Source organism: Corvus cornix, chromosome 2 (genome assembly GCF_000738735.6).
Source record: "Corvus cornix cornix isolate S_Up_H32 chromosome 2, ASM73873v5, whole genome shotgun sequence".
NCBI classification, from domain to species: domain Eukaryota; kingdom Metazoa; phylum Chordata; class Aves; order Passeriformes; family Corvidae; genus Corvus; species Corvus cornix.
The window spans coordinates 75845710-76134067 of NC_046333.1; the positions used below are offsets into that span (position 1 = coordinate 75845710).

A 288358-nucleotide genomic window follows, 5' to 3' on the forward strand; every position below is an offset into this window, starting at 1 on the left:
TGTCATATGTGGCTAGAGAATTCTATTCTGTTTAATCAGTGGAGGCCACATTTTATTATTTAGCCACTGTCTCAAACCAAGCCATCTTCAAAAGAGGTAACAGGTGGCTGTGCATTGTGGAAGCATGTTCTCTTCCAACATGTTTCCAGGGCAAGATTGTGTTAAAGAAACTGTTCCAGCATGCTCTGTACTGATTTTTGGCAGCAAGCTGCAGTGACGTAGAGTTTAAGATTCCACTGCTTAATTCCCTCCACAGGATACAATACCCAAGTTTATGAGAGACCACGGCTTCTGCTTCCCTGAGTGAAGAGGCAGCAGCTGAGACATGCCTTCTGCTTGGGCTGCCTGAGCTAAAAAGTCGGGTTTTTTTGCTCTGATCTCCTCCTGCCACCTTCAGTTTCCTGCTGGCTAGAACTGAGCATCACGTTTCATATTATGATCTGATTCGCTGCCTTCTGAGCTTTTAAAATAATGGCATTAATAGATCAAATTGGAAATAATTACAGTATGGAAAAATTAAGAAGATTTTTTTATATTATTGCTTTTTCATTCTCTTTTCAGCTGATTGACTAAGGTAAACCTTAGAAAACCTGATAATCACAAAGGATTATGAGACTTTCGAAGTGCAGGATACAATCAAGAACAGGCAAATGAGAAATAACATGCAGGTCTGCAAAAAGGAGCAATATTTTTTTCTGAATTTTTACTATAGGTTAGCAAACTAATGGGGGAATAGTATGTGGGATGTAATATGTAGCATATGAATGTAATAGGAGGGTGTCAGAGGGGGTAATTATGTGAATGGGGCAAACAAGAAGGAAACTCGACAGGGTTAGGCCCTGCTAATCAGTTCCAGTATCTTTGTACTAGATCGAAATCTTCATGTTCCTTGGTATCTAGAAATAAGATCTATATACAGTACACACTTTAGCTTCTTTATGTCATGGAAGCCACCTAAATTATTAGACAACTGGATGCAGTGCAGTGCTTCCGGGAGTAATAATCTTGCCATTAGGCACATGGAAGGCACTAAATAACTTCTGTTCCTGATAGCCTCTGAAGACGCTGGGATGAGGGACTGCTTCACCCTCCTGTTCACTGTCACCTTGATGTGGTGTGGCTTGAGTACTCCCACCAGAAATCTAACCAAGTGCTAATCAGCATGGTCCCACATGAATGGAGAGTGCTGATCCCAAATAAGGGCTTGTCTTACTGGCTGCTATTCCCATCAGCCTATTCTTTCAGGACTTGGCACGATAATGCTGCAGGTACTCTTTATTTTATAGCCCAGCCTCCTTCCCTGCTACAAGGAAGTTGTCCTTCACAGTCAATGGGCTGGTGTCTGTTATATCTGAGCGAATACTTGCTTCAGACTATGAAGAATGACACCATATGAGGAATTAAAATGTTTTTAGTCATGCTTCTTTACAGCATTTCTAGCTCCTCCTAAATAGTAGTTGAGGGAATGTGATGCTAAAAGCAATTTTGTTAGCACTTGATTCCTTTTTCTACAGAAGATTTTTTTTATGTGTATATGGAAAAATGCAGCTATTATTCTCCCTGTTTTTCCCTCTATACCTATCCATTCTCACACTGCCAAGAAAAGGCAGAATACTTCTCATTCTAAGACTGGAAAAATAGAGAGCAAGAAAACAAGGAGGGAGGAATATTAAAGGAGATTGGAAATTAAAAAAAAAAACAGATTAAAAGATGATCCTGGAATGGACAAACTGAAAAAGAGAAGAGCAATCTCATATAAGAAAAATAGTCAAGAGTGAAATAAAAATAAAAACAAACCAGAACAATCAAAAAATGAAACGAACCCAAATTCCCCATAGTTAGAAGACTAAAATCTAGTCAGACAGATGCAAGTTAGGATTGTTAGAAAGTTCATTTTAATCACTGTTTATACTTGTTACTATATCTTTCTGAGCTTTTCCAGAAATCAGTAACATCTGAAAAATCTCAGGCAGAGATGTTGTCACATCCTAAGTTCTGATTTTTGTTGGAACCCTGGGTTCTAAAAATTTCAGCCTTTCAGTGCTGGCAAGCAGCGATCCTCAGAAGTACACTGTATTCGATCCGAAACCTTGGGAAAAGCTCCCTAAATTGTGTGATAACACTGAGGTTGTTGCTGTCTAGTTAAAACTTATATCACTGGGTGGAATATGTAGAGATGTAGAAAATTAGGTTTAGGGGATATAGGTAATAATAGGTTACAGTATGGAGGAATTTGGGTGTGAATCTTCTTCTTCCTTTCTCCTTTCTCTTTTCTCCTTCTTCTTCACAAATCTAGGGGCTATGCCATTGGGTCAAAAGTCCCACACTGCGGGACATGAAAGGTTGGTAATTTGATTATAAATAAAAACAAGTTACTTGGTATTTTATAATTGGTTAATTTAGACCTTAAAAAGCCTTGGAAGTTAGAACTCATGGCCATTTTCCACCCTGTTACCTTGGAGGCATACTCCTGTGCAGCTGTATTATTGATAAGATATAATAAACAACTAAGTCCGAACAAGAATTCTCAGTCTCCTGCATTTTAATTCAAACTCCGAGTAAAAGAGCTCACAAAACAAAAGAAAAGAAGAAAAGAAATGGCAAAGAAGAGAAAAGCAAAAAACGGGAAAATTAATAGAGTTTCTCTATTATTATAAAAGCCCTGTGGTTACCCTGAGAAATGGACAGATATGATGCTTTATGACACTGAAAATGTGGCCCTTAAAGTGTCTTAGAGTTATAGTATTAGTCTGAGTAAGTAGCAGACAGGCTTCAGCTATAAAAATGCCAGGGAGAATCCCAAGACTAAATTGCAGTTCAGTTTTGTCCCCTTCAAGGGGACAAGCAACCCCTCCTTATTCAGAGAGACAGGGACAGGGAGGCTAATGGATGGGTGTAAGATATTTATGTGGTTACAAGCAGTACATTGCATCCCTGCACATGACTTTCTGCACTATCCTCTCCCCCTGTCCCTGCATGCTAAAGCAAGTTGATGGCAAAAGGAACTGAGCAGAGAGATTTTACTGGGAAGTTGTAAATTGCTGCTGAGACAGATCATACCACAAATCACACTGTTCCCTTCACCTGAACAAGAAGGATGTGAGGGAGGAATTGCACTTTAGAAAGGATGTCCCTGAGTCATTCTGTTTCCCACACTGCTCCTATGGTGCAAATTGCAGGGTGCTCCTGTTTTTACTGTTATGTCTAAAGGAGATTTACAGCCCCCAGCAAAAAGGATACCCAGACCAGAAACTGCAAACTTTGCTACAAAACCACACTCTTGGTTACAGCTGCTTAATTTCTTTTCCAGCTGAGCTGTATAGGTGTATTGCTGACAGAAGTTTTCAGCAGAGATTAACTAACTTTGAATATAAAGTTTTCTTCATCCCGTAGAGTACATTCTAGTAGTCCCGAGGTTCTCAGTTCATACAGAACGACACACCAAACAGACTGACCAGAATTTTGATTCCATTGTTTAACAAAAGCGCCTTTATAATATGCGAGCACATATCACGTTTGAATAACTGTTCATTCTCTTTCCTTTTTTATAATTATGGGCAACAATAATTTACTTGGTGCTTGAACATGAATGGTGTTCCTCTGTGATACAAAGTACATTTCTCTCAGATGGTAGAAAAACCAAAGGTGCATAATGGAAAGAGTGGTGGCCTGTTTCCATTTTACATCTTCTTTCTACCTTTATTTTAATTTCTCTTTATTAACCTGAATATATCCTTAAAAATATTTTCCCTCTATATTTCCTTTCACTCACAGGGGTATGTACCCTCTCTACCCATAAAGGTATGTACCCTACTCTTGGAAAGCATAATGTTCCTAAATTCTTCCCAGAACTGAACCATAGAGTATTTAATCACCACCTGCTTTTCCACTGTCATTATGATTTTGGGACCATTCCACTGTGGTATTAGGATGCACCAAAACTTCCATTTGTTTATGCATTTTGCGGGTCTTTACTTAAATCTAGGGTTACCTGTGCCTCCTAAATGCCTCAAACATTGTGAGAATGCCTCCAATGAAACAGATCACCAACACTGAAATGTCTCAGCCTACAAGGCTGACTTAATAAAAGCATACAACGAAATTCAAAGTGCACTTTACATAACACTATCAGAAGTCTCTTAAAGCAATATGCTGCGCTACTTGCCTTTTATTTGGAAATCTGGCCTAAGTAAAAATAATGTTACTGATTAATATTGCTAATCTGGGAGTGAGAACAGTGATCAGATGAGAAAAAGCAGTTTGGATTTGTCTGAGCCTCTTGAGGTACCACAAGAAGAAGCCTGATGAAGTCAGCAGTTTTCCACTGAGTATGACAAGGATTCAGCTGTCTCCTTCTATCCAGATCACATCTTTACCTTAACATCAAGAACCAGTTGAATAAGATGCTGAACTAAAGCACTGAATGCTCAAGATTAAACTCTTTCTTGCAAAGAAATTTCCCACGTTGTCTGTACACACTGTGACCAAAAAGTTTGGAGAGGAATGATCCATATCAAAAATAAAATATTGGATGATGTTGTAGGAAGGTTGATCTTTAAAACCTGTTGTAGTATTAATTGATGCCCAATTCTATTGTTTTTACATCAGATCTCACTCATTTATAAATGTGCTGTACGATTCCACTTAAATCAATGCAGCTATGCTGATATAGTTCAGATGAGAGTCAGGAGTTGCATTTTCTCAGCTGGTACTTTTGAAATTAATGAGGATGACAGTAAAATTTCAGTGCTACCGTGGATGGCAGTTAAGTATTACTAAGAGTTAACTAGTTTCATTGTGTATGGAGGCCATGGGGAAAAAATGGTTGCCAAAATATAGAAAATATAATGGTTGTGAAAGTTTGAATGGCTCAAATGCTTTTCTGCAGAGCATTTATAATGTCTTAAAGTGGTTTATTATTTAAGGTTTTTTCTGACGAGATGAAGGATAAATACAGTTTCACTTAATCTGTTCTATGCATTCTGCTGGGTTTGCTGCTATCCTACAGTACTTGCACACCTGATTTCTAGTTTCTGTGTTTCCAGCCAAAATGAAGCAGACAATACCTTTTTTTTGCTATTCACTTATCAGAAAAGAAGAAATTACTCAGAAAATTGACACTCTTAGTACATCCGGTATAGTATTTTTTTTTCAGACCAAAGGATCTTTTGAAATGCAGGAGAAGAAAAATTCTGTGTGTTGAAGCTATGGAAATAGACACGATTTGCTTCTAGTTCTTTCTGTTCCTGAGCATCAACAGGGAGGACACAACTGACCCTCTGTGTGATTTGGGCCAGCAGGAAAGTTGTGACTGTATTAGCACTTTTCTTCCTGTTCCTCTATGGCCTTTTATTCTGTATTGAATTTACATTGATGCATGATAAAGTATTGTGCTGAAGTAGTTTTTGTCTCTGAACCAACGGGGTTTTTTATGAGAATATTAAGAAACTTACACTGGTACAGGTTTCTGTATTTATTTTGGCATTCAGTCTATTCAAATGATCAATTTTGGAAATATAGCTTTTTAAAAGATGCTATTCATCTTCAAAAAAAAATCTTTTAGTGAAGCACAAATAATCTAATGGCCTTTGACAGTAAAAATACTTTGGATTATTCAATGATACTATAAAGGTCTTCTAAATTTTGCTACTAAATCATTAGTTGGTTGGGGATTTTTTCTGCATGATTAGTATCTTATCTTGCCCATGAGGACATGTTTTTGGTTCGCATTGAGGAACAATACTGAACAAAGAAATTTTTCTTGTGTAACCACTTTAAATTCTGTTATGATTTTAAAATACTCTCACATGTACATATTAATTCTTTCCTATAATCATAGCTTGAGGCAGTGAATTCAAAAGGTTAATTAGAGGTTACGTAGAATTTTATTTTATTTTTTTACTGTTTTAATATACTGCCCCCTCTGTGTAAGAATGATGTGCTGAGAAGGGTGCCTAATTTTTTTATCTATATAACTAACTATATGATCCACTATTGAAAACATAGTACTTTTCTGATCCCCTTGTTCAGAAAATCCTCTGTCCCTTTATTGAGATGACTCATAAGAACTGAATTCAAAATTTTAAGTTATATTCAGGATTGGGAATAGGACCCAAGGTGCCAGACTTTGCTTCTGTTATTTAGACTGTAGCAAGATTCATGAGTGATTCAAATTATTGTTTTCTTTTGTTAACACCAAATTCAAAATGCCAGTGTCTTACCTAATAGTCCAAGACTACAGTAAGACCCAGTTGTTTCTGCGCAAACTGAAATCTTGTTGTCACTTCAGGGTTTTTTCCTTCATGCTTCAGTCCCTTTTCTGGATCTGCTGTTATTTTTTCCCCAGACCTTTACTTGTGGTGAGACACATTTAAAATAATTCAGTTTTACAAGGAACTTCTGATGAATGTTGACCTTTAAACCTTAAAAAGACAGTAAGAACATTGAGTGTGAAAGATTACCATTTAAATTATTAAAGCATAATATTTTTAGTATAAAATGACTGAAAGATACTTGAAAAGGGGGTAAAAATGGGAAAAGAATTCATGTTATGGAGATTTTGTAGGTTGGAACAGCAGTTTAGAAGTGTTGAAATTTCTAAGGCTGGTAAGAGCTAAGATACCACTAGACAAAGCAGCATGAAACCTGAAACTGGAAGCTTACAGGACTGGCAAATAAAATGTCTTAACAAGGTCTTTTTCATATTCTCTAATTGTATTTGAAATCATAAATAATACAACATGTGTCTGTGGATTACATGTTTCATGAGGGATGCCCTGTCAGAACAGATCAAGCATTGGGACGCCTTCCACACATTCGCTGGTACAAATGTATAGGTAAGGAGAACAGCCTCTTTTTTCAGTGGGGGTTGCAACAGGAAATCACCTTAGTCTTGACACATGAAACCCTTTACTCAAGAATGTGTTTATGTTTCATATTAATGTTTGTAAAAGCCTTCTTATTTTATTAATTAGTTGATTAATTATGACTTTGTTACCATTAGTCCCAGGGCCAGCATGAATCCCTGGGTGAGAGGCATTCAATAAATTGCAGAAAAAGTAACCTACACATTCTAAAAACTTTGCTGTCTGAATATGAAATATTGCCAAACTTATTATCCAGATTTTGCACTGGAGGAGCTTTTGATCACTGGGAGGAGAGTAGCATGTCCAGAGGAGGAGCCTGAAAACTTTATGGCTAACACTGCTAGAGTAGAAAAGTTGATCTCTTCCTACTGATTGTCTAGTGGAAATATGGGGCACTTAGATTTATTTCCTGTTCCTCAGGCTTTAAAGTCAGGGTGAAAAAATCATTGTTTTCTGTCTTGCTAAATAAATTGGAGAGCCAAACTTTCATGGTTACTTCTGAGTGATCTAAATCACATGATACTCTTGTCTCTGTAAAAATGAGTTTTCTGATGTTAATGCCTTCAGAAAGTAAACATATAATCCATTTTCTCTGCCACTTGCTTAACAACTTAAAAATTGCTTTCTTTGCTGCTTTTCCTACTAAAACACAACTACACAAATTTACCTGAAAAATGTATAAAAAGCAGATCAAAAGTAAATAAACTTGATTAAGAATTTCAGTATATGCTTATGATTAACTTTGCTTCAGCATTCATAGAATAAGTTATGTTAACTACATATGAACAAGAATTGCTACTATAGGTTCCAAATCTTCTTCATTAGATGCTATCAAAATATCCATTTTCCATTCTATATTGATGCTTCAGATCACCAATACTAAATTTATTATTCTCTGAACAAAATTATTCTTAGTCGCAAACTGGTATTTTTATAGATAAATCAGAATGGGAAATGGAGTCAACTGTCTAGTGCCATAATTTTCATCCAAGAACAGGAAAATAGCAGATGAGGACAGTCATAAAAGTTGACACACTTTGGCTTGACTCATTCAACTGTGTAAGCCTGAATACTTGGTACACTGAAGTCTAGTTTCCATAATACTCTTGAACCAAAAACAAGTAACAAATACACCTCATTCTTCTTTCACACTGCTTTTTTTTTTTTCTGATCTAAATTTAAACTGTCATCTTTAATAGATTTATTTGTATCAGTATAAGTGAAAGGCAAATTAGATCCTTTAAATGCATTCCTTGTTGGTTTTTCCGCTCTGCTGTAAGAGAGGGAAGAACTTGCATTGCTGCATTGTTGTGCTTTTCTACTGATTTATCTCCATGTTGAAAAGTCCTTTCTGTACTAATCTGAAATTCTTTCTCCACATTTTATTTAAATTGCCACATGCACTTGTTAAATGATTCTAGTCTCTTTGGGTTTTGTTGTTTTTTTCTTTTTCTTTTCATGGTGACTGATTGCCATCTGGGGGCTAACATGAGCCCACCATACTAATTTCACTTATTCTACCCATTAACTGCTGTTGTCTCCAGGGTCAAAGACAAATGTATGAATCCACTTTATCTCTCAGCTTACAGAACATCTCATACACTGAGCCTTGTATTACGAAATGACTACATCAGCCTCTAATTACTCAGCTCTACCCTGCGCTGAATGCTGGTGTACCTTGAGAAACAGCATGCAAAAGCACATTTGTTTAAGTCCTCAGATGGTTAACATTGTGCATAACCTCCTCACAAATTACAGCCTCAGCTGCAGCACATCCATTAGTCTGGAAGAATGAAGATTCCCAAGCGGCCCTGGTGCCTTTCCCAATTCCCTTGCGACCCACCAATCCTCTCAGCGCTTTCTCTGCATGTAGGGAGTGTTCAGAGCTAATCAGGTCAATGATCATCTCACGGCTCAGGGGACATGACAGGAGCCTATCACAGCAGTTACAGGATCTTCCAGACCTGAGCACGCTTGCTGAGAATCTCGTGTTAAGAAACATTGCTTTGGTGCCTCATCTCTCACTCCCTACGAGCCTCTGAGGATTTCAGCTGATCTCTCTCTCTCTCTCTCTCCTCTAGACAGTGAGGAGTTCACTGAAAAAAAGGCAGAGCAGCATGCGGCGACCCGGAGGGTGTTGATTGAAACTTAGATTCTCCCCGATCACTGTTGATTGGACTGATGCTCCAGCATTACCAGAGAAAAGATTTCAATTAAGGTAAGTGCTGCTTTATCTGGCTGCCTGCATCGTGCCGAATTTCTGCATGGAAAGTTCGAACTGAGTGAACTGCCAGCCTGCACTGCAGCAAGGGAGCCCGCGCCGCGCCGCGGGAGCGGGCTGGGGGCAGGAGCGAGTGTCCCAGTCCGGAACACCTCTCCGGAGGGATTCGAGTTTTAAGTAGCATCTTATGAATGGCTGCAGGTTTTTTTATCCTATCCGGTGATTCTCTGAAGCTTGCAAAAAAAAAAAAAAAAAAAAAAAAAAAAGAAAACCAAAAACCCAAACCAACAGACAAAGAAGCAACCAAACCAAAAACATTAGAAGCATGCAGGGGCGTGAGAAGGAAGGAGGAAAGGCAAGTGCACTTTCCCCCTTGTAGATGTATTTGAGGAAGCACAGCAGCTGGAAAGCAAAAGTACATTATGGTAAAACATAATCCTGAATAAGGAGCATCATTCCTTCATCATCAGGAACTCGTAGACGCAGGGCTTCAAGGTCCCATGGCATATAAATGAGATAGTAAGGGATTCTTGAAATGTGAGTCAAAAATATGCATGCAGCTTTCCAGGCTACCCTCAGACTGAGGGCTGTGACTGGCCTGTGGAAGGAATGTTATGCTTGGAGGCTGGTAGGATTTGGATAGTTGCTTTTTTACGATTAGTATTTTGCCTGTGTGTGGGGGGAAAAGGGTGAGCAGGGGTGCTGTTTCAGTACAAGTGGCCAGAAAATTAAATTGGTTGCTATGGGGTGAGAGTAGTGTTTGACTGAAGAGAGAGAGGATGTAATTTTTCATGGGCTGATAGAAAGTGAGGCATATCAAAAGAAATAGACTGATGCTTGAAGATCTTTATCTGTAAGGAAAAAAGAGAGTAGATGAAGAAGGCTGTCTTGAAAGATTAAATGAATAATAAGAAAATGTCAGAGATTTTTACACAGCCTGGAGTTAGCTAGCCTTGTACCTATGGTGTATCCACCCTGAAATGTCTAAAGTGAACTGACTTCGATAGTCTCAGTCATGTCCACGCTTGATTGTTGTGCTATCAGGGGATGTAATTAAGGAGCTTGTAAAGGAGCCAAACTTTTTAATACTGTAAGGAACAAAATTAAGATCTGTTGTATTGAACATGTCAATATTCTCTCTGTTGCCCCCAAAATTTAACACATTGTGTTTAAAACTCAGTCATAATAGAAAGAAAATATTAATGGAAAGTTAAGTGATTTGAAATCTTCATAGCATAGACAGATGTATAACTTCTAGGCAGTTTACAAAAGTGTGAATTAATTGCACTGCCTGTTTTCAGCCAATGCCATTTATTGTGATTAAATATCTGTATTGTTATTTATCATTTATTGTGGGAAATACAATTAATACCACTATATCCTGCATTAAAAACTCATCTAATCAATATGGAGATATACCTCTCAATCCTCTGCCCTACTCCACTCCTCCTCTCCACTTCACTACCTCACCGCCTGCCCCCCTTGTTCCCAAAAGAAAAATTTTAAAAAAAGAGAAAGAACAGTCCATGCAAATGTTGGTTACCTGCAGGTTACTTATTCCATTAGCCTTTTTGGTGAAAAATACCAAGTTGTCTTTCTTGCAAAAACATTAGCATAGGGAGAAATGTAAGTTTGGGAGAATGTTTGAAGAATACTGACAGTTTTAACTGTCTATCTGTATATTCTCCTTCTTGAAAATTATTTTTGAAAGTAATATTTTTTATCATGGTGACTCAATATGTCCACTGTTTTCTAGGAAAGGAGGCTGGTTTTCGAAGTTGTTACATGCACTGATCCTCATTTTGGTGTAGCATATGGCTCACTTCATTTTTCATGTTATATTTATATGACATTTACTAAATTTTGTGCTTTTTCCACCCAGAGATGCAAATCTTGACCAGGGTAGAAGTATTTCAATGCACATATGAGAATCCATTGTATATGTCTTCACTTTTTTTTCTTTCGTGACTAATCAATGTTTTTTTGGTATAGTATTCATTCATGTACATCAGAGTATTCATTATTAAAAAAATTAAAATACAATAACTTAATGCACTGCAGGGCAAAAAAAAATCAAGTATAAAACAATTACAGTTGCAGACATCCAGGTTATGTACAAATAGCAGGAAGTTCCGTTCCAGTCTTTCACAAGGTCTGACTACAAACATGGTTTGACAACATGGCTTTGTTCTCCTTTTGTTTCACAAAGCTGTTGCTGTAAGTAAAAAATAAATAAATCACACTTTCATGGCAGTGTGTCTGTGGGCTTCTAAACAAGTCTTACAAATACACTTACATCTCTATTATTATTTTACAAGATCACATGTTCGATCTCCTTGTAAGTGAAGAGCGCTTGCTTTCCGGTGTGCAAGCCTCAGAGGTTTTATGACATGACAGCTTACCTTAAGCAGGGAAATGCTGGCTTTTTCTCATGTTTTGATAAAAACAGACAATAATGATACAATTATTTCCTGATCTTTTCCAGTGGTGGGTCGTGGGCTTCTTCTTACATCGTTATGATCCTCAGCATCAAAAAGTGACCTCAGCAATATGGAAAATAACATTCCTCATTAAACAAATAAATTGGAGCATCTGACTTACTGAAGCTTTTCAGACTTGTTAAACACAGGCAGACAGATTACACAGGAAGGCAGTATAGTCTAGTTCCCTCTCTTGAAGTTTTTTTTTTTTTACTCTAAGGCTGTATCAAATACAATTAAATATATAGCTATATGCAGAGTTCAACTTTATTTCAGTTATTTCAAGTTCTTTGAATGAGGTCAGTGTTAATTTTTTTTTGCCTCAAGCTACATCTCCTTATTACTGACAGATGACTACAATTACTATCTGGTCCAACTCCATTGAAAAATTAGTGTTTGATAATAATGCTTTAATGTTCTAGGAGCTTTTTAGGGAAATTCATTAAAATGACGTTTGGAAACGGGTAAAGGAAAGGGAGCTCAACAAAAACTGACGTAAAACCAACCACAGACCAGTAAGGAACAGTCTGCTAAAACAGGGATAGTGACATGTGAAAGAGGAAACAACTTTTAATGACTATAGCTCATAATCTAGATAACGTAAAATAAAGAGATATATTATACTAAATGATATATAATTTCAAGATTATGGGGTGACAGTGAGATAGAACAAGCTTCAGGGGTTAATGAGGTTCCACAGTTTCCCTTCTTGAAGACATATGGGGAAATTTATTTACTTGAAAAGGAGGCTTTTTAACCCTGTGTTATTAACATGGATTGAAGAACTAACATCAACTTTCCTAGCAAGACCATTGTTTCCCACCAGACTCTTGTTGCCTCTCTTTCATTTGTTGTTTTCATAATCTGTTTCCTGGGCACTTATTCTTGCACTTCTGGGTAGCACCTTCCTCTTCATATAGGCTCATTTTCTTCCTAATGATACGTGCTTCTCTTCATCCTTTTCCTCTTAGCATTCTCCCTTGTTCTTTCCTTTTCTTTATCTCCCATGATTTTTTTCCTTTCTTTGATGCTGCAGAGACATCACTTTTCACACTTGACCCATCTGTGAAAATTTTTCATTTATAATTGAAACAGAAAAACCCCACTGAAGATACTCCAGTGCTCACAAGAATGGGACGTGTGCTCCACCACTCTACCATCTCTTTATCCCCTTTTTCTCTATTTTTTAATTGCTTTTGATTGTACAATCTCTGTGTCAGGGGCTGTACCTCACTGTACAGTAAGTAGCTAGCACAGTAAGAGGCGTTTCTGCTTCCAGCTTTGGAGTCTATGTATGTGTCTAGACTGCGGAAATCACGTGCTCTTAACTGGTTCATGGAAACAGACTACAAGGTTTGACTCATCTGCCTCAGGATGACATTGTTCTTGCAAAAGCATACATTACAGTTATAAAGAAGTAGAGATTACAATGTATATATTATGCTTTTAAATGAGTAAGCTTTGAGCATATTTTCAGGGGTTGCTATTTTCAAGCCACTGTGAAAGTTGCCCCTCTTTAATGACTTCTGAGAGTCTAATAAGTCTATAGAGGCTGATTTAGTCTTTGCTGCTACTTTTTCCTGGTTTCTCTTTTTATTGTGGCTTGTCATAGATGCAGCACATTAAGCAATGACTTTCAAATCCTATCTTCTTTTGTATTAACAGAACCTTTCACAAAGCTCCAGTTATTTTGTATTGGTGAAACTCATTGAGGGCACTAGGTTTGGCACATGTCACTGAATATTTGTTGAGATAATTATTTTGTAGCAAAGCTTTGAGGATACAATGCTCTTTTGGGAGGGACAACGCTTCAGTCTGCTTTCTTGTTGAACCATCAAGCCTGGTGGTTTGAGGGGGGAAAAAATTTCCAGGTAGAAAAATTCTACATCAAAATGAAATACAAACCTACCTTGCCATATTGATTACTGGAATTTATATTTAGCAGAAGTCAAAACCATAGGTTTTACAATGCTAATATTGCAATGGATTGTTTAAAGAGGCTCTTCTTCTCACCACCAAATGGGAACTAAGAGAGTTCACTCATGAGACTTGGCCACATTACTTTAGGAGCAGCTGTGGTTCAGTTTCTGTCAACTCTATCACTTCATGTTTGAGAGTGAAGAGTCTTCCTGTAAAGATCAGACTCGATGATGTACACCAGACAGTTCTGGGCTGGAGGACCATCTTTCTGCTGCAGATGTCTCAGCTGTCAATATTTTTGAAGGCAATGACTGCTCTGGTTGGGATATGTGTAATGTAAGCTTTGTTTACTGTCCTGTGTTGCAGCAGAGTGGGATCTGGGGTCTGTGGATGCTGAAGTTTATCTCTGTGCTGCTGTAGAGAATGGCCCAGACCTGTGATCACAGCTCAGATACAAACCTTTATGGAGATATTCATAAGACAGGTAAAGATCTGAGATTCAAAATAAGAAAGTATCTAAGCACCTAACTCACAGTAAAATGCTGCCTACCACATAAGTTTTAAAGTTGTATATTTAGGTGCCAGAGTTATGTTGTCTGTCAACCTTCAGAGTACAGTATATTTGGAAGAGTCTCCAAAACTGATGATAAACACTCAGTTAAATGACTTGGATGAGTAGCTTTTGTTTCCAAATTTAGGTCAGATTTATTATTCTTTTCATGCATGCATTTACTCACTGACTACATTAATACTTTGTCCACCATCCCAAATACACTTAAAAAATACCATAGTGACTGACTTGGTTAGTAAAATATTTGAAATATTTTTTTTTGTTTTCCACTAAAGGTAAATTAGTATGCACACCCATTCCTTTTCCAGAAAGCAGAGAAGACTTTTGACCTTTCTTGATCAACAGTGTACTCTTGCAGTGATCCCATAATCCAGCTTTTTGAACTGGATCATTTGACCTAGAGTCTATAAGCATTAGGTAGGTTCCTGGCTGCTGTTCTCTGAAGGCTGCCAGCAAGTGCTAAGCATAATTGCAAATGCAGACACACATTTGCTAAATGCTTGTCTGTGGTCATTTATTCATTTTGTAAAAATTTGGGTTTGTTTATGCAGTTCAACTACTACCCACAGGACTTGGTTTGAACTGCAGACCTAGATTCTGACTTCCTTTCCCTTTCCCTTATATTTCTTCTTCAGTCCCCTTGGACCATTTATACCTAGTTAGTTAGTTAGTTAGTTATACAGCAGTATTTCTGTATATGGAGTTGAGATGATAGTTTAAGCAGCTCTCTAGAAAGCTGGTATGAAGATCACAAAGTACATTTATTAAGAACCTTCTTGGTTCTGTCCTCAGGCATGCTGACTCTGTGTGTGTGTTGCACCCTTTCATATATCTATTTTATACTTAGTTTAATGCATAATCTAAAAGGAAAAAAAAAAAAAAAGACTCCATTCCACAGTTCATTTTTCCTATTTAAGAAAATGCTGCAAATAAAACCAATATTGTTAAATGGAAAATTTAATTACAGATTTCTGAGAATACTTGTAGAATGAAAAGCTAGAAACTCGTATTTCTTTACTAACAGTCTGAGCAGAATTTTACTCAATAGTTCTGCTAGGGATTTGATGATGAAGCCATTCTGCCAAATCTGAGTTCATTCAAACTTATTGCAACAAGCTTTCTATAAAAAAACTCTTCTAGTTCAAGTAATACTTCATTCATTAAACTGGAGTAATAATTATATAACAAAATAAAAAGCCATTGCCTTTCCTTTTAGGAAACTTGTATGTTTGCTTGTTTATTGTCTTTTCAATTCTCTCTAAAATATTAATAGTATTCATGGTATTTGGTTGCTATAATTTTAAATATATAACTATATCTCTTAAAAAAGATTTCATTTCCTGTCACAACGAGCACTTTTTATTCCTTTACTACATAAATAGTAATAACTTTGGGCGTAAGTAAACATACCCAATGTAGATCTCTCTCACTGTAACTCTAAACAGATGTTACAGAAGTCCAGATTTACACTATTATAAGAAAAGAAAGAAAAAAGAAGCCCTATGCCTTTCAATAAAGGTCCTGACTGATAAGCAGACTTCTCAGTAGAGCTGTGTTTCATATTTTCATAGTGAAATAGCCTGCTGTTTTTTGGTTTGTTGTTTGTTTTGGTTTTTTTTAAACTGACCTCCTAGGTAGTGACAATCAGGTCTTCTATAAAACAGAGCTTTTTGTAATTTGGCTCTTCCACCTCTGAACTGCTACTTGAAGGAGAACATGTCAAAAAACAAAGAGAGAAAATGTGATATACCTGGCTTCTACTTAAAAGAGTGCATATGTCAGAAAAAGTACAGAGCATGAGCGGTGGTGTTGAAAAGGTTAGTGTGCATAAGGAGAATTAATTTGCTAATTAAAATGCTTTTTAAAGAGCATCACTTGCCTCTGAGGTTTTTGTGATTCAGTGTAAAGATTTCTATCCCATTTTTTGGTCCTTACTGCATACAAATATAATAAAATTTTCAAACATCATCACTTTCTTCTGCATTTGTCCTCGTGTCTCCTCATCTCATTCCTATCCTCCTCTTCTTTATTATTATTTGGAAACGTCCTTTGTTAATGCTCAGAATGTGTAAACAACTTTCAGGTGCATCAATGGACTTCAATCCCACTCTGCATTACCCATCAGATGCAGCACATAGCAATTGCCTGTCACTCTTTCACACCCTAAGAGCCAAAATTTATCTGTCAAGGACATATTTGAGTTCCAGCAGCCAAGAATGTGAGAAATCCTAGGCTAGATGTAGAGGAGATACTATGTATGGCAGGATGGAGCAGAGTCATCAGGGCTAGCAAACTGATGATTTTAATAGTTAAAGAGAAAAAAAAAAAACAACAAACAAAACAAACCCACAAAAAGCCCACCCCCGAAAAACCCTCAGGAAATATTAGAAAGCAACCATTTTTGATTTTTGGTTGGTTGGTTGGTTGGTTTGGGTTTGTGGGTTTTTTTTTTTTTTTTTGGTCTGGTAGAAGTATTTTTCTCCAAGATTGTTGTTTAAACTGGGTGGGTTTGTTTGTTTATTTGGTTTGATTTTTTTTTTACTCTGCCTGGAACTCCAACTAACAGTGGGCATTTTTTGCAAATGTTTTCTAAAGGTCAATCTTTTTAATCAACTCACTTTTTCTGCAATAATTGTATGACATTTTTTTGCCTTATTTGTGTTCAAAGAGCATGAATATTTTAAATAGAAAACTCACACACTTAACTGTCTTTCTAAATGTTGCTGTTACAGTTCTGTGCAGGGTCAGAAGGGGGGTGCTGAACAACCAGAATTACCATTCACTTCTCATTACCTAGTGGCTATACAGTCCTTTTTGTGCTACATGCCTAGGGATGCTAATTCAGGTAAAAATAGCAAGATGCTATGCTTAAATTTTCTCTTGAGTGGAAGGCCTAACATCTATTTCTAAATATGTCTTCTTTCCAATCAAGATATGGAACACAGTACATGTTGTTCACATGCCTAGTGACAGCTGATGATTTTAACTAGGAGCTGAGATTTAATAACTCTAACTTGATATAATCTCACTTATTTGATAAAGAGCAGCTGGAGCTGGTTGCCATGCACCTTACCTCAGTTGTTTCTATTAGCATAGGTTTTACCAGCCAAAACACAAGTGGATCTACCTAAAAGGGTTTTGAGTGCAGTGTTTAGGTGCATCAGACATTTCTTTTTCTACCAGGTGTTCTTTATGTTCTCTTTGGACAAATACCATAGTAGAGACACCGTTTATTATAATTTCAAAGCATACTTTACGATGTATCATTCTTGGCTCTCTGCCTCTGACTTTGTGCATGTATGTCCTGTGCAAAAATGACTAAGGAAACAGAGGTCTTGTGCCATCTAAAATTTTAAAACATAAAAGTTCTGGAGGTTATATCTATGTGTGTTGTGTGGCTTACCTGCTCATCTTGTTTTCAGATTTTAATTTTGAAGAAAAATGGTCTGATATTACTGATTTCCATAGTTAATCTAGCCATTTTAGGAGTCATTATTCTAAAGTTTCTGATAGGATATTTCCCCCTCCCCAGTAAAAGTAAACAACAGTATTTCTTTTGGAAAATGTCTCCTTCATACCTCTTTAGTGCTAATCTCCTCAGATAGAAATTGCCTTCCTTGCAAATAAACAAAACTCGGGTCAAATGGATTTTGTTTTCATGGGATATGTAGATATATATTTTTTAAAGTGCACTTCATAAGGCATAAATGTGATGTTTTAAATAGCTTGTCAGGAAAAAGAAGTGATTTTTAATGCAGATCTATGAAATAGATGCTCTTTAGTAGCATCAATACCCCTGAAGGCAAACATTTGAAAAGGCAGAGAGCACCATAACACCAAGATAAATGCTGGGAGTAAGATAGAAAGCAAAATGTAATACAAGTAAATAGAGAAATACTTCCTGTCAAAAAAAGAAAGCATTAGTAACAAAAATTATTGTTCTATTTTTTTAGTTTATTTGCAAATATCTAATGAGACTTTGGGGTTATTTTAATATTGAGGGAGGGTTCTCTTTAATTACTTTCAAAGCATTTTAAAATCTTTATTTTTTATTCTGAAAATAATTAGGAATACAAATGAAATACATAACACATTTTCTTTATTATGCAAAATTCTACTGCTCTGTTACTGAAGCAAAACACAGCCACAGAAATGAAAACTAATTCTAAGTAGTCATTTGAAGTACCGATTTATAATTCTATATGAGAATATAATTCCATACATGTTGGAATTTGATATTTTAAAATTGCAAAAATTCTCAAGCTCTCTGTGAAACCAAATGTTATTTGATAGTCATTGGCAAGAGTTTTGTAATTGGATAATCTTACTCATCCCTCTTTGAGGCATTAAACTATGTTTTATGGAAGGTATTGTGAAAGCAGTGCTGCTCTGGTAAAGCCATAAAGTAGCTTTAATTTCATTGAAACGGATATCATGTTTACCAACCACACAATTGAAAGAAGTTTTAGAATCTGCTCAGTACATTACCTCACAGTTAAAAAACCTACAGCAACAGAAGTATCTGGCAAACTCTGGTTTACAGAGGAGGCAAAAAATTGTTCAGAAGAGTCAAACCTGGATGGAAAATTAATTTAACCTTCTATTATTTCATCAGGAGCTGGATCAGGCAATGGCTGTGAAGTACACACGGGATATGATTGATAGAATTAGAAAATCTAACTGAGCGGGTGGGTTTGATAAGGACTCATGAGAGCTTTGAAGTTTCATGGAATGTCAGAACAAGACAGTCTTAGAACTATTAAGTCTTGATTTCTACTGTACTCTTATGTCTGGGGTTGAAGTGTCATTCAGTGGCAAGGATGCTGAGTAATAGACAGGTTCCTGCTTCAGTCGTTAAACCAAAGAAGTGCCAAGTGTGGGACAGTGCAGCAGCTCTGACTGAGATTAGGTGAGAATGTGATTACTTGTGTGATGCCATCAAGAGTTGTTGAGATTTTTCTCTTAGACAAATCGAAGTTTATAACTGCTTGTGTTGGGTTGACTTTGGCCGGATGCCAAGTGCCCAACAAACCACACTATTACTCCCCAGCTGGACAGTGAAGAGAAAATGAGATAAAAAACAGCTCGTAGGTTGAGATAAGGCAGTTTGCTAAAGCAAAAGTGAAAGTTTGCATGTGGACAAGCAAAGAAAAAGAAAACGTTTCTTCTCTACTCCTTGTCAGCAAGTGGCGTTCAGACCCCTTTCCACACATGTCGCGGTTGCTCCGGAAAGCCTCCCCTGCCCTTCCTCCTCCTTTCCTTAGCTTTTGTGTCTGGGCTGACATCATACAGTATGGAATATCCCTTTGGTTCTTTTGGGTCAGCTGGCCTGGTTGTGTCCCATCCCAGGATGTTGCCCACCCCCAGATGCTTGATGTGGGGAATGTTAAGAGACAGAGCTGATGTTGTGCCAGTGCTGCTCAGCAGTACCCAAAACACCAGAGCATTATCAACCACCAATGCAGAGCACAGCACTGTGAGAGCTGCTACGGGAAACTGAACTCCAGCTCAGCTAGACTCACTACAGTACAGAAATTATTGTTCTCCTCTGAAATTCCTTTGCCTTCAAATAAAGGAAAAAAAAAAGACAAACTTGGTTTGTCTCCTTTTCCCCACCTAAGCTGCCCACAAAGAGGTTTCTGTTTCCAGCTTTTGGAAAGTTGTCCATCTGCCCAACATAAAAGCCAAGAGACTATTTCCTTTTTTCATTTAATCACAACCCAGCACACCAAGGGTAGTGGGTTAGTATGTTTCCCTCCACAGGTCCTAAGCATCACGTTCCCTTTCCTGTTCCTAAGGAAATAATGAGTCATTGTCTCAAGATCTAACTCAAACTTTTACACGAGATTGGTTTGTGATCACAATTTGCCATAATGTCAGATACTAACCCCAGGGATTATCATAGCCATAAATAGAAGCATTCTTAGTTTGGATTAAGGAATTGGTGGGGGAAGAGGGATTGAGGCTATATATCTTCTTGAATATGGAAGCAGTATATTTATTTTCAATAACACTGGTAGACAGTAATTACAGCCTTCGCTCATTCTCCTGCCTCAGGGGAACTGAACTGCTGCTGGCTTAGGGGAGGCTGAGCTGCTACTGGCTGCTGCCATTTAACACTTAGAGTCCTTTGAACTGGTTTGTGAACTACTTCTCCTTTCTTTTTCTTGTTTCTCTGATTTCCCTGATAACTATGTTTTTGAAATGCCTTTTAAAGCAAATTCAGATATCTCTGCCAATAATATGTTTTAAACACCTACAGGACACTAGCAAACATAAATCTTTAGTTCAAGAGTCTGTCTTCAACAAATTCCCCCTCCTCCCCATAACTGGATGCACTTTATTAAAAAGCACTTAATAAGTACTTATAAATTATGATTCTTATTAATATTCCTGTGCAGCTATAATGTTTCTTCTCTATTGTTCTCAGTCTTCATAATGCCAAAGAATGAAAATTTAACTAGTGTTGATTTTAACTGGCAGATAAGAGAGTTCTGATTGTATGTATATGTTAGTAAATGCATCTGAGAAAAAAAAGTGGCATTTCTGTGAGCATGCACATTCATGAACATCTTGATTTTGTATAGTACTGTCAGATTGAGCACTGTTTAAAGTTAGCGTAATACCCAAAGTGTGAGATGCTGACATATTCATCCAGTCTTTACACACTTTGTAGGCCCCTCAAGCTCTGATTAGACATTACCTAATGATTTTCAATTTTTAATTGTTGATTTCCTATTATTTTATCTCTCTAAAATCAGACTATCTGCTATTCTTTCCAAGTACTACTGTTGCCATTTCCCCAGGACAGGCTTCTTCCTTAAAAGACTTTTCCTTTCCCCTCGGCTATATTCCTCTGCTTAACAGTTACTGCTCAGCACCCACTTTAGAACAGACACCAAGTCAAAGGAATAAAAGAGGACATGTCAGATCAGCTCATCTTAACGATCTTTTATATTACACTCTACCCAAGTATGTTCACATACTTTTCTTAAAAATCTATGTTCATTCTTGTATATGATTTTTCTTCCTGTGTGGCTGTTATAAAGGGATCCATATAATGGGCAAACAGAATGAAAGAAAAACCAGTCTAATTGCACACTATAACTCTTTTAAATCAGGGTGAAACCAGCCCATTAAAATGTCATTAATATTATCTGCAAAATATGTTTTTATTCCACTGTTTAGAAGGATGATGGATTTTCAGGACCCAAAGAAATAAGACCTTTGCAGAATAGTCCAAAAGAGAATGCAATAGTACAATATAAGGATTAATTGTGAAAGTAATCATGTTAGTTTTCTAATTATTCAAATCTTAATTACAACTGTGTTGGCCCAATTAGTTCAAAACACAAGGCTAATGTTAGGGTTGGGTGGATACTCAGCATCTGTGCATAAGCGAGAGGCATCTGTTGCCAAGTGGTGGAGCGATAGAAAGTGTCAACTCACCAGCTGTGAAGTCAACAAAGCTCTTAAAAACCAAATTTGAGCCAACACAATGATTTAGCACCCTTGGGAGAGTGTAAAGCTTATCGCACGTATACTTTAGCTAGTTGTTGGCACCTATTGGGACTGAAATCTAGAGTGACTATGCATGTTTAAGTCTTTGCCTGCTTTTTAAACAATGCCCTGCATGACAGGGATCTGCAGTGGGGAATCTGACAGTGACATTTCTGCCCATCAGTGCTGCATGGTGTTTTGTTGTTTTGGGATTTTTTTTTTCCCTTGAAGAAACTAGAGAACAAAATATTGCTAAGCCATTCAGAATATACAGTGCCTTAAGATTTTACAGCATTTTACAAGTATTACATACAGACAAAAGGATAGAAAATAGTGAAACATTAAGAGGAATATCTGGTTTAAAAAGTGTTGTCTTTTCTTTCCAGACACCAGTTTTGTAGGAAGATGTGGGCATATTAAAAATCCATTGTACTTTGTTTACTGCTATCAATTCCAGAAAGACAGGATTTTTATGATTCTGACTATTGATACTGATCTTAGTAATTTCTAGGATTGCCTACAGAGACTGAGGATATTAATAGTGTTGCTAACTTTACATGGTATGTTTAATATTTACGCATTATTAACATTTAATGGTAACGTAAACTTTACTGAAAGATAATCAATTGGCAGCAAGAACAAGAGAAGAAGGTGAGCATTAAAACCTAAGATGGAATTATATTGAACACTAATGCATTCACTTATGACCTAGTTCTGAATGTTATGGATCCTTTGTCAGTGACTTCATTTGCATTACTTTCAAGTTTTTATTTATTAATATATCACAAAGTACAGATGGAGGAGCGTTTAGATTCATGGTAGTCCAATAATGTTGTTAATTTACATGAAATGCATAGAGTTTGGTATTCTACTGCAGTGTAATAGAAAATGAGCTCAACTTTTAAGATTACCTTCACAAGAATTTTCAATTACATTAAAATAAAATTAACTGAGTTATAGGGCATTTCAAGCATTCTGGGTCCAGGTTTCTTTATTTGCAAATTACAAGGAGAGAAAGATTTGGATTTCCTTCCTGTTTGAGCAAGTAGAGCAAGTATCCCTTTTAAGGTATGGTTTTCACTTTAATACAGAGCCTTTTGCTTTAAAAAAAAAAAAAAAAAAAAAAAAAAGGTCTATGCCTGTATGGCAATATTTGATTTATTCTATTAAAGCAGCAATCTGACTGGACCTCAAAAGCCGAGCAACTCAACATACCTGTATAAAAATACCTATAAATGAACACAACTACTTCTGAAGAGATGTAATGAAGTGTAAACTTTATTGGTTGAAAATGGAGTGGTGACTTGGAAAGCATTTTTTTTATACTCACAATTAATTTAGGTGTTTCAACATCTACATAGTCGCAAAACAAATTCAGCAGTTTTTCACATTATACTGAAATTTGTGTATAATTATGTGTACAGTGATGTAATGAAACAGAAAGTAGTATTACATTAAATTTAGCTCAGATTAGCTGACCAATTTTGCTTATGATTGTGAGACTTCCTTCATCAGAAGCTCCTGGAAGACCTAATGCTGCCACCTCCACCAACGAGTCACCTGTGCCATGCATCTGACTGTACTATTGCTGTAAATGGGAAGGAGAAGGAACACAGTGAGACATGTAACAATTAATTGTACGTGCTCTAGTGCTTTGGATTTCAGCTTCCTGTTGCATTTGTGGCTGCATTTCACCTGCAAAATGTTCTTTCCTTTTAAATCATATTGACAATGTGAATAGCATGTGTATACTTTAACTAAACAACTTACCAATTCAAGTGGGCTGTCTCAGCTGTAAGGCATGAACTCAGAAGTGATAAAGCATGGCACTGCTTCAGTAAAATGGAATAAGAAATCATTTTGACAGAGCCTAGATCTTGGTCTGGGCTGTTGAATGGGTTTGGTTGTGGGATTTATTATTTCCCCCCCTGACTGCCCCTTTCCTTTCAAGGTCAATGTTCCTTATTTTTTGTAGAACACATCTTACATGACAGTACAGAAAGAAATGCAACCTGGCTGGGTAAATGCTTTTGGGGTCAAAGTGGACTCCTGAATGCAGAGAAACAGCACCTGAGAAACAGTGTTCACAGTCACCCCATGAAGACAGACAGTGACTGAACATCACATGTTCAGACTGCATATTTTTACTAGGGGTGTGTTATGAAAGATTTTGAAAGCAAATATTTCAGTTTATAAGTAAAGGAAATACCCTCTCTTTTGTTTAACTCAGCTTCATGGAATTAGAAGAGTGGAAGTGCTGTATCATAGAATATTCTGCTTCGTCTGAAAACTGATTCTTGTTTACTGGGTCTGCAGATGCACTTAAAATAGCAAATTCAGGCATTAAAAATGAGAAATAATACAATTTTTTTGTTGTTGTTCATTTCCTATCCTATCATTTACTCATGCAGGAAACATTGTGAAAGGGTTTCTTTTGAAGATTACTTGACATTTGCCTATGATAAGAACAGAATTTTAAAATGTCTAATCTACAACATTACAGATGACTGACTGTAGCATGTCTGTAAGACCAGTTCATCTTTTTTTGAAGCTCTCTCAGGTCCTGAAAGAAGCAAACCTATGCTTCTTTGATCACAGAGGTAGATAATGTTTCCTTTGCTGCTCTTCCATCCTACATACTAAGACAATAGTAAAGCATCAGTCTCACATAAGCCAGACTAGAATAACTTTATCTAACTCTCCACCCAGTGCAACTTCTTGTGATGTATATATTTACATAAAGATCACATTTCTGGGTAAAAATTTTGACAAGTTAGAGCTTGTCCCAAAATCAAACTCCTATATTCAATGGGTGTCAACTCTTAAATTTTTCTTTGCGATAAAATACTGAATTTTACCTAAAACTAATGAGGTAAAATAAAGTAGACAGAGCATTTAGTCTGAAAGAATCATTTCAGTAAGATGGTATTTCTTTAAATCATTCCCGCCAAAACCAAAGGATCATTCTCTCATCATTTTATCCTATTATATTCAAATTGTCTTTTTTTTCAGGGCTTTCTCTATGAAGACCATTTGGGTTACATTAGAAGTTGCAGTTTGAAAATGTACCTTGAAACTTCATGCAGCATACAAACTCTTCTCAGTATATCATATCTCAAACATACCAACTTAATCAAGTGGCTTCAGTGAGGTTATTCCAAAATGTTATATTTCCACAAGAACAGCTAATGTCAATATCTTTCTGCTAGAATCACATCAGCATTTTCTGCTACTTCAAATTGAATTGTTATCGTAAGGTAAATGAAAGAAATTATAAAATGTCATATGCCTGGGTGTCCAGACATGCTGTTTATATCTCATCACTAAAAGCTGTTCACACTGAGGTCAATGACACATATGCTGGGACAATTCCTTAAATAATTTTTATCAAGTGTACTGACTTTAGGGCAGCTATTTAATTTTACATTATACCATAAAAAGATTATCAGATTTGGATTCAGTGAAACATTTGTAATAGTGAATTCAGTGATACTGGATCAAGATCTGATACTCTCACTTTCAAAAAAGAAAGTAAAATCAAGGAGGAGCTGTCTTTGTATTATATCTTGACAACATCTCACTGCTTTCTGTGTTCATCAGTGTCACAATCACTCCTGTGAAGCAAAAAGAGTCATAAAAAACCACTATGAATTCTTGAAAATTTAAAGGTGTTGGGAGGCTGTGTACTTTCTTTGTTTATGACGATTGTCTTGTATTGTTTTGCAGCTGAGCTTTTCCACTAAAGGTCTGGAGACATGACCACACTAATACAGAAAGCATACAGTGATCGAGACAGTGTGATGCTTTTAATGTAAAAGATAATTTTCCTGGGGAAAAAAAAGACCATGCTAACCATGGCAGAGACATATGCTTCTATTTTAATTGGTGTAGATTATTTTTTGTCAATTAATTCCAACTTCTACAGTGTATGATCACTAAGAAGGAACTGGGTTTATAGTGTCCTGCACAAAAGTTGTGTAGCTGTGTAATCCTCATGTAATCTGTATTAAAATATAGAAAGTGATTGGGAAACAGAGTAGAAGTGAGGTGGTGATTTACTCATTAGGCAAGGATGACAACAATGTAAGCCTGTCACCCCGTATGCCAAGCCCCAGCAATGATTCTCTTTGGACTTTTGCTTTGCTGAACTGATTTTTTTTCTTCAGACTCCTTCAGGACAGGAATAAATCAGACATTAGATAGCATTAATCCAGTTCTACAGAGGAAGAAACTTACAGTGCTTATTCTCTCTGAGACTCATCACATTCCAGAACACATGTGGAAGCAGGCACTATTCTTGTCTGTACAAAAATCAAGATCTGAATATAATATGAAGGACACGGAACATTTTTTTTTATACTCCTATAACTTCTAATACATTAAGTCAAGACTCTCCATCCTATCCATATGCCTATAACTGCACTAAGTTTAATAACTTGATTTGAATTCATTATGTGAAGCTGTTATTGCAAGAGACCTTTCCTAACATTTTAAGGAGTTGTATAAAAATAACATACTGGACATCAATCAGTTTATTCCACAGTTCCTATAAACATTATTTTTTGCAATTTACTGTGAATAAATAGTTTATTGATACTGCAAATCAAATGGTTTATATAATGCTTGTGGTAATCATTGGCCAAACCTTTCTCTGTGTTGTTATTAATACAAGTCCTCATAATTTATGGTATCTCTTCAGTTTCTAGCTTCTCCACCTACTTGCTTAGAGTAACTTCAGAATAAATTCCAGGGAATTCCTACTGCTATTTCTAACTTCCCCATGCTCATAAGGATTCCGTTTGAATTGTAAACTGAACATAAGAACTGTACTGTCAGCTGGATTTTTTTTCTGTGTATTTAGGAGTAATTCAAGTCCCAGCGATGTGAACCTGAGTTTTCCTATTGACTTCCCAGTGAGGTGGATTGAGTCCTTAGGCAGTGCTTCTAACTCTGGTTCTCTAATGCCTAGTGCAGTAACTAGGAAGAATTACAGCATTTATCAGTTATTAACCATGCCAACACCGGAGTTGGAGTAACTGCAAATATATCACTCAAGAGGGAAGAGATAGTAATTGCAGCTCATGGCTCCCCCTTTCATAATGAAAAAGAAACAAATTCTAAAATTATGAAAACTGGCAAATAAGCTAGCATTATTAATTCCCTATTTTTATATGAAATTCTAGAAAAAAAAATAGTGGTCACCATAATCAAATCAAATTACAAACCCATACTCCTTTATACTACCCATCTTCGAGTCCTTTTCTTAATTTTAGACCCTCTAAACTTGAAATCCCATAATGTTCCCATATTTTGATGTGGCAGCAACTTTCTGTCATCCTGATAACTCCCATCAGTAATTATGTTCTTTCTTCTTGATGAGAATGAGAGGGAAAGAGATGAGTAAGTGAAATGACTCTGTATGTCACTTCCATGCTCACAGCTTAAACTTTGTCTTGCAGGTAGCCAGGAAATGATTCCCACTTAACCACAAGAGCAGAGTTGAAAAGAAAAAAAAAAAAAATTGGAAGAGTATGGTAATATGTTAGTTGTCAGTTTTAGCAGTAAGCAAATGTGAATTTCCTTAGTACATTTAACTTTAAAAATTTAAATCTAAAAGTCAACACCATGGTTCCCTATTCCTTAAGGAATATAAAATAAAGGACTCTATGAAGTGACACACATTAGCTGCCTCTGTCAGACAATAGCAATGAAGTTTCAGTGATCTTTGTGTACTTTAAAGAGGTATATTTAAAGTGCAATCTGATAACAGAATTCTCTCCTTATGTCACACTTAAATTTGTAATACCATTACCAAAAGTGAGAATACAGAAAGTTGAAGCTTATCCTATGAAAGGGGTGGTGATTCAATTCTGATTTAGAAAGACAAACAAAGCAGTTATATAAGCTGGCTCCCTAATACCTCTGTGACTTTACTCAAGACATCTGCTGTAGTCCCATGTCTTCTTCAGAAAACATACAAAGGAAATCAAAAATCATCCTTTTTCTTTTATTCACCAGTTAAGTCTTATGCTAAGGTGAATGCATTAATTAGTTTCCTACATAATCTCAAGGGAGCAGACGGATGATCAAATCTACATCCCAGACTTTGATTGGAGAATTTTAGGTTTTCATAAGCAAAATGTTAAGAGACAAAATTAGATCTCTGTCTTTCTGAAACTTGTAGTACCAGTTGCCTGTAGTTTTGGAACACTTCTTCTGAAAGAGACTAGAAAAGAAAGAAAAAGTTTTTTCCTGTGTGAGAAATGGTATATAATTTCTTCCAACTGCCTTTTGGATTGAGAATTCAGGAACATAAAGCTTTCCAGAGCTTAGTGGGGAGTTTCTGTCAAAGGTATCTCAAAATGGGAAAGGCAGGACAATGGAGATTTCCAGAGGCGATGTGCTGCTACGTAAAGTATGGACTACACTACTGTCCCTTCCTGAAGATAGTATTGAGCATTTGGAGTCTAAGCAGGGTCTCTGAGACAAACTCCAAATAGAACCCAAGTTTTTAGGTTGGCCAAGTGTTCCACAATCTTCTGTTTCACTTTTCCAATTCCTGAATTTGGAAGATTTTTTTGGGGTAGAAGTGTAGCTGCATAAAAGAGCTAGCCAAGAACGTATCCATTCCTTTCCAAAGCAAGACAAAATACATGAGCTTGTAAGAAAAGGAACATTTGCATATGTACCTTAAATGAGAGTTCATTTTTTTTTTTATTTGATGCATGCAAGGAAATTCACAAAATACAGGGCTTTTTGAAATAAGTCGACACATTTAACCAACAAAAAGATTGCTGCTATTACATTTGGTTTCATGAACATTTGAATATCTATGAGTTGCTGTTGTAATTAAACAACTCTGTAACACAATTTTAAAATTATGATTGTCGAAGTTATTGGGTCCAAACACAGGCATATGTCAAGGGACAAAATACATTCAAGTAGACAAAACATTAAATGAAAATGTTCTTTAAAAAGACTAAAAATTACTTAATTTCAGTTTGCCTGAAATATATTCTCTGAGTTTCTTTTTGCATTTGATTCGTATTTCAGGCTTTACAAAACATTGAACTATCATGGTGAGAGCTGTAGACTTGAGACTACTAAGAGATTTTTTTCCAAAAATGTGAAAATGAGTAGCATGATATCCATCAGCTGGTAGGCATCAAGAAATGATGCAAGTGGAAATGATAGAATCAGAACCATTTAGGTTGGAAAAGACTGTTAAGATCATCAAGTTCAACCACAAACCTTTCACTGCCACTAAATCATGGCCCAAATTGCCATACCTACATGTCTTTTAAACACCTCCAGTGATTGTGACTCCATCACTTCTCACAGGATAGCCTGTTCCAGTGCTTGACAACACTTTCCATGAAGAAATTTTTTCCTAATATCCAAACAAACCCTCCTCTGATGCAACTTGAAGCCATTTCCTCTACCCTACCACTTGTTACTTGGGAGAAGAGACCAACCCTCATCTCACAACTCCCTTCAGGTAGTTGTCAAGAGTGATAAGTTCCCCACTGAGTTTTTTTTTCCCAGGCTAAATAACCCCAACTTCCTCAGCCACTCCTCATAAGTTTTGTGCTCCAAACCCTTTACCAGCTCCGTTGCCCTTCTCTGGACACACTCCAGCCCCTCAATGTCTTTCTTGCAGAGAGGGGCCCAGAACTGAACACAGGATTTGAGGTGTGGCCTCACCTTGCTGAGTACAGGGGGATAATCACTGCCCTGGTCCTGCTGGCCACACTATTGCTGATACAGACCAGGATGTCATTGGCCTTCTTGGCTGTCCGGGCACACACTGGCTCATGTTCAGCTGCTGGTCAACCAGTACCCCTAGGTCCTTTCCTGTGGGCAGCATTCTAGCCACTCTGCCCCTAGCCTGTATTACTGCAGAGAGCTGCTGTGACCCAAGTGCAGGACCCAGCACTTTGCCTTGTTGAACCTCATACAACTGGCCTTGGCCCTTTCATCCAGCCTGTCCAGATCCCTGTGCAGATCCTTCCTGCCCTCCAGCAGATCAACACTGCTGCCCAACTTGGTGTCACCTGTAAACGACTAAGGCTGCACTCAATCCGCTTGTCCAGGCTGTCAATGAAGATATTAAACAGGACTAACCCCAGTTAACCAAGACTGATGGTAAATGATGGGGAGTGGGCCAGCGAACACTTCTGACAGCTTCTTGAGTACCCTTGGGTGGATTCCACCCAGCCCCTTAGACTTGTGTGTGACTAAGTGGTATAACAGGTCACTGACCATTTCCCCATGTGTTATGGGGCCTTCATTCTGCTCCCCATGCCTGTCTTCCAGCTCAGGGGACTGTGTACTCTGAGAACAACTTGTCTTACCAGAAAAACTGAAGCAAAGAAGTACCATTAAGTACCTCAGACACATCTTTTGTCATTATGTTTCCTCTTCCATCCAGTGAACAATGGAGATTCTTCTTAGCCCTCCTTTTGCTGCTGATGTACTTATAGAAAGATTTTTAACTATCTTTTTCAGCAGTAGCCAGATTTAAGTTCTAAGTGGGTTTTGACTTTTCTAATTTTCTCCCTGAACAACCTCTCAAGATTCTTTTAGTCCTCCAGAATTGCCTGCCCCTTTTCCAAAGGTCATAAACCTAGAATTCTACACATTCGCGTATGGTTAATCAAGAGCCATGATAAGCAGTTGCCTGGATCAGCGATTTCTCTTAGAGGTATGGTAGGTGTTGCTAGCAATTAAGCTACAGTTCACTGTCAAGCTTTATTATGTTGTGATGGAAGATTCTGATTTTTTTTCATTTAGTATCAACAAATCTTTGTGTTGGTATGATTGTGTGTGTGTAACTGCTTGAACAGCAAATGCAATCAAGAACATCTAGTGATGTACAGGTTGGAAGGTAGCAATGCATTAGAATTGAGAAATCGTAGATCATTAAGACTTGAACCTGTGTTCTAATGTAAATTTTGACTTTTTTTCAACAGAAGTTGTATTATTTCTTTATTTTATCCATAATACCTTTAAATGAAATGCCTGAAGGTTTTTCGTATCTGAAATTCCTGGGGTTATTTTCATAATTGTTCATAAACTACTACTTCTGCTTGTTGTTGTAAGACATTTAGGTTCTTTAACCAGAGAAATTTCCAAACCTATTTAAGCATGTCACTAATACTGATGAGTACAGTAAGTCTACTGACATGCTTAATTTAAAGCCACACGTAAGTGATTTGCTAGTAAAAAATATGTGAGAATATGGAGCTGTCTAGTTTTCTAGTTCACAATTGAAATATGAAACTGCTCAGAAGAAGCATGTTGTCTGTTAGCCAAGAAAGAAAAGGTCTAAAAATATTTCCTTTTCTGCCTTGTGCCATCACAGCATGACTCCAATAGGTGGTGAGCAGCTGCACCTTTCTCTAAAGGCAGTTTCTTAACTCCAAGCACTACATACGTCTTTGTATCAATGCTTTTTCATTTACTGGCTTTGTCTTTTTCTTCTCAAAAGTTATTGCAAAGTTAGCTTGCGTAAAATAGCTGCAAAGTTCAAAACAAAATGGCCAAAGCTGTAAAAGCAAAGATTGCTCTGATTTCTGATATTTTAAATTATTTTCTATAGAAAGGAGCAGTTGGAAAATGGACAATGAATATTCAGAATTTCATGAAGAATTTTGACTAAGAATTCAGACAATTAATTTTTACCTGTCTGATGGAATTTAACTTAATTTATTCAAGACTGTCTTAAATCTCTGTACCCAAATGCATTGCTAGGCTGAGTGAGCAGTTGTGATTTTTTCTGTACACTGGGGACATAAATTCCTATGTCTGTAATTTTTGAGGGGCATATTAGTTACTCAGTAATAGGTTTCTGGAAATGATTGAAAAGGATCTAGGACACAGAAGGGTTTAACCTCTTTTTTTCCATTAGCATTGTCAAGTGCTCCTTTGGCTCTTTGCCCTGTGATAGCATGTCTGTGACCCCCAAGTCTGTCCCAGGCCCTCATGCCCTACTTTAAACTTCAGTAGACATTGATTTTTGCAGAGCTGCTTCCAGTTACCTAAAGGCAAAGTCCTAAATTTTTAGTTTACAAGCATACATAAAGTTCTTAGAAGGAGAGAGGGAGGGAGAAATGGAAGGAAGGAAGGAAGGAAGGAAGGAAGGAAAGAAGGAAGGAAGGAAGGAAGGAAGGAAGGAATTCGGAAGGGATCCTTTGCATCAGGTATGAGAACCGCATGAGAACTGCTCAGTCGATTCTTTCTGTGTGCATTTAATTGATCTACCTAAGCTATGGTGATTAAAGCGTCTATATAAATTGATGAAAAGGGAAAATAAGTCTCTCACAGAATTTAAGAAAATATCATCATTAGTTTTGCCCTGATGTGAATTGTCTTTGGAGAGGCTGTAAATGTTTATGAACTTTTTGGTGCCATGTTTTACACTCAGTGAGTATTTTTCTTTCTCATTAAGCTTTTGCCATTGAATTTCTTTTTAATTTTAAGATATGCAGTTGAATTGTAACCAAAATAACTTTTTTCCCTTTTTAATTCAATTTTTTAAATTTATCTTTTTTTTCATCAAGAAACTGCACTATTGTTATCATCTAAATATTTTGATGCAATTATGGCTTAATTAAATTACAGAGGGATGATCACAACTGCAAATTATTTAGAGAGTAGCATAAATAAAACAGATGAAGAGGAAAATATAGGTAAAATTTCATGGATCATTATCCACGTGTATTTTGTAAAAACATTTTTTTAAGCCTTTGTTATGATAGGAGTTTAAAAAAAAGTGAATGAACCCTAAAAACTTTCATAAAGATTTAGAATGAATAATTTACTGACCAGGTGAAGACCTCCTTGACAGTAGATTTTGAAAGGTATAAAAAGGAAAAGTACATTTGAAGTCTTTATATGAAGTGAGTGACCACTATCCAAACCAAGTTGTTTAGAAAGGGACAATTGTTTTTTTTCAGCAGTGACTATTGGATTTCATTCAGACTGCCCCCTCTACAGTAGAGTACCAACTTTTAGATTTACTCTGTAGCAAATATGCAATACTGGGGAAGAGAATTTTAGCGCGATCTTTCTCTTAAGAGAGATACATAATACAGGAGGGTACTGGAAAGAAAATACTCAGTTCTGTGTCTACAATTTTCTGCTTAATATGTCCATGATTATACACCTGATCAGCAAACATTGAAAATTCCCTTGGATGTTTCTCTCTACCTTTATTTCTGAAGAACAGAATAGGAACTTAGTTTTTACCTTTCAGTAGTGCTAAATCCTCCAACAACTCAACTAAAAGATGATGGTAAGGTAATTCACCCTGTGAATTACTGAGGTACTAAGGAGATTAGGTTATTTAATCTAGGAGCTGTCACTGGCAGTGAACTTTTCACTCCAATGAAGTTTCATTTCAATGTGTTTTATTGGAAGTCTGTTTTAACTGTCCAGAGAACTAAACATGATGAGATTCCTCTCACTGACTACAGAGGTACCAAGTAAATAGATAAAATTTGAAGATTCAGCTCAAATACCACAGTATATATCTTGGATACTACACTTCTAGCTTGGGAAGGTTGATGAAATATTGTGCAGATGTGCTGAATTTGATGTGGAACACAGAGCAGCCTGGGGAAGAGAACAAAACAGTATTAAAAATTACTTTGAGACCATGAGGTTAATTTATTTGTGCATATATTTTATTTGGGGATTATCAGAGACAGTGTTTATATAACTCCCCAAATATGTAACATGATATTCAGCTGGGATCAGTTTAAGATTTGACAGTTTGAGTTTGTTCCCAGTTAAGATAAGCTATGGGGTCTTTTTAGTAATTACACACTGCAGCTTGCTTTCCCTCAGATGCTAAGACTCATGGAAATAAGTCCTTATCTTATAAATATTACATGAATTTAGGTAGCAGCAAAATATTATTAATTTAGAAAATGTCTATAACAATCTTTTATTTTCATACTTTTGTACATCTGTAATAAAAATAATGTGGTAATAATTTACCGAGTGTCATCTCTGATACAAATGCTTAACACCACTATCCAGTTTTCTCTTCTATATTCATACTCTGCAATATGTTTTTAAATTAGTTAATCCAAACAGACATCTCAGAGGAATTTCTCTTGTTACTTGATGTTCAAGTTTTAATGTCAATCTTAGTATTGACTTCCAAAATATATTTTCACATGAAGAAATCAGTGGTGTAACATGTTGCCTGCCTTAAAACCATTTACTCTTTACCAAGATGAAAAATGTAACCCAGTAGTGTATTTCTCTTTCTCATCTCACTTATTATGGTGGAATGCATATTTGGAATAAATAAATAAGTAAAGTTGTTTGTATAGAAGAGGAAAATGCACTCTCCTGTGAAACCCATGTGTTAATTCTCTTTATAAAGTGTTTTTTGTCAGATACTCATGATTCCTTTCATAAATTCTCCTAAGACTGCATCTTAAAAAGTAGATCTCCAAGTATTTGGCAATTTATATGTACACGGCATAGAATGTATGTCTAAATGTGTCTTACATCATTTCTCTCTCTCCTCTTCCCCACTGAGATATTGAGAGTGATGCAATGTATTAGAACAAAATAACCCAGTTTTATGGGTGGTCGCCTTACTTTTCCATCAGTCGTACTAAAAATATCGTTTCTTGAAACTGAAGCATCGTGCATCTATGTCAGTTACTGGTTATATTCTTCTGGCCTCGTGCCGAATTTAGTAAGAAAAGCTCTGTGTTCTTTGTGGAAATAAGGCAGGAAAACCAGAACATGAGGATATTTTTAGAATTTTTAATATATTTTTAGTTGATTTTCTGTGTTTCAGACTGGCTACTTATGGGGTGTAGTACAAGGCTACACTAGACCTTTATTTAGGATGATCTGTTCAAGTTACTCATGGTTTCACACATAAAGCACAAGAGCTGAAACCTCTTAGAAACTAAAAGTTACATTTGTCAAATAGATGGTTTGAACACCAATAATGTGAAACCTTGAAGGAAAGATTAACAAAATGGCTTAATGACAATTATGGATCATCATCTTCCAAATGGATCTGCACCAGTGGTCTCTTTTAAGGTACTTTTTTATAGGTGCAGTTTCTTGTCCTTTACCCACATGTAAATTTCTTCAATATGGGGACATACCCTGTATTTTCTCATGGAGAAAAAAAAAAAAAAAATAGCTTCTATATTTATCTGTCTGTACTTTTTTTTTCTTTTATTTTTTTTTTTTTTTTGGGAAACAGACAATGCCTTCACAGTTATTCATCTCCAAAAACAATCTGATCTCCACAAAGCAGGATTGATGAGAGTTGGGAAAATGATTACCAGTAAAAGCTGAAGCAGTAGAAAGTGTATTTAACATAAAAGTGGCTTTTTAGTTTTGAGACTGAAAGTCTTTTTCAAGTGAGGGGCAGAGTATCATGAGTTTTTCTCTGAGCAGGTCTTCAGTCTTACCTTGTATTGTGTCTTTTATTTGTGTAATGCATTTTCAAAATTTTTCTTGATGCATGTTTTGTTTGAATAAACATGTTTACTGACCTTAGTATGAGGTTGCTGTGAGGTTAGGAGGTAATACAGATTTTGAAGATTCTCTAGGAACATAGGTTTACTGACCTGTGTTTAATGATCAAGAGCAATGATTTATTATAATAGACCTCAGTGATGGCTGTAAAGGGTTTTTTAATGGTAGGGATTCAATGCAAAATCATGTTTCTGGCATTCAACAGTCGCTGTCTGTCCTGGTTTGCTTTTGCGAGGTCACTCAATGTCACTGTGGCTCCTCTTCTCACTGGGACAAAGTACCCTGAAAATAATATTCCTGACAAATCTTCTGACATGTTTCAAAAATTCTCAGCATATGCAGGTACTCCTGGAATATGAAGTGAAACCCTCAAACATGTTGGCTCACCAACCACACAAGCATGCTGCAAAATTATGCATTAGCTTACACTGATTAAAATTGGTCTCATCTAAACAAATTAAGGGGTCTGATCTCTCATCCATATGCATGGCTAGTTCTCATTAATGCTAATAGAGGCTATGTGCATACATGGATGGGAGAACACACCTCTGAGGCTAACTGCACAGTTTCAGTTTGGTTTATTTCTGCAACAGCAATGAAACATTCAGTGTTAAGTATTTCAGTAATTTAGAGAAAGATCAAAGGGGAGAAAGCTCAATAATGTACCTTTTCTTGTACCTTACTGTGGTAAATAAATAAAACAATATACCTTATCTGTGTAAGTTGCGGGGCAAGTAGTACTTTTTACCTGCTACTGGCTTTTTATAGTGCCTACTAGCAAATTCAGATTTACATGCCTGTGTTTTCAGGCAGAAATAAGGAAAAAACCAAAATCATTTATGCTAAAAAGATTCATCCTCCCAAAGCAGTGAAACATTGATGTATATTTGTTACAATAGAGTTATTAAGCTGTTTAGAGAGATGCCTCTGCCCAAACTAAGGTACAAAGGAGACCATGTGCTGAAGTCAAAAGTATGGATGTTATTTAATAGTAAATGTAAGGGAAAGAGAGTGAGATAGAAAGAAATAGAAAAAGGAGGTGTGGGGGGGGTGAGAAAGAGAGTGACAGAGACAGATTAAGTAGAAAATATCATCACGTTCATTGATCCTCTTCTTCCAGTCTTCTTGGTGGTGAGGGTCCTGCAAAACATAGAGTGCAGTGGATTAATATAGGTTCAGGCTGGGTGGGAATGCCCCGGTACCTCCCCTGGTAGGTGGGTGCAAGTTTGACACTGTCTCTTGCAACAGATTGTGATCTGCAGCATCACTTTGCATCACATGCAATGGTCTGGTGCAAGGCCTCAGGAATGAGCCTGGGGAGCAGTTCAGGGGGTCTTTGATGGATTATGACACCCCCTCAGCTGCCCCTCACGTGAATGTCCCATGGATGTGGCCTTTCCGAGGGGGGTGGAGGATGGGGGGGGGGGGGGGAGGGTTACAACTGAGACAATTTGTGTAAGGGAGGGTGGTGTTAACTTTCTCTGACCAGAGGTTACCCCAAAAACTCTCTCCCCATACTCCCTGCCCCCGAACCCAGCCACAGCTGAATTTCAGGGCAGCTTCTGGGGGTGGCCTTCTTTGTTGATACAGTCTTCTCCCTCAGCCCTATTTACTTCTCCCTAAACTGAGATAAATGGACAATAGTGTCACCTTTACGCTATCTCAAGTTCCATTAGGCGGTTTAACTCACAGTCCAAAGTTCCAGTCAGGAGGCATACTCAGGGAGGGGTGGGCTTTGATTGTCGCAGATTCTTTACAGTTTTTCCATAATGGTCAAAAGGTTCTTCATAACAATGTTTAAGTCATGAGCCATAACATTTCAGTCTCTCACAGTATGAAATCTCTCAATGCCATCTTCATAATTTTACAAACTATAAATACCATTTACTGTATTTGAGCATGTTCCTGTGCTACATACAGCATATCAGCTGTAATATAAAGAATTCCCATGATTTAGTCCTTTCATATTCAGTTAAATGTTCTCAGAACATATTCTGTCAAAACATTTTAAATATTTGTATAATACTGTAAAAACAGTGTTGTGCATATGTTATCAGACAGTAGGAGATTAATTAGCATTCTTTACAATCTGAGCTACACTGGGATAGAAGAGGTGCACATTACAAGGTCTGATGCCTCAAGGGAATTTCTCTCTGCATACAAGGACTTTAAAACAAGCCCCACTGCACGAGGCTGGTTTGGATTTTTTTAATTGTAAGAATAGCTAAAAAAAATTAATTGATTCATGATTACTAAGACTTACCAATCACTGAGTTTTGGCAATGCTTATGCCTTTAGCTGCTTTCATAAAGCTCAGGATTTGTTCTGGGCTGTAAATTCCTTGGTGCAAGATTGCAAAAAATGGCCACGTGTATCTCTTTTCTTCTGGGCACAATTTGTGTGTACTACTGACTATCTAAGCCTAGGATTCTAGTGGAAAAATAAGTCACTGGATATGATGGAGGATTTCAAAACTGAGTATTTTAGAAAATTGTCATGGGTGAGGTAGACACAGGAACCGAACCACACTGCTCAGTGAAATATAATGAAAAAGATATTTGTAAGTAGAATGGGACCACTATGCAAGGATCTCTTCCACCAAGGGTTGTTGTTGCCACTTTTTGTTGCTTTCTAACACAGCTGACTGATGTAAGCCAACAGTGTTTTCATTGGTGACATCACCATTTCCTTTTACTTTCTCCATAGCTATACTTTCTATACTTTCTCCATTGTTATCTAGGTCACTGTCACCTCCTGGCTTCCTGCTTCAAATGTCTTACCTGGGCACAAATTTATTATGAGCTCATCTTCTTTGTTTCTTTTCTGTGCACACCTAATCATCAGAGCAGGTGAGGTGTAGCCCAGAGCTTTGATAGAAGCCTCTTCGTAGAAGCTGTTTGTGCTTGGTTTGCTTTTCTAGAACACACCAGAGTCATGTAGCAGTTCAGGCTGGGCATGAGGCAAATCCAGTCAAGGTCTCAGTAACTTCAGTGGTGCTGTGGTGGTTTAACACCAGCTGGAAATTAAAGTACAAATAAACCACTTGCCTTCCCCTCGCCCCTTCCAGTGTGAGAGGGACAAAGGCAGAGACTATGGGTTGAGATAACAATTTACTGAAAACAAAAAGCAACGGAATAAGAAACACACAGTAACAGCAGCAATAGCATTAACAAAAGCATACAAAAAGCGAAGGTGCTTTACCCACAGAACACTACATTAACTTAGTTCTGTCTGGCCACTGGGACAAAGACAAGATGGTGGCTGTTCCCATGCTGCCAGCTGGCCCTCTCTCCAGGCCCAAGACAATGGAAAACAATGATGGCCAAGCCCCTGAAAGCTGTATCATCTGTGTTGTCCCTTGCCACTGCTCTGCTGCACTGGGGCTCAGGCTCCACTGGGGCTTTGCCTCTGCGCTGTGCTGGTTCTACTGGGCTCAGCTGCACTCACCACTTTTCAGCGCCACATCCCGTAGCCATGTCTTGGAGGAACGTGAGGGGATGGATGGTAGTGGCAGAGGATGGGGTTTGCAGGGCTGATGCTGACAACCTTCCCACTGGAGAGAGGGAGGCAAAATGACAAAATTTCCAGGGTGTACTAACCTTTTCTTCCTCCCTCTCTTCAACCAGAGCAGGTGCTTCCAGATGGGTTTTACCCTTTAGCAATAGGTTTTACCCTTTGAAACTTACCATACTTTGTGAACTTGGTCTGAACTTGCTGATGAGGGAGGGAGGCTTTTCATGTGTTTCTGATGAGAAAGATGCACAATGAAGAGATACTTCTTCACTTGCCTGCTTCTTTTAACTTAGCCCAGCTTGTAACTTGAAACAATATAATTTGTTACACACCAGAGTCATGCAGACAGTTTTGAAAGACTTGGGATTTTGAGTTCTTAATTAATGTGAAGAACAGGGTTTGGGTTTTTTTGTCTTACATTAATCTACAAAGGCATCAACTCCCATGAATTAATGGAAGTAATAATGTGTTTGAGTAAAAGTGGAGGCTTTGAAGCAGAGTTCTGTTCTGTAGAGTGCTTCATGGTCACTCAAGGAGGTCACTGTCAATCTTAATAATTTTAAAAACTGAAATTAAAACCTTTATGCAGTAAGAGGCGAATAATACAGATTTGAAACATAGTAAATAATTGCTTCTGTAGTACATGATCCAAAAATAAAGCAGTTACTTTTCTATAGCAGTTTAGAATGTGTTCTGCCAGATGAAAGACAAAAAAACTCCATCCCTTTGATGGGATGTGAATACCATGTTGGAGAATATTTTAGTTAGAAAAAAATATTAGTACAAGTGCAGGTTTTGTAATGTATATTTCCTGCAAATACATCAGTTGCAGCTTAGACCAGAGATCTTTGAAGCAATTCAGTTTTACCAAGAACTAGAATGACACAGAGAAAGAGAAAGTGACAGAGCTTGTTTTACTAGGTCAGTCAGTCCTGACTTTTGCGGAAGAGGAAGGAGGTTACCAAAGTTATTAAGGCATAAAAATTAAAACCAAGATTAATTATTTAAGATGAAGAAGAGACACTAAGTACTTCAATTTGCTTTGGGAATGTATTCTCTGGTGTTGAACCCCCACATGTGGGACATGCCGTCTTCTGTCCCAGGGACATCTTAGGAGCATTTCCTCTGATTTAACATGCCCGATGGGCTGTCAACATATTCCCTCACTTGCTACATCCGGGCTGGTTTTAGGCAGTTCCAGCTCTTTGCTATCATATTCCTGAAGGTTGCTTCTAGCCAGCCTCTGCAGATTTCCATTTATGATTACAGAAGGAGTATGGTAGAACTGGTTTTGTCTGGGAATTACAGGGCAGAAGAGAATTAAAGATGAGTTAGACTGTAAATACACATATTAAGTCCTTTTCTGATGCCAAAAAAAAAAACCCAAACCAAGAAAAAACCTCAAACAAAACAAACCAAACCAAAACAAGCATAATGTTTTATTTTTCCTTTTCATTATATAGTCTTTTTTTCTCATATTCTAATTCTCTTCTCAAATATTTGTCTATATACTGTGGAAATTTGTCTTCCAGGAATTTATGTCAGGTAAAACTGTGAAACTGCTGTAGATTATAGAGAAATGAATTCCTATCCAACTATCCATATAATTTAATAAAACTACTTCACTTAATCTTATCTCTTAAAACAAATATGCATGCTTCATTAATTGACCAAAATAAACTAGTGGCAGAAATGTAGCTTCTGAAATTTTTCTTTAGTAAGGAGATAAAAAGGACAAACAAAAACAGAATGAGAGAAGCTCATGTGGGAGACTGTAAATCGATTTTCTTTTGAGATAGAACATAAAGGTTCTATTTCTGTTCAGTGTTGGCTCATTTGAGTATTTGTGCTGGTACAAGAACATGATGCTAACAAGATGAGTTACAGAATGTTTTGTAGTCATTCTTGCACATCCATAGTAATGTGAGATGTCATTGAAGAATATAAAAAATTCAAGAATACAACATTTATGGTTAGTTTTGTTAAAATGAAGGTGGATATATAGATCAATGTGAAGACTTGTGACAGGCTTAATAATTTGCTTATACTTTTAAATGAAAGACCTTAGAAAGTCAGGAGAGAGGGTTTTCAGCTTGGGGTCTTTTTAAACTATTTTTTCTCTAGAGTATATTGTATGTAATAGTTTAGGTTAAATGGAAATTTTATAATTTCCTAATCTTACACTAAAGCTATAATTACCATTTTATAATCCAATCCATAAATTCCTTCTAGTCACATAGAAGAAGGTAAGCTTTTGTACTACTTAAGGTAGTACAAAAAAATATGTTCATACAAACTTCTTTTGTGGAATTAGATAATTTTGTTATAATACTTCTGAAGATGTCATTTTTTGTGCACTTTTTGTGCATTTTTTCATAGATGTGGTTAAGGTTAGAGGTGTTCATTAGCAGCTGAATTTCCTGCTGCTTCACTGATGGTAATAGGATGAGCTTTTTAAATGGTAAGGTTATTTTTCATTCAGCATTATTCTCTTAGTTCCTTATATATATAAAAAAAAAAAAAAATCCTAGAAAAAATACCACTGAACAGAATAATTCAGCTTGTGATTGGCACACGGTCTACAAGCCCATACATCTTTCTTCTCCTTAGCCTAAAAAGTCCTTTATTCTGAGGATGTCATTTGTCATACCCAGTTCTTTTTAAGTAATACAATTTGGACAGCCTGCATCTTGGTACTTAAGTATTTATAAATGAGGTAGTCAATAATTTTATTCTCCAATGTGCCATTTGAAAAAGGTGGACAAGACAACTTTTGTGTACTGAAATGTTTTATGAAGTTTTAAAGGGGATGTGAAATCTTCACACAGAGTTCAAAGCTATGTTAGGTTATAATGAACATGAATTTTTGAAAGAGATAATACAGAATCTTCACAATAACATTATGGGCAATTTCATAATTGACTCTTTGGTTCAAATAGCTAAATTCTAGCTTTAACTTACTAAGATGGATGATCAGAAAAAGGAGCAACCAGTGCCTGAAATTTTCTACTTACATGGGAATTTTCTTTTCCCTGGTTCCAGGAAGAGAGAAAAGAAGATAAATGTTTTCAGTTCTCATCAGCTATTCTGTTGGATTATTTTGGTTAGAAAATGCAAAAACTTGCAATTTATTTTTTTGGCATTTCTTCTTGTTGTTTGATTTTATAGATTTAATGACTTGTTTGAAGTGATGTGTCACAAGCGAGTGTTTTAGGTCACTCAAGGATGTTGGCAAAAGCAGGTTTAGTGCTAAAGTGAGAGTGAGACAAAGTTTGTTGGCAAGGATCACTCTACTACTTACTAGATTGTTAAAACATACAGAGTAAAATCTAAAATAATCCAAAAATAATCTATATGGAGGCTTGGGATGGAAAAAGGGTAAGAATAGGAAATTATAAGGATAAAAAAGAATAAGGGAGAATTTCCCATTGAGTCACAATGTTGAGAGTGGATCCCCTTGCCAAATTTAGCCCCAGACTTGACAAATGGTTCAGGCCTGGAGGTTTTAAGAACATGTAAACTTAACAGCACTTAAATGATAGCCTAATTTAAACAATTCAACAAAAGATTCTATTGAATTTACTATAGCATAATAGTAACTCACTTCTAGGCATTACTTACTTATGAATCTAATATATTTAAGAATCTAAGAGAGCAACATTCACAGTACATTTGCTATGGCATATTCACACACACACAGAGCTAAAGGAGTATGTATAAGGTGAAAAATTCCCATTGAATTCAGTGAAGTACTTGTGTTGGATGCCTGTGCATATTCTCAGTGGTCAAAGGGTTGTCTTGAGGAGTGGGGGGTATCAGCCCAGGCTCTGTCATCATCATTTGGTGATCCTCCAGGTATAGCAAACTTGAGACTTCTCTGGCTCTGAGAGGCATCCTGCTCAGAGGGAGATTGCTGGTCACAGCCCGTTGTGGTCCAGGAGAGCTCAAAGGGTCTTGTTTAGGAACGCTGTTTATAGGGCCACAAGAGAATTGGCTGTAATCATAGTAATTGTCCATCCCAGCAGCAATTCAGCTCTTTGAAAGTTTGATAACAAAAACATGTTCCACTTGGGTTGTTATTCAGGAAAAAATAATAAGTTTCTGAGGCTGTTATTAAAAAAAGAGAAGCTCATTAAGGCAGCACCAGTTCCTGGGAGAACACTTTCTTGACAAGCTCAAGAGGAGCTAACCCCAGGTGTTGCTCATCAAGGCTGAGGCCTAACGAGCATTTCTGATATCATTGTGCAGTCCTAGAAAGAGGAGCAGGAAGCGGGGATAAACCACCACATGATGCTTGAAGCATATATTTTTTTAATGATTCTTAAATTAGCTAAGCAAATTTCTTTCTGTAGGACAGTTTGGGAGTCTCCTAGTGGTATAGTGAGTTATGGTCTTACATATTTCAGGCAGGGATGGAGACCAGATATTTGAAAAAGAAAATAAAGCAGGCTGCTTTATTCTGAAATAATGTTGGGTTGAAAGCAATGGAAGTCTAGTAATTTTGATGAAGGCTTGCTGTGGTTTTTTTTGAAGGACTAGGAATACATGCCATTTTTTTAAAGTCTTACTGCAGGCCTTAGTTGAAGAGGATAGCTGGAATTTGCCTGAAATGAGTGCTAATTGGTAATCAGAGTGCCGTTCTTTGGAATGGAGACCACAAAAGCTCCTCATCCAAGACCAGTCTTGCAGTCAGGGCAGTCCAGCTTCATTGATCTCATTTTCCCAACCATGAGACAAAATGACATTTCCCATTTTGCTGGGAGCTTCAAACATAGTTGCTTTTGGGGGAGGTCTTTATTACTTCCTTTCCTCCTTTCTTTCACTCTTTCTCCCCCTCTTTCTCCCACTTGTTTTTCAATTTTGTAATACAATACCCCATACCTCAATCATATCTGAGGATTAATCTGATTCCTTATTTTGCTTTATCTTTCCTAATTTTTGTATATGTAAAATACAGGAGCCTTGCTTTAAACACCCCAGAACTGGATATTGCTGCATAAAAGTTTTGTTTCTTTGTTTTCTGTTTTATAACTCTGGCCACCCTGGTGACTTCTTCAGGACAGGCAGATTTCATAGTTAAAGTAGAATTTAATATATGAGCAGCTGTGAGATGAGCAGCAGATCCATTAGATATGATCCTGATGGATTCATGAATGTACTTGTGCATTTCTAAAGTCAAAATGTATAAAAATGATAAAACAGTGAGAACAACAACAGCAACAATATCTATCAAACCAAGAAAGAAAACCCAGTGAGATTTGAGCAGGAGGGTAGCCGTATTGCTCCACAGGATGTTTCCAAGGTCTCTGTGGTTTGAAAGTGTCAGGAAACTTGGTGGTCACCTCTCTGAAAGACCCCACTCTCCAGGCCTGCTGTGCCTTTGCCATCAGCTGCTGCTCCTGCCATCACATGAGTCTGATTTGTTCCTGATGGGAGCAGAGCTGTGGCAGGCTTGTGCTTTTGGAATATCAGCCTGCTCCTCCAGTGCAGCCCTCTGTGCCAGGTCTGGGGCTGGCTCGGATAAATAGGACTGCTCCTATGCTGGAATAAAGGGCTGGGACAGAAGCACATTGCTGAATCAGAGGCTTAACCTGCTATTGATGTCTGTTCATCATAACTACATTCTACAAAGCTTTCTCTGTCACTTTCAGTTTGTTAATTCATTACTGTAGTCCTCCACCAGTGTTCCAAATATCTGTTATACCTTATATTTCAGTGATGGAAGTATGTGTCTGAAGAGTGATAACATTAAGGATGGCCAGTTTGTTGGGACATAGATGCCGTAGATCAAAGCTGAGCTTTCACTGTAAATCTAAGGGAAATTAAATTTTCAATGACTTATTGCTCTGTTTTCAACTCCAAATACTCAAGCAGGATTTCAAATTAATCTGTTCCAACATTCATGCAGTCAAATTATTGCATAATACAAGAGTACAAATTTAATCCCTAGAAAAGATTTTTGCTGTCTTGTGGTTTTATTTTTAAATTCAGTTAGAAGTCAGAAGTTTAAGACAGAAGGCTTTTATTTTGTTTTGTAATGAAGCAACTGAAAAAGCAACACAAACATTTGGTGGAAGGCAAAGTCTGTTTCACCAACAAAGCTTAGTAACAAGGGAAGTTAGGGAATTGAATGGTACATTCTCTAACAGAAAATAATACATATATCCCAGTTTCCTGAGCCTTGGTAACTAATGAGCCTTAGATAGTGGTGTTGGGCTACTTCAGTGTAAGCAATAAAATTAAACTTAAAAGTTAAAATATCATGAAAATATCAAGTTAGCAATAGTTATGAAACATAATTACAGATGGGACTGAGATTTGTTTGATACAAAAATGTACAAAGAAATCAGCTGTAAAAAATCAGCACCACAGGGCAGAAAAAAAATCCAGAAACTATCAAAATGTTTTGTGCTTCACTTTTTCAGGAAGAGACTGTTGTAATATGTATGATTTGAAGGGGAATAGGCAGTCTGATGAGTTTAAATAATTTTTATTGATGCTAAGGGGATTAATTTGAATTCTTAATACTAATTTCCATTTTGCTCCATTGGTTAGTGCTGCATTAACTATTCTGTGTGTTTTCTGTCTCTGATAAAGGCTTTTTGCTCTTCCTCAGAAGTTTCATTTATGTGTTGAAGAGTGGGTGTTCCACCAGAGCAGCATTTTCTTATGAAAGAAAAAGTTATCAGCAGTATTCATATCAATGACAACCTCAATACAGGAATATGTGTCAGATGCAATCCAGAGATCCATGACTCTGGAATGAATGAATGACAGTTGACTTTCGGTTTTAAGACTGGCTAGACAGTTCTCTATAGTTCTTCTGAGAGAGCTGTGTAGAGCCAGAAAGAGCAGTAGTGATGACAAAGTGAAGCCTAATTAAAGCCACTGCTGTCAACAATTCAAGTCTACCAGGACATTTTCTCTACTTCTTTTGAAGGTAGGGGTCCCACCTGAGTGAAGCTAACCATTAGGCTATATATGTTAGGTGCATTTGGTTTTCATTATTCTCAAACTATTTCTATAAAATAAAGATACATGTGTCATATATGTATACACCATTAAATATATGCACAGTCTTCAAAATTTTGTTTAGATTGTGGTTTTGGTGAACTAGAAAGTGTTACCAAATAAGGCTTCCCATCTTTGCAGAACAGTTAGAGTGCAGCAGATTTTTGAAGTGCAGGATTTTTGAAGCCCTCTGAATGTGCTCCCTACCTTCTGCCGCTCCAAAATGCAGAGAGGTTTGTGGAAACATACTCTATTTCAAGGGCTGAAAGTAAATTTTTGAAGCTTGCAGAAGAGGTGAAGCAAATTGCATGTAAATTGTGAGTCCCTTTTCATCACTAAAATATTCAGTCTCATAGTTTGGTTTCTTCTATGGTCTATTTCATTTATCAGCCAAGAGTGTTTTGAGAGAACATCAGAAGCCACTATACTCCTTTCTGAGCAAAGTGAAATAAGACGTGATTCTGGCAATCACAGCTAAGCAAAACATCCTGGAAGGTGATGATTTTCATTTCACTGCCGTTGTTATGAAATCTTGTAATATAAAGGCAGATTCACAAATATTTAAAAGAAATATTTTTTTTTTTCTTTTATTAATCTGAGCTCAGTTTCCATCATGCAGCCAGGGTCAAAAGTGCAGAAGTCTTGAGATGCATAGCACTGTGAAGGCTGATTAAGACCACTGGAAATGTAATGGGGACTAAATGAAGTGCTGCTCATTTTTAGATTAAATTTAATAAGCTCTGTTTCTGTCCTTCTCATCCCTTTTCAATGTTTCTTTTTTGTTGCATTCACTTTGGAGGAAAATTTGGGTGTGAAGGAGGTGTGCAGTTCAAAGAGGGTAAGAGTTTTACATACTGTATTAGCTAGTTGCTGCATACCTAATTAACTAGAAATTAGCTACCTACTGTGAGTTGATATCAGCTAGATCTTTATCTTTAGGGCCTTAATAGGACAACTGCGCTGCATATGCATATATGCTTTCATTTAACATTGCTGTTAAAAGAGGTTATCTGTTAGAACAAAACTTACATTCTGTTCAGAGCTTGAAAGGTAATAGTGAAAACTGAGCGGATGTTGTATGCTGGTTTTTGCAACACTGTCACTTTGTGTGGGCACAGTTTAGAAGCTATAGCCTACAGCCCCAATTGTTTTGCTTAACAATTTTTTGACCTTCAAAATGCAATTAAATATCTCCAGAAAAACATATAGACAACTTCCTAGCAACTTCTGACATTAGCACTCACATCCACATGTATATTTTAATGTCCTTACCATTTACACACTCTATGAAATGTGAGTCATAACATAACATTTATTTTTTTTCAGCCAATAGATTCTAAGGTGTTTGTGCTTCATGCTCATCTCATCTTCTTTATAGAATTTCTCCATATTATTGTATATAATGGGAAATCCTATATATTTATTAAAGCTATAAAGCAGAGCAATTATACCCCCTGTGTGAACAGACATGTCCAAAAGGTGGAGTCTGTGGCCCTCGTTACTCAGTGGCCCCTTAGAAATGAGCAGTGTTGACTTCATTGTCACAGTGGTCTGTTCCTTATGGCCTTTTCTTCTATGTCTTCTTTTGTCTCTTGCCTCTCCCATGGCAGCAGCACATCTGTCATGTGGCAGGTTCAGATTTGGTTGCTAAGTGGTGTTGCACAGATTTAATTACTGTGTCATTTTGTCCAATTTTTGGGCATCCACTCATGTAAGCAGATACATCATCTGTATATCCATCATGTGAAGGACATGTCAACCTGATTTTTTTGTCTTATGAAGTTGGTTTTCTTGTCAAGTAAAAGGTCAGGAATTATTTTCTTAAATATTAGCATAAGAGGCTATGTGGCTTCTTGAACCATATAAAGTTTTGTGTATGAGGAATTTTGCAGCTGCATCTAACATGGATGATGGAGAAAACATTAGAAAACACACACACGAAAAAAAAGCTGAACGAACAATTCAGCTCCTGATTGCATAATTCAGTAGTGTATATCAAAGAAGTCATATACCTCAAATTGAAATTAGAACCTTCTTATTACATTCATCTGTAATTAAATCCAGAGTTGCAGCTTTTTGTTTTAATGTCACCTTCCTATCAATGTGTATTCACAAAAAATTTCAGGCGTAGTCTAGCTAGTCATAAATCATCTGATTTATGATCTGTAACTTTATGGACTGATACAAAACTAGGTCACTTTTCAATATGTATGGTACTGTAAAAGAATAGTGTTTGAGAGAGATGCCATGTTATGATACTGAGTGCTCAAAACCCACAAAGTTTCCTACCACAGAGAAATCAGATAAAACATGAACATGTGGAAATCTGTGTTCTGTTACATTTGCATCTGACTTTGGACTGGTAACTAATTAGAATTTAAAACAGAATGAAAAGTTGAAACTACTTATGATCAATTCTTTGAGTCTGTGTTACTGTTGCATCTCAATACACTAAAGGTAGCTAAAACCACTTACAGCCTGACCTTTTCTGAGGTAGAAAAAGACTTTCACCTGAAGTTGCTTTTGAGTGTTCTTGAGCCAGTCTGATGTGACCAGATCTACTGCAGAACTTGAAAAATGCCATGTTTGGTTCTGTTCTTAAATATATGACTTCAAGGCCCAAGGGGCTGGGATGGATTAATGCCAATTTAAATGAATCCATAACTCTGTGGAAGGGATACAAAACAAGTAAACCAGGGTCCTTGAGGTGCTCTCTAAACTTAGTAAATACATGTGCCAGAATGCTCTGCATGGCTTTGAAAATATTCCTATCACTTGTTTGTCGATTGTTCCTACAGGCTGTTTTGCATATAGTCTGGCTATATGCACCTGGCCATGAGATTTGTTATATATATATATATTTTTTTTTTTTTTAAAGGTGCAAATTCTGGGTCAGAAACCAGGAAACAGAATTCAGGTCACTACCAACAAGCTGAGTCAAGATACATGAGGCATAAGTATGAGCACCGGTCAGAATTGGAAATAATAAATTGCTAGCATTTAGTCTACAGATATGACTAAATGCAAGCCTGTCTGGAAAACAAAGTAAGCACTGTAATAGCTTGCTACTTTGCAAAGGTTAATGGTGTCTAGAGTCTGGAAAAAGGGGAATACTTTGACAAGATACAAGTTCTGTTGAGCTGCAACTCATGATGAATATTACAGCTAAAAAGGAATAGATTATCTACATAGGAAAAGCACTTATTAATTTCAGACTGGGCACTTCTACATCAGAAACAATGAAATAGTTACCAAGCAAGTGACAAGGGAATAATAAGGTAAAATTCACTATTTGTAGTGGCAATTTTACCCATATTATTTAAGTATTTGAACTACATGTGTAGGTTAATAAAGTGGAGAAAGAGTGAAAGCTTGTAATATTGTCTTGGTAGGAGACCTGGGCTTGTTCTTATTACATTTTAGAAGATGTCAGGTACTTCATAGTTCAGAGTCAGACTCCAACCCTACCTAAAACTCATGTAACTAAAAGGTTTCCCTTTTCCTCGGGAAAATTGAAATTCCATACTTTATTTTTTTGTTAATATGAGCAGATGACATATAGTAAGCCTAAACCCCAAAAAACAAAATCAACCACCAAGTTACCTATACCCCCAAAACAAAATTATGATTGAACTCTTTCCGTACAAAGAGACAAATAATTAAAGGAATGGGAATAAGGAGGATCTTTTCTTGCTAAGAAAGAAATTCTAGTAGAAATGCTTCTATTAAAAAGAAAAATAATCTAAAATTACTTCTTTGGTTGCCTTTGGCATCTAGTATATCTTCTGGGAAAGAAGATTTTTTTGATATCATAGAATCATAGAATGGTTGGGTTAGAAGTGAGATGAAAGATCATCTTGTTCCAACCCCCCTGCCATGGGCTGGGATGCCTTCTACTAGACCAGGTTTCTCAGAGCCCCATCCAACCAGACCTTGAACACTTCCATGGATGTATATAGAACATATTGGACATTTAATATGAGGGGAAGAAACAAATGAAGGAGAATGACCAGACATTCTGAGCAGCACTGGGAAGAGCTAAAATTTTAGACCATAAGAAACACAAAAAGAGAAAATAGGGAAAATAGTAAATAGTAAAACAATAAGTGGGGAGAGTAGAGGAAAATGTAATAAGGAAAATATTAGCTAAAACAAACATACAATGTACCTAAAGATATTTAAGTCCATCTCGGGAATACATGCTTTAGCAGTGTATGGGTACAACACATCTGTGGTTTGGCAAATACAGGGGAAATTCACCCCCCTCCCCCCTTTTTTTTTTTCACTCTGGAAGATACATAAAATGTAACTTTCAGTATTTTTGAGAAACTGAATGAGTTTCTATTAGAACTCTGAAATATTTTTATAGGAAGCCAACATCCAGATTTGTCTGATCCTTGCAAGTAGGGCATTGATACACATATCTTGCCTGGTATTTTGCAGTAACAGCATCAAAGAGAAGCATTTGCTTTAGTAATTAAAGTGTGAACAAAAGCTGAAAATAAACATTTTCAAAATGAGAAAGGTGTTTCAGCAATGATCATGAGAATGTATAGAAATACAATTTTATAAAAGGATATTAAGGATTGCTGAAGTTGAGTGCTATTAATCTGTCCACTAGTAGCTTGGTGAAAAGATCTTTCAGAGTCTGAGATTTTGCACAAATCATAGAGACCACTCTTTACAACTTTTTAGATGTTCCTGGAGGAAAAACAGGAGATTGATTACAGACCTGTCACTCAGTGCAGCGCAGTCCAGCAGTGACTGCACATGAGACACTGCAGGTTGTAGTTAAGTCATTAGAGCCTGGGAATTTATATACATTCCCTTTCAAAGTTACCCCATACGTCACTGTTGCTACAAACTAGGACTTTAAACAAAGGTAGAAGACTGGTGACTCTGTGTTACTGCAGAAAAACATATTTTCTTACAGTGCATGAAGGCTACTTGGCTTTGGGGAAAAAAATGTTTGACCCATTTATATGAACCTCGGCTGCAGAAGGAAATAGAGCAAGCTGTGAAGGCCTGTTGCATAGGCCAACAGTGCAAGCTGTAGATTACAGAGCCTAAAGTGGTGGTTTATAAATCAAATAATGCCTCTCACTCAGCAATTGTAACACTCCTTGCTTCCAAAGGAACAGTGACTGTCTTAAATTTGGAAAAAGTATTCCTTGCCAACTTGCTGGAAACCTTTTCTCTTTCATTCATGTTACCAAAGAATCGCTTTGTAATGAGATCTCATAAAAGACAAGGTACAGGCTTTGCTTTATCTTACAAACAGACAATCAAAGAAGTGTAAAAAGAAATCTGGCAACCTGCAAGGAGGGAGAGTGTTGCAGAGTTTTCAGCTGCTGTCCTGTGCTGTCATATACTGAATTAGAAAAATGACAGATTGCCAATAAAACTGAAATAATCCCATTCTAGGACAGCATGAGCAATATAAGGAAAGATGTACTGCATTTGTTGGGCTCTGTCTTCTGCTGGTAATGGAAAGTGTGTAGCTAGCTGGCTCCTAATTTAAAAAAGAAAAAAAAAGCTAACTGGTTATATTTTATGATAATATTTAATATAATATGACCTTAATTTAGCATCTGTGCTGGGCATGCCCAGCTAGAAAAGAATACATTATACAGATCTGTGTGCTTTGAAAGGCTGACACAAAGAAGACAGAAAAGTAATACTCAAAATTCATCACCAACTTCTCCATCTGAAAAAAATTACTCTCACTCTCCGTGATGGTTGAACTTCAGACAGCAGCCAAGCACCACAGAGATGCTCGCTCACACTCCCCACAGCAGGATGGAGGGAAGAGAATTGGAAGGGTAAACACAAGAAACTCATGGGTTTAGATTAGAACAATTTAATAATTGAAACATAATAACAACGACAAGAACAACTTCAATTTCAATAAAAAAGAAAGTAATAATGAGACAAATAAAACCCAAGAAAGACAAGTGATAAAAATGAAAACAGTTGCTCACCACCACCTGACCAATGCTCACCCAGTCCCTGAGCAGCAGCCCTATGGCCAACCTTCCCCTTAATTTATTTCTGATCATGATGCCATATGATCTGAAATATCCCTTTGATCAGCTGGAATCAGCTGTCCTGGCTGCTTCCCCTCTCAAATTCTTGTGCACCCCCACCTATTTGCTGTTGGGGTGGTGTGAGAAGCAGAAAAGGCCTTGGCTCTGTGTGAGCACTGATCAGCAGCAACGAAGACATTGCTGAGGTATCACCGTTTCCAGCACAAATCCAAGCCATAGTCCCATACTAGCTACTATGGAGAAAATTCACTTCAGCCCAGCCAAAACCAACATGCACTCCTCTGTTGCTATGATTTTTTCCTTTTAGTAATATAGGGATTAAAAACTATTTTGACTTTTCAGTTCAAGACTTTGTGCAGTGAATTATTGAAGGTCTTGTGTAAAAATTAGAAATTGTCAATAGGCTTCTGTGGGAGTCAGTAATCAGCATAATTCATGGAAAAAATAAAATGACAGTGATCTACAGCATGCGCAAATGGAGGCAAAAGATTGTGGTCCACTTATCACTGTACAGGTTTTGTAAAGTTTGAGTCATGAGAAGATGTTGACAGTGGCTTAGAAAAGGACACTGAAGATCAATCACCTGAGAATGACTAATTACCATCATGATTTTTCTTAATAATAGTAATGAAGTACATATCTGTAGAACATCAAAACATTTGTCAGGGTTTTTTTTTTTTTTAATATAGAAGAAAAAATACAAAATTAGTAGTATTTATTGATTGTATATCACAATAAAATATATCAGTGGTTCACCAAGGGAAGAGAGGAGATGGCTGTTCCATCTGACTGAGTAAAATAATGTTAATTGGTCAGTCATGCACAGGATATAACAAACACACATCTAAGGAAGCAAAAAAGCACTTATTTTACACAAAAAGCAGAGTCAGCTGATTTTCTCTGTATGTACCCTATACAGTTATTTTCAAAGAGAAAGGCTGATACTGCCTGAGTGAATTGGGAGATTTGATGGGAGCACATGGCTACAGGAGTGTAACATTTTGCCAAAATGTAATGATTTTTGGTGGAGGCAGTAAAGCAGAGGTTCTCTCTGAAAGTGCTGTCCGGGATTATAAATGCTTCTGCCATCTTCCCTGCAAGAGTACGCTGGCTATATCTGGTTTTGAGAGGAGGAGAAACACTCTTGAGATCACTGAAAACTCTTGTTTAACCTTACCTGAATAGACCAAGTTTCTCTTGTGAGGACATTTAAAAGTATTAGAGTTGAAGAGAGAACAAAAAAAAAAAAAATTGAAAGGGGGGAATATGCATTTTACTTTAGCTTGGATTCAGTTAAGGTGATTTTTAAATGTGTTGATAACTGATTACTGCTTAGATATTATGAACATAAGAATAGGAGGAACCTAAAAATTATATCTTCAGCAGGGTTTGGAGCATCCAAAAATGTGAGTCTTCATTTCATCTCCATATATTAGGCACCATAAAGAGCAAAAAAACAGGTGTGAAAACCAAGAAACTTACTTTGGTGCCTACAAATATATATATTTTTTTTCCTTTCAGCTGTGTATACTTCCTGTGATTATCATATCATGTTATTGGTAGTTAGAATACGCAGAGTATAAGGTCAGCTTAAGCACTGTAAAAGTGTAGATAGTATGTGGATTGAATAAGAAAACCAAATTTTGATCAATGTGTAGAAGTCAAATTCAGACTGACGCTTAATATCATGGATAAGTAATACTAAAAAATATAATCAATTCATCTTGAAAATAATGAGACATTTCAGCAAGGTGTTGTAGAGCAAAAGAGCAGCATATATTAAGCAAAAGCAGAAAATTGCATGCAGCGCTATTAAGATGTAATTGTTATAAACAAAGGTTTTATAGAGAACAGTCACCACTCTCTGTAGGGGAGAGAAGAGATCAATAGTATTCATGAGACTGCACTTGAGTAATCAAGTTTCTTAATCTTTTTTACACAGAATAACTTCCCTTTGAGCACTACACAATTTAAAAGAGCCACAAATTATAACTCAACAAATAAATTAGTGTACATTTTCCATAGATTAAAATCAGCCTGAAAAATTGCAATGAAGTATATCTTTGCTTTTTTTATTCCTTTTTGTTTTATTTTTCTTTTTTTTTTTCCCCTGGATGGCTTTCCTTTATCAAAAGCTCATTGGTCTGTGCTCTCATGGAGCTTCTAGGATATTAAAAAAACTGATTGTGTTTTAGATGCTCTCTTTTTGATTAAGTGTGGGCATTTCAAGTTTACATGTGTGATAGACCATAAAACCAAATGCATGTTGCATGCTCTGTGCATGTGACTTGCTTCAATGTGAAGGCATCGACAAGTCACTCTTCAAAGAGTAATCTTGGAAGCCAAGGAAAGCACTTGCTGTGCCAGGTCATGTAGCTTTTAAGTAACACTGAAATCTATGAAACAAATTTTGTATTCTCAGAATGCATTTAAAAGTGGCATAACCCTTTAGATAAGAAACATTTGGCATTTCAATCTACCACTTATAGCCAAGAAGGACTAAGCCAATGTTGAAGACACATGGTTGGATTCAGTTCAAATCTTAGGTCTGCTTGCCTCGATGGATTTTTTCAGATCCCTTCTCTCTATGTTCAATTCCCTCTTTGTGAAATACAGTTACTGGTATTCATATTCTGTGAGGATCTATCAAGATGTTTTATTCATTAGTGCCTAGAAAGTCATGTGCTATACTCTGAAGCATTTATTTATATGGTATATATGGATGTATAAATGAACAGTCCTACTATATATACTACTCATTATTATTTGTATCACTACTTAGTTTTTTTGGTCTTTGGAAGATTATTAAAGCAACTTTTTATGTAGTAAATACACTTTTTCTTTAATGTTTAAGAGGTTCTATGTACTTTTCGTTCACCACCATCAAACTGTGCTATTAATAACTATACTGCTACATTATAAACTCTTTATTAGTTCTTAGTTCCACAAAGTTGTTTTTGTTTGTGAGGTAATTTGTGTTTTTCTTCCCAAATAGGACAGAAAAAAATGAGAACCAATTTTTGTTGCTTTTTAATATATATTTTTCTTGGTTTTCTGGCAATAAGGTTTTAAAAACTGTGTCAGTTTTTTTGTTGTTTTTATTTCCCCGAAACATTCAGGATTAAAGTTAAGTAAAAGGATAGAAAGATATATATTAACATATAAAACTTAAAGTAGAATTTCACTTGTGCCAGTATTTTCGGAAAGTGCATACTAAGTGTGTTAGATGCAGAGGATACAGACTGTTTCCCTTCTAATGGAAGATTTACCAAAATAAATTGTATGAAAAATGTTGTTAACCTGTTTTTAAAGAACAGCATTTTGAGGAGATCCATGGAAAGACATTATACCACACAGAAAAGAAAGGTTAGCAAATTTAACATGTGAAACATTAAAAAGTGTTACCTGCATCTCCTTCCAATGCAAATCAGAATGGAGTGTTACCAATTTTTGTTGCCTCAACTGTAAACAGATAGCAGAAAAATTCTCCTATATTATACTTGTAGTGGATGCAAAAGACCATATATGAAGGTCAAAGAATGAGGTTTTAGTTACCTTGTTATTGACAAGGGTTTTTAGAAGAACATGTTTACCTTTTCTCACTTCCATCTTCCCTTCCCTTCTGTCTTTTACTTGTCTTCCTCCTGGTTGACTCTAGAGCTCAGAAAAGACTGTTTCCAGTGTTTAAGCTTCTGAACTGAAAAATAATTTTGTGGAGTGACTGAACATATGCTTTTGAACAGAGAAATGATCAGAACCAAAAGCACCACCAGGAAAAATGGTTCATAATGACCAAAGGAATGTCATGCTGTTTACCCAGGGCAATGTGTGCTCACATCCCACTGTGCTTTGCAGCTGTTCTGAATAGAGGAAACACTGACTGTCCTAAAATATGTTATCTACAGTGACCATATGCAGAAAAAGGAGTCACAGGAAATTTAGGCTTTGTAAGAAGCACTCACAGATTTGCAACTGCAATATATCCTAGAAGTAAATTTTCCCCAAATTCTTGATAACATTACTGAAATTTGCAGCACTCAGTGTGTATAATGTTTTTCAATCTTTCTAGTATAAGAATGAGGAAAGTCAAGTATCAGTTTTTCAGGACATTAAGGACTTGAGTTCATTTCAGGTGGAACTGATGTATACCAATTCTTTTTTTTTTTTTTTAAATCTTCCCTGCAAGCCACATTTTCTTCTTCTGAAATGCCATTTTAAAATGCCTGCAGGTTCTGTGAGCACAAAGGTTTGTTTTGCCATCCATATCATTGCTCTAAAATACATTCCACAAAAGTAGAAAGAGAAGTGGTAAATTATTTGTTGAACTTTTTCAAGCATCATGTTCACAAATCTTTCGCCTCTTTTCTCTTTTTTTTTCCTGATCAGCTTTAGCAAAATAAAAGGGAGCCAAAAGACTCAGAGAAATAAATTATTAACTGACATGTTATTGATTTCATGCCTTATGTAGATGCAAAAAAAATTAGATTTTTTTACTAGCACCCAGCCCTCTCTGGTCTTTTCCATGAAGTTTTCCTTTCCTTTTTTTTTTGTATCCTCATGGTTTGGTTTGGGGTTTTTATTGGGGGGGGGGGGGGGGGGATGTTCTTACAGGCTGTGTGAATGCTACACTTTTCAGCTGTATGTTTCTAGGCTCTTTAATAAGCCTAAGCAGATTTTTGTGTCAGTTACATTGATAAAAATCTGCAACCATTCCTTGTTTGTCTTTGGTGCTTGTCTAGGTGTCTATCTGTGTACTTGAAATACAGAGTCTTTTATCCTTTTTTTATTTTTAAGGTCTGATCACTGCTTAGGAGAAAATGGCTTGTCAACTCCTGCAGGAAAGTTTGCTGCATCCCAAATTCAGGTTACTTTGTGATTTCTTAACAATGAAGTGTCAAGTTGGTTGCTGTCTATGGACTTAAATGGTGTATCAAAAACAAAAAGCAACAATACACCAGGACAAAACAGCAAAATAAATATTTTCTATCTGTTTGTCTTGTTCCACGCATTAATTTTATTTTCTTCTGAGCTCCAAATTGTCTGTGCAAAGGCAAAAAGCACATCTGCCTCCTTCGAGAGGATTCTGTTTCAAGCAATGTCATAACCCACCCAGGCTGTTAAAGTGACACGCGAGACTTTCCTTACCCTTCTTCTTCCTCTGTGAAATATTTTAGGGTGGAAGAGAAAGTGTTTAGATCCTCTGGGTGATTTCTGCTCAGCCAAGCTAATTCCATTATCCGTTAGTCATGTTTACATCAGGCTAACAGCTAATAACTCATGTGGAACTCTGTAACCATCTTTAATCTTGTTCCTCATGCAGGAGCCCGGCTTTCTCAGATTATAAATGGTGATGGGTAAGTCTCCTGTCAGGCTTCTGCTCATGGAATCGCAAAGCAGCACAAACAAGGTCAGCCCTTTCAGACCAGCTCTCTGGGGTGACATGTGGTAGCCCCACATACCCCTCCTCCTAAGCAAAAGAGCTGACTATCTCATACAGAGTCTCAAAATAGTTATTGTTCTTACACAACCCATTAAAGAGTTGAATTTTCCCTTTTGAAAAATCTGGAGATAGATGGAGAGAGAATTGTGACTGACTAAAAGTCTGCTGTCAGCTTGGTGGCAGGCTGTATGTATCCAAGTGAATCTTTTTTGTAGGTAAATGATCCTACAGAAGATTTCAGAATCCCAGTAGGCATACAGATGCCAAAGCATGCCCTCAGAAATAAATAAAGCACTGATGACATACTGTGAAGAAACCACTTTTTAATTCTTTTCTGGCTGACTTAAACGATTCAGAGTACCAACAGTATTATAGAGCAATAATCATTTTATATTAATTTGACAAAATGTTCAGGTATGAGTACTTGAAGGTATGAATAGTTACTATAATTTTATGCATGTTTGTGTAGACAGCAAAAAAAACCCTTAGTGTCAGTATAATAATGTCAAATCACAGCTTTAACCTTGGACTCTATTGGGTAAGTGAAACTGAAACAGGGTGAAGAAATTGTTTAAGCTGTTTCTATTCAAGAGGGCAAATCTGCTCCATTGTTGCAATCAGAATGAGTGAGTGTAAGCAACGTCAGGGTAAGTGATCCTGCTTTTCAGCCTAGACAGTGCTCAAGAAGCCTGTCTTTGTCTATTGAATAAAGATGATGTGTGAGTATCCTGCCAAGCTTCAGTTTGTGAAAACTAAATGAGGCCAAGAGCAGACCTTGCTTAGTAACCTGTAATTTATGCAGCTGTGAAATGCTACACATTCTTACAAGGGTGTTACTACTTTTGTGATTAAAAAAAAAAAAAACCAAAACAAAACACAGTGAAACCAAAACCAAACCAACCAACCAAACAAGCAAAACCCCAACCCTCTACCAAAATTATTTGGTCATGTAAGTCTGTTGGGAAAGAAATATAGTTAAGGATGTACTATGCTCTGCAACAGTCTCCTTTATTCATCCTAATGTAAAATCTTTCAGCTTGAAATGGGCAACCAGATCCTTATCTTAACAGATATCTTATCTGCAAGCAGATAATGTTTAATTGAATAAAATGGAACATATAGGGATGTCATGGGATCTGAGATATTGTGGATTGGTGGATTTTCTCTTGATGGAAATGGAAAGCAATCTACTAACTCAGTTAAAATCTGACTGCATCACCTTATTCTAAAGAACAATTGAAAATATATATGAATAGGCATAATGGACTTTAAAATATTTTCAGACATTTGATTTGATTATTTTAATATAAAATCTCTGTTCTTTCCCTTCTTTCAAAACTATTCATAGACTCACAGGATCATAGACTCACAGAATATTTTGGGTTGGAAGGGACACTAAAGATCATCTAATTCCCAGCCCTTGCCATACACCACTGGACCAATCTGTCCAACCTGGCCTTGAACCATTCCAGGAATGGGGCATACACAACTTCTCTGGGCAACCTCTTCCTGTGCCTCACCACCCTTTGAGTAAATAAATTCTTTCTAACATCCAATCTAAGTCTAATTGCCTGGTCTGCTAACGTAAAAAGTTGCTCTAGATGTTTCCTATAAATTCCCTTTAAGTACTGAAGGGCGACTAAAAGGGTGCCTTTGGAGCCTTCTCTTCTCCAGGCTTAACAGCTCCATCTCTCTCAGCCTGTCTTCATAGGAGAGATGCCCCAGCCTTCTGATCATCGTCATGGCCTCCTCCTCCACTCACTCCAACAGGTCTATGCCCTCCTTGTGCTGGGGATCCCAGAGCTGGAGGCAGCATTCAGGTGTGGTCTCACCGGCACAGATCAGGGGGCAGAATCCTCTCCCTTGCCTTGCTGGCCACAATGCAGGATATGATTGGCTTTCTGGGCTGCAAGCACACACTCTTGGCTCATGTCCAGCTTTTTGTCCACAAGAACCTCTAAGTCCTTCCCTGAAGGCCTGCTTTCAATCAGTTATTTTTCAATCATGTCTGGGATTGCCCTGACCCGGGTGCAGGACCCTGCACTTGGTCTTGTAGAGCCTCATGAGTTACTTGTCATCCCATTTCTCAGGTTTGGTCAGGTCCCTCTGGATGGCATCCCATCCTTCAGGTATGTCAGCTGCATGACTCAGCTTCACTTCCTCTGCAAACTGGCTGAGGGTGCATTTGATCTCACTGTCTATGTCATCGACGAAGATATTAAAGAACGTAGGTCTTAAGATAGAGCCTGTGAGACAAAATAGTATAAAGTATTTATTTAAAAAAACCAAACCCCCGAAGTTAAATGCAATAAAGATTAAAATCTGTTAAGCATTTTTCACTATTTTTTTTTTCTTACAGAATTAAATGTAATCTCTTTAACATGATTATCTTTATTATTTCCTTATCTTAAATCAAAGGCACCAGAGTTTGGGGAGCAGTGATTTAGTGAGAGAGAAATCTTAGCTGATTTTTTGGTCTTTGACTCAAAGCAAGGCCTTTCTGCTGCTGTATGTAATAGGGAAAGGCGGGAGGAGAACACAAGTGACAAAAGTGGCTGAAGAAAGGAAAGCCAAGCTCACAGGCCCCATGGAGGTTGGTTTGCAAGGCTTGAGAGCTTGAGCAGGTGCAGGAGTACAGGCCTGCCAGGAAATTTTGTGTTGACAGAAGGATGGAAATTCATGCAAATAAGTCTTTCTTGTCACAACTTACATTTGATAGATGAAAATTATGCTGATTTTATAGAATTAAACTGTCATTTTATGGAGAGAATTATTTAGAACTGCTGTGTTATAATATTCAATCATGAACATGAGTAAAAATTTTTACCTGAGTCCTCGCTCTTCCTGCTGCGTTCCAGGAATACCGTGGCCTCCTTTGCATAGCTCCTTCTGTGGCTGAGTCTCCTCTGCTTGTAGCTGCTGTATTTCTGCAGTCTCCAACTCATAAGGTCATTGCCCATCATGGGGACATAGATTTTACCTCTCTGCTAATATGACATGGTAAACCATTTGGGCAGACTTCTGGGTTGTGGTCTGTATTGAAAATCACTTTTATAGTTTTCTGTCTCTGCTTTATAGAATGGCATCTTGCAATCTTCTCTTTTTCTCTTCTGCTTTTACCTCCCACAACTGATATCTACAACTGGAAAGTACTCCATTTAATTTATGATAGCAGTGGTTTCAGGATACAGGGCTACTGCTGTAATTTTTTTTAAATCTTTTGTTTTTGTTGTTGGTGTTTTTGTTCATAAAGATTTGCAGTGTTTCTGTTATTAAAAGACAATGGAAAACAATTGCTATACAACACTGCAACGTACTGTGTTTGTGAGATGACTTACCTTAGAATGATTGATTGTATGGAAAACAGGCTTTTTTTTCCTTTTCTGCTTAAAAAATTTTTTCTAAACAAACATTTTTTTTACAATTGTTCTTGATTTTAAATTAGAATTTATCTAAAAAGCTGCTAATTTTAAAAGGGAAGGAATCTGTGTTTCAATTTGTTTGTTTATTTATAAATAAAGTGAAATTTACAGAGAATATGACATTTCAAAATAGTATATGAAATGAATTTTATTTTTAGTTTTCTAATTTTGAGGTCAATAGACTTTGTTCATTATTGACTATTTTAATTTAAAAATGTTTTGATTCTAAATGGTATTTTATGTCTGAAAATACTTTGAAAAATTCTGAAATGAAAATGGGTTTTCAAAAATATTTCCTCATTTCTAAAAAAGTTTTTCTTTAGCTTTACATGATTAAACTTAGTTTAGCCAACTATACCATTTCTGATTGAAGTTTTTCACATAAGTTGTCAGTCATATTTACCTTTCATTAAACAATGGAAAGACAATTCAGATCTAAAAGTTTAAAAAAGAAAGAGTTTCCCATCTTACAAAGTTTCCTGCTTCATATAACCCTAATGTAAATCTAATTCCATTATTTTTCTAGTCTATGCATGCCTTTTTTATTTTGCCTCTGTTTCCTATTAACTAAAAAAGGAAAACTAAAGCAGTATTAGAAGAGAAAATTTCACAGAAGAAAAGATTAGACATTTAAAATTGTTACTTGTCTTTTCAGCTTCTGTAATGTTTTCTTTTGCAATATCTCATCTTCTTTAAATCTCAGTAAGTGTCCAATTCTATTTTTCACAGCTAGAAAGTTTTCTGGCCTTCTTAGTTGGGCTGTACTTTTTGAGTGCTGCAGTAAGAATTTGGTAAACAAGGACTATTTATTTTATTAATCCCTTGCTTTGAAAGAAAGCAAAATGTATTCTAGCATCTATTGTGTTTGCAATTTATCCATTCAGTCTTAAATTTTCACCATGTTATTCCTCCCGTACTGCCCTCTGTAACATCAAGAATCTTTTGGGACACAAATAGGATTAATTTTATTTCTTTTGTCAAAATTAAATCTATAGTTCCAGTTTTGACAAGAGAAAATTTTAAAATAAAGTATGGAATGTAAAAGTGCTGTAGTAAGTGCTTTCAATTTGAAAAATAAGTGTCACTGGTACACAGTCAAAATAATGGAAAATGCAATTGAGTTTTGTACAGGGAGATTATACTCTTTGGGATTACATTTGGCGTTGGGTTTTTTTTTCAGTGGAGGAATATATCTAATTTTCTTATTTTTGCTTCTAAGCACTGGACCACTGCCCTTTGTTGAAAGTGGAAGATATACCAAGTTAATTTTTTTCACTGGCAAACAGTAACTCTATTGCTGAGCATCTTTGTTGGAGCCCATACGATATGGGAAGGGAAAGTGCACCTTTAAAACATCTGAGGAAGTCATATTATTGGCAGTGTCCTTCAGAAATGCTTTTTCTTTAGGTAAACTAAGTATAGAAAGGATTTTTACACTGTATTGGGAAGTGTAATTTACATTATTCAGTAGCAAATATATTTGGTGTTTTTCTGACAATTCACCACTCTTAGGCATGCCTGTGAGGAATACACTTTCATTTTTCTTTGGTGTATGTAAACATATTTCTGTGTGTCTTACTACTTATGCATACATACACACATAGAAAGAATACAAAATAAAGGGATATTTGTTGTCCTGAATTTTTTGGCCTGAAGACCAAAGCAAATGTAGTTGTCATGAATGATTTGTTTTGGTATCATAAGAATGACTGAAAATTATATTATTATTATTTTTGAAATAAATTGGAGAAAATTAGAGACCAGAGAGCTTTCCCTTGATTTCCTAAGAGGAAAAAAGAAATCAATAAGAGCTGGTTAGGAGAAATTGTTATACTTGGGTTCAGCTTTGCTCTGAGAAAAAATTACTTTCCATTTTTTTTCCCCTTTTTTTTTTTCTTTAGGTAGTGGAATGCTTAATCTTTGCAGAACAAAAGGGATGTCTGGGAGGTAAAACTCTTTTACCTCCCATAGACTGAAAGGCACATCAACTCTGAAAGTCAATTAAAAAAAAAGTCTTTGATTTGCTGCAAATACTTGAAAAAGATAGTGTTCTTCAAAATCAGATCAGTCACAATTTTGTCTCTCTGTTTCAAAGATCCCATCAAACAGGAAACATGAACTAAATCATCAAGGATACTGTATTTTTTTCTGTTACTCACACAAGCAAACAAATTCTGAGTTTTAACATGGCATATAGTCCAGCTTCCTATACAAACTGATCATGAAAAGATATATTCTAGGCTAATATGTATCTAAAAGCTTGCCCTAATTTTCCAAAGTACTCTGCACATGACCTCTGAAGTAGACCTCTTTAATTCATGTGTCTAACTACAAACTTAATGTCTTGTGTTAAAATGCTGTTGCATTTTAATAACAAAGACAGTCTCATCTCCTGTCTCATCCCTTTGCCCTCTTCTAAATACTGGTTCTAAAATTCATGAAGAGAAAGAACAGCAAAAAGAGGGAGATAGGGAAGGTGATTAATTAGTGAACAATAAAGGGGTGACTTGATCTATGTGTTGACATGCTGGAATGCTGGTGCAGTATTTTGTTCTTAATTTTTATAACTTGAGCCAGTATGACAACTGGGAGGTTGCACAGTTGCTGACACTCATCTGTGTATTTACGGGGCAATTAGCAATTCCCTGCACCTCATCTGCAGGTTTTCTTGCATAACTGTGGTATGATTATTTCTCAGTAAAATAGTAAAATATTAAAGTCTCTGTAACCTGTCTGAAAATTCTTATTTGCATAACTATTATTCATCTTGTTTCTGAACAAGGGCTAAGTCAGTCTTTTTCATTGATTAGCTGAGAGCCATTTTAGCTACCTTATTAAGAAATAATCACAACGATTCTTTCTGCTCTAATTGTCTGCTGCTGCCCAGCCAGGCTGCCAACTACTGCCCCAGATGCTAACTAGTTAAATATTTAATTATAATTAGCGATGCTTGAATACCATAATGATGGCTAACACAGGTAACAGGGAACTACAGTCTTTTTTACTGAGCTGAGTAAAAGCCTTCTTTGCCTTCAGAAGGCATAATACTTTCTGGTTTTGGGGGTATGTATCCTAGAGAATTAGTGGCTCATTCTGTGCTAATGACAAACCTGAATCTTGGAACCTTGTTTTTCTCTTTTCATTTCCTTTGAGGACAATGGATTTGTTTCTGCGCCTTCCATTATTAAGCAAATAAGTTCAGCAGAAACCTCCTGATATTTACTCATACAAAAGTACAAGGATAGTCCCCTTCTTCAGCATTATCAAACTATAGTTATGGGTCTCAAGTGAGTGACCTTAGTGCCAGTCCAAGTTTTGAACTGCTCAACAGAGATTCTCTTTCTCACACATCAGGTGAGAGGTGTGTCTGTCTGGTCTCTCTCTTCCTTTGGTCCTCACATGAAATTCTATCTTTGTATCTGAATGAAGGTGGCAGGTAAATAGAAATGGAAGTATATCTGGTGGCTTAGCAGATGCTGAGAAACAGAAGAGAGTTGCAAGTGGTGAATCAATGGAAAACTCTCAGTTACAGGAGTTTGCTGCATTATGCGTTATCTGCTAAACCAAAGGAGTCGTAAAGCAAAAAATGGTTGATATAATCTAAAAAGTGCAACTTTATTCAGTTTCTAAGTTGCAGGGTTTGGGTTTAAAAGCTCTTTAATGCCACAAACCATATAAAAATCTGTATGTGTATCAAAAGGGGTAAAACCAAAGAATTGTTTTAGTTCTTTTTGAAATGGAAAATAAGTCTCTTCCTGGGGATAAAACCCTCCCAGGAATTTCAAAAGCTCTAACATCAGAGAAAGTTTTAGCTAAAGCGAGGTAAGTCATAAAAGCATTTCAGTTGGAATTTTCCTAAGCAATAAGGTTTTACTGTCTTTTATATCATTAATTGCTTTTAACACCTTACGACACTCAGCAAACCAAATACTTGATTTTATGGTGAATTAATTGTTCACTTTATATGTCTGAATGATCTGTCATAAAATGATGAGAAATAATTTTACCATCTCTATTAGAGAAATATAGGAAGCTGAGTAAATTTTTAAAGAGTATTAGACATATAAAGGAATTAATTTAAAGATATATTTTTTAAATCTCACTGTGCAAAATGAGCTCTCTCTACTTACATACGAAAATTTTCCAGGTAACAATTCTGTCACTGAACAGGATTTATTCATTAAAAAACTAAAAATTTGTTCATTATGTTTATGATAAAGTGTGACCCCAAACCATTAAAATTTAGATCTTTAAATGGAAAAAATATATATATAAATATTTCAGGTATCATAAGTTAGGAAACAATTTTGTCCATTACATTAAAATGCTGTCCTTCCAATAGCTTTTATTTAGTGTACTTAATATCTATTAAGTATCTGCATGCTTATTGTTATTTGTTTGCAATTCTTAAGAGCATAACTTGTTTCTTGAAAGCATTCTAAAGATTTCACCAGGCATTTGCAGTCTATACTGTTTCTGAAAAATCAAAATACTTTATTTAGGAGCACAGAATATAGATCTATTTTGGACTTCCATAATACCAAATGTGATAACTCATAGTAATAGGAAGAGACTAATTCATTTATAAAGAAGAAATTGGGAATTTAATTGAAAAATGAACAATAATCTTGTCTAAAAGTCCTTGGCACTCTCAAAGACTCCTTTCCTAGAGGGAAGTGAAGAGGGTTTGAAAAATGAGAGGGTTTATTTTGGCTCACTTACTGGCTTAGTGTAAACAACAAAAGCTATCTTCATGAAGAGGCTTGGTCGTAGTGCCTGTGGGTGAGGCTTTGAAATTCCAGGAAAAGAGGAAGTACCTGCTGCTAATGTGCAGAGCAAAGAAGATTTGCCCTCAGTGAAGGAGGACCAGGTTGGGAGCACTTTAGGGGTCGGTAGATACACTAATCCATGGGGCCTGAGGCACCAACCTCACTTAAGTCCTCAGGAAAATAATAATGCCCTGGAAGCCCAAAAACCATTTCCAAAAACATGAAGGGCAAGATGGTGGCTGAGAGAAGTCAGTATGGATTTACAAAGGAGAAATCATGCTTCACCAACCTGGTAGCTTCCTATAATGAGGCAACTGGCTTGGTGGGTGAGGGGAGCGTAGTGGATGTAATTTACCTTGACTTTGAAACAGCTTTTCACATTGGCTCTAAAACAACCTCTTAGAGAAACTGGTGAAGTTCAGTGGACAGTATGGTGGATCAAAAACTTGCAGAATGGCCAGGCCATTGGAACAGGTTACCCAGAGAGGTTGTGAAGTCTCCATCTGTAGAAAAAATCTGTTTTGTCCATGTAACTGCAGCTACATTTTGTAGCTGACCCTGACTGAGCTGGGGGTTTGGACCAGATGAACTCTAGAAGTCCCATCCAACCTCAACTATTCTCTGTCTCTGTGATTCTGCTATTAGAGGAACCACACAGTGGGTCACACATGACCACAGATCAGAAGTTGCATGGAGGGAAACACGTTTATTTCCACCAAAGCAGTAGCTCCGTCCGTGTTTTTTTCTCTTCAGAATATAAGCCTTCCTTCCAGCTTAGTCTTTGGCCCAGCACTCCATTTATACCAGGACAAAATATGTGTCTCTGGGTTGTGTCCTCTAGTAAGGTTAATTCACTAATCTCAGGGAAATATTTGATTTAGGTTGCTCCAGACTAAATGTGTCAATCTTTCTACTTTGAGACCTGAAGGTATTTTTTTAGTACAATAGGACAGTGCCCTTAGCAATTACAATATGTCTGATTGATTGGCTGTAATCTATAATACTGCAGGTATGACATTATCTTCTTGCCATAATGCTGTTCTTTGTGAGTTCAGCTAAGGTGCAATTTCATCAGGACTATTTCAGCACTTTGTTTCACTGAGCTTAACCTTAAAAAGACATTATTGATTTCCTATCTAAACCACAGTTTTGCAGACTGAAATAACTAGACAAATTTATGTTTATTATAAAAAAATAAAATATGCAATGTACGCAATAAACAAGCTGCTCATTACATGTCTTGAGGTAAGTTATACAAATCATAAACCACCTCGCCACTATACAGTTGCATTTTTACTGTAGCATGGAAGGAGCTCAGACAAAAATAAAGGAGAAACCTTGCTTAAATTGCAAACACAAAAGAAAAAGTAACCACTGCCTTTTCTAAAGAATGAGGATTTTGACTGCAATAGTTTATGAAAATATGTGCTTTATTTTAATTAATATTCATTTCGTTATTGAAATAATTCAAAGCAGGCTGTTAAGGGTGAAACATTGTAAGATGAAATGGTTTCTATTCTAAGTTAAATAAGTGCTAACTGAAAATGGCTTATGACTCTTTATGGACATTTTAATTAAAAAAAAAAGGAGTTTTGAAATTGTAAGCTTACAAGGATTGATGAAATTTTGCATTTGACATTTAAATTTGTCTATTTCCTGTATTTTCTGGGAATCTGTGACATTTGGCATGTATGTATGTATGTATGAACAACAAAACAGAGACAAATAATATTTGCCTTTAATTTATAAAATTAAAGCAGATACTTTTGTGAATGACAATATGAAAATATATTCACACCAGTTAATAAAGATCGACATGTGTACCACATGGGAAGAAAAAAAGGATCAGTGAGAAAAAGTGTCCAATAATTATGTCGCTGAGTGTGAGTGTTACACAGATGACAAAACCTGTCTCTTTTCTAAAACATTATTTTCTTGTCCTTTTAATTTGAAATTTAGAAAGGTAGGAAATAATCTAAAAGGAAAATTATTTTCACCAATAAGATTTGCATTTCTTTCTCTAGACAAGAGAGATACAACTGCAGTAGTAAGTGTCACTAATATGAGGCCTCTATTTCCTCCTGCACCACCTCATCTGTTGTCTGTGCTTGGCCGTAACTGCTGAAATTCACAGCAAGCAATAAAATTATTCAATTCATTGCTCTTGAATTTGGGAAATGAACAATCGTACACAAGAGACATGAGGATTTTTAAAGATGAAAGCGAGGCACAAATATTATTTAATCTTTTTTTAGAAACTGTACACAAAATGTCTCCTGGCTGTTTTTGCCATCTCCAGTTTAATCACTGAGTTAGTTTGGGAGCACTTCCATATTGACTGGCAAGTAGAGGGTTTTACTTGAGTGAAAGGTTTCTTGATGAGAAACATACATCTATTCATACACAGCTTTGATATTTGGTGAGTCTTCATGAAACACATCTGGTTCTGAACAACAAAACACAAATGAGGATTACTTTGGCTGAAGTTATTTGTAGATGGCTCTACTTTCTAGTTAGAAAAGCTGTTGTTGCCAGTCTAACTAGAGCCTGCCTCAGTTGCTCTAGTGACCTTATATTCTTATGTGGTAATGGTGGGCAAAACAAAGAAAACTATCAAAATAGAAGCTCTAGCATTAGTATTTCTAATATTTTAAAATCCATTAAGGTTTGTTTTTTTTTTTTTAGTTCATCGATGATCAGTAAAGAGTCATAGTCCTAGCAGCAAATGCAGGTAGGGTGAGAACAACTCAAAATGAGTTGTGAAAAGAGATAAATTACCAAGCATAAGAGTTATTTATTATTGAGCATTGGAGAAAGCCCAGGATAAAGTAGGTGATTCCAGAATACTGAGAGGTCTGAGCTGATGTTCTCACAGTTCAGAAGACTGATGGGTTATCTCTCAGTCCTGCTGTCTCTGGGACTACCAGCTAAAATTCACAAGATTAGTAGCTAGAAACCTGTTGGGCACAACTGCTGTCTGTCATTTTTTCCTGAGGATTGTATCATCCTCTGAAATTACATAATTCAGTGCTGTTAGAACAAATCTATTAACCTTTCAGAAGAGTGAAAATCTAAAAGTTGGACTATGGATTTCCACAATCTACTATGGAAAGGAATATTGGGGATTAAATAATTTTTAATACTATGTTGATGGAGACAGAGTCATTTAAATCTACTTTATAGAAGTTGCAAAAATTGGCAAGAGGAGATCCATATTTTCAATTTTAAGTGTCTAAAGTTGTACACCAAGTTCACATTAAGCAATTGCACCATTGTATAAACAATACACAAACAAATGTCTGCAAGAACCCACTTCAAAATTTCTATCTTCGAGTTAGTTTTGTAAATTATTGTATTTTTAGAGTTCTTCTAACACAAGAAACTATAATAAATTGTTTCAAATTTCTTATAATCAGGTTCTGACCAATAGCAGAAAGTCTTTTAATAATGAGATCTTAACTAAAGCATGCTTGCAATTTGAAGTAATTGATAGAATTCTTGACAGGTTCAGAAAAACATAAATATCCTAAGGATTAAGAAAATAATGTTACAGAGCACATTAAAATGGTGCTCAAATGCATTTCAGTATCTCGTGTTGCATACAAAATTATAAATATATTTGAGCCGCAGACTCAGATTTGTCAATTCTTCCTTTACGTGTATTGCTAATGTGTTGGAAAGTTTTGATTTATTTGTCTTTCTCTCCTTCCCCCCATTTCATATATTTATTCAAAAAGTGTAGAAGGACAGTAGAATGAAGGATTGTTTCCTGGTTGTCCATGCTTTAGCATTGACATTGACAGATTCCTAGCAGAAATGAAAATGTTTGTAATTTATCAAAAATAAAGATTCTAGATCATTGACAAGGTAGGTATAGATTCACCATAGGGCTTTTCTGAGCCAAACAAGACACAAGACAGAATAAAAATGGAATTGATGACACTGTGTCATCATCTGACCATCTTTGCAAAGGAAACTTTGTTCTATTCTGAAACAGTTTGTTTCTTTCTTTTAAATGATGATTAAACTGTAGAGCTGCATTATGTATTTACAGAGTAGTACTGGCCTGGATTTGAATCTCAGCAAAATAAACATTAATTATTAACCTGGAGTGAAATTTCATTTTACCTGAATAAACTTTCAAGAGTTCAATGAACCATGGAGACTTGTGCATTTACTGATGGATTTGCATTTTATAATGAAAGTTTTTGCCCTTTTTTTTTTTTTTTTTTAAACAATTATTTCCCTTATATTCTTATGCATGTTTGTGAATTAGAAGTGATTATTTCCCAGGTAAAGGGTGATGGCTCAGTCATAAATGATCTCCTGTAAGTATTGCTAATGATGACAAAGCTGACAAAATATATATAAATAGTTGCTTACAGAACCATTTTATTATTTTGCAATCAGAATATTTTTACACTGCTCTTCTACATTAGTTTTTCTATCAGCCTCAGCATTGTAGAGGTACACTGTTTTTGGAAATATGTAGCATCTGATGTTGTTATGTTGCCAAACCCTCTAAAGTCATCACTTTTTATATGCTAGAAAGCCAATTATTAAAACATATCTGTGAAGCTATAATACTTTTATTATTGTAAGTCTTAGAAATGCCAGACATAATTAGACTCCACTCCAATGTTAGGCACTTCATAAATATGTTTACTGGGTACTGACAGAATATATCACACATTTTTTGTGCTGTAATATATCTTTGTGGCAACCTTCCTATGAATGTGCTTACAAGGGCAATCACACTCAAAGATAGGGGACATCATTTTCATCTCACTTTGGTTTTATGCCAGTTAAAACTCAATAGAGTAGTCCAGATACATGAATGGTATCAATCTATAGGCACAATTAACATCAGAATTGATCTCTTAACTAGTATAGAAAATACATTTCTGCCAAGAACAATTGAATAGGGAGAGGAAGTGGCTTTGGCAGTCAAATACAAAAATCATAGCTTTAATCAAACTAAATAAAGTCGAATTATTAGTAACTTTATAACAAGCAAAATATTTGACATGAAATGATAGGGTTTGGGGGCTTTTGTAATAGAATTTAACAAAAGCAAGCTAAGGTCACTTTATTGGAGGGGAAATGCTTTCATCTGTTTGCTGCTTAGTAGTCTATAGAGTATAGTTCTTGTCCATATGATGACATATATCTTCAAGAAATACCAACGTTCAGCTCCCATATATGTATTTTCTACATATATTTCTCACATTCAATCAGAATGCTCTCATGACTAATTCACAGAATATTTGGGTTTAGCTTAGGTGATTTGGTTTCTGTTCCCCCTCTTCATCTGCAACTTCATATAAGCAACCTCTGAAGTAATGGCACTGAGATTCCAATTTTCAACTTTGTGAAGATTCCATCTAAACAGCCAGAAGGCCACTCTAGGCTTCTATACTGGTTTTGCCTGGGACAGAGTTAGTTCTCTTCATAGTTGCTAGTACAGGGCTGTGTTTTTGGATTTGTGCTGGAAACGACATTGATAACACAGGGATATTTTATTGATCCCTGATCAGTGGTTACACAGAGTCAAGGCCTTTTCTGCTTCTCACACCACCCCACCAGCACATAGGTGGGGATGAACAAAAATCTGGGAGGGGACACAGCTAGGACTGATCCCAACGGACCAAAGAAATGTTCCATAACTTATGAAGTCATGCAGAACAATAAATTAGGGGGAAGGTTGGGAGCTGCTGCTTGGGGACTGGCTGGGCATTGACTCATTGGTGGTGTGCAATTATTTTCATTTGCATCACTTGTCTTTCTTGGGGTTTATTTGTCTCGGTTATTTTATTTTTCATAGCAATATTATTATTATTGACATTATTGATATTTTAATAATATTTCAATTCCTAAACTGTTCTTATCTGAACCCACAATTTTTCTCATTTTTATTCTTCTAATCCTCCTGGCTGAGGGACTGAGTGAGCAGCTGTGTGGTGGCTGCTGACAGATGTTAAACTAGGACAGTTTATGCAGCTTATTGAATCTTACACAAAGGGAGATAAAGGAGTAACTGGTTTGGATCATGTTAAGACTTCAGCAGGTAGAAACACTGATTTTTTTTTTTTTTCCCATGACAGTTACCTGGCAGATGTTATCCTTTCCAAGTGGTTGTTGTAGCTGCAGAGATGGGACCTGCTTAATCTGTTGAAAATCTTCTGACTTGTAGGATGGACAGATTGAGAATTAAACTCCTTGCTAGTTTGAGTCTTATAATTGGTTTACTCGTAATCTCCCTCCTAACCCCTCTTTTGATATTACCAAGTAGTTCCCACCCTAACTAAAAAGGTGAAAAAAGGAAGAATTACTTTAATTTGCTAAGTGTCTAGATAGGTTGTGAAGCTCAAGAAAGTCAAACACAAAGAAATAAGGTAAATAAGAGTCTAATCCAATAGTATTTCTTTAATTAAATAACTTTGGGGATATTCACCTGACTGATTTGCCTAACTCAGAGAAAGATCTACCATATCCTTTTACCTATTCTTCAACAAGATATATCATCTCAAATGCTTTAGCAGTTAATTTTAGTAGATATCAAAAACACAGACTCATTTTTCCTATTGTTTTATTTTCTTATTGCAAGATATTGTAGAGAAACAAGATTACATGGTCAGCTATTACAGCATATCCATAGTCATAGTTGTTATCTGGCTTTTCTTCTGCTATGATCGACCATTTTACAGTACCGCCAAGCTTTTTCAAACCTATTTATGGGTAGGAAGATGGTTGCTCTACAGTAGCTCTTATTTCACATGAGCAAAAGCATTCTCTGTGCTGATAGATTTATGGTTAAGGTGGCTGCAGAAATGTTCCCACCATCAGTGCATAATGGATACCTTTTCAGAAAGCAATTTGCCTCCATTCATGGAGGTGCAATTACCAGCCTTGCTGGACTGATGACAGTTTTGAGTGCATCATGGAGCTTGAGTGTTTCCTGCTTGTGTGTGTGTGACAGTAGTGCATCTGTGGTCTGATCCAATTAGATACATCATACAGATCTGCACTGGTTTTGGCTGGGAGAGAATTAATTTTCTTCGTAGCCAGTATGGGGCTGTGTTCTGAATTTGTCTTGAAAACAGTGTAGATAACATGGGGATGTTTTAGCTGTTGCTGAGCAGTACTTATGTACTCAAGGCCTTTTCTGCACCTCACCCCACCTCACCAGTGAGGAGGCTGTGGGTGCACAAGAAGTTGGGAGGGAAGACAGCTGACCCAAGCTGACCAAAGGGATACTCCAGACCATACAACACCATGGTCAACATATAGAGCTGGGGGGCAGGGGAGGAGAAGAAGGAAAGTTGGAGTGTTTGGAGTGATGGCGTTTGTCTTCCCAAGTCAGCACTACGTATTATGGAGCTCTGCCTTCCTGAGGAGGACTGAACATCTGCCTGCCAATGGAAAGGGGTAAACGAACTTCTTGTTTTCTTTTCCTTGCATTTGTAGCTTTTGCTTTATCTATTAAACTGTCTTTATCTTAACCCATTAGTTTCCTAACTTTTATCCTTTTGATTCTCTCCTTGATCCCTCTGGGCATGAGTGAAGGAGCAGCTGGGTGGGGCTGAGTTGCTGGCTGGGATTAAACCATGACAAGATCAAAGATCATTTAGAGTTTCTTTTCAAATACTTCTCTACATGAGGCCTGATGTGCATACTAGTGATTGCAGAGGATCTATGGCTGTCCTCGCCACAAGGGATAACCTTTGCCATGCTTGGTGAGGTGATTTGTGTCTGCAGTACCATGACTCCCACTGATTAAGGGTTGTTGCAGCAGAAATGGCTTGCATAAATTTTGTATTCTGAAGGCATTCCTTTGCTCAGTCTGTTTAGATTAATGACAGTGTAGTCCAGGTCAGAATCAAAATTCTTGCAGGAGCAGCATTTACAATGTATTTTGTTATTCTCAATAAATAATTTTAGTAGTCATATTTTATTCATCATTTGCATTTCATGAGTTTCTAAGCCTGCAGTTTGGGGGACACAGTAAATATGATCAAGATTTCTTAATAATCATTTATTAACAGACTGGCCATGCTTGGTTCTGGGTCATTTCACTTTATCAAACTGGGGAAATGAATAAATGTAATCTCAGGTTATAAAAGCATGTGTTCATACAGGGTATCCCTCTGTAGCTCTCTTTATGGGTTAATTAGGTCCTGCATAATGGTACTTAAATCCATACGAGATAGTTTGAAGAAATGAGTAGCAACGGCTAATATTGAAAAACACCCAAGATCTAAGAATAATCTGACCTTCTTTACTTTTGTAATATATAGGAAAAAGATGCACTGAGGGTGCATGTCTGTTCACAACTCTCTCACTAGATAAGTATTTCTTTGTGAGCATCACAGGAAATAATATCCTAAAAATTTAGGAAATCTACCATCTTCGTTATGGTTTATTGTTCTGACTGGATTTCTAAATCCTTTTCTCCTCATTGTCTTAGGAGTTTTCTGGTCAGAGGTAAATAAGGGACTAATGAGTATCTGACAATATAAAAACACTAAGACAGGTTTTGACATCCATAGCTTAAAAAAAAATGCAAAACTATGAGCACAGACTAAAAGAAATATATATATATTAGCCTTTGAATTGCTGTCCAAGTTCCAGTGGTGCTATAAAATATATTCTATCAGACCAGGCCTCCTCCAAAGCCAGCAATGAAATTATGGGGAAGAAGAAGCAACTGGGGGAGAGCCTTCTGCCTCAGTTTCCTATGACACAAGTGTTACAGAAGAGCAAGTTGGGGTGATTCTTTCAAGTGCCAAAGTATGAAATTCTCAATTATTTGCCTTGCTGAACTTTAAATTAAAAAAAAAAGAAAAAATAAAAAGGAAGAAATTCTTCATGTTGAATTCTTTTGCAGCTGAAGAGGGCATCTGTGCTGCAATTGTGTACTGCGACATCCATTAGCCTCCCATTTTTCTCTGACCCTCCCATTCATCAGCTTTTTGAAGCTGTAGGAAATGAAGCAAGCACTGGCATTGCTCTTTCCTGACTCTGCAGTAGGCATTCTGGGAGGCTGTCTGGGAGTCCAACAGAGAAGGGGTTAAAGTGCTCCGTATCTTGCACTTGGTTACTAACCTTCCAGCCAAGGGGGAATTGCTCTCCTTTCATTGAAGTCTTTCAATCTCTTTGCATTACTTTTGGTGCTGTATAACATTTTAAAAGCTCCCTGACTGACAGACATGGCCGGAGGCAGAGCTCTGCTGGGAGAACTGTAATGTACAGAGTCTTCTCAGCAAAGAGAAGTGGTATGGCAATTAAATTGACTAGAGCATGATTTTGGTATTTCTGACACAGTGCAGACTATCCCACCCCTTTTTTTTTATATTTATTCCCACCTCCCATCTATGTCTGGGCAATTTAAATGGATACATTGAGTTGTTTGGTTTTATTTTTTGCTAGGTTTCACGATTACTATGATTTTGCCATAAAAAAACAAGGAATGCACTCTGCAACCATGGATCAGGAGAGGCACAAAAGTTTGGAAATCTTGGAAGTGAGCTATGGATGAACACAGTTTGAATGTGTTTTTACATATCACTGAATGCTTTAAAAAGAGAAGAAGAAAACCACATGTGAAGTGTTCAATAGAAAATAAATTCATACCAAATATATTGAATGCAGATGTCTGTTGTGGTTGGGTCCTGTCTTAAAATTTCTTTGCTGGAATAAAATCCATAGACTACAAGTGATAGTGCAAGTAAGAAGTTTCTACCCATTGCACAAAAGAATATTTTGCTGTAGATGAAAAACATTGAAATGCCTTGAACGTAACTTAGAAAAAACTTTTATTTAAAGGATTCTGAGCAGATGTGAGTTCTTTCCTCATCTTTTATCCTTTCTGAAGACAGAATTAAAACACTCACTAGATACCTTTCACCAGGTTTTTTACTTTCTTTTTTATTAAGACCTAAAACATAGCCTTTCAAATCAGAACAGAAAATCTCACCCTAAATTTAGCATAGGAAGTGCAGTTACTCTTCTAGGGTGGATTTTTTTTCAAGACTTGTTAGGTTTCCCAGGTTCCTGATTATAAATCCTTTCTATTTAAATACTTCAGCATGTACCTAAGAAATAAGAATTTCTATGTTATTTATTGTTATGGGTAGTAACAATATTATTCATAATGAAAATATAGCCTTTGGCAGTATTTGAAAATGAAAAATATATATGGTTAAGTGCTTTATTATTCCTCTTTTTTGAGGTCCATATAATGTCATTGATTTTTAAGTAGAACTCTATTGATTTCCTAAAAACCTAAGCTTAAAAATCAATGACACAATATGGCCCTAACAAAGTGGTGTATTCCATAGTGCTATAAATTGTATTTTTGTTTTTAAAATGTAAAATGCATGTATCTTAAGTCCTACAGGCAGTTATTTTTTATACCTGGCAACCAGCAAGCTGTAGAGAAGACTTGAAGAGACTTTTCTGGCAGAGAAAGTGAGCAAAGGATTCCTGCTCTGTACAGTAGGGTGAAAGAGTGGATCCCCTGTTCGCCAGTATTTTGTTTGTAAACCTGGAGTAAACATTTTTGATATCACTTATGGGAAACAGTTTTGTTTGATAACTGATCCTAAAGCAAAGGCTACAGCCCTGTCTCAGACAGACACAAAGGTAATGCTAAGCAGAGCAAGAATGAGGTATTCCTGTAATAACTGTGCAGTGTTCTAGAGCAGCTCAGTGCTACAATGAAAATAGCAATCTCTTTTAAACTGTGATTCTTAATCTTTTTGTCTGTCTCTAGAAACTAACTAGGTGTAAGAATTTTGATTAACGCTTCTGTGTAATCCTATGTAATTTGATGTTACATGTAAATCTCTTTTATAGGTCCCTTTAGATGGAATTTATTGCGGCAAATACCTTGTCATCAGAAGGATTAATGTCTGCATTAGCATTTCTGCAATAAAATCAGAAGCTAAGTGGTGAAGGCCACAGACACCTCAAACCTGGATTCCTCTGCTCTGCATTAAGTGCTGGAGTTTTTATTGCTTGCGGTAGGGAAGCCATTGCCAATGCTTACAAGGAACTGCTTATCCCTGCTTCTCTGGGTCCTGTTTGATGGAGGTCTCCTAACGCCACTGCATCCACAACCACAAGAGATTTTAGAAGCACAGCCAAGAGAAAATGTCCCAGTGCCAGGGAGAAGGTCATCTGCCCAGCGAGTCAAACGAGGCTGGGTGTGGAATCAATTTTTTGTGCTGGAAGAGTACATGGGCTCTGAACCTCAGTATGTGGGAAAGGTAATTTTTTACTATTTCTTTAAAAGTTTAAATGATAAAGACAAATAGTATAATCTATTATAAATGAGTACCTGTTTCTGGTGGGACAAATCGTCTTCAACTGTCAGTAGTTCCCTCTGCTCATTGCTTTTACCATCCAGCCCTTCCTGTAGTCACTATGTATTTTCTGTCTTTGTATCTTTGTCTTAGCTCCCCATTCTTGCTTTTGGAATTAAACAAAAACAACAGCAACAACAATGAAAATAAGCAAACAAAATAAGAGAGTTCTGAGATAAGTCGGTGTTTCACAACTAACTTTAATTGAGAGTACTGCAATAGCATATTTGATTTTTAGCAATAAATATTGTTATGATATCAAGAGGAAAGATTTAAACCTTAAGTCTCAAGCCCAGAACACACAGTCATTCCTGTGGTTGATACAGTTATTTCAAGTCAGTTTTCAGCTAATGAAGATACTTCTTTTTTGGTTTGTCATCTTATGTGTCAGAACCATTTACTTTTATTTCTGATTGTCTAGATTGTTTTCAAGTATTTCTAATATGTTTTATTGCTTCATAATTCAAATTTAAATAGATTTTTTACTGTTTTCAGACATGCGCAATAATGTATGCAGAGAATTTTTGCAATTCCCTCTCTCATTATATGACCACTGTTTCTGTAACAGGGCATAAGTAATTGACAGACAACTGTTTGAGGGGTGTGGAGTGGTGAATTTAAATAATAGAATTTTCAGATAGAAAAGCTGAAAAGGACACCTGAAAAAATCTTAGCAGAGTATATAAGTGGATGCTGTGGATAATTTTCAGTTTTAGTAAAGGACCTTACTCAGTGAAAATAACAAGTCAGGAATTTGTTTCCTGGGCCCCCAAATGCCACTTTCCTAGACAGCAAGGTTTCAAATTCACCTACCATAAAAATGAGTCATCATGCTTCAGTTTTTACTTTAATACCATTGTGTACTTTTATTTTTTTTTAATGTAAAAACTGGGAATCTTGATTGGTTTTTTTTCCCCCCTAAATATAAATAAATCAACAGAAAACTGATTTTTCCTCCTACACTTTCATAAAACTATTCTGAGGATGTATAAACAAAACACTAGATTATTTAGCAAAGCAGCCAAAAATATACTTGGATATTACACATGTAGACATTTGTGTTAAGCATTAAAATATATTGGTCAAAGCAATTTGCAAAGCACTGTGTTTTTATCACAAATATAATGAGCTTGTTTTAAGTCTGAGGAAAAGGGGACTACATAATGAAAAATTTCATATTTGTGATATCCAGCTGATACAAATTACACTTTCTCTTAACACATACCTTTGTTCTGGCACCTCGCTGAAGATGCCAACAAGGACTCTCATCAGATTCAATTCTGTAGCACAGGAAATGTGATTGCTGTGCTTTTAACGTCAAAACACGGAGATGTTACTGCTGCATCACTTTATTTTCATTAGTCTTTATTCCTTTATGTAAGGTTTCCTTGGTAGTCATTTAGGGTCAGTTCTAAACTGCCAAAATAATGTTAATTTTGCACAAAATGGACTATTATCAATGAAATTGTGGATCAGCTTCTTCCTTTGTCCTGTTTGTGCTCCACCGACTTTAAGTTTATAAGCAACTTTAGAACTAATGGTATATTTTCATTAAGAGTAACTCTTATCACAGATTTACCTAGAATATTTTTACCTCTTAAGAGTTTTTTGAACTGTTACAAATTGTGGGACACTTTTCAAGTATGAGAAAAGTCAAAAAGTCAAACCCTGTTTTTAACATCAAATCACCTGCTTCTAGAATAGAGCAATTAATTCTAAGTGATAAGTTTTTTTCAACAATGTTTGTTTTGATGTTTATCACAACTTATTTTAGCTATTTACTTTAATATATCAGAGAAAAACCAACAAACCCTGCCAGTCTTTGTATGTCATCTTTACTGAATCTCCTACAAAAACACAACACAAAAAATAAACAAAAACAAGATAGAGATGTTTGTGTTTTCTCCTTATTTTCCACAAAGCTCTTGGTGAAGGTATAACACTGAAAGAGAGAAGTTCCTTAGAGAAATTGTGCTTTTAAATCTAAACAGCAAAAGCCAAGCTTCATATAAGTTCAAACTATTGTCAACATATTAAAATATATACACCAGTTACTAATCAATATCTTTAGATCTTATGCAATTTTTAAAAATCACATAAATTTTTTAAGGTGCTAAATGCAATCGAGTTCTTGATCGATTGCAGAACTAAATATGCAGAAATAAAACATTCACCATAATTAAAGGTTTATTCCAAAAGCATATATTTTCAATTTAATTATTTTTATAATGCTACTGTTCTATATTTTAAAGTGGTAATAAGTATATGATAAAGTATAGAATAGTTCATATGACCTGAAATCACAAGGGTTTTATCTTTTTCTAGCCGGGATATCTGGATACCGGTGCAGAGGCATTTATATTACTTATTGTAGAAATACTGCACTAATAATGTCACAGTAATTTATAAATAGGAGTTTAATATCTCTATTAACTAAGCTGACAGTTTCACTAAACAGCTGAGGATGAGTAGCTAATTTTTCAAACCTTCTGTAAGAGAATACAGATTTACAGCAATAATGTCTTCTGTTATCGGGCAATTCATGCAATTCCTTTCACATCTGTTTTTAGACAAATGTCTCAAGAAATATCACGTTGCAAATAAAAATATAGTTTAGAAACTGATGGGGATTAGTCTATCTTACAGGTGGTGATTTTGAAATAGTGTTTGAAGCTTACACGTTAAAAGCATTTAACCTGAATATTGAAGTTTGGGAATCCATTCATGTAACCCGGAAAAGGAGTAAAAATCCATCAGATTGATAAACAGAAGATAAACCTCTTTGCTCAACATTCATTAAGTAGATCCAGTCTAAAAAGCAAAGTTAGAGTATGGAGTTACCATGTGACCCATGAAAATGGACAGGATGTTGGGAATAAAATAAGGCTTGCTCATTTACTTTGCAGTGCTTTACTTGTTTTCCTAGTACTGTGAAGCTCCAGAAGGCGAGGCAAAAGCAGCACATATATGGATGAAGACAAAAAAGTTCATGGTTTTTTTTGTGCTAAAGCTCATATCTCAGTGAATGGTGAGAGAAATCATCTGATTATCAGGTCCTCAAGCATGAACAAGTCCCAGCACAGTTTATAACCACAAACAAGGTAGCAGTTTTAATTGCCCTTACGCAATGATAGCTGAAGGGGTGCAGCCCCACCAAAACCCTACAAATATGTCTGTAACCTTTCTTTATTGCTGTGTTTCAACAGTGACATGCAGAGGCAGCAAAATAAACTGAAAGTTCAAGAGAACAAAATAGACAACAACATTAGTTCTTCATGATCAAGATAATGCTGGCAAGGGTTTTAGTTGTGCTGCATGTGGCATGCTTCTCCTTATATACATCTTTGCATTCCTAGCGTGCAAATGCATCACAACTTTCTTGTGTTGTACACCTGCACAATTGCTTCTAGTAAGAATTTTTGTTTTCTGTTCTCAGGTTTGCTGAGACAGGCATATGGTAGCTTGTACTGGATGCAGAATGGGTGCATAGGAAAAGATTGCAAAGCCCTCTTCAATGTAGTGGCCATTTCTCTTCTATTTTCCAGTGTGGGGAAAAAAAAACAAAAACCCCATAACCTCATCTTACCATATATTTTTTGCCCATGAATAACCTGTGGTTTACAACAGTTTGTTCTTTAAACCTCCGTCACATTAATGCATGCTCACATACAAACTTCTATAGATATTTTTTGTTAGGAAAAAGATGCTGAAAATTTAATATTCACAACTGCTCTATGGCAGTACAGGGAAATGAAACAATATGGTATTTTTCATCTGACTCTGTCCTGAGAAAGCTTCATCATATTCAAAGGTTTGCCCATATATCAAGGCAAAAAGAGTGCTGATTTGGAAGAAGCAGAGCTCTATATCTGTGACCAGAACAGAGTGCTTCTTTGAAACTTAATAATTTATCCTCTGCATCTGAAATATGAGCATAGAATTCACTTATGCTTTTTATAGTGGATAACTTTTAATATAATGAAATTAATGTTGACCAACTTCCATCAGGCTTAAATCAACACTTACTTCTGAATACACACTCTCCTTTTAGTTATTTTCCCTCATGGGTGAGTGTCCGGATGACAGGGCAGTCTCTAAAGGAAATTTTGCACTGCTTGTTTTGAATCTCTTCAGACAAACAATTTTACAGCGCAGTGGCTATCATTTTGGCATTATTCATAAGCACGGAGTTAACTTGAAAAAAAAAAAAAATTAAGGAAAATAAATACCTGCAGTGAATTTGAAAGCTACTGCTCTTTGAAGAAAAAAAAAAAGCTTAAGTCTGTTCATAACTGTACCCTGATTAAACGTATATTTTTGTAACTATATTTCTGCGGTATTTCTAGTAAGATGATCACAATAATATTTCATTTAAAGTCATCAAAAGGTCTTTTTGTAACTTATCAGATTCCATTCCCACAACTGAAGTAACAGCATTAGAGATAGAAGTATATTATTTCCATTAGGCATTTTCACAGTGCCATCATCAAGGAGATGGAAATTGTTTCAGGGACTGCTGCTAGTAATGTATTAATTGACTCCCATGATGCAGGACATCACAGTTACTAACTTCTGGATTATTTTAATATGAAAGATATGCTAAGTATAAGAATGAGCTTGTTCGGTGCATTGAACACATACCTCTGTCTGCTGACATCAAAGTGAAATCTTGCTGGGCCTTTGTGGTCTTTAGATAATAATTTAAAGTGTAATCAGGCATGATCACATTAAACTGGCTTACTAAATTGGCTTATGGAGTTTATGCCCTGCACATATTAAAATAAAAGCACTGTCACAATTTATTACAGATAAGGAAATTGATGAGGAGAAATGAAATGGTAAAAAAGGTGCAAGGGGAAGCAGAACTTGTATCAGAACTCTATATTTCTTATCTTGCTCTGTTGAGCTGAGACCTTTGTCTCTCCCATTTATGTCTGTGTGGTGAAAAAAGTGATGACTTTAAAAGCTTTGCATCCTGTATATTGCATAGAGTATGTGAGACACAAAGTAATTTTGACAGTTGCACATGAAAGTATGAGAAGGAAGTGGAACCAGGGAAACACAAAACTCCCATGAGCAAGTCAGATTTGCATTTAATGTTTACTCCTGAAAGCTTACCTTTCTACAAGGTGTACAGAGGCATACCGCAGAGATGAACAACTTGCAACAGAATGTTTCTTATTGATCTAGTGGCTTCACTTTGTTTATTGATTTGTTTAGGTAGTTCATAACAGGAAAATTAGGAGAGTAGTAGTAGTAAGACCTCTTGCCTGTGGTCCTTGCATTGATGAAAATTATATGAGATATTTAGAGCTGAAGCAGAAAAGAGGACTATGTTTTCACTGAATGCATGAGAGATGAGAAGGAGTGAGCTCAGGACAAGGAGATACCAAACTAAAAAGGAAGGATCAACTTCTTGAGCTGTCACCCACATTTTAGAGGATGTAAGAGGTTGAGGTTGTTGTTCTGAGCATTTAAGGAGGTCACAAACTGGAATATTTCAAACTAAAATTTAGCAGGCTGTATTAGGCAGGAATTCAGTGATCACTGTAGAAGATTCAGAGCCTGTGAATGGTCTGAATCTGAATTCAGACCCTGTTAGAATGAATGACTGGGTCTCTCAAGGCTGCTGAACACAGCTGAGTGTATGGTGCTAATGGTGCTTGCGTGTCTGGAGTTTATGTTGCCAACACAGAGGGAGAAATACAAATGGGCTTGTAGAAATTAAACTGCTAAAGAAGAATCTTATACCTATTGTAGTTTTATTTGGAATGCTTCTGTATGAATGGCTTCATCTGGACAGGAAGTTTATTTAAATAAGGAAATATGTGAAAGGATAGTTTATAAAATATTTAGAAGTTCTTCAAAGGACTCGAAGAGAATAGACAAACCAAAACATAGTCTCCTCTTTTAATTCAAAAAAATGTGAAGATTTTAAATTTGTTTAATCTAAATATGGATGATAAATCTAAATCTAAATATGTGGCTGAGAATTTCTAATTCACCTGGTAGACTTGGGCATGGTGTTATTGATAGGTCAGACACGAGCATGTATTCTGTTTGTCAGCAATGTAAGCTGAATTTATAACTAGTGAAACATTATACCATCAATTAAAATTCAGCTGGGATCACGAGATCTCCTTTCTGGAAGAGCATCAGAATACCAAGTAAGAAATTAAATAGCATTTGCCAGGCAGCAAAATGTGGGAAATTATTAAATACCTGTAGCCATTCCTGTATCTGAGTAACAATGTGTAAACTCAAGTAACAAGAAGGTTCAAAAAGGAATAAAATTTATGGTTGCTGCAACATGCAAGGTGTTAAGAAAAAAGGGGATAGCATAATGCCTCACTTAAACGTGCTACAAAAGTATAAATTGTCAGCAGGAAAACAAAACAATTACAGAAATATTAAAGAATTGCTAAGTGGCAGGAGACTAGATTAAAGCTCAAGATTTCCTATATATGAGACAGATTGCTTTCTTCTCAATGTGAACTTTTTGTTTCCTTTTCTCATTGTAGAGGGATATGTATTTAGTATCAAAACAATAACTTAAAAAAATGAAAACCAGAAAGTTTCAGAAGTATAAATAATTCATAATTCTACTTAAACAATTGTTAAAATGTGAATATTTATATAATTCAGATACTTACACAGTTTTCACTGGAAAGCAGCACCACAGAAAGGAACCTGAGACTCTTGGTCAATGGCAAGTTGGACAGGAGTCAGCAGTGCCCTGGCAGCCAGGAGGGCCAGTCCTGGGGTACATTGGGCACAGCATCACCAGCCGGGCAAGGGAGGGGATTGTCCCACTCTGCTCTGCACTGGGGCAGCCTCACATCGAGTGCTGGGGGCAGTTTTGGGTGACACAATAAAAGAAAGACATTAAACTATTAGAGAGTGTCCAAAGGAGGGCAATGAGGATTGTGAAGGGCCTTGAGGGGAAGCCATATGAGGAGCAGCTGAGGTCACTGGGTCTGTTCAGCCTGGAGGAGACTGAAGGGAAACCTCATTGCAGTTACAACTTCCTCATGAGAGGAAGAGGAGGGGCAGGCACTGATCTCTTCTCTGTGGTCACCGGTGACAGAACCTGAGGGAATGAGCAAGTTGTGTCAGGAGAGGCTTAGGCTGGATATTAGGAAAGGGTTCTTCACCCAGAGGGTGGTTGGGCACTGGAACAGGCTCCCCAGGGAAGTGGTCACAGCACCAAGCCGAACAGAGTTAGAGGAGCATTTGAACAATGCTCTCAGGCACATGGTGTGACTCCTGGGGCTGTTCTGTGCAGGGAAAGGACTCAAAGATCCTTTTGGGTGCCTTCCAACTCAGAATATTCTGTGATTCTGTGACTAAAATTGCTTCAATAAAATGCAAATAATTATTTATAAATTTTTGAAAATATAGCATGAAAAATCATCACTGAAATTCAAAACTGATGTATGAGTATAAAACTGAATATAACAAAATTAGAAGTTTTTTTTTTTCAAGCAAAATGATAAATATCCTGAAACAAAAACAAAACAAAACAAAACACAAAACAAAACAAAACAAAACAAAGCAAAAAACCAACCAAACAAAAAAACCCCCACAGCTAGAATCAATCAAGCAATTATTAATGAAGCATGCTTGATAAGAAAAATAAAGAATAATTTCCAGTCAAGTGTCCAGCACCAGCTTATAGGAGAAGCTAATGAGTTGGAAGGTTATCCCATCTTCAGTCACTGCAGTTAATATCCTTGTATGAAGTCATAAACCAACATGATGGGGATTTGCAGTCTCGTCAACCACTGCCATTACACAGCACGGTTTGTGAGTTAGGGCCCTGAAAGTGTTTTAACAGCAGATGTCCTAAAGTGCAAAAACCTCTGTTCTTCTGAAGGTGATACATCAAACCACAATTTCTGTTGTCTCACATAGAAAGCAATGGACTTGGAGCAAGTACTGGTTTTATGGCAATGACCATTTCCCTTTCAGCAACATTTTATGTCCCACACATTCTAAATGACCTGTCTCTCCTCTCCCTCTAGAGATAACCATCCCCTAATCCTTCTTTCTGTCTCCCCGTATCTGATATCCACTCTGCTGCAAAAGTTACAGTCACTATACTTGTGTAGGATCTGTTACATATCCTATTAAATTCTTAGGAATGAACCCAGTTAATAGTAGCTTTGAACTCCACAGCTTCTCTTCCAGTTTCAAACAGACCTTGAATACCCAAAAACTTGCTTATATTTTCCATGTGTTAGTGACATGAATTGTCTTTCATAAATGAGCCTTGTCTTTACTGCGTAATAATTAGTTCATAAAAAAGAGTAGATTGCATATTTCTCTACCTGGGTAAAAAATGTGTAAAACTCAACATGAAAAGTCAAAAAAGGTCTTAACAAAGAAAAGGGGAATGTGACAATATTAAAACTGAGGAAATAATAATAATATATAAAAATAACCAAATATTATTTAGATGTCCCAGTAGTGGAAAATAATTTTGTAATAGGAACACTACGGCATAGTTTTCTCTGTTGTCACTTGCTTACGATCATTTAGTCAATCTAAATGGAGATTATAAAATCCCAAATAATCCAATAACCTTGTAGAGGCATTTACAGACTGATGATGCTGTTTCTAAAGGTTGAAGATGATCTAAAGCATAAAAACAATATGGTGCAAAATTGCCCTTTTCATTCCAGTACTTTTTTTTTAAACTGTTCCTTTGTTTAGTTCACTGTGTGGTACCTGCACATGTTCTATGACTGCTGCATGGCAGCGATGCATGTGCTCTATAGGCAGGAGAGGGTGACTAAGGAGAAAGGTGATTATGTCCACACTGCTGGTGACATGTCCCTCCCCCACCCAGCCCAGGGGCTGAACTCATAAAAGATAAAAAAGGGAGGAGAAATGCTGAAAGACATACTAATATTTGAACACAATGCCCACCAGCATTGGCGCATGCTGAAATTAAAACTAATGTAGTTTTAATTGTTAGTAACTAACTTCAATTTAGTCTTCATCTGGAGAAGGTTTAGTTTCATAAGTACATAAATACAATGGGTTTTGTCTAAACAGCTGTGTGTGGTAGTCATTCTTGCATTAAAACAAGAGAAATAAGTGTGTGTAAAGAACAAAGCAAACTTGGAAAAAACTCCTGTCTTCTAGTACCAGCTGTAAGTATAGAAATTATTACCTTGTGTACATTGTATTTATTTTAGCTGTCAGTCCCTGAACATGTAAGTTAGAGTTATTATTGATTCTGTTATCAATGATTGATACTGTAATGCCATTAAAGCCTTGCTACTGCTTACTAAAAAAATAGATTTTCAGTAGCAGATGGATTATTTGCTCCTATTGTTGTGAAAATACTTAACTGACCACTGAAAAAAACATTACTTTGTTTCACCCTGGACACTATAATGCTATATTTGGTATCAGTAAGGATTTAGGCTAGAGCCTATGTTGCTTAATGTCATCATAAATTATCTTGGAATGTGTGAGAATATCCAGGGGAGTGTTTGCTCTTCAAATTAAGCTACTGGAGTTACTAAAGACAAAGGCTACATGGAAAAAATGGGAAAAGGACCTTATGAAACAGGACTAAAATACGACAAGAAATCTGATATAAAGTGCTACATACTGTGGGAGGAGGGAAATAATTCCAATTTCATTAAAAAATTGTTGTGCTCTGTGGAAATGATAATCTCTCTCAAATGAGATCTTGTTTCATAATAGCTGTATGCACATTTGCTTAGTGTGCAGCGAGTACCAAAAAAAGCAAATGGAATGTTAGAAATTCTTAGCAGCAGCAGAAGGAAATAGATGTCATTAATACAGCTTTGTTTCTAAATTTCTGGTGAGTGTCTATCTTCCACACTGTGTGAATTATTTCTCTCTAGTCTCAGAGGACATGTGTCCCAAATAACTGGGAAAAGTACAGACAAGGATAAAAGGTTAACCAGGACCTTTGGACTGACTGGTCAGTGAGGAATAACTGAATAAGATAGGTTTCCTTAGCCTGGAAAAGAAACAAAGAGGAAGAGGTATGATAGGTCACAAAAATATCTAGAACACAGGGGTGAGACTAAAGGAGAGGATTCCCTCCTTCACCAGTGCAAGATAGAAGGCAGCAAACAAAGCCAACAGGTGGCACATTCAGAGGAAAGAAAAGGAAGTGATTCTTCACAAAATGAATCAATCCAAAATAGGTAGCTCCATGCCATGGGTCGCTGTGGAGATAACAGAACCTTTCATGTTTGTGATAAAAGAACGAAGAAATTAATAAAAAATCAATTTGCCAAAGGCTAATAACTATAGTTATCACCAATATCTGCCCGAACTACTGGACACTTGGAAATTATGTGGTGAACTGTGCTTTCTCTGACCTTCACCTTTACCAGAGACAGAGTTCTGGGTTGGAGGCCACTTGCACCCAGCGCAGCACACCATGCTTTGGGGACCGAGGATAGTAACAGACATTCTCCTCCACCTAAGATAAAATAATATGAAGTGTTTATATTAGTCATGTTCCCAAAAGTGACTTATTTAACTTTGTTGAAAATAGTTTGGACAGTTTAATGGGCATAGAATTTCATCAAGTAACAAATCAGTTCTGAATAGAAAAATACATTGTATTAAATAACTTTTCTCCTAGTGAAAAATATAAACATTTGTCTTCATATGTAAAATGCAAACATCTGCAGTACTTCACGTAGCAATTTACTAATTGTTTAGTAATGGTGCTGTGTTAGTAATAATATTAGATTCGAAAAACATAAGACAGTAGTGCAGGTCACTATACTAACATAATGCCAAGAAAAATGTCTGGTTAGCAAGGGGCTTGGGATGTTGTTGCAAATCTTCATGCCTTTCAATATCTCATACTGCCAGCCATTTCACACTAACTTCTTCTTTAGTTTTCTAGTCCATGTCACTGATGGAAGATTTTCCTTAAGAACATCCTAAAAAAGAGCTGAGCCTCTTCAGGACCCCTTCAAGTCCCTCAGAGGATTCCTTCTGTCTGAAGCTGGCCTAAGAACAAAACACTTTTGCTACGCTGAGAATGCGGCCCACACACTCAGTTCGTGGTTGGTTTCTCTCTGACTCTGAGCAAGAGGGAACTAGCTCAGCCTATGCTCAGGACAGCTTGGGAATGGGAGGGGACTTGGTCAGGTGCAGTAAAACCTCCCAGGCAAGCTCATCATCTACATGCAGCATGAATGTGACAGCCCTTGAACCGCAGTGGTACCTACACTCAAACTCAAACATGCTTGCAAAAGACAGACAGATACAAAGCACAAATATTCCTCTATGTCTTCTTGCTAGGATATTTATTCTCTTATGCAAATCTTATGGCATTCTTATAAAATGCAGTCGGTGATTTAAATTATGCCTTGCAATCTGCTTCATGAAAATAAAATGACCTCTTAAAGGGGATAAGAGTCGTGATCCTGTCTTGTTATTCTAACTGCCTGATAAGCTGAAAATTAAAAAGTAAATTAAAGGAATTTTTTTTACACCTTCTGCTTTACTTCTGTGGAAGAATTCCTTGTTCTTCTTGCAAGCTTAAAAATCTTCAGAGTTCTGCATATGTTTGCAAACAGTCTTTATATACAACATCCCACATACATTGAAGAAGAGTAGGTGGTTTATGTGCTGGTTGAATAAGAATTTAGGCCTGTCAAGAATGTGTATACCAGCCTTTTGATTTTTCTTTAATTTTTGGGTCTTCAAAAGCACATTTCTCGTGTTCAGTTCAAGCTGTCCTTTAAAGAAGCTTAAGGTGAGACAAGATGAGAGAGTTCTCTGTTCCAGTATCCTAGAGGATAATGTCAATAAATGAGTTTTAATTAGTACAGCCTTTTTTCTGTCACTATGGCAGTGAGTAAACCATAGTCCCTGATGATGATTCTATGCCATTCAGCAGAGTTTGTTCTATTCAAATTTTTTCTTATAGCACAGGTTTTCAGGAGTCATGTCTGAGTAAGATGTTGATAACAGCTGATTCTGAATCTTTTATGTTTTCTTGTACCTTGGTGTCAGTGTAAAATTACTGCGTTGAAGAAATACAGGATTTTAGTGTTTCATAATGCAGGATCCAAAGATATATATTTTTTTAGTGTGTCAAGTTGCAGATTTGGATAGTCAACAAGAGTTACTGTGTCAAAAAAAATCAGCCTATAAATATTTATGTATTATTGCTGATATGATTTAAGGATTATAATAAAAGAGTGAGATAGGACAGTCTAATTGCTGTAACAATGTTATTTTTTTCTTACTGTGAGAACTGAAGCATAAACTGTGGAGAAAAAGCCAAGGAAAAAAGGTCTCATTGACGTTATTAGTACAGTATATATTTTCTAGAAACAAAGAGTACTTTTCAGCACTGTCATATAAGCCAGTTAATTGCTCCTGCTTGTCAAATCCAGCTGTATCAGCCCAACAGCAGGTAACTGATACTAGTTTAATTGATGCCAATATTAGAGTCCAAGAAAATAATCAATGAGTGTTTGCAGAATCAGAAGATTCCTGCGCAAGCCTAATGAATTCTGGCAGAAAGCATTTGTGCAGATTAAGAACTATTATAAAGATGCTGAAAACTTGAAAAACTGACCAGTACCACAGAAAATTTCTTTTCAGTAAAGGTATGTGTCACTGTGGCATTTTTAAAAAGTAAAATATTTACTTATTTTGAGTAATTTATATGCTAATAGACTAATTTGATATTATCAAGAAGTTAAAAGGCAGAAACACGTTTATGATTTATATTAGAAACAATAACTTGAGCTGCTTTTTGTTTGTATAGCAAATACAGAACCAAAAATAAGTCATCGTTTCATTTGGATGCAAACAAGATTGGGTTTGGTTCTTTTTTATGTACTATTTTATTTACTCTATTCACCATTTTGACGTGTTTACTGCACTGGCATATCTGAAAGCTTTTGTAAGGTCTGGTTCTGAAGTGCACTTGATCATTCCTTCTTCTGCAAGCTGAGTCTCCTCTTGCCAAGGGAGTGTGGTAGCAAATATAGCATAATTTTATTACCAAGGGTAGTAAAATTAGATATATTAACAAATTAAAAAGAAAATTAATGTCTAACCTATTATTTTGTTTTGGAGCAACACCTTTTTAAAAGAAATTGTAATTGATACTACAAAATAATGAATTGTTCTGTCCACTTGGCTTATTAACCCGTCTATAAAGTAGAGTGATTCAAAGGAGTGCTTTTATGGGCCTCATCACTAAGGCATCTGGACATTTCAATGACTATCCTTGCAGTGGCTCTGTGAGGCAAGAAAGTATCAGCTCTCTTCCCTAAGTAGGGAGTTGAAGCCCAGGAAGACTGAATTACTTGCCTGAGTAATTATCAAATGAAATTGGAACCTTAAAAACTAGAAAGTCTATCCTTCTAATTTTTCTAATTCCTCTTATATGTGAGTGTTTTTTATATAAATAATGGTCTACAGTTTGATATTGCCTGAATTGTTAAGTAGGGAGTTGTGTCTCCATCGAAGGACACAGTAACAGAGAGCTGGGCAGATCTGCCTACCTGGAAATGAAATAAAGGTTTGCTGATTAAATTTCCCTACATCCAGCACTGCAGTGCTCTTTAGATTAAATAGTTAGCTTCCAAGTCCATTCCTAGTCTTGACATTAATAATGTCAAATTTGTAACTGCAAGGTAAAAAGTAAGGTAAAGTAAGCTCAAGGGGAAGAGGGAAGGGGATTAAAGGTCAGTGCTGCCAAGTCCTCATGAGCCTACTGTATTCATAGATCATCAAACTAGATCACAAAATTATTAAAATAACCGAGAAAACAGACAATCAAGAGTCCTGGGTTCGTAACAGTCTGTCTGCATTGTGCTTTATGGGTCTTCACCTTCTAATAGATTGTTAACATGTTTCTTTAGGGAGCCCAGCCCCAGAGACTGATTCTGAAGCACTGGCTGCCTCAGTGTATTAAATAATTCTGACAGGCTGCTCATTTTCTTTAATTATCTGCAAGTATCAGTGGTTAAAAACTTGTAAAAGATAATGGTATAAGTAATTATCCTATTGATATTACTTTTCCTACAGACTATACAAGATAATAAGAAATATGTCCTGAATTTGATCACGTTTTATGCATTGTACAGATATTTTTGTATTGTTGGGGAAAAGGTAAAATGGTATTTTTCTGGGAGGAAAAAGGCACGTGAAATCCCTCTTCCTGATATCTAGGACAGGAACCAAAGATTCTTTCATTCTGTATTTTCATGGGGAGTCTACTGGTATGTTTGTTAGAGATGGACAGTCCATATACTGAATTAAATAAATAGGAAGAAATTATTTGCTTCAGTAATTTATCTGCAGTGTTAGTTTCCAGTATTGTAACTCAAACCGAAGGAAAGAAGTAAATTACAAAGATTAAAATGGGTAAATTTCTTCAAGGACTTTGTAAAGCCATTGATATACTATCATGACAATGTCTTAAAAAACCCTGCAAGTCATTTCTAGTCTTAATGTTCATTAATACTATACACTAAAGGACAAGATGAGCCTAAAATAATGCCTACAAAGTAAATAATAGCATTTGTATAAATGTTGCCAATACCCCACACATTTTGACAGAATTTATCAAGAAAAAACATTTTGAGAAAGTTGTTTTTCAGATTCAGGGATTTTAAAGTAAATTTTCATTTTATCCTGTTAAATTCCTGTTCACTTCACTTTATGCCACCACAAATTTTCTAACCAGCTAATGAGAGCTCTCTATCTTTACTTAAAGATACAATGCAGACATAAACTAAAGTTCACTTCCATTTTGGGCTGTGTCCAAAAAATAAATGGGACCTTTCTTAAAAAATTCTTTTTGATTCTTTCAAAATTAAGAAGTGAGATTATACTTCTTAAATTCTGAAGTCATAGCCATGTTTCAGAATCTTTACCAGATAGCTTCATGAGTGCTTTCATTCCCACTTAAAGTGCACTTTTGAGACAAATCTCTCGATCATTCATACTTACTGTAGTTTTATTCACAGCAGGAGAGGTCTTGGAGAGTACAAACCAGATCACTTCTGGATTAAAAAAGCTGAGAGGATGCACTACATGAATTGGCACTTAGTCCACCGAACCAGATGAGATTTTGTTCGCAGCAAAAAACCCTGATGTGCATTTATTGCCTGCATCATTCCTCTCCATCAGCTGCTTCATTCTACAGAACACTCACTGGTTCACATTACCTGCTAACATAGGTACAGCTTGTGTCTAATAAAAAATAGATACAGAGACACTACCCAAGGCTAGGTGAGTCCTAGCATATTTAGTCAGCCATCTTTCCCTAAATTTCAGTTCAATTTCTGAGTATTTTTAAGAAGAACTACTGAGCAGGAGTGATTTATGCTGTGTAGCATATAAAGGTGGGCAAGACATGATGCAAAACAGTAGTATAAAACATGAGTGTATAACCGCAGTTTTGGAGTAACTCTTAGTGATATTTATATTCAGGTTACTTACATGCCTGAAAATGTAAAAAAATCATGCTTGTAGTGCATATCTTTCGTAACTTACAATCCTTGAAAAATTTAGGTACTAAAAATAAGTCTTTACATGGTTTGTATAAAATCATATTGATTTAGAAGAAATTAACTTCCAAGTTTGGTGCTGCATGTCTGTTTGTCTATGTGTCTGTGGGTGATCTGCAAGTAAAAGTTACATTTGCCCATGTCCTCTTTTTTGTTCTAATCTGTGTTAGAACATGTTCAGCCATTACTTTTTTCATTATTAAAAAACATGCCAAGAACAATAAAAATGATGAGATAGATCAAATTTATGTTGAAGTCACCAACATTTTTTGGTTGGTGAAGTCACCAACAAATTTTTACTTGATCTTAATTGATTGTTATGACAAATCATGAAACAGACAATACAAAGTTATAAGAATCATTGCAGAGAAATGAAAAATTATTTGCTGTTATATTTAGTTTATAATACATGATTATTTAAATATATTTTTTCACTGCAATAATGAAAGATAAAATGAAGTATAGTTCAATTATTTTTATTAAATGGAAAGAAAAATTGAATAGTCCAACTGAAAACTGAATTTTCAAGATAAAAATTTTGGAGTGAAAAGATGATACAAGGTGTTATGAAAACAGAAGTCATTTTCTAAATTCTTGTTTATGCTCTTATCATTATTTTTATTTCTCTGAAGGCTAGTACTTCTGAAAATGTGCTTCTAAAATATTCATGGTAATATTTTCTAAACTAAAAAAATTAATATTTCAAACTGGTTTTTTATATATGAAAGATATGAGAAAACATGAATACATAATTCACAATCTGTGATAGAGAAATCTTGTATGTAGAATGCAGTCTAAAATGCCATCTGTTTTTTCTTTAAGATTCTCATAAAGTGTGTATTTTTGAAATACTTGGCTATGTAAAATTCATTTGCCCTTTCTTTTGGAAATATTTGTTATCTGTTTTGCAACATCCATTAGTAATGAATATGATTTACACCTTTGATCAGTCTTCTTTTTTTTCTTCTTTTCTTTTTTTTTCATTTTTCGCTTCCATGTTAACCAGGAAAAGAACTACTCTAAAACAAGCATATGGACAATCTGTGGGTGTATGTCTGTGTGTGTTAAAACTGCACTTGGGGAAACTTAATTTGATTATTTATTTTTGAGCTGGTAAATGATCCAAATTTTCTTTGCATAGGTCCTCTGGTTTCACAGTCTTGACCTTTGCTGGTTTCGACCTTAAACCTTCATCAAACCGATCCAGTTTCATATGGAAGGAGAACAAGTTGATAACAGTTGAACAACTGTAGAGTTGATGTTTCTCTATTCTCTCTCTTGCTCTCTCTTGCTAACTCAGTTAGAGTTACTAAGATTGATAATTTCTTAGGTGTTCCTAGCCGAAGTTCTATAAAATTAGGCTATTCTGCTTCATTTCTTGGACCTTTGAGGTTCTATGGCTTGAATTAAAAACAAACTTAACATCATCTACAACTATTGTTCTGGAAGGCAGCTGAACAATTGATTACTGCCATTAAAGTCACTACATTTTCACTGAATTCTGTTTAAAAATTGTACCATTGGGCTTCTTTGTACCATTCTATTTCTTTGTCTGTTTCCCTTCCTCTAAGTAGGGTTGATAATGATCTCTGAAAATTGATGTAAAGTTATCATCTTACATGAACACGGATTTGTAGTTAACATCATTAGCTTTCTTATGTCAAAGTCTGTAACACCTCTGGGACTCAGTGTGTTGCTATACAAATAATTTATACACCCTGCAGTGCTGATATGTGCTGCTAATTTGCTGTTGCCATGACTAGTTTATTATTTTGCCTGTCCACAGAGAAAAGTGCTTTTCCATTCTTTTCACAGCTGGCAGTACTACTCAGCCAGGAAATGTGGGAGTATTTGTGGACTAAGTAGAGAAAGAGCTGGTATCTGTTGCCCTGGCGTGGCATTGGCACACATACCTCTCCTGTGGGACAGATGTAGGTGTAGCAGCAGGATCAGCCCACAAAATGCAGCCAGTAATGCTGGGAAAACAGTGGTTTGCTTGCCCTTTTGGGAAGTCATCTGGAAGCACCTTACAACCTTCCCTTTATGAGTCTGTGTTGCTGTGCTGAGGAGGGATGTATGTTAGAAAGTTGCACTGCACTCATGGGGAGAAATATCCTCCACCTGAGATATGCAACCTCTCTTTTATAACCTCTTTATAGACAGGCATGTATCTCTTCTTACCTGTGCTTTCTACAGCCCAGCCTGGCTGAAGCACTATTCATCTGCCCATCAGAGTCATGACATTCACAGACCAAGTTGGAGAACTACTCTGTATATTTTTTGCCTGTCTTCCAAAAATATTCTTGTTGCTCCTTCTTAAAAGTGAAAACAGTGCCTGTTGAGGGCAAACTTGCTTCAGTACAGAGGGCATGTATCAGAATTTTTTTGAGAGGAAGTTAATCAGCATCAAATTGATTTTTTATTTATGTACTGAAGAGAGACATCTTCAGATTTTCCCATTCTTTTTTCTTCCAAAATACAGTTTCCATTTCACATTCATCGCATGCTTTAGAATGAATTTGTGTATGTTGATTTTTATACGGAAAAAGATTTGAGTCTTTACTAAAATAAAAAATTCCCAAGGAATCCTCTGTCCCATGATCAGTCACATGGTGCTGATAACAAAGGAATCATACAAGCCCCAAAATTGTTTCCAGGGGTCCACAATACTAACCCAGTTCACAAAATAGATGCTTCAGGAAGTTAGAAATGCTACACTGCTACTAGCTGCAGCTGGTATATCAAAATATGAAGAACGTATGTTATTATTGCTCCAGGTACCAGATGTTCCAGTAATGGAAACACCACTGCTTAGTAGTATTATTTGAGTCAAACTAATTTTAAGATTATTTTTATTTTATGGGAGATTGTAATGGCTTGTTAATCAAGCTAAGATCAGTCTAACTAGGGTATTAAGTTAATGAACAAATTAGCAAAGAAATCTTGATGTATTTATGAATTTCTAAATCTTTATTGGGGTTTTTTACTAATTTTATGAATTTTAAAAGAATATTTATAGAAAAGTTAGTATTCAGTTGAATTCTTAAGGAAGAACATAATCCTGACACAGCTGTAAGTGTGCTGGGACGTAGTTTATTCATGATTTTATAGCATAAAATTTCTTTGTGACAGGTGTTTGGCATCCCACAACACCAATTCATGTTTTCAGTAAATGTATCATTAAGATGAAAAATATGCACATTTAAGGCACACATATAGTAAATCAAAAGCTTGGCCTTGCTTAATTTTTTTTTTTTTTCTGTCTGTGCTGTATGATTTTTCAAAGAAAATTTTGCAGCACTCAAAACAAGGCCAGCTGGATGCCAACGAGAGATTAATCTATGCCGAAAGCTTAAAAAGGCTCACTACAAGTGAATACCGTATTCTTCTCATTCTGCTATGCCAGCCTCTCAGAAAACTTAGTTTTAGAATAAAGGATGCAGCTCTAAATTGGATCTCATAGCAGCTCACCAAGGATGGCTGTTTCCCTGTGCAGGTGTGGAAGGTCAGGGTAAGAGGGTGGGAAGCTCTGTGCATAAAGCTTATTTTCTCCTCTTATTGAGTCAAATAAGACTCAATTTCTCAAAGACCTTGTTCCTTTAATAGAACCAGCTCTATGGGGCACGTGGCTGTCATAAATAGCCCTGTGCACTGCTGTGCATATGGGTTTTGGCAGTTACGTGTTATTCCCTGTACATAAATGAAGTGCAGTTCTACAGAGTACATCCTTGCATGGCTTTCCATGGATGGCTTGCAGGCTGCCGGTTTAGAGGCTGTACCTGCTATGTTCCTATAGCCAGTCACACACTGTGATCCTAGTTTAGTAGTTAGATCTTGCCTCCTGAATGAGATAGGGAAATACAACTTGCCTCAATACTAGAGTGATTACTCTTCAATTACTGTAAGCACTACTTACAAGAGAATACACTCATAATGTGGTTTTCACATTGACTCTATTCTGATTCATTAAATCAATACTGCAGAAGACCAGTCATTGTCAGCTATCCTTGAAAGAAATGAGACTTTCTAACAAATAACTTTGCACTGAAAATAAGTATTTTAATATTCAATTTGTTAATAGAATTAGAAATGCTAGCTTTCAACAGATTTGATAATTTTTACATCTAGAGTATTTTCCCCTAAAAAAGTGGGAGCAACAGAAATAACTACTGTTTTCTGGCTTACTCATTTTTGGTAAATTCTTTAGTAAATAAGTGTAATTACCTGTTCCTTCTTTGACTTGGTTTAAGCAAATACTTTCTATATTTTACCTCTCTGGATGAATTGGATGCAGTAATGGATTTCTGTTCCTATATAAATTAGACTACATTCTCCCTTATTGCTAAATTTAGTTCAATTTATGGTGCAAATATGGCTCTAGAGTGAAAGTTTCATTAACGAACAAATGCCATTTCATTTGATCTGATCTAATTCTAAACAGGTGCCATTGTTCTGCATTCTCATTTACAAGAATGTGGTTTCCATATGTACGTCTTTCAGGCATAATCACAATTAACGTCAATAGGTTGTGTGCTTTCTTAAAGTGCCTTATTCACTGTAGAGATTTTCTGGTTTTCAGTTGGTAAAGTATTTACACAATCTTTTTGCAGAGGCACAAACACTTTTCTCAGTCCTTGTTTATACATTTGGAGCAAGTGTCATATGACAATGAAATCTGTAAAAACATAAAGGCAGGCAGCAAAGAAAGATGATGTTTGATGCTTAGAAGGTCTACAGCCAGTGAATATATTATTATTTAACAGATAAGTCTGTTCTTATGTTCAAAAAGGGTGTGTGTCATTTATCACAGCAAAGGAATATTTTAGGAAAATTTCTAAATCGGGTTCCCTTTGTGAATATTACTTCCTTGATCATAATTAACAGCTGCTGCAAATGGAGGTAAATTTGCTATCAATACCTGCAACATTTGTCAATGAAAGAAGCCTGACATCTGCAAACATTTATAAATGTATAAAAGCCCTGCCACATCATAACTAACTCCTGCACCACTGAAGGATTTCACAGTAATTTCTGTCCAACAAAAGCATTTTTTTTATAAAGTTCATCCTACCCCTGAATCTTGAAGCAATCAAATATTATTATTTAGGTTCTGGAAAATGAAAAAGGGGGGCATCGATGGGGGAGGAGAGAGATGGTGAATGATTTCCACACAAGAAAAGACTTCTGTTGTTTCCATTTTGAGATCTTTAGTATGGTAAAACTTAAAGGTGAAAAGAAAATTTCCCTAAGTGCATGAACTTAAACAAAAGAAAATGTTTACTCTCAGACTGCAGGAGAGAACTCTGCCAATACTCTGCAGGACAGTACTCTGCTAGTAATCGCAAAGCCCTAATTATCACTGAATAAAATTGGAGACAATGGGAGTTTTGCCACTGACATTCTCAAGTCCAGGATTTAGGTTTTACGGACACAGTTACACTTCCCTGGACCCTGGAGAAATTTTGTCCTTGTAAATTAATTTCCCCAGGACTTCTAGAAGAATCATATGCAGAAGGATTAGGAACAAATTAATATCTCTGTTGTTTCGTTGAGAAGTTCTGTCAGAAAAAGGATGTAATATAAACTCATACAGGGACAGTTTTTCTACCTCACTTCCTACTTCTTTCAAGTTCTCTGTAGGAATAACCTTCCCACCCTCTTGTCTCTGGGGTAAAATGACTCTCTGCTCTTCTCTTCCTTCTCCACTCCCAAAAGCAGTAGCAGAGGTGGCTCTTCTTCCATCTCGTCAGTATAAAACATAAGTACAGCCACAGCTATAGAAAAGAGAACTTACAGCAGCCATATAAGAATTTCTGTTCCAAATTATAAAGCTTTCTAATGTTTTTAACTATTGTATTGTACTCTCCACTGATTCTTAGGAACATTTTTCTTTATTAATTAAAAACATGAGTAAATCTTGCACATGAATGCTATAGCTAGCACGTAACTACACGTAAACTCAACATGTTTTTCTTAAAACTGAATTGGGAAAATCCAGCACAGACAATGATATTCAGATTTATAATTAAACTGCTCCATTTGAGCAGAAATGATTTAACTTTAGCTGTGGAAGATATTTTTCTTTTGCTTATTAGAACATAGGTGTGACATTTTTATTAAAAAGAAGGTATACTAATATTCTTACACAGTGTAGCTTAACAATATGTGAAATATAAGTGTATCCATTAGAATTCGTGTATAAGTAAATACACTATAATATAATAGAATTAGTGTATAAATAAATACACTATAATATATCTAAGTGGATACACTAATATATAAATATTAGTGTATCCACTTAGAATATATACAGGATTTCTGGGGTTTGATCCAGTTCTGCATAGTGACATATAAATGCTGCTTGTTTTAAGTAATCCAAGCCAGAAGAACAAACTTTATCTGATGCTTTACCTGTGTCGTAAGAACCTACTTTTCTCCCATGGCAATTTTGATTAGTTAAAAGACCCCAATGAAAAAGAGTGTTTACTTATTTTTACAAAATCTCAGACCTCAAAAAACCCCAAAAAACCTGTGTCACAAGCTAGCAATAAATGCAAACTATGCAGCGTGTGACTTTTCTGTTCTGCTTCAGCAAAACAAAATAAATACATACAATACAACCCTTTCCTATTCTGCTTCTGGAACATGAGGAAAATCAACACTGCTGTGTGATAATACAGCCCATAGAAATATTGTTCTGAGGGAATCTTGCAGCCGGAACATTATTCATGTGGTTGTGCTTTCTTGGAATTGATGCATAGGGCACAGAAGAGCTCTTTCATTTTATTTGCTGCACCTTCTATTCCTGTATCTCTTGCACATTAAGCATTATTTGTTCATTCTTGCTGGATTATTTTGAAATATTTTTTGTGTCTTGTAGTGCACATGTTTGCCTGAGTTTTTTTGGGTCAGCTTAAGAAAAAGATTAAAAATTCAGAAAATATTATGCTTCAATCATAAAATTCTGTGCCTGTAAATGACTTTAAATTATCCCTCTAATATATGTGTTAAAGTTTTTATTTTTCACCTCTATGATGGAACTAACTTTTTTTCTGTTTAGAAAAGAGAACTGGTCAAACAGTTTATGATAGTATGCCTTGTCACAGTGATAGACAGGTTGAGGTAAAGTCTTTCTACTCTGTCAATCCCAACATGTTCTAGTATATCATTATCAAACAAAAAGAGACAGGTTAACTGACAGAGCTTTACAGAAAGTGTGATTTATGGAACAAATTTTTTGTTTTTAACTTAACATTAAATTTAAAAATATGAGGAAGGGAGTTTTATATTTATTTTCTATGCAGTCAATATAGAAAAATATTTGAAAAAAGAAACCAAAGAAAAATGTATTAAGGTAAGGATAAAAATGAAGAAAGCTTCATCAGCACCAGCAGAATTTAGTAGGCTTTTACTCTAAACCCTCCCAAGTTCAAGCTGGAGTTGAAGAGCACACTGATACAAGTCAGAAATTAGCAGAAGATGTATTTGCTAAAAAAGGTTCCAATCAGTATAAAATTAGGCACAAGCTTTTATAATCAGTTTATAATCTTTTACCTTTCCAAATGCAATGGATTTAAACTGATATTCTTCCGTCACACACTTCTAGGGATGTGTTTGCTACAGCTCTAATTTTCTTCTTATGTTCTAATGACAAGAACCTGTCACTTTTGGTTTGTGACAGAGTGCCTGTTTGAAGTACTTAAAAGCTGTGTATTTATCAGTGTTGTTGTCGATATTATTATTATTACTGTCTTTGACAGAAAATTTTCATCTTATTTTGACTAATGGGTAATGCAAAGGGACCCTGTATAATAATCTGTCCTTTCATGCCTCTGCGTGTCATAGATATATGAGTTCCTGAAGTAGAGTAAACCTAGTTTAGGGAATCTTAATTAGGGTACACTTCTAGGAACGATACTGAGCCCTTCGCTTTACAGAGAAACTATCTCTGGATATTTTGCACAGCTGAGTCAGGGAGCCAGAGTCAGGCTTGGGATTAACTTTGTGTGTGTGGTCACATGCATGTGACTGTGGTGGTCAGCTAACCCCTAAGTAGGGTTTTCTGATGAACAGCAGGAGATAACTATTTCATGACTACTTTGCCTTTAGATATTTATGAATGCATAATTGGAGATGTATTTCTTCTCCTAGTTGCAGCTGTGGTGTGGAAATGCATGTTGCCTCACAGCTACTGTCCTTCATACAGGTTGCTCCCTCCTCAGAAGAGCAACTCCAGCAGGAAATTTGAGTTTTCCATAACTAATTTCAAAAGAACCAGGCTTATAAAAGCCAGCTATTCAATTCCTCTAACTAGATGGGACAGTATGATATAAGGAATTTCAGGGGAATTCAATTAGCTCCAGATGTTTAGGGTGGAGAAGTGAATACCACCAAGGAAAGGAGTGAGAAGCTGCTCAGAGTCAAGATCTCTTCCAGGAGCACGGAAGTTGTCAACAGGCAGCTGTCTTTTTGTCTGTCACTTCAAAAAATGAATGGCACACCCCACTCTTTCTTCCCTATCACACAAGGTATTCCTACTGGCATCAGTAGGGCAACTCCTGTGAGAGAAAATATGTCATGCAACTGACTGGCTATAGCGTCCATGGTACATTAGATATCAAATTAAAAACAAGTCCATAATGTCATAATTATTAGGTGAGATGAGGAATCAAGCATGTGTCCTCTGATAATGGTATTTTCTGTGTAGAAAAGTCTAAGTTACTAACCAGGATTTTATACCTTGTAGCTTAAGAGATCTATAGATTATAATTCTACAGAAAATGTATCACATTCACACACCCTAGAAAGAAAAAAGATTTTGTCATTTCACAAGCATAAACAGCTCATTCTAGACTAAAATTTCTAACCTTCCCAACAGCTTAATTTCAGTGACACTTTGCAATATAAAGTTCCTGCTTGTTCTCAACTTTCTGAGCAGTGGTTATCTGGTGATCTTCAGAGAGACTATCTTCATAAATACAAGTAGATCGTCATTAGAAATTATAAACCCTCCTCTAAAAGGTGTCTTAGAAATTTTGGTTTTGATGTAACAAATTTCACATAAACACTTCCTAAGTCTCCAGTGTCTATTTTTAGTATATTTATTCATGCAGCCTAATTCATATTTTCATGCACTGATCTTTTATATGTGTTGTAGAGAGATACAGCAGGGAACACAGTGCAAAAAAATGTATTACTGACAGTATGTATTATCAAGAGAGATGCAGCTCTGTTTGATATTCTTACAGTGATTCCTCTTTCAAAAAGATAATACTGCAATCACATACACTACCTCAAAAGATCACCACCCCTTCATACTTACCATTTTAATTGATTACAACAATCCTATTGAACATTTTGCTGATCTTGCACAATTAAATAACAAGAGTTAGAATTTGATTGTAATGCTGTCTTTTCCTCATTATTTTTCAGAATCAGTAAATAAGTATTGTCTTGAAGAGGAATACAGATATCTCCTGCCTAAAGCTGGGATGATTTTTTCCCCAGAGCCCTGTTTGTGGCAAATCCCCTTCCCTCATTTCTGTGTTTTGGACATCAACATTATGCTCTGACTTAACCAAAGGGACTCCAGCCAGGCAAGGGTACAGAGGGAATACCAGTGCTTTCACAGGTGTAGATCAAACCAGTCCTACTGGTGCCAATTCAAATGCATTCATTAGTAACAGATGATGTCTTCCACAGGCTCCTTCAACCCAGAAGATTATTTGCCACAGATTTCAGGTGCATAGTAGTGAAAAGAAAAGGCTATATCTATGTATGAGGATACATGGCACGACCTCACTTTTCCCATCTGATGCATTAAGGGTTTTGGATTGTGAGGGTTTCAGATTCAATCCCCTGCTCGGTTCCTGTTAAATACTTTGAAAAATTCTAAAATTATAAAAATTTAATGATATAGTAAAATCCTTTTCCACTGACCTGTCAGCAGCAGCTGCACACTCCATTGTAGCTCATATTTCTTTGGCAGGATATATAAAATTGCACTGGATAAAGAGGAAATTGGAAGTTGACAAATTTCCTCAAATTTTGTCTCCTGTTGCTGTCTAATAGCCAATACTGGAATTTGTTGTTGGAATCTGTGATTATGTTGTTACTTGACAATGGTTATACCCAGAGACCTCATCAAATTGATGTTCACATCAGCTGTCACCATTCTGCAGAACACTTTTCTCAAATGATTTTCAACATAACTGTGAACTTAAACCTACCAACATATGTACACAGCACATTGTAACATGGAGTTATATGAGATCAGTAAGAATAATCTAATTTTAAAAAATTACTTCTAATATTGATTCTTGCATTAGAGTTGAAGAGGGAGGACCAGAACACAGAGTTTCTATATGCGTCAGCTCCAGCTAAAATGCTGATGCAGAAATAATCGTCAGAAATCTATGCAACTTGTAACTTACATGAATAATTACTTGTATAATTAAATTATATTAAGACATTATTGAGAATTTTTTAGTATTTCAATGTTTTATTAGTGCATAACTTTTTTCATTGGCCAGTATTTTTTATGTATATGGCATTCCATGAAGGGACTGTTGGGTTTTTTTCCCTGTGATTTTATAAGTATTTTTATTAAATTCCACATAATGCAACAAAAGAAGTAATGTAGAGAAGAATTAGAAAAATAACAATCCTTTACCCCTCAAGTGCATGATGTTGGTAGAGATGAAGACTTATCTGAACTGATGAAGTCAGGTAGTGTTTTTATTCCTTTCTAATGACTCATTTGCCATCATCTTACTGCCTGACAACCACACTCATTATCAGAAAAGTCTGTTCTGACTTAGTGTGCTTAGACTAAATCCCCATGTCAGAAGGAGATAATGTTTTATTTAATTGGATAATAAGTGTTTTAATTTAAATAAAGCTCAGCTTTATTTGTGAAACAAGAATCATTAGAAAAAGAGTAGAAATTCTTTTTTACGTAATTCCTTTTGAATGAGATTGTATTGTAATCTAATTTGAACAGAAGGATACTTCAAAATGCAGAACCACATTGTCTATTACTATTTTTACAAAAAGTAGTCAGAAGAATGCCAATTTTTGGAAGCAGATATTTTACTAAACATAAAAAAAGAAGACATAGAAATACAACCCGAAGAAAATTAATCATGATAATATAGGCACAGCTTTCTAATTCAAATAATATTTTTAAAATTTTTTGTATATATATATATATACACACACACATGCACATCCTTTAACTAATGTTTGTAATTATTGTTTGAAATTCTCATAGTACTCAGAAAGCCTAATTACAGATGGGAGTCTCTTATAAAAGCCCTGTACAAAGCTAGGGCAAAGACACCTCCTTCTATTACAAATAGTTTTCAGCTTTGAAAGGAAACTAAACCTTCTTTTCCAAATGACCTTTAAAAAAAACATTCTTTTCTACTTTTGTTCACCTTTCTTTTACCTCATAATTTTGCAGTTGGACTCAGCTATCTTAAAGGTCTTTTTTAACCTAAAGGATTCTCTGATTGTGTGATTTTAGTTGTTCCTTGTTTCCATATACTATTAGTGTTCATCTGACCCATTTGTAGTAGTGTCCTAACTCTTCTCAACACAAGCTCTAGTCTGCTGTCTTGCCTGCCTAATGCATATTAACTTATTATTTAGAAGATGCCCTAGGTAATCCAAATTTCTAGGATCAGGAAACATTTTCACTGACCGTGTTGTGAGCAGATTTTACCTCGTCCCTAAATGTCCCCTGTGTGTGTGTGATGGAGAGGGAAAGAATGAAAAACTGTTTTATTGGGTTTTATTAGCAACAATTAGACTGTTTATTTTTTTATTTCTCCAAGTCCTGAATTAAAGTCTCTGACACCCCCACAACCTTTTTAAACTTAGGAAAATTTTCAGGGTTTATGCCTTTTTAGAGGGGAGGAATAAATACATTTGTGTAAAAGCAGTACATTAGATTCTAATTATCAGTTTTTAAAAGAAACTATGCAATCTGTGTAGACCATGGAGTTGTTTGCAAGAGAAAATATGAGTAGAATAATTATATTTTAAAAGGGCAGTCTTCCAAATATAAAGTTCAGGCTCATTTACACCCTCCTCTCTTGTAGTGGGTATCCCTGTTCCAACACAGCCTTTTGCAGTAGAGATCTGTCAAAATAGGTCTGCTTTCATCTATGTTAACTGCACAAAAATGGCCTTTTTCCCTTTCCTCAGTTCAGGACATCATTCCATGTTTGCAGTGTTAGGTAATACTGGAGTTGAATGGATGTTCTGGTTTCTCAAACAGTTTTCATTGCACATCTTACCCAAGAAAGGGCAGGGGGAGGAGCTGGTGGCTACAGGATGAATGGTGATAGCTGGGAGTAGGTGCAGGAAGAGGAAATAATGGAACAAAGTCCTAAAAATACATTGCATAAAGAAAAGTGATGTAAAGTTACAGATGTGGGACTGATAACTAATACTGTTGTACAGGCAAGGAATGATTAATAGCCTGGAACATTTACCATTTTTTTTCAGTCCAGATATGCACTGCAACATAGCATTTAAATTGATTTACTAGTAACAAATAAGTTGGACTGATTTTTTTTTTTTCAGCCTGTGGAATTGGCAGTGGAATAAGACCTAGAATCTCAGAGTGCATCATAGGGTGAATATATCAATTTAGGGATGTTAAGCATTCCTTGAAATTTAAAACTTTTTTACTCCATTCTCTACCTTTTTTGTTTTTTTCTTTTTATGAGGATGGGAAATGCAGAAAGGGAAGTTGTCAACCCATACAACAACTTTTCAATGTCTGTATCGCTGTGAAATTAAGATCACAGCAATCCTGGCAGATGTCATAACCCTTGTTCTAGCATGATTTGTGGGGATATAGTGATTGCTTCATTTTAAAGTAGACTGCCTTGCAATTTGTTAAGTTTCTTTTGCTTCCAGTTTCTTTACCTGTGTATGTGAATTTACATATTTGAGTTTTGAAATGATTGTATTAATAAAACTCATTGAAGTATTTGAGGAAAGAGATGGTTAACAGTTGAGGATCAGATGAATAGGATACTGAAGGGAAAATCAGCACCATAGGATACTGAGGAACAGCTACTCCTGCAATGTTCAATTTACCAAGGTGTATAGAGCCATTCTTGAGGTACATTACCTAATGCATTTCCTGGTCTTTCATGTAGTTTGAAATTATTTGTGCAGGTGTATGAATTCCTGAAGTGACACAGACCTGATAACAAGGAGTTATTTAAGCAGTAAGATCTTAATTTACTGCTAAAATACAGGCAATCGTATTTCTTGTTAGGAATGGGACATAACTGTCAGAAGAATTGAACAAATAATTTCTCCCAGATGTGCTAGTAGTGGGTTGTTACCAAATTTTTATCCTCTCTGAAGCGAACTAGCTTTCAGCTTGTTACAGGCTGAAGCAGATTGCTAGGTCACATGGACTTGTGGACTGATCAGTCTGGCATCTGGTACTGGATATGATTCAAAAACACAGCCATAATTTCTGCATAGATTTCTGCAATGTATTTCACAATAGTCTCCATCTTATTATTCATACTTTATTTTTTTTAATCAGTCATTTCCTTTGCCATATGTGTTATTGTTTGTACACATTAGCAAGAATTATGGAATCTTTTTCTGCCATTGCAGAAAAATATTCAAGATTTTCTGCACTAACAGATTTTGATGCAAGAAATTATTAGTTTTACAGTTGGGGCAGATTTGCCCAAAGGTCTGACACTAAACAGTGTTACTTACTGTTATGATCCGGTTTAAATCCAGAAAAGCAAAGCACTCTAAATCTCTGTGCATAAACCGGAAAGAGCTTAGAAGGTTCAAAATATTCCCAGAAACGAGACTAAAACCAAACGAGGTTAGATGTTGATGCCAAAAAATGGATGTATTTTATTTGATGGTAAAAGAGGCAAAGAGAAGGGAAGAGAAAAGAAAGAGAGAAAGAAATAGAAAAAAGAAGTGTGCGTGGGGGGGTGGGGGGACAGGGAGAGGTGACAGGGGTTAGGTGGAAGCAGATCACCCATCCGAGGGTCCCAATGATGTCTCGTTGCTCCCCTCCATCCGGTCTGCTGGTGGTGAGGGTCTTCCATTGCTGTTGTGGCCACGCCGCCACACACCAAAGAGTGCAGAATCCCGTGGATTAATATACACTTTGGGCCAGGTGGGAACGCCCACGTGCCTCTCTTGCAGGGGCCAGCTTGACACTGTCCCTTGCAACACTGAGTGTGTGTTGCATCATCTCTGGTGTTCTGGTGCAGGGTCTGGGGACCCCTTGGCGGGGGGCGCCTGTGATGGGCCATGTCACCCCCTTCTGCTGTGGATAAGCTTCCTCCCCCCTGGTGAGGACCCCTCAGCTGGGCTCCTCTGCACAGTGGAGGATGGGCAGTCACGGCACCTCTGACCACAGGCTTTTCCCAGATACCCAGAGCCTCTCCTCCCTTCATCCTTTGGTTCGAGGGTCTGTGTGAGCCTGGCAGCTGATAGCCCTGGGGCTGTGGTCCTCATCCTGGAGGTGTTAAGCCTGTGCTCAGTGAATGTCCCAAGCCCTGAGTTGTTACTTTATCTTATCTTCATCAGTGAGCAGTGTCAGGCCTCAGTCAGGGCCCCATCCAGGGTGCTGTAGTCTTCTTTGCAGCTTTTGTAATACAATATTAAAAGTCCTTCAAGAAAATGTTTAAGTCATAAATTACAATATTTCAGTCTCTGACACTTACATAATGAGAATAAAAGTGTGGATTTCAGCAAAGGTAGAAACAAGTCCCTCAGATTTACAAGCCTTTGCTACATTTTTAATATTCAGGATTTATTGGGAAAACATAAAATTAAGACAACCTGTGTGAATACCATAATTTGTACAACCTTGTTGCAGTAAATTCATGTGATTCTGGAAGGGAAACACATTGTGGGGAGGGAAGTAGGTAAGATCTGAGCACTTGTTCTTTTGCCCTCAAATTTTGCTGAAATAGTGGAAGACCAAGAATTAGAAAATAAGTGCAAGCAAGGAGAAATGGGATAAAAATCAAAGTTGCTGTGGACACAGTGTCAGAAAAAGTAGTCTTTCACATACCTTCTGTATGTTTTTCAGCACAAAAAAATAAATGTCTTTTCTTCCAGTGCAATACAGCTTGTAGCACATAAATCAAGACACAGTAGCAAGCACTTATTCTTTAGCTTAAACTGCTTTCTGGAAAATTTAAGGCATCGAAAGTCAGGATTATTTCCTAGTGTTGTGTTAGTACACCTAATACTAGCTTCTTGCTCATCCTATCTGAATCTAAGTTTTGCACTCCTTTTATTGTCGGATAATTTATTTAATTTTAAATTAAATCAATCAGCTATTCCCCTACAGTAACTAGACACTGTGTAATGTTGAATTGCCCCACAAATTGCATAGCTCAGCGTGGGTTACAGATAAGCATGCATTTGCACATTGTCCAGTAATGGTATCTAAGGAAGCCTGTATCAAAATCAGCAGATTAGCATGATTTAGTGAATAAATACAATGGGACACATCCCAGCTAATGCAGAGCAATGGAGCTCTGCTTGAATAGGTGGAATGGTTCCTAGGTGATACAAGCTGAGTGATACTTGTGAAGCCCAGTGAACACATCTGTAACTGTAGAATTGCTAATCCTGCAAGTAATAAAGCTTTTATTCTCCAATACATTTGGGAAAAAAAAGCTATGTTTAGCCTAGTCTTTGTATTTCAGTCTTCCTTTGTCTTGGGAGCCCTTGCTTTTCCTGCTTTTTCTCCAGCTAGGAAAAGCAACTATAATTGTTTCTCTCTAGTATAATCCAAGGGCTCAGATAAGACATGCAATGCAGCCTGATTTGTTTCAAGTTGAACATAAAACCTACAGCTGGCAATCAGAAATACACTCAACCATCTCAGCTTTAGTGCCAAATCCGATGACAGGAGATGGGAGTAATCTTGTCATGCTTCCCTGTTTACAAACTCCTGCTTTGTAACTGCATTCTTTTGCTCCGTGATATTCTTACTTCCAGGAGTATGCATCAAGATAGTCTTCACAATGAAGCCCAAACAAATTTTATTTAATATAGGGACACTACAAAAAATATTGTCTGGTTTCCTCTAAAAAGTTCTAACATTTTTTTCTTCAAGGTTTCTCATCAAAGTTTTGGTTTTTTTTCTCTCGATGTGTGTCTGTAAGCCTCTAAATGATAATGGAAGAAAAATTACCAAGTTTTTACTGAGCAGGAAATTTTGAGCCACTTAAATTAAAATGATGAGGAAGAAATATACATTAATTATCTCAGACTGCAATATGTTTTCATTGTGTAAGCAAGAAAATATTTAATACCTCAGAAGCAAAATGCTTTGGTTTGGACTAGAGAGATAATTTAAAATTCATGTGGGGGACAGCTAGATGAAAGATCAGAATTTAGTATATTCACTGAGCAAGAATGATGAGATGAAAAAGTAGACAAAGAAGACTATGTTCATGTTCGCTCTGTGCCACAAACCATGACCTCTTCCACAGTCACAAGGACCTATTTTCAATTTCAAGTCGATAGCTATAAATGTTAGTAATTGCCTTTACCTCCTTCTCTGTAGCTTAGCTTCTTGCCCCATTACCAAAACCATTTAGTTCCTCAGTAATTCATTTTCTACATAATCTCCTTTCATGTCCCATGTTTCCTCCATTGTGTTTCACCTTGGGCAGTACATCATGTAAATAAAGCCTATATCCATAATCGCTTTACAATTCAGCTTAAGAGAATTCACTCTTGAAATCTCCATTCCGACCGGTGTCCATTATAGTGATCTTTTTAGTCCTCATTAGATGGGAAAAGTGGACGAATATTTTAAAAACTATTTCAACATCGGTGATGTAACCTTGAGTATCTTTTCAAAGCTTTCAGATGCATTTAAAGGATGAGTACAGAGCAAGTGAAGGCATCTGAGAAAGAAGCTCATTATACAGTATTCGGATTAAAAAAATTCCTGCATTTAAAAAAATTAAATTTATTGTAGGACAGACACTGATTACAGGGACAAAAACATCCAAGAAGGTGAATTCAAGTTTGTTTTGTTTTGTTTTTTTTTTAATTATAACTAGAGATTCATAAGAGTAATAGCCTGAAAAATGTGTATACTGGTATTTAAGGCAGAAAATATTGAGTTCTGTACTCTTTCAAAATGAGCAAGAAACTCCTAGATTTTCAGTCTGCAGTGTGATTATCTCAGAAAAGCAAAAGCAAGTGATCAAATATTTGTGTAAAAGGCAGTACTTTTAGTTCTGTTTAGCATTTACTGTAATCACGAGGTGTATATTTTCTTTTTTTAAACCAAGTATGAATTTGAGTTTTAGATGCCATCAAGCTCTTGCTCGTGAAATAAAAATTAGATATTTCCCTTCTACTTCTCTGAAAGCTAAATGCCTGTGAAAGCTTTTGACACTCTCATGTCATCTCACATTTGTTTGATGTGGTTATGGGTGATTTTACATCCTTGGTCTTAAATGTCATTTTATAACAAATGTGAAGCCCTGCTTCATTGCAGTTTTAGTTGCTGAACTGCTCTCTGTGCTTTACTAGATAAGGGTAAAAGTCTTACATAACATACTATCCACATTTTTTCCAGGCACTTAGAGGCAGTTAAGGACTTAGGAAGTTGGTTCCTTCAATGTTTTTTATTGCAGAAAAAAAAATTAAAATAATATTTGTCATCTAGCCTAGAAAAAACCATTAATGTTTTTGTCCTCCCCTTTGTTTTTCTTTTCTTCTCAAGCTTCATTCTGATTTGGACAAGGGAGTCGGCACTGTTAAATATACCCTTTCAGGAGATGGTGCTGGCACAGTTTTTACCATTGATGAGACCACAGGAGACATTCATGCCATAAGGAGCCTGGATAGAGAAGAAAAACCTTTCTACACACTCCGGGCCCAGGCTGTGGATGTTGACACCAAGAAACCACTAGAGCCTGAATCAGAATTCATCATCAAAGTGCAGGACATTAATGATAATGAGCCAAAGTTTCTGGATGGGCCTTATGTTGCCAGTGTCCCAGAAATGTCTCCAGTGGGTGAGTAAGAAGCTGTAAATGCTTGATAACTAATTGCATATTACTTAATTGTTTCAATGTACTTTTCTTGCAAGAAAAGAAAAAGGAAAGAAAGAGAAGGAAGAAATGAAAAAAACAACTTTTAAAACTTACTGTTAGAAATGTTTCTAATACTCTGTGCCTAGATATACACAGATTACAGTTTTGTTTTAGCTTTGTTTGCTTATTTAGAGACTTGTTCTCCTGCAATATGAATGTCTGTGATGTTAAGTTTCTGCCAGTAGCAAGAGTTAAAAAAAAAAGATATTCAAGGAAGATATGCGAATAGGGTTCTCTGTAGCACCAAACCTGTTATGTCACTTGATGTGGTGCATTCCCCTCTCTTCCTAGTTTACATTTGCTGTTTGCTGTACAAAATTAGATTGCCTGTTTGCTGTAAAGCATCTTGCCATTTAACTGGTTTTGTCTTTGTGGCCCTTAAACTCCTCCAGCACTTGCCTGATCTCCTAATTATGCATTAGGGGGCAATTCTTTATTCAAGTCCTGCTATACTGTGCATGCTCAAAGTAACTATTGCCCTTGCCTTGGTCACAATGCAAGAATGAGAGTCTGCAGGAGTGGCTTAAGTTATCAGAAACTTAATGTCCAAGAAAACCTTTAGTGCATCAGACTCTTACATTAAAATTTAAAAAAAAAAGGAGATTGCCTGGGGACATGGTAAGTTTTCAAAAACCTAGTGTACAGGGGACAGAGTAATTTTCTTTTCAGAGAAAGGTGGACTGCAATAAGGATACTGAAGCAGTGGAATAGGTTTTTGCTTGAAGAATTTTCACAACATAGTAGATATTTGCCAGGAATGACATAAAGAGCATCGATCCTGCTTTGGAGCTGGAGAATATGCTAAATGGGCCCCTTGGGTCTCTTCCTGATGGCTGATTCTGCAGTGGTCCTGAGCAGTGTGTTTGTAACATAAGTGCACTGCTTGCGTCCCGCTGCCAGATGGCATTTTGGGTTTCCCTGCAGGCACCAGAAATTAATTTGTTCTGGGCTGGGAGTCCTTTAACTTCCCAGTGCTAGTTCCAGCTTATTGCCCTTCTCTCTCCTAAACTGTCTTTTCCCAGTACTTCACAAGCCAGTACCAGTCATTTAATACTCCCGGTAGCTATTAACAGTTTTGGAAGTTTTCTGAGTTTGAAGTGGCAGAGGGATGCTATTCTCCTCCAGCTATGCACCTCAGATGTTGATGTTTTTAAAGTCAGTCTGGGAGGTGACTGGCTATCCACGCAAGTTGCTACATAGAATTAATGAGGTAGTATTTAAAATTTTGTGATAAGGAGTAGCAGAATGTGATAGAATATGACAAAATTTGATGTGAGTAAACATGTAGAGATGATCATGTTGATCTTATAGAAGTGTAGAGAACAACTCACTATAGTCACCCACAGGGGTTTGTCTGTAGATTCACAATATATGTGGTCTGTTGTTTCCCCTAATGAGATGCATAATAATATTACTTAGAGTTGTATTATTTAGAGATGAAAACCATTTGTTATATTTTGACACCTGTGTCTGTGGCAAATTCAGAATAAAATTTCTCACCAGTGAATGTATGGTTGGTTGTGAAATTGCTTTTAAAACCTGATCAGAAAGCAGAAATGAAAATGAGTGATGCTGTTTGTATAGCAGAATACAGTGCCTGCATTTATTCTCTTACTCTGTTGCTCTCTCCCATCTTCCTTTGTTATTTCCTTAAATATGTGTGTGCAGCAGAAGATTAAATGCTAACAGAGCTTTTACTTCATATGAAACACTCTTCAAGGTGTGTCATACATTGTTGCTTTTACATGGATAAGGAGTTGCATGACTAAATGAGATAACAACAGAGCATGTTGTGTCATGCATACAGCATTTAAAAGAAATGCTTTTCAATTTATTCTCCTTTAGAAAAAAAGTAGTAGATACCATGGCAAAAATGGATCTTCTTGGTCTTTTCTTTATTCAGTCACATTCACTCTATCTAGAAGATTTATTCATATTGATGCCTTTTCCTGGTCTTAAAATCAAGACTCAAACACATTTAGAAGGGGAAAAGGGATTTTACCTTGGTATTTATTTTAAGGATCCTTAGGTGCACATCTCCAGGTCGAATGCACCAAAATGCACACCGCAATGCCCACCCCCAAAAAGATCGGGTATAACACTATAGGTTTTACTAATTAGCATATCTATCAAAGATTCCCCAGTGAGAGACTCGAGTGAACCCCCCTCCCCAAGGAACCTTCCCCTGGATGGTTCTATCTTAGTTTACAGAATGTGTTCTGGAGAGGACTTTGGGGTCTGGGGCACACTGATCCCTAGCTATGAAGCTTCTAAACTGTTTAGTCTCTTAGCTGAACAAACAAGTCCAAGAATGTAGGCAAAAAGCACTAAGAATACAGAAATTGTAAAAAGGTATAACAGGGGTATAAAAGAAAAGACAAAAATTATCATGGCATCAATAAGAGTTGCTATTTTCCTCTGAAAAAAATAAAAGATGGATGAAAATTGATCAGAAAATGCAAGGCAAGGAAAGAGTTTCCTTAATGGAGGCCTAAACTTCAATTAGTGGTTACTAAAGCAGATAACAATTTTTGCTGTTAGGTTGTCTTGCAGCAAAAATATCCAGAAATGCCTTGTCCTCTGTGTCAGGAGGTTGTGCCTTCTCTGATGTAGATCTTGCCGCTCTCTTGTTCTCTCTTATCTATGTTTTTCCTTCCTTATGCAAGCCAGGATTTCTCAGAGGATCTAAAACTACTCCTTTCTATCATCAGTACCATTTAGTTGCACCTATAGAGATGCTTAGGCCTACCAGTGCCTGAGGCTGACATTGAAAATCACTTTGATTTTTCAGCTGGTGCAGCATATGGTTGTCTTGGCTTAGGGAAAAACCCCAGATAAACTCTTCCTCTCATCTGTTTTTTTTTTTTTTTTACATTTTCATTTCTAGTTGCCACTTTTTAATTACTAAATGTTCTAAATTTCACTTACTATAGTTTTACAACTGTAATGATTATAAACTGCACTCATGCACATATTTTTGTTGTGTGAAACGCACTGAAACATTACTTTTTTCACACTTACTAGTCTCTTATGTGAGCCGGACAAGCTTTTGTGACCAGTGACTTGCAGTCTTTTATTGTTACATGACATTTGCATGCAAAGGTTTACTCAGTTTGATACTTTATCCCAAGGTTATTGGGATATATATTGGTACCTTTCAGAAATTTTCATGGCTACATGGTTCTCAATTTTGTAATGTCTCTGGACTTCCTACTAATTGTTGTTGCTGAATCTGGGATGGCAGAAATAATGCCATAGCATTCATGTCTGGGTTCAGAGTTGCAGTTACAGTGTTACGATAAAATTGTATATCAACTGATCCTTGGTGATTTTTTACTGGAAAAAGTGCAAAAAAAAAAAAGAAAATTCATAGCGTCCTCAAGATCTGATTTTCTGCAGAGATATTACTTAGATATACATGTCATAGCCAAGTTTTTCATGGTAGAGTTTCTTAGAACTTGTGCTACTTTCCATGCATATTGTAGGTGGAAATTTACTTTTTTCCTTCAAATTTAAGTTAAGGGCAGATTAAATTTTCTTCTACAGTTTCTGCACTCTAGCATTGGTTTGTTTTTCCTTTTAATCAATACCACTCATTAAAAAAGATAACGGTACTGAATATTTGTTGGTTTTTTTCTGAAGAGATAGATTTAGGGCTGCTATTTTTATTTAGCTGTGCCTTCCTTACCAGGAAACAAATTCCTTCATATACTCTTAAGAAAAAATGTTAGAACGATGTTTAGCCACTACAAGCTAGGATGCAAACCTGTTTCATGCCAACGTTTGAATGGCCAGCCAGCCTTGCTCCTTCCATACATGCACTGTAATCTGCTCTTGTATGATGGAGAGGAAAGTCAGTCACAGACATAAAGAAGAAAGATCTTCTCTTGGAAGCCCCTTTTGTTACTGCTGTGACATGCAGGCTGCAGTACCCATCTGTGACTTCCAATGTTTCTGAGCGTTTCAAAGTGGGCACAGCTTCCTCAATGTTGTGGAAGGATACCAGTAGCTCCAAAGTTGACATTTTATTGCTCACATAATAAACGGGGGTGAGGAATGCTTTATGGTGAAGAATTTATTTTTCAAAGTACAATGATTTGAAATTCCCTGCAGAAAAAACTCAGCAGATGGAGTCAGATTACAATGCAGAGCTAATATTTTAAGAACAGAGATTGCTATGCTGTTATCTTATGCCTAGTAAGAGACTTATAAAAGCTTAAGGGCTGGACTCCCAATGTTGAAGGGTTTTTTGGTTTTGTTTTTTTTTTTTTTTTTTAATTATTTTTCTGATATTGGATTGGTTTTATCAATATCTTTATTTGAAAATATTTTCTTGATATAACTTCCAAAATGTAGAACGAACCAGAAATGGGGATTTATCTATGAGAACTGAAAAGGGTGCCCTAATATCCCCATTTGTAAGTTTGTATTAGCAAAATATGTTCTCCTTAAGTATAGTTTAATCAACTGTGTTGCTGCTTCTGGCAGCTGTGCCAGCTTCTATTGCAATATAGTTGACATAAGCACGCAAATATAGCTGAGTTTAAACCAAGGTTATCCCCTTATTAAAGCTATCAGTCCAGATGACTGAGAATGGGGACATAGCAGCATTAAGCACACATTCAAGGAAAGATCTTATTATATATTTTTATATATTTCTACATAAAAATGTACACAGAAAAGCATTTGCTTTCATAAGCATTTCTTTCACTGAATATGTTGATTTTAACAGCAAATTTATAACTTCTTTTGTCCTAATTGTTTTCTAAGGTTTTTGTATTATTCCTCTATGCTTATACATAGACCAGCTAGGGCTGTACTAAACCCATCAGTTCCATAATATATAGATGCCATATGTTCTTTGCTATGCAAATTCATTTCATACTTGTCCACTACATTAACTCTTTATTGATTAGGGGGGACTCCACAAACTCCAGATCACCGTGGCAGACTAAAATGGTCAATGACAATAGAAAGTTGATATTAGGTTATTTTTACTGTGTTCCTCAGTGGTGCAAAGCAGCTACCTGAAGAGTGTTATAGATTTGCTTCCCATGGTACCATCAGTGTGAAAATAGTCTCTACAAATTTTCTAGCAGCTTTCCTTCTGAAGAGAATACTTAATTGACTTTTATTTAAACATTGGCTTATATTTGAACATTGACAATGGAGCATATATATATCTCCACAAATGGAACATATGTTTAATATATCCATCTATGTAGTTTCATGTGCAAGAATTACAATATGTAGAAAACTAACCTGATGAAGGGGTAGGTAATAACCTGCACTCTGGCTTGGCTCAGCTTAGCACTGTGTGCCTGAGTTTAGCCTGAAGCTTACAGTGAGCAGAGGCTGGGGAAGGAGAGGCTATAAGGCATTGGAGCAAATGCTGAATGGTCCTTCCTTTCATATAGATTCCTAGCTGTTGGCGATATATTTTTAAGGGCTTCCAAAAGCTTACCCAGGCTGCTGCAGAAGATCTTTGGGAATCCATTGAGACCAGAAATACTTTTGAATGGCATTATGCATGCTCATGGACAGATAACTGACAGCATAATCTGTCTACAGCCAATGTCTGCAACCCCTCCAGCTCCAGCCTGATCTCCATGTTTTTCTCTGGTGTTATCAAGTCGTTAAAGAAAATGATGGGAGTTGGATGTCATATTCAAGATACAAACATCTTGAATATGCTTTATTTTTATCCAATTTTCCTTGTTGAATTACTCCCATTGATCATTTTTGGTTTTTTGTCTGTTGTTGATCATAGAGACTAAAATTTTGGGAGATTTTCCACAGTGATCCCAAGATCAAGAATTAATAGGCAATGGAGCTACAACCCACCTATGTGGAAATACTGATAAGTTACTTTTTCCCATGCCTCTTTGTGTTCCTCCGTGTGAAGTTCGTATTCTCAGTTTCATGCTATGTTAAGATTCCCCTGCAGCACTTTGCAGTAAAGCTTTCATTTTGTCAAACTGTTACCTGTTCACATATTCTCTTTTACTTGCAACCTATGAGTTCAGATCCAAGAGAGATGCCAGTGGCAACCCCTCTCTCATGTAAAGACAAGCAATTCATTCCTACTGTTTTAGATCTCTTTTTATTTGGATTATTTTAGGAAAAGCTGTGGTGTCTTAAACTTCCTTTTTTCTTCTTTTTTTTTTTGAAGAGTTTTTGCTTAGGAACTTGCTGAAAGCTTTTCTGAAATTTAGATACTTTTAATCTATGCCAGTAATCTTGAGGTATATACTCACGGATGCACTCAATAGTTTTAATAGGTTTTGTGAAGAGCAACTTCCCTTCACAAAACTGTACTGAATTCGACCTTACAGGGTCATATCCTTATGTCCTCTAATTTGGTACTTTATTACAGTGTACAAATTTTGTCCATCACATGGGTCAGACCTGGTGACCTGAGTAATTCAGGCCACATTTCAGAAAACTTGTCCCATCACTGTTTTTTCCATACTCTTTCCTGGGGCTATGTCAGTTTACTCACCAAAATTGATATTTCAGTGTTTTCCCACTAAGAATTGCTTTTTTAAATTACAGCTCTTGTCTTTCCAATTCTCTTTTTGTTTTAATTTTGAAAAGATATATCTGCTAACATCAGACTTATATCTACTACATCGGACTAACTTTTATAGCCACTGTATAGAAAAGTGAGTTTTGAGAAAGGAGCAGAAGGAAGGGCAGGTTAGGGCTGCTTAGCCTTTTCTCAAAGAGTGTTTTTACCACATTGGGAAAATTTGTGCAATGAGGACATTGCACAAAGCATAAAACAAAAAAAAAAAAGAAAAAAACACAACACTGAGATACTGAGAGAATATTACGAGTAGGCAGTTAAAGCTTTTGAAACAAAAGTGTTTCTTTATGATAGATCAGTGGGCAACCTATGCAGCTTCAATTATGGAAGAGGATCCAGAAAAAAATTTAGATCAGAAGGCAGGGAGAAAATAGTGCAGAAAATCAAGACTTTCTTATTTAAAGGATAATGGTTATTGTCATACTGTGAGTTTCCTTTCATACACCCTGGCTGTTGGATAAAGTCAGCAAAACTAAGACATTTGACAAATGCTGTCAGGTGGGAGAATCTATGTAAAATGAAACTGTGACAGACAGGACTATACAAACATGTGAACAACAAAATTCTCAGAAAAGCTGAGAAGCTGTTGAAAAAAGATGCTGGATAGCTGGTTTTTTGCTGGCTGTTTTTACAGTCCCAAAATGTCAGTATTAGTGCTGAAACCATTTAAAGCATTTGATTCTTACTTCACGTATATCCAAGCCTACAGTGGATATTTTCTACAACAACTTCAGCAAGGCTTTTGACAGTGTGTCTCATGAAATCCTCATAGACAAACTCAGGAGATGGAAATTAGATGAGTGGACAGTGAAGTGGATTGAAGGCTGGCTGAATGGCAGATCCCAGAGGGTCGTAATCAGTGGCACAGGTCCTAGTTGGAGGCCTTGTCATTAGTGGTGTCCACCAAGATTAAATACAGGGTCCAGTATTGTTTAACTTCTTCATCAATGACTTGGATGAAGGGGCAGATGCCTTCTCAGCAGGTTCATTAATGGCACAAAGCTGGGAGGAGTGGGAGGAGTGGCCAATACCCCAGAGGGCTGTGTAGCCCTTCAGAGGGACCTCAACAGGTCAGAGATATGGTCAGAGAAGAACTGCCTGAGATTCAACAAAGGCAGGTGCAGGGTCCGGCACCAGGGGAAGAATAACCCCATGTACCAGCACAGCCTGGGGGATGGACTGCTGGAAAGCAGCTCTGCAGAGAAGGACCTGTGAGCCCCGGTTGACAACAAGCTCTCCATGAGCCAACAGAGTATCCTTGTGGCCAAGAAGGCCAAAAGTATCCTGGGGTGCATTAGGAAGGGCACTGCCAGCAGATTGAGGTGCATGATTCTTTTCCTGGGGATGCACAGCTGGAGTGTTGCATCCAGTCCTGGGCTCCGCAGTACGACAGAGACATGGAAATGTTCCAGTGGAGGGTAACGTAGAGGATTGTGGGACTGGAATATCTGTCTTATGAGGAAAGGCTGAGGGAGCTCGGCCTGTTCAGCCTTCAGAAGAGATGACAGAGAAGGGACCTAGTTAATGTTGGTAAGCAGTGTGTAAAGAGGATGTAGTCAGGCTCTTCTTGTAGGGGCCAGGTAGTAGGACAAGAGGCAACAGGCAGAAAGGGATGCTCAGAAAGTTCCACCTGAACATGAGGTGACCGAGCACTGGAACAGATTGCTCAGAGAGGTTCTGGAATCTCCCTCACTGGAGATATTCAAGAATCATCTGGACACAATGCTGTGCAATATGCTCTAGGATAACCCTACTTGAGCAGAGAGGTCCCCTCCAGCCTGTCCCATTCTGTGATTCTCTGTGTGATTGTGTTTAACTGTACGTGGGCAAAGCTGAGAACCCACGTCACAGCAGTTAAAACCACGATGTTTCTATCCACACACTGACTTTACTGCAGCTCTGTGGCATAAATCAAATAATATATTTTATCACACATGTCTTTTGATGCAATCTAACCTCTTTTAGGTTGCCAAGAAATGCTTTCATTATTAAAATTAAGCTATTGGGTTTGCTCTAAATGGATATGTTGGTAGTTTCAGTGGTGTTGAGTATTAGCTCTTTTTGTATATAAGGAGAAGCTTTGTAATTATTGGTCCAGTCTTGCTGTTCACATAAATATCTTAAGGTTCAAGATATATTGCATTAGAGTTGTTGGGATTATGTGTTATATGTTTTTTTTTGTTTTGTTCTTTTTGTTAATTACACAGCTGATGAGGGAAAGAAATTGACATATTTAAGTGTAGTATTGAAAAAATGTAGAAATCGTTGTTATAGGGGCACATAATATCTGTAAACATAAAACATGTTGTATTGATAGTTGTTTTAGTAGCCACAGATTAGCTGTAAATGATAAAAATTAACAAGAAGTTGCTTTTTTCTTACCACAAAATGACTCTGAACATTAAATATCTTTTTAGTCAGAGCTGTTATTTTGGCCACCAAGTGGTTTTAAACGTTAAACATATTTTAAAAGTATTACTGAGTGTCTGTAAACATTAAATATGTTTTATAAAAGCTGCTTTTCAAACTACTGCCTGCGTGGCTACAAATATAATTTTTCTTTAAAGTTGCTTTTCAGCCACTGAGTTATTTTTTTCCTATACATTCAGTTCTATTTATAATTTTTCAGAGAAGAAATAAGTGCAAGCTTTTGCTGGCACAAGGCAGATCTTCATTTATGACAAGTAATCATGTTCTACCCATCTTCTCATAAAAACACTGCAGGTAATAATAGCAAGCCAAATTTTAAAAGGATTTTAATGGCTATTTTGCATGGAAAGTGAGTGCATATGTATGACTAGTATTCTAGTCACCTGTTTTTGTATTTTACTCTGCAGTAAACCAAAATAATAAAAGCAGGCATGGCTGATATTCTGTACTAAGAAACCTAAGAAGTCTAAGAAATCAGTCACTGATGGATTGTTTGAATCAATCAAGTCATCATCAGCCCTTGAGGAGGGCAAAACAGAATGCAAAATAGTCTCAAGATTACTAAGTGAATGGGAGTCACTAAACCAAATATGATTAAAGGCTTTAATTCTGTGTGCAGAAATAACTCTATGTGGCAAATTAGATGTAATCCTAGGAAGGCCTGGAGTGATAAGAAAAGTATTCATGAGAATCTGGCTTAACAAGAGCTAAGAGAAAAATCACTGATCACAAATATACTGTTAAGGACAAATTATTCTCTGTTTAGAGAATCCCATAAGGCTTAAAGTCTACAGCAAAGACACTGCAGATAAAAATAATACCTTAGGAAAAAAAAGTCTACATAAACCAGAGGTCTAAAATTATCTGCAGACTGAGGAACAGCATATACATGAGTATCTTTAAATGGAATGTTAGCCAATTAGTAGGTGTATCTGTCTGCCAACCTTGGATTTAATGAGTCCTAGGTACTTAAAATTTCTCCTTGTTCACAGTAAGGAACTGTGGATGCTAAAAGGCAGGAGCAGAGGAATTTTCCAGCTGCTGAAGCATTTTGTGAAGTTTCCCTGTTTCTCAGCTAAAGCATGAGAAACGGAAAGACGGTTTTGTAAACTATCTGCAGGTGCAGGGCTGTTGTGAGAAGAGAGTGGAATTGGTTTTGGTTCACTGAGAATAATATTTTGAAATGGGTGGTTATACTGCTCAACCACTTACTGTGGTGGGTGGCTAGCCAAGGGACCAGTCATGTAATTTCTCTTTTGCGAACCATGCTATAAAAAGACGGGTTTTTGCCATTAATGGGTCAGCTTCGACCATCTTCTCTGTTCTGAATTCATGTCATTTCTCTCCGTCCCTGGGGACAACAGCGACAAGGAACAGCACAGATAGGCAATCCAGTCCAATATCTGTTCTGTACACTGTAGGTTTTTCCTAACTAATGAACCTTTACAGATCTTGTGGGAACAGGAATCTGACATCCCTCCAGCCTTTGCTCAACAAGGATCCTGATAGAGCTGATGGAAACCTTTCCACAAGAGATACTTTTGCTAAGTTTCTGTACAACTGAAAGGTGCAAACATGTAATTTTCTTAAAACTTTTTATGAAAAACCAGATGGCTGCTTAGTGAGTCATCCCACAGGTTAGGTGGTAACTGGAAAATTACACAGGTGGTTTCTGTATTAGTAAAGGAGCATTCTTTATATCACCCTGACAAGCCAAGCTCTGGCTGGCTTGGAACCCATAGGCAAGGCAGTATTCTCTGAAGCTGGGAACCTGATGGGTTTGCCTGTTCCCTGATGTGTCTTCCACATAGTTGATGACAAGACAGGTTGTCACACTTTCTAGACAAGCTAGTCAGCCTGCAAGCTAAACAGGTCATAACTAAGTAGGAGGAAGACCAATGAAAATGAAAGAAACTGTTCTCTTTGCTAAAATCTCAGTGGTGCCAGTATTGTTTTCTGGAGTGCAATTTCATTTTTCTTTTTTTCTGGAATGATGCAGGATGAAGTGAAAATCCAAAACTATCTGAAATATCATAGTAAAGTAAAATTTCACTGTCTAGACATCCTTACTTGCCAGTTATGTCTGAACACCTTTTGTGCAGAAGCCAGCAGTAAATGTGAGATCATTGAGGATTAGAGAGGCAAAGACTGGAAATAGAAGGCGAGTTGACTTCAGGCAGGTGTGAAAGTAAAGAATGACAGCAGAGGAAGAGGAAAATCTTTACAGCCTGTTCAGCTTTCACTGCAAGAGCTACTGGAGAGAAATCAACACCTTTAATACTGCCTTGGACTTGATTTAGGTTGACACCGCTAAAGAGACAGCTATTATTTCTGTTAACAAACCTCAGGTCTGTTATTTTACTTTCATAAAAAACTTTAAGGGTGTTAATGTGTAAGCACTCAAGGTATCAGTATTCCTATGGAGCAGTCTTGAGGGAAAAAGGAAACAGCAATCAGTAGCCAAGAGGACCTCCAGCCAAGGATTACCTGACACCATTCTGCACCATGATTGATGGAGAATGTTGCTGCTGGTACTCTCAGGGGTGTAATTTCAGCTGACCATTCACATCTTGGTACACATTGTTAACAACTGATGGTTTTCACTGGAAATAGTTTTTTGACTGCTAGTCATCCCACTGAGGTTGGCATGGTGTTTTGGGAATAGATATTCTAAATGGTAAAGGATAATATGAATCCTAACAGACAGCCCATTAATATGACAGTCAAAAGGCCTATATCTGGAGATTATGTCTTCAATCATGTCTTTCATCTTCCATCTGTGTTTATTGCTGTTAATACAGCAAGCATCAGTTTTATCATTTGTTTTGATCTAAAGAAGTAGCCCAACTTATCTGAAACATAAGATAATTATGTAGCTAAGATTCCCATTTTGCAGAAACATCACCTTAGAAACCTATCTATCCTCCTGTCTCTGTAAATTTCCAGAACTAGAGCCTGGGAGAAGGTTAAACACACATTTAGGCAGATTATAATGTCACAGCCTATTTGGGACTAAGTTGTATCCAAGTAAAATTTACTGCTTCTCTATCTCTTAAAAAGGATTGTTGTTTGGGTTTGCATACACGGATTTTTCTAATCCCCATTTTGTTAGGACTAGTGGCTGTACGTTGCCTAAATTCATCGTGTCATCCTACAAAACTTTTTCTTTTCCGATTTTTAACATTTTTGACTTTAGTCTGGAGGATAAAAGGTGTGTAGGAACAGATGGTTTACCTTTGGTGTAATCCTACCTACTGAATACATTTCTATCATGCCACATCTTTTTGTCTCCTCCCTAAATTAGACAGATTAAATCTTTAAAGTGTTATGTGGAAAACTTTTCATTCTCAATCACTTTCACTGCTTGCCTCTGAGCCCCCGTTACTTTTGCTGTCCTTTTAGTGATAAAGCAGCAGTAATCAATATTTTCAACAGCCTTGAGAGAATTCAGATGAGAAAGATGCCTGAAAGGCAGGTTCAAGTTCTCAAGCCTGCAATTTATGGTCTTGCAAGAGATGTTACAGACACAGATGCTCAAATTATCAGCCCTACTTGCTGCTTCTCTGGTTCAGTAGCTCCAAATCCATCCACTTTTTCTTGCTGCTTTCACTCCATATCACCTTATGCCTGAACAAGAACCAAACCCTTTCAGACAGTTTTCAACTGATGCTTGATAGTCCTGGGATTCTTTCATGATTCTTCTTTGTGATTCTGAATGAATCCTTTTTTCACAGGTTTTAAGTCCTAAACCAATATTAATCACTGAGCATAATTCAGTGAGACGTAGTGCCTTGTTGTTCAAACAGGGGATGATCCTGTGTGCCTTCCAAAGATCATCCAGTTCCTAGTACAGTGGAGGGAGGGTGAAATCTTTCCCTAGCTGAGTAGTAAAATAGCTTTGCTATGATATATTAAAGCACTGGTTTTGATAGTTTTGTTTGCAATACTGGTGCGGGAATAAGGAGGGGAACTCTTAATGTTTGTGGAGAGAGAGGCAGTGAGAGAACAAACATAAACAGCTGTTTTTATTTCACACAACCCAGATTCAGACACTGCTGTACTAGGAATTGCTGCAACATAAAATGTTGGATAATCAGTTCCTACATCAGCTTTTCTTTGTAAGAAATAAGCAAAAGCAAATTCTAAGCTTTTCCTTCTGAAGAAAATCTTACTTAAATGACCCGAAAGGCACCAAGATGTCAGACTGTCTACCTGAATCAAAAGATTGTAGCAAGGCATCCGCTCCTTAAATTCCAAAATCCATATGAAGCTAGTAATTGAACTGGCAAGTTGTAAAGAAGGAATCCTCTCTTTGGGCCACTGCACAGCAATAAGAGGTCTTTGAATGGCTGATTTAAAGGAAAGATAAGGGATAAGAACTGCACCAGCACATCCTACTGATTTACAGTAGGGTTGAAGTTGTGGCAGTTCAGTAATACCTCTACTGCAATCTGGATGCTTTATATTTTAGCCATCTTTATCGATTTACTTTGGTTAGCACAAGGGGACAGTAACAGTGATGACAGGACGGATTTTATGGCAGCATAGTGCAAGAGACTTTGGGACACTAACTCAACAGCTACCTTGCAGGAATGTCCTGATGGTTCATTTCACATAATCACAGAACCACAGAATCACCAAGTTGGAAGAGACCTCTAAGATCATCAATATTACAGCTGGTGGTGGGGTCCGAGGCTGCGACCCAGGAAGAGGTGACTGGTCCGGGGAGATGGTCCCGAAAGGAATCGCCTTCCCGAGGTCCGGTGTCTTCCTCTCAGCTGCTGGCAGAGGGGCCCCTGCAGAGGCTGTCAGCTCTTTAGTGATTATCAGCTTGTGGTTTCAGCTCAGCTCTGCAGGGCAGCCTCTAGGCCAAACCAGACCAGAGAGAGAGACGAGAAGGCCCGTGTGTCTGGTTCTGCACGAAGGGAGCTTTATTGTGGGTCCCCTCCGGCGAAGGGGGGAACCAGGGACTAGAACTCTCTCACAGGGGCAAATTGGTCTTGCTTTTATAGGGATACAGGGGATCAGCAAGGGGACCAATGGATTACAGAGGGTCTGGGACAGACCAAAGGGTTACAGAACGATCTGCATAGGGTCTCCCAAAGGATTGTGGGTCTACCTTTCCTGCCATGATCCAAAAGTAGTTGCCTTTCCAGGGAGTCCTGCTGGGAGATTGCTCAATCTCTTTATCTCAGCAGACATCCCTCCAGGGCAGTGGCTGGGCATATCCCACACATCAAGTCCAACCCATGCCCTAACACCTCAACTAAACCATGGCACCAAGTGCCACATTCAATCTTTTTTTAAACACATGCAGGGAAGGTGATTCTACCACCTTCCGGGACAGACAATTCCAGTACTTCACCACTCTTTCTGTGAAAAACTTTTTCCTAATATCCAACCTATATTTCCCTTGGTGCAGCTTGAGGCTGTGTCCTCTTGTTCTGTGAATTGCTGCCTGGAGAAAGAGACCACTCCCCACCTGACTACAACTACCTTTCAGGAAGTTGTAGAGAGTGATAAGGTCACCTCTGAGTCTCCTTTTCTCCAGGCTAAACAAGCCGATCTCCCTCAGTCATTCCTCATAGGGCTTGTGTTCCAAGCCCCTCACCAGCCTTGTCGCCCTCCTCTGGATGCGCTCAAGCACCTCAACGTCCTTCCTGAACTGAGGGGCCCAGAACTGGACACAGCACTCAAGATGTGGCCTTACCAGTGCCGAGTACAGGGGAAGAATGACCTCCCTGCTCCTGCTGGCCACACTGTTTTTGATACAGGCCAGGATGCTGTTGTCCTTCTTGGCCATCAAGGCACACTGCTGGCTCATGTTCAATCGCCTATCGACCAGCACCCCCAGGTCCCTTTCTGCCTGGGCACTGTCCAGCCACTCTGTCCCCAGCCTATAACATTGCAGGGGGTTATTGTGGCCAAAACGCAGGACTCAGCACCTGGACTTATTAAACTTCATCCTATTGGACCCTGGCCATCCCTTCAACCATTCCAGTTCCCTCTGCAGAGCTCTCCTACCTTCCAACAGATTGACACATGCTCCCAGCTTAGTGTCATCTGCAAATTTACTAATGAAAGACTCAGTACCCTCATCCATGTCATCAATAAAAATACTGAACAGAACTGGCTCCAGACCCCTGAGGGACACTAGTACTGACTGGTCACCAGCTGGATGCAGCACCGTTCACCACCACTCTCTGTGCCCAGCCATCCAGACAGTTCTTAACCCAGCAAAGAGTGCTCCTGTCCAAGCCATGGGCTACCAGCTTTTCCAGGAGTATGCTGTGGGAGACAGTGTCAAAGCCTTGCTGAAGTCCAAATAGACAACATTTCCAGGGCTGCTGTTGCCCAGACTGCCTATATTAAAGACTACATGAGGCTGCACCTCTCACACTGCAAATGTGTTCCATGATTTGAGTATTGACTTCCTTGTGAACACAGTGTGCGTTACGTCAGTACTGTTCTTATCAACAGTAGAGATTTTAGAATCTTTAGTAAGGTCTTGTCCACAAAACCTTTTAATCAGCACATTGTCAGGCCAGAGTTTTAAAGGTAACTTGACACTGAGAGTTTTACAAGCATCTTGTGGATAATATTTTTCCTTGATATGACTAAGTTTAGGGCATATAAATGGTTTTGAAAACTCTAGTCAGTCTTTAAGACTCCCAAACATCTTTTAATATCTTGAGCTGTACCAGTAAGTTCCTCAAGCTATACTGAGAATCCCTTATCTGTAGACACCTAACTTTTGCTGACTTGCATTATAAATATGAGTCAACATGTCCTTGAAATTTGGACAGGTACTTGGAGCAATGTCTCTGGAGCCCAATCAGATCAGACACAAATCAAATTCAGCACTACTACAGTAAGTGAGGGTTAGACCAACCATGCAGGGTTAGACATCCACACGCATTTATTTGTCTGATTCAACATGAAGTATCTTAGCACCTCCCTGAAACTATTAAAAAAGTAAGATTCCATGATTTTTTTTCCATGGGTACCTAAAATGTCATCTATGTCTGCCCCCAATATGCTTGCACATAGAAGCATCTGAACTTTACACTGCTGAGAAGCTAGAAGCCAATTAATGCCCAAGCACTGTCAGAAATCATAAAGTAGATATACCTAATTCTCTTTCACAAGCCAGTCAGTGACATTTTCAGAGTTCAGAGTTACATCCCATGAAAAATGTGGCTGGAGGAGAGGTTACATGTTTTTCGTTTTGCAGTGAGGTAGGTAGAAAACTCACACAAGATGCTGCAGATGCAGCTTTAATACTTTCCCTTTTTTGAATACCCCCTCCTTATGTTTTAACCACCAGAGTCTTTGTAGTTTTTCTTCCTTCTCCCTTTTTTTGGCCTGATGAATATTTGATGATCCTACATAAAACAGATCAGCTTCCTCCTTTTTTCAAAATAGTGATGCTCTTGAGAGAGCATTCACTTAGGAGGTAGGAAATAAGCATTCAACCACCATATTCAACCAAGGAGAGTGACTTAAAATAATCTGTAGTTCATGTATGCACTGAGCAGTCAGTGGGGCAACATCATCTGCTTCTGCATTTTGTCACAATAGTGTTGCTTTAAACAGTTAACACAGAAAAGGGTTCAAAAATGTTATCATCAGTAAATAATTTCTGAGAAAGTAGGTATCTAGGATACACCTTTTCTCATTGGTATTTCTTACAGGCTACAGCACCTTTTCACTAATAAGCTCACTTGTATGGATCTCTTTGTTAGGCATCTAAATAACACCAAAGAGAAAAAAAAACTGCATCTGGGCTTACTGCATTTTGCAGTGGGTCTTTTTATGATTCATGCCCTCAGTATTGTTGCATATAAAGGCATCTTGTAACATCACTTCTCTGTTTTATAGGTGTAGTGTTGGAGTTGGTGAAAATTGAGAAGGAATATTCATTTCAGAGGTTGATTCTTAATGCTTATTTGTTACCAGAACTGGCAAAACACAGATGGGATGTGTGTGCAAGGGAACTGGGGGAAATTACCTTAAAAAATAGTATGTCTTTTAAAATATGCTTGTGAAGGTGCCAGGGAAAAAGAAAAAAATGTTGATGAATAGAAAAAAATATGTAGTAAAAAGTTAGTAAAGCAGGTAAATAATAGGACAATATTTTAATGCTCATTAAAAAAATATAAGCATGAGTAGTGTGTTGATAACCATGATGTCTGCTTTTATGTATGGGGGAAGGACTGTGCATGGATTATTTAAAATTGAGATCTGACTATATATTTAGTTAGTTAGTTAGTTAGTTAGTTAGTTTTATTTGGGATTAGGACAAAATCTTGGTCTTTGGACAAAATCAATACCTTGTATTGTATTTTATTCAGAAATTTTAAGGAGAAGACAAGAGTCTTTGAATACTGAATACAAGAAAATTTTAGATAATTGATACATAGGCCTGGATTTGATTTTTAACAGATGTAGATTAATCTCTAAAATGATAAGACAACAAATGTTAAGCAAATATTTTCCTCTGAAATGTAGAACTCTGTTTTTATGAGTTAAGCAGGATATCTAGGCCATATTTAGTCACGCTTAACTTTAGCTCTGGTATTTCATAAATTCAGAATTTTATGAATATCGAGGCTTGCTTATCTCACAGGTTTTAGAATTTATGAATAGACATAAAGATGTTGGGGGATGGCATAGAAAGGAAAATTTCTAGAATGGAATCCTCACCTAAGAAGGGTCAGACTGCACTTCAGCCTGGACAACAGTCAGATACGCTCTGCCTTTACTATTTTAATTATCTTTACTTATTCTGATTTTTTTTTTTTTTGGCCAGTTGTGCCAACTTAAGCATTGCTTTTTATCTGATCTCCAGAGACAAGTGATTTTGATTATCAAAATAGAGAGAGAAATGCAAATTGGGAGGAAAAAATCCCAGAGTAGGCTCAGAATAACTCTAATGAGTAAATGATTTAAACTCCTGTCTGGTAAGAATTGTAAGTTCCTACCTTAATCATTTTAACAGTGTGAAGTACAGAGTTAGGCCTTTTTGTATCTCCCTTAACTAGAATTTTCTGTATCCTAGCTGTGCCATACAAATATTGAAATTCTTGTATTTATGCATTTAGGTATGGTCACAATCTATTTGCATGTTGTTCAGGTCTTTTTTTTTGTCTTGTATCTTGTTTAAAGAACATAACACATTGCAATGAAACCGAGGCATTAAAGAAACCCTCAAATAAGATAAAAGGGCTTTAAATTAAAATTATAAAAGAATACTGCACCCTTCCTACAGAGACACTTATAGCATCATTGTCTGATTTTACTCCTTTCTTTCAAAGTTCAGGTATTTTAATTAAAGAAACGTCATTTTTCAACACATTTCTTTATAAAGCTAACAGATTACCAGTGAAATATTTGCAAAGTCTATATACAGCTATAGCTATGTACACCTTGAATCACATCAAGAGAAGGCTATGTTGTAGGGGTGATGGCTCAGAACTGCCAAATAAGAGAAAGTGTTCTCAAAGAAAAATTGTTGTAAGTCCTGTAACAAAGACTTGTCTGTCCATAGTGCAGTGACAGCAGAGGAAGGCAAACAAATGTTTTTTGCTTACATTTTACAGCTGGGAAGTTAGACAGATAAGGAAAGTTTGAGCTTAGATTTTTTCCTTGGAGCTGTCTGATTGCCAGTTATGCCCCAGAATTTTTGGTTATTGATAAGGAACAGAAGAATATGATGAAGGAATGACCACGGAGAAAGGAAATGAAACTGTGTACTGTATTACCATATATCCTTCAATTATTTCAGTAATAAATTCCGATTACTTACTTTAAAATAGAATTACTTGATCACACTGGCTTCAGTACCTTTTAAAGGTTTCTTTAAATGAAACCTATGCCAAGTGATGTACTGAGTAGTTATGTTCTTAAAGGTTTTGCTTACAATCAGGCTTTCATTCATATTTTAGATGAATCCAAGGCTGTGCTTACCCAAGATATTTGGGCCATGGAGTGATGTAATAGCATTCATAAGTGAAAGTCCTGACCTGGCCAGGTATTTGTAATTTTACCCAGGGACAACTCTCCATGAAAAGAGAATAACTTCTACTGCCACTCTTTGATCAGTGTAAGCTTTTGTCAACACTCAAATGACAGGGAAGGGAGGAGGGTAAGCCACCCTGGGTGGCAGGGGGAACTCAGAACACTGAGGAAGAAGCCAAGGGAAGTCCCAGAAAAAGACACCTTGAAGCCCTCCTGCAGGTGAGTTTCAGTGCTGAGCTCCTGCTAAAGGTGCTCAGCAGTCCTCTGACTAAATATCTGGGGAAGTGAGGTGTTCTGAACATACATCTTTTCCATACCAGAATGGGGATACCTCATTGGTGAGGACTCTGGAGATGTGGAGTGACACTATCTCGCAGGCTTTCTGAGTGGTGATTTTCAACACTACCTTTTAAATACTCAAATAATGAGGCAGAAATTCACAATTTTGGGTGCTTTCCTTGAGATAGCCTAGAGTTAATGAACCCCTTTGTTTCTGATATTGTGCACACATCTGTCTTCAGCACATTTCTGCTCCCTCGGGTGTATGTATAGGACCATGCAGCCGTCCTTGGTGACTGGACTAAGTTTCACAGGTCACGCACACTTGTTTTTGTTCATCACACATTGTGCTAGCAAATACTTAATCCCTGTCATAAAGTTTTCTGATAAAAAATAAAAAAATACAGTTTTCACTGTTATAAATATCTTCATTTTTATCATCAGGAACATAAACACCTTTAAAATCTTATCTGTACTGTCTGCTCATCCATATTGTACTCTGTCTTATCCAAACTAGACAAATAAAGTGCCATATTTAATTATTTCTCTAACATGGGGGTAAGAAATGGGGCCCCTGGTGGTTTGATTTTTTTTTTTTTTTTCCATGGATACCTGAACTACACACAGTTAACACTGTATTCCAATTTGCAGAACACCAAATATTGTACACTGAAAGTGTAGTGGGATTAGTTAATATTTTCCATGAAAATTTTCAGGCTTTTTCATTCAAAAGAAAATCTGACAGAATTTCAGAGTATTAAGGTAAAACAACCTCAGAGTTGTAGAACTGCAACTTCATTTCCACATGCAGAAATAGATAACTCATGCTCTTAGATGAATTTATGTATCTGAGTAACTCAGAGCCTCGTTATTCTCCTCAATGTTTTTTTCCCCTAATCTCCCATCTCCATTTAGGGACTCTCTTCCGACAATGAAGTAGTACTGCAATATGAGGCATGGAGCCTAGCCAGAACTCCCAGGCCCATATTAATTCTGTTTCTTTATTTTGTTTGCTATTTCATATTTTGTTTTTCCAGTTCCACATGAGACATATGTGTATATTAGCAAATACACTTTTTTTGTTATTTACCTATGGGTGGAAAAAGAATTCCCATTTTCTGAAAAATCTCACCTTATTTTTAGAAGGAAAAGGAATCTTCCAATACAGAGAAGATTGTGAGTCTAACTCTTTTAAAACCAAGAGTACTGCTCCATATAGCGGTATATTCTGAAAATCCAATTGAAAAGGTTATGAAAATCATATCTTTCACTAGGCTGATGAATTCCCATGATCTTCTATTTTTACAGATTCACATCAGTTCTGAATGTTTTTCCATTGTATTTGTAAATTAGTTCTACTTTTCAATAAATATTCAAGCGTTCCTACAGGTCTTATGCCCCAAATCTGCAAAACAGTGCATCATTTAGTCTTAAACTTAATTTCAAGCATATTGAAATACTTCTTTAAAATAGATTTAAAGCATGCAGCTTTTAATTTTAAACTGCTTTTTTGTAATGTGTTCACATGATCCACATTGACTACATGCTCACGAAATGAAGAATACTGAGGAAAATTCTGCTACGAATTTAAGATAACAGGAAAACTATATAAGAATACCAGTCATTTGCTGAGAGTTTTATCTTAAGACATATTTTCTCATCTGTAGTTTAGTACAGTGGTGACATACAGAATTCAGTGCTGTTCTTTTTTTTTTGGCTAGAGGCCATAGGAAAGACTGATGACCTTTAAAGGTGCTTTTTTTCCAGACACTTGTTGGGTTCTTTTTCTAAGAAGCAGCTTGCTTACATTTGTACTACAGGAAATGGCATGTCACACCTTGGTAATGTACAATATATTTGCCTGTGGCACTGCTCACTTTCATTAAGCAGATCTTTAACTTGTGAGCAGAAATTACATTTTCCTTTCTTGCCCATTTTTCATCTGGGGAACCACACTGGCACAGTATTTTCTTGTTTCACAAGTCTATGCTTTTGTTTTGAAGTACATAGGCTGTTGTCCTGGAGAATTGTCAGGACCTAATCTTATTGGAGGGTCAGAGGTGAAAAACTATTTACCTTTCTTGTAACTTTTTTTTAATTTTTCTTTTTGTGACACGCAAATAATGAGTTTTGACATACAAGTAGTCTGTACAGCTAACTGCTTTTTCTTAGTTCACTGACCTGAAAGATTAGTACCACCTAAAAAAAATTACTTGTTTTGTAATCAAAAAAGATTGAAGATTTGAAAAGATTGAAAATTTGAAACACAAATAATTTGACCTTTGTTACTATTATTTCAGAGAAAATCGTGGTAAAAGTGTTCAGCACAAATATAGACAGATCTATGACTAAAATGAACCTCAGTTTTTCAGTTATTTTTCTACATCCAAAATTAAAACAGTGTTTAGGATTATGTTCCCAAGGGGAAAATAAACAACATTGAAAAGCCTTGTAAAGACTTCTTAACATATGAAATGTTTATAACTAAAGCTTTCACTGAAGATAAATTATCTTTTGCAGCCTGGCTGTTGCAAACTTCTGTGTAGATTCAACTGGGCACTAAGAAATGGATTCGAGATCAGCTTGGGGACTACATGATACTCTTGTGCATGTCAAGATGATTTTAACACTAGAATTCCCACCATGTCAGTATGCAAGAGGAATGTAATTGCAGATCTTTCAACATAGTTAAAATGTTCATAAATATTAAATGTTTCCAAATTTTTGAGGGTTTTGCATAGATATCTCCCAGTATCTTTCTCCTCTCTCATGTGACAAGTATCAGCATAGGGTTTCTTTTCCTCTAGAAGAGGTTTAACACTGTATCGTTTATTCCATGCACCTTGAGTATTTCAAAAGAACAAGCAGAACCAGGTCATGTTCAGGTCATTCACTATTCCATCTCTCCACCTCCGATCCCAGCTGGCTTAATCCATTCTTGTGCTTGTCATTAGGTTGTTGAGCTCTGATCACCCTGATGACATTGGATGGGTGCACTGCACAGTCAAAGCTGGGGCTTCTGATCTCCAGTTATCCTCAAATTTACTACAGTGGCTTTCACTAATAAACAGTTTTATTAAGCTACTAGGAAGAACTTGATAAATCATCTTTCTATGCTTGATAACCCCACTGAGCCTTTAAAGACCAGGTGATAATACTGAGGAGCTGCATTAAATTCTAACAGAAGTTAAACTAACCTGAAGAAGGAATATATTATTGTGCCTAAGAATTTAATTTATATTGCCATTTTTGTAGGTGAAAACATCATTAATGTTTGCAATCCCATATGGATTTTATTACACTATTCAGATTACCTCTGGGAAAATTATAATCACAAAATGCAAAAGATTTAAGTAAGATCAAGTGAGTGATTTTCTGGCCAAGGGAATGGGAGCTGGACATTTGCAGAGGACCTTATTCAGCTGTCCACGTGTGCTGTCAGCCCCAAAGGTGAGTATCTAGAGGTGTCTATTCACATCTGGCTCCAGGCACAAGACAGGTAGAGGCCAAAGAGCAAGAGTGTTTGGGAGCTAGACTGTGAAGGGTCTCAGAGTCAGGTAGCTCCCTGAAGCTGTTGTTCCTGCTGCTGTGCAAAGTGTGGGCGATCTGGAGTGAGGACTCTGAGACACACAAGTTAGCCTGAAAGACCCAGGAAAGGACAGGTATTTTGTAAGCAAAACATAACTGAAGTAACTCGTGGCTAAGGTATAACCTTTGTGACCTATTATACCTGTTATGGTTTGTGTTTTCAAAAGCATGGCCTTACTTTAACAAGATGGCAGAGCTGATGGTGGCTCTTCTGAGGGCAGTGCAGAAGGGGACCAGAGAGCTCTGTAGCTGGCACTGTGCCCTAAGCCATGAGCCAACTCATGCCATGTACCTGGCTGTTCCAAGTGAGGCTCCAACAGAACCCAGATCTTTCTTCTCTGTTGCAAGTTCTACAAAGTGAAGCACTGGGATCAGTGTCAATATCAAAATGTAAAAAAGAGAATCGAGCTCTCTGACAAGCAGCAGTTTTACATTAATGCATCTCTGGTATGAGGGAAGTTGTTTCAGTTCTCTAGAGTTATCTTGAGGTATCTAAAGATTCTGAGTTTGTGTTTCAGTCTGCAGAAAGTGCTAAGTGCTATGCTAGGCAAGTGTGATACTTTTGCAGAAAAAAAAAAAGCTAGAAAAAGGGGAAAATAACTTATTTTCTCCTGACGTTATATTGCAATTTGTTTAACCCCTAAAAATTGTCTTTAAGGAGATTTTTTGGCTAGAGAGTAGGAAACTAAACAGAGGTCTGTGTTAAATTTCAGCTGAATATGATTTGAAATTGAGGTGATGTTAAAACCTGAAAAGAATAGTTCAAAAACTGAGAAAAAAAAAAAAAGATGCTTCAAGGAAAAGGGAAAAAAGAAAGGAAAAAAAAAAATCCATATCACATCAGTCTAAACTGTGGTGCATCAGAAGTATCAGTATGGGACGGCACGTATTTACTACATCTCAGTGTGCTGTTCCAATGTCTTTGGACTTGCTGCTCTGTGTAATCACCACTCCCTGTTGGATTCCATGTAAATTCCAAGTGCAAGCAATACTTATTTCTTCTGGAAGCATTTCGCTCTACAAAACTACTACACAAGGTGATACAATATTCCCATCCGTCAGTGGTCCCCTTTTTCTTGCAGCCTTATCTTTCAGCCCTTAGGGACTGAAGCTGCATCTGCTGCGGAGCTGTTTCTGTAATAGCTCTCTGAGAGCCTATTCCAGGTAGTCTCTAATTAGACACACCCAGATGGTGGGCACTGAGCAGATGTCCTGCCAGCTTGAGGTAGATATGGAAGAAAGTTTTCTCTTGGCTCCCCGCAGTTTGTCTTTCTAATGTTTTTTTTTTTTTTTTTTTTCTCCATTTTTCTTCACAGTGAGCATTTGAAATGTTTTCTCACCATTTCTAACATATGAAGCAAACTCAAGCACTGTAATCTGAGGTACTAAACATTCACAGTGTTTGGTGTAGTCTGAAGCCTAGACATATTGAACTCATGTTACCCAAATGCTGTCATGAACAAAACTGCTCACTTGTGTTTTGATACACAATCTTTATCAGCAATTAAGATTTTATTCTTGGAAACTAATTAACAATTATGTTCCTACTGCCAGAGACATAAGTAAACACACTCAATCATGTCTATGTAGCCAGCCTTGCAGATGAAATGAATGCAGCTAGGTGGAATAGAGTCTGATGTTTTCAGTCACATGAGTAAACATAAGAAGCAGATCTCCAAAGTACAAAACAGTTATTTTCTGACAGCTTCTTTTCACAGTAGAATCGTACTTTAAATGTTTAGCCACATCTGACTTTGAAAAGGTTTTGAGGCAGAATATTTGCTTACCCAGCAATTTGACCATCACGTTCACAGTGCTGTGTTTCATGCTCCATTTGCCATAAATGTTGAAATGTTTTTCACAGTATTTGGGACAATAACAATTTTAATTAGAAAGTTCCCATATTATTCCTCCACCTTTCTAAATGTAATCACATGCAGAATAACAAAAAAAAAAAAAAAAAATAAAAGCTCAAGTGTATTTGCAGTAAAGTGTTCTGTAATCACTTGTGTTTCAAGAGATTTAACAAAGTCAGTCCTCAGATATAATTTTTCTATTGTATTTTCTTTTTTTTTTTTAATAAAATGATTTAATTTACTTAAAAACTATGATCACAAAGTGGCTGTGCACCAGACAATACTTTATGATGCAAAGATTTGTAAAATATGTAACTTGGGAACTTGTGCTGGTTTTGGCTGGGGTAGAGTTAATTTTCTTCACATAGGCTGGTATGGGGTTGTGTTTTGGATTTGTGCTGAACACAGGGTTAGTAATACTTTCTGAATATTTTTGGTTTTGTTATTGCTGAGCAGGGCTTACACAGAGCCAAGTTTTTTTCTGCCTTTCACACCGCCACACTGGTGAGGAAGTTGGGAGTTCTTGGGAGGCTGGGAGGAGACACAGACAAGAGAGGTAACCCAAACTGACCAAAGGGATATTCCACCCATATGACATGCTCAGTATATACATTTCAGGGAAGAAGGAGGAAGTGCGGGGCATTTGGAGTGATGATGTTTGTCTTCCCAAGTCACTGTTCTGTGTCATGGGGCCCTGCTCTCCTAGAGATGGCTGAACACCTGCCTGTCCATGGCAAGCAGTGAATTAATTCATTGTTCCTCTTTGCTTGTGTGCACAGCTTTTGCTTTCCCTGTTAAAATGCCTTTATCTCAACCCATTAATTTTCTACCTTTTGTCCTGATTCTCTCCCCAGTTCTACTGGTGGAGGAGTGAGCAGCTGTAATAGGACTTGGTGGCTGGCTGGGGTTAAACCACAACAGTCCTTTTTGGACAATAACAAAAAAATTCTCTTTATTATCAACCCTGTTTTTGGCACAAATCCAAAACATAGCCTCATACAAGCCACTGTAAAGAAAATCAAATCCACCCCAACCAAAACCAGCACAGGACTGAAGATAAATTTGAAACTTGGAAGGCTGCTTTTGTGAATCAGAATGCTTTTCTTGAGGAGGTTTTTGAGCACAGCTTTACAAACCTCCCTGTCAAAAAACACAACTAAAATATGTTTACATCACTATTTTGGGGGTATTTGCATGATATTAGATTTTCACAATCCATGTTCTTGCACACTACTTTCTGTTTTGGCATTTCTTGGAAGGAAGTATTTCAGACTCTGTTATCTTTAAATATCTTGTTATCTTTGAATGTCTTATATGAGAATTACAGTGGTTTTCAATTGATGAATATGTAGGTTTTCCACTAAGAACTTCTTAGTCATGCTAGTAAGCTGAAAGGCAAGAAAATAACAGAGGTGTATGGAAGGGAAATGCTATTTATATTTCATCCTTTAAAGAAAAGAGAGGGAGGGAGGGAGGGAGGAAGGAAGGAAGGAATTCGGAAGGAAGGAATTCGGAAGGAAGGAAGGAAGGAAGGAAGGAAGGAAGGAAGGAAGGAAGGAAGGAAGGAAGGAATTCCGAAGGGAGGGAGGAAGGAAGGAAGGAATTCGGAAGGAAGGAATTAGGAAGGAAGGAATTCCGAAGGAAGGAAGGAAGGAAGGAAGGAAGGAAGGAAGGAAGGAAGGAAGGAAGGAAGGAAGGAAGGAAGGAAAACCCAAACCAATAACGTAATCTCCAAGAATTAGATTTTGTAAGCTAAACAAGGAGAAATGTCTCCATTTTTTCTTCCGAACATTATGGAGTAGTTGCGACTGTCTGAAAATATACATACAGTCATTTTTAAAAGCTATATTATCACTAACTGTGTTGTATTTAGTTATACTTTAAATTTAGGCAAAGACAAAATGATTCAGTGAAAAATAAACATTCTTCTAAAACATTTCTAGAATCAATCCAATTTTGACATTTCAAAGATGTTCTACAATAAATCTTTATTTTCCAGTATTTAATAATTTTTTAAATGTATCTTCAACTCATTTTCTAATTGAGAGGGTTATCAAAATTTCTGAGAAATCATAAGGAGACATATTTTGCAGATTTTCCTGGCCAACTGCAGACTCTAACAAGCCTACTTGAAAGTCTTCCCTCGCAGGCTTTCACATTTAATTTTCCAGACTCAACAGATACAGAAAAAGATAGGAATAACTTTCAGACTCCCAAGCCTTTACTCAATGGAAATTAGAACTCTGAAATTCTTGAAATGCACCCACGACTAGTGAAAACTTATTATTATACACAGTTACAATATATACGGCAAAAAAGCTTTTAGCATTTTTAATCTTTACATCCACTGAAGCCAGGTCAGTGATGTTAACTGCTGAAAATACTGTTTAGTGAAATTAATAAACATAGACAACTGGCAGTGGTTCAATATATTCTGGACAGCCAATGCAATTGTGCTTCCAATAGCATTTTTTCAAATGTGTGTTAAAGGCCATGGTCAGGCAATTGCTGCAAAAATAATTATGTTAATTGAAAATGTTTCTGTGTCTCAAAAGTACCATCCCCACATTTAAGCAGAAATAATGGTATATTAAGTCCTTATCTGTTTTAGGGGCAAAATATCTGTCTTGGCTTGAACAATTACGGAAAGCTGCTCAAGCCAGGCTGAAGAAGAATTGTACTGGGTTGAGGTGCCGAGAGCTCACAGCCAATGTCCTGGCAACTTCGCTGCACAAAATCTGACCTAGAGAAGATGGTAAATGCAGGTGTGGAAGTACCTGGCAGTGAGCAGCTAAGGATGCTACATCTCCTTATTACAGGGCACTAGAGCAGACACACAGCTCTGCAGCCTGGGCCATTCACATTGTACCTGCTGTTAACCTTGCCAGCAAGTGGCAGCAGCTTGGTGCAGTGGTTGCTTGGCTGCGGTATAAGACAACGTTAAGAAACAAGTACAGACATTAAAAGTAATTTAACCTAAACAGTGTGCTCTCTTCCTGGGATCGTTTTTGTTGGCATGGTGAATTTTTTGCTCTTTTAACCTAACCAAGCTCTTGTCCATCTCAATGCAAGACATTAAATATACCAACGTAACTAGGTAGTTTTAGATAGCTTAGTTCAGGGGTAGAGGAGGTTGTGGTGCAATGCGTGTAATCACTCTGCAACACTGCTTCTACTGTTATTTCTACTGTTGATGTGATTATACTCCTGTTTGTGTTTTAGCTGACCTTCTGTCTCTCTGCTCTGTGAATATTTAGTACCTTCCAAAAATAGCATTAGTGAAAACTTAAAAGGCAGCATGGTCTTTATAAATGTAATTATAACTAAACATAATTTTCTCTTTGTCTTTTAGAATAAACTGATGAAACATGTACATAGTCATTAATCTTAAATGACTGTTAACTCACAAAATCAGAAGAGAATATTCACAATAAGCCTTAGCTATGTCTATGTTATTAAATTATCTTTGCTAGTCAGCTGATTATTTTGTTCTCTGAGTCCTTTCTCTTCCTGCCTTTCCTCTCATTCTTATCTGCTTTCCATGAGAGTAAGCTATATATCTGATTAAATGGTAATTAGTGACTTCAGTGGGGCTGCATGTGTGTAACTGAAAATAGAATTTTGCCTAAAGAATTTTTAAAATCAAATGTGTAATAATTAAAGGAAACTGAAGTGGTGTATGGTTTTTAATATGATGACCTAAAAAACCAAGTAATTGAAAGCAAGCTTTCTGAAAAAGGAAAAAAAAATTCCTTTTCAATCACGTGAAGTAAGGGGAGGAAAGGTCACAGCACATAACTTGTTTGGTAGGTTCTCCTTTCATATTTACTTTTAATTTGATCAAAATCAGATATGCGCAGATTAAAGAGAAAGTAAAAATAAGTCAAGTGCAGGATTACATCTTTAAATTTAATGTAAAATTAAACTCATACTCCTATAATTGCTTTGCTCTTTTTCAATTAACTTGCAGCACATTCATCATATGATTATTTTTAGTGCAATATTTAAGTAGCATGATTCTTATTATTTTAAGTGACTGCAGAGGGCTGGGAACAAGAGACATGACCTGTCTGGGTTCTGAAAAGACATCTGAAAAGACATCTTTATTTAGTTAGCTCTTTGACAGTTAGCCAGAGACCTGCAAGTTGAATTCCTGTGTCACTTGTGAGGCCAGTGCAGGTGTCACCTGATAGAGCCCACAGAGAAAGAGCAGAGGACAGAAACTGGAGTGGGCAGCAGGTGCACCAGGTTACAGCCATGGCTGTAGCACTCCTCATGCTCTGTGGCCCTGACCAACTGCCTGGTTTTCTGTCCCAGAGTGGCTCTGTAATAAGGTGCTGATAACTACCTGTCAGCAGTCCCAGAGCTTTATCCCTGGTAAAATGAATGGGAATAATGGGGAATTGCATCTAGGTAGACACATACTGAAAAGGAGGGACAAAGTTCCTCCCAGCCTTTCTACAGTCTTGATATCTCTTATAGAGGCTTTTTTTAGGGTAAAAAAGGATGGAAGTTTGTCATTAAATATATTTACATGAAGGTGTGGTTTGGTAAGTCTTTCTCATGTGCCAGACGGTGACATAACAGTAGCTTCTCAAAGATAAATCACTAGCTTTCTCTGCTTCACACCAAGCAAAATATAACAAATGTGCCAGCAGTCAGTTGTGAAGATAACTGCATGAGCTTTGGCTTTACCAAACCACGAGTTCAGAAAAACAATAAATTTTGTAGAGCAGAAATTCTGACCTCATGTTTGGTGAAGAGATATTGCTTCTGTAGAAAAAACCCCAAAAAATTTATCAAAAGGAAAAAATATCTTTAAGTTGCTTGTTATATTATTATTCAATTAGATTAGTTTTGTGCCAATATAGACAAAGTGCACTGCATTCACAAAGGTGGGAGTGTACTTCACAAAATTTGTTGGAGTAAGAACTGATTTCTTTAGTGCTGCTGCCTCTGAGCAGTAGGATTCATAATTTTTATTTTGCAAAAAACTCAGGGTTAAAGGCTCTATGTGGTTTAATAAAGTATGTTCAGTTCCTGTGTTTCATATGTAAGGGGCCAAGGATTTGAAAGCTCATCATTTTCGTGCTCCTGTTTTCTAGCTAAGGCTCAGTTCTGATTGGAATTGTTTTTCCACATACTGTATGACTTAACATATTAATTATGAGAACAGACCTGTCATTTTCAGTTCTTTCCTTTCATGAGTTTGCACATGACCCAGCCATGTGCTCTCACAGCCCAGTGAGCCAAACGTGTCCTGGGCTGTATCCAAAGCAGCGTGGGCAGCAGGGTGAGGGAGGGGATTCTGCCCCTCTGCTCTGCTCTGGTGAGACCCCACCTGCAGTGCTGCATCAGCTCTGGGGGCCCCAGCACAGGAAGGGCATCGACCTCTCAGAGCAAGTCCAGAGGAGGGCCATGAAGATGTTCAGAAGGCTGGAGCACCTCTCCTATCAAGACAGGGTGAGAGAGTTGGGGTTGTTCAGCCCAGAGAAGAGAAGGCTCCGGGAAGACCTTAGAGCACTTTCCAGTACCTAAAAGGAGCCTGAAAGAAAGATGGAGAGGGACTTTTCACAAAGGCATGAAGTCATAGGACAAGGGATAATGGCTTCAGACTGAAAGAGGGTAGATTTAGATTGGATATTAGGCAAAATATTCAGAAGAAATTCTTTACTTTGAGGGTGGTGAGACACTGGAATAGGTTGCCCAGAGGAGCTGTGGATGCCCCATCCCTGGAAGTATTCAGGGTTTGATGGGATTTTGAGCAACCTGATCTAGTGAAAGGTGTCTCTGCCCATAACAGGGGTGTTGGAACTAGATGTTCTTTAAGGTCCCTTCCAGCTCAAACCATTCTATAATTCTGTAAGGAAATCTGTCCTACCGTGACATAGCTTAAAGGAAAAGGATAATATAATCTATTACACAGTTTCTTATACAGAAGGGCACAGATTTCTTATTACCAGGGGATGGGGGAAGAAAAAAGGATAAATTATTATACTTTTTTCAATATTTTCTTGTAATGATAGGAATACAAATGCATCTTTTAGTGCATTATAATCAGGAAGTGAAAGGGTTTAAAAATGAGATACCATTAGGATGATGTCTTTCTAATGGTCACATATTGTTAAACCCAAGTAAGAACATAAAGTGTACAAATACTGGAAAGAAAAGAGTTTAAATAAACATATAATTTGAGATATTTACTTGCAATGATATTGAAAGTTTTATCTGTTTAAGTGAGTCCTGCCCCACATCATCAGTAAAGGGTGTATGGAGTCCTTTGTGTGGTTTGCTGTCAGAAAAATTCCTTGGTGATTTTTGCAACAGTCGCTACTAACATCCTTCATTAGTCATAACCAATAACAGTCATGAAGTATAAAAAGAGCAGAAATATTTAACTTTAATTGCTTTATTTTGGTCTAAAACACTGAATTTTTGCATATTTAAGGAGCTCTGGATGAAGACCTGCTTATCTTGACACAAGAGCACTGGTGTACATGAAACAAAGTACGTCCTAAAGTTACAGAGTCTGGCTCAGAATATCACACTGAAGTTAATGTCTTAAGTCAAGCTATCTGACATCTTTCATTTCTTCTGTGTTGAAAAAGGACTTACTGCAAGGGTGCTTCTGCTTAACCTTTCTTGCACTGGTGCTGTTTTTTAGTTAGATGCATTGCCCCAGTGAAAAAGAGGTACGATGAAAGCTAAGTCAGCCTTTGCAACATGGTCTAGGGATAGCAACTAATTTCAGTGAAGGCAAATAAAAATAAAAAAAAAAAAAAAAGTAAAAAGAAAAATTTCTTTGAATGCATTCTTACACTGTGAGATAGGGAAAAGAACCGCAGTCAATAAGAACAAGCATGCTGGAGGTAGAAGTGAGATTCTGTCAAATTTTGGATTAGTGCCATAACACTTGTATCAATTTTTTAACACCATTGTGGCTTTTGTCATTTTAGTTCGATCTCAGGAGATGAGTGGTTCTAGAAGTGTACTAATGCAATACACTGTAGAAACCAGCACTGGGGTTAAAAAAATTAGTCAGGTTCAGCAGATTTGGCTGGATCCCCAGGTACCTAGAAACTAGCATGACTAACCTTTCTCATTAAATATATCTTTTAAAAATAAAATTTGAAGTGATTATCAATCTTCCTTTTTCTGACTAGGGAATTATTACCCTAAAAAGGCTAAGAAACTGTTACAAAATGTTTTTCTAGCAGTTGTGTGATTCACCATTAACAGTCTTCACACTGTGTGTTTTTTATATGCAAGCCTGTTGTTACCACCACCAGTTTAAAAAAAACCAAACAAACCCAAACCCCAAGAAAGGGGGACTTGGTAGAATACGAAATCCTGCTAATTATAAATGTGACAAGGTAGAACTTTCTCAGGCCAGTAACAAATACATACATATATATATATATATATATATATACACACCCAAGCAAATATATATGCTATATTCAGGTCACAAATCCAATTTGTAAGCATTTATATATACAAAATTAGGATGTCAAAATCTGGAGACAACTTTAACTACATTTAGTTTAAGGCAAAATACATAGAAAAATAAATAAACTGGGAACCAGTCAAAAGAAAGTAAAAGCTAAGGTGTTCTGTGAATGCATCAGGCAGAGGACATGTTCTGCCAAAATCCATTAGCATTGTCCTGAGTAAAGTTTGAGAGACTCCAAGTTTAAATGGGAAAGTCATTTTGAGCAAGGAGGCACTTTGATTGCTCGGATGAGTCTGCTTTCAGGACTTTCCAGAGATCGTGATGAAACTGAAACCGGACATTATAGATGCTCTTTTTTTGGTTCAATGTATAAATTTATTGCATTAAATAGAGAAACATTTGGGTTGGATTCACTCAGAGTTTGTATGCATTGGTGCAAAATCCCTGGGCATGCACTGTGAGAGGCAGCTTGGCTCCCAGGGCTGCCTTTGGTCATTAGCACATGTCTGTGCAGAGGCTTACATGTTCTGTATCTCAGGTGGAAGGATGAGCATTGCTATGACTGTGTGGCTTTTAGCCCTGTGTTGGCACACAGCCATGTAGAAAAGTGTCCAGAATTTGCACCAAACCATTTTAGCCTGTGCTTTCTCAGTAAGTGCAGTGTTTACATCTAAATAAGTGCTTTTTTTTTTTTCTCAGGCATCTCAAACTTTCTTGCTGACAGTTCCAGATACGTTTGGTCTACTGTCATTTCTGTGCTGGGAACAGTAAGGACAGGCAGCCTGTGGAGTGGGTTGTAAGAGCCACTTCTGGGGAATGGAGGCAGATGAAGACTCCCTCTCTGAAAAATGCTACATTAGGCCTGATGAAAGAAATCATGTGTTTTCATTAAGGCTAGACCAGGTAAGGATGTAGGACCCTGTGTAATGGTCTTCTGTTATAGTCAAACGAAGGATCAGGAAAAACTGAATACTACTTAAGATATGGTATGAAGATAGAAGGAGTGTAAGGTTCTTGCTAAAATGAGAATTTGGACTCTTATTTGTTATTTAAGGCCTAGGATTGATAATAGAACAATAGATGTAAAAATATTTCTTCTCCAAGAAGAGGTATTAATAATTTGATGTGGCCATTTAAAGTAAATCAGAAAAGCCTGTGCATTTATTTAATGGATAGACTCAGTTCCAGCTCATGTCAATTCTAGAGATCAAAATTTAGAAAAAGATAAATTAACTATATTAGCCAAAGGTAAAACATTCTGAGCAGTTATGGAAGACAAACATGAGTTGCTTCCTAATGAGGGAAAAAGTGGGCGACTGAGGTGGAAAGTTGCATTTCTTTTAACCTTTTTTATTTTCAGTGATTGCATGCAAGTTTTACATAGTCACAGTGGGTAAGAGTCGGAAGGGACCACAATGGGTCACCTGGTCCAACCTTCCTGCTCAGGTAGGGTCATCCTACAGCACATTGCACAGGGTTGTGTTCAGATGGTTCTGGAATATCTCCAGTGAGGGAGACTCCACAACCTCTCTGGGCAACCTGTTCCAGTGCTTAGTCACCCCATGTTCAGGTGGAACTTCCTGAGCATCTGTTTCTGCCTGTTTCCTCTTGTCCTTTGGAGCCTGGCTCCATCCTGTAGACACCTTTCCTCCATATACTTATAGATAGTAATTACGTCCCTTCTCAGATGTCTTTCTCCAGACTAAACAGGCCCAGCTCTCTCAGCTTTTCCTCTTAAGAGAGGTGCCCCAGTCCCTGAATCATTTGTAACCTTCTTCTGGACCTGCTCCAGGACCTCCATATGTCTCTTGTGATGAGGAACCCTGAACTGGACACAGCACTCCAGATGTGGCCTCACCAGGACTGAGTACAGGGGCCGGATCATCTCCCTTGACCTGATGGCAATGTTCTTCCTAATGCACCCCAGGATCCCACTGGCCTTCTTGTCTACAAGGTCACACTGCTGGCTCATGGAGAGCTTGTTGTCCACCAGCACTCCTGGGTCCTTCTCTGCAGAGCTGCTTTCCAGCAGGTCAGCTCTCAGCCTGTGCTGGTGCATGGGGTTATTCCTTCCCAGGTGCAGGACCCTGCGCTCACCCTTGTTGAATTTCAGAAGGTTCTTCTCTGACCATCTCTCCAACCTGTTGAGGTCCCTCTGAAGGGCTGCACAGCCCTCTGGGCTATTGGCCATTCCTCCCAGCTTTGTATTTTACTCTTCTCAGTAAAAGAAAAAAAAACAAAAAATAAACCAAAATCAAAATTGGAAACTCTGCAACTGAATAAAATGTTGGATCATCTCTGCCCACCTACCCTTACTTGAGAAACAGATGCTCTGACAAGTTTATGTCTTTAAATAAAGATTAGCATAACATTCATAAATGCATAGGACATTGATAAAATGATGAACAAGGATATACTGATTATTAAAGATTATCTATGAATAAGAAATTGAAAGCTTTCATGGACCAAATTCCTCATCTGGCTAGGTGAATGGCACCATCTGGTGGATCTATCCTTTGGGAAATTTTTCCTGGAAAGTGAAATCATAATTTAGAGGCTGTTCCTTTACCATAAAACTGAATATTTTGCAAGAAGTGCTAAAAGGTAAATAAGATGTGAAGAAAGGTAAAAAATTATTAACAATATAATTTTCACCATTGTTCATTTTGGAAAATTACCTTTTTTATTTTTTTCACAATAAATCCCGTGTGAATAATTAAGTGAACAAAGAAAATTAGTCAGAAACAGTTTATTAAGTGTTTACTTGAACTCTCTGTTCATAGCTATGAGCTCTTAAAGAACCTATTCTATAATTCTATGAAACAAAGTTTTCTGAACATGGTAATGGAGTACAGGAAATTCAAATAATATATAGATTCGGGGAGTTTTGGGGGGAAAACAAAGGCCCTCATTTACTCTTTCATTACATTGCAACTCAGCTGATTTGAGGGCTTCTGTAGTAGTAATTCTTGCTTTTCAAATGCAATGAGAGTCATTGGTAAATGCATTCTGTTGGTTACCAGTAGCATTGGAAGTCTCAGTTATCCAGTCAGTTGTTCCCATGCAGGTAACACAGGTGACCTTTATCCATGGGAATCTTTGATGACAGCATATTCTGGCACCTTCTGCCCATCATATTTATCCTGCTACATTGCACTGCTTGTAACTTATCAGGTAACTGGATGAACTGGACACACTCCCAGATCTTATTTCTGACAAAGACCATGCAGTCTATGGGATCATTGTTCCTTCATGGTCGTCCATGAGAAGAATATTTCAGAACCATATAATCTTCATTTATAGTGTAGAGGAAAATATTGCAGATAACTTTTCAAAAAATTTGCAGTTATCCAAAACAAACAAATAATATTCAAGGCAATGTAAAATAATAAGTATAACCCAGCAGAATCTTTCCTTGTGTGGCCACAACCAGCACCTGATGTGTGCTTAAGAGTTTTCAGTGAGGAATTCTTAGAATTACTTAAGGACGGTAATTTTGCACTGCAAAATTCAGTCACCATTGGGAACCCCAGTAGTCCCAAGCATGTAATAGAAACATATTGGAAGTGACAAAGGAAAATTAATTAGACATTTTTACAAAATGGTCAAAGAGCACATTCTCTCATTCAGTGTGGCCTTCACATGCCTACTGAATTATAAGAAAATCAGACTGTATTCTTCATTATATTTAGCTGCAATAACAAAGAAATTAATGAGACTGTTTTCTCCACTGTCTTCCTATACATTTCTCCACAACTAGTCCCCATTAACATGAATTGCTATTAATTTCCTTTTTTTTTTCATTTTCATGATTAAAAATAAAAGCATAGAGGCCTTCAGAGTAAGGACATGAATAAATTAAAAACCAGAAAATCATAAGTGGCCTGACACTGCTTAGATGTCTCATTAAATTTCTCATTAAAGTGTCCATATTTTTAGTTAGTACATTTTTGTCAGTATCTTGACATGAAGTCTGTTGTTGGCACTAGGTGCAATGGGGCCAGGAAAAACCTTGTTGTGATGCAGTGTGAATCATTTCATTTGCAATACATTTCCAGGAAATACAGTCTCACATTTATTCATCCCATAATTGATTAAAAAGATTGAAATGTGTCAAAGATATTTACTTTGAATATCATTTTATTTTATAAAATAAAATGGAAAACAATATGAAAAGAAGAAAAGTAGGCTGGTTAGTGTTGAAGAATGAGAAATGATTGAGCAACTCAATGGCCTGCATCCAGAAGCATTGTTTTGTAGGAAAGACACTATAAAAGGGTTTGGTTTTTGTTTTGATTTTTTTTTTTTTTCTGTAGAGAGAAATCTAGAGAAAACAGGAACTGCCTCAGGAATGTTTTATCAAGCTAGGCCTGGGCAAGGTTGGAGATTAGAAGATCCAGAGGAGAAAGAAACAGGGGCACAAGGGAGACAGTTGCATAACAGGCACAGTAGGGTACATGTCAGGAGAAACAGGTAGGGTAAGCAAATGTAGTAAGTTACTATGGGAAACTGCAGATTCGACTGGATGAATTTCCTCTGTGTCGCTCACTAGATGGAGGCTATGGGAATGGGAATGGGAATAGAAATATGGCTGGAAATCGCGAAAGGTAAGAGTCCTCTCAGCAGCCAAGGAGAAGAGCTGCAGTCAGTTGAGTTAAAGTATCACTGTTCTTTAAAGAGAGATTGCTTCTAGCAGTTCAGTAGATGACTTGGCATTTTTATTGTTTTGGATTGATTTTGCCTCTAGATAGTAACTTGTCCTGTGACCAGAAGCCTTAATAATTTTGAAAGAAAAATTGAGAACTTACTGCTTTCAGATACTGGAAGTTTGAGCACCTCAATGTGCCTTTGCAGATACACATGCCCAACTTCATCTAGAGGGTTCTGGAGTTGTAGAAAAATTAAAGAACAAAACTGACCAACCATCCAAACTAAACAAAACAAAAACATCCCAACAAACCCAACTAAACCAACCAATGAAACAAAAAAAAAAAAACAACAAAAAATCACCAAAAACCTGCAAACAAACAAACAAAAATATATTCTGCTGCAGGAATAAGAGACTACTCAGTTGGACTGCAGTATCATCCTATGATCTCATTTGCCATAGTTCTCTAGTAGTTAATAAAGCAAAAATGAATGCTAAAAGCAACTGCTGTCTTATGCCGGAGGCTTGCTACTAATTTTATGCCTGTTGAATAATTTGGATCTCATTTCAGGGATCAGTTAAGTTGACAAATGTGATTGTGGCTCTTGGGAAGAAAATTATGTCAAAAATGTTTAGATTTGGGAAATAAATGATAATTTATTAAAGGCTGGGGTTTTTTTTTGTCTCTAGCATCAGTGACACATAGGTTGAAGTACATTTCTAGAAACTTCTGACAATTTTCTGAGCCAGTTTCAAGTGAATTAGGTAAAAGGACCTTGACTACCATGTATTTTTAAGTGCTAAAATCTTCAAAGTGACTTAGTAAGTTAGACAAATGGTTCCTGTAATAAGAGAACACACATAAGGTCCTAAATTATTCGGAATCTAAACAGACATTTTCTTTGAAGATGTTAAATGTCTCTTTGCAAAGGGGAGCAAAAAATTTTGGATTTCTTGTACGTATCTGAGAAAGGTGACACAAGGTTTTGTATTTTAAGAGTTTCCACAGAGTTCAATCACATATCATGGATACAGAATGGATTGTCAGTTAGTGATTTGAAGAAAAGAATGCTTGGAGAATCATCCAGGCAATGCTTCGAGCTAATATTTCCAATAGAAAGGCTGCTCAAAACCAATTGATAGCTCACAAAGTCAAGTATGAAAATTTTAATTTTTATCCATTTTCTCTGCATAATTATCAACCTGATGGAAAATATCTGGTTTTATCTAGAGTGATAGAGCTAGATAGATTTTGAATTTCAAAACAGCAGGAGTATCTAAATATATGGCCCTTTGCTATCCAAGGTAATGACAACTTTGTTGTTAATTTTAGAATGAACAGGATGTCAGCCTTCCCAAACAGGACTTTAAAAAGGGAAGTGCAGCATAACATGAGCTGAAATAGTCTTAATAGCCTAAAAGATAAAGATAAAAATTACGCTGCCAGAAGACACTTTTTGACTAGCTATGAGAACAGGTTCTTTTGTCAGCCATGGCTAAACAAGAACTGTTGAGACTGGAGGTCTGGGCTTACCTCTGGCACACAGGGAAGAGTGGCACATGTATGAATACAGCCTTTAATATCACCTGGAATAACCCCAGGAGCACTGGCAGGTTCTTCATCAGATCTGGCATCATTCCAGTTAGAAGCTTTGCAGCCACAACCCACACAGTCAGTATAACGCAGACTATCCCACGAGGGTTCAGGCTTATATTTAGATAACAGATGACTGAAAATTTAATTGATAAATGAACATTGCCTGTATTTTGGGATGGGTAGGTACATTAACTTTTAGAGTGTTGAGATTGAAGTCTCAAGTGCCTGAAGTTAAACAGTAAAACTTCAGTACCTACAATTAGGACACACTGATGAAAACAATATTAATTTTAAAACAGAGCAATCTTAGAGGTATAGTCATCTCTAAACAGAGGAGGAGGAGGTTTTGTCCCATACTTCAAACCTCCTTCCTCCCCATATTGTCCATCATATTTATTGTTTGCCACAGCCCTGCCTTGAATCTCTCTTAAGAGGTTAAAACTGAATTACAAAAGGCAAGAATACTACTGAAATCAATTTTGTGTCAGCGAAGAGTTCACTCACTCAAAAGCTCAGTTCAAGATGTCTTGAATGTGTTTGCCAGTTAGCCAACTATGCATGCAGGAAAAGGTGTTAGTGAAATTTTTTAATGCAGTAGTCCAATTTAAGTAAAAGACTCAACTTCTTTTTGTTTCTCTACCAGCAGTGGTCTTATTCCACCTATCACAGATAAATGTATGTCTTTCAGGCTCAGTCGATAATATTGTTTCATTGTTTCTGAAAACACATATTTCCATTGATCAGGAGTGCTTATACAGAAGAAACTGAGAAGGAAAAAAATGAAAAAAAGAGTAACATTGCATGAGAGTCAGGAAGCTGTCTTAAAAAACAGGCATATACCCTTGCGAATGATGAAATGAAATATAAAAGTGAAAAATTTTCCAGAAAGATAGGCAGTACAAATTTGAACTTCCTCAGGCAAAAAAAAAAGCATCTGAACTGAGAACTCCTACAGCATATCTGAGTGTCTTCCACTCCTAATGCAACCCTGGAAACAAAAGCTTTCTTGCTCTTGCCTGTTTACCATGCTCAAAACTGAAATGCTTTTCATGTATTGGTATGCTTTACATCAATTCAAAATCACACTTTTGCTTCAGGTTTTTTGTTTCTTTCAAAAGCCACACTGTCTTTCATTTTATAACAAACCAACCAACCAAAAAGAATATTGGGTATTTGCACAGCCACAGGTTGCAAGATGCCTCCTTCTATCGCAAAATAACTTCTATCATAAAATATTGTTTGAAATAAGCAATATTTTGTAATTCTTTCAGCTCTTGAGATTGTTATTTGACTGCTTCTTGACTGTAGTCCATAATTCTTTTAAAGATATGAATTTAAGGAATTTGAAGAATAGGATATGCTGCTTTACGTCTTACTTTGGGATTGTCTGGTGTTCTGCCTAATGCTACATTTCCAAATTATATATATATTATTATGTCCTGACCAATGACGTAACAGAAGACATCTCTATTACCATCAAACTACAGAGCACCAAAAATCACTGCACATTAAACTGTCTTAGAACAGTATCTACCACTGTGAGTGTGAAGGTTCCTGTTTTCATTCTATCATGGAGAACCTAAGAGATAGTAAAATACTTTGTTGAACAACAGTCTGGTATTGAATTAAGAACGGGACCAGATCTCTGTGCTACCATCTTCTGTTTCAGTCTTTCCTCATGCTGAGAAAAACTCTCTATGCAGTATCTTGAAATTGAGTTGTGCTTAGTAAGGCAGAAAAAAAATGAAAAGCATGTTTCTGTGACCTTTTGGCAAAGAACATCTTCGCAGTTATGCCTGGGAAGTGTATTCCTCCGGTGAAACACTGACATTTTCTTTGGCTCACTGGACTTTTCCTGACAAAACTGGATGTAAGTCCCTACTCTGGCAGTACACAGTCCAGAAATTTGCCTGCTGAGAAGGATGCTTGATGTTTTGTTCACTAAGACTGTATTATCAAAGCATTATATTGATCCAAATTAGGAAGGCAATACAAAATTTGATTTACTGTTCAGATCAACCAAAAAATCAGACTGTCACACTAGAAGTTTTTAATATTATTTTATGAAAAAAATATCAGAAACTAATGCAAACACATGAAAAGGAGGGAGTTGTCACACTAATATACGATATATGAGAAAGGAGAGTCATGCTCACAGCTAGTTTTAAGTGTGTATATTTAAAATTCCCATATGTGTAAAATGACCTTGTGGTTTGAATTTCTTCTCTCTCCCAATCACTAAAATGTTCTCTTTTCAGTGCTATGAAATTGGCCAAATATGTGTAGTTGTATTGCTGTAGCATTTTCCATCTTCATTAAAACTTTATAGATTTTTGCAAATTAAGTTGCAACTGTGCTTGATGTGAAATAATAATGATACTTATGTAATGCTATAGTATCTAAAGGATCTGAAAATAATGTGATGTCATACTAGGCAGTAGCATGATGCAATAGAAACAGAGCTGTGTGATGGAACAGTGCATGATCAGAACTTGGCATCCAGAGTATTTGAAACCCTCATGGTTTCAAATAAGCTCTCAACTACCTTTTAACAGTAGCATTTCATCAAGTGCACGCCTACCTTCCATCTTAGCTTTACCCAAAATAATCCAGTTTTCACACTGAAAGAGTGTACTGAGGGCAAGGGAAAGATCTGCTTCAACAGTGCACTCCTGAACCAAATTAAAACAGTTCTATCATAGCCACAAGAGCAAGGACACAGTAGCTCTCTGAAGGGAGGGAAGTCTGTTTATGCAGTGCATGTCATCACAAAGCTGGGGTCAGAAGGGATCTCAGATTCCCTTAACGTATTTCTGTGAGGATCACCACACATATGTCATTCCTAACAGATGTCTGATCTGCTCTCAAGAGCTTCCAAAGATAGTGACACTACAATTCCTCTAGTAAAAGAACAAAGTGGAATTAATTATGTGCTTATCATTATTGTGAGGGCACTAGTAACATTAATGCCTGCCTGGTTTTCTGTTGCCAGTTTTCTCCCACTCTCTTTCAAGAGCTTCTGCTGCAAGGATGATTCAGTTGCATGTTCAAAGTCTACCAGCTGCTGTGAATTATTAAGGTAATCTGAAGTTGACCTCAGTTTGTACCTTTATATATCACTGGGTCATTCCTACAACAGGGACAGGATTTCTGAGTGGGAACACAAAGCTCAGAAGAGGAGAAGATTCACCATAGTCAGCCCTGTGCAAGCTGTTGCTGTTCATCCATCACAAACCTCTGACCCCCTTCAGTTCCTTGCACTGTTCCTGTAGAAAGGGAAATTAGTTCATTAGCTTTGTTTTAGGAATAAATTGCACAGTTATTGTGGTGAAAGGTAAGAGGTATTTGGAAACCGTATGTTTCATGGTGTAAATCGGTCACTGGTAGGAATCAGGACTTACACAGGGGCATGTTATCCTGAGTGTTCTCAGATGCTGGATTTCTTTCCCCTTTTTTTCTGAAATACCATTTGTGATGGACAATGTGCCTGATGTCACTTAAAGTATCAATCCCTCTTTTGTCATTTTTCTTATTTTCAAGTGAGTTTGCATGACGGGAACCTCTTGTCAAGCCTGAGGATATCCATGTTGTTTCTTGTTCTGAAGCCCCTATTGTCATACCCCTATTGTGAGTATGTGGGGTTGCTGTCTCCTCTCACCACAGAATGTTAGTGTAGTTGGATATTGATGTAGAGAGCTGTGTAGAATAGTATTGACATTATGAATTAAGTCATTGAATGGATCAGATTGCATTTTAAATTTTAATGCAAATATATAGAGTAAAATTCTATGGATTCTTCAGTACTTTGATCTACAAGTAGCAGGAAAGTCTTCAAAGCAATATTCTGATTAAATAATTAAGGTCAGCAATTTTCACAGACAATCTCATTGCATACTAGGTTGTGTAGAAGTCACTTATGTACTCTGAAGTTCTTTTTGCATGTTATCATGACTCTGCCTAATCCAAATTTGTCCATGGGACGTTTGTAGATTTTGAGTAGGAAAAAAGAGGTAAATACAAAACAAAAAATATGAAGGAAAAAATGTTCATGAAGACTGCTCTGTATCCTTCTTGAGAGATTTAACCATTTTAACCATCAAGACATTTTAAGTAGGTATGAAGGGATGTGATACAGGCAATGCAAACTTTAGAAGTGCTCAGTCATCAACATCTCCAAATGTCTTTTCCATGAAATGTTACCACATAAGTGTGTAATTTGGCTACCAATAGTAAAATCAGTTACCAATAGTAACTTGATTCTAAGTGCATGACTCTAAATATAACTGGGAAAAAGACCTTGATAAACTTTCTTTCATTCAAAGCTTAAAAGATTTTTTTTTCACTAAATTCTGGCATAGAAATTAACTTTGCTTAGCTAAAGGTACTTGGGTGAACATAGAATTAAATTATTTCCAAACAGGTCCAATATCTGGTAAAAAATAGTGAAACAACCTAGCCTCCATATAGCATTAGAACTTCTACTGAGATTCAAAAGCAGGTCCCTTTAGCTAACATTCACTAAGAATGGCATTTATTTCACACTATTTTTTTTCTTGTATCCTCTGTAAAGCTAGAGTTTTCTTATTACTACATTCTGAAAAACTCATTTGACATTTGAAGAATTGATGTGTGAAACTCTGGCTCATGAAAACTTCAAACAGTAAAATAGAAGCAACACTGTGACTTGCTTTCTCCTGAGTTCATTATGTGATGGCCACCATTTTTGACATACCTTCTGTTATTCCAGGGGCAAGGGGGCTAGGGGGCTGTCAGGAGAAGTGTCAAAATTTCAAGTTCTTTGCCACACCTTAAGAATCTCCAGGAGCTCTTCCATGAGAAAAGTGAATGCTAAAAAATTCTTTTCCTAGTACTCTTTCATCTGGCATGAGAAGGATCTATGTTGTTGAAAGGGCACGCAGCTGATGTTAACAAATCCTGTACAGGTAAATATCATGACAACCATCAGGTTGCATCAGCTTGGAATCAGTTCCAGTGTGTCACTTTCCTTGCTCAAATTGAACTTAGTCTTTTTTTTGAACATTTGTGTCTGAAAAATATTTTGATCACACTGAAACAACTTTCCAGATTAATAAATGAATAGCAACTCTTCGTGCCGTTATTCTAAGGATGACTCATTTTTCCTCAAGCCTTTAAGATTTCAGTGCATTGAATAGGGCTAAAATTAATTATTTCGTAGGGCTAAAATTTATTATTTTGTATTTCCCAGGACACATCCAATTTCCTACAGCATTTTTGGAAAAGTTGTCTGGTTCAGACATAGCATTTGATATCATAAAGGTCCTTTTAATACAACTTCAACCACCTCCCTGCAAAACATAAACTAAGGCAGAAAAAGCATGTTTTTATCAGCACAGAAACGTCTTCAGTAGGAGATTTGCCAGCACAGCTATCATGATTGGAGGGTGTACTGGTTATTTTTATCTCACCTATCCTAGCCATGAAGGTATGGTGGCAAGCTTAAGTCCCTGTTGAGTCATAGTCTGAAAACTAATCAAGTTGTCAAGATGATAAAAGTAGAAGTCAAAGCTAAATGTTTCTATATGCTAAATTCCATATATATGAGAGGAAATTCTGTCATATTGGTAAGAGGAAAACAATCCTGAAAACAGCAAGCAAAAATCACTCTTCAGAAGTATATTTCTCAGATAGATATTAAGCTTAGTATTTGTTAATTGGCTCCTCTGCTATTCTCCTTATGCATCATTTCCAGCCGTTACTTTACCAGGCCACTCCTTTATGTGCATATTGGGTATAGACTATTAGCTGCTATTTCAAGCTCCTCATTTTCTTCAGAAATGTAACCTTTGTAAACATTATCACAGCCTTGAGACTGTGTAAGCAGCTGAATCTCTTTATAAATAAATGAATAGACTAAATTAATAAAAATAAATAAATTAAATAAATATTCAGTGAATAACAGGCATTATTAGCTTAGCCAGATTGAGAGGCTTAACTCTGGCTGACCCCAACAGATGATGGTCCCAAAAAAAAAAAAAAGAAAAGGAAAAGAAAATAATTGCTTTGCTGATTTCTAAGCTAAATAATTAGCTAAAACCCCCACAGCAGTAGGTTTCCCCTATTTACCCTCATCATCCATGAGGGAGACAGGGATGACCAGCAGGAAAAAGAAAAGCCAGCTTCCATACTCCCTGGATTGTTGCCAGTGTAACTCAAATGTTATTCTAGACATACTAGAAATACGCTTGATTATGCACTAAATGCTGAGAATTGTGACAGCTGCTTTTAGCTACCAGCACAGCAAAACTATTAGCAAAAGGCTGCCATTCTTCATCAATTACAAAAGAAATGGCAGTATTGCTTTTGTGGCTATGGCTGTTTCTGACAGCTGAGAGAAATATATATGTTCAGGGCGATGTCTGGAATGCAAAAGAGAAGAAAAGTGTGCTTCCCTGATTGTGTCTAGTATTCAAGATATTGATGGAGCCAGCAAGCTCGTGTTATTATGAGGACTGCACAGCCATGAATACATAAATTGGAAACTGACTTTTCCAAGTAAAATATGCCTTTCTCACATTACTTTTGTGGGAGTCAGCGTCCAGAGTATATATTCAAAACTTATTGGTAATTTTTCTATAAAAGATAAGCCCCAAAAGGGCAGTGTCAGCATCTCTCTTTACAAATGCACGTCTTCCCAATACTGGAGTTTTGCTAAAACTACTAGTGGAGGCCAGGGGAATATTTATTGAGACACAGAATCTCCTGATCTGAATTGCAATGTAGTGCTGCAGTGAGCCATAAATTCACTTTTTTTTTCTTCAACTTAAGAAAAACCCGAAACCCACAACTATGAAATGTGTTGATTAGATTTTTATTTGAATTCTGATAAGAAGATGGATGCTGTTTGGGTTGCCATGGTGCTATTTTTGGAATTGTTTAGAAAGAATTTTGTCCAATGTAGTTAGTTTCTATGCCAGCAGCTGTGCTCTTCCTTCCCCCTGCCCAATAAAAAGATATTTTCACAATCATTTAATTTCTTTCAAAAGTACTAAATGATACATGTGGAAGGGGAGACGTTGTGCAGCAAGATGATGAGAGTTCTTCTGACTCTACAAGAAAATCCTGTCTTAACTCACCACGAAGTAGATTAAACTACCTCGGTAGTCCATTACAAAAAGTAATTCCATGAAAATTCACATACAGCGTCACATGCTCATTTCTTACTAACAAAAGGGAGGATAAAGGTGAACAAGAAAAACAGCAAAGTCAGAGCCCTGAGTTTCAAAACAGAAGACTTGAGGAAGGAATCTGCTTTACAGGAAGCCCTTGGGAGCGTCCAAAGGAGTGGTATCTTTGTTATTGTAGAAATTCAAAATTTGGCAGGAGGGCTGAGTCACCTACTCTGGGTGAACCTCTGATCTCTGCGCAGTGGAGAGAGGCTCCAGCCAGAGCCCATGGAACACTTGAACTCCTGCTATCATTTCAGCATCCCTTCCTTTCAATTAACCCTTAAAACTTACTGCTCCCACCCATCCTTCTCTTGCCTCTTCAAAGCCTCAAAGCGTGCCACCCTCACTTTCTGTATAAGACAATGCACTGCTACCACTTAAGTGAATTTTGGCATTTGTAACCAAACTTAATGGCATTTGCAGGCATATTGAAAGCTGATCTTAATGAGAAAAGATGATATATCACCATCTCCTTTCTAGTTTGTCTTTGCAATTCAATTTGCTCTCCATTATTTTTTTCAGGAATTGCATCTAAATAAGACTGCTCTATTATTCTCATAGCCTTGAATCATATAATTTTCCTCTACAATGAAATAACCATTTTATCTAGTCCCAGTTGAGTTTTGTGTGTTCTTTGTCATGGTCTTCAGCATGACAACATCTTCATCTTCAACAAACTAAACATAAAAAATTCAGATTTCCCGCTTGATTACTTTGAAAGACAACAATAGCTGCACAGAGAGCAAGAAACCCACCTCAGCTACACTTTGGTGAAGGTAAAATTTGTTTCCAGGTTGAAATAGTACAAAGCGTCAATATTCTAGTCTTTTAAAAGGAAAAAAAAATCAGGAAAGAAAATCAATGAATTAAATATTCTGTTTTGAAATTTGGGAGGGTTTAAACCTTAAAGTAATTTTTTAAACAAATTTTGACTAGTCTTTCAAAAGCAATTTGAAAATCTCGAACTGGGTATTAGAATATTTTGAAATGCCTTTCTAGTACTCGTTGGATGAGAAGAGATTTCATCAGTATTGTTGTTCTTTCAAAGATTGTTTTTATTTTGGCAAAGTATCATTTTTACCAATGAGATACTGCCAGAAAAAAAAAAGAAAGGTAATTGTTTTAGAAGTCTAGTCAATATTTCATAAAGATTTCTGTTGTGGTATAAACTCAGATGTTCTACAGTTCCTTCTAGTTATTCTGATATAAACTACAAGGCTTTTATTAGTGCTATTTCTGTCAGTTTCACCAACAAGTTACAGATCTTGGGCTCCATTCTATTTTCACTTATTGATGAATCTCCTTAGATTTAGCCAGAGTAAAATTCAGGTGAGGATGCTTGCTGTGATTTACAGTATGTTAGTCCTCAATACCACCTGTATTGTTTCAAAGAAAACACAATCTTTAAAATTCCATACCATTTCTGGAACTGTGTGAATGGTTTAACACTTTTTTTTCTCTTTCCAAAACATAAATAACTAAAGCACATCATTTAATTTTTCTGCATTTTATAATGCCTTACATCAAATATGTGTTGCTTGCACATAAAAATTTTAAAATATATTTAAATGTTAACTATCATATATTAAAAAAAAAAGAAATATTTTATCTTTTTTTGTTCATTACTCCATGTAGTAATGTAAGTATATATTTTAATTAAAATGTCATTAACTGTAGTTAATGTGATCCCTCATCACTACCTTTGTGCATTAAAGATTTACAGCTGTAATGCCCTGCATTATTGTCTGGAAAAAAATAATTAGATTTTAGAGTATACTTTTAAAAATACATTGGTTTCTTGCTTTGCAATAAAATAGAAAGCTTGTTAGATACAGTGAGAAATGCTTGATAATACTGAAAGGATGAGAAACCAATTTCAGAAAACCCATTTAGAACATTAGGTATGCATTTAAATAAGCAAATGACTGGAGGCATATTAAAAAAAAAAAAAAAAAAACAAAAAACCAACACTCCATACCAATCATAAAAATATAAGCTTTACATATTATCTGCTTGTTGAAAAAGAACTGACAGATGAGTTAATACAGTTGAAAATGCTGTCAATGTGAAATGGATTATTTTTCATATTCAGTGCCTGCTACTTCTCAGGCTAAAATATGACTTTGTATGTCTCCCTTAATAAAACTCACCTTTTAAATCAAAATTTCTTCCTCCTTTCGTGTAATAAGGTTGGACTATCTGGAGCATGTACCTAGGAATATCGACACTAGCAATCTGTATGTGCAGCAATCATCAAGCACCTCGGTCAGTGACAGAATTTTCAGGCAGTTTGATGGCCACTGTCTGCCTCCTTCATGTTGCAGCATCACATTTTTGAGTGAGGAGTTATAGATATGGATTCAGCTGTGGTGTTTCTTTTCATTCATTCACTTATTATTTGCTAATATTTTCTTTCTTTTAGAAGTTGATTTTAATGAAACTTGCCCTCAGCTTAAGAACATGATCAGCCCATTAACTGTAAAAAATGATTGATAATCAAATAACTCTCATATTTCTGTGTTTTCTTCAGGAGATAGAAAGAATACTGGAATATCTTGGAATACCTTTTCATTCTCTATTGATCAATAAACCATAACAGGAGAAGTCTGATGCTGCCATCATGCAGCCAGTATTTTTACAATGTTAGTACCAAATCCTCCAGGACCACTGCCAGTCCTCATGTGATGAGAATACAGGGGCTGGGCACTGAAAAAATTATCCTCCAAACAGTTAACCTTCACTTACTTTCATGCCTAAGTCATAGGACCTTTCATGTGGAACATCTCTCAGTGAGGCACTTCCAGAACTAAACTTCAACAAGTCCATTAAGGTTCATTTCAGATGGTGAACATTCTTTAAAACTTGCCAATTTTCATTGCAGAAAAGTAGCAGTCTTAAAGCTCTTACAGTATTCCATGGATATTCTTGAAAAAGTCAATGACCTCCAAATATACCATGTTTCTTAAAACAGGAATGGTGGAGATAACCCACACCACTCTGCTGTTTCTCATGTAGGCAACCTTCACTCCCAATCAGCACTGCAAATTCCAAAATTAAATTGCACAGATCATAGGAAACAATTCTCCAAAGCTGATGGGAAAGCCTAACAATGTGGGAGTTTGTTTTGCTGAAGATTATAGTCTGAAAACTATTTTAATTATGGGGCAGTGAGGAAATGCAAGTAAATGGATTAGCAACCAGCAGGAGGAACAAGATATTTTTGCAGACTGTTGCCATTTACAGTGAGTTTTCTGCTTTCATGTGCGTTTCTTTTGCTCTATTGGTCCCTTTTAAGTTGGAATGTAAAGGAAACTGCACTAGGTCTGGTCTACAGTTATGGCTGAAAACAGTGATAAGGATTACTTCCTCCACAGTACTTCCATTCCTTACTGAGCTGTATTGGAGAAGCAAGGGTACTCAAGTCTGGATTTTGAAGACAACTGCCTGAACTAAACACTTAATTTCGTTCTATAATGGGAGTATGAATTCCACCTTTAGGAGACTGCAGTGCAGCTTTTTAATGTACCAAGAGCTTGGTTCAGTTGATCTTACTGAAGATTCAGGAGTTGATTGACCAAAAACTCATTTTAAAGGCTGCTCCCATTTTTTATTTTCATGGTTGTCTACTTTTTCACAAAGTTATGTGGTATAATTCTTTTCCAAAATTTAATACTGAGTTTTCCCAAACTTCCATCCTGTAAGTGTTATATAAAATGTTTGCAAAAATAATGCATGCATCATAAACTATTTATGAGTGTCTTCTGATGGTGGATTCCTTTTCCTTTCTTCCCCATTATGCCTCAGTTATTACCTAGATGATTGTTAGCATGGAGATGAAGAATTAACTGGTTTGTTCTCACCTTTTTTCCACTGGAACAAGAATTGCAACAGAGCAACTGGAGTACTGTGTCTGAAATATCCCTGATCACTGCTCTATGCCAAAAAAGTGATTACCTGTGTTTCTTTGCAGGAGCATATGTGCTTCAAGTAAAGGCGACAGATGCTGATGATCCCACTTATGGAAACAGTGCTAGAGTGGTTTACAGCGTTCTTCAGGGACAACCATATTTCTCCATTGATCCCAAGACAGGTAAATAGCTTACCAGCAGCAATGGAAGATTTGAGCTTTGTTTTTTTGATTCATGTAGGCAGTATCAATGAATAAATATGGACCTGGTTGATATGGCCAAAATCCAGGAGTGCAATTTTCCACATTATTCAGTTTTGAGTATTGACTAGCTTTTTATAAATTACAGTGTGTGGTAGAAACAAAAGAAACATGCTCATCCAATCACTTCTGGAATATCTAAAATATGTCTCCATTGAATGATTATTGTTTCAATGCTTTACCATTTCTCTGTAGATAAAGCTTTATCTGTTACATGCATCCTATTTTTTTTTTTTTTTCTGATGATTGAGTTTTGTAACTTGGGTCTTCTCTGCATTTTTACTTGCTGAACTTACAGTCAGAAATTCTCCAGCAATTACTGTTTTGCTATATAGAGCTAATTTGAGACTGGGAATCATCTCCTTCCCTCCTCTTTTCCTGGGGCATCCTACCTTTGTCTGGGGTTACTGGCTGTGTGAGCAGAAAATGATAATATGTTTAAAGAGACTGAAATATTTGGGAGGTTGGTAGACCTATTAATTGGGTATCTTGTCCTATATTTCTAAATGTCATTCTTGATTCTATATTTAGTAATTCAGTTAAGGAAGGGATAACCTACACGGTGAATGACATACATTGTGGCATCCTGAGTGAGTTACACAGAAAGCTGTCCATATGCCCCTTTCAGCAAAGAGTTTCGCCTTCCAGTGAAGCTGTACTTGACTGTCAGACTCAGGGCCTTTAGCCCTGATGGTGGAGCCTTGTAAGGCTGTTAGCACACCATCTCCAGTGGACACATCCCTTTGTTCCATGCTCCATTTAGCAGGAGATGACACTGCAATTTGCAGCGAACAATTTTACTTTTCAAACTGAAATGGCACTTCTTCAGGTGTCTGGGGGAAAAAAGTAGTTGCCTTTATACTTACTTTTTCTTTTCAGTTTTGTAAAGAATGGGTATGAATTCAATGGCAAAAAAAAAAACTTTACTGGAGCCAAAATTGGAGTTTTAGTACAAGTTTCACAAGAAAAAAAAGTAGTTAGTAGTGCTTAGAAGAAGAACTATTTTTCCCATGGCACTTTGAACGGCTGTGCCATATGTTGTCATATGTTACTCAGTAGTGAGTCAACCATAGGTGGTGGCCTGCACCCTACTATCCCTGGAATATCATACAAACCTGGCTATTGCTTTTAATGAATTACTCATGTGCTAAAAGAATGGACACAGCTATAGAGGAAGATTGATGGAACAGTAGCCCAGCGTAGTTTAAAATCCTGTACCAGAAAGAAAGTGTATAGATTCATGCTTCTATAAGCAGCAATAATATGCTGTAACCTGTCTTAACGTTAGAAAACTCACTTTATGAGAGTTACTCGTGGGTCTAACACTGACTGTAGAGGTAAACAGTATGTGAATAACAGTGCATAGAATGGTGCTTAATGATTTGCTCTAAAATTCAAAAGTCCAGGGCAATACTACAGATTTGCTCTTTCCAATTTTTTATTTTATAACTGAGCAGTTTATACAGTAGTTTTTCACTGTAGAGTTTAACTGCCAGAAATCTGCCCTGGGTGCTTTTGACAGGAAAGAGGAAGAAAGCCACTTTAGTACAATGACAAACTCAGAACTGCCAGCAGATGAATAAGCATTTTTTGTGTTGTTCTTGGCTTGTTTTGCCATCTCTTGCATTCCAGTAACAATTTTGAGACATAATCTTGTAGTTATTTAAAGAACCTAAGAACATCCGTACTAAGTTTCTGCCCTGTATCATGTTTCCAAAAGTAATGGCCTCCTTAGCTCTAGTGAAGGATGAAGAGCAAGTGTTTAGTGATGCACACCTGGAATACTCTTCTAGTCTTCAAAGAACTTGTCCTTACAAAGTTCCTGGGTGACCACCATTGTCAAATAACTAGAAGTCTGAAAGTATTTCTCCTCCACTTTTCCACTTCACAGTGGATTTTACTTGTCCAGGAGTACAGTATCAGCATACCCACTCACTAGAAATTTCACAGCAAATGTTTATTTGGTTAAGAACCAGTTCCTCTTGCTCTTTTTTTGAAAGAGGGGCATCTCTTAGCTTGTTTCATACATTAGACATTGCATAAGACAGTAAACAGTTAATTTCTATTTATAATCTCCCTGAATTGACTCTTTTCTAGATTAAAGACTTCTTTAAACAGATGCTATTCCATAACAATAATCATCCTTCTCCTCAGGGTGAGAAAGTGCACCTAGTATTCAGGAAGGCAGCTGATATGGATGTATACAGCTGCTTAATAGCACTTCTGTTCTCTATTCCTTTCCAAACAGTTCCAAACGTTGTTTGTTTCTTTAGCTTCTACCTCACAGATGTTGATATGCTTGTGGAATTTTCTGTTTCTACCTCAAGATGTCATTGCAAAGTAGTAACAGTGAAAACACTGACCATAATTTTATGTGTGAAATAAGGATTGTGTTTGTCAAGCACTCGACTTTACACATACTCCTTTCTCAAATCACTCCTAATAGGTGTTACACATTTACTCTGATATGAAACTAGGACACCTAGATAGTTTTTAACCTCTATGTGTCTGGATGTCATAGCTGCCCCTTTTACTCCTTGTCTTTACTGACCCTCTAATCTTTTTCCATCTTCTTGCTGGAGATAAGCAAACCATGTGGAAGTGGGAGATTTAAAATAAAGTACCTTCTGGTGAGCAACTGTTTGACTGGCACGTTCTAAGGCCTCCAATCTTATATGTGGGGGGTACTTTTAAATGCTATAAAATTGCTCTTCTGATTTGAATGGGAGGGGTTTTTTTTTAAACGAGAACTTATCTTAGAACAAATTACCTCTCATATTTTTCCTATATATATTCTCTTTTCTTATGAAAATATCCTTTTCCACCATTAAAATGTCCATTCCACTCAATTTTTTTGATATGTTTATGAGGTCAATATTCTTATTTATGGCTAGATGTTTCCAGGTTTTGTTAGACTCAGTATTCTAGTCCATCTTCTGACTTCAGTTATATTATTGAAATCCAAATTGGTATTAGCAGGAGTATTTATTCAGGAGGTTTTTTCTTGGAATCTGGGTTTTTTTCTTCTACGAAAGTGAGTGATCTCCTGATGAATTATGGGTCAATAACTTTGGAAAGCAAATCTTCTGGCCATACATATTCTTTTCAGTTTTCAGTTTTCAGTATGGAGACCATACTTTTCTGCACATTTGATATTGATGCCATCTGAAAAGACAAAAAAGAAAATCAAAGTTATCCAGTTCTGCAGTTGAACAATTCTTATTGTAAAATCTTAAGGTAGAAGGATTTACAAGAACTCAGAACACCATTACATGCACATAAGGCCTCTACATTCTAATAACCCTTTGATTTAAATTTAGTTGTTCTTTGTGATGCTGAAGTTGAAATACCAACATTTGTAGCCTTTTGCTTCCCGTGGATTTTTACCTATGCTTTATTCTTCTATTTTGCTGATAAGGTAACCCTAATTCACATTTGTCCTGTCTGTACGAACTGATTTTGGAAGTAATATTTCTCAGTGTTTCATCTAAGCCTTTAAAATAGAGTAGGCAGAAAAAGGAAAATTGCCCATGAATTGCCAGACATGAAAATTATTCTCACTCTTTTTTTTTTCCTGAAGATAAAGGGTTTTTTTCCAGAAAAATATATAGAATGACCTTACACTTTCAGACAGGAATAAACAGTGGGTGATTTGGAACTTTACTGCTAGATTGATAGCCCATTCTTCATTTTCTGAAAAACCCCTGGAACATTTCTGAGAAAGCCACTTAGTTGTACCCAGAAGACCTATATCAACCAGATAAACTGCATTTTCTCCTCACAACCTGCTGTGTACCCATGCTCAGTTTTTCTGTAATATTTTTGGACTTCAGCAAAGCTTTTGATATTGTCTCTCACAGGATCCTTCTGGACACAATGTCCAGCACACAGCTGGATAAACACCACTTCATGATGGGTGAGCAACTGGCTCACGGGTCAGGCACAAAGGCTAATAGTGAATGGGGTGACATCAGACTAGCGGGGTTCTGCAGGGCTCCATCCTCAACAGTGTTCTTCAACATCTTCATAAATTACTTGGATGCAGTAGTGCAAGGAATACAGCATAAGATTTCTGATGACACTCAGTGGGGAGGAGCTGTCAACTCCCTTGAGGGCAGGGAGGCCCTGCAGATTTTTGACAAAAGAGAGAGCTGGGTAATCACCAAACATATGAAGCTTAACAAGTATCAGATTCTGCAGTTGGAATGGGGCAACCCTGGTTGTGTAGAGACTGGGGAATGAGGGGCTGGAAAGCAGCTCTGTGGAAAGGCACCTGGGGGTCCTGGTTGAGGGAAAGTTGAACATGAGTCAGCAGTGCCCTGGCAGCCAGGAGGGCCAACCCTGTCCTGGGGGGCATCAGGCACAGCATCACCAGCCGGGCAAGGGAGGGGATTGTCCCTCTCTGCTCTGCACTGGGGCAGCCTCACCTCGAGTGCTGGGGGCAGTTTTGGATGCCATGATTTAAAAAAGACATTAAACTATTAGAGAGCATCCAAAGAAAGGCCACCAAGATGGTGAAGGGTTGGGAGGGAAAGCTGCATGAAGAGCAGCTGAGGTCACTTGGTCTGTTCAGCCTGGAGGAGACTGAGGGGAGACCTCATTGTGGTCTTCAACATCCTCATGAGGGGAAGAGGAGGGGCAGGGATCGATCTCCTCTCCGTGGTGACCAGTGACAGGACCCGAGGAAATGGCATGAAGCTGAGTCAGGGGAGGTTTAGGTTGGATACCAGAGAATGGTTTTTCACCCAGAGGGTAGATGGGCAATAGAACATGCTCCCCAGGGAAGTGGTCACAGCTCCAGTGTGACAGAGTTCAAGAAGCATTTAGACAAACACTCTCAGGAACATGGTGTGACTATGCGTCCTGCGCAGAGCCAGAAGCTGCACCTGATGATCCTGATGGGTGGCTTCCAACTCAGCATATTCTATGATTCTGCAATTCTATGTTATTTCATTTTGTTAGTATAACACAGGAGGTCTTTCATTTGCACATGTCTTTTCTGCTTAAATGAAAATACCAAGGATGCTGTAAAAGACTGTGGAACATATAGTTTCCACAATGCCAAATTAAGCAGTAATTAAGACTAGGAGATTTAAAAGGAAACCTAGTGAAGTTTATCGTCTTTGCACAAATATTTTTTTTCTGAATATCACATGAATATGAACAATTTTTTTGCAGTTTTGTAATTCAAATTTCAGTTTGGAGCAAATGGCATGCAGTATGGTATTTGCCATCCTTAGGCAGGAAAATGGTGATTCCTATTAATGTTGTCATTATAATCATGTTACAAGTGGAGAGAAAGGAAATTGTTATAGATTTCAATTAATGGGAATTTTTAATAGGTTAAAGAAATAGCAGATTTAGGTCAAAGTCATTTCTAGATTCTGAAAAAGTATTATAACCTAATGGCTCCTATTTTGACTTGTTAAGACAGCAGTGGTTAGTTGCTATAAAGATAAGAATGGTCCTTAAAGTTTGCTTCTTGCCATTCCAGACCCATTTTAACACCAAGTAAAAAACCTGTTTTTAACATCAAATGGTTTAATACTAGAAAATAATACTTTATAAACCAATAATAACAAGGAAAAATCATACTTCCAGTTGGTTTATTTTTCAATTTTGCATGTTACCTGCTCCAATGTGCACCTAGGCATTTTCTGATAACTGTTGTTTAACATATAGCATTTTGCAATGCTATTCACATCTGTAAAATTTTGACAAAGACATGTATTTTCTCCTACATATTTGATTTCAAGAAAAAGCTTTTAGTACACCAAACCTTAGGTTTATACAACTTCATCAGCTAATTTGTGTGTTCAATAGTACCTCTCCTTTTCTCTCCCCATCTTTTTCTCTCCAACTCTTCCTTTTATACTATATATTCTTAACATATCAGAAGGGGGATTATGGCATATCTACTTAGATATCAGCTGTCCAAAATCGTCAAAGACTAAAAGTCATTGTGGTAATGTCTTACTGTGATATTTAAATTACTTTTTTTTTAAAGGAAATTCCTCAAATATTCACTGCATCGTTGTGCTATATCAAGAACACTTTTTCAAACAAAGGAAGTGTCTTCTAATAAAGACCTCCTTTTGTAGAAAGGAACACTGTCTTGTCCTACATTAACTTGAATTTATTGGCAAGTGAATGGTTGGAAACAATTGACAATGCAGGCTTTGCAATGCAATGCCACCTTTTCCTACATTTCCTCACTCTGTACAAGGCAGTGTTCCTCATCCCTGATGTGGCAAATCTATGATCACAACATTAATATCCCTAGTGAAAATGCATCATTCTCTTTCATCCGTTCATGTCCTGATTGAAAAGATAAAACACTCATTTTGAGTGGTTGAATACCTGACAAACACACTTTTGAAAAGCCTGAGTGATTTGCGTGTTTCTGTGTGACCTCCTCTCATCAACCATTTCAGAATTGTATTCCTGGATCAAGAGATCCAGTATTAAATTGTAAGAGTAGACAATCACAGCCCTTTGTTTATTTGCTCCTTCTCTTTCCCATTTCTTCTCATAGGTGTAATAAGAACAGCTTTGCCAAATATGGACAGAGAAGTGAAAGAACAATATCAAGTTCTAATCCAAGCCAAGGACATGGGAGGACAGCTGGGAGGACTAGCTGGTACCACCACTGTAAACATTACTCTCACGGATGTCAACGACAACCCACCCAGATTTCCTAAGAGTATGTAGTATTCCAAAGCACTGATTTCCAAATAAGCATGACTGAAAGTGTTAATTTGGAAAAGTCCTTTAGATAAGAAACTCAGATCCTGGAAAAAGAACAGTATATGATGAAAAAAATCAAATATCCTTTTTTTTTAAATAATATAAAGCTCAACTTGAAAGTATGAGTTGAATGTTTAAGAGGAAATATACCATTATTCCACAAGACCAGCCTGAGCCTAAGAGTTCATTTCATTTACACTATAAAAATTATCTGGGAAATACTATTTTGTCAAGAAAAACTGCATGAATCCCTTCAAATTACAAAAGGTTATAACCTGAGACTTCCAGGTACCAAAGGAAGAGCTAGCTCATGCTAAGCATTATTGTTATAATGTTCAGGAACAGATTTTTATGTGTCTTGGCCCAGAAGATTATATCTGTCCTTGAAAACACTTGCAGCCTCAAAACAGTGATCATGCACTGATAATTTATTATGTTTCACATCAATTAGTTTAAATGAGGCTTTTCAGAAATATGCTAATTTAAGGAGTTTCATAGTCTGCGTATGATTAAGAGGATTGTCACTTAAACTTGTCTCCATAAATTTACTCAAGTTTTGTATATTCCATACCTTCAAAATGCAGAAACTAATCAAGCAAAAATCTTGATAGCTATGCCAAAATAATTAGCTGCTAAAATTCGTTAGTAAGGCAAATTCATATTATAATATATTGCATGAATCTGCAGTAAGATCACAGCATTTTTTACTTTGCATCTCTTTCCTTGCCCATGAATTGAAATCCCACTATACGTATTATGAATGCTCCATAGGTACAAAACCACATCTGCAACTGTGAAGTTTTCTCCTGCATAAAAATTCTTCTTTTACTCATTGTGTTTTTGCAGGCATGTAAGAAAGATCAGGTTACGAGAAGGATCCATCTGGTCCTTCCTTCTGTCTCTTACACTCACATCTAGATGGTATCCACAAAACAGGCCAAACAATACTTCATAAAACTTCTTTACTTTCTAATTATATTTACTTATAATGGTGCCTTTGTATTTAACAACCCTCAATGTATTTTTCTTGCAGCAAGTTCCCCCATTGCTTTGAAACAGGTAAAATTTCAGAGTCCACATCCTCTGTCAGAGGTATATAAACTAATCATATATCATACAACAAACAGCTTCCCCTCATTTGTTTTGAATCCATCCTTACATAATTGCCTGCATGTTAACCTCTTCAAAAATTCAGAAAGCACTGCAAAATATCAGCTTTATTTAGAGAAACTGTGTCGATTTCTCTTTGTTCAATATGGGAAATTCTCTCTGAGTTCAGTAAATCTGCTCCTACTGTTTTGCCTGTACATGTCAGTCATATCCATCTGTAGCTCCACTAGACTCCCTGGAGAACTTTTGGGGAAGAAAATCTGTGTTATATTATACCTCCAAGCCTTCTTGTGCCTCGGTGGTTTGAAGCAAAATATTGCACATCATAATAGTTCCCTTATTTCATTCTTCAGGCTCTTGGGCATGTAACAGCTAATTCAAATGATTTGTTGCTGTTGTGTCTGTTTGTTCCACAACTGCTTCTATAGCTAATTTAACCTTCTCCTGAGTCCCCTATAAAGTTCTAGGATAGAAAAAAATCCCCATTTTTTCTACACTAACAACAAAGAAAAAAATATACTAAGTTTTACATTCGTGATCTTATCTTCTCTGAGCACCTCTGTATCTCAGTTTTGGGCTGGCTTTATACAGTTCCTCTCAGGCTTTTGCCTCCAGATGTCTTAAAAGACAATTATTATTAGCTTGTTTGCAGAGATTTATTCAAACTCATTCTTTGTCTTCTTTATTGTGGTTTTATAGATAAAGCAGACTTTATGGTTCTTTCTATTGTCCTCCCTGAGACACAACTTCATTTTTTTGAAAGATGCCTTCTTGCTTTTATTAGCTATGCTGTTTGCCCTTACAGATTTGCCTTTTAATGGATATGTACATTTGCTGTGCATCTTCTAAATGATATCCCTAGACAGCACCCACACCACCCATAGTGATTTAACAGTCTCAGCTATCCCGTTCAGAATTTCTATAGTAATATGCCTCAGTTTATTTATTTTCACTTTCTTGTTATTATTATTTATTTAACTGAATATAATCATCTTGTAATTCTGGCTTTTATTGCTCCTGCACAAATATTGCATTTAAACTAATTGTAGTTGCTGTAAAATTTAGAATAACTAGGGAACTTTTCCTGAGTAGCTAATGGTAATGCTGTTCTCTTTTTTAAGTCTTAGTTGACAGAAATTCCTTTAACAACTATCATTATTCCTCCACTGATAAAGTCTACTGTAACTTTCCTGTGTATTTGGCTCCTTGATACTATGCTGCTTGACTGATTTTCTTCTTTCCCACAGATATTGAACACAGGTATTATGCTGATATTCTTGTTTAGCATTAGGCATTAAAGTTACCTATACTAGTTCCCATTTTAACCTTTGGCTTTATATTATGGCTTTCTTTCTTTCTCCTCTTTACTGGTCCCTACTTTGATTCTGTATGAACTACCACTTCTGCATTTCCTACTGGGCTATCATCTCATTTTGTAGCATTCTCCAGTGAAGAATGCAGAGTTCTCATCACTGCACCCTTTGTCTGAACTGCATACCTTTGCAATTTTTTTTTTAATTGTGTGTTTTCCAGCACCTGAAAATTCTCCTGAACCTTTCACGAGGTATCGCAATGGTCATAGAAAAGTTTTTAAACTTTCAGAAGCCTATTCTTCTTAAGGCCAAAATGAATTTTGCATTTTTCCTATTCTTTAACAAGTGCCCCAACATTCTAATATTGTGACTTACTTCTCCTCACCACTTTTTTTCAGCCAGGCATTTGAAGCTCTGTCTTTCAGTCTTTTTCTTCTGATTGTACATGGTGAGACTACTTCAGACTATGCTACTATGAATGTCCTTAACTTCAGGTTTCATTTGCTAGCCTAAATTTCAATCCTAAATCTTCTTTATTTTGTCAGACCTTACGTAGTATCTCCTTCAGTTTCACAAGTGCTGCCAAAGCCTTTGTGGCATCCTCCAAACCTGAAAAATAAGCAAATCATCCCATAGGGCCTCTTTGTACCAGCATTCCTGCTGTCTTCATCCTCAGTGCTTGTTAATCTGTCCATCGTTCTAGTCTGCTCCTGTCTTTCAGCTGGAACCCCTGCTGTTGGAAGGGTATCAGGACTACAAGAGGAAATAATGTAACTGTCTGGAGACCAAAAAACTCAGTACATTGAAAAGCTTCATGTGCCCAGTGCTCATTCCCATTCTGCTTTTCAGCTGTATCTTTTACTCCCCTTGTTGTTAGGGGCCTTTTATTGTATGCCTTCATCTACTGTTGTGGTGCAAAAATGCACAAGTTTCACATAATATCAGATAGTTTTCGTGACACAGAGAAATCATGGCATATATCATCCTCTCTGAAGAAGACAGCCTCGAGGTCGTATTTAATGCATGAACTGCAGTTATGACATCTTTGCCCAAGTGTTGCTATGAAGGAGCAAAAAAATCACACACAAGAGACCAAGCTTGTCCTGTACTTTGCATGCTAGTAAGGTTGAAAACCTTTTCCTTCTATTATATCAAATGTCACAAAAGACAAATTACAGCAGTGACTCTCAACAAAACAGAAGAGAATAAGACTGGAGGTTTGTGTTGATATTGAAAATAACAAACACTTAACATGGCTTACAAGCTAAAATGTCAGTATGGGGGCTCCAGTGTATTGGTCAGCCTTTTTTTTTTTTGCATGTGTTACAGGCAACAGTCTCGATCAATGGGGATTTACTTAGCGAGCCCGTTTGGTTAAGCAGTATGTGAGATGATGTGTAGTGTGCCTGAAATTCAGAGACACAAAGCTAATTACAGCTAAACAAAACAACTAAGTGAGAAAAAGTAGAGTCTGAATTATATTTCTAACATAACAACTGTATTTTTCTTTTTTTTCCCCCTGAAAACGTTGCAATGATTAGGAATAATTACCTGCCAGGAAATGGAGTTTGCCATTTGCTTGACTACCATAGCTGAAAGGAAAATTGTGAAGAATTTTAGTTTATGTGAAAAATAAGTCTTTAAAATCAGGTCTGCATAGGTGCCAAGTTCAGGCCTGACAAGAGATCAGGAGCCCTTGAGGGTTGCTGGGATTGAGACCTCCAGTATCCTTTTACTCGCCATTGGTCAACAAAGCCAGGAAGTGCAGATGGAAAAAGAGGACTAAAGGTCCTTTAACACAAACTGCTCCAGGGTTAATGTTTTTGCATCACATAATCAGGACCACAGTTTTGCAAAGGGCTTGTGCCAAAGAAGCCATGATGTAGATTACCTAATCAAATAAGACAATATTAAATTTCACAGGATGAAGCTTAAATTTATTTTCTAAACTTAGTAAAGCTGAAAAAAACACCCAAGATTTCACAGCAGAAGTAGGAGAACATATATTATTAATATTTGGAAGAAGCTACATTGATAAATTATACATTACAAGCTTGCAAAAAAAAATCTAACACAGAACACCTTCATCTCATTGAGGGTCTTTTAAGGAGACAGGCAGGTTTGGATGGGTTATCAGCATCAGTGATGAAAAAACACTGACTATCCTGCTGAACAAGGAATTTTTTATTTAGAATCTGTGCTTTTGAATGTATTCAGTGGGGAACTCCCACCTTGCATGTCTCCTAGTAATGAGGAGTGTAACAGAGAGGAAACCTCTAAACATATGTTTCTGTCAGAGTTGCCTGACCTGCAGGTATCTATTGGCCCACATTTCAGAAAACTGACACTTCAGAAAATGGATATTTTCTTTAAAAGTAGTAGGAAAAAGTTAATCTGAATTATTTTATTATTAAAAATTATTTCCAGAAGTGTTTTCTACCTTCCCTGGCTCTTCATTAGTACAGCTCCTTTCTGTATTGCTGTGCATGTTTCATTGTTAAAGATAGAACTTTTTTGTAAATATTAAAATAAATATTTCATACCAAAGTTTAATTTTTGCCAAAACCAGAGAAAAAAAAGTAAGGCAAATAATGAAAAGGTAAGTACTTTTCCTGTCATATCAACATCGTTCAATCAATTGAACAAAAATTTGGTATGACACAACATTGCCTTTGAAGAGTGGAAAAAAGCTGCATACATCTAGGTATACACCCTGGTCCAGAAGGGAACTGATGGCCTTTCTCTCTCAGCTACTTACTTACATGATAGCTGGCTAAGTAAAAAGATGGTTCAGCACATCCTTCCTGAAAGCTAATGGGCTAACCCTTAATTCATCAAGCAGTGGACCACTCTGAGCATACTGCCAGGACAGCAGTGGCTTGTTTCCAATTATTAAAATAAGCTTCAAGAAAAAATGGATGGGCTATATTTACTTCAACATTTAAATGACAAAAACTGTATAATTAGTTGGTATAAATTATGCTTTATGGAATCAAACCAATTAAGTGAAATGGTGGATTCATATTTCGTAAGTTTACTATGCTTCAGTTTCCCTGTCACTTTCTTTTGTTCACTGCTGACAGAGTGAGTGTGAAAGCAATTTAGAGAAATAAACCCTTATATGCTGAGCAATAAAAGCACATGTGAATCATTTTGGTCAAAGGAATAGTATGTCTTTTTATTTTAATATGACATAAATATGCTTTTAGAGAATAAGGCCCTGACATAGAAGAAATGCAATTGAATTTTTAAATTTAGACAGTTTTTTATTCTGATATTAGCAAATAAAAGACCATTACAAGTGTCTTCTGAAGTTAACAGTAAGTTTGGGGTTTTTTTAAGGTGTGTATTTTTTAAGGTGACACTCCCTGAATTTGCTTTTTTTAACTCAAAAGAACTATTTGGATAAAGCTATGTTTTATCACATCATTTCCAGCTAACAGAAGTCAATTTTGTGAGAGAATGATTAAAAGCTCTTTCTAATAGAAGAGAAATTAATTAAGGTTTGAACCCAATACTTGAATTTTGTCTACTTGTGCATGTCTTAGCTTTTAAAAAATGCATCTCTGATGGTCAGAAACCATTGTCTCAGGGCTGCTTTGCAACCACATTTAAAATATTCAGACAGCAGTAGAGCAATGCCTAGACATCACAAGGGCCATTTTTTTTTGCTGTCATTGGTCTTTCCAAAAGCATGTCAGTGAAATCCATCAAGATAGTTTGCATAAAAGACTATGGCAAATTTCCAGAAATGCTAACATATTTGGAAACATAAACACAACTATTCATCTTTCTGGTAGTGACCCTTTAAATAAAGCAAGGTTGAAGGATCGTTCCTACAACCTTGCACATCAGTTGATACTGTAGGATTTTGCGGGTAATTGGATTTGGATTTCACAAGTGGCCAGTACAGTGCATTCCACAGAACATATTAAATCCTCCATTGGAAACTGTTACAGGGGGAATGCGGCTGGAGAAATAAACATCTCTGAAACATCTAGCAAGAATCTGTCTGTCCATATATATTTCCTTTCCACGGGACTCCTGGTTTGATATATGCGTGTTGCAGGATCCCCAGGAAACAGCAGAGGAAACAATAATCTTAGAGAGAAAATTTCACAAAATAGACAAAAAAGTTCACAAAATAGAGAATTCAGAAAAAAAAAAAAAGAAAAAAAATATTTCATTTATGCAATTTCAGGAATTTCAGAGTAAGTAAAAAAGACCTTTGTAAACACAAACTAGCCCTTTACTCTCTTAGTTATATGACCTTGGCATGGCACTTGAATGACCTATTAGCTGGATGACCTATTACACAGATATATTATATATTATGTATTACATATTACATATTAAGAATAGGATTTTCATATTATTACCCTTTAGATTGCATCTATTTTCAGTGATTATTTATTGGTTTGCAGCTTATTTTAATAGGTGTTCTGTCAAATACTGCAATCTGTAGAAATATTTAAAAAGAAAGAACAACCAAGTGCTGAACCTGGAATGGCCTGCCTATATATTCTTGTGCATACACACTTTGTAGATTGAAAATTCTTATTATAGATATTTATTTATATGTTATTGGAAGCTTAGTACATCACAGAAATTGAACATGCATTAATTGTCCTAGGTTTTACTACATTAAAGCTGGTCAGTTTTTAATTCAGTAAACTAAATGTGGCTGATTCTATTCAAGTGGCTTTGAACAAGACTAGCTCAGATTGTATTGCAAAATTGGTTCAGAAGCAGACTGCAAGCAAGAGGTCTTCTTGTCCATATGGGATAGAAAGGAAAATCTTTTAATCCATTGCTTTGGATGAGTGGTTTATGAGAGAGAAGTTCCTCAGATAATGGTATCTACTTTTAAAGATTTCAGAAGAACGCAACACAAATCCCACCCAGTAGTGTATTAGAAATCTACAGGAAAAGACTGTGTGATTGATAAATTATTCTGTTCATTAATCTAAAAACTTAAATAATGAAAGCAGTGGTTTGATTTAAAAATAAGTGATGAAGATTTAGTGCCTCCTTACTTGGACAATTTGCTAGAAAACTTGCTCAGGATTTAGGTTCAGATCTGCCTAATTAAGCATTTTAACAAGTCTGCACAAGTTTCTGGGAAGTTATTCTACTCCCTGTAATTCAGATATGGAAGTATGGCTTCTCTCAGTATTTCTGTTAAAAGTTGTTGTGCTTTTATATACAGCACTTGCATCTTCATTGGCTCTCAGAATGAAAATGAGTCCATCTTTCATTGATTAAAGAATTTGCCTGGCAGACAAGATGCCCTAATTCAGTTCCAGCAACTAATTACTGATTTTATACCAACTGGGAGATACCTGCACAGGACAGGTGGACAGATTCATTGCAGACTAACCTGCAGGCAGAGATTATTTGTGAGACTGAGCCAGGGCTTGCTTTGAATCAGAAAAGAAAGGATGGTCAAATCCTGATTTTCTCCATCTTTGTTAATTTTCTAATGTCTATGCCATAAGACATAAAAGAAAAAAAGCACTAGGTCAGTTTTGTACACCAAGCTTATACTGTTTAATGTCAGAAAATCTTATCCAAGTCTGGTTTTCATTTACCTGTGAGTTTTGGGCAAATTAAGACTGCATTTTTGAGTTGAACATATACTTTAGCCAACCATTTCAAACAGCAATGGAAGATGGGAATGCAGAGACTCCAGAAATGGGCTCATGCAATTGCAAGCCCATCATGAAAACAGCACCCCTGCAGAGGTCATTATAATTTTGGATTGTAATACCTTTGACTTACTACAGCTTCAACACCAGTAAAACTACAGTCAGATCAGTACAATAATAAATACCAGCTGACCAGTATTTGCACAGGGCTCTTACAGGAATCAGAGAACCAAGGGTAGCTCCTCTTTATTCTGGGTTCCTTGCAAGTCTCACACCTCTGTACTATTTGCACTGTCTTGCCTGTCTCACCCTCCTTTGGCCTCTCTTTCTTCTTGATCCTGTATATCCTTTTTTTCAAAATGCACTCTTTTCTCTCTTATGGGAGACACAAATTTATCCTTGATCTCATATTCATCTTATAGCTAGAGTGTAGCCATCTCCTCCTTCAACTCCACAATTGTTTGTTTGTTTGTTTTTTCCCAATGGTAGCACTGCTAAAAGAATTTATACTTTGCTGAGTCACTTCCAGCTCTGAGTTTATCCATATTTTTCTATACTGAAATCATGAGTCTTCACCATCCCAGATAAGCTCTTCACATCTTCATCTTACTTGTTTTGGCCACTATCCTGTCACACAGCTTAGTGACCCTTGCCTGCTGTTTCTGTTTCACTTGAGTTACACATTCGACAGTCATTAAAAAGCCTCTGTATTTTTCTTTTCCCACCACCATTTAATCAGTGCAATTATGGACATTTTTGCATAGACTAAAAGAATGTATACAATGGCTTATTACACTTCACTTTTAAAAGCAAAAGAAGGACATGTGAATATCTGAGAAAGTTCCTGAAGATTTATGTTTTAATTCTATAGTATTAATCTTAGAACAGTACAGGGCACAGTTTTGACCAACACCAAGTAAAGCTTTCTCAGAGAAATTCAGGGCATTTGGAGAAATTAGTACAGATCAAGAACTACTTTGTGCAGTCACTTTCCATGAAATTGACCTATTTTGGTGTGGCTAAAAGAACTCAATAACATGGAATTAGGCCGTTCTATATTGGCTGGCTTCTGCGCCACAGAGTACGGCTGGTACATGAAATTTCTTTGTACATTTGTAGCTTATTTGAGCCTGTGCTTTGCAATCCAGGCCATGCAGCCCTTTTTGGGTCAGAGTACCCCGAGTTAAGTAACCTTCTGCCATTCATTATATGTGTGTGTAACATAAAGGAGTTAAAACAAAGTTTAACCTCTATAAAAATTTCTATTTACATATGTGCCAACTTCCTCTTACTTTTTTTCTTACTCTTTTCCATTTCAGAACTATTGATGCACTTTTAGTAAGAACTGATTTGCACCCAAATGTGCACTTAGCCTTAGCAAAGACTCCCTGGAAACTTCTTCTTTTTTTTGTAGCTTTCACTGTTGCATGTTCTTAATAATAAAACATCTTGAAGGGAGAATCATTTTATTCAGACTGAATAACTAAATTCCCAACCAAAGCATTGGAAGAAAATGGAGAAATAAACTGGAGGGGGAGATATTCAATTACCACAGATCCTTAAAACACTAAATGTTTAGTAAATTCTTTGTCTGCTGCATTTATATTGTTTTTTTAAGTCTCTCAAGAATGCATAAGTAGCAAAGGTTATATGAGGACTGTTTAGAGTACTGACTGAATGAAACAAAAAACCTGTTTAAAGGTCTAAACTGAGAGAGAGTGAACCCTTAGCTGCAAAGCAGAGCATAAACCCAAATATAGCTATTTCTTTATACTACTCAATAGCCAATGAAAAATATAGGTAATTTCTCACTGGCTAAAATGCAATGCGCTGATTGCACTGTAAACAATAATTGAAGAAATACAGATGAGTATAATAATAGTTAGAAGTTAAATGTTCTGTTTGTCACAACATTCTGTTGTTAATTCATTTCCCTCCTATCATCATCTCTAAGCGGTAATTGATCATTAATAGAAATATGAGGTAAATTGTTTTTAAACACTATAATTATCATAGTAGATTATTATCATTAGTAATTGTATTTCACATCTGCTACCTTATGTAGAGAAGGTGCAAATAAATACAGTTCATAGAAATTTAACAACCTTTGGCAGGAATCATGTCATTCATTCCACTACAATGTGTTTTCTGTAGGAGTGACAAAGAAATCATTCATTCAACACACAGAGAGTACTTAGATTGGATGCATGAAATTACCCACAGTAACCTTGGTACGTCTTAAAAGCCCCATGCATCTCCACCTACTCTGATAATGAAAAGTAGATAAGGCTACAGATTTAACAGCATGGGGTTGCCTTGCAATGCTTTGAGAATTGGTTCCAAAGTGACTCACTGACAACAGTGTCACTTGCTGTGTCACTATCAGTTCTGGCAGCATCTGCCTTTTTCCCTGAGGTCTTCCATCCAAGCAAGAAATGAATGTATCCTTTCTGCTCCTAACCATGGTGAGCTTACTTTCTGAAAATTTAGAGACTACAGGGCAACATAAAGTGAAGCCGACCATATGTAATTATCTAATTATAATTACAATAGTTTAGGCTCATGATTTTCAAAAATATCTAAGAACTGCAGTTGTATTCAGATTTTCAGGAGTGCTCCACTCCTTGTAAAAGCATTAAATGGGATGCCCAAGTGCTTGCAACAATCCAAATGTTCCTAATGACAGCAGTAGGAGCTAAGCAGAAGATACCAAGCAGTTTGTCTTCTGTGAGTCCAAAATACCACTTTTGTTGAATATTTGCATAAAAAGCTATAAAAAAAAAAGAAGAAAACAGAAATATTCTAGAGTATATCTTTTGAGTTTTGTCTTGAGTTCATGACAATTATTTTATTCTCAGTGGCTTCTATGGGAAATTTGTTGAATTTGTAAATGCGATTGCCACTGCTCACAAGAGAAGGACCTGTAATTAAGCACTCGCTACTTTTGCATTTCATTGGAAAATGAGCAGTATTTATACAGAGAGCTTACTTTAAATACTTAAATTGGAAAACATAAACATCACTTGTGATAAGTTGAGCATACTTGCTATAAAGTAAAAGAGAATATGGATGGAAAATATACATTTGCCATCCTATTGCATTTTCTTATCTATATTACACACTAAATCACAAGTATTTAAGGAAACTGCATTGAATAAACCAAAGCTTAAAACAAAGTATAGTAAACTATTATGAACTTGTACTTGATGATTTCACAATTTTATCTTTAAAAGTAATAATTTTCAGTCTCAGCCTGTGCCTACATGGTAAAGAAAAGTAATATGCGCTTTAGGGAAAAACACTTTCATGAAATGTACCCAATGAGTATGTAAAAATCAAGTCTTCACAAGGAGTTTTTTGAGTAATACAGGTGTTGAGCATGCTTTGTTTAGGTGATTTGAGGGATGCAACTGAGGTGTGACTTGGAGGACTTAAGATAGGAACCTAATTTCCTTAGTCGATGGAGAGAAAAATTATTCTTCCAATAGAGATGATTTAGAGCACCTGGCTTAGATCCTAAAGTAAATGGTTTGACCATATTCTTAAGAGTGAATGAATTGTAATAAAAATTGTGTTATTATATCTCATGCCAGAGTGATAAAGAAAATATGATAAGGCTCTGGCAAGATATTTAAGAAGCAGGGATGTTAAGCAGAGCATTACAAACTCTATGTCCCATCCCTGACAATATACTTTTTATCATGTTAATGTTTCACATGTATCTTTTAATTTAAATTTTATAGAGGAAATAAGTGTATTGATTTACTTCTTGGTGACGGTGTGATCACTGGAATATTACCAACCAACCTACCTGATAAGTGCCAATTACATGCTGCCTGGGATTCTGAAAAAGGAAAGACATCTCCTGAAAACTTTTTTCTATCCATAAGGCATGCTACACCTTGATAATTCTTTATAACCACTATATAATTTACATAAAAAACAATTAATTCAAGCTTTTAGACTATACCCCCCCAAAATTATTTCTCTCGTATTATTTTGTTTGGCAGTAATTTCTAATCAGTAGAATGAATATTAGCAGAACAATTCTTCATTGGTTATGATACACAATGAAACTGATCATGTGGGCTGGTTTTCCACATAAGCCTTCAGACTTACAGAAAGCTGCACTGTCTAACACATGAATCCATTGGCAAAGTCAGATTTTTCACAAAAAGGGGAAGTGGTGAAGGTGGGATCTTTCATATACAACAATAACATCAGGATTAAAGCAGTTACTCAGGAACTTGATTAGTTCCCCTCAGCCTGTTGAAATATGGAAACTCCATATTGTCTACAAGAAACTCTTCTTTATAAACTTGAGGAATTTCTAGAACTGAGCATTTCTTCCCCTCTTGGTAAAACTATACTACCATACAAAGATGATTTAAGATCTTCAAAGAAGATTAAGTATTATCCTTGCCTCAGTTTTTGGACTCACATCTGAGTGTGTGTGGCTCCAAACAGCTGCTTCTATAATTATTTCTATATTATGTTGTTAAACAGAATACTCTCTGTTGCAACAAGTATTCTCTATGAAACAACCAGCACCCTTTGGAGGCAAAAGCTGTGGACTTGACTATCTTGAGCTTAGAAAATGAACTGGTATTCCACATTTCCTGAATGCTTGCACCAACAAGGGGTATATTAATGTCCATGGAATTATTCTCTGACATGAAATAGGGAGGTTTATTTTTAGAAAGCTATATGACAACACCATCGTGTCAGTAGAAAAAAACCCAGCAAATGTTTATATGAATATTTCAGTATTCAAAAATTGTACCACTATGATGAACATCATTTTTCCTTTAGGGAGGTGGAAGGAGGATGCCCTCAAAACCGCAATCTACTAGCTCACCTCAGGGGACGATAGAGTTCTGGCTCAGGAAATCCCAGCTCTGGGGAAGCTCCATCATGTGGATTATCCTAAACTAGGGTAGTGTCAAACTCAAAATAGGTTTCGTTTCTGCTCATTTTCCCTTGAAGTACTGGTGACCATTGGACATCCACAATCTCTGCAAGATGATACATCTGTGAGATGTATTTTTCTAGGTGTGGTGTGGACTTTGGAATCCACAAAAGAGAACCAGAAAAACCAGAAGCTTTTAAGCATGGTTATGTTATGTCTAATGAGGCCATAAACCTTTAGTCAGAGCAGGGGGTTAGAGACTAGAAGCAGCCTTTCCATAACTGAAGTTTTACAAGCCCATCCCAGATCATGTGTGACCTGCATCAGACACAGGGTGACAAAGCCTGGCTTTTTTTCCCCACACAAGGTCCCAGCCCTCTGCAGAGCACAGAGCCATATCTAGGAGAGGTATGAGTTCATCTCACTGCTGTACTAAATCACATCTCCCTAGTTTTAGGAGCATATGCATCAGATGCTGCTATTTATTAGGCTGATTATCTGTAGCTGATGTAGCAGGTTTAATATATTGAGTATGTGCTTATACATTTACATTATCTTTTCCTTTGCATATTACACTGTAGTTAAAACACCAGGGAGAAAATTGAACTGTTGTCTTATGATTCTTCCTAAATAGACAGAAATCAGTGCATTTACAGCCTGGGTCAGGATAAAAATTAAAATGCCTTGGTAATTTACGATAACAATACTATTACAATACACTGTCTGTTGGGTTTGGGTTTTGTTGCTTGTTGGGTTTTTTGGTTTTTTTTTCCTGAGAAAATATTAAGGATTTAGATGAAAGAGAGATAAATTCTTTTATTTCAATTTTTTTGTCTTTAAGAATCATGCTATCATGATCCACTGCAATGCAATACCTTGGCAACTGCCAGAAAGCTGAAAAAAGTGCAAAGAAAATTCAGGAGAGGATAACCTTGCACAGTACAAGTATGGTGGCAGATTAGAAAAAAAGTTTCAATTGCATTTACAGCTGTTTGATTGAAGGACATTATGCATTTAAGTCCTTTGATGCTAACCTGGGTTATTTCTTAATAGTCGTTTTTACTGATGAGAAGTAATGATGGTTTTCGTTTGCTATTCCTATCAGACCTGAAAAGGTTTTTGGTACATGGTGGTGTAAACTGCTAGTGTGGAGAAACAACCACCAAAAAAAGCTCCCTTTGTAGTAAAAAACAAACAAAAAACCACCTAACCTTTTTGTAAGTAAAAATCAAACCCCAGAACAGCTTTTGAGCCTTAAAAACTAAAACTAATCTAATCACGTCAGAGGAACTGTAAATGTGTGCTGTATTTCAGTCAATATGACTGATTACCTGTCACTTACTCCGCTCTGATTTTTTCCCACTGTGCGCTTTGGAACCATCTTTGTTTTAGAAACTCAGAGGCAGCGTGTATGAATTTTTAGCTCACCTCTGCCTCATTTTCCTGAATGCTTTTGGGGATAAGTAATTAGCCCTGTCAGTTATTTCAGCTTAAAATCTTCAACTGCATCATCACTCATTTATTTTTATCATCCTCATTGATGTTGCTCAAGCTGAAACAAAACGTCCTGACCAAGCAATATTTATTGCAAATATTGCAATAGCAAAGGGGGGAGCTAGTTGTATAGTCCAGTTTCATATTGCAGTTTGAGGAAAGTGAGGGCTTTCTCCTTTGGTACTTCCCCAAAAGACGGGAGAAAACTTAGAAAACACATTTAAAAGAGATTTATGCAAATAGAAGAAAGATTTTTGTTGACAGAGGAGTTGCATCAACAAAATTTGACAGAACTGTTGGAGCAGCATAACCAGCTGCTGCATAAGTTTGTCTGAGCTGCTTGTTCCATCATTCCTGGAAGCTGAAGAGAACAAGGTTTTCAGGACCTTTGGGAGTAAAAGGTTATTACTCAGGCCTGTCTCAATATACGTGTATAGTAAATGGAGGTAGTAGTGTATGCAGGAAAAATGGACAATAAAAAATGAATAATGCTGAACTGTCACAGCAAGTCCACAGCAAGAAGTAATGTCTGCTAGAAACAGAAAAATAAAAGTCTACAAAACTGTCTTTCTCATTTAATGTACAGCATATATTGATCATTTCAAATGTCTTGTGTACAAAGACCAAACCTGTCTGAGTTCAAGAAGCGTTTGGACAACACTCTCAGACACATGGTGTGGCTCTCAGGGTGTCCTGTGCAGGGTCAGGAGTTGCAGTCAGTGATCATGATGGGTCCCTTTCAGCTCAGCATATTCTATGATTCCACTGTTTGAGGGAGGGGAGGGAGGGAATGAAGATTTCATGCTATATATTATATTCTCTTGAGTTTTCCTGTGAGCTGGCACCAATATACATTATTTGTTTTCATTTATTTTATTCTGAAAGTATGTTGTCACAGTAGAACCATTAACAGCTTCCATATGCTGTGAAGATAATATTACAGGAGGACAATGGCACTGTAATTACACACTACATCTTCAGAAACCTGACTCTTGCAGGGTTGAAGATTGCTTCAGAGTGTCAAATTAATCTGGATGACCCTATCTTTATTGCTGTTGAATTTCTGGAAATGATGAAATGCCCGGTCATTGAAAATAACTGATCAAAGCCTAAACAATCAGATATTGAGTAATGTAGTCCTTCTTTGACTTCATCTAAGTTCCATATGATTTACAGCCAGGTACAATATTTTATAGGGAAATGTTTGTTTCAATGAATCTGAGTGATCTTCAGATCACTAAAAATAGACCAATTTGGAAAAGATGGAAAAATCTATTATCATATGCTCTTACAATTCATGTTCACTAAAATTGTGGATATAAAAAGCAATTGCTGCAGCAATAATTTCTGCTATCCGATATAAGTGCCTGCAAAAGACCTGGACATCTGGGCTAGAACTATGCTGTGAAAACTTAGTACAATATTCAAGTGTAGGAAAAGGTCTTTTCCATCTCTTTTCTGCATAACTTGTATAGCAGAGACCCAGTAATACACGTGTTTGTAAGTGACATTAAATAATAGGAACATTTGTGATTGTATCATGAATAACATGTTAAAATTCCATTCTTTACTTAGAGTCATTGAAGTACAGCTAACAAATAGCTGAGACTATCTTGCCATGACACCATTTTGTGTCATAACAATCCTTTCCTGCTGTTAGAACAACACTAAGTCCAGCTTTCTTTAGTATGTTCCCTTGGAAAAAAAAGTAGTTAAATGATTGTTCAATCTTCAGTAGCTCAGGCAATGGGTAATACAAAGCTATACACAGTGATGTCCAGAAGTGAATGCTGACACAAGCTGACTTTACTTATGGGGATATTCTCTAACAAAAAAGGCAAATTTTGCCTTCTGGTGTACTTTGCATACTGATGGGCAGAGGGGGGAAGCAAACAGAAGAGATTTTTTCAGACCCAATCAAACAGAAAATAATATAGGTACTATAGCCCAAATGACTATCTCACAAAAGAGTGAGCTTGTTCCTAATCCAGCAGTGCTAATGTCATTTTGTTCCTCACCTGAAAATACTGTAAAGCTGAAAAAGCTGACACAGCATGCATTGTAAGGAGATAACGACAGGGAACAGAGTCTGCTGTTAAATTCAGCAGCTGAATGCGAAAGTCATCTATCCTGCTGTTAGATAATATACAGCTTCTCAGAGCCTCATTTTGTGGTGTGTGACTGAACCACTGCTGGGTGGAAATCTCTGAGACATCGCCCTAATGTGCCTCCCAATAGTCACAGATGCCTGTCCTGCTACACTATTGAAAAGAGGTGCAAATTTCCTCCTACATGCCACATGTAGCAGAACCAAGCAGGCCATTGCTGATGTTTTCTGAAGGGGCTGCTCTGTGAGAGCTGTGGAACATTGACCCAAGGAAAAAAAATGGACCCAGGGAAAAAAAATGATGGGGCTCATTTTGTTGAGGCACAGGATGAAGTGAATCAAACATCCTGGGCTCAAAACCAGCTCCAAAAGTTGCTGGCAGTTTTGACAGCAAAGAGTGTTGCTTGAAGAAAGGCGAGCACTTCCTGCCCACTGCAAATACTGGTCATGGTGATGTTCACTTGCAGCAGTGCAAAGTAACAACTCCAGCGAGAGGTGCAGCTAAGCAGGGAATACGGGCACCTCAGGAGCAGTGAAATAAGTCAGGGCACCATGTTACAAACCCAGGCCTGCTGCTACTGCTGTTGCTAAAATCAAGGCTGCCTCAAAGTACTTTGGACTTTTTGTTTTAGCTCTATTAACTATTATGTCTAGCATTTTTCAACATGGCTGTTCCCCTGAATGAAACCATTTTCTCTTCACATGTCAGTAGAAATACTTATTTTAAGTGTGTGTAATTTTTTTGGTGGTTTGTTTTTATTTTTTTATTATGACTTGTAGTAAATAATCTGAAAGTAATAGTGTTCTGAGCTAAAAACTGTTTAGCTCCGAAATTTTAGTAAGAGCACCCTCTGGTGGCTCAGGTATGAACAATACTCTAGATCTTCCTTCCATAAAGAGTTGTACACGTTTATAATACTGAATTATAAAGAAATGCGTGAAAACTTTTCCCACTGAATTTTCCTTTAAACTACTATGAAAGTCATAAATATATTTTCAAAAAAAAAAAAAAAACAGAAGGAGGAAAGTGCTTATAAACATGTACTATCTATAAAGACAATTTAATTCAAAAGAGAGTCAATCGTGAAAAATTAAAGATAGAAATATAGATAGATATCTCAAGATGTAGAGATGCTAAGGGCTTTACTATTGCAATGGAAAAAAATCTAGAATCCAGGGGAAATCAATAGGTAAAACACAAATAGATTTTTCAAAACCTTTGTTGTTTTCATCTCCTAATTTTAATAAGATTATTTAAATATTTTTATTTTGCACAGGCTCCATGATTTTAATCAGAAATCCTGTGTTAATTACCAAGAAATCCCAAGAATGACTGTCTACCACTTTGTCACAGGTATCTTCCATTTAAAAGTACCTGAGACCTCTCACGTTGGTTCTGCTATTGGACGGATCAGAGCTGTGGACCCTGATTTTGGGAAAAATGCAGAAATTGAGTACAACATAGTTCCAGGAGATGGAGGAAACTTGTTTGACATCACAACAGATGAGTACACCCAGGAAGGAGTCATTAAACTGAAAAAGGTATGTGGCACCAATGGGTGGATGTGCCTATGACTCAAGTGAGAAACCAGGTAAGAGAGTGAAACATTGTGCTGTTTCACGTCATGAGTAGCACACAATAGTAGTGCTACATAAGTAGTTTATATCTCTATTTTAATCCACAGTTGTGATCTTTGCATTGGAGTTTAGTCTTTTGTTTAGTCTTACAATCAGGTGTGATGTTTCATAAATAGTGTCGTGGTGAAGAAGTAATTCTTATCCCATCTAGAAAGTGCAATTTATCTTTTATGGGAAGTTTTCTACTTAAAGCCATACAAGAACCAATTTCAGTTGAGAGCATGGAGTGAAAAAGCTGTATTTCATGTTGACTTATAAACATTTTATTTTGAAAATTTTGACTTTGTGTTTGCTATTTGAATATTGAATCTGTTGTACAGTACTATGATGGACAGTTTTTATTCCGGGTAGAAGAGTACCAAAGGGTTGCAGACACTCATGCCCTACTACCAGTCTCATGATAGTGTCCCAAACAGCTGATTATCAGATACTTAAGAAAGGAAACACACTGCATCTCAGCTGTTCATGTTGCTTTAGTGCTCTAGAATAAATTGAAAATTACTGAATTTATGAATTTCAAAGATGGAAAAGACACATTTCACTTAGAATTTAGTGATTAAAGCACTCAGTAGGAAGAATCCAAAACAAGGAGTGTCACATTTTAACCAGCTGTTATTTTTTGAGCCTAGGCATTTACATATACACCAATGATCAACTTGTTCAGTAGAAAGAAGTCTGAACCACCAGCATATTTTGGAAGGCACAGTTATGTTTTATAGACAGCTCAGGCTTGAAGGTGTAAATTTTGTAAAATACCAAACTATTAGCTGAACATTTCACAAAAGTCTGGGAAGGAAAGAGTTCTGGACATTATTATTAAGAAAAGCTTTAGGAAAAGTGAAGCTTTAATTCTAACAAAATTTAGAATGTAGGTACATAACTTCCCTCAGCTCTGACCATAGATCTATATTTTCACTATATTCATTCCCATAATGGAAGTCCTGGCTTCAACCTCCTGACCTGGCAAATAGTAAATTATCCATGGATGCATTAAAGGACAAGATGATGTCAAGTCACTGACTCTTCTGCCAGTTATAATGAAATAAAACGGGAGCCACCATGTTGCTGTTGTTCACAGGGACGGCGCGAAGAACGACATGGAATTCAAGTCCAGGATAAATGGAATTATTTCATTAATTATCACCTCATTTATGTAACTTGGTTCACAATAGAGAAATTACATTATTGGGTCTTTGACCATCCACGTCCCAGATTGATTTGCTGAATGCTACAACGCCTATTTCAAAATATTTTCTTCAGTGTGGAAAACAAGACTATTCATAACAAGTCTTGCACCTGTGAGATAAAGCCTTGGTTTACAAAAGCCTCTACACTGTTTACAGCTAGCTTGCGTGAGAAAGGAGACACTCACAAGCAGCCGTAAAAAGCAGGAAAATTTCTCTGCTAACCTTTTCAGCATCTACACCACCATACTCACAGGAAGTAATTTGTCAATGAGACATAAAATCTTTGACCTCTTCACAGCCTGCTTCTTTTCTGACTAAAATTTGAGTGTACTGTTTCCTTCTAATGGGAATTTATAGACTTTGTTTCATTTTTAAAAACCCTTCTGATCACCTTTTTCCCCTCTATGCAGATGACTCAAAAATGGGTCCATCTGGAGCTGTCAGGCTGAGCAGCTGCATATGCCTCCATATGCACTGCCAGTTGGAAACTGCAATGAGTGGGAACCATTAAAAAAATTAATATTTGATCATCAAGAGCAGGTTTTTGATATAATTCAGTTCTCCTTCCATTAGTCCTAAGCCTCATCTGTTCTGCTTGGTTTTGTACACAACACTAGAATTTGCCATACTTGTGGTTAAGTGTATATATTTCCCACCACTGGTTGTCCAGGTTGGCAGTGATGATGTTGATGAGAAGGATGCCAGGGGAATTAAAGAGGACTTCAAGGCTCTCGGTCAATTAGTTCATGGGACAGAAATGCAGGCAGTGTTCATCTCAATTCCTTCAGTAGCAGAAACAAATGATGAAAGGAACAGGAAAAGCCATGTTATCAATAAGTGGCTTAAGGGCAGGTGGAGCAAAATTTTGGTTTTTTCGGTCATGGGGAAACTTTTATGGCACCAGGCCTGCTAGAGTCAAATGGACTCCATCTATCTAACAAGGGCAAAAGGATTCTAGCCCATGAGTTGGCAGGGCGGATTGAGAGGGCTTTAAACTAGGTTCAAAGGGGGAAGGGGATGAAACCAGGCTCTCCAGAGATGAGCCTAAGGGTTGTAAATCAGAGTCAGGGGTGAAATCAGCCCAGCTGAAGTGCATGTACACCAATGCACCCAGCATGGACAACAAACAAGAGGAGCTAGAAGCCATGGTACAGCAGCAAAGCTATGATGTAGTTGCCATCACAGAAATGTGGTGGGATGACTCACATGACTGGAGTGCTGCAATGGATGGCTGCAGGCTCTTCAGAAGAGAGAGGTGAGGAAGGAGAGGCAGTGGGGCGGCTCTGTACATTGGGGAGTCTCTTGACACAATAGAATTTGAGGTCAATGGTGATAAGGTTGAGTGCCTATGGGTAAGGATCAGGGGGAAGGTCAACAAGGCAGACATCCTGGTGGGAGTCTGTTACAGACCTCCCAAGCAGGTTGAAGTGGTGGATATATTATTCTATAAGCAGCTGGAGGATGTTTCAAATCACCAACCAGGGGTGGGGCTCCACTAGCCCTTCTGTTTACAAACAGAGAAGTGTTGGTGGGAGATGTGGTGGTCAGAGGCTGTGTGGGGTACAGTGACCATGAAATAATAGAGTTTTCAATGTTTGGTGAAACGAGAGCCATCAACAAAACCTCTACACTGAATTTCTGGAAGGAAAACTTCAGCCTATTCAGGATGCTGATCAGAGAGTACCTTGGGAAACAGCCCTTAAAAACAAGGGGGCCCAGGAAGGATAGACATACTTCAAGACAGAAATCTTGAAGAATTAGAAGCAGGTTGCCCCTCTGTGCCTAAAGATGAGATAGCAGGCAAAACAACTGACTTGTGTGGGCAGGGAGCTTTTGAAGGAACTAAGGGGAAAAAACAGGATATATCATCTTTGGAAAAATGGGCAGGCAACTCAGGAAAAGTTTGAGGTTGTCATTAGGGCATGCAGAAAGAAAATTAGAGAGGTGAAAACAAAAAAAAAAAAAAGACCACTTCTATATTCAGATACTTTAGAGTTGCTCATTGTATTTAAGTCTTTCCAGCAACAAGACAGGGCATAATCTGAACTAGGGAACTTTTACAACACTAGAACTTTGATCAGTGTTGCCTAATGTAAATGATAGGTCTCTGTCACTGAACATGGGGGAAAAACTGTAATCCTAACACCTTTTAATCTTCATCATAGTGAGAGGGGACAGTGAGAGAATGTGAAGATCAAGAAATACCAGTTTTGTTCTATGCAGGAGTGTGGAAAGAAGATAAACCAAACACACAGGGCCTCCAACAAAGAATGCCTTTATACTGACCCTACACTTTGTCTTTCACAAAACTTTTCTCAGGGAAAAGATCCCTTTCACAAAACTTTAAATCATCCAAGTGTTTTAGGACATTTTGGAATCATCCAAAATCCATCCACTTAGGCTGTTTGCTAGATCCTGGGTTAAACAAGAGCAATCCAGATTCTTAAAGACATTGTTCACTCAGTTGTCTTTTTATATCTTCTACACTTGTAGTAATATAAATGTGCTTTCATGGGTTGCAGTTTTCAGATTTACAGAAGTGCTGGACACTCACAATTCTATAGACACCTATTAAAATGCATGCTACTTGTACAGTACAAGCCTACAACAGCACTATTCACTTGCCTGCAGAGAAGCAATTTTACACTGCGAGATGTTCAAAACACTGATTTGACCTTTTAGGATTATGCAAATATTTAAGTATGTATTGAAGTATTTTTTTAAATGAAAGTGGGTGAATGAATAGGACCTACATGTTCAATTAAGAATTATAAATAATAAACAGAGAAAGGGACTAATAAAAAGTGCTATATGCTTTAAAAACAGGTTTATGCTTTCTTCTCTATTATAACATATTCTGGTGCTGTAAGTGCTGCAGCAATTCAGTGCCGAGCCATTTCAAAACCATTTATAAAATTTGCTTTTATTTTCCCTGAAAAACTTCTTGCAGCCAGAAACTGTCCATCACTACATAGATGCTCTTTTGGTCTGTTGTTATGAAGAACAACATTGAGGGATTTCTATAATAAAATTGATAAAAATGAAGCCCTCCTGGCCTACCTTTATTTTTGGCGGAAAATACATTTGATGAGAAAAAAATTGCACAGTCTAAACTGTTCCTTTTAGCACACTAAGTGTGTTGACGGATGCAAAAGGCCATTCTCTGCTTCTGGGATGCTAAATGGTAAGAACAGCTACAGCTAGACAAGTTGCAGATCTTAAATCATTTGTTTTGTTTGCTCATTTATTTTTGTGCTACAATCCAATATGTCTGATTATTACTACTCTTGTGCTAATTACAGATATTAAAAATGAAATACCTTTTCTTATATTCTGCTAAATAAATCATCCAAATGCCATGTAGCACCACTGTGTGGTTAGTACTGTAATAACTTTTTTTTTTTCTCTCAAAATAAAAAATAAAGGAAAACAGTATCCCTAAAAAAAGGGGCAAAACCCGGCTTAAGGATAGTGCTGTATACAGTTCTCTGTAAGAGTAAAAATATTCCTATGTTAGGAATAGAATTATAATTCCCTCCCTTGTCTGGTGCTGTTTAACACAATGTTTTGTGCATTTGATATTTATATAGTATCTTCTATCCTACCTGAATCGTCAGGAAACTACAGTGGGTGTAAGCTATAAGAAACACAGTGACAGAAGGGGCCATCTCCTTCATACTAGAGCGCAGTGGCCTCAGATGTGCCAGTCCCAGGCAAGCGACTGATTTTGAAATCTTTAATGACCAGGCACAACAGTAAAGGAAGATAGAAGGTTCCAACCATCACTGAGAAGTTGGCACTAAATTTATTAAACCAAGGATGAGTTTATACAATAAGCCCATTTTGTGCAGAACGCTTTTAATTGGCTCACCATGTGCTAATCCAGAAACTGAGTAGGGTTCAAGCACTGAACTTGTTCTGTGTGAAGACATCACTTTACTAAATTGTGCAGTGTTTAATTGAAACCTTGGAAAACAACTGTTTCTAGGCTTCACCTGGTATGATCCTACACTGCCCCACTATACTGGGTGAACTTCTCCATATGGTTCAGTGGAAGCTTGGGGGACAGCCACATCTTGTTTTTTGTACCTTGTGCACCACTACTAAAACTAACTGCTCAGATGACAAAGCTGTGGCCATGACATCCCATCATGTCATAGCATTGCACAATGAGAAACAGTAACCTTAGTGATGATAAAATAGCAGAAACTGGGGGGACAATGAACAGAACAAATAGCTGCAGGTAGGTTTTAGGACTGTGTTCTTCCTTTTAACCTCAGGAGCCACATTTTAGAAGCCTTTAACTGCAGTCAGCAAGTAGTGCTTTTACTGGTGGTTAAGCTCGGTTGTCTTGCCCGTGGGACAGCCCATGTAGCTGTGGGACATTGCTGTAAGAGCCATCTGAGAACACCTGTACCACACGAGAGTAAGGCAAACTCTCAGCATCCTTCAGTGCCAACTGCATTAAAGCTACTACTTGCTTTACTACCAAAACTGTACAGAGTGCTCATCACACCCCACCCCACCCCACCCCTTCTTTCTCCAAATGCAGGGAATTTGCTCTGCAAGTATGAGCACAGGGACTGTCTGCCTGTGATCATAACTCATGAGTTTGTGGGAGTAGTGGTTGTGCACTTTGACGAGGAAGAGCTGGCAATATTAAGTCCTTTGGTAGAGGCAGAAAGTGGTGAGCTGTGTGCAGATACAATCACAAAGAACAACAGGACAAGTAAGGAAGAGGAGACATTCAGTCTTTGTTTGTGGATACAGTTGTTTGGTTTGTTTTTTTCCTGGAACAGGGAAAAGCACCTTCAGAAATGGGTGAGATGCTTGAGAGCAGCAAACCCCTGACACTGGTCATCTTCTCCTCTTCTCCAGATACAAAACATACATATATTTTTCCCACTTCCCATTAAATTTTGAAATACTCGCAACAGATCTCATTCTTTTCTCTGCATTCTCAAACTCTAATTAATGAATGCTCCTGGTTGATCTAGAGCTGACTTTAGTGAACCTGCTCTGTAGTACCAGTTATTTCCTTTTTCTATTTAAAATCCAGTGCAGAAGTGCAGTTACTGAAACATAACTGCACGTTATGTTTCAGTACAGAAACTGAGTCAATGCACAGCAAATTATCTTATGCCAAAATTTCACAGAATGCAAAGATGCTCAACCCATTTGAAGGGGAAATATTGCCAGCTTTTGAGACCAGCACAGGTGACCCAGAGTTATTCTGCAATTGCACAATACTAGTATGAAGTCAAACGTAAGTTAATATGCACTTCCTCTCAACCCAGTCCTACTATCCATAACTATCTATGTGTCCTGGGACTTAAAATCTCATCCCAAAATATGGCTTTTCCATCACTGTAGGTGAAAGCCTCTGTAAGAAACAATACTCTCATGTTTATTATGTGTGGATAAAAAGGAGAAATTTCTGGAGTTTTCAGTCCTGCCTCTTTGTGAACCAGAACAAACTGACAGGGTAGTCCTTTTTCCACCCTTGTTGTGATTATAATCAGAATTCATTACATTTTTCAGACCTTTTTTTTCTTTCAGTTCTTTAAATCTCTTTCTCTCTCTCCCTTTATCTAATATACAATTTTAGATATAGGTGCATCTATATAGCAGCATTTCTTAACTTCTGCCTTGAATGTGGAAAACAGTAATATCTCAAAATATGTTTATTTCTAATACAAAGCTGGTTTTGTGCTCTCCTAGTCGATTCATGGTACTTACAGAGTTGCAAGTTAAAGTGATTTGTCAGTATGTGTTTGATTTGGGGATGTGTAGAATGGCTTTGCTGTGCACAGGTGTGAATACGCTGATAGCACTTTACTAGGCAAATATATAGAACAGCTTGTAAGCTCAACATAGGAAAAAGCAGATGAGGACAAGTTGAGGGGGCCAAATACATCTGTTCTGTCACTGGTACTTAGAATATCAATTAGAAATACTCCAGTTATTGAAGAGTTCACAGTTAATAAGGCATTGCCTTAATATTACCAGAAATGCTGTTAACTGCAGGAAAAAAAAAAAAAAACAACTCTCCTGCAAAATAAAAGCCTTATTCAAACTTACCTTCCTCATGTAGTTATGTTTATAGAAGAAATAAACATTTCTCTTTGTTATTTAAAAAAAGAATAGATCTGTGAAATCATTCCATTAAAATCTGATTAATTGAAAGACATTTCAAGAATATTATTGATTTGGGTTTTTTTGTATGATTCGAACATTCTACTGTGTTTGTATCCTTAGCAGCATTCCAGATTAGAAATGAAAATGGGACTGAACACTCTCAGACATTTATTATGTACCAGCAAAACACGGTGGTGGGGGGCTTTTTTGTTTGTTGGGTTTTTTTGGTTTTAATACAGCTAGAATACTGTGTGGACCACTGATTTCCTTGACAGATTTGAGTGAGATCTACTGAAAAAAGGAAATATAATAAAATGGTTTTTTAACGTGCTTTAAAACAAGGTTTTGCCTGAGAGCTATGCAGACACTCAATTCTACTGTTTTCAGGCAAATTTTGGACAATCCAAATGCCAAAATTTGAAACTGTCTATGCTATCTATATGGCCCAACTGTTCAAATCTGGAAAAAACAGAACTGATCAGGACATTGTAGCATGAGCTCCCCATGCACACAAGACATTAAAACCATACTCTTGTTACATGAGTTATGTTGTACAATTTTTTTTTCTGTTTGAAATTAAGTCCTAGGTTTACCACTTGCAACATTTCCCATCTCTCCATACATTTCAGTTGCTGTTTAACCTCACTTAGACGGAAGACTTTCTGCTATTTTGTGGGAGTCTGTCACTGATTTCTTTCTCTCATGACGGCTCATCACTTTCAGCCTGTCTCTTCTTATTTTGACTGCCATCCATGCTTTACACTGGCCGCATATTGTTTAACCCCTAACTATATTTATCATCAGACCCATAGAGGGACAGAAAGAAAGGATAAGTGGCTCTGAGGTTACAGTGGAAAAATATTATCCCTTATTGGGATCACACTTTCTTTTTATAAATATACTTTAGTATTTCCCCATAATGCTGGGAAATAGAGAAGTAAAGCTTCCTGGGTACCTGTGCAGTGAAATATGCCAGTCTGAACATACCAATATCCAGAATTGTTTGAAATCTTATTGCTTTCTGATCCCCTTGCATCATGAAATGTGGTGACTGGGCACTGGCCATGCACCATGATCTGGTATAACTGCCTTGAAGAGTAATTTGGTGAAAGACAGCCTGCAAGGACTGCATGAATTATGGCTCTTTCCATTAATACATCTCTCTGCAAACATACTGATGTATTACAGGAGCCAATCTGGACAGTTTTAATGCAGTTTTGGTGGTATGAAAGATACATACATGGTATTACCCAGAATTACTACCTATGTGGGAGCTTAGATTTCTTGCTTTCCCTGTTTTCATCATTTATCTCTAGCTTAACCCCAATTTTTTCTTCTCCAGACTAAGTCTTTAAACTTCAGATTTCTCCCCTCATTATATTTTTTGAAAGAGTGTTAACAATTTATATAAATACCTGGAGAAGAGTTGGGGGGCTACTTTTTTGGGTAAAATTGTTTTGGCAATGAGTAACAGTGCACACGAGTAGTATAGCAAATGAAAACACAGCGTGGCAGAAATTTGGATAATGGAGCAACATGTCTGTTTTTAGTGAAGACAACATCTTAGGGTTTCACCACTGGGACATGAGATCTACCAGACTTAATTTTGTCTGTTTCTTCTCAGGCTTAGTTTCTTCTTCTTTCTGTCAGTCCAGACAGAGGTGCAGCACATACTGTCTTTTCTGGTAATTTTGTCTGTCGGAGGACAGTTGTGTGTGGTAGTGGATTACTTTCAAGCCTGATTATTTCTATGATGTTTAGATTTATATGGCTAATTTTAAGTCCCCAGCTCAAAAAAAAAAAGACCGAGCATCTAGTCTACTAAAATTATGAAGTCTTTCATAAGGATTTATAACCATTATGGTAGCGGTTCAGCTGATGCAAGTCAAGGTAACTCAATTGATTTTAATGGAGCTACTTCAATTTACACCAGTCAGTTATCTGGTCAACTATGTCCTGCGGTGATAAGGACAGAAAACGGAAGAATTTTAATCTATCCTGGCTGTGACAACTGACTGAAAACACTGGGGAAAAATTAACAGACACTGAAATATTCTCGTTCATACACATGTAAACCTGGTCTTTTTTTCAGATACCGTATTATTTCCCGTTAGAAAATTTCCAGCTTAACAATTATAGGCAGAAACCACTAGGTGCCAGTGTTACCCAGACATCAGGGAAAGGGTTTGTTAGCAACATTAAAAACAACATGAAAGCCAATGCAGATAAACCCTTTAAATGAAAATAAACTTCTGCATCTTTTCTACTACATAAGACTGCATTAAGGGTTTTGAGATGATTACTTTTCTAGAAGTAAAGGCACTAAATTGATATGCATTGACAGAAACCCACATCAAAACAACCTGATTTCAGGGTACATTCCATCAAAACCCCAGATAAGTACACAAAAGCTGCTGTGTCATCTTCAGGACCCTATGAATTACACCTAGGATCATAAGACAGAGCCAAAGTCTGCATTTTGCAAAGTACACACAGCTCAAGCACATGGCATGAATATCAGTTCACTGCTAAGATCGACATTTTCCAGGAAAGCTTGGTTCAGATCAAGTTAGAATTCACATTCCAAGTCATACCTGAAGTTTGGTTTGACTCATTGATATATATCAGGGCTTTCATTTGGGCTCGTCTTCATCACTGTCATGGTCTTCTGAAAGCTTTTCCTGCTGAAAAAAAGGAAATCTTCTATTTAAGGACCTGGATCAGCTAGAGACAGATGATTGCCTGTGCATTGGAGTTGCGAATGCAAATCTCTGACTAACCTGCACTCAGCTCATTTGCAAGAAATGAATCTCACTCATTTAACTTCAGACATCTACAGTGTAACTGTTTACATCCATGCCAGTCATCCTGATTTTTTTGATGTGGAGAAGCAGTAATTTCCTGACTATGATTCATCTGGCCTATTTCAAAAACCACCTTAGCATAAGATGAACTTCAAAACAAACCTAAATGATTGATTAGCTCAGGAGATTAGTTTTACACTAAAGGCATCTTAAGTTTTGTCAGATTAATCCAGACAAAGTGATTTTGCAGTGTCTGATTTTTAGTCAAATCTGATGTTTTGCTTTTGTTCTTCCTACAGCCATTAGACTTCGAAACGAAAAAGGCATACACCTTTAAGGTGGAGGCCTCCAATCTCCATCTTGACCATCGATTTCACTCAGTGGGCCCATTCAAAGATACTGCCACTGTGAAGATAAATGTGTTGGACATGGATGAGCCTCCAGTGTTCAGCAAGCCCATGTACACGATGGAAGTCTATGAGGACACACCTGTGGGGACCATTATAGGTGCAGTGACAGCACAAGACCTTGATGCTGGCAGCAGCTCAGTTAGGTAAGAGAGCTTTTCCTCCTTCAGTAACTCTCTGACAACCCAAAATGCTGCTGACAGTTGGATGCACTGGCAAAGAACTTGGTATGGAGATATAAATTATACCAAGTCTGCCACTGTAACAGATAACTGATGATATGAAAAGTATCAAAAATAGATACTCATTTGGGTGAATTCTCTGGAAAAATACATTAATTGCTCACAGCTCCTTATCATACTAATCATGTAAGTTACCACACACTGACACGGCTTTAGAGATGGTATGTTAAGACTAAGGAATAGCATGGTGTCTGGGTGTCACAACCCACTGGGAGAGGAAGTGATGTTCACTGTAAATTCTCCTCCAGGCTGAACAAAGTCATGTGTCAGGGAACTCTCAGGCTTTTACTCTGACTCACAAGGTCTTGGCTAACCCTGAAATTCTTACAATGTACTTTCACAAGGGTGGTAGCCCTTAATTTTGTAAGGTGCACTTCATTAAGTTCCCAACTCCCACAACAGGCTCCTCAAAAGGTGCTGGCTCAAAAGACACAACGCACATCCACAAACTCCCCATTCCCATAAAAAACTTCAGTATGGAGTAGGGGCCATGTTTTGCTCAGGGAAAGCAAGGGAATAGAACAGAAGACAGAAAAGGGAGAGAGAACAAAGATTATCACCAGTCCTTAGATTCCTTGCTGGACCTGCCAGTGGGGATGGTCCAGAGCTGGGGCAAGCAATGATAGTGAAAGAGAAAGACTGGAAAAGAGACAGCAAGGGGGCCCAATCCATGCCTTTTATAGTTAACCTGGTGCACACCTCTTATGTAAAGAAGATTTTTCACACCACTTTGTTAGCACATGCACAGCCAGCCCTTCTCCAGGAAATGAGTTGGCAGGGGGAAGCTGAGAATGAGTCTCAAGGTGGAGCAGGAAGTTGGCTCAAAACAGCCCAGCCCCACCTCTGCAGGATCCTCTCCTCTGATCACACCTTTCCTGTAGCAATGCTCAGAATGTTTGAGATAAAATGTGCTTAGGTCTGATCTTCCACACTGGGTCTTCCACAAAAATATCTCTGAAGTACAGCAGTGAGAAATGAGGTTGTACATGCTGTGTCTGCCTGCGTTAGACCTCAATGGGTGATGGCAAGCACTGCTCCTTTCACAAGAACCACTTACTCCCTACATCTGGAAAAGAACAAATGTTCTGATAAAAAATCACCACAGGTGTCTTGTCTGAGGCTGTGGGGATGTGATTGCTGACCAACGTGGCTGTGTTCAGCACAAGGAAACTCCTGCCAGGCAGGCCTCTCCTTTATTGCTATAGCTTACTTTCATGAAATAAAAAGGAGCGGGGATCTGTTATACAAATGTAATACATTGATTTTGATGACCTATTTACAGCCACATTAGAAAGATTAAAGTGAACCAGAGTCATGTACCAAAAAGGAAGCCCCTTAAAGCTTAGAAACTGTCTAAGATATAGGCAGTCATTAACACATACTTCCAGTACCGATTTATGTTGGACCTACCTGACTTCAGGAAACATTTTTATCCTGAGAATTTAATAAGAACTATTGCAGACATAATGTGTGTCATCAGTCTTTAAATATTAATGGTTATCAATGTCTATTAATGTTTATCAAATGGGACTATGACAGAACAGGAAAATGCCACTAGTGTCTACTAAGTGCATGCACATTCATGCATATTTGATTACAAATTGAATTTGGACTTTTCAAATCCATGTTTATTAATTATGTGTATTTTTGCTCAGTACTTGTCAAAATATACAATAAACATGCTAGTTGTAATCATATGCAAAAATTTAACATACAACAATGACTCTTTAGCTCCTGCTTTGTCAACTCACAGTTAATTTTTGCTTAAAACTATTGTTATTGCTGGCTTTTTCACTTTTTTTTTTTAATAGAATCTTCATTTTTTTAAATACAGAAATGTATTTGTTCGTGAGTCTGTGACACATTCCTTCCCTGACAAAGGATCAAAATCTTCATTAACAAAGACTGAACTCTGAACATGTTTCCCTGGTGGTAGCCTATGAAAACAGCCCCAGTGAAGTAAATATTCTGTTGAAAACCATACTGTCTTGCAACCAGAGAGAAAGCCTTTAATCACAGTGTTGAGCAGTTTTTCATGTGACAGTGGAATCATTTGGATGTATAAACACTCCTCAGTGAGAGTTTTTTATTTCACAAACCCTCCCAGGAGACTCAAGTGCTTTTTACTGATTCTGCATTTGCAACTACACAAGAAAAATAATTGTCTCAAGATGGTTTATCCATATACTGTGTTCACAGGAATATTGAATCCTGAGCCATTTTATAATGTCCATTATAATGTCCATTAACCCTGAAATCATTACTTGAGTGTCCAAATGCCCATCTATAGTTATTACCCCTACATTTGAGTCTCACTGCACTACTTGCTGACCCCTTACACCAATAAACTGCAGAAGTGCTCCCAGGGTCACATTTATGAGCTGATTCAGCTGGTTCATGCCCACAGAAAAACATGAACTATGTCCCAGAATGTTCTGGTGTTCTTCAGTGGCACGACTTTTGGGTACATGTGCATCTACATGACTTACATTCAGAGTTGTTTTCTACCTGCGCAGCGATGTCCTGCCCCAGTGCAGCAGCCCAGAAGGGTTTGCCCCTGTGTTGCCAGTTGGTCTTCCATTGCTGCAGCCACCACCACAGGGCATTAGCTATCATCCAGGAGTTGGTGTAGAGACAGAATACAGGCCACTTTTCTCATTCAGCAATCTCTAGGGCTAGATGGAAGGCTTTCACTTCTGCAAATAGGCTTGACGACTCTTCTCCTTTAGCAGCTGTTGTGTAGGGCTCCACACAGCAGCTTTCCATCTCCAATGGTTTCATACCACGCTGCCATCAATAAATATAGCATAGCCTCCTTTGTTTTCTGATAACTTGTTATATGATGGTGCTTCTTGGGCACTTTGAGCCACCTTTCTCACCATGGCCATTGTGCAAGGGGCATTCTCTGGATCTTTAGCGACATTATCACTTTTTAGTTTGCTATTGACAACTTCCAGGATTTCTAATTCTCTCAAGTACTGGATAACTTCATCTGCACTGATTAACTTTCCTGGGCAATTCACAAGATCTTCCTTAAATGGATATTGTGCCCTCACGCTTTAGAGAGGCCATCTCCAGAGACTGCAAATTTCTCCTTCTTTTCCAATCCCTCTTTCAATTTCCCCGCCTATAGCAAGGGATTTCAGCTGTTGCGGCTTCCTGACCTTCTAATTGCTGATTGTCAGCCATTATCCCAGCATCACCTGGCTGGTGGCTGCAATCTTTCCGCAAATCTTAGAGCTCTGATGAGGTCAAGGAACGGGTAACTTCAGGTTCCTGTTTGATTTGTCTCACTTCTTCAAATTTCTTTGTTGAAGGACCAGCTTCTTCATCTGACCTCTCCTCTCCTGATTCTATTTCTCCTTCTCCTTCTCCTTCTCCTTTGTCTTCTCCTTCACCTTCTTCTTCCTCCCTTTCCTATCAATGATATGGACCTCTAGCTTGCCTTATCCATTTGTTTGTTTTCACCACTGGTGTGAGTACTGTAATTGCTGTGGTTTGTGTCCCTGTCTCAGCCATGGTGTCCTCAAATACAATTTGGTTCCTGCCTCAACTACAGCCCACTGAGAGTACTGAACAGTGGCTCAGCAGGCACAGGCCAGGTTCCAGCACAGGGAGAGAAGGTGCTGGCTTTCTCTGGGGTGGGCAAGGCACCATTCCCTCAGTTGACGGGTCAGTTTGCCAGTGTTGGTCACCTGTTCAGGTGCAAAGTCACAGGTAACTGGAGGTAATAACCACCCTAGGAACCTGCCCAAATCCTCCCACACACCCTGCCACCCAGGAACTGGATGCCTCAGGGCACATTTCCATATCTCCATATTTAAAGTTTGTTTTCTCTAACACCAGGATGACACCAGATTCCACAAATCCCATAGTGTGCCAAAAGTATTAGTTTATTAGTTATTATTAACAATATTAAGCAGCTTAAATAAGGATGAGCAATGACCATGGGAGCCTGCATTATAAACCCATTCACATCAATCTTGGGCAGGGAGAGGGAGGTGTATTCCCTCACCACCCACAGAAGATATTTTCCCCCCCGCATAACCAGGCTGTCATGTAAGGGCAAACCACAGAGCCATTGTTTGTGTTAACATGTTCCCAAACTCAGCAGAACAAGGAGATAAGCAGTGCAGCTGACAAACCTCGTGTCCTGCAAAGGAGCTTGCTACTCAATAACTGCTATTACTATAGCATTCAATATAGATAGATAGATAGATAGATAAATAGATAGATAGATAGATAGATAGATAGATAGATATAGATAGATATAACTGCCTTTCTCTTGCCCCCGTTCAGGTGCCAAAAAGGACAGTGGTGTGTTGACCTTGGACAGACACCACATGCCCACCAAGCCACTCTTATCACTCCCCTTCCCAGCTGAATGGGAGAGAGAAAACAAGATGGAAAACAACTCAATAAGGCAGTTTACTAAAGCATAAATGAAACTTTGTGCATGCATAAGTGAAGAGGAAAAAAGGGTTTATTCTCTACTTCCCATTAGCAAGCGACGTTTAGTCACTTCCCAGGAAGAGGGCTTCGACATACGTAATGGTTTCTCTAGACGACAAACACTGTCAAATTCCTCCACTTCCTCATCCTTTCCTTAGCTTTTATATCTGGGCTGACATCGTATGGCATGGAATATCCCTTTGGTTAATTTAACTGGCACAGTTGTGTCCCTCCCAGGACCTTGCCCACCCAGGATCTTGCCCACCCCCAACCCCTTGATGGGGGGAATGTTGGAGACACAGAGCTAATGCTGTGCCAGGGTTGTTCAGCTGTAGCCAAAACACTGCATGTTAGGAATGCCTTTCTAGGTACCAATGGAGTGCACAGCACTGTGAAGTCTGCTATTGGAAAATGAATTTCATCTCAGCCAGACCCAATACACCAACGTGTTAGTATTCAATATCCCCTAAGTTTTATATCCTCTAAGAAAAAAAAAAAAAAAAAGAAAACAAACAAAACAAGAACATAAGTTGGAAAAGTGAAAATTAATTTGACAGTGTTGAATGTGTTTGCAAGGTCTAATTGTATCTTGACCAGTCATGCTCTGTTAGCTGTTTAAAATCTAGATCATCTCACAGAGCTAAAGAATAACTTCATCAATTTCATCATGCTGGAAAGGAGTCCAAACAACTTCTGAGTAAATATGCCCTCTAAACAAATGGGGAAAAGCAAGTCATGTTCTTTGAAGACACAGCCCATACAAATTACTGGGTAGTACTGGGTAACACTATAACTACTGGTTGTAGTTTCTCTACAAATTCATTCATTTTCTCTGAAATGTTTTCCTGGAATGGTTTTGCCATTAAGAAGTCCATAACAGAAAAAAAAAATAATCAACAGTCTGCCAAACAATAAAGACTGGGATAAAATCTGCAGTGTATGCAACAGAAGGCAAAACTCCAGAGAGCAAGGCTAGCTAGAACAGCTCACATGAAAGGAAACAGTATTAGTTCCAGCAACTAAATCCATGTTATCAGACAAAAATTTTAGGTCTGTTATGTTAGGCACATCAGGAAGGGGGAGATAACAGCTAAGAATGAAAACTGGATACAGCTGTTAAAGAAAAATATTTTGCTGTAGGACATTGAAAATGATGAGTGTTATATTATTTTTCTCTTTTCTTCTGTTACTGGTATCAAATTTTTTGGACAAGTCAGGAGTCTTAAAAGGTTCGTTTTGTAGGCAGGTATTTCCTAGAGATGTTGGAGCAAAAGAGCACAGAGCATGCATTGGGTAATGAACAGGAAATTAAACACAAGGAGAAAAGGAGCTGCAGGTATCCAACACCTGCAAGGGTGACTGGCTTTGCAGCTGTTATGGAACATTACCCCAGTGCACCTAATTTTCAAACTGTGTTAAATCTGGAGCTTATGTGTCTCAGGTGATCTCTTTTGTCTATTCCCATTTTATCCTTAGTGCTTCAAGAAATGCTCAGCTTACATGTTAAGGTGAAGTCCTATGTACATTTTGTCCATTAAAAATCCCAAAGCACTTGTAAAAACAGCTCTGGTCTCATTTTCTTCCCAGACTCCTCTAGTTTATTACAGTTTGAAGATGACTAGGAGAAAAAAAAGCAGCTGTCTTGTAGTGTGTTACAATGTATGTAATTTGTAACTATTCACGTTTTTGGTAAAGATCCTTTTACTTCTGGTACAAGGGTTTTCAGGACTTCCTAAAAATCACTGTTTTATATGTCCATACAGCGTGAATATTATAGTGAGAGCTGTCTAAATAACAAGAAAGCAGAAATGGAGGGCAAGACCAAATTCCTAGTGAGCTCTGTCTAACAGTGTGTGAGAAGTTCAACAGCTTTGCAGTGACACGTCTGAAGTTGTCAGATTTCCATGGAGATGATCTTCTGGCATAAAGTATAAGACGATTATTGTCCCTGATGTGAATCCCAGACATGACTCTAATTAACAATGAGTTTCATATTCTGTGCCACAACACTGTTCTTCAGATCTTCTCTGCTTGACTCAGGAGTTTTGCCTTATGAACTGAAAGAACCAATCAAAGGAGGAAAGCTGTGGGGGCCATGCATTGCCTTGACCAAGTCCAGAGTCATGAAACTGTGATAATAAAGTAAAAAGCCATGTGTACTAGCCATAGGTCAGTCCTGCCCTCAGTATCTTGGGGATAAGACTGTATTCCCTGCACGTGCTTCCAAAGGGAAAGCCTTATTTGTTTTCTGAACTACTTCACAATGGTCCATAAACTTTGATGAATAGGTTCTGTTTTTCCAGCAAAATACTTTGTCATGTTAAGATCAAGAAAATCAAGGTTTCTTCCTGAATCCTTGAACACCGTATCTTAATGTACAAGCACTAACAAGATGAATTAAAGTATGTAAGAGTTTGACTTTTCGATCCCATAATTCTTCTGATTTTTTGTGCCCACATTTTTTGAATTTACTTATTCTTCAAAAAGAAAAGTCCCACCCTGTGACATCAAAATATATCTTACAGTTGGATATATATGTAGAAAGTCTGAGACATTTAGTTCTAGCACCTCAACCCTCTTCATTTAATAACAGATTAAGTGACAGCTATTTTTCTGTGTATGGTACCATGCTAGAGAGAAACAAGTCAGTTTTGTATAGATAAGAGACGTTGAGACACAGAAATTTTGGTTTCTTTTTAGCTGCTCTGGCGGTTTTTGCACACTTCTTGCTCTGTTGCCTCCTGTAGGTTTCTGTTGCAATTTTAGCTATATTCTGTCCCTTGCATTTTATGAAATCCCTGTCACACACCCCACTTTTAAAACCTCTATTCCAAGTTCTATTTTATCCAAGCTATCCAATTCAAATCCCTGCAGAACTACTCAATTTCTGCTGCAGATGCCTTGCTATCTTTTTCTGTCCTCCTGCCAGATCAATGTTTTCTTATATCTCCTATGCTCTGTCAAAGAGTAGTCTCCTATTCCACAGTCTTTTTTTCCTCCCACAGCTGGTTTCTATATTTTTTACTCCTGAACCATCTCGCATTAACTTAATTGGTGTCCTAGTCTACCCTCTTCCTTTCTTCTGCTGAGGACAGACATCTTTTTTGATCTCAGTGTCTTGATGCATTTTTTTCTCTTCGTTCCAGTTACTTTATCTTCTTTCAAAAACTACAGAAACTGGGTTCCTATCCAACATTTTCTCAGAATCCCAAGGTGTATATTTGGCAGACACATCTGCTCTTTTCTCACCATCCTCTCCTTTCCATTCTCATTTGGCTCAGTGAGCACCAAGATCCCCATCTACCTACCTTCCAGCCATGCTGGATATGATATAGAGCAATGAACTCCTACTTCCAGCTCCCCCTTCTCCCCTCTTTTGACTTCTTGTCTGTCCTCTGTTTTGTGGCTCCTAAACTTTGTCTTCATGACCTCAAGGAAATCACATCTTCTACTCCACCAACCTTTTCCTGTAAGCTTTTCCCCTATGATCCCATGTATTGCTCTGCCATTCTCTAGGTTTGAATGACTTGTCTTCCTCCTCAGTGACTGGTTGGTTTTAAGGGACTGGACAGAAAAGTGACTTCTCTTCAAACAGAAGGCAGAAAAAGCTTTCCTATTCTGTGTATAAATTGTCCTTCAAAAGGAGCTGTTTTCTAGCAGTCACAGCAGAGTTACAGTCTCTGCTTTACCTTTACCATGAAACAAGATGTAACAAATTATTATGCTAGTCCCCTTCATGGTAGTTTAAATTAATACAATTTATTTTACACTTGGAATGGATTAGATGCACACAGACAGTTATCACAGCTCAGCTGGCAAGTGGCTCAGTTGAATCAATTCAGAGTCTGTGGTACCTTGATTCAGTGATAGGCTTGGAGATACTACAAGGAGAAATAACGAAAAAGGTGTGAATTTGTCTTAATCTTAAATCTATATACTTAAGGCTGAAGCAATCACACACGATCAGGGGGGAAGGTAATTGTGGTCACTCATTAGCCCTCTGTGATGCTGCAGCAGGTTCACTGGAAAGAGACAGAGTCGTGCATTAAAAATCCTTCTTTGCAATTTTGGGACACATGTAGAATGACATTTTGATCTGTGTGGGTTTTCTCAAGACTGGCAGGAACATGGAGCAAAGGTAAGTACTTTCTGGCACAAGTCAGAAAGACTGTGCTAGAGAAAAATCAGACCTTCTCAAATAAAGGACTAGTGGGATGCATTTGACATGCATAAATTTTCCTAGATCAACTCCTGGATGCACTTGAAGCATGAAATATTATTTCCTAAGTCCAGCAAGTCAAAAGCAACTGGAAACAAAGTCTAAAACTGAGAGAGGCTAGTAACCTTTATTTACAGCCAGTAATTTATCAAGTTACTGAAGCTTGTGAAAAACAGCAAGTGATCTTCAGCTGGCATATGCAGTCATATTATGCTATAAAATGTCAGTCAGGAGATTGAACTGAAATAGATGTGTAGACCCAAGAAGTTTATGGACTACGGCTCTCAGTGAACGGCCTGTTTGTGAAGGAAGTGGATGCTGAAAATCAAGAATTATGCATTCAGATCCAAGGCAAAGAACAACCTGGCAAGGAAAGCTTTTAAATTAATTGAGAACAGCTAAGTAGCCAAAGTGAAGGGAAAGAACAATATGATCATAATAGTTCATAATAATTTCTAGTTTATTTCACAGCACTTGTACCACCTTGTGATGCGATTTTACAAAGCCCGTTCTCATCCCAGAGGCACACACTGTACTTTTGCCTCAAACAATAGTCCTCATGATTTTTCATCAAGAACTCTTATTCCAGATTTCTCCAGCAATGAGTTTCTCAGGGATTCTGGAAAGCAATTGTGAGGTTAAAACAGAGTTTTAATGGCTGCAGCCATTATCATATCACCTCAATCGGTGAACCTCTCAGGGCTTGACAGAGGATTATGAGGGCTCAGGACTTAAAACTATGTCTAAGAAAAACCTACTTGCTACAGGGAAAGGTGTTAGTTGGTAATCTGCACTTTGGTACACCAAGATGATCCTGAAGCTATCTCACTAGTATAGAATAATAAATAAGCTTCCCAATATTTTCATTTAAGGTCTTTCATCCCTTTCCACAAGGATAACTACCATCGCAATCTAGTCAGAATCCAAGTCCTTTCATTCTGAATTTATCCTTTAGATCTCTTTGTAAGTATTGACTATACTTTCCGGTCCTAAAGTACTCAAGTTTATTATTATGTTTAAAAAGTTATTGCATACAGATTTTCTTACATATTTTGCACTTTGCTTGTTTGTTTGGTTTTTGCTTTCAGGCTTGTTAATAAAGTTTAAATAACAGGGTTTTTGAGAGTTTTACACTTTTTGGAATCTCTGTGTTTGGAAGTTTCAGTCATATTCTGACTGTAGACACAAACAGATCTCAGATATTTCTACTTCTACTGCGTCTTAATTCTGGGCTTCTCATTACAGGAAAGATATGGACATACTGGAGGGAGTCCAGCAAAGGGCTATGAAAATGATTAAGGAACTGAAGTATTCTTTCTATGAGGAAAGGCTGAGAGAGTTGGAAATGTTCAGTCCAGGGAGGAGAAGATAAATGCACTTAGTGCCCATAGGAGCACCTGAAGGGAGGGTGCAAAGAGGATGGAGACAGATTCTTCCCAGTGGTGTCCAGGGGCAGGACAAGAGGCAGTGGGAACAAACTGAAACAGGTTTCCTCTGGATATCAGGAACAGAAAACACTTCTTGCTGTGAGGTTGACCAAGCACTGGCACGGATTGCCCAGGGAGGTGGTGGAGTATCTCTCTGTGGAGATATTAAAAAAAACCATTTGGAGTTGGTCCTGGGTGAATGGCTCTAGGTGTCCCTGCTTAAATGGAGGGTTTGGACCAAATGACCTCTAGAGGTACCTGCCAACTTCCACCTTTTTATGATTCTGTGGCATCCATCTTTAATAAGCTGGAATAGAACCTGTGGAAAATAAAGGCAGGGAATCTATGATGGCTAAAAAACTGCTGTCAGCATTCATTGAAATAGTAAGTATACAGATCTATAACAGCAGATTATTTTAGAAAATAAATCTGAAAATAGTGTGAAGGAAACACAGCACAGAAATTCAGCTCAGATAGGCACCTGATGCTCAGGTCAGAGTATCAGCATGCAAATTATACAGCAACTTTTGCCTGGTGCCCTCATGAAATTCATAAAACCTTCGAAAAGATGATGTATACATATACAGACCTCTGCAGATTCTGCATTCCTTGATACATCGGAGGCTTGGGGAGGAGAAAGAAAAGACAAAAATGCAGCAGCTCTGCAGCATCAGAGCTGTTCTGAATAATCTCTTTTTTTATAAGCATTTCACCAAATCAGCTTCAAAGCAGCACAATGAAGCCTCCAATTCTTGACTTCACTGTTTCCTCTTGCAGATCCAGCTGACAAACCAAGTGAGTCCCAACTGATGATCTAAGCAAGCAATAAATTTTTTACTGTGCACTGCAGTTTTCTCTAGAGTCAGCATGATTACTTTATTTCCTTTTCCTTTGATTGTCTCAGCATCAGCATTTTACTTCATCTTTTTAAACGGATAAAAAGACATTTGTTCAGATTTTGGTTCCAAAAGATATAGAGCAGAGCTAATATTTACATATTTACACAATGCAAAAGAAAACAATCAAAGATTATTCCTATTGAATATATGCCAGTAGGCCAGCTCTCCTTTATAGCATTTAGGTATTTAATGCCTTAGCACTTTACCAGAAGACAAAACATTCCAAGCCAGGCATCGGAACAGCAGCTCAGGAAGCATCTCTTTCTTACCCTTTGGGGTTTAGGTCAGATGCATCCAAATGCAAAGTAAAGTTTAGGCTTCTACTGAGGCTGACCGTCTAATGGAGTCATAGCATCTGCTTTCCCCCCTCTCATCTTTCTTCAGGATTGAGGCACCCTCTCAGATTTACTTGCTCCATCTTTCTATTCTCACTCTGCCCATTAGTAGAGATACTCACAGACACCCAGACACCCATCCCAGCATGCTCTTTCCCCACCTAAAACCAGCAAAGCAGGAGCCCTACTGTCTTTTCACCAAGGGTGAGATGTGCCCTCTGGTACTTGGGTGCCTTGGGGAATGCAGGTGGCAGGTTCTTCCTGCTATGGGCTGGATGAAGGGGGAAAGAACAGACAGGGCAAAGGGCAAATGTACACCTTTCAAAACCAGGATGAAATGGTGTTCAGGGCCTATAGTGTGTGGTGCTGGTAGAGAAAGTGCTCTGCTGCTTTCCTATCATAGCAGTATTGACTGCTAAGCCGGGAGTGATGGCGTTAAGTCCAACATGCCTTCTACTGCTGCTCACAGTCCAAAAACTGAGACTTAATTAAACTGTAGGACAAAGTTTTCCCTCTGCCTGGCTGTCTTGCAGTTCTGCCTGCTCAGTGAAGCAGGAAAAATGATGTTGAGACTGAACAAAAACAATGCATTTTCCAAATGACAACAGCTTTTGATAAGATACTCAGCTGGTAATGAGAAATGCAGAGCAGACAGTAGAGCTGACTGAAGGGTCAGATAAGAAAATGAATAAAACCTTTAAAGGCAGAGGGAGGAGAAATCATGGGAAGTTGTAGACAGGAAGAATTGGCAGTTTGAAAGGCCTGATAACTGAACTGCAGCACATTTTAATTCCTATATTACCTGGCATGTTTTACTAAAATTCTTATGTAAGATTTATAAAGCTTATGAAAAGTTTAACAGCTTCCCTCGCTTGACTCCGACCCATCATTAGTTTGGCTGTCTGCAGCTACTGCTTTCCTGTCAATTAATTTGGCATAATGGTTGATTTTCTCCAAAGGAGCAAAGTATAATTTATTTGCACTGATACTACTCATTTCAGACCAGGTAAGCTACTGACTTCTAATATCACTTAACCTTCAACCTCCTGATTAAAATCACAGAAGTAGGGAGGCATGTACAAAGGACTGTAAACCCAGTCAAGCAGTATGCCAAAGGCCCAAACTTTTTTCTTGTGGGAGATCAAGTGTTACAGGAAAGGCATGCAAATGATAGGCATGGAGCACCGACAAGAAGCATTGATACCTTGTCCCAAGGTGTAGCAATTCCTTTGTCCTTCTCTTAAGCATCACTACCTGCTGGGTGGTAAAGACAACACTCATTGTGGGAAGGCTGAAGTACAGCTCACAGGACTGCAGTCTGAGAAATTGCAGTGCTGAACTCCTTTGGAAGAGGGTAGAGAGACAACAATTTATTTGGGTTTTTGTCAAAATAATCCCGGAATTCTCTGCTTTTTGAGCCAAAATATTTTAACTAATGCAAAACTATCCTTCCTAAAACAGTAGATGCATTACCTCAGTGGGATCTTCAAAAGCACTCAGCCTGGGCTATTACAAAAGCTTTACGTCAGTGTTAAGTGCATTTGAAATTCTCTACAAAATCATGCAGAAATATGGCTACTTGTGTGAAATGCTGAAAGAAAAATCATAGTAAAACTGACAGAAATATTTTGGTATGTTAGTAAACTTGGGGGTGTATTTTTTTAGATGTGCCAAGTGTGATGTGGTATAAAGGCAATTCTGGCACTTCTATAGCATCATCCTCACAGGCATCTCTAGTTTTTGATACCTTGGAACAAAGCAATGCCATAAGACCTTTCTAACTATGCTCCCCCTGTTGGTTGTGTGTTATTATATGACAGTAAAGGCACTTAGAGCTAGTTAGATCAACCACATTGGCTGCTCATTTTTGGTTGCATTTTATTATACAAACTTAGCATTACACTTTAGGTGGTTTTTGACATGAGTTTTGCAAGTACAACTGAGCAGTGACCTATGTGTGACACTGGTTAGGTCACAAAGCAGCTGAGACCAAGCTACATTTTTACAAACTGTCCCTTTTCATTTGAAAAGGAAATTGCATTTGGGAGAACTACAGGATAATGCAGATTCAAAGCAGGGAGGGATGTCAGGATAGGAGAAAACTACTTAACCTGGAAGAGCAGCAGAAGCCCTTCTGTGACTGTGTCTGACTGGGCAGTTTGGAGAAATGTCATGTTAAGATTTCATGGAAATAGTTAGATAGTAATGAATGGCAGTGCTGGTTCCTTTTCAAACTTCAGATAGGACTGGGTTTTGTCCATTGAGGGTTTTTTATTGTTTGCTTGTTTGTTGTTGTTTACCCTCCATTTCTAGTATTCGCCCTAAAAATCCCCAACAAAACCAATGTATTTGAGATTATTATGTATTGGCATGGGTGGAGCTCTTCTGGGATCTACCTGATATCCATGAGATTACCAAAGGGATACAATCTGACAGCAGACCAGTTTCCTTTGCTTTGATCTCTAATGCCTCAGCCGTGTTCTGAAGATATTCAGCAAAGATACAAAAAGTTTCTGCTGCCATTAAGGGACATGGTTTAATAAATTATTTAAAACACATAAACAAAAAAAACCCCCACAACCTAGTGGCACAGCATCTGCCACCTAGGAACATCCTTTACATTTTTTGGTTAATGACAGGCAAACTTTACAACAAAACTTCAAATGTTATTTTGCTATTATTAGCATTAGATTTTTCAAGTAATTCTTAGTATGAATATAGCAGATGATATTTTTATTGACAATAGGTAAGTTTGATTGCATTTACTTCCATCAAGCAGAACATCATAATATTAAACTCAAGGTATTAAAACTGGAAGTTCTCCACAAGAGAAGTCCTATCTATTTTCAGTATACTAAGAAATGTATTTCTTAGACTATTTTATATTAACAGAGTTTATTCAATAACAAGTACTTTTATTTTTTTAAGCATCTAATATTTCACATATAAAATAGTGTGTATGCTTGCAGCACAATAGCTGTTGGGTTGTGCAGTGTAAAGGGCACTTCAAAATTATTGTGCTTGTATTAGCACTGGACAACATAAATGATATGCAAAACCTGTCTGCTACTGTTGAGCAAGTAGTACCTTAGACTTTATTTCATATTACCATGCTGCACAAATGAGAAAAAAGATTCTTTAGCATTTCTGCTCCTGTAAATTGTTTGAGACAACATTTTCAAGTTAATAAAAGAACACAAGACAGAGAGCCCACGATAATATTTAAGTCAAAAGAACATATGGAAAAGAAACTAAATTAATATAACACTGTGTCATAGGTTAGCAAGCATAGTCCCGGAAGGGACGTCCTTGCTAAGGGGTGCTTACAGTTTCCTCTGGGAACTGATAGAACCTATCAGCTGGCCAGTTTGAATATGGACAATTCTCTAAGCCACTTAAAGTTGTGATCACCTCTGTGATCCACATTTAAGAATAGGCAAACTCCCCCTCCAAGCTCTCTCTCGTTTCCGGCGCTGGGACAGGTGGCTGCGGGGCCCGAGCAGGGCCCCAGTGGGCCCGGCCAGGCCCTGCTTGGGCCAGGCCGGGCCGGGCCACGGCCATCCTGAAGCCATGGACCTGTTCCAGCCATGGAACCCCCCCCCACTGCCTTGCCGTGGGCAGCCGGAGCGGCTCGGCTCTCCCCCCTCTCCACTGCGATAAGAAAAATTCAACATTCCAGCTGCAAAGCTGCAAGGCCGAGGTGAGATTAACCCTTTTTATTGCTGTGAAGAGCTGAAAACCTGAGGGAAGAGAGAGAGGAGATGCTTAAAGCTGAAATTCTCTTGTGAAGCTATGATATATCAGAGTATCCTGTTGTAATTTCATGAAGATATGGGGGGTGGAGTGTTCAACTCGTGAGCAGAAGCACCTGCGTTGAGATAGGCAGATGCTGACGCAGCTGTAATTTCATGAGAAGTTTGGACAGGGAGAGATGAACCAGATGAGGACTTTTGCTCCAAACGGGAAAGGAGAAAACCTCAGTCCCTAGAGATGAACCAGATGAGGACTTTTGCTCCAAATGGGAAAGGAGAAAACCTCAGTTCCTAGAGATGCTCCCAGAGATAGTCCTAAAGATGAAGATGATGAAGACCCTTTGCTCCCAGGGAAGGAGAAGGGCCTCTGTTTTTGTTTCTGAACGGCTCGACCTTAAAATTGTACCCCAAAAAACTTCAAGAGTGGACCCTCGAAAGCAGTTGCGGGAAAAGCTGCAAGTCGGGGGAAAGGACTCACACGCAGGCAGAGAGACTCCTCTTCCTAAATGGACTGAACAATATTTGGAAGTGGGCAGCTGTCTCGTTGTGATAATGTTTTCATAGCATGAGCAAGAAGAGACTTCTCTTTCTAAATGGACTGAACAAGGTTGTTATGGAAGTGGTAAACAGACTGAACATCTTAAGGGTTGTCTTTGAACATTGTCAGTGGGAGAAGGGAGGAAGGTGGGGGAAGGAGGAGAGTTCTGAAGGTGGTATAATTTTTTTTTCTTCTTTTAGGTCTGTTAATAAACTTCTTTATATTCTTTCAAGTTTGGTGCCTGTTTTGCATTTCTCCTAATTCTTATCTCACAGCAGATAAACAGTAATGAGTATTTTGGACCAAACCACTACACACTGATTCAACTGCTGTAGCCCTGAGAAAGACTGGAAAGTTAACAATCCTGTTTAGTCCTAAATAACTCAGATGACTCTATCACGTAGCACAGGAAAAAAAAAAAAAGTTGCATTTATTTATACCTGTTTTAGCTTAATGACTTCTTTAGGCATGCATGGGTTACAGCGACAAGCAGAAATCTTTCATTGTTGAGAAACTTGCTGAAGTGGACAAATGCCTGGCAGACTGTGCTGAAAACTTCTTGCAGCTGATGAGTCTCTGTGCCCTTATGATGCAGCAGCTCACACAGAACATCTGACTCCTCCAGAAACACTTTGTTCCATGGGTGGCTGGGACTCTGAGAGCAGGGAGCCATGTACTTTTGTACCCTTTTTTTGCAATAAAAGAATTGCTCAGCAATTGGAAAACCTTATGCTGGAGTATTTGAGTCAATATTTTTAGACTGGCGACTCATTTCAAAAATTCTTGATTGCACCTTCAGCGAAATCATGGAAGTCACTCCTCAGTGTTAACCGGAATGGAAGATACTTCCAGTAATCAACACAAGAGTTTAGCACTTACCTTTGAGAAGAGCAATAAAGTTCTGACTTACAGTTACATTTATACATGCAAATATGGTGATAAGATTTGTTTGAGTTTTACACAATGATAACTCAGTGAATGGATTTAGAATTGCAGGAAGGAAATTTTAGTGGCAGGATATGATTTTGGAGGACATATAGCTTCTACCATTCAACACATTGCATTCTCTAAGTTTTTCATTTCTTTCAGGCTTGACTTGACCTCTGAATTTCTTGTTCCTCATTGTAGCAGTGATTTTTCTGTTTTCCTTTGTTTTAATAATGGCAATCTTAAAAAGACCCAAAACCCATTGTTTCATTTTAAAATGTTTGGAACTGTGCCTTATCATGAGTATGATTGGTACTATTACACCGTTTCCTATTTAGCAGAATTTACCATTACAAAGACTATGAGAATTATTCATTCTACCTTTCTAGAAATTTCCTTTACTGCACAGTCTCTGTTGCATTACCCACTTTGTCTTCTCAGTAGCAACGACAGCACTCGTGTCGTTCCTCTGGTGTGCAGCATAATGTACATCACTGACAGAAGGATTTTGCTACAAAACATAAAGTTTCCTTTCTGAGTTTTGCTCCTTCACTTCTCTGTGTTGAAAAAATCCTACCCTCCCTTTTTGCTGTTGAAGCCCTTCAGTTATCTGCAGTCCATTATCCTGTCTCCCTTTTCTCATCTCTTATCCAAGCTAAGCATATGTTCTTTTAATCTTTCCTTACAACTTGGAATTCCTAGACCCAAGACAGTTTCTCTTGCTTTTCTGTAAGCTTCCTCTAATTTTTTGATATTTATCTCATGACATGATGCCCAGGACAAAATTCTGTTTTAGAAGTGTCATATTCTCAACATCCAGTTATATGCAGAGGTCCAATAATTTCAAGCCACAGCACATGATTATTCTGCTAATGAAAATTTCTTTGGGCTTTCAGGTAGTCTCATCACGCCTAGAATCTCATTTGTATTCTCGCAGTCCCTTACTCCTTTTGCCACTCCTGCTTTAATGCTTCTTTCATTTATTTAATTATATATGTTTTGGAATTACAAAAAATCTTAACTGATCACAAAACCCAATTGAATTCTCTTGGTTTTCATGTTCCTAATGTTTTTAGGCTAAAAACATTTATTCTGATATGATGGGTGGTATTTAAATATCCCAAGTTTTCATGAGCTCTTGACTTTTATTTACCTGCAGTTTAATATTTAAATAAAACTTAAAGTGAATGCAGTTATACAGTTTAAGGTCATATACACAAATAGTGATCTATCACATTACAGAAAATTGTTATTTCATCCATCACCTTTCTTTGCAATACTTTTCTTAAAAAAAGCCACTGTTCCAAGTCACTAGGTACTAGAGTAAGCAATGTGCTTTACATCAGCAAAGTGTGAGTTGAGACAAGTTGAAGTATTTTTGTAAAGCTCCTCTATCACCAGGTTATTTCTCCCTCTCAAATGAAAAAAAAAAAAAAAAAAAAGGAATTTTTGAGGAAATGTTTATTGAGCACAAAAGCACAATGATCAGAAGCCATTAACCTTCAAATGCCTAATTTTGGTTGTGCTGATTTTATATTGCCACTGCCTTTTTTTATCTTGAGGATACTCCTTGCAATGAGATCCCAAGTAATTTAAAAAGAAAAAGAGGAATTACTTAAGCCTATATATTCTGAAGTCTTATCTAGTCTTAGCTCTGAAGATCTTGGCCAATAGATCTGATATTTTGTATGATCTTCACTTAGAGGAGAGAAATTACGAGGATAATTATCCTTGGAACATAAGCTTTAACTTTACCTTATTGTTCCCATTTCTTCCCATGATCTTTCTCATTCAAAGCAGAAAAAGTCTGGTTTTCTGTAAATTCTTTTATTCCCTTAATCATTTAAGGTTCATAGTCAAAAGTAGCTAATTTGCAAATATTACAAATAATACATATTGCTCATTTTCTCCATATCAACAGAACTACTTCCAATAGCAATTCACTCAAAGAAGTCAGTCTTAAACCTTCCAAGTGAGTAATATTAAACCAAATTCAAACACCAAAATACAGCAATAATTCAGCTTGGACTGAGAAAGCTGCCTTTACTTCAGTTGATTGAGTTGCTGAAATTGAGACTTGCATCACAAACATTGCCTCAAATGTCTTCAGGGTGACAGACACAGTCTGAGGGCTGCAGGCACCTCCTCCTCCCACCACTGACCATTCACAGGGGCATTCCACAGTGACTGGGCAAGGATAAAGTTCTTAGGGGAGATCAGAAGGGACTGGCAACCCAACTGAAGTGAGTTTAGACTTAAGGAGAGCACAGCCCTTCAAGATAATACAGAAAGGGAGGATTTTTCCTCTTTCCAATTTGATTCAGTACAGGGAAAGGTATTAAGTAAATACTTGAAGCTGGAAAAAATAATGTGGAAAAGCAGAGTTGAGAGCATACTTTCTCTTAGAAATAATACTTCTTTTTATCCTATTACATCAAGAATTTTATTATATAAAAAAAAGGTTTATTCCAGTTCTTGGTTTGACAAATTTTAGTCAAAGTAATAACGTGCTTTCTAAAGTTGGATTGATAGCCAAATCATTCAGATTGTACACAGAAAATTTATGATTTTTGTTTTCTTAGATTCACCATCAGGCTGGGCTTAAGGTACAACTTCACAATAGCATTTCAAATACAGGTGAGAACATTTATGCTGGAATACAACGGGTGATGTGGGACAACTCTATCAAAAATTAAAATTGAAGGAATGTCCCCCTCTCTATTACTTTTGTTTTGTTTTCTTCTTTTAGGGGGCAACTTTTTAGGGTTGCAACTACTGATCACTATTTATTTTACAATAAAACAATAGGTAAAGCCAGTGATTAGATGTTAAATGTGTTAATGCTCACTGCATTTTATGATTCTTTTTCATTTTCATGCCAATTCCAATTGAATAATGAGCTTTAGTCCTTCAGAGTTTTTCTGTATGCATTCTGTTGCTGCAGGAGTAAGTTTGGACTGAGTACCTTCAGCACAACAGCATCTATAGGGACATGATCCATGTTTCCTTTCCCTGCTTGCTATACAAACTGGTTTTTGCTGCAACTTTCAGCAGTTTGGGCAGGTCAGAGCCCTTCTTATGTTTACCATCACTGCAGCTTATCTATTGCCTGTTTCAGCACTCTTTAAGATTAATCCTTGAGTTTTACTTCTGGCATTTGGCCTTAATCCTCACAGTGTAGCTTTAAAGCAGTCTTCTCTTCCTCTAAAACACACACTTTTATATGTCTTACCTTGCTCATTTCCTGGCTTAAATTACACCATCATAATATCAAGAACAAGGTTTAAGAACTGCATAGTCCTTTTCAGATATTCAGAGTTTAGCCATGTTACCAAGGGCTCCATCTTTTCATCCTTCAGGTCTGGTATCAGAAAGAAAACTTCTGGAAACAAATATTTTTTCTCCAGATTCATAAATCCCCTCATGTCTCTCACCAGCAGTGAGATGGCAGAGCTACACAAGACTGTTCCTGCTTGCATTCTTGCTTTTTAGGAGGTATGGGTGTTTACGGGCAAAGTGTGAGTCTGCCCAATTTTTTTAAGACTTTCAGACCTTTCAGCCTAAAATGATGTCAAAGTAGCTTGTCTGAGACACGGAGGGATGCAGCTGTCAGCACTTAACACTGGGGTGCCTCTGGACTAGGAGTGCACAAGAGAGCACTTAGATATGACTCAGCTTTCACCATATCAACATTGTGCAACTGAAATTTTTCTGGTACCTCTTGATACCCTACAAGTTTTACTTTCTCTGTGTTTATGACATCCTCTTCAGAAGATGATCTGAGAGTGCTGGGAACAGCTGGTGAAATCCCCACTAAGGGCCAATGCATTGGCACACAGATGCATACCTTGTGTTCTGTTTAAGCATCAACCAAAAAAAAAAGAAAAAAAAAGGAAAAAAAAAAGAAGATGGTAAATATGGTGTAAGTTGTTGCATGCTCTGATATGATTCCTCTGTTTGTTGCATTGTGTCACTGCTGCTGTCAATATCAGGACGGAACAACAAAGAAAGACTTTGACAGGGTTTATAAACTTTTGGTGATGATGAACCCCCACTGCTGTCAAGACAGTGTTTCCTGTGATAGACAGGAGAAGTCTTCCCCTCCACGTTCTTAAGACCAAAAAATAATTCCCAAGTCCTAAGCTTCACAGCCTCCTTAGCATCCTGCCACATCCCATCCCTTCTGAGCATGTTGTCACACAGGTTTCTCCAGAAGCACAGGACAGCTGTCCAGTTCTTTTATTCATGGTATAACAGTCTGAAGCAACTACAGTTGTCTGCTCGATGGCTCAGAGTTCCTGTTATCCTCACAAGGATGACCTGCTGTCACTCATGTATTCAATAGCACTCCACCCTTGTTGTCCTCCTCTCTTTGCAAGCAGATGAGCCCTCTACCATGAGACTGTTCTGTGAGAGCTCATGAGGGACACGCAGCCTCACCGTCTAGCCAGGGTGAATGTCCATAATTCTTGGAGCTCCTAAGAAGCCAGTGTGGACTCTGGGTGAGTCTTACAGGCCTGAATCTTATAATTTTATAAAAAAAATATTTCCATTCTGTCTCTTCTATCCTACATGGTGTGCAAATCCAGCTAAAAAGCAGTTTTCTTAAGAAAACTCAGACAGTGTTAGCAAAGATATATACTTCCACACTCTCCCTGCCTTCAAGAATAATATAATATGGAATACGCTTCTCTGCTGGGAAGAATATTCAGGGAGACATATAAGTCAAAATTTCTTCCCTGGAAGTAAATATGAACTATATCAATGTCTTGTGCTGAGAGCTGCCAGGCAGGCCTGTTCAGGGGCTTCTGAAAAATAATACTGCTTTGTCCTATGTCAACAAGTAAGTTCTCCCTAACTTTTCAAGGAAGGAAATGCCTCTTAGGATGAGTGCACTTATCCATGGTCTGGCTTGCAGGCACTCTGAGAAGTCAAATAAACCAACCTCAGTTGTTCCAAACTGCTAGACCATGACTGGAAGATTTAGACAGCTGTCCTAATACCAGTATTTCGACAGTGTTCCTCTGTGTATCCCAATCTAACAAGAAATGTCAGGCTTTATGTCACAGATATCTGGATTTATCTCTGGAAAGTTACCAGTTTTTCTGGTTAGCGACATTTTTCCCATTTCTTCTCTTCTTCAAAGCATTTTTTCCACATTAAGGACAGAGCTCACGCTATGCTGTTGGCCTTAGAAAAAGATTAGCTGTTGCTGTCCTATTTACAAAAAATCTCACACTGCGCATCAGTGTGTGAAAGAGTGTTTTTTTCCTAGAAAAGGAAACTATGTTTTCTTAGGGACTTTGCCAAAAGTAACTTCCCCTTGGGATGTCACAAAAAATTCCATTTCAAGACCAGATAGATGGGGTCCCATTCACTATTTTCTTAAGCTTTATAGACTTACTGAAGTATCTGGGTGCAATTCTGGGTCCAGAAGACCTTCCTGTAAGAGGATTTTCTTCTAGGTATGTTTTCTTGGGTACTCTACATGGAGAACCAATCAAAGGAGGAAGAATGGATGCTTGTTTGCATCTTTTCCTGTAAATTTATATGTTTTAGGAAATACATCTCCAGTAATTCCTCCTATACCTCTCCCTTCTCTAGTCTAAATGAATATGTAAATTCTTAAAATGAGAGGAGCTGAAACAACAGTCTTTTACATGCCTAATTTAAGCTTAGGTGCAGCACATGGAGAGAGAAGGAAGGGATGTCTTTAAAGATAATGCCAAAAGTAAAATAAATAAATAAAAGTACTAACAATTCTAAGGTGATGGCATAGTAATTTTCACACTGTGAACACAGCGAAGGTGAAGGCAATGAATTTGGAAGAACTGACACAGTTCTGTTTTTATCAAACTGTTCAATTCCCATTTCCACAGAAGGCACGAGGAATTCTGCCATAAGTGTCAGCAGGAGCAGTGCCAGTCTTGCAGTGCTTGCTGTGAACCTTGATCCTGTTGATGCTTATGTTTAGGAATGGGCATGAAGTTTTTTTACTGGGGCTGTTCATGAAGTTAATCACCTGTGTGAATGCTTCCAGACAATCAGACTCTAATCCTACAAATATTCATGCTTGAACTTCACTTCAAACACAACAGTGGTCATACTTAATATGTTTTCTGTAGTTTCAAGGCCTCCTGGTGAAGGAGGCCATCACCTACACTGTGCTTTGAATTAAGGCCTGTACTTTCCTCCCTGGTTCATACTGTGCTATGCAGGGTACTCAGGCAAAGTTAATCTTCCTAAGGGGAAATAAAAGCCAAGTTACTTTCTTATACTTTGAACTCATTTATTTGTGGGTTGCTGTGTATTTAATTTTGAAAGAAATTCTAATTTATTAAACATGCAAAGCCTGACAGAGTAATTTTGCTGCTCCTGAGAGAGTATCTCAGGGTAATGATATTTCTAATAAATGGCTTATATTTTTTTTATAATTTTAATGTCAAGCAAATTTTGAACAAAGAAATTGAAATTACAAATATTGGTAGACAATAATATCATATTCAAGAAAATGTGCCTGCTCAACTGTGTAAAAAGATACATTCTGCCTTTAGCAAGCCATTTCTGAGGCTTTTCAATTAAAGCTGTAAACTGGTAATGATGCCTGTCAATTGATGAAATAACCTATTTCATCTACAGATAGAAATTTTGTTGTGATTTTGATTGAACAAAATGTCTCAAAACAAGCACATCACCTTATTTGTGGCTTTTTTACTCTTCAAGTCTTACCAGAGGTATTGGCAATCTTAGCACCAAGCAGAAATATTTTCTCTGGGAATATGACATATACCCCTTTCTACCATTGCTTCCTTCTACAGAAGTAAACATAGTGTTTATCATTCCATTCCCTATATATTAAATACATAAATAACTCTAATTAGAGACAGAAATAGCAGCTTTTATTCTTATTCTCACTGGTTTACATGAAATGAGGTGTCATAGGAGTGGTTCTCTAGGTTTTATGATCTTCTAAATGTACTTGTTGAGTGCCATTTTGTTCTTATTACCTACTGCTCATGAAAGGCTTTCTCAATTTCATCCTGCCTAGTTTTTGAGAAACACTATCAAGGTATGAAGAGACTAACAATGAAAAGGAAATTAGTAGCTGGCGGCAATTGCATAAGAAAGAATATTGTTCTGTTGTGACTACAAACAGTAGCATCAAATGTGAATATAGACTTTCAAATTAATTAGCATTTAAGGGAAATGGGTTTGGGATAGTTATCACATTGCTTTTAAGCAGCTATGTTTACAAGTACACTTTCGCTTTATATTTCTTGCTAAAGAAAAATAAGAAATAAGTAGACATTTCTAGTTTTAAATCTCTCCTGTGTTCATACTTCTTGACAAATAAAGGCTCAGGAAAACAAAACAAAACAAAAAAACCCAAACCAATTGTTTTTTCCCTGTTCCTCACAGGTACAGAGCCTATTCTTCACAAAGGCAAAGTGCTCTTTATTGATCCTATATATGTGTAGTAATAAGCATACTCTTCTCCATCTCCCTTGCTGCTACTCTGCCAAAATCCTTTAGCACACCTTTTTGAGAGCCAGAGAGGCTAGTCCAGCCCACTGCAGTTACTAATGGATGTAAAGAGTCCGGACCTGGCACACTCTTCATCACCATTCATACATCACATACCCTATTTCACATACCTTTTCTCTTTTTCCCTCTAACCCTATGCTGTGCTTTCCAAAGTGGCTGGTATAAGTAATCAGGGTCACAGAAGATGTGCATCAGCTTCTTGGGACTTCAAGGTTTTCAAATAATCTGAACACCAGAAGTACTAAATCTTTTATTATATCCCATTTCCCCCAGAGCACTCCCACTTGGCAAAAAAAGAAATAAACAAATCATTCTTTATTGTCTTCTTCCTGCAAGGATGGTAATAGCTGTGAAGAGAAAAATAACAAAACTTGAGGCAGCTACACTGCTGCTATGATAAATGAGTAATCTTTGCACATTTGCATCTACTTTCTTTAATATTTTTCACATACAGATACTTCATCGATTGGAAGAATGATGTGGACAGCTACTTTACAATAGATGCTACTGAAGGAACCATTGCTACTAATGAATTACTGGACAGAGAAAGCATAGCACAATACAATTTCTCTATAATTGCAAGTAAAGTTAGTAAGTATGACACAAACTAAATTAATATGCTAATGTGGTATTTTTCTCAGAATGTAATGCTCAGGTATAAATATAATGTGAAGACTGCTTGAATTGCCAAGAGTTTATTTAAGAAGGTTCAACAAAAATAATTTTCCCAGACTCATTGTGAGGATAAGTGTGATGTTCCATCAGCCCTGTATAGTAAGGTTTTGCTAGCAGACCTCATGTAAGAACAGTTCCCTCAGAAGCTGAAAACCATTTTGTCAGCATGGAGAACATGAGGAGCTGTATGGATGCTTTCCAGTTCTGATTTCTGATTTTGTAATTCACTTCATAAGGAATTAGGTTAGTCAAATAACAGGTTTTTTATTGTGCTTTTTGAAGGCAGAAAAATTTAAAGAGTCATTTGATACTCAGATAAAAAGTGCATTAAAATTAAGTTGGGATTTAATGCCCTAAATGAACTAATCTCTGTGCTGCGTCTCTGCTCTTGTGTTTGCCCAAAATTTTATGCCTAACACCTTCTTTTCTTTTCCTGTGTGATTTGCAGTGGAATAATTTAATTTCTTGTCTTTATGTCTTCTGCATAGCCTTTTTTTCATAAGAAGTCCCTTCTTCCACTCTATTAGGTACCAGCAACTTGCTTCATTGCTGTCTGTCTGTGTGGCATTTCGCATTCATGGTCTTGTCAAACTGTAACTCTCATAGGTATATCTCACCCTTTGAATACAAGTCTTTTGGTCACTTAGCAGTTGTGCAAAGACCAAAGAATTCTTTCTGTTGACATCAACAGGCTGTGGAAGAGGATCCTGCTGTATTTCTTATTCATTCTATGTTGTTTATGTGTCAGAAAATTCAAATTTCTGTAACAAAGAACAGGTTTTCCTAAATGTATTTATTGGCTGAGTCTTCAAAAGTTAATACATGCTACTAACAGGAAGAGGGAGATTTGGGAAGCAGAGAAGGTATATATTCTTTCAGGTTAAAAAAAAAAAAATCTCAGTTGTAGTTATCTCAAAAAGAACCACAGGTTCACCCCTTGGAACCTGAACGTATAAAGAGAACACTAACTGAACACTTGAATTTTATCCATAGATTGGAAAAGACATACACTAACAGAGAAGCCTAAACTGTCAGAAGTGATTGAGCTCATGGAGATATATATGCAGGTGTATATTCAGAGAAAATCCAGCAGAACCGTAATTTTTTTCCAGATAAACTGAAAGGCAGGTAGATGCAGAAAGAAGGTCTCATCATGGTCTATGTTTCAGTAAAGCTTAACTATTTCGACTTAGTGGTGGACAAAGGACATTTGGGATTTGTGAATTCTTTTCCTGCAGCAAGGAAGCAGTTTTATTAGACTTGATTTAAATCTGTTTATTATTCCCAAGGGTAATTAAAGATGTCTACCCTGAAGTTTATTTGTCTGTGCACATATATATATGAGTACCATATTTAAGCAGAGTGGTAGCAAGTAGTATATATTTTGAAATCCCCAATTTTATCAATTGCCATGTTAAGAATCTGCACCTAAAATATATCTGTGATTCATTGCAGCATACCCCAAAATGTTTATACATTGACCATTATCTACAGCATTAACAACAATTGCCACGTCTTTATTATACCAGTAACTGGCAAAATTTGGGAGGATTTGAGGTGTAGTAACTGTCAAAACATTATGTGCTGTTGTCTGACCAAGAGCATAGAAATAAAGGCTGAGGATTGAGGGATGACACACTGCACAAAACCAAAAAATAATGGTTAAAGAGAAAGAAAAAAACCCAGCATTTGAAGAAAAAGACTGAGGGGAAATTGCTCTATTTGAAGAATTATTGATACAAAAAATTGCTGTCCAGTGCTGACATAGAAACTGAAATTGTCATCCCTTATCACGGAACAAACACACTGAGCAGTGCCTTGACATATACATGACTAGGTAAGGAAGGCAGCCCAGTGTTAAAATTAGCTGCACAAAATTTCTTCAGCATAGGACAAACAATATTGTTATTGAAGTATTTTCACTTCCTGGTGACCTTATCTCTCTATAAGGATATATATATAATATATCCTTATAAAATAAGAATAAATAAGTAGACTCATAACTAGTAGCAGCCAGATTATGTTATTTAAGAACTTTATTGCTAAAATTTAGTTTTCTCAGTGTGAGAGAATAACAACAACAACCCCTCCCACACTTTTTAGGCACATCCTAATCGTCATTCTGTAAACTATTTTTTCTTGAATTGTCCCTAAATGGACATGTTTTTAAGCAGGAGGTGGATGATAGTCCTGCAGACATGCTCATGATAAGACAGGTATGAAGGAAGCTGAATGCAGAACATCCCTAACCCATTCATAGAAATAAAGTTTGGGTTTTACATAGAACAAAACGCATGAGCATGTGGGTGATGTTTCAGACTGTTTTCCCCCGTTTCACTTCCCAACTAGTCTGTACTTCTCTTCATTACCTGACTATATTTCATTGTAGTTTGTTGTTTTGTTTTTTAATTCTTAAAATAAATCAACACCATAGTAGCCTTCATGGCTGCTGTTTCTGAACATTTTTGATGCCACATAACCTATCCAAACCAATATATTAAGCACGGCTCATGTTAATTTCAAGAGTAGTCCCTTGCCCTTGCTAATTCTCAGCACATACATGTGAATTTTCCACAACCAGTTATTGCCCCAGGCCAAAACTGTGCCAAGAGCATAAAGGCATAAAAAAAGAGAATAATGGCATAAAAAAACCAGTCCAGTGTTCAAAAGGTTCCTCCATGAGCTGCCTAATTAGCTGGTATGGAAGTGGCTTTTCCATCCAACAAAAGACGAGCTAGATAAAATGCGTAAGATCTTATTTCTGCTTTCCCGTCCTCAAAGCATAAATTAAGGGTAAGAAAAAAATAATAATCCTTCCTGTTCAAATCATCTTCCCAACTCACCTATGTCTAGGCCCAAATTTTGAGAATGTTAAAGAAAACTCACCTTAAATCTCAAAATGGAGTTAATCTTCTCTTGCATACCATAACTAGGATTAAGGAATCACCAGTTCTCCTCAATAGTCAGCATCTATTTTCTCAGGTATCTTGGGTTTTCACAAGCTCATTATTCAAAGAATGTTTTATGCTTTCTACTGTTGTAATATCTTTGAACCATTAAGATGTTAACAAATTATGGTAATCAAGCAAAAAAAGGAAGCAGGATGGTCACTGTTTTACAGAAAAGAACAAGGGAAGATGAAGTGAACTAATTAATTAAGTTGATGAAATAAAGTTAATGAAGTTAATTAATTTTCCTATATCTTACAGGCAGAATTGAAACATGAAATCAGCTTCTTAATTTCTATGTTCATGATTTAACCAGTTAGTCTTCTCATTTATGTAAACTGGGTTTAAAAGACATAAGCAGAGGTTTTTAGTGACTCACTCACTGATAGCAGCATGTACGTCACTATTGTGTTCACAGGGTTCCAAAAGACTTGATTTTAAGAGAAACAGCAACCAAAAACCAAACAAAATGGAGGTCAAGCCAGCAAAGTAGTATTTTAAATGCAATTCTTCATGCTTGTTCACATCAAGTATTACAGGTCTTCGTTACTATTTATCAATTCAAAGCTGTACACGATCTTCTTGCATTCTTCATTTCTATACACAAGTAGTTAAGCTGATGTCAGCGCAAAGCAGAAAGACAATCATATAGACAAAATGAAAACCTGAAATAGGTCCATCTTAGGCTTTGGTAATTCTGTTTACTTTCATATTTGACTTTTCCAGACCATTTATGCAAGGTAAAATTCTACTTGGCTGAAATACTTAGGAAGAGAAGATTTTGTCCTCTAATATATCTTTCAAATAACCACAGAGAAAAAATCACAGACCATCTGTGAGAAATAAATCATAAGTATACTTGTATTCATGTATATTTCCAGAGCATGCTATCCTGTTGTGATTTTGAGGAGGGGCAAACTATCAAATCTTTTTGTTCATTTAAAAAATATAAACCACATACTACATAAACTGTTTCAAAAAGCAGAAAAATGTCATTTATATAACATACTTCACAAAAATAGGATCTAAAAGACTTCTTAAAGAAACTATTGTGTCTAACAGAAATTATCAAAATAGGCTATTTCCATGTACATGCTGCATAAATTTTGAATACATTCATTGTTTTATTGAATGAAATATTGAACAATAAAGGAAATGAACGCGTATGCCTGTACTTTGGTGGTGATGCATTAACTACTAATGTGCTTGAAGAATGTCTCATATGAACCCCTGTTACTCAGTGTTGTACCTTAAAATAAACACAGACAGGAAAAAAAAGCAAAACTAAAGCAAAACCTGAGTTACTCCATGTGAGTTGATGTGTCCTTTCCGTTGAGTACTGCTAGGTTTTAAGTCAGATTGTTTCTCCCAGTAGCTGTGTGAACTTGACCTGTTCAAGGATTTTCTGATCTCTCTATAGAGGTCCTGCCCTCTACAGAATAAAATAACTTCTTAGTATTTTTGTTTCCTTTTATAAAAAGGAACCAATGCAACTGTGAACAAGTGATCTAGATTTCTTCCAGCTCTTCAGGCATCTAAAGAATCAGTGCCTAAATCCTAGTTGCTAGACCACACAGTGTCTTCATTGCTACTTCACAATGCCTTCCTCCACAGAGACATTCTGCAAGTAGGGATGATGCTGAATTGGAAATGAACAAGGATTCAGAGATGTTATTATATACGTTCTCTGTTAAATAAATATATTCATGGGTAGGGACTAAAAATATGTGGTTTTGGTAGTGAATTTTTGTGTTCTTCTAAATTCCAAGCTGTGTTTATAGCATGGTCAGTTTATCTACTACTTGAAAATAGGTGAAATGAAGTTATTCTTGCAGCTAGCCCTGTGTAACTAGGAAATCATTGGGGAAACCTTTGGTTTTGACAGAGGACTCCTGAAACTACTACTGCATTTAGTAGTTCCTAAGAATAAGGAAGAAATCATGCAAATTTTTTACAGGGACAACATGAAGAGACTTCGTCCCTTGCTGTGTTAGTTATAAACAAAAGAAATGCCAAGGATTACATGAACTGCAAAGCAAGTGCCTAATGCAAATATTTGAAGGGTCCATTGAGGGCCATGAAGATGATCAGAGGGCTGAAGCATGTCTCCTCTGAAGATAGGCTGAGAGAATTGGGCTTGTGCAGCCTAGAGAAGAGAACACTCTGGGATGACCTAACTGTGGCCTTCCAGTACCTGAAGGGAGCTTACAAGAAAGCTGACCTTTTGACAGCAGCGTGTAGTGACAAGACAAGAAGGGATGGCTTCAAACTGAAAGAGAGTAGATTTGGATTGGATATGAGGAAGAAATTCGTTACAGTCAGGGTGCTGTGGCACTGGAATGGGTTGCCCAGAGGAATTGTGGGTGCCCAATCCCTGGAAGTGTTCAAGGCCAAGTTGGAAGGGGCTTCGAGCAATCTGGTCTAATGGAAGGTGTCTCTGCATGTGGCAGGGGGCTTGGAACTTGATGATCTTTAAAGTTCCTTCCTACCCAAGGCATTCTGTGATTCTATGATTTATTCCTGAGGATTCAAAACAAGCCCTCTTGTACTTAAACATGCCCCCATGTTGTCATTCCTAAACCAGCCTGATTTATAGCATAGATTTCTTGAGTGGTTAACTGTTTCTGCCACTCATCTTAAGTGAAAAATGATAAAAATAATTATACTTCTGACTCACAAACTATACTATTTTTCATGTATTTGTTATCTTGCAGGAGGTTTCAGCATAAAGTAAAAGATAATATTGTCTGCTTTGTATTGGAATAGTGTCTCTGTTTTTGTCAGACTTTGCATTTGCAAATAAACTTGTTTTTAAAATGCATCTAGTGACTGATGAAGATTATCTGTAGAGGATGGACAGCGGAAAGAAACATGATATATACTGTTGTTGAACACTTCTTTTGCACAAAAGTATTTGCTGCCTGCAAACTCTTTTGCAGTTAAGGAAATACCTTTTACAACATGGCCAAATACTTGAATGCTAGTTGTGCATGTTTCACTGCTAAATTTAACACTCACTCTGGCTGGCCTTCAGCAAGATTTTTTTCTTTCATATCTTTCTGTCTTGCTTTCTCCATCTTCTAAATTGGTATGCTCTGCTTGCCTCCTTAATATCTTGAAGATGCAGACAATGACTAGGAAATAAATATTGATTTTCTGCATTTAGTTGTGGAAAACATAATTCAGTTTTAATCATTGGAAGTGTTTTCCACAGGCTTATTGAAAAGTGATCTGAGAAAAGTTTGCATCTTTAATAACAGGTACAACTTCACTTTTTTTCCTTTTTATGCTCTGATAATCACACTAATTGATTCTTTAACCCATGAAGAGTAATGGATCAAAGTCTGGTAGAAATTGATAAGCTTGATTCTGTTTTCTTCTTAGTTCAAATCAGAAATAAATGGAAGTCAAGGGCTTTTGGGAGTCACAGTACTGAGATCACAAGTTTATGACAGCTTTTGGAGACTGGTGATGACAACAAATATAATGCTTTTCTTCTGAAATTATTTATAGGTAATCCACTATTAACCAGCAAAGTCAATGTTATAATAAATGTTCTGGATGTCAACGAGTTTCCTCCTGAAATTTCAGTTCCATATGAGACATCTGTATGTGAGAATGCCAAGCCAGGACAGGTATTTCAAGTTTGTAATGCTTGCTCTTTTGTTTTTTCTTTCCTTACTATTTAAAGCAGTAGAAATTTCTGGGTTTAAAATGACATCATGGTCAGTATTCTGCAGAAATATTCAACTGATAGAAATCACTAGCATTTTAATACAAGCAATAAATATTAAATACCATGAATATAGGGTAAATCTTTCTGATTTTCATCAGATGTGTCAAAACAAGACCTTCTGATTTCTCTGGTGCTTATAGAATTCAGACTTCTTGCCTCCTCTGCCCAGTGTATTAAGGGAATGGCAGTTATCCAGCAGGATTTCACTTTCAATAGATTCATTTGGTGTTCACTTTGCACTTCTACAAGTGAACTGACTTCAGAATTAATCTGGTTTCAGGTGATACAGACCATCACTGCAGCAGACAAAGATTTGTCACCAGCTGGGCAAAGGTTTTCCTTCAAACTGTCATCTGAGGCTTCCAACAAACCAAATTTCACAGTCCATGACTACAGAAGTAAGTTGGTTACCCATATCTCTCTTTCAGAGCAGCAGACTGTGGTTACAATGACAAATATATTTACTTTGAATTACAGTTGTGTCTACAGACCTAAATTTTCTATTTGACATTTCTAATTGCTAAACTCTCTGGGACCTATATTAATATAAATTCAGGTCTTGCACCTTTTCTTATTTTTAGGGGCAGGAATTGTCAGAACACCAAAGGCTGAGATTTCCCTACAGGCCTTCAAAAACACTGCTACCTGTTTTATTTTCTTCCTTTTATCATTCAGTATCTCAGGAAGAATCCATATGCCAATGCAGGTATACCTTTAAACAAGGCACTATTGCTGTCTTGTTTAAATACTATGATTTTGCTAACCATTTTCTAAGTACCCAGATACTGTGCTTTCTTGAGGATGTATAGTCCTGCAGAAGAGTGAGTTCTAAATATGGACAGTGCTGCTGAAGTACAACACCCTTAATAATTTGGAGATTTATACAATTGACATCCCTGATTTTTCTTCAAATTTTTGTCATAACTGAATACCTTTTTTTTTTCTTATTAACTTGACCTCTTTTGTTAGATGGCAAAGAACAAACCAAGACAAAAAAAAAATCAATCTTTTTTTCCTACTGTAAGCATCTTCAAGGATGTAGTCTTGTGAACAGACACAGCTAAAACATAATAAACTGCCATAAATTTTCACCACTGTAACAACTACTGTAATCAAATAAGAGAAAAAGAAGTATTTCAGCTATTAGAGGATCTTTAAATAACTGTGATAAACTTTTAATATAAAAGGATTTAAATTACACTTCAAAGAAAGAACACCCAAGAACATCCAACAAAGTTCAAAAACATTCAGATGTTCAAGTTATAAGTATCACTATTAAAAAAAAAAAGTATATAGTTCTTAATTTTTTAATTGCTGTTTTCAATTTAAATTTGAGATTACCTCGATTGTGAGGTAAAGGTTCCTTTCTTGAGAATTAAGTGATCTAAACCCTTAAAAGTGCTAGAAATGAATAATACACCAATTGAAATAAAATTGGAAAAGCCTTTTTATTTACCCTTTTAAAAAATGTACTTAAAATTGTATATATGGCCCACATTATTTTTGAAGCCATGCACCATTGACACTATTGATATAGCTATGTAATAGGAACTTAAAGCCAACAACATAAGCTAACTATTATTCCTGAAGAAACTTCAGGAAGAAATAAATTTGAAAAAATAAACTGCGCTTATTTTCTCTTTCTGTATAGCTCTCCTGTGAAACTGATGCAATGAAAATGGTTTATTCCAAAACTTACTGGTGACTTCTATCTTAGTGTGTCATAGATTGTTAAAGTTAAAAAGATTGAACAGATGAGAGAAGAATTTCACTCAAGGATTTGTAAATAGAGTATATAATGAGACAATTCATAATATTGCAGACATGAATAACAGTATCTTAAAAAAACCAAAACTATGTAGATCAGAGGGCATTTTATCAGAGGGAATTCAATTTTCTTGAGACAGACAGCTCAATAAATATGAAGGTCAACTTTACAACAGATTCAAGTTCTCTTACATCTGTTCTTGGAAGGTTAGGGCGTTACTTGTCTCTGGAAGATATTTCAAGGCCCATATGGGTAATATCTTCACAATTACATAGTCTTAGAACATGAACACCATGTATTTCTAAATACCTTTGGTTTTTTTGGTAAAGATTTCTTTAAAGTAGGAGCTTTAATTTCTTTTTTCCCATCTGTTTCCTAAAATCTCCTTTAACTTCACCAAGATTTTTTTTTTTTAAATAATTACAAAATTTTGCTTTAAATAGAAGTCTTCTCAGGTAGTTTTAACAGATTTTATTAATCAAAGGAATCTAAACTTAATAAATCCATACAGTAATTACAGCTTTTGTAAAGTGTGCTTAGCATATGAGTGTGGTGAGGAAATTGTTCAAATATTATTAGATAATTAAATTTCCCTGTTTAAACTAGTAGTGGTGACACTGAGATGACTTTGGATCTCAGTAATCTGTTAATGAAGCTTCATGACTGTATAGAAACAAGTGCAATATTTTGGTAAAAAGTGGAAACGGCCAAGATACACACTTTTAAAAGCATTTCTTAACACTTAGAAAAAAAAAAGAAAAAAAAAGGAAAAAGTATGCTATTTGTTACAATGTAAGGAAGAAAAAAAAAATCATAAAAACCTTTTTTCATTATCAGTGATTTTAGAAAAAAATCTGCCCAAACAAAAACCTTTTTTTCAGTATCTTTTGCCTTTTGTAGGCCAAAAATGTGGAGGAAGTTCTGCTCTCTGAACAATTTAGAGGTATAATAAAACAACCTTATTATCACTCCAGAAACCTTTTAAAAACAAGTACCATTTTCTTTTAAGTTAGCAATTATGTTAGTAACAAGCAGGTACTTTGTGAAAGGAATGTCTTCTCTTTTTTGAGGACACAGTGCTGTTCACTGTGCTACAATTAATGCTTTTACATGCAAAGGTGCCATTTAACATTTTTAAATACATCAAAAAGCCCTAATCCCCGTGCTATTCTATACAACTAAAAATCATGGGTGGTCTGATACTTCAGCAGGTGTAACATAATTGTGGTGCACTCAAGGGAACCCAGGCCCCATACTTCAGAACATAACAAGGACTGGAGCAAGCAAGAAGTTCAAGGTTGCCTTTCAGTAGTACTGAGACCAATTTAGCATGTTAATAAAAGTGATGCCCTGGCAGAGCTGGAGTGCTTCCAAAGGGACTGCAGATCTCCATCTTTCTGCTCTGCTCGCCTCTGCTCTCTACAGGGCAGCTTCCATGTGGAGTACACTCCATTCCTCATGTAAGAGACAGAATTTCCTTTTCTCATGCATATCCTATAAATTAATTTATTGCCAACAGACTGAAGAACCAGAAGCTATCTTAGCTTCTCCAGGCTCGTCTGTGTAGAGTTCAAACACCTGCCTGCGTTCATATTCTCAAAAGAATTTCGAGTAATTGAATGGGTTCATAAAAAAGCAACAAAATTGTTCAAAATCAAGGAGTTAAGAGGTTGATCTTATTGATTCTTCTCAAAGAGGATGGAAAGTCATTTAGTTGCATTGTAAGCTATTAAAGTGATCTTTAGCATTGCAATTAGAAGAAAAAAGTAAAAGAATATAAATAATTCTAATCATTGAAATATGGAAAAATAATAGAAAAAAAGATTAAACTAAATGTCTTCAAATTAGTTCTTAGACTTTTTATATAGTGCAGGTGATTAATCATAGAGAGAAAGAAAAAGCTGAAAATGGAAGCTGGTTTGATGAAAACTATTTTGAGACATTTTTGCTTTTCAAAACTAAGTGTAACTGAACTTGACCTGTCCACGTTTGAGTTTGATAAAAAGGAGGTGTCTGAAGCATGTTTTTAGTCGTGTACCTTCGCGCTGGTGTCTAATCATAACATACATAATTTTGGATATTTAGGGTTCCTTCTTATTTTCCTTAATCAGAACTCCATACCAGTATTTGAGTGTGAAATTCAGAGCCCTTAATTCCTCTACCTAGTAACAAAACTCTAAGGCATGAAAGCCATTGCGTGACATCTCCTAAAAAATATAATAAAGAATATGGGTGAGATGGAAAAATGCTAACAACAGCAAGTCACCTTCATTCAGTTCTGTCATCTTATTAATTCCCTGCTAAATTAATTTTGGTTTTGCTTTTAATGTAATTCTTTTAATCTTTACATCATTCCCTTGCTACTTTGATTCAGGAAAAGCAGCAATAACTAACTCAGAAGAAATGACAAAATCTAGAAGTGGACTAATTGATGTAAACTCTACTGATTTTCAAGTACTCAGCTCATTTCTCTAGTTATTTTTAATGGGGAAGGAAAGCTAAAGTAATAGCACATTGTCCAGGTATATTACTTTGAATTTTTAAGGAAATTAATTAGTTGATAGAGACATGATTCTAAATCCATATGCAATCAAAATCCTTTGGACCACAGGCTTAGAATGTAAGGAGATAAGGAGAAAAGAAAAACTGAAAAGCTTTCTGAATTATACTTGTAATGTTTTGTTTGGGTTTTTTAAAATTATTATTATCTTCTTTGAAATTTCAGCTGGTTTAAAACCAGCTTTTTTTTTTTTTTTTATTTTCAACAACCAGCTTTGTTTTGTTTCAAAACAAGTTTACAAGAAAAGGAATATTGTTTAAGGCTCTGCAAAAAATAACGGTACCAGTCAGAATACAATGCCTTCTGTAATGACAAAGCAAGGCAATTACCTAATGCATGTCGTTCACCAAGTTTCAAATATGAAATAACAGAAATATGAAATAGAGGTGATACAAGCTACAATATGAAATGAAGTACACAATAAAAATCTGCTAATGACTGTCATGTTTTACAGACAACACAGCTGGGATTGAAACCAGGAGAAATGGCTACAGCAGAAGGCAGCAAGAGCTGTACTTCCTTCCAGTAGTAATAGAAGACAGCAGTTACCCTGTCCAGAGCAGCACAAGCACTTTGACTATCCGTGTTTGCAGATGTGATTCTGATGGCACCATCCAGTCCTGCAATGTGGAAGCAATCTTCTTACCAGTTGGCCTCAGCACAGGAGCACTGATTGCAATCTTGTTGTGTATTGTTATACTTCTAGGTTAGTTCTCATGAAACCCTGCAAAGTGCATTATTCTGATTATTCACTAGCTTCACCTAGTGTTTAACAAAAGCCATTGAAAATGTGTGGCAGTTTACTTCTAGAAAAATATCCCAAAGCACTGACCATGACCATGAATCTCCCAATCTATGCAATATCTCTTATTGCATGAAGAGAACCAGTGGAACTCAAATCATAATTTTTTTCTCTGAAATAGTTTTAAATATCTTTCTTGAAAGATTAAATTTTTAGATTATTACTAAGGTAATAAGTCCTTTTGACAGTAACAGCAGTAAGGACATATTAAGAGCCTTTATTTAATTCTTCATGGCCACTTGAGCAAAAGGAGAATGAAGAAATGAAAGAGGAGAAAATAATTGTAATGCAGATTGTTACTGGCCATATCCAAATAAAGCTTCACAGGAAGATTTTTTATTTCAGGCAGACATGGATTTCATAAGGTGGCATTGTTATCTGTTCTACCTTATATTTAAATACTGCCTTATTTACAGCATATCCACAGCAGTCAATACCCATGTGCATCTTATATGTAATATAGGCTTATCAACTGCTAATGAAATAAAAACAGCTTTATAGCTTATACATGCACAATATGGGCTGCAGAAATCACACTGAGTCTTACAGATGCTGGCCTATGCCTCTTTTCCATACTAGTAGGCTTCCAAGATCCCATGATGGTCTAATGCATACCCAAAACCAGCTGCTGACACAGAATATAACACGTGGATGCCTCTTTGCATCTAGATGATACAGTTGCCACTTAAGTAAATTACTAAGACTCAAGGTCACATAAATAGCTTCTGAGTAAGAGTGGATAAAAGTCAGGATTTCTGCTTTGTGTCAAAAAATTATTTTGTGAGAAATTTTTTTTTTTTTCAAATCAGAACAAGAATGGCAAATGGCCACACTTGTCATGGAGTAGCAGTTAATATTATGAATGCACTCATTCTGAAGAATTTAAAACAAAACCAAAAAATCTAAAATAACTTACATCCGTTTTTTTTTTTTTAAGCAAGAAGAATGCTGTCTCCTTTGCCACAATTCCAGTTAGAGCAGGATGGATACCCCACAACTTCTCTGGGCAACATGTTCCACTGCTTGACATCCTGGTGATAAAGAAGCTTTTTTCCTTACATTTTAATGGAATTTACTGCATTTCAATTTGTGCCCATTCCCTCTTGTCCTATGATAGGACACCCTTCAGAAAAGCCTGGCTCTATCTTTACTTCCATCCATCAGGTATTTATTCACATTGATAAGATCCCCCAAGCCTTCTCTTCTCCAGAATGAATGGACCTGGCCCTCTTAGCCTGTCCTTGTGCGGCAGATGTTCCAATCCCTTAGTCTTCTTTGTGGCTCTACATTACATTGGACTTACTCCAGGGAGTCCATGTTTGTCTTGTAATGAGGAGCCCAGAACTGGGCCCAGCAGTCCAAGTGTGCATAAGCAGAGCTGAGCAGCAATGATCCTCTCACTAGAACTGCTAACAATGTTCTCCTATGCAGCCCCAAATGCTGTTGATTTTCCTTGACACAATGGTACATTGATGGCTCATGGTGAACTTGTTGCCCACCAGGATCGCAAGGCCTCATCTATCAAGCTGCTTTCTGGTCAGTTGGCCAACAGCATCCACAGCGTGCAGTTACTCCTCTCCACGTGTGGGACTTGGAATTTCTGTTTGTTGAATATCATGGAGCTCCTTCTGTCCCACTCCCTCAGCCTGATGAGATCCCTTTAAATGGTGGCACAACTGCTCTTCTTTATTGCCTGAACACTTGCTGAGGGTGCTCTCAATCCCACAATTCAGGCTATTTATGAAAATATTAAACAAAAGTAGTCCCAGTATAAAATCCTGTGGTACTTTTTTAGTGACTGGCTTCCATCTGGCCTTTGAAATGTCACTCACAACCTTTACAGTCTGGCAGTTTGGCAGCTTTGCAATGCACCTCACCATCTGCTTGTATAGTCCACACTTTTTCAGGTTTTCTGAGAAGATTGTTATGAAAGTTAACATCAAAAGCTTTGCTAAAGTTAAGATAAAATTAATGCACTTTCTGCCTTCATTAACCACTCACCTCTTTGTAGAAGGCTATCAAGCGAGTTAAGCACAATTTCATCTTCATAAATCCATGCCTGCTAGTCTTATGCCCCTTCTTAGTTTCCAGAATTATTTTCTCCATCACTTCCCTCAGAATCAAGGTGAGACTGACTAGTTGGTAGTTCCCTAGCTTATTCTTCTTGCCCTACTTGAAGATAGGAGTGAGACTTGCTCCAGTCCTCAGAAACCTCTCCGAGTTCCCATGACCTTTCAAAAATTATCACAAATAGCCTCACAATGATAGCAGCCACCTTCCTCATCATTCATGGTGTATCTCACCATATCACATGTACTTGTGTGTCCAGTTTGTTTAAGCATTCCCTAACCTGATCCTCTTCCACCAAGAATAATTCTTGCTTGTTCCAGACTTACCCTCTTGTCTCAGAGACCTGGAATTACTGAAGGACAACTTTACCAAAAAAAGACAGAGGCAAAGAAGCTGCTGACTAGGTTGGCTTTTTCCATGTCACTTGGCAACAGTTCCTCTGCCCCATTCAGCAGTGGGCACACATTTACTCTACCTTTCTACCTTTTTTTTCTGTCTTGTACAAGCCCATCTTGCTGCCCTTCATGTCCCTTGTGAGACAGCACCACAGGTGCTTTGTCTTTCCTAACCACATTCCTGCGTGTTCAGACTGTCACTGTATATTCCTCCTGGCTCACCTCTCTGCTTTCAATTCTTAGATGCCTCTTCTTTTACAGCTGAGTTTAGTCAAGAGCTTCTTATTCATCAGTGCAGGCCTCCTGGTGCCTTTTCTTGATTTCCTGCTCCTCAGGTTGGACCACTATTGAGTTTGGAGGAGGTGATACTTGAAAATCAACCAGCTCTCCTGGACCCCTCTTCTCTCCAGAACCTTATAACATGTGATTTTTCGATGCAGATCCCTGAAGAGGCCAAAGTACATTGTATAAAAAGCTTTAGTAGGGTTATTTTTTCTGTATTTCAAAAATTCCAAATTCAAAATTGTTTATTTATTATTCAAAATTCCAAATTATTTTTTTCTTTAATACTTTGTGTGTTGATTTTTTTGGTTTAGGGTTTTATTCTTGTCTTCAAAGTGTAAATTTAGGGTTCTTTTCTCTATTTTGCTATGGAAGATATTTAAAAAAAAAAATCACATCTGTATCTCTCTCAACTAAAAACCTGAAGTCCTGTTGAATTCTATTTGTTTGCAAAGCAAACCAGCAGGAAAATTATTTGGTACTTTCTTCAGCAGTACAGCAAGCACTTAGGAAAGTTAGACTCATATATCAAAAAGCAAATGATTTTTCATTGGCTTGAGCACTGCTAAGCGCTGCTCTTTTCTAAGGACAAAAGTCCCTTTGATTGCCTGTGGCTTTCAAAGAAAGATATAACGATGTGTCATCAGAGTATTAAATTATTTCTGTGCATGTCTTAACTTCAGTTGTCTCTCATTACAGTCATTGTGGTCCTGTATGTAGCACTACGGAGGCAGAAGAAAAAGGACACCCTGATGACCTCTAAAGAAGACATCAGAGATAATGTTATCCATTATGATGATGAAGGAGGTGGAGAAGAGGACACCCAGGCTTTTGACATAGGTGCCCTGAGGAATCCCAAAGTGATTGAAGATAACAAAATACGCAGGGACATAAAACCAGACACCTTGCGTTTTCCGCGCCACAGACCACCAGCGGAAGATAACACAGACATAAGAGATTTCATTAATCACAGGCTGCAGGAAAATGATGTAGATCCATCTGCTCCCCCTTATGACTCCTTGGCAACCTATGCTTATGAAGGAAACGGATCTGTAGCAGAGTCTCTCAGCTCTATAGACTCCCTCACTACAGAGGCAGATCAGGATTATGACTATCTGAGTGACTGGGGACCTCGCTTTAAGATCTTGGCAGACATGTTTGGAGAAGAAGAAAGTTATAACCCTGACAAAGTCACTTAAGTACAACCACAACAGTGAAATAAAAAGAAAAGCAAACCAACAAGAAATTTAAAAGATAAACCGAAGCTTTATATAGGACACAATTACTTTGATTATAAAAGACAGCAATTGTTTCCAGCAAGTTACAACATTTCTCATACCGTCAGTTTTGGTTTGATTTGCGAAAGAATGATAAATCCTGTAACATACACAGGTTTTCGTTGTTGTTATTTTGTTACTCTGGAATTACACTGAGACAAGCTCAGGCCTACAAGGTGCAGTTTACTGACCTGACTTAGAAAGAAGGTAGCTTTCTGGCATCATGGTGGAAGAGTGGTAGCTTTTTCGTAATTCCACTAAAGTGCCTATTGAAACTTTTATCATTTAAGTGGTAAACTGTCTGCTGTGATGGTGTTACAAAACTGAATGGTAAATCAGACACGAACTCTAAGACAAGAAGCAATAGCAACATGCTGACTTCTTTTAGAAAAAAATGGAGATCACTTCCTGGAGTATCTAATGACTAGAACTATGGGGGAGGAGGGTGTTGTGTACATTGTGTTTGGGGGTTATGTTTGTTGTCTTTTTTTTTTAAAGAAAACAGTATGTCAAGACATCACATTTCCTCTTCCAAAGTTTCACTGAAAATTTTAATTTGAAATGCTGTTGCTCACTCTGAAGATGTAAAGCCCAAATTAAAAAGGAAAAGAGCATATATCAATGAATATTTAAAATGTTCATACAAATTATGACATTTTTCCAAAATAATAAAAAGATGAAAGCAGCTATTCCTTTATGTGAAGGAAATTTCCCTTGGCTCTCCCTCTTCTTTTGAAATGAGACTATTGTTACAATGTAAAAGCGGAAAGGGTTTTTAAAAACTATTATTGTATTTTTAGTACCAAGACACCTTTTCCCTTGTAAGTATCACTAAAGAAGTACATGTAAAGAACTCCACACCACTTTTCTTTGCAATTAGATTGTTACTGTGTAGGCATCATATGCATATATATTATAAATATAGTCATTTTTCCATTGATCATCTGCTACAGTTCAGCATATCACTGTATTTCACTGCCACACCCACAGCAAACATTTTAGAAAACCTTTTGAGGTTGGACACTTTATTAATTTTGATCTTGACAAAATTTAAACAGAGGCAGAATAAAAATATAAACCAGCACATTTGTCCACTCTTTATGTACATACCCATGCCTAGATGCAGCTGTGCAGACGGCAGAAGTTCAGACGTGCACAAGGCATTATGCCTTGGAAGATCTCTTGCAAAACTATTTTATGTAACTTTTTCTGATGATCTAAGGCATAGACATTTTGTAAGACAATGGTTTATGGCCCCCAAACTGCATATATCCTTATAGTCTCCTTCCAAAGTCTCTGCAGTGCTATACAATCTGTTTGAGCTCTACTCATGATTAATGGCACTGCCAAGGTCAACCTGACTCTTTCTTGAATCAGAAGTCTTTTATTAACCTCAGGTCTATAGCTTACTTTTTGTATAGCTAAAGAATTAATAAATATTAGATATACTTAGCTCATAAGTCTGATATCAAAGTGCATGAGTTTCCCTTTACCCTCTGGAGGGTAAATGTAAAGAAAGGGGAGGGGAAATGTAAAGATATTTCAGCTTTATATAAATTAATCTCTCAAAGAGACTTTGAAAGGTGCATATTATAAATTGGACAGGGTTGCATCAAAAGCACGACTGGCATACCTTCTACCAGCAGCGCGCTGAGGAAGAGACTCAGCATATGGAAACAAGGAAGTTTTGCATTTTTACTGTTTACAGGAAAGGTATCCTTTGCTCCCTGAAAGACAGACTAAACCAATAAAACCTCTCTCCTCACATGACAGGAAAGCAGATGAAGTGATGGAGCCTATTTGACAGCATAGAAGTTTTCCTGTGGAAGATTATGTTTTAAATTTTCACACATCTTGACAGTATATCAAAAGCAACTTGAGATTGCACAGTGGGCCTAAAACAGAGCACTGGGGAAAAAAAAGAAATATTTATATTTTCTACTAGTCACAACTGAGACTTGATTCATACAAGAGTCACACTTCTGGAAGTAATTAGCAAAGCTTCCTCATGTAGTGTACGCATGGCAATGCTTCTTACCCTGTTGCCACAACTAAAACAGCTGACACTGCACATTTTCAGATGTGCAGTCCCATAGCCAAACTCTGCTCTTAGCAACTCTATTCATCCTTTATATGCATTCAACTAGTAAAGTCAACGTAAGTGAGAGCAGTGTTTGACCTTTTGACATTATGAGGAATGCTTGCTCCCGAGGAAATTCTCTGTTATTTGTAGTGGATACTGGCTGAACATTAGTTCTCTTGGATAGGTAGGCATTTGATCGAAGCTGGACAGTCTCTGTGTGAGCCTGACTTCCAAAATGGGTAGACAGAAAATAGGGTCTTTAACATGCTGTACACACAATCTGTATGTGAGAGTGAGTTGCTCAATGTTAAATTAATACCAAATTGAATACCAAGTGTATATTTTTGGCATTTAAGAGGTTTCTAGTTGAAATGTTTCTATCACATAATTAATAGACATCCAGGAAGATTTCAGAAAAAAACCATAATATGTAATTGCTAACAAAATTGCCCTAAAATATATAATTAAAATATTTGAAGACCATTTTTGAAGAGTGATCGAACAATTTTAATAGGGTTTTTTTTTTGTAAACAGCTCTGCTAGAACTAAGGAAAAGAATTGCTTTTCATTTATGCATAATCTGGAATCCAGGAAATTTGTGTTTAATTCCATGTTCTTTCACTCCCTTTCTAGAAGACGCTTGTCAGGTTTTTAATACCTTATATTTTAAAAGGTAATTAGAGAAACATGAAATTTACAAGAATTAAAATATGTCAAGGCATCTGAGATGACATGAATTCAATAGGATTAGGGAGCCCCAGTGCACTTGTAAATCGTATCAGTGAATTACTTCTGGTTTTACACACTGTATCTTAGAAAAATCTCTACAAATCCTTGCACAGTCAAGATGTTAAAGTAGATGTCTCTCTGCCAAAACCTCAAACACCATCAGTGTCAAGAAGCTAAGAAAATGCATAAAAGGCACAGAATTGAGAGAAACTTTTTGTTTAAATTTTTTAAATAATTTTTTTTAAATAAAATATTTTTGTTTAAATTTCCAAAAATAGGGTTGTAGTGCACACACATTTAGCATCATCTTGAATGCCCCAACAGTGTATCCCCTTCAAATCATAACATTCTGCAGAAGACTTTCTGTACATGGAGTAATTGAAATGCTTCACTGGCACAAACAATTTCACTTTTTAAGTTAAATATTTATGACATACACTATTGGTGCTGAAATAAAAAGATAAGTGTAAAGCATTCAGCTAAGAGTGGAAGTATGTAAGGAAAGTCAACTATTAAACTCACATCACAGACATACAGAATTGAAGACAAATGTATAACAGAGCACCTGAAAGGAACTTCAGGGAAGAAGGAAAAAGTCTTCACTGCCCTCTCAAGAAAACTGAAAATGTCAATACTTAGGGAAGTTCTTACAATTTCTCTGTGGAGTCAGAATAAAAAGATTGTTAATCTTCGGATTTAAGACCTCTATCACACAAATCTGAAATTCTTGTAACACAGAACTGCAAAAATGACAGTGAATCAAAGAGCAAGGATTTGGAAAGCGATGACAGTAGACTATGTCTCCTGCACAAAGATATGGTTGAATATTTTATACTTCCATGATTTTTACTTATTTAATAAATTGGCTAAATTTTCCTGTTCAAAATACAATCACACTTACTGAGGTTTTGCTCTAGGTTTTGGAAGCAGAGTTCATTATGAAGCAAAGACTAATAAATGACTCAATACTTTACTAATAATATTGTTCTAGAGATTGCCTTCAAAATATTCTTGCCTTAACAATAAGGTTTCCATATCCACATAAACACAACCTATCCTTTATACTGCTAAAAATTTGGTTCTGCAGATGGTATGTTCATACTAGATTTACCTCCATTATTGATATGAGAGTTATTAAGACTGTGTTGCTACGGAATAACAGATATCTGCCGAATGAATACAGGAAGAAAAGGTAATAATTCACAGGGTTAAAGACATTTGATATTATATTAATGACTGTATTTTACTTGCTGAGATTTGGGGTTGTCCTTTTTTTGCAGTTATATTATTACTTTTATTATTATTATTGTTACTGTCATAGACGTTCAGATCCTGTGTGCATAAAAACAGCTTTGAGCTTTGAAAAACTTCATGAAAGCAAATAATGAATTGACCTCCAGCAATACCAGCCCTACTGAGGTGACATTTAAGTGTGAATGAAAATCAAAGTTTATATTACACTAATTCACAACCTTTTCATAATGGAAAATCTATAATAACCTGAATCTTTTTCTGTTTTTATTTAAATCAAGAATCAGATAAGCTGTCAGAACACCAGCAACCATTGCTATTTAGAGCAAAACTAAGATTAGTTCCTGGAGTTTTTTGTGGGCCTTTGAGGTTTTGTTTAAACTATTTATTTAATTCATAGACTTCTTTTATTCAACTTTAGTTTGCAACTAAAATCCCCAGGATTTTTTTTTTTTTTTTTCTTGCTTTCATGGCTGTCCTTCCAATCAAATTGCTTTCCAGGACTCAGGGAAATCTTATCAATACATATAAATACCTGATGGATGGAAGTAAACAAGGTGGACCAAAATATTTCTCAGTGGTGCCCAGTGACAGGACAATGGGCTCAAACTGAAATCCATGAAATTGCATTAAAATGCAAGAAAAAAGGTTCTTCACTGTCAGGCTGTCAAGCAGTGGGTCATATTGCCCAGAGAAGTTGTGGTGTATCCAACCTTGGAGATATTCAAAACCCAACTAGATTTGTTCCTGAGCAACCTGCTGTAATTGACCCTGATGTAAGCAGGGAGGCTGGACTAGATAAACTCCAGAGGTGTCTTCCAGGCTCATCCATTCTGTGACTTATGGTAAAATCATACTTAGACTCCTTAGATCTAGCAAGCTCAGTAACATTAGGGATCTAACTACATAAGCAGAGTAGAATTGTAGAATCACACAATGGTTTGTATTAGAAGGGACCTTAAAGATCACTCCCACTGACCAGGTTGCTCAAGGCTCCCTCCATAGTAACGATGACTTGTTCTAGCGAGGTAAGAGTGAAGGAATAGGGTAGTAATCTATACAGTTAACTAGCAATGTGGATAGAGTGGAGAGGGATACATCATTTACTGTAATTTCCAGCACAAGAAGTAAGGGGCATCACATGAAACTAGTAGATGTAAGGCTGAAATTAAAAAAACAGATGTGGTTCTTCACGTGATGACTAGCTGAGATAGTCATGAAGGCTCAGAGTTTATACAGGTTGAAAAAGAGGCTGGACAATGTCCTGAAAACCTGATAGTTTGTGGGTTGCTTAACACAGAGGAATCACATCTGGCCGAATGTGTTCTTGAACAGGGCTTGATAGAATCTGGGAAGTCACATAACCTGGTCGGTTTGTAGGTCTTTTGATGGGATTTCAGCTTCCGCCAGTGCTGTAAAAGTTTGCAAGTTTGACTAACCTTATTTTCTTATTATGATTTTACTGTAAATTTACTTGATCTTCATATCAACATTCTCTCAGCTCTAATTTTCCACATTGCATAGATAAAGCCAGTTTTTCTTATTTATTGCATATCACATGCATGCGCATTTTATTATTTCCCTCAGATTTTAACCATTGCAATTGCCGTATTTCCTTCAATTCTGCACACCTTTATATAGACCTTACACTCTTTTGTCTTTAGCAGGGACACTAACACTGATTGCTGTTAGGGCTGATGACGCAGTTTGGCTTAGTCTATATTTAAAAAAAAAAAAAAAGTCATTACTGCATAAAGAAGATAACCTCTACAATACATGTCATCTTTTGGATGTGTTTCACTTTTTTAGCTGTCTTGGTTACTTCCCTGTGTTCAAAGAACACCTGAAGAAAGACAGGGGATGTAGTGGTTTGGTCCAAAATACTCATTACTGAGTATTACAAGAATGAAGTCACTGACTGAAAAAGGGGCCAATGTCAGTCCACTATTCCGGAATGCAGGCTACTGCTCTCCTGCTAAGTGTTGTATTGTTAGAGGTGATATATTGTTTTTAAATGTTGAACATTCTGCATGTTTTTCTACTGTATGCCTCTGTCAGAAAGGACAATTCAAGAAGCATACACAAAAAGGTGTGTGCGAAGGAAATGAAAACATATTAAGAGGGATCATAAATAAATATGCTTAAAAACTTGGCTTATATTATTTGGTAACACGACTGCAGTAAATAGTTATATTTTTAATTTTATATTTTTCATTTTGTCCTCGGAGTTCATCTTCTCACTGCAGTAAATGAAGTCAGAGCATACATTTAATATTATTCAAATGCTCCCATTGCCTTCAGGCCCTGCTGCTTGAAGTTGTTTGGGTTACTTTGAAGTTTGATCTTTATCCTCTCGTGTATTCCCTAGGTTCCCAGTTGTGGGTCTTGCTGCATAAATGACTACAGCTGAAGTTTCGCAGTAGAGACATCTGACCAAAAAGTACATGACACAGGAGGACAGGTGCAGAACTGTAATTTGGGGTTGCATAAGATGTTTCAGAACGAACAAACATCGACTTAATGTTTTGCAAACTGACATAGGCAAAAATCAGACAATGAACATAACAAAGAAAAACCTAACTGCAATATCAAAACCTGTAGCATATCTTCTCCTGTTCTACCGCAGTATGTAAGACATCTGCTCTCTTTGAAGAGAAGGAGATATAAAGAGCAGGAGATGAAGGACTCTGGAATTGTTATGTCCTCTTTTTTTCCCAGCTATTTATATTTAGCATCCTTTTGTATATATAAATATCAAGCTAACATTTCTTAGCTCAAGTTTGTTTCTTAGTCTTAAGTTAAGAAAAATCTTCTATTAAATGAAAGGAGATTTGCCAATGGCAAATGAAACACAAATGCTTCAAATGCAGTAAAGCAAGATATTAATCTTCAATTCATAAAAGGAGAAATTTGAGAACAGAAATTTAGTTCATCTTTTTCAGGTTTGATAAATTTAACTCACCAATGACTGATTATTGCTTCCAGTAATGCTGTCCCACAATTGGTAAGTGCTGCATTTTTCTCTCTAGGACTAATTTTTATAATTGCAATTCTGTTTATTTAAATTAAATTTTTATATCACATACATTAGGTTTTGTGCTTGATCTAAATGATGTGATTGAAAATGCTTAATATCATATGTAGTCTAGAGAGTATGGTAAGTAAATTCAGAAAAATTATTTAATGAAGCTATTTGCTGACCAGAAATATTCAAAGACAGATACTGAGCACAGGGATCTGTCTTAATCGCTGCCTACCTGGAAGACACTGCTTTGTTATCCAAACTGACAGCAGTGCTTGAGTTCTCTCTTGATGGTTATGGAGAGGAGAAGGCTCTCCCGGGGCTCAGATTTTATGTAACAGTGTCTTGACCTGACAACTACTCTGGGTAATTGCTCTAGAAAACTGTTGCCCTGAGGGAGAGTGAGATCCCCATTTCAAACACTCAGCAGCAGAGGAAACTTAAGTATGTGGCAAAAGCTAAGCAGGACCATTCTTCCCATTGAAATGATCTGTAAAGCAGAACAATTCCCTTAGAAATAGCCTCCACTGCTGTTCTGTAATTCAGAAATCATGCATGCATTTGCACTAAAGCATTGGAGGATTAAATAAACCAGTGTAACATGGATCAGAAAAAATATTGTGAACCATAATTGTTCTCTCACTTTTGTTAGAAGTCTCTGAGCTGACCAGGCTCCATCATGCATATTATTTTATCTGTATACAGAAATATGCCTTTTTTTTCTGCACGTGACAGAGCCCCTGTGGTGGATTTTCCCCAGTCAGTAGCTGAGCACCACACAGACACTTGCTCATTCCTCACCCTCATGGAATGGGGGACAGAATTAGCAGAGGAAAGTCAGATAACCCACGGAACAAGGTAAAGACAGTTTAAAAAGGGAAGGAAAGAGAAAAGGGGTGGAGAAAACATATACTAAAGCCAAGTGATGGACTAAGCACCACCTCCTAGGCTCAGCAAGTCTCCAAACAAAGCCTGGGTCCCAAGAAAAACCATCCCCTCAAGCTTTATTGCTGAGCATGACACCATATGATATGGAATATGTATCTTTGGCCAGCTGGGGTAATCTGGTCTGTCTGTGACTCCTCCTAATGTCTTGTGCTCACCCAGCCTCCTCACTGGAGTGGCAGATGAATCGTTCCAAACCGAGCCTAGAGACACTTCAGAGACAGTCAGAGAAGTGGGTGTTTGCGCAGCGGGTGTGGGGGATTGCTCCTCCAAACACACACACGGGCACTTCCTCTACAACACAGTATTATGGGTAAAATTCATGAATATTCATCACATTGATTGGGATAGGAGTGGTTATACAAATTACTTCCTGGAAGTCATTAATATATTAGCATATGTGCCATGCATACACTGTGTACCCTGGTGGTTGCACTGAGGAAGGCTCCTCTTCTTCCTTGGGGGTATTTCTGATGAAGGCTAGTAGTTAGTCTACCTCACAATGCACTTTTCACCTTTCCTTCAGGAGCATGCACAGTCCGTCAGATGATTCGGCAGTTTTTGTGCTAGTTTCAACAAAATCCTGTTTCTCTTTTCTTGACAAGATTAAGGCAAATCCTACTTCTTAGGCTTGTGATTAACATTTGCTGTCTCTTTAACAGTTAACTGTGCTTACATGAGTTAACTATTGATCACCCCTTTCTCACAGAGAGGGAAAAGTAAAACCTTGACTGTTCAGCAATAGCCAGAAGATTTGTGTTTATCAGTGCTGCTTTGCTCACAGGTGCAGAGGGTTGCAAAGAAGAAAGCTAACTCCATCCCAGCTAGACCCAGTACACCCTCCAAAGGGGAAGTGAAGAGAGAGTAATCTTGAAACTTCTCACAGACCCCTACATACCATGCATGACCTCATTTACGCACAATTGAAAACATGCTCTGAAGAGTATTTTTCCTCCCCAGACTGTGCCAGGTTCTTAGAGAAGAAGTTGTCCGTACGCTTTCTTTACTAACCAGGGTAAGTTTCCTGAGGAGAATTTTCAGGTAAGGTAGAAAGCCAGTGACAGTGCTAACATATCTACATTCTCCTGAAATGCAGGAGGAAATCCTCCCTTTTCTAAATCTTCATTTGGAATCCTATTTACCACTGCCCCAGTGTATCACACAGGCTGCAAAAGTCACTTGCAGAAATCAGTCAAAACAGAAGAAAAAACTAAACTTGCCAATGACAAGAAACTCCCCTCTGTCCCATGTGGTAGCTCAGCAGTTAAAGCATGCACACAAAATTGAAGATCTGAATTTTAAGGCACTCCAAAGGTTGCAGCAAGTAGCCTGCTTCTCACAATAGCATATTCAGGCCATTATTGTGCCCCTTACACTATCTGGTGAAACTATATAAAAATTGTGTCCAAAAGAGTAGATAATTTATCAAGCCAAACCCGTAACGCATAACCCACACGTTCCATAGGAAAGGTTAGGCTCACAAGCAAGGCATTCTGCCCTCTGCCTTCTTCTCCCACAGCTAACCCTTGCCTTTTACAGGCTCAAATCCCTGGCAAACTCTTCACTGTGTGAAGAAAGAATGACATTTCATCCATTATATTCCTTCCAGGAACTTTTCTTCCTTCATCATGAAGATTGAAATACCTATTTTATAAGAATATTGGACTCCATTAATCAAGAATAAGTACAGGCTGGTCTTTGAATGATTCTTAGGACTGGAACCGAAAATGCTCCAGTTGATAAGGACAGTAGAACAGAACAGTACAGCCTCAGAGAAATAGATAAGGATGTTACTTAAGCAAACAAGATTCCAGCTCAGCTCTGCAGAGCTGACAAAGCAGGAGTCATGCAAAACAAGAGTATTGTGTTTACTCAAGAGCTGGGCTCAATGAATGGACACCTTAAACATTATGACACTGGATGCTGAAGATCACTGAAGAAGATCCCAAAAGACTATACAAGGACTTCTGACAAGGGGTATGACTATGCAAAATAAATTAATACATATACATCAAGTAAGAGGGGATGACTAATTAATATCTAGTCAGTGTGCATGATAAGAACTCCGTTCACCTGATGCTGGGGCACTCACTTAGAGGAAGGAGCCCCAGAGTGACAATCGTGCTGCAATAAAGAATGCTCAATTTCTAATATGCAAAACTGTATTAGAAAGTTGCTATCTTGCTGATTTTGTATCACAGCAAGATCTATCCAGGCACATGCTGATGCCCCCTCAGTGTCTGTCTCATGCATTGGCTGCTCTGACTCACCTAGACACAGCTAACCTTGAAGTACCATGTTGAATTTTCTCTGGCCTAGAGTTGCTTTCTGCAACCTTCCACTAAAAGAAAGTAAGAAAGCTTTTTCTAAGTGTGCAACAGCTCTTCTTTTTGTCTGTGCTGCACTTGCTGAATCTGCAATATTTAACATAACTGAAGGACTTTGTTCTATTTATGAAATAAGAAAAACATGTAAAAGAGACTACTGCACATAATAATTATTAAAAATATGCAGAGGAAACTCTCCTGACATTCTCCTGCAATGCTCAGATACCAAGAGCTTGAGAAGTAAAATTTAGAACAAAAAGTATATCTTCATTAAAAATCCATGTGAAAACAGGAGGTAATTTTTAATGAGATATCAGAACACTATTTTCCCTGTATGTGAAGGGACATATGGATATTCTACATAAGTACTTAAAGGTTCAAACATTTCTAAACAATAAGACTTAATAATTTTAATAATTTATATATTTTTGTCATATGATGTGTTTTGAATGTTTGACTTTGGATGTCTTTCATTTTTTACAGTAATGTAACACCGTGAACTCTACCAGAAATACTCCTGAATTGCAGTGACACAAGCCTTGTAAATGAAAATAATGCCTGTTTTGAGTTGCAAAGTGTGTTCTGGTGTGCAAAACAAGTTTTCACTGAAAACATGCATATTTTATTATGTAACTTATTTTTTGTTCATGAAATTTCATTTAAATTTTTTTTTAAAGTGTACTAGATTAGTTTGTCATCTCTAGGCACTAGAACAGGAAATATACTTTCAACAGAAAATGTGTTTAAAACTAATACATGAAGCTTCCTCAACCATGGCTTAAAGCATTTCAGAAAGTTTTAGTATGATTCATAGAACAAATAGAAGAGAAGCCACTGAAATAAAAGAGGTGCATCTTAATAGAAAAAAAAAATTGTCAGTATTTTTTTTTTGTAACATTCAACATCTTTCAAAATAAATCCCAATAAAAATCAAAAAATGTAATGAAAATTTTAAAGAATATCATGTGTCCAGACAATAACACCCCTTTTTCTAACACCAGATTTCTTACATTGATTTTTTTTTTTTTTTTCCACTTTGCTGTTAGGCTGATACTATTACTGCACAAGAAATAGCTTTATATGTCTGAATATGGTTGTGTCTAATTGTCTTTATTACATTGTCTTTAAACACTTTGTTGATTTTTTTACTTCCACCCAGTCAGCAAGAAGTTATTTAAAAGAATTATTTAATCAAATTTGGTAATATTTTAATTCTAGATTACTAAGTTTAAAACCAAATGTTCACCATTTTCAATAAATATTGAAAATGGTTAAAGCAATTTTCTTTAATGATTAATACATTTCAATACATTAATTTCTAAGCATATGGAGGAACTTAAGCAAATGAGTTCATCATCAATCTGGCAATTCTAATAGGATGAATCATTCCAGTATAAAGACAGAGATTGAGATTACTCAGTTTGCTGAAATGCTGCAAAATCAACCGTGTTGGCAACAACCTCTGAAAATGACGTTAAAAGGAATGAGAAGAAATTTGCAAATGCTTCAAAGCCTTTGTTGGTTTAAAGCTTCTGTTAGCATCACAAAGGAATCTATCACTGACTATTTTCACAGGAGTCAGGCACAATAGTTTCCAGCCTGCAATGCCTGAGTCAGCATGACTGACTGAAAAATGTTATATTGCTAAGAAATTATGGTAGTGGCATGCAAATAGGTTGAAAAATAAACACAGGTGCAGCATCAATATACAGCTATAGTTAGTTTCATCTTCCAGACCTAAGGTTCAGTTTATTTTGTTAACCTATTTAAAGTCTCCTCTCTAGAATAATTTCCACTTTTATGGCAAATTGGACAATGCATCATTTGGGTACCAAAGTTCTTGTGATCTATGGGCAGTGATATGTCATCATTTCTATAGGAGGTGGCCACTTCTCTCCTGAATTACTATTATATCAATCTGTTCTGAAGCCTAAGTAGGATTGCTCCTCTACTGGTGCTCTTGATCACTTAGAGGGGATCACGAAATCGTTCTCTCTCAGATATACCTTCCACACCCCAAAACATATCATTAATTTCTTGCCTGTCCACTAACTCACATTTTTGGCAACAATTTGCTAAACCACTCATAATAGTCCTGCAATCCTTACAAATCTTGATGTACAATCAATATCCTCCTTACCGTCATTGTTTTGTGGTAAATGCTACAGCTACTCACAGACATAGAGATCCACTTCTGCTCTAACTGTATCAGCTACACTCGAGCCTTTGCCTCCCTCCTGTTGCTTGATATGCTCTGTTTTAGAAGAAGAATTTTTACAGGTGTTATTATTGGTACTGAGAAACTGCTGAAGAGGACTTTCCTAGAGCAGAACACAAATACACATCTGAAAAACACCAGCTACTGATAAGCAATCAGTCTTTCATCATTGAGGCATGTCAGATACATGCTTATGCATCAAATGCAGTGTGACAGATATGCAAACTTTCCACAGAAAAAAGGGTGGGATGCAGTTTTAGAGATGGTGTATGACCCATACATATAGTAAGTGCAAAAGGATTTCTTTGCTGCAAGGACTTGATTCCTTCACTCAACAGAACATCTGAGGAGAACTCCTTAAGTATCCCAGAGTCTGCAAGGCAACAGTAGTGTAAGCAAAACCACAAACTGCTCTCTGTCTGAAAGACTGGCTTCTGGTTCTCATCAGTGGGAGCAGGGAGTTAATGGGTAGGGCAAGGGTACTGCAGAAGAGAGATATCTGCCATTCACCTCTGCTTGCACTGTTTGAGCATCAGTGTCACAGGCACTTGGTAAAAAGTTTATATTAACATTTCAAAAAATGAAAAATAATGATGTTCAACTTCTCTATCAGGATAACAATGGAATACTAAGGTGACCACCTGATCTGTTTCTTTGTCTATATGAAAAAAGATCAAGTTTCGTTCCTGAAAAAGCTCAGATTCTCCTACTGTAAATATTTAAAGGCTCAGGTAAGGTTCATAATTTAAAGGTTCATATTTGTCAGCACTGAGATTTCAGAAAATGGAACTATCCTGATTGACAACTGCTGAGTGCCATATGAAACCATAGAGCTGGTAAGCTTTAGTATCTTAATTTGCAACAAAATCTTTACATTTCAGAGAAACTTGTCTCAATTTTGACAGAAATTTTGACTCATTTCACTGTGTGTAGTTATGAAATACTCTAGTACAAACTAAGAGGACTGCAGGCCATTCATGCTTATTAATCTGAATTTTATGCATTTCTATTTCTTTTTAAGTTCATTCTCTGTTAAGCAGAACAATAGAAAGTAAAAATACAGAAATCTGAAACGTATACTCCTGCCGATAAAGCTAAGATTGTACCGACAAGGCAATAGATAGTGGGGGGTTCTCTTGGCTCAGATTACCTAAAGTTTCCATAGTGTGAATTTATGGAGCATTGAAACAATTATAAAAATCAGGGTATTCAGATGCTTTGTAATCAGTGTGACAGAAAAGCAGCTGTGAAAATGAACAGCAAAGTGACTCAGAAGAAGAAACATTACTCTAAAGAAAAAATATTACTAAAGTAGTGCACCACAGGAAAGCTTTTCATATTCTGTACCGTAGGAACAAAGGAGAAGAGTTCTGGTTTTAATGCCATGATTCAGTTCCTCTCATCCATACTGTGGATAAAATAGGTTTTAAAAATCTGCTTTGGGATTCCAAAGTAATGTTGGAGGTTCCTCTTGAAAGCCGCTGAACCTTCCTCAGGGCAAGAGAGTGCCGTCAAGCATGTCCAGTGATTTCTAAAAGACTGCAGTGATGGACTTTCTCCATCATTGTTATGATCTTCTTAAAATTTATCTGGGAAAAGCAAAAGGGAAGTAGGATCAATCAAGATTGATTGATCAATCAAGAAGCCACTCTGGCATTTTCAGTTCTCTCAATGGCTCATAGGACTGTCCCTTAGCGTCTGGGTCTTTGCTGCCCTCATGTGGATGTAGGTTCAGGAGTCCTTCAAGGCAGGAAAGGTGCTTCGCTGTGTTCACACTGGACAAGCGTACCTTTGTTACAGAACATTGAAACTTTGGAGGATCTGATGGGATGGGCTTGCACTTAGAAACACTATGTGTGCATAAAGAAACAAATTATACCAGGTAGTTTTGGGGATTCCCCAAGACACTATTTTACTTCTTATTTATATTTGTTAAGATCTATTTCTATGACATAGCATGCATACACATTTATTTTTTTAATGTGTTTTCATTGTAAAAATAATATTGGATGTTGTCAGTTAATCCTGGAGTAGTAAAACTGATTGCTACTACCAGTAAAAAAATTCTTATGTGTATTAAGAAATGAGATCTAAAAATGGCATTGTAACTGCAGATATATATATATAGATAAATATAGATTTATATACACTAACATCAGAGATAATGGTTCCTTCTATAATAAAGTCTTTTCAGCTTGCCCAAAACTTCACAGAAACAAGAATAAAACAATTTTACAGTCAAATACTAGCTAACAGAAATCAACAGGCTCAGATCTCTCTTCAGAAGTACTACTGAAGGTTGAATCATACCAACGCAACACAGTCTGATGCATATTGACACTGTAGACGGCTTTGTGCACTTCAAAAATGTAAATTAAGAGCAAGTACCCGACAATGGCTCTCCACAGTTCCTGTATTTAGTATAATGCCTCTCTTGCTAAGTGCTTGCAACTTTATTAAGAGCAATGAACTGAATTTGGCTAAGGAAAAAGTGCTGAACATTCCAAGTCAGCTAGAGTTGTGACAGCTTACTTATGAGCCAGATTTAACTTACTGGATTTGCATGGACAGGTTTTGGTGGCGGGGGGACTCCAGTGATAGTTTCTGTGACAAGCTGCTGGAAACTTCCCTGTACCTAGCAGAGCCAATGCCCGCTGGATCTGAGACAGACCTGCTCTGGCCAAGGCTGAGCCCATCAGCGGTGGTGACAGCACATCTGGCAAAGAGTATTCAAGAAGAGAACATGTTATTGCACAGCAGCAACCAGAGCCAGAGAGGAGTGAGAGTGTGTGAGAGGAACAGCCTTGCAGACACCAAGGTCAGTGAAGACAGAGGTGGAGGAGGGGCTCCAGGCCCCGGGGCAGAAATTCTGCTGCATGGAGGACCCCATGCCAGAGCAGGTGGATGTCTGAGGGAGGCTGTGACCCTCAGGGAAACCTATGCTGGAGCAGGCTCCTGGCAGGACCTGTGACCCAGGGGAGAGAAGATCCTGTAGTGGAGCAGGTTTGCTGACAGGGGACCTGCACTGGAGCAGCAGTCTTCTCCTGAGGGACTGCACCCCATGGAAAGGAATCCACACTTGGGCAGTTTAGGAAGAGTTGAAGGCCTTGGGAGGGACCCCGGGCTGGAGAACGTGAAGAGTGAGGAGTCATCCACATGACAAGGAAGGAGAGGCAAAGAGAATGTGTGATGAACTGACTACAAATCCTCATTCCCTGCCTCTCTGCAGGAGACAAGGTAGAGAATTCAGGAATAAAGTTAACTCTGGGTAGAAGGGAGGGGGGAACAGGTTTTTAAGTTTTAGGTTTATTTCTTATTCCTACAGTGGTTTGATTGATAATAAATTAAAATAATTTTCCCAAATCAAGTCTCCTTTGCCCCTGACTTCGATTGGTGAGTGATCTCTCCCCATCCTTATCACTCCCCTTTCCAGCTGGGGAAAGGAGTGATAGAGTTATGCTGATGGGCACCTGGTGTCCAGTCAGGGTACAATCACCACAACTACTTATGGCACATGATTCAGTTTAGAGTTCCAATCACTAGAGTTCTTTGAGTTAGAACCCATTTTCTACTCAGTCATAGAGAACACAGTCTTTTAGTTATAAACTACAATGAAATTGATGGACAGCTCTCTTAATACTTTATTCTGAACAGAAGGAACTTTCAAATATTATGTATTTTAAATCCTAAGGGAAGCTTTTTTAATTTGGAAAAGGGCAAAACATTTGATTTTATGAGAAGGGAAAGCAAAAAATATAGGGAGAGATTATTTTACCGAGATACCCTTTATACAGCAATTTCAGTCACAGTCTGTCTCTCTCAGCCAGCCCCCTCTTCCACTTTTCTGCTAATTAAATGGATACTTTAGGTGTCATTTTCCTCAAAAATACTGAATAATGTTAATGAATCAGTAAGTGAAGACATTTAAAATGTTATTAAATCATTAATATGTTATGCTGAAATAATGGCATTTTTTGAGTTATATGAAATGAACATAGGAACAGTTAAAGTTCTGTGTATTCTGTAGTGTGTAAGCACAGGAAAATTGAATTACATCATAACTCCTGCTAAAGAAATATGAGTATGAAGAAATTCCAAGAGAAATGATTAAAATATTTTCATTAGTAATATTGCCAGTATGTGATGATAACTTCTAAGGAGCAACCTTATCTTATTTAACTTGCATTTTAAAGCTTTGTGTATATAAAAAAAACCTAAACGAAGAGTGAGTCACTGCAGAATATTTTTTCACTGCTTCTTGAAAAGCAGCAAGGAAAAACCATCCAATATTACTTGTTCTGTAATTTTTCCTACTGTGACCAAACAAAGCATCTAGTCTAAGCAGTTTTGATGCATTTTTATACTGTCTAAAAAAATCCCTAAAATCATTATCAAACAATTTTTGTAAATGTAAAAAGTGACAGAAACATGGCATCTGCTGCTCATATGGGATTTTCTAGATGTTCATGAGCTTGGTTTGAGTGTCCTCTGATCTGGCCACAATCCATAAGAATGTTATTTGTTTTGGCTCATTATGGATCTGAGCTTGAGAACACTGTGTAAGAATTTATCTGGGAGCCAGTGAAAAGTCAATCCAGGTATCAGTGCACAGGTTTTTTGTGCTTTCTAATAGGAACTCAAGTTGCCAGGCAGGTATATCCTTCTCCACCTCTGACTTCCAGCTGGGTCATTTTATGTAGCTGCTAATAATATGTATCAGTAGTTGGCAGTGAGAAAGATAGAGATGACTGCCATTGGTCCCTGCTACTGAAATAAAAATGATTCGTAAGAGCAAAGAACAAAAGCTTCTGTTAACTTTCATTTTGGCTTGATTTTGTAAAGGGCTTTCACATAAACTTTTTAGGCACATCAGTAATCTCTTCAATTCTCCAAGAAAATATCCTGTTTCTAAAGGTAGGAATTTGTCCGTACTGAACTGAGGCCATGTTTCTGTGTTCTGGCAAACGCAGACCAAAATGACCTTTCTCAACTCTCACAAATTTTAACTGTTTTCCATTTACCTGAGTGGTAAGTTGGGCTCCATTTTAGAAGTCCCACTGACATCTGTGAGACTATGCACAATAGACCAACAATCAGTGGCTCCGTGTGGGAAGACAAGCTTTTGACAGATTTTAGTATGTTAGAAAATCTCTCCTGCTGCCTGTTTTAACATGAAGGACAGGCAACTATAAAGATTAATAGCCTGAACTGAAATACAGAGATTTTTTTGAACACTCTAGGCAGAAACAATCCAGTGGTATAAACCAGCTGGAATTTTCACCATTGTGCAAGCAGTTATCAATGAGTCTGTATCTCCTGCATCAGAAATGACTATGTGTGAAAAAACAAGAATATTCTATTTGCTGCCCCATAGCAGGTACTTTGAAGGTACTTGTAAAAGAACTGTAGTGGACATGTTATAAAACTGTATTCATAGAAGTATTTCAATATTTTTCTCCTTCTCATTAAAGAAGAAGAGTTTCATTCCCTACCTCAAAAATTACTGAATGGTTGATAAAACTGTTTCTTAGTGGAAAACAAGATCATAAATATGTCAAAATGATGAATAAACAATAATGACCTGCAGACTTTAGAAGCACAGAAGAGAAGCTGCATGGGGGGGGGGGGGGGGGAAAAAGGGGGTATTTAATTACACGTTCTGCTTTCCTCTGTGTTCTGGTTTCTCAGGATGATTTAGTCTCCTTCCCTACTCTGAAATAAGTCAGAATCCTCCAGTGAGTAATGCAGCCTCATTTTAGTCCAGCTCTTGTCATCGATTATGGAGGGAATCTGAAGTGAGTAGGTGGTATCTTAGGTCTCACAGTTTAGTGTTTTAAGCTAAGTGGAATAATTCTAGATTTCTGGGAATATTTTCAAAGGTTCACTAGTAGCTAATTAGCAACACCCAAAAGAAATGTCAATTGCCTTAATCCCTCTTCAATTTCTCTGTCTGTTGCAATTCCCTCATCAGTATGACAGAAATAATCCCACTAGTGCTCAGAATATTTTTTATTATTTTTTCATTTACTAGTATGTGTATGCAAAGTGCCCGCCAGCATGTGTACCAATCTGACAGCCCAAGTTCTACAGCAGTAACCAAGAAATTCAGACAATCCATTCAATAATGCAAATCTCTCAGAGATTTTTTCTCCTTTCAAACTGAGTAAATAATACCACCCTATTTCAGAGGAAGGAGGAAAAATGTATTAATTTTAGGAAACACCTTTTGAAATGAGTGAAACAAACTGAAACTGCTACTCATCAGTGGAAGTATATTTTTCAAATCTATTTTTCTTTAGATTTTCCTTATCAGCAATCCCTATTTTTTAATATAAATTATTGAATCAATTCTTTAAGCAAAGAAAAAGATGAAATTAAACTATTTTCCAATTTAAGAAACATAGCATGGTTATTCAAATTACTTGTTTGGAGTTGCTTAATTACAATTGTGATTACTCTCTGCCCTTCCTGCACATTGTCAATATTCATATAAACAGCCTTTTTTTTTTTTCCCAGAATTTTTGGATTAACCTTTTAGTCAAAGAAGCACAAATTTTTATTTTAAAGCAACTGAAATATCTATATTTTCAAAAGCAGTGTTCCTACAACATACACAGGCTATTTGGCTCTGCAGAAAACAAAAGTGCATGTGCATTTACACACGCAAAAATCATAAAATACTTGTTTTGATGAGTCCAGGAAAGAATATCACATATGTCTGATGGGCTTCATCTAGGCTGGCATAATTTAGTGCACAGTTATAACAAAATACATCAGTCTAGAAAAATTTTCACAATCTCAGATTTCAGCCTGCTGCCAAAAAACTCAAACATTTTTAAAAGCAGATTACAAAACTGCTGATTTAAAATGTTTTTCTGAAGAAAGGCACAGGGCAACAATTACAAAGTGTCCTAGTTACACTGCAGTTTCCCTAAGAAAGAGAGTTTCAGCTTTCAATATTTCTAAAAGAATGAGAAAAGATATAGTTTTGCTTGTAGTTTGTATTTCATTTCTCTAAGCTCATTAATTAAACCTTTTTTCTGTCCATTATTTGTTAATTCAATCGCATGTGTCTATACCATGGCTCACTTAAATATGTACATCTTTAACAGGAAAATGATAGCAGTGGGAAATAGACAACAAAATCTTGTGTCTGTTTTATCGTCAATTCCTTTAACACGCATTTAATAAGTTTCATGAATTTAAAGTGTGAGGGTCAGTAGAGAAAAAGGTGAAAATGTTTCAACTTTCAGAAAATATTGAGCAGTAGATCCTCACAGTCACAATGTATTTGAGAAGAAATGCTTAAGACGTGGAAGGTAAGCTGTTCCTGTAACTGAGTTTAAGGCTCATTTGTTGGTTTAATATGTATATGGAAATTCCCTGTATATTTTAGATATAAAGCCATTTCTTGGTTTATAGTGAAGTAATGAAGACTGGACTATATACATTCTGTAGTACAGTTTCATTTAAGTACTTTATTTCTGTACAGCAAATACCAGTGAGACTGCCTTAAGAGGCATATAGGCAGTACTAGCAATATTAACTCTTTGATGATGTAATGAAATAACCATCATAAATTTAAAAAAAAAACAAAACCAAAAACAAACAAACAAAAAAACCAACCAAACAAACAAAAAAACCCAGAAAAATCAGCAAACCTGGAATCTTTGATTTAAGGAGAGTCATCCAGTCATTTGCTTACTCTGTCCCACAGCAGCCTGGAAAAGATCTTAAAGCAGCTCTATTGATAATTCTATTTCTTTTTTTTTTCAGTTTATTGAAGAAAGCAATATGGATTTGGAGTGTTCCTCCCACGACTAAAATATGTTTTATCATTTGTTTATCTGAGAATTATCAGCAAAAAGTTAAACCAACAGATTTTTAAATGTGCTACTTTCTACTCTCTACTCTTCATGCCAACTTTCTTATGAGCCAGCTCCCAGCCTAGATTTAGGACAATCTTTTCAAGATCTCCCATTCTTAATTACATTTTTGGAGAGTTTTACAAAGCAGTGTCCTACCTTCCCCAGTGTAAGTGTTTGGGGACTATAAGTAAAGAATACAGAAGCCTTTCCCACATTTCACCGATCTCTTTGAAGAGCCTGAGGAGATACCTGACAGCTGATAAAGCTGTCTTTTGGGAATGTTCTGGTTTATAACAGGGACTTTGACACTTGATGGCAAGCCTGAAGAATGACAGGTACTTTTTTCTCCCTTGTCCCCAGATTCCTGTTACCATTTTTCAAACATATCACTGAGGGCAGCACGATACCATACAAGGATATAAAGTCCTAAGTGAATATATTATACTGCTTCTAATAAAGCACTCTGAAAGGTGATAGTCCCATGTAAACTATCCCATTACTTCAGAGAACTGTCCTTTAAGCAAGAACTGTAGTTATATGTCAAAGTTAAAGATAAAAATGCTGATATTTGTCTTATGTAGATGGAAACTTGTATCCACAAAGTTTTCATTCAGTTCTAGTCAACATTTAAACCAATAATTATTCATTTTACTATTAACAGTTTAGATACGCATAATTGGATGTTTGCTCAACTAATAATCCAAGGCAATGTACTTAAGCTGAAGAATGCAGCATTCAATTATTCTCAATTATTCTTGATAGAAGAAGCAGAAGTCATTCACCTCTGTCAGAATGAATAGGCTTTCTGAGGGAAAGATGCTGAGAAAAGTAACATCTTAGAGGTGTGTAGATATACAGCCCCATAACAGAAGACCTAATCCCATTCACCAGCTAACCTTCAGTCTGCATTCGTTGATTTGACTGCTGGGATGCACTGTGTTATTCCTTTAGGGATTAATCAGCCTTGTCTCGGCAATAATATGGTCAACTTCACTTGAAAAGGTACTGAATAATAAAGAAGATCACAGCAAGACACTCAGCAAACCTAAAGAGAGAAAAAAATATAAACTCAACATGACTTTCACATTTACAGGATGCCAATCTAAACAAACAATAAATTGAAAAAGCTAGTAATTCTGTTCAAATATAGTTATCTTGGCATTTAGTAGATGCTTTAGTTTTCATCATTCTTAAGATAAAACTTGGCACAGATTTTTAACAAAGTGTAAAAAAAGAGAAAAGAAAACTTCCCTATTCTGTGACAACTCTGAAAATTATTCTCGTCTTAAATTGGAGGGAGTAGTTTAAAAATTTTATAAGGCCTCCTTGACATCAACAATAATTAATTCAGGAAACAAGCCTGAAAACTTTCCTATGCTTCATTTAGGTTACTGAAATTAGTTTCATCAATATATTACAGATAAATTACATTTTTTAAACAAAAAAATCTTATTTAGTGAAAAAGTAAAAAATTAAATTAAGGACCAATTTGCAACAGTACAAAAACATTGGTTTCCAACTAAAAACTGAATTGACAATCATCAAAAATTTGATTTCAGCATATATATTCTAAGATAACCAAAACAAGTACAGGAATCTGGCAGTGGAGGGCAAAGGGACCTTCCCCACAATGTCTCAAACAGATCCAACTAGGAGTTAGTACACTGATACATGTGCCAAAGTTGTGTAAAATATTGTGGAATAGAAACTTAGCTGAGTAGCAAATAGATTCTTTATGACATTGGTGGAACTGTGGAGGAGATCAAGTGTCCCGGGAGAAGTCCCATAGTGAGCAGTGGGGTTTGCACCAGCTACGGTGAGAAATTAAACCCTGGATCCATTTCCTTTTACAAACCAGAGAAACAAAAAAAACATGTATGATTAAAGGGTGGAAAAGGTCATTCTTTTTCCTGCTCTTCTTGTGCAATCCCAGCTGGAAACTAATCCCCATGCAGCTGTTTGCTCACTCCTCCCTGGTGGGATGGGAGAGAGAATTGGAAAGGTAAAAGATAGAAAACTTGTGGTTTGAGATAAAGGCAGTCAAATAAGGAAAGCAAAAGCTGCACACAGAGCAAAACAAGGAATGAATTCACTGCTTCCCATGGGCAGGCAGGTGTTCAGACATTGTCAGGAGAACAGGGCCCCATCATGTGTAACAGTGACTTGGGAAGACAAACACCATCAGTTTAAATGCCTCCCTTTCCTTCTTCATTCCCCTAAGTTTGTATGCTGAGAAGGATGCTGTATGGTCTGGAATATCCTTTTGGTCAGATGGGATCTGCTGTCCCCACTGTGCCTCCTCTCAGGTTCTTGTGCACCCTCAACCTCCTTGCTGGTAGGGTGTTGTGATGGGCAGAAAGGGCCTTGATGCTGTGTAATCTCTGCTCAGCAATAAGGAAAACATGCCTGTGCCATCAACACTGTTTCCAGAACAAATCTGAAACATAATTCCGTACAAGATATTATCAAGAAAATAAACTCCATCCTGGCAAAGACCTGCATATATTTACAGGAAATATTCTCCTTAAATACAACATTCATGAATCACCTCATGACGATTAATCAGAGTCCATGTTTTAATGCCATTAAAAACCACCAAACAAAACCTCAGTTTTGACAATACTTCAGTGCAGCATTTTTTAACTGAAGGCTTCTGTCATAATTTTATTTTGAAGACAGATGCTGTCTGGAAAGGGGTATTTAGAACTAGAAAACTACAAGAAAGAAACATGGTTCTTCCCTATTCTCCTGGGATACAACAGCAGGTACAGGGGAAAGGGTAAAGTCAGGTTATTCCGCATTCACTTTGGAGCATTATTCTAATTCCTTGAGAGAACATGTATTGGGAGGAGACAGTAGGCAGGCCACATACCTGGACACATCCACAGACAAATGGCTTGGGGAAAACAGAGCCACTTACTCCTTACTACTCTTAACTCAGTGCCAGGTTGGACTCCTGATGATGTAACAAGAGGACAGTGAAGACACATCGACTCTCTATAAGCTGCTTTCTAGATTGCCTCTGTGAAAAATGACTATTTTTTTATCTCCATCCAAAAATATTAAAGCAGACAGAGTTAGCATGATGAGTTGACTCTATGCAGAAATTGTCTGAAGGCAACAATTTTCAATAGCATTTCTCAGGTGGATGAAACTGCCAACTGAAATTCCAAGATTTTGAGTCCATACAAATGTATGTAGTTTCATAGTAATTTATAGTTTCAACAATTACAGCAATGACAGCCTGAAGCCAAGCAAGGCTTTCTCTCATGCCTCAGACTTCAAGCTGAGTATTTAATTTATGTGACACAACTTGCTATAAAAACTACTGTTCTGGCATTGCAAACAAAATCACCTTTAATATTGTTTTTTAGGTTATTTATCAGGAAAGAGTTTATGGCACACTCTCTTTCTGAATTATCACTTTGTTGCCAGAACAATGATACATATAACTATCTGGCTAGGTTTGTGCTGTACTTCATAACCAAGGCCATCTGTACCCTTAATTATATAAAAAACTTGATCAAGCTAAATTCCAGATGCCACCCTTTATTTTAGCATTGCTACCCAAACCAGCGTTGTGTTCCACGGTCTTATTAAGGATAATGTAATAAAATGATGCTTCTAACCAAAACCAAGGACCTTTGTCCCTCACATGCCCTGCATCTCATCTGAAGGCCACAGTACTCAAGACAGTTTCACCAGATTATACCTTTAATTTCTGCAAAACTAAGCAATGTAGCTAAATTCATTTATATCTATAGTAAATTACACAATTTACTAAAAATAACTACTATTATTTAGGAAGAAAGACCTTCTAGTGTTAAGATAACAAATTAATTTTGCAGGTACAGCTGTGCAAATAACTGATTATGTTGATATGTCTACTGCACCAAAAACAATGAAAAAAATATTAGTATTTAAGGCAGATAGAAAAACAAAGAATTTCTGATTTACATTCTTCCTATCCCTCAAGACATAATTCTCAGTCAATGTAAATACTGTCTATTGGAGCTAAAAATAGAATGGTTTTGGTTTTTTTCTTCTTGTTGGCCCTTTTTGGGGGGTGGACTCTTTATTTTGGTTATTTGGTTTTGTTTGCTTGCTTTTAATGTAACCAGATGTGGGGGTGAGACTTCATTTTGAAACGGGAAGTTGAAATGCAAATTGAAGCATTTTGGGGTTTTACGCACATACAGAGACACACCCTGATCTCTTTCTTCTTCCCATTGTTCATCTCCCTGTCCTCATAACAGATTTATTGCTCAGTGAGCCTGGCCATAACTCAAGGGGTGAGCTTTGTCCCAGACCCAAATCCCAGGCTGTAAAGGCAAGTAAAACAAACCAAGTCCATATTCTTCACCTTTTTTTTTTTTTTTTTTTAATTTTTTTTTTTTTTTTTAAATTTTTTAGGCTGAGTACTGGTATAATACCCCCTAATCATTCCCATTAAAATTTCCACAAATACATGATTGAATGCACAGGTATGCAGACAGAGCACCTCACCCTTCCTCCACCATCCTGTTAAAGGCAGCTTTCTGAACAGTTGTTCTATCAGGGCACCAAATCTGCAGCCAGAAATAGAATGAAGAAAGTCTGTATACAGTAACTATCTGAGAATGCAAAGTCCAAAAGACAAAGGATTGTGGAAGAAAAAGAAGATAAATAGAAAAGGGATAATTTACCTGTAAAACAGTAGAGAAACAAAATTCTAAATGAACATTAATTTGTGAAATTATACCACATGTATCTTCTGTCTCAAATTCAGCCAGTTTATGACTTTCTCTGTTTTTTGCACCATCTTTCAACCCTTCTTCTCTTTTACTAAGCCACAGTTGTGTAGCAATTTAAATGCTCTAAGTACAATAATTTAGTATAGCCATTAATATTTGTTGCACACTAGGTGTGCAACATTTACAAATTAATTAACATTAACAAATGTTGCACCATTAAATCTTTTCTGTAAAGTGTTTAGATCAAATGCAAAAAATGGCTTAGAAATACTTAAACTCTTACAATTGAGCTAAACTGATTCCTGAGAACTGAAGGAGTGTTAAGCATTATATAGGATCTTTTCTATTAAGTAATCAAAACTTGTATTTTATAAGACCCCTAATGTATTTCTACTCTAGTTACAGATTTGTACTCTGGCCTGTGGTGAATCCTGAACCCTGTTCACATAACTGGCTGTGACACCAAGGTCATTTTGCAGTATTTGTGTTTAAAGTATACGAGAAAAAGTAGTGTAGAAATCACATCCCAGCAAGAAACATTCCATCATTTTGCCATGTAAAACATTCACCAATATTTGCAGGGGTTCCATGTGCAGTGTTGTCTTCTGAAGTGTTACATAAGACTTGTTATCCAGCAAGTTAGAAAGAGTAGACCTTTTTTGTTCTTTGCACACCCCATCCACTTGACCCTTCCAGGAAGAAAGGAAAAGCAGCACAAGTGGCTCCCCGCATAACTTGTCCTTCTTTCAAACTGAAAGCAGACAAATGTGGGGGGAACTACCTACATCTGCCTGTGCAAGAAGCAATAAAGAACTTAATAAGCAGGTCTAGGTCATGCCAAACAATACCGAGGACAAAATAAAGGAGCCTTTTTTTCCACAAGATGTCCATTTGGTTTTACACTGTTGTGTTCAGTTGTGACATTAATTAAAGTCAGTGCTGCTTTGAATCATTAGAAGTTGTGGGGTTACTTTTTTTCTCTAAGTGCTTTCCATCTCAAGCCTTCTGGGCACACAATGATTTGTCTATTGTTTTGTCTATTTAGCTTAACCAAATACATCTTCAGTTATCTTTCCTCATCCTCATTACTATATATTGCAGTAAGAGCTTATTGCCTTATGAATATTTTCCATAAATATTTCTTAGCTAAGAAAAGAGCTTCCTGGAAGAACACTTAAAAGTTCCTTGCACATTTCATTTCTATGAAATAAGGAAGAAAAGAGATTGTTTTGCTTTGCTGTGAGCTTTTCTAATTCCATTGACTTTTCAAGAAGCACAGCTGATAAGGACCTACTTCAGGAGGCAAAAGATGAAAATCAACCTGCTTATTAAATCATTAGAAACTCAGGCAGAGAGTAGTGAAGGAATACTGTAAGTGACAAAAGCACTGAGTGAATTTTGTCAAATATACTTCATCATTTCTTCTATGTTTAAAACTGTCACCAAGTTATCCAATACTGCTCACTATCATCTAATGTTATTTATGTTTCCATTCCTGAGTGAAGAGTTTTTAGCATTGTCCTGTAACACAGTGCATGGGTTGCTACATCTGGTGAAAATAGAAGACAGCATTTTTTCAGAACTAGGGGATTTACACATTTACTTTTATTCTTCCACAGTAAGAAAGCAATCCGAGCAGGCACCCAGGCATTAAAAACTTCCATGCATTTCTAGACACTCTGTTTTGAAAAATAATGATACAATCTGATCTTGAGAATGGTTGAAATGAGTTTTCTAAGGAATTTTAGGTGAATGCTTTTGTTATTGATACAATGCATCTTTGAAAACAAACCACAGGGATACACCAAAAAAACACTTCTCTCCCTTTAACCTAAGGATATAATAATCCCCTTTGAAAAAGTTTAAAATATATTTGTATTTTTCTCTTCAGTCTCCTTCTCACTTTTATACTGACAGTTGAGAAATCTAGTTTCTGCGTCTCCCATTTTACCATGATTTGAACCTCTGATTTAAATGGGTAACCATCCTTAGCTTAGCCCTTCCAAACATGATGTGGGTGAAATGCATGGCTACTTAGGATCTTAGAGCATGCTTTAATACTGACCTTATCACCTGAACAAATTCTCTGCTCAGAATCATTACTTCTTTCTTCAGGTCATCAAAACCACATTCTTCAGGCTAGATTGTGCTTAGCCACAAAGTTGGCCTGAAAAGAGTCTCTTCCAGCTTTAGCTGCAATAAGTGACACCATTGCACAAATAATTTTTTCTCAGTTTCCCCAGTAATTCCAAAATTATGTACCAGCAGGATACTGGGCCTGGGCTCTACCTCTTTCCTGTGAATTGACTAATGATGCTGGTGAGACACTAAACAAATCCCTGCAGTGTAGTAGATGTTTGCAGCCATAAAGCCTTTTCTGCCCCATAAAGGATGATGTGATTCCACACAACCCTTCGTATATGCTGTCCTGAAGTGACACTGCTGAGCCATTTGTGCACAGCAAGAAGTATGAATCTGTCTAAATGGTTGTTATTAAAAGTACAACGTTGTTTCATGAAAACAGTGTTTTCACTCCACATGAAAACAGCTCTCAAGAACAGAAAGAAAAATAAAATGGGGACTATTAATGGGGTGAAAAACACTCAGATCCTTTCTCTCTTAACTATGTAAAGCCAAATTATCCTATCACAATAAAAACATGATGCTATTTGCAATAGGTATGCAACTTCAAAATTATCTTACACCTGTAGACTAGTTTAACATCATAACTAAGACTACAGTTTCTTTCTTCTTTTCTCATGTAATGTCAGTTTGTATTGAAAAAAAAACAAACAAAAACCCCTCAAGTATTTAAAATTATAACTATCATACGAAATGAAAGCTTTGATCATAGTATCCCACATAATAAATGCTCTAGTTTAGTTCTGCCAACAGCACAATTTTGCCTGGCACCATACAGGGTTTGTTAGGCAGAAATTCCTTTCTACATGCCCTCCTCACTCTAATAATTAAAAAATGCTCTAATAAATGTTTGCAATCTGCATTTTCTTCCTGCCAGAAATTAATTTCCCATCTTTCTCTTGTCAGTCATCACATAAACATAAACCAGTCATCTACCAGGCATCCAAAATTTCTTATTCTCAAACGAATTTTCCCCAAATTAACTTCATAGAACTGCACCTGGAATTCATTTTTTGCCAAAAATGCACTACTTGTATTTTCTCAGAAGCAAATGCAAACTGCATAGAGGAAGTTTCTCTTAGGAGTATTCAGATTGTGCAACTGGAGACCACCTTTGTGAGATTTATCTTAATAAAAATATATTTATAATATGAATAAACCCTTACCATTTTCAAAGTATGGTACAAAAACCCAAAAGTGTAATCCCGTTCTGCAGCATGCACTGTATTTGTGATTCAGCTTGTTTTCTGTGGTAGACAACTCAGAATGCAGTGAGCAATATAAATAAGTTAATCTTTCTCAGTATCCATTTTCGTTTATTTGTCCTAGTAGGAATATCTGTGTGGGGAAAAAAAAAAAAAAAAGAAATCTGTGCCATTCCAAAGATAGAGTATGCAAGTGCCAAGAGAAAAAAGATCAATAAGACTCTGCAGGAAAAATATGTAATCAAAAATGATAATTGGAAACATCAGTCTGTTCAATCATTTGTAACTGTGGACACAAATTTTTGGTAACACCACAGAAAGGTTTTGTTCCACAGAACAGACTGAAGTAGACTATGCAAATTATAATGAAAGACTACAAATTTTATAATGAAACAAAATGGTTACAAGTTCCTAATACCAAAAATCTAGTAGCACACTATGAGAGGGGGAAAAAATATTTTTTAGAATGTTTTCGCTGCAGGTAGTTGTGTCATATGATTTAACAACTTTGTCTCAATTATTCCTGGCAGGAATTTTATTTTTTTTTTAAGGATTGCTTACAGTTCTGACAGTACAAATCAATGCTGTACCTTATATAAGAAATTTATTAAAATAATTAATATATGTTTGTATTTATTTACAAAAAATCACAGAATTATATACGGTGGAAAGGACTTCTTGAGGTAACCCAGTCAAATCCTGCTGCTCAAGCAGGGTCAGCTACAGCAGGTTTTCCAGGTCTTTGTCCAGGTAGGTTTTCAGTATCTCCACAGACAGAGATGCTGCAAAACCAGGATTGCCTCCAGACTGTTCGTGAATATCTCCAGGGAGGGAGACTCCACAACCTCTCTGGGCAATCTGCTCCAGCACTTGTTCGCACACACAGTAAAAAAGTTCTTCCTCATATTCAGGTGGAGCTCCCTGTGCATCAATATCTGCCCATTGCCTCTTATCCTATTACTTGGCACCACCAAGAAGAGCCTGAATCCATTCTCTTGGCAGCTTGACAGCTATGTACTTCTGGCTTTCTTGCTGCCTTTCCAGACCCAACATAACTAACAAGCTTCACTTAACTTTATTCCACTCTCAATATAATGTTTATACCACCAATGAGTATCACTAAGAGGTTTGTAGTCTGAGTTTTATATTTGTGCTGCAAAAAAACTCTTAAACAGTTTGAAAGAATTTAGCTTCACTATGAGCAAATCATGACCAAACTGTATAAAGATATTTTACAGTATTTCCTTTCACTGCATGTAAAAAAACACAGAAAATTGGGGGAGACAGGGTGGAAAACCTTGCAACTTTAATTTCAGTCATAAAAATGTTGTATTTTCCTGTATGTCAGAACAAGGTCTATCCATCACTGAAATTCTTTACACACAAATGCATCTTGGGAAACCTAAAAGTAAATGCCTCCTTTATCTAAGGCTCTACAAAGATGATTTTTTTTCTCTTCCAACCTTTTGGTTCTTCCATTAAACAGAACTCTATTTTATTGCATTTGTTATTGGTGGAGATTCTATGGAAGGATAGAACAATAACATCATAAGAGGCTGATATACAAGTTATATTCTGTAGACAGCTGTAAAATTGTTATCTTTAAACTAGTGCGACAATTTTAAGTGTCTAAGCTAGTCTTTCTGAACACTACAGCTGATGTTCTCTCACGTAATTTTTGTGGCACAGAATAAAGGCATTCTGTGCTTTCTCCTCCAGGTATTATATGTGATTTTCCATTTACTCTGTGCTTTCTTTTGTTTAAATTTGAATTCTTGCCTGCTGAAAACACAAGAGTAAGTGGAAACAATACTGCACATCTTTGGCAACATTCCATAAGAAAAAAAAAAAAAGAGGCAGGAAGAGGATAATATGCTGGCATGCAACCTAAGTCTCATGAATCTCTTCTGCTTTCTGATGAACACAAAAACAAGATCAACAGGCAACACTTCTGGCATTAAAAAAAGCCTTTACAAACTCACCCATTTTTTGTAAGGCACAGAAGGAGAAAATTATGCAAGAAAATTTTGTAATCACTTATTATAAAAGGTAAGTACTTCAATGCAATTAGTTAGTGTTTTTCAAGGCATAACACTGGGCTTATCTCATGCGATGGAGGGGTACCAGGGTTTAAATTGATGTAAAGGCTACACGTATTGACATTTTGAAAGAAAGTGCTAATGTTGCAGACCCTTACATTTACAACTGAGCTCTCTGGGTGTTCCACCCAGCCACTTTTCACACTGTTTTCTCATGGGTAATACAGCAAGAATCTTTGAATGCTTTAATTACAGCACTAATCTCACACTTGTCCTCCCATCTATATGCCTTCATTTGTTCCAGGCCTTATGATCTCTCTTTCCTCCTTTGGTCTATATAGACAACTGGTAAGAAGTGTATCTGAATATTTTCTGGTTATTCTTTTCTGAGACCTCTGATTCTAGCTGGAATGTTTGTACAAATATGGTTCTTAAAGTGTGAAAGGAAGACAAGTTTTCTAAATTTTACAGTTTTAACACTGATAATATAATAATGTTATGATGGATGAACCGTGGATCACAAGCAAGACTTGTGACTCTCTAAGGGTGTTCTAGGACACGTCAGGAGACATGAGTAGAAAGGATTTGAAGTAGTTAATGCTCATTCTATCATTTAAATGCAAAGATTAAAAAAAGTCTACCATTATAAAAATAATCTACATTTATTTATAACTATTAATTCAATACAGAATCCAGTTCTTTTTAGTTACACCTCAACTGTGATTTCTTATTTTTAATTTTTGCCAGAAAACTGCCAAGTGAAATTCACCAAAGAAACAAACACCATAGAACTGAAATGTGAAGATGCTTGGTTTTGCAATGTAATTATAGGCTCCCTGAGCATGCAAGGTACATGTTGAGACAAAATCTCTTATCACAGTACTTTAGAAGGTCTCCTTGCCAAGGATACATATTAATGAAGGAACCCAGAGTCAGATCCAGCTGACAGTACTGCCAGTAAATCTGGAATTTATCTGTTTGAATAGCTGGAGTAGCTCTCCAGTTATACCTTCTCATTTCACTGCAGCATCTGGCACTGTAACATACCATAAGTCTGAGTTCTGTTTGTTTTAAACTTCATTGTACTTTTCCACTTATAAAGAACTAGTTCATATTATTCATCCTGCATATAAACTAGAATCACCCTTGACTTCTTAAATAGAATATTTCCCTGACTTTGAAAAAGGCACCATTTTCTCACTCTGTGGAATTACTGAGTAGAAATAGGTTTTGGTTTTGATTTCCTAGGGAAGATAATGAATCAGAATGGAAAATGGCATTTAGAAAAATCTTTAAAGGAATTAATTTTTCATGATCAATAACATGAAATAAAGTGTAAATACCTGCAACAGAGGAGAAATAAAAAATATAGATACTCTTTAGTGTATGAGGAGGCTCTTGTTTTTCTCAGTCATTGCACATGGAAGCATGCTGTGCACTGATAATTAGGAACCTGAGACTTCAAAAGCAAGTGAGAACAAGCTGGTTATCAAACCAAACTTGTTTCCACCCTATAACTGAGGAGTGTCTTGATGAAAGAAGTCCAGCACTGTTGATACAGCAGGGATTTTTTATTATTATTATTCAGAGGATTATTTTCATATATGTACAAATTCAAGTTTAATTGATACTGTTTTGGGACTCAAAGCAGTAGTGCCATATAATTTTCAGTTTTTTGAGGGTTATTGATCGTGGCTGGATCAGCTAGACAGGGGAGAAAAAGTATAACAAAAGACCTGTGGGTCAAGATAAGGAGAGGGAGAGATCACTCACCAATTACCATCATGGGCAAAACAGACTTGATTTGAGGAAATTAATGACATTTATTACCAATCAAATCAGAGTAGGGTTATGAGAAACAAAATCAAAATCTTAAAACGTCTTCTCCCCACATCTACTTTCTTACCAGATTTAACTGTGTTCCTGAATTCTCTACCTCCTCTCCCACAGAGGCACAGTAGGTTGTGGGATTGGGGTTTTGGTCAGGTCATCACACGTTGTCTCTGCCACTCTTTCCTGTTCAGGGGGAGGGAGGACTTCTCACACTCTTCCCCTGTTCCAACATGGGGCACCTCCCATTGGAGAGAGTATTCCATGAACTTCTCCCATGTGAGTCCTTCCCATGGGCTACAGCAGTGTTGGTCCCTTCCAAGGGTGCAGTCCTTCAGGCCTGCTTTTGCATGGGCCCCCCCACGGGGTCACAAGTCCTGCTAGAAAACCTGGCTCAGCATGGGCTCCTCTGTCCATGGGTCCATGGATCCTGCCAGGAGCCTGCTCTAGCTCAGCTTCATACATGGTCACAGTTTTCTTTGAGCATCCACCCATTCTGGCTTGGGATTTTCCATGGGTTGTAGGTGGATGTCTGCTCCCCCATGGACCTCCATGAGCTGCAGGGGCACAGCTGCTTCACCATGGTCTGCACCATGGGCTGCAGGAGAATCTCAGCTCTGGCATCTGGAGCACCTCTTACCTCCTCCACTGCCCTTGATACCTACAAAGTTGTTTGTCCCACATATTTTCACTCCTCTGCCTTCAGTTGCAGTCTTTCCCTATCTAAAATATGCTGTCCCAGTGTCGCCACCATTGCTGCTGATGGACTTGCCCATGGCCAGTGGTGGGTCTGACCTGGAGCAGGCTGACATTGGCCCTCTCAGACAGAGGTAAGCTTCTGGCACCATCCCACAGAGCCACCCCTGTAGCCCCTCTACTACTCAAACCTGACCACACAAACCTGGTACATAGGTCCAGTGAAGTAAGGGGGCAGTACTAGACCTTGGCTCTGGATCCAAAAGTAGTAGATCTGTGCAGAAGTGCAATGCTCTGTTTTGTGCAGATGTAACAGCTTGTCTGAAGATAAGTTTAGCATCATTATGTCCTAAGTATGTCCTAAGACTATGTTTATTAGCTTATCAGTATTAAGTAACATATACTTAAAATATTAAAAGTATATTCTGCTACTTATGGACAACTGAGTAGTTTCCCCACAACAATGTATATTTCATCTGCATTTAGTTAATATCTATTTTTTAATCTTCATAACTTGGACAAAATAACATAAAAAGCAATGCAAACTAATGGAATAAATTTAGACAGACATATTTGCTGAGCATTTCTGGCTTTGCAATAAAGAGTTAGGAATTTGGGGGTCTCCTAATTTATCTGGTAATGTATCAGTTTCCAACTGCTAATAAATTCAAGGCTGTAATTGACTTTTCTCTGCTACACAAATCTGTAAAACTACTTCAAAGTGCTTCAGCTAGATGATAAAGCTCAAAAATGAGAAAGCTGTGCCCATCTAATAAGTTCTCAAAGGCTCATAAGGTTTATCTACAGGTTCCTAGAAAATACATGTTCAATTTCTGTGGAAATGATTTTTCACTTGCATTCCCCAAGGTCAGTAAAACTTTTAGAATGCAATTGCAGAGTATTAATGCAATATTTTGAGCAACTTCCCATTATGCTGATTCACATTTCAAAATTTATATTCCACCTTCCCAGCAAAAGAAGTGACAGGATATACCAGAGGTTAAGCATGAACTTAACTACAAAATGACAACTGTGGTTATGAAAAGGAAGGCATGCATCTGATTTGTAGAGGTCAAGTCATGATTTGTGTGGGCATCTTAAGTGGCAGCTAAGGCTCTACGCTGCTCCCATAGGAACACATCTTGCTGCCCTATTTTTAGAGCTTCTGATAAGTCTGCAACTAGAGCGGATATCTTTTATACATTTAAAATTTCTTCCACCAATTTAATTTAAAAGAATATTAATATTTACAAACTGATTTAAAAAATCTTGACAGGAAATGTCAGCATTAATGAACTTTCTCCAAATGCTGAGTGTAGCAGTCCCCCAGAAGTGTAAGGATCAAAAAGTTGGATGAGAAAGAACCTTAATTTTCCAAGTTATTTTCTTACTAACAGAATTAATCATTATACAAATTTGTCTTTCATTTTTCAATTCATATAAATAGTAATTGAGCTGATGCAAGGTGCAATACCAGAATGTGTTAAACCCGCAACCAGCCTCATAAAATTCCTCACACTCAGAGCAAGAAAATTCCTCAGTTTCCAAGAGAAGCTGCTTGTGAATATCAGCTAGCCAAACTGGTTGCCAATTCCTTAATATAATATGAATATCTCAGTATTTTGGTAGAGGTATGTTTCAACAACCAATGGATATTCACCAAGGATATCGGGTAGCATTTAAATCTAATTCTCCTGACTATGCTATTCTATCAGAGACTTCTGCTACTTGTTTGCAAGGAACTGTTCCTCTGTGTGCGGCAATATTGAAAAGAATGATGCAATTTATACAGAAAATCTGTAAGTCATGGAATACACCATTGCCGTGTTAACCTATAGCCACCAATTAAAGATATACATCAAAAATGCAAAACAAAACCTACCAGCTAATCAAATTGTTCAGACAGTGAAGACAAAAGGGATTTTCCTTTTGTATCTTAGTGCTTTTAGTTATTCTTTCCACTACTCCACAAAGTTTTTCTAATAATGTCAGGATGAGTTTAAGTCTTCATTTTCCCTCTCAGGCTGTAGTATTCCCATGCCTGCATTACTGGATTGTTAACAATAATTTAAGTATCATGCTAGAGCAATCACGAGCTGTCTTTGCAACTGAAATCAGAAATAAAATTACTTGAAGAAAAACTGCAGTACATCTCAGGACCACACTGATTATACCTTCAAAAATTCCTGTCCTGTGAGCAAGGGTAATCTAAGTCTTAAAATCCTAACCTCCAAATCTTGAGAAAGCAAATGACTAAAACCTGCCACTCTAGTGTCACTGCTAGAGAGACATTAAGGAGAGACAATGAATTGCTAGTTGCTTTCAAGCCTGGGAATCTTGGAAATCTTAACACTAAATCAAATTACAAAGACTTTCCCACTGAACAGAAAGTAAAGAAATCAATAGTATGATCCTTCAACAGTGAGACTTAAAGAGACTCTGAAAGTTTAATTGCTGTAAATCAAATTAAAGGATTAAAGGTGTTTGAGGAACTTAAATGTCTTTATTTCTGTGTCCAAAATATTCTCTCTGAGGATCTCCATAATAAGCACTTTAATATGAATGACGTTTTAGTGACAGTAGTAAAATATGACCTTTTAAAACCACTGAAATGACTTTTTATGTTAACTACCCACATCAAAAGGGGCATTAGACTTTTCCTACTTTTTATTTCCCTTCTAAGTTTTACAAACAGCAGAGTATAATGGAGTCTTAACAGGATATTAGACTTAATGTTTTTGTTTAAGAGCAATGCAATTTTCCATCTATCCTTATCTTCTGGTTTCCTTTCATCAACAGAAAATTATGTAAATTTAAATTTAAAAACTCCAGTTTTCTTCTTATTTTTTCCTTTTCTTTAATTGGGTTAAGTGGGAAATTGTTGCATTAAGATTCTGGAAATCTGACAGAAAATAAACCCCCTTACATTCCAGCTGGTCCTCGGAGATTAGAGGTGCTGGGTGCTGCTGGGCTTAATTTCCAATTAGAACCAATTTGGAATTATAAGACTGGTTGTGTTCAGTAGGACCCCAGGTGCATAGTGTGGGTTACATTATAAGTCTCGTCTCATTCGTGATTACAAATTCACAAATAGAGAAATTTATTGGAGAAACAGATATAAATTCTTTTAGTCTGCCAGTGAAAAATTCACTAGACCTGCTAAGTAAAAGTGTAGCACTACGTACATGTGCTCCTGGGTATAATCTGATACAGTTGGAGACAAAAATCTAATAAAAGAGGCACCCCTGCTTTGGGAAGGAAAGAGGAGCAAGCCTGTTGACTTTTCTACAAGGTGGTTGTATTCTCATTTTCTATCACTGAGGATTTCAAATGCCAATTTGTACATTTGGGAGAAATTGATGACTCAAATATTCTGTTACTGCCACCATAAATATGGTGGTGGGGAATCTACTTATATGTAATGAAGGATACTGGAATTTACATAGAGATTACAAAGACTGTGGGTCTTAATGCAAGGGTGGAACAGAACTCTGACTCCCTCTTCCACCTGGTTTATTGCAGCAAGAAGGGTCATCTGTCCTCTGCCTGATAATCTCTCATCCCCTCAGCATGCCATCATGCCTACGGAAATCCCATCACCACTTATCTCACGGCTGTAGTCCTCATTCCTATAGAAATGCACACTTAAAAAATTACAAATAGAAAGCATTGTGTTTTGGTTTATGTTTTTTCTTCAAAGAAGTAATACATTAGTGTTAGGAATCATAAAATACTTTTTTTACATGGATCATTTTCAAGTGGAAGAATAAGCAAATGCCAATATGCCCTATTAGCTTTTTGAATTATGCTCAGTTTGCATTAACATCGATAAACCTCTTAGATTTTAAGACACAGGAATGAACTATCAAGTCTCATATAAAGTTCATAAAAGGACCTCTTGAAAAAAATCTAAAAGCTGAAGTATTTCACATAGATTTGCTCCTGTCTCTTCAAAATACACCTCACAGTACAATCAATAGTGAAAAAGACTGGGGCAACAGATTGCTGGCACGGGCCAGCAGCAAATAACTATGTTTTGAAGAAATATAATCATGCCCATTCCAATCCTACACAGTATATCAGGGCTCTTAAATGAAATTTCTGATGTAACTACATTAACTTAGCGTTAAAACTTCCATTTTAAAAGATGGGAAATTGTAGAGAGAATGGAAAGAAGAATGAGAGAAATGCTCACTACTTCTTTGCAAAGAAAAGAGAGGTGGACAGCTTGAGCTGGTAGAAAAGGGAGAGAAGGAAAAGACCAAAATAGGATGAACTGTTTCTCTTGCACATGTTGGATGGGACAGATCAAGTCTCAATGCCTGGTAATGGAACAAACTCCCTGCATGACCTTAAACCCATTGCAGATTGATCAGGAGGTCACCTGACTTCTGTAGTGGATAATTTATGCTCAGTTTTTAGACCAAGAACTTAATTTCTGAGATGTCACTTTCCTACTTTTCAGATCTCTGGGATTTCACTTTTCCCCATGTTTCATTGAATCTTACCTCTTTATACCACATCTCAGGTAGTAATTGGTTCTTACTGTAATGCAGAAAGGATAAAGTACTGCAAAAGCTGAGCAATAATTGTTCAAACTCTCCACTATAATACAGATAAGAAAAGATACTACATTTTAATATTTCTGTACCTAATTTCTTGCTAAAAATCTGAAAAGGTTTTAATTGTATCATTTGTGCTCATAGCAAAAGAGAGTTACATAATAACAGACATACAAAACCCAAGCTAGATAAATCATTGCTAGTTTTTTCCCCAGATTTTGCTTCTGCTATACTTACAACATTGAAATATAAATAGTGTTTATGACAAAAAACTGGTTAGACCCAAGTCTGGTGGAAAGTTAAAAGAAAGAAGCTTGTTAAAGAATTCAGTGTGTCATCTTTTTTCCTCTCCCACTATGAATGCCTCAAAATCAACTATTTTGTTGTTGTTGTTGTTGTTGTTGTTGTTGTTTTCATATTAGCCTCCCCATATATTCCAGAAAGAGTAACAAAACTATTATTCTTCCATGCTGATATTTTTCCTACTCTGTTTCCAAACTTCTCCAATGCTAAAAGGAAGAAAAGATGGAAGAATAACCATAATAAAAGGCTCAACAGTACACCCCATTCATAAAAAGTAAAAACTCTAAATTTTAAAGTTCTCATTTCCTCTCTGCTTAGGAGAAGATTTAAAAAGGGTTTCCAATGGTTTTCTGGTAATTAGATTTTAAAAAATAATTGAAATACAGTATATAGTGAATAATTTAGCAATTATTCAGGTCAGGGAAATCTACAGGGTTTTTAGAACACTGTATTTAAGTGAATAAAAGGCTTTTGTTTGATAAATATTGACTGTATTTATCTAATATGAAATGGATCAATATTCCATTTCATTTCTAAGTTTCAATTTTAGTTAAATTTTATTCTCTGGAATTTCTGAGTAAATCCAAGGTAGTTTCCTTTCTTCATGCAATATATTAAGTTTATGGGATTAAATGAAGGAGAAACATAGACAACTGTGATACTCTGTAAGATTTGCTGTATATTCAACAAAATGACAACAAAAAGAGGTTAAAGCATTCTGAGATCTGTTGAGTTTTTGCTGGGCTATTTTATTTTCCTCCCTGAAATCATGTCTGTGTGTGTGTGTGTGCATGGAAATAAATAAAAAAAAATTTTCTCCCTGCTAATGAAAGATTTAAACTGCATTCTCTAACAACCAGTTAGAGCAGATAAAATCAGCCATCTGCACTTTTCTCCATATACTGTCCAGCAGAATAAGGGTTGAAGTCAATGGATTTACACCACAGATCTGTATGATACACAATATTGGAATAAATAAATAGGTGAATACTGAAAGACAGAGAAACAAACAACAACCACAAAAACTCACTGTCAAAACATTAACTGGAACAGCAGCCTTCAATCATCAGACAATGAAAACCAAAATATGTAAAGCAATATATGTTTTTTAATGTGATTTTTGCCATTTTGAATATGTTGCCTTTTCCTTCTGATCTGGCTTGGACACTTGAGGAAAACATGCTTTTGTTTAGAGATAAAAGATAAGCATTCAACCAAAAACTGTCCAGTCAGCTAAATTCTAGTAAAAGATAGAAGCCACCAAGCTAAAACAAAAGTTATAATGAACCTGTCCAATCTGAATGACAAAGAGGGCTTAATTTTCTACTGGGGATAAACTCAGGCTTGCACAACCAGGTGAGTGTGATTAGAAACATGCTACTTTAATTTGGGAAACAAACAGATAAACAAAAAGCTCTGAGGGCCAGTATCCTACTAACATCTTATGTAATTGTTTCTACGGAAACATGAACAACTTCTTCATTTCATCATCAATGAAATGAAACTCATGCTGCAAAACACTGCCAAAAAAGTAGCACCTTCTGGCATAAACTGACTTCATAGTCCTAGAGAGGAAAATAACCTGACAGCCTGTCAAAAGTGTTGTTTTTACCACTCTGCTGCCTTTGCCCCCTCCTGAGTTTAATCTTAGGCTGTTTGCAGATCTACTGCTTTTAGAAATGCAAACAATGTGGGTGCCAGGAAGTGGCTTCATTTATCTTATGATACTGAAGATATAATACACATTTTAGGACTGCTCAATAACTAGAATATTTTCTGTATTTATTTCCAAGTCAAGTGTCCTGAAGATTGACTTATGGACCTATGTCTTTATGGATCACATCATATGGATGAAGAACATCGCAGATACTTCGAGTTATATCCCACAGATGAGCACAAAAGAGCACAGTACTGCTTTGAACCCAGAAAGCAGAACATATACTTTAGCCTGGCACAGGAACGGTTAGTAAGTCTTTCTCAAGATAAATTAGTTCAGTCTCAGCACCATGTAGTCACAGTATCTTTGTAATGCTGTGTAAACATTAGATTTTCTCTTTTCAGCACAGAAAAAGTAACTGTGAAGCAAGAAAAAACAAATAGAACCAACTGTTCTTACACCAGCATCTGGACAACCTGTTAGTCACAGGTCACACGTCAGCTGACATGGCAGAATGCCTTAACAAAAAAAAAGCCCAAATATCCTGGCAATTGAATAGGACACCAAAAAGCTGTGAAGCATCAATAATGCAAAAAAGGACTGGAACACTGAAAAACACTGTCAGACCAGTTTGACTCAGAAGTGAGATGTTTAGGAGAAAAAAAAATGTCCAGAAGAATGCAACAATATATTTCAGCTGTGTCCTGGATATGGATGACTAAGGATACAGAATCTCCAGCTACCTGTTTGCAGAGTAAATATAACACTCTGAAACTCTGAAGAATGAATGCACACACAGAATTTTCCTAATTCTTATTCCAAGATCTCATCTACTGGCCTCCAGTAAAAGCCATTCCTTCTCTCTGGAAGCCTTGTCCATCTTTTGTGAGTACATAAATGACACGACCAAGAGAACTAGCAGTGGAATAGGCACAAAGCATACAAAATCCCAACATGGACATGTAGTTTAACAACCCAAAGTGAGAGATTCCGAAAGATTCTCCTCAGGGAACTATAGGATGAAGACTGGGAGTGAATTTTTAAGATGCAGACTGATAAATTAGTGAATTGGTATATAACTTCCTTCTGCAAGAGCAGCAGGCTTCATTTTATAGCACAAAGATGGAAAGACTTTGCTATACAACACACTGCCAAAACATCTTTTCCAGGATCAAACATACAGATACACTTGTATACCTTGAACAGATCACTCAACTCACAGGTTGCTGCTTTCAAGAAAAGGCATTGCATCTAAATATCCATGGAAATCTTTCAATAGAAAAGACAGCAAAACACCAACCTATCTCCATATTTTTACAGATAACAAAAGCATGCAGACAAAAATCTCTTTAAAGCAAAACCAAATTGTACAGGGAATAGTTTTATTTCTCCCAAAAATTGAAATATGAGCATTTTATGTTGAAATCACTATGAGCAGTTAATCTCCTTTCATGAATTCACAGTATTGCCTTCTTTCTGCTGAATTTTAGGTAAAGAGCCTCACACTTTAGTCATATCTGCTTCAAAATGGAGAACACAAATGTTATTTTATTCTAATTTATTGCCTGTTGTAACCGCTGGACTCTGCCTAGGAGGCTGCTGCTCCCTAAAAGCTCAGCGAGGGTTTCCTAGGGCCATGCGATCAGTCACACCCCGGAGTCCATTTCGGACAGCCCCGCGATCTGGCTCCAGCAGCCAGCAGTGTTACAACGCAGTGGTGATGAAGGAGGTAGAGAAGGGTCTCCCACGAGGGTGGTAAGATGGCTTTATTCACATCCTCTCCCACCACCCTCGGAGGCAGAGAGAGGGACCTCGTGGTCCGGGTGTGGGATGGTTTTGTCAGGGGCCCAGGGGCGGTCCCTGAGTGGGGTTGGGGTACAGGAGCCCATAGGGAGAAACTGAGGGAGTGACCAGAGAGCTAGGGTAGGGAACAGGGGGAACATGGCAACACAGAATCAGGGGGTTAACAGGCTACCACAATTGCCTTAAGTGAGCAACATATTACTCTCCAGAAAACTCTGGAGCAGTCTGGCCTCAGTTTATCTTCCTCCTACCAGCCTAGAAAAGACAGGAGGAACCCAGGGAGACTTCTTCCCTTCCAAATGTAGCATTAATGGTAGTAATGCCCTTGCATCGCAGTACAGAACTTTCAACAGTTTTAACCCCAAATACTACAAAAGTAGATGCAGCAATCTTGCTCACTTAGAAAAAAAAAAAATTCCCTGGAGGATAAAGTAGCCACTGAGACAAAACTTTGTTATACCAGCACTGTGGATATATTTTGTCAAAGGATTGATAGTTCTTGTGTTATACAGCATGCAATTAGTTTGGGAGTTAGTTTTGTATTTACATGACTGCAATTGCACAGCAAATCTACTGTCCAGATTGCACTGGATACTAATGCATTTCAGCAAATTGCTAATACCGTAATACTGATCTGTAAGAGTATAGCTCTATTATGAAAGCTATAGCAACAGTGAATTTTACCATAGCAGAGAACCCACACAGACTTAGTTGCATTGCATCACATGAAAGAGGGCCAAAGGCCAAATTTATATGCTGGGGAAATTAAGAAATTTGTGCAAAAATAATTTTTGACTGCTTTTGGAGATGTCTAAATGCTTTAGATATTTTCTGCTGCTCATGAAAGACTGAATCAGTCATACTCTACCTTCTATTGAGAATAAGTGTGTTTTTTGGAAGGCTGTTTTATGTGAAAAAATACTGAACTAGCATACCTCCTAAGGTATAAGGCCAGATTCAACCCCCTGGTAGTGTTACTATAGAAAAAGTATTGTGGAAAAACTCTGGAGCATCCCTTCATCTTTTCATCCTTTCAGGGAAGATTATAAGCTAGGAAAAACCAGTGAAAATATATTAGTGAAGAACAGCATGATACAGCCATGCATCTCTGCACTGATGTCACCTTCATATCTTGTTGAGAATCATTATTCTGCTCTAGGTCAGTGTAGAAAGACTACTGCATGTTCCTTACCCCACAACTCTTAAAGATATTTCTTGTATAAATAAAATAAGTTTGCACCACATGAAAGAAGTACTGAGTATAGAACAGGATCCCCACCATACATTACTGCAGGAAAGGGTAAAACACTTTATTACAACACTTGCCTGGGATTTTAGAGGTGGTGTTCCTGACTGAGGAGTTATACAAACGAGCAGCAGATCCTCCATGTGTTTGTAGAATCATGTGTGTAGAGCCTGCAGAGATGTAAGCTATGTTTCCAGCTCTGCCATGGGTTTGCTCATACTATTCTTGGTAATTTATGGGACTTCACTGCCTCCCTGATAAGGTGCATTATGTGGAAGATCACGTGCCACTGTTCATGTCCTCTCTTACACTTGCATGAAAAGGACAGAATGTTATTGGTGGTAAATAATGTATGTAAAATAAGAATTTTGAAACAGAGAATAGGTTTAAGCATGCTCTTTCAAAATATATATCTATTAAAAAGTCATTTTAATGGAAGCTCTAGAAAGAGCAAAAGGAAAAGACTTGATATTTTTCTACCGTTCTGCAGTTTTTTCTGTAAACAAGAGGAATATTTCAATATTGAAGTATCTAAATTTAGTTATTGCACTTTTTCACATAAAAGGTCATTAGTAGATGACAAAATGATTTACAGTATCTCACACTTGCATATTCCTGTATGTGACTTCTACTTCCTTTCATCTGCTGAAGAAAGGGCATAAATATGACATGTAGTTTAATTTTTCTCTGATCAGAAATGGTGAAACAGATCATTGAACTTTTTCCCCATCCTTCAGATTATGTGATGGTTCATCAATCCTTATACTACCCTTGTACACTGGCTATAATTATGGATGTGAATATGATATAAAGATTGACTGGAAGAACAGAAAGTAGAGACCTCCATGTAGGTAACACTAAGAGTAAATTAAAATCATTATGACCCTGAAAAATACTAGGAATATTTTGACTCATATATGTCATCCAAAGTCATTCAGTACTCTATATAAGTAATATAGATATGATTATTTCACAGAATTCTCATGCAACTTATGTAATTTTTTCAACAAATAATAACATATAATAAAAATTAAAATCTGGGGTTTTTTTTTTTCAGACTGCAGTGGTAGCAATGTGAAACAGACCTCCTGTAATTTCTGAGAGATTCTTTAGCATAAAGCAATAGTATGGTATAATCCAGCAACTGACTTTGTTGCACTGCAGGTAGAAATGGAGTAACTTGGAGTCGACACAAGTATGTTTATTTAAGAATTGGTATGGCTAAGAGCTAAATTTCAAAAGTACCAAATGAGAACATTCCCAGCTATAACTACAGCTCACTTTTAATAAGCTAAGCAACACTTTATAAATTATAATTTCAGTCAAAAATTTATCAAATTTAGTGGGTAAAAAACACACACTGGTATTCATGTATCAAATGTGTATTCATGTATAAGTGCATGCACATGTACAAACAGAAAGCTTATCTTTTTCCTACTTACATGTGTGACTTAAGAAGTCAATTTTCTCATGTTTACTGATCACTCGAAGTATAAAACAGCAGAATGCAGGCAAACAGATATATGTAAATAGCTGACAAAGAGTTAACCTGAAATCAAATCCTTTGTATGATTATAGAAAGTAATTTCACAGAATCACTGAACATTCTGAGTTGGAAGGAAAACTTTAAATCAGGTTATTTAAAATTAGCTAATTAGCCAGATTTGAAGGGAGGGCCAAAACATCTTGTCACTGAAATATTTTGGTAGTATATGCATCACTTTAAGTTATTTCCAAACAGAAATGATGGTTTTTGGATCAGATGCAATAAAAAATTATTTTTTATTTGGGACCATTTCCTATGGATTATTAAAATGGACATAAGTATAGTTTCTTCTGATCTTGAAAGTCGTACAACAGAATGCCATAGTAAACTCCACCCAAACAATCAAATATCTGACACAAACCAAAGATGAGATTATTTTTCTTTGTCATTTAATTCACAATTATTTTTTTTAAAAATTTGCAGAAGGAAACCTATACTGCAAAAAGTACAGGTTGCTCAGACTTAGAATAGCTAAAATATCAAAGAATATCAAATAATTACTATTTATCTTTTATAATGTTCATTATTTAAACTCACTGGTCTGAAAATTACAGTCAGTTAATATTCTTTCAGCTGAAATCTAGCCGGTCTTGCTAAGATTTTAGAGTGAGTCACAATAAACTGAATTGAATGAATAATTAAATAGCTATCATTGCTTCCTTTATGCACGATATTAACTGTGGTCAAAGGCCACTTAGAGCACAGCTACCAGACTTTGTATGTATTAAACAGAAATAATAGAAAAATATGCTTTGATAGCCTAATAGATATGTAATACCTGGAAAGAGATAATTTTGGAAAACCTTAAATTATTCCTATTAAAAATTTTTGGAACAGATCATGCTATTCATGAGTCACACAGAGCCCAGATGTTCAAACAGGACTTCCATCACCCTAATATTTGCTGGAAGCACATTAAGGTTGAGCACATATATCCAGGAGATACATGGAGTGTCCTGACAATATGCCCTGGACAGATGTCTTGACATATGTGACCTACAAACCAAAATCAGGAGATACTCTTCTGAACTGGATAATTCCAAAGGAAGAAGAACTGGTCAAGTTGTGAAAGCAAGCAGCAAATGTCAACAGCAGTGATGAAGGACTTAAAGCCCTGAAAGAAGGTAGCAACACAAATAGTGGAGCAGCATCCATCAGAATGATCCAACTGCAGAAGTGAAGCTTTCCAGAAAACTACACTTTCAACAGTGCTTTAGGCCTTTTGCTATTTCAGCATTTTAATTCCACTCCCCAGAATTTTCTTATTTATATTTTAAGGCTAGATAAGAAATATCTTACCCCTCCTCTAACTAACTGAGATGTCAACATACACTTGGACAAAAGTTTGTCAACTTTGTGGAGAAAAATAACAAACCATTTTCTTTTACTCCATAACCTGTAAGTCCTGAGTTAGAATGCTCGTCTAAGTTAAAAAAAGGCCCATCAGCTCACATAAATGCTCTGTCACACAGCAAGCCAGGCTTTGAAAGGCAAGTTCTCATGCTACTCCCATGACCCATTGGAATTTCTAGGTTACTGCCTTAGTCTCTCCCACATATGTTTCTACTTTGTACTAAAATTATTCCCTGAATCCAACAGAGATGACAGGGAGGGAAGAAAGGCCTGATGGTAAGGTAATGATATGATACCAGAGCGAGGACTTAAATACTAAGTACCTGAAGTATAGACTTCAGTACTTAACTATCACTTGACTGTTCTGCAAAAGGGTTTTTTGTTATCTGTGATTTTGATTAAATATTCTCCATTGCATCCCAGGAATCTCTCTCAGGTTAAATTCTCTTCAAAGCAGTACAACCATGTGAAAAGCCCTTCTGAGCCCAACTAACTGAAATCGGTATCTAGCTTTACTTGAGACTGGAGTTCACAGAACTTTTGAAAAGAAGATTCCAGGGCTTGAAACATTTGGGGGGCAAGTGTGTGTGTGGGGAGGTGCTGGTTTTTTTTTGTCTGTGCATTTTTTTTTTTTAAGAAAGCATCCACAAGGTGCTCTCTCGAATCTTGACCCAAAAATAGCATTTAAAATACTGGGTTTTGCTTCAGACCTACCTAGGGATGCCTTGTAATAGCATTTACATACTTAAAGTTAAGAAGATGCTTTTTTGGTTGATCAAACTCAAAGTAGTTAAATTTCACACTTTCAGAAGTATGTCGAGTCCTCTATATGTACTAGTCACCATGCTGGGAATGTGACATAGGATTTCTTGGCAAAATTGGGTTGTCTTAGAACACAGAGAAAAAAATTACATAAGGAGCCAAATGACACAGGGAAGACAAAATTTAAGGAAAGATTAATGAAACAAAAAATACTGCTGTTTTCACTGAAATTATAGTATAAATAGATATGCCCTATTTACATTTTCATTACAATAGGTGACTGTTTTTAGAACTTAGAGCAGTTTTCAGCTCACCATTTCTATTTACTGCTGAGTTAAACATGTACTTAGGTTTGGAAACAGTTATCAAGAGGAAGTATATCATCAAAATAACATTCCATTCCCATACACAAAACATCATATGTTTCTATGTCAGCTTATTTAGCCATTATAACAATTAGGGGGTTTACACCACAAAAACTTCCTTAAGTTTCACATTTAAAGAATTTCACATTTAACACATTATTCTGCAAGCTATAAACTCTGTTTCAAGTTGGTCCAATATAAAATAATTCTAAAGAAAGCTTTTATTTGTAAAGATATATTAGACTGCAAAATTTCCCATAAGAGAGACATATGGGGTGTTTTTTTAAATGATCTATAGTAAATTTAAAAGTTTGCATATATTTAAGTCCCAACAGTGTTTTGGCAAGGGTCTTCTAGTTCAATGCTTTGAATTTTAATTTGTCTGGATAATTAAAAAAGGAAAAAAATATTAAAAAAAAAAGGGGGAAAAAAAATACCAACATCCTCTGAAACAAGTACTCCAGTTAATCTTGCAAACCATTCTTCCCCCTTTTTAGAGGTTCCCCTCCAGAATCATGCTGTTTAAAAACATCACATCTGACTTCTCAGGAATATTCATAGGTTCCCCATTATAAAAGTAACAAGTTAATATGCTTTAGCTGCTGCTATTTAAAGGGAATGGCTTACATAATGAGAAATTAATATGTTGCTTCATGTTTTCATATAGAAAATAGATCATTCAAATTATTTCCAAAATATGTCAGTGTTATAGGGCTTAATGTTTCACTTTCTACATTTTTACTAACTAAATAAATGTTAATCCTTTGCCTAAAGCTTTCATTTTCTTTCAGTATAAATTAGTGCAGCTTTAAAGTTTTTGTTACTTATATAAAATGAATGTTTCAAATGATATATAACATCTTCCTTTTCTAGAACACAAGATTATTGAGGTTAAGAACAGTCTTTCACATGGTCTGTTTTACAGTATGTTTGGAAATCACACAGGGCCATAAGGATGCCTACAGAAGAAGGCAGAAGAGAAGTACATATATAATTCTAGAAAACATTAGAAAAAAAATAGTAAGTGTTGACATAAATGCTACTTTAAGCAAATGCTCTTCATAACTAGAACAATTATGAAAGAATTTTTAGTTTGTTTTTCAAGGAAAATAACTTTAAAAGGGTAGACCATACTACTAGTGTAAACTGAAGGTTTGTGGACTTATAATTTCTTTTATGTTAATAGAATGTGAGCTGTAATTAATAAAGGTGCAATTTTGATCATTTAAACTGAGATAACAAACAAATATTAACCTGCTATTAAAAAATAATGCACACATTTTGTTAATACATGCTTGATATATTTTTTACTATGAAATTCATTCTGCTAATAGAAAATACGTGGGGTTTCTCTAGTCCAAAGGAAATGAATCTGTTCAACAATAAATTCTAATATATAGGATAATTCAAATAGAATTAATAGCCTATGTTTAAATGTACAAAAATATTCAGTCTATGCATACCAACTGTAAAGGGAATTTTTTTTTTTTCTTTATGATATTAATGTAACTAAGCACCTATTGTATTTGCTTTCAGAGAGTCCACCAACAGTTCCTCAAAATGATGATATCATTTTCTGTGTAGACTTGCCTTGAACCATTTTGTGTGGTCCTTGAACTTTCATCTAAATTGTTAACAAGAAGATTTTGTCTTCTGACGCCTTAGGTTTTAGCTTTTGTATTTTTCAAATCCTGTACTGCCTAGTGTGTAACTCTGAAGTTTCTTGTGGCCTGTTAGCTGCGGTTCTCTCATGCTTGTTAGACATAATGACCCTCTCCAAAATTGCTCTCCAAGGACACCCAGATTGTCCTAGGCCCAAAATGTGTAAATTAACATCTTAATAAATGGGGTAAACTTGGGGAAATTCTATCATTGACTGAAGTTTTAACTGGAGAATTAACCTTGATATGCAAATGAACCAAACTCATAAAAGTGTGAAGAACTTGTGACTTGGGGTCCATCTTAGGTGTAGCCTTTGGCCTGCCCAGGGTGTACCTTGAAGGCCCTTCAAATAAATACCTACCTTTGTTCCCTTATTCTTGTCTGGTCTCTGTTTTTAGGTGGCCACCTCTTCAGGCATCACTTCCACAGCACTTACTTATGCACAGTGCAGAATCAGCGAACTAATAAATGGAGTGATGTTATGAGCTCACATTATCGCTACAAATACTCCCACTTTCCTTTTTGATTCTCTAGAAGACTGTATCCTAGAAGATGGAACAGGATAGTGTGATTTAGTGAAAACCAGAAAAACTTAAGCCTTTTTGTTCGTATGCAAAAAAACAAATCTCTTTAGTAAATGTTGAAATGCCATTTTATGTTAGCTTTAACTAGGAGATTAACACCAAAAAAAGTGTTACATCCTTTCAAATTTATTGTCTGTTTGAAGAGAATTAATGGGAAGCCATTAATATATTAATAATGACAAAACATTTCAAAACAATCTTATTGATATGCAGTCACTGGGAGAAACTAAGTTATTTACCTGCATTGCATAGACTGATTTAGGTTGTGTATAATTGTATGTCCAATTTTTGCACCTTTTCATCAATTCTGAGTTCTTTGTATGTCTTCTTTAAATAATATTATGTTAACCAAGACAGTGAATGAAGGAGTATGACTTCAGGCATAATGATAAACGTGTCTCCCTGACACTTTTCTTCTCCATTCCATTTTTAATATTCTAAGCACTGGTCAAACTCCATTATCACCACCTCTTTGAATGATGAATGGTTCCCAGCCTCAGAAGTCATATAAAGAAAAAAAAAAAAAAAAGCATGTCTTTCTCTTCTAGTTTCTCCACACCTCACTTTTAGGAAATAAAATCAGGAGGATTTTTTTCTTTGAAGTTGTAAGTGAAGCAAGGAGGTGTTTGCTGGTATCACTGAATTTTACAGTACAGATACAGCTGCTGAGTATAAGATCATGTGTTGCTTTCAGCCAGGGTAGAGTTAATATTCTTCAGAGTGGCTGGTGTGGGGCTGTGTTTTGTATTTGTGCTGAACACAGGGGTTGATAATATAGAGATGTTTTTGTTGTTGCTGGGCAGGGCTTACACAGAGCCAAGGACTTCTCTGCTTCTTGCACTGCCCTGCTGGTGAGGAATTTGGGGGTGTTTGGGAGGTTAGGAGGAGACACAGCCAGGACAGGTGACCCAAACTGACCAAAGGGATATTTTAGACAATGTAAAGTGGTGGGAAGAAGGAGGTAGTGGGGGGAACACCTTTAGAGTGATGGCTTTTGTCTTCCCAAGTCACCACTACACATCCTGGAGATGTCTGAACACCTGCCTGCCCATGGGAAGTGTTGAATTAATTCCCTGTTTTTCTTTGCTTGTGTGTGCAGCATTTGCTTTCCCTACTATACCCTCTTTATCTCAACCCACGAGTTTTCTACCTTTTACCCTTCTGATTCTCTCCCTGATCCCACTGGTGGGAAGTGATTGAGCTGCTGCTGGCTGGGGTTAAACCATGACAGATCATAAGTATAATTCCCAGTAATATTATTGCATTTATCCACTTTTGGCTAAAACTGGCCTACAAAATATGTCAGAAAAAATGTTTCAGTTGTCCTTTATGATTCAGGAAGGAAATTCAAGTAGATAGCAAATTCTTATAGCAGCCTTCCAGTACCTAAAGCAGACTAACAAGGAAGATGGAGTGGAACTTTTTACAAGGGCATGTAGGGAGAGGACAAGGCTTTAAACTTTAACAGGGTAGGTTTAGAGTAGATTTTAGGAATAAATTCTTCACTGTGAGGGTTGTGATGCACCAGAACAGGTTGCCCAGTGAAGCTGTGGATGTCCAGTCCCTGGAAGTGTTCAAGGCCAGGTTGGATGGGACTTTGAGCCACCCAGCCTAGTAAAACCCTAGTCATTCTACGAATCTCTGAAACAGCTCTGAAATCCAGTTGGTTAAAATGTACCATTGGCTTGAACATTTGCTTTAAATTGTTTAACTGTTCCCAAGTTTTGCATATTCTAGCACTGGATGCCTAAACAGGCAGACAATGGCAAATCTAAACAAAACATCCATCATCTCCAAACTCAAAAAGAAGATTTTAATCCCATGGTCTTGTCCTTCAAATGTCAATCTGGATGACTGCAACATCTGGACTTTAAAATGAACTGCATAACACAAGTCTCAGCCTAACAGAGATGAGACACAAAATACAAAGCATGAGCTTCACATGAGATCCACTGGAAAATCAGAGAACAAAAAAAAAGATAAAATGGTGACCAGGGGATACAAACTGAAAACTTACAAAATACAAAATAAGCCACATAGATAGAAAATTAATTGAAATAAAATATACTGTAGGAAAGTGCAAATTGATCCTAAATTTATTTGTATTACACAACTTGTAGTTTGTTTTTCTTGGGGGGGGGGTAGTTTGCTGTAGATATTTTTGTTCGGTTTTTTGGGTTTTTTTAACTAGCAATTAGAAATTTTTAAGTAGCAATTGCTGTATAAGTCATTTGCAATGATTAAAATCTACTGACAAGTGACAAATTCAATGTCACTGTATGTATATTCACTCTGTGACACAAAACCAAATTAACTGTTTTCCCTATATCTACAGAACACTAATACCTTTCTGTTGAACAATTTCTGAATTATGATACTGCAATCAATGACAAATTCTTTCCATTTATCACTGAAACCTCAGGTTTTTATGATAACACTGTGCATTGGAATATGGAGATTGACCAAAAAATCAGTACATTAGAAATTACATCAGATATAAAAGTGTAACTTACAGTCAAAAGACGAGATTTTAAGAAAACATGACAATGAACAAAGCTGTACCTATTCTAATTTTTTGTATGCTTATTCAAATCCAGTATTTTAAAACTGTGAAGACTTTTTGTTACTGTGCCCTGGTTTACAGAATTTTTAGTTACCCATTTCCCTCTAACAGATTCTGTTATAGAAATAAATTTGTTTTTATCATGCAGAATCATATTCAAATCATGTAAACAACTCTTCTTGCCTTCATTAGGCAATATTCTTTTATTCCTAGAACAAATAAACAAATTCAAAATTTACACTAATAGACAACCCTCTGTTGCATTTTAAAAGCCACAAAGCTTAACACTAAAATTTTGTAAGTGAGGTGTTTTTGTTGCACTACACAGTGTGATGTCCCTGC

At 37.0% G+C, this 288358-nt stretch overlaps 1 protein-coding gene across 3 annotated transcripts; it reads left to right on the forward strand.

Moving 5' to 3' along the window:
- The first annotated feature begins 8602 nt into the window (after positions 1 to 8602).
- Positions 8603 to 237234, forward strand: LOC104689844 (cadherin-12). 3 transcript variants are annotated; one of them, XR_002045599.2, is made up of 13 exons: positions 8603 to 9084; positions 76139 to 76551; positions 109963 to 110257; positions 159974 to 160093; positions 166707 to 166874; positions 184854 to 185041; positions 195566 to 195819; positions 220464 to 220600; positions 227146 to 227267; positions 227649 to 227766; positions 227950 to 228074; positions 232151 to 232402; positions 235945 to 236463. XR_002045599.2 is itself a non-coding variant. In XM_019286292.3 (13 exons), the coding sequence occupies exons 3-13, from the start codon at positions 76324 to 76326 to the stop codon at positions 236442 to 236444; spliced, it is 2382 nt and encodes a 793-aa protein (XP_019141837.1). In that variant the 5' UTR covers positions 8609 to 8856; positions 8952 to 9084; positions 76139 to 76323; the 3' UTR covers positions 236445 to 237234. The 3 variants fall into 3 exon arrangements, 2 of the variants coding, with proteins under 2 accessions (XP_019141837.1, XP_019141839.1); XM_019286292.3 differs by lacking the exon at positions 227950 to 228074 and having other exon boundaries at positions 8609 to 8856; positions 8952 to 9084; positions 235945 to 237234; XM_019286294.3 differs by lacking the exons at positions 8603 to 9084; positions 76139 to 76551; positions 109963 to 110257; positions 227950 to 228074 and adding an exon at positions 143359 to 143453 and having other exon boundaries at positions 235945 to 237234.
- The last annotated feature ends 51124 nt before the right edge of the window (positions 237235 to 288358 follow it).

Coding starts and splice junctions, on each gene's coding strand:
- LOC104689844 (XM_019286292.3), top strand. CDS start 76,324: ATGCTTACAAGGAACTGCTTATCCCTGCTTCTCTGGGTCCTGTTTGAT. Junction 195,820..220,463: donor GCTGGCAGCAGCTCAGTTAG/GTAAGAGAGCTT, acceptor TTTCACATACAG/ATACTTCATCGATTGGAAGA. Junction 227,268..227,648: donor AGAATGCCAAGCCAGGACAG/GTATTTCAAGTT, acceptor ATCTGGTTTCAG/GTGATACAGACCATCACTGC.